Source organism: Ammospiza nelsoni, chromosome 2, assembly GCF_027579445.1.
Source record: "Ammospiza nelsoni isolate bAmmNel1 chromosome 2, bAmmNel1.pri, whole genome shotgun sequence".
Taxonomy (NCBI): Eukaryota; Metazoa; Chordata; class Aves; order Passeriformes; family Passerellidae; genus Ammospiza; species Ammospiza nelsoni.
This window is the reverse complement of record NC_080634.1, coordinates 7,895,000-8,183,357: the sequence shown is the minus strand read 5'-3', so window position 1 is coordinate 8,183,357 and position 288,358 is coordinate 7,895,000. Positions and strand designations below refer to the sequence as shown.

The 288,358-nt window shown below is 37.7% G+C and overlaps 1 protein-coding gene and 1 long non-coding RNA gene across 4 annotated transcripts; one reads left to right on the top strand and one right to left on the bottom strand.

Annotated features, from left to right (window-relative positions):
- Positions 1 to 62,689: 62,689 nt before the first annotated feature.
- GBE1 (1,4-alpha-glucan branching enzyme 1) lies at positions 62,690 to 199,906 on the bottom strand. 3 transcript variants are annotated; one of them, XR_009420520.1, is made up of 18 exons: positions 199,753 to 199,906; positions 166,362 to 166,531; positions 158,724 to 158,836; positions 142,676 to 142,801; positions 140,838 to 140,973; positions 137,581 to 137,671; positions 136,260 to 136,469; positions 115,685 to 115,800; positions 114,837 to 114,964; positions 110,359 to 110,457; positions 107,681 to 107,791; positions 104,275 to 104,446; positions 80,223 to 80,407; positions 78,984 to 79,112; positions 74,334 to 74,453; positions 72,535 to 72,582; positions 64,527 to 64,705; positions 62,690 to 62,943 (listed from the first exon to the last, which is right to left on the bottom strand). XR_009420520.1 is itself a non-coding variant. In XM_059493719.1 (17 exons), the coding sequence occupies exons 1-17, from the start codon at positions 199,842 to 199,844 to the stop codon at positions 64,649 to 64,651; spliced, it is 2,103 nt and encodes a 700-aa protein (XP_059349702.1). In that variant the 5' UTR covers positions 199,845 to 199,906; the 3' UTR covers positions 62,690 to 64,648. The 3 variants fall into 3 exon arrangements, 2 of the variants coding, with proteins under 2 accessions (XP_059349702.1, XP_059349703.1); XM_059493719.1 differs by having other exon boundaries at positions 62,690 to 64,705; XM_059493720.1 differs by lacking the exon at positions 72,535 to 72,582 and having other exon boundaries at positions 62,690 to 64,705.
- On the top strand, positions 199,729 to 210,929 carry LOC132087467 (uncharacterized). Its single transcript, XR_009420521.1, has 6 exons — positions 199,729 to 199,784; positions 200,295 to 200,394; positions 207,417 to 207,481; positions 207,817 to 207,990; positions 209,422 to 210,006; positions 210,520 to 210,929. It is a non-coding gene; the product is annotated as an uncharacterized LOC132087467 (long non-coding RNA).
- The last annotated feature ends 77,429 nt before the right edge of the window (positions 210,930 to 288,358 follow it).

The window sequence follows — 288,358 nt, the reverse complement described above, 5'->3', positions numbered from 1 at the left end:
TGCAGACCTGTAAGGTATATAAAATTTTAACACAGAGTTAGGTATATTAGCAGCTAGTCAGAAATCATTTCCCTAAAATGTCTCCAAGCCCCAGACTGGCTTCTCCAAGAGAAACATCTTCAGCTAATCCTCCTCACACAGTTATGAGGTTTATGGGACAGAAGCCTGTTTTTAATTTGGGATGTGGAGTGTGGTTCTCAGGGACTGCCAGGGCATCAAACAGGAGCCTGGCTGCCCTCTACCTAAAACAAGGATGAAGCTACTCCATCTTCAAAGCCTTCCCACCCTCTCTGCCAGGTCCTCCACCCTTGGTGTCTTTCTGGAGAGGCTGGTTGTGGCAGCAGCATTAAGCCAGGCTCCGCAGAGGGGCACAAAGGACCTCACAGACCAATTCAGAGCCTTCCTTGTGCTCTGCCTGGGGCACGCAGGCAAAACCAGCAGCTGGCAGGGAATACTCCAGGCCCATGAGAAGGAAACAACTTCTCCTTCCACTGACAGGAAAGGTCTCAGGTGCTGAAATAATGTGATCTCCAGAGAGGTGAAGGCCCTCCTGGGGTGGCCTGGGTGCCCAGCAGCCTCTGTGAAGGTCACCAAGGCTTCCTGCAAACCCAGTGCCACACCTGTCAGTGTGATTTGAGGCAGAGACTTCAGGGCAGGCATCTGAAAAACTCCTTACCAGAACAGAAACACATTTTAGCTTGTGCTACTTGAGCTGTTCTGTAAATCCATATTGTTCTGCAAAGTCTTACTTTGGAGGGCTGGTTAACAACACAATGCTTTTTACCTGTATTTAGAATCTATTAGCCCAAATAACTTCATCATTTTAGAAGCAAAATTCACACACAACACTCCTGCTGTGAAGCTTTCCTTTACTGGATCCGAATCACAAGGTGCTTTATGTTTGGGAGCAATTTCAGGAGCAGGCATTTTGGCTAAACATGCTGAGGAAAATGATTGCATTGGATAATTCCACACAAGAGCATTAACAGCATGTAAAGCCAGCATCCTCTGTGGTCTGGTTTTATCCTGAAAGTGAATTATTTTTTCCTGGATCTACCTTGTTTTCTTTTTTGCTAATAACAGGTTCCTTTGTTGTTTTTGTGGTAATTTTTCAAACTTGATATCTAAAGCATTTTTTGCACAGTGGAATAAGCAAGAAAACACAAAATACACATTTTTGACAACATGATATCCAAGGTTTAGCCAAGCCTTCCCCCTATTTTGCATAATTCCAGGAAAACATGAATTTGAGTGAAAGAATCATGCATTACTAAAAAGACAAAACTTTGATACAATTTGCAACTAGACACTAATACATATAATGATCTTTTTCCTCTGGTGATATTTGATGGACTCCTACTCTGGCCTTTCAAAATATTCTAGTTTTCTAATCCTATCTGCACATAACCCATGAATGTGTACAAGATTAGATATAATAAAATTGTCTGTGGTCACTCAATACAGGAATACTATTTCACCTTGAAGTCTGTCTGCACTGCATATGACCCAGAAAGGGAAGGAATCTGAATGAAAATTACACGTTCAACATCACTTCACAAGGTTTCCTAAGTCATATAATTGCATCAGTGAACACTGAGCTAAAGCTACAGTGGCTGGTATTAATTCTGTCACAGAAACACTCGACTCAAGTGGGTCCTCTGCTCTGCAATCCCTTCCTAAATGTGTATTATTCAAGCTCAATAGCTAATTTTGCTGAAATAGTGCAGAAGACTTTGGATATCTGCTTAAAGTCATTACAGCTCTCAGAGTAAACATCATATTGTTATTACTTTTAAATAAAAATCATGGCCATGACCAAAGTGAAAGTTTAATACTATGACCCTAAAGGAAGATATAAGGGCTGACTCCAGATTGATATTATTCCCTGAGAATTTATCTACCTTTATAGAAAGGAACTGCTAAAAACATGTTCAGATTTTAAAATTCCACCCCACATACAATCTGAATGCAAAAAGTACCCGAGTTAAAAAATATTTTACATTGTATGATCTTCAAACTCTGAATAAAATGTTTAAAATGCACTGGTTGACTCTGGTTATAGATTTTAAATTTTCAGCAACAGAACTGGCCAGTAGGTATCAGTGTACACTACCAGATGGAGATTTTTACATTTATGCATAGAGGCACTGGAAAGATTTGAAGTTTTCCTTGCAAGCTGTTCCGCATGCTGACTGCAGCACAGAGTTTTACTGAGGCAAATCTAAGAGGTTACAAAAATGAGGTGTGCTTGAATCCCTTTAAGGATGCCTGAGCTGTTTTGCAGACCTGCACTCTGTCAGGGGTATAAAGTTTAACCCTCAGAAAAATGGGGCACAAATCCTTCCCTTACTGAATATCAGGAGGAAATTTGCCTGAATTATGATCAGAGTTTATTTGAAGTGCTGCATGCTGAAAACTGACCAAGAAACGAAAGTAAAGTTCTGCAACGAGAAGCCTTGTTACATGCATTTGTTATTATGCTAAATTATCTTTTTTTGAATCATTACCTCACTGTTCTTAGGTCTCCATGAAAAATTAAAAAAAAATAGAAAAAATCTTCTTTGTGAATTTTTCTTACACCATGATCTCTCTTTCCCCACATTCAGCACAATAAAATTGCCAAAATACAAACAGGCTGCATACAGTATTTCAAGTGTTATGTGTCAAATAAGGATGATTCAAAACCATTTTATTACAGCCTTAATTCTCCTGACATAAACTCAGAAAGAGAACTACCCAAACCCTCTAATATCACCTGCTGCTCAAAAATCTGCAAATCTACTGTTCTTTGAATCCAGTGAGCATATCTTGCCACCCATTTAAATGACTGCGCAACTGGTACTGGTACAATAGTGAATATGGAATGGAAAAACAAGGTTGTATCCTTTAAATTGTAAATGTATATATGTATATGCATATATGTATATTTGACCTTGGAAAACTTATCAGAATGCAATAGGCACCTCACTAGGTCCACTTTTGTGTGATGTGAGTGCCCACTTTGGCTGGGATGGAGATAATTTTCTCCCTGGTATCTGGTAGAGAGCTGAGTTTGGGATTCAGTGTGGGAGTGATTTTGATCACACACTGATGGCTTGGCTGGTGTTCAGCAGTGTGTATATATATATATATATATATATATATGTATATAGTTATATATCTCTATCTATATATGTATATATATAGGTATATATATCTCTTTTTCTTATTCATTATTATTTCTACCTAATTTTTTTCAGTTATCAGGCTGTTTTTATCTGAATCCTTGGGGTTTATATTCTTTTTTTTCTGATTCTCCTTTCTCTCTCCACTTCCTATGTGGTGTTTGGTTGCCAGCCATGGTTAAGCCATGCCAGCGAGGTAGACATCCATTTGACTTAATCTGTTTTGCCCTTGACTAGATTAAAGCCCCCTGCAGAATTAAATACTGTTAATGAGCTTTGGACTATATTCAGAAAAAAAGAAAAGGGAGATTCAGTTCAGGCAAACACTTCAGTACAAAGGTATATATTAAAATAAGATTGTGAGTGCATTTGGGGGAACAGGGTGATACCTACTGAGCCTCTTCAGGACTTACAGGCTCAACACCACAATGCCATGTTAGTGCTCTTACCAGCTAAAACATGCTCAACCAGGGACCAGAAGAGAAAGGAAGAAAGGGAAGGAGAAGGAAAGGGAAAAGCAATTTTAAAGGACAGATATTGCTATCTTGTACCTGCCTTGAATATAGGAAATAGAATTTCTAGTTTGCAGCTGCTAAATTTAGTTCACTGCCATTTCACTATCAGAAGAGAAAAAATTAAAGCAAGTTCCTGAAAATAATAATGAAGATTTACCCTGGGTTTGCATGGAGTTTTTTTGTTTGGTTTGGTTTTTTTTTGTTGTTGTTGTTGTTGTTGTTGTTGTTTTTGGGGTTTTTTACATAAGCCAGTTGGCAGCAATCCAGTCTGACCAGCCATATATGAAACAGTAATTGAAACTCCTACCTTTTCCAGACCACTCCTCTCCAAGCCAGTCAGGTAGTTTAATCCAAAAATCCTAAAGGAAAAAAAGATCACAATCATGGTCTTTGTAGACACAATCTAATTGATGTACCTTTGTCCTCAAAGATTTTGTATTGAGACGCCACACAAGCTAAAAATGTACAAGAATACACTGTACTAAAGAAAATTAGGAATAAAACCAATATGAAAATAGAATGCAACAATCCCAGATCACTTACATTTTTTCCTTACACTTTTTCCAGTGCCATGTTCTGTTCTGTTTCTACTCACCCATTGGAGAGCTGCTGTCACAAGCCACCAATTCCTCCCAAGTTGTGTGGTGCCTGGGATCCACCAGCCCTGCCAGTGCCAGGCAAGGATGACACAACGATGGAACTTCATCATCTGCTGGACCCTTGTGTTCCCTGCGTGATCCTTCCATTCTCAGATGGATGACTGAGCTCTGCCCACGTCAATAATATCATTACTGGCACGCTCTTGCAAGATATTGAAAGATGAAGTCCTAAGATCCTGCTCTTTCCATGTTGTATTGCTCATGGACATGCTTTTGGGGTGGAAGCCTGGTGGAAGCAAAGGGACACAGCTCTCCCCTTCAGGAGCCAGCATAGCAAATGGCCAGGGAACTCATTTTCCAGTGAAATTGTTCAAGGGCTGTCTCAGACTCCGACAGGAGAGGCACAGCCTGATTTTCTGCCCCTCTCTCATCCAAAGGAATGCTGGGCTAGGCTGCTTTCATAATGAAAACACACATGCAAGCAACTCCCAATGCTTTTAAACTTACAGTAATAGTACAAGTAGGTTGGGATGGCTTAAGAGAGAAGCTTATGGATACCTGTTCGTGTTATTGATGTCCAAAACAAAGACCAACCAATTAAAAAGTGCTTTTCCTTTAAAAATTATGGAATAAAGAGGCTGGTTTGCTTTATTCCTCTAGACAGCTTTAAAGTACAGTTGTCCAGCTGGTGGCAAGAAAGCAGCTTAGCATATGGTGATTCTTATCCCAAAGAAGACTCCTTCCCTGCTGTTTGAGGATTCTTTTTCCTTCTCCCCCAAACCTTTGACAGCTGCCTAATTCCTGACTGAGCTGCACTGTGCTCAGTCAGGGCTGCCTCACTCCATGCAGTGTGTGACCCAGATATGCAGCTTACTGCTTTGCAAAGCACATTCCCCTGCACTGACAGATAAATCAGTTTCTTCTGGCTGCTTAAAAATAGCAGCTTGAGCTGTTGGAGAAGTTCTCAGCGAGCGCAGCCAAAACACGAAAGGGAGTAATCCACCATGCTCTCAACAAGGCAGAGGAGAGCCTGATGCACAGGCTATCGCCCACACACAACCCCACTGGCTCAGCAACACAGCTGCAAAATCCTCCAGGCACAGCAGGGGCTGTCAGCAGCACTAACATGATGAGCCAGGGGGATCTGCTTGTTTTCCTATCACAGGCTTGGGAAGGGCGAGCTCCATTCAGCTGGGGTGCTCCCCTCAGCTGGGTCATCTCTGCTCCAGGACCTAACAGCCCTAAAAAATGTCAGCACTGTCCACTCCTGCTGATGCTGTCAGTGCCAGCCTGATAATCTTGGCACTCCTTCTCAGGTGTCAGCAAAATTTGGCTTGGCCGAGGGGTAACTCAGCTACTTGTCTCTACACCGTAGCTTTTGAGCAAGGGTTCTTGTTCCACTTCTCACTTATATCAGCTCCAGGCCCCCTGAAATAGACCTGAAGAGTTTAAAAAAGCTTGCCAAAATAATAGTTGTTTTTTTTTTTTCCCCTCACTGAAAACATTAGAGACTAAAAGACTGATAAGTTAGTAAGAAGCGTCTCCTTCTACCTAACCTGACTTAATGCAGCATTTCTTTTCAGACCATGCCCCAAACTTTTTGGTACAGAAAGCTCTCAAATATAATGAACATCATTCAAAAAAAAAACCCACAAAACCCTAGTAGTACAGAGGTGGCTTAAGAAACTAGCAGAGCAAGAGGATCTCAAATGGAATCCTCCATCTAGGCAGTACACCATCTCTATTATACTGAGATAAAATAAATACTACCTGCTTTTGGATGTGTTTTTTTTCCTTTTTTTTTTTTTTTTTTTTTGCTTGTTTGTTTAATGTTTTGTGTGTTGAGAAGACTGAGACTGTTATTAAGTGGGAGCTGGTGATGGTGACTGCATAACATTTGTTATATATCCTCCCTTCTGATGTGAGAATAATAATATTTGGTTATGCACTTTGAGTACTGGAAGGGCCATGGTGGGTGTCATTAGAGCCCAATATCAACTGAATAACCTGAGCTGAGAAAGAAGAAAAAAATCTTCAGAAAGACAAAGACATCCATTGCAGTAATTAGGTCAGGAAGGTCTATGAGAAGGTCAGCCATTCTCAGTAAGTGTTTAATCATTCAGGATGATTGGGAAGTAAGTGCACATACACATCCTGAAGAAAAGAAAAATACTGTGGTGATTGCTTCCCCTGAAAATTTCACATTAGACCCAGACTACTTACCCATTTGATTTGATGTGTATGTTTTCTGGAATGCAGCATATTTTCCTTGAAGACTGTCAAATCTTGAATATTCACAGTAAGCCAGGCAAGGTGAGCTAAAGGCAGCAAAACCAAAATGAAACTCCTCTGACAGGTTAGGTTTTGTGGCACATGCTGCAGACAGGAGGTCACACTTTATCAGAATAATCCATTCTGACCTTAAAAACCTTTTGAACAATGTGAAAACACTGGCATGCCAAGATTTCTCCCCACATTGCATACTGCTCAGAATGCAAATTTTAAAATGGCTCTGAACCATTATGGGAAAGATTTTTCTACCACTTTCCTGTCCCAGGTGTTTGTAAATAAAAAGCTAATTAAAAAATGAGTAAAAAGAAGTAGAACCCTTTTTTACTTCATACAACAGCAAAAAATAAATATTCTCTCAGTGAACATACTGACAGTATGACAAATGACAAACGTAGAACATACTGGATGGTATGACAAATGACAAAAGAAAAATAATTTTTTCTTTTACTTTTTGTTGAAGACATAATGGAGTTTTTTAAATGGCTTTGTGTCTTTACACACTGCATGAGGCTACCCCCACTTTACCCTTCCCAGGGAGATCAGTCAGCAGAACATATTTCCCCACGGGTGCTCGTTCCAGCGGCTTGTCCTCCAAATCAACAAGAAGCCAGCCAGCTCTAGTTTGGAAGCCACAGTGGCACGGAGTTCAATCCAAATTGAAATGCAGTGTCTCTCATCCGGTTTACGGCAGGGCCAGCCCTGAATTCATGCTCTTGAGAAGCTTCCAGGTCCCAGCTGATCCTCTCTGAGTGTGGGCTGGACGGGAGCGCGCCTGTGGCTGCCACGGGAATACCGACCGGCTGAAAGGGATGCTCAGCTTGCACAGAGGCTGCACATTTGTAGCCTGCCTGTGAGGCAGTTCTGCTTGCTGGGAGCTGGCATCCTCCAAGGGCTCCACAAATGCTCCTTTCAGCAGCTCTGGCCTTAAACTTTCTCCCTGCTTTGTGCCTCCTATGTCATTCCTGCTCCCTTAGTTCTGCCCATGTCAGCAATTAATGGGGTTTGGGGGAGCTGGGCAGTAAACCTCCAGGAAAATTGATACCACAATCACAACACTGGCCTTAGTGGTAGCCAGGCAATAAACCAGAAAAGAGGAAGAGTAATTGCTGAAATTAATTGCTGTTAAAAATAAGGAGGGGCGTGCTGGTGGCATACAAAACTGTGCTCACTTTGTTATACTGCAAATACATTTTTAGCATTGACTTTAGCCCTTTCAGAGCTGCTGCTCAACTGACTAAATGCAGGTGCAGACCTATTGAATGCAGGCTAATCACTTCCATGAGGAGGATCATCATTTCCAGTATCATTTTCAGGACAGTTAAGTGGAGCACCATGGTTGCTTGCACCTTTAACTTCATTTGTGGCAGCATCTGTGGCACAATGCTGCTGAAACTGCAGCTGAACCTGGTTACTCTCCCAGGCCAATGCAGCAGGGCTATCTGCTCTCAGCTGGCAGATCTACCTTAAAGTCCCCAATGAAACCAGCTACCAGACATTAAATCAGCTGCAGATTTTCCTACTTTTAACAGCAAACCCAAATAAAAATATCAAATATTTAATTCAAGATTTCTCCCACATGAAGTCATTAAACTACAAGAATGTCTTTTGTTTCTTATGTGGTATGCACAAAATCCAAGAGGACGTTTGTAATTGCAATTTTCTGCTACTTTTGATGAACTGTCAGAACCTAGATGCAGAAAGTAGAATGGGCAATAAGTAGCAGCAATTTACAGCCCTGTAAGAATCTTATCACTTGGGAACCTACAATATGTTAATTGCAAACCTCAGCATTTTACCAAATGATATAAAAAATCCCTTCAATAAAATGTTCTGTCAATATTGACTAAAAATCAGCATCTAGCTTTTAGCTACTACAAGCTTAATTGATAAGAATTAGTTCTATTCCTCTAAAAGGCAATATTATGAGGCCTCTGGAAACAATATGTTTTTGGAACCAGTAAGTATTCACATCATCTTTAAGACAGAAAAAGAAGGCACAGTGTCTGCAACTTACCCATTTGTCCACAAGGCATAGTTACAGGAACCCACACCATCATCACATTTTACCAATAATCCTTGAAGTTTTCTATTCCTCTATTTTTCATGCAAATTTAGAGCTCTTCAGGAAAAGAGAGAGGAGAAAACATTCAAAAAAGTCTTCAACGCATGGCTGAAGTGAAAGATTTCGTTTGGAACTACCTGCCTTGATGCTCTCTGATGACTCAAAGTTGCCAGAATTTTAGAAAGGCGAGAAGTTCTTGCACTTAAATAGGAGCAACTTACATTTTACTTATCCTAAAGGAAAGAAAAAAGAAAGAAAGGTGGTGCTGGCTCTGTGGTAGAGGATTTCTATCTTAACTCATTATAGGTACATATAAAATCTCCAGATCTTAAAACATCTGACAGTTTAGGGGAATTTTATCATGGATTCATATCTAGCAGAAAACCTGTAACTGGATCAGTCACTCCTAAAGAAGTGGTCAGAATTTTTATTTTTCTGCAGTTCTGGAAATGCACACTGACTGCACAACCCCACTATTACTGCAAAGCTTTAATCTTGTTCGTATATTCTGGTTTTTCTCCAATGCTAAACATGCCTCTAGCAAAGCAGAGCTCAGCTTAATAGCACAGATTTTTAATCATTTCTCCCTCATTTTGTTTTTTTTTTTTTTACGTTATCCCTTTTTGTTTTCTGTCATCCCTTTTTTGGCTAGCCATTAAATTTAAGACGATCCAGTACATAAAAAGCTGAATTATATCGACTGACAATAAATACATTTAACTTAAAGATTTATTTCATTACTAGCTATGTGTTCTTCTCTAGTCACACTCCAAGGTCCATTGTAATACATCTGGCTAAACAATCTTGGTTTATTTTTCTGTAAAAATATGGATTCCTGCTGACAGCAACATTTTATTGCAGAGGTATTGGAAAGTAATATGAGTTCACTGTAACAAGGTCTCCTGAATCCATGCTATCAACAAGAAACCTGTTGTGGGCCATTTGTTTTGTCTTTCCCCCCCCCCCCCCCCCCCTCCTCTCTCTTTTAAACAAGTGGAGCAAAAAGGCATCCTTGAAGGACAGATCTGGAATGGTCATCCCTCAAAAGTGCTAGGCAGGGCTCAGATGCCATCAGTCAGCGCCCCTCAATTCCCTCTCAGATGGAAGAGCTGCCTGCCTCACATTCCAAATGAATTTTGACAGGCAGGTGTTCTTTCAGGTCTCTGAAAAGAGACTATTTCCTGACTCAATGCACCTGCCCCCATTAATTAAAAACAAAAAAGAACCCACCCAAAACAACACACGAGCAAGGAATTCTTCTTCGCTAAGATAACTCATCTCCAGCTCTGAAAACAGGGCTGCATCTTTTGAACAGGGAGCTGTGTACAATTCCCTTGAAGTAAGCACCCACTCTCAGAAATGCCCTTGTCCAAATTTTTACTTATCCTCGTTGGGTTTATGAGAGACTGAGAGTCATATTTCTTACTGAGAATAAATGAAATGGAAGAATACAAATTTAGCTGATCCAAACTGCCTCTACACAGGGACATTCACACACTGACTAATATCATTGTGATGGTAATTAAAAGAGCAAAGACAGCAGCAGAGACATCTAATTTAATACACTGCTAGAAAGGAAAATTTTATGTAATAACAATTGTCGTTTTGGGGTTATTTTTTTGGGGTTTTTTTTGTTTGTTTTTTGTTTTTGCCATAGCTGCTTAACTTTCCCAAATATTGACAAGATAAATTTGCACCAAGATTCTTTAAAGGTTTAGTCTTTGCCCTTAATGACACCTCATATTTTATTTAGGTATTTTTTCCAACAAGAGAAAAAGGTAGGGAAATTTGCTTTCAGGAAAATAAAACCATAGCATTTTCCTGTTTTCAGCTCCTGATTTATATTAACATAAGGAACAGAGAAGCTCTTGTCATCAGTAACCAACTAAATTTAAACATGTGTAAACATTTCTGATATGAAGGCTAAACGTGTTTTGAATCACTCCAAGTTCTCCTTGCTCTGTTCTCTGTTTTTAGATTACTCATGTTAATTTTTTTCATAGGAACAGTTTTTCTACTTGGGATAGTGATAGCATCCATATTTCTACTAAAAAAGAAGATGCCTGTGAGCATGTAAAGGGTGGTCAGGGAGAAATCTAAGAAGGTTCAAATAATTTTTTTAGACTTTTAAATTTTTCTCATTGGTACTATTTTAAGTCTGCAAGACAAATCTGATTCTCTGTATTACTATTCCCCCTAGAACTCCTCTGCCCCATTGGCAAGGCTGATTGGAATATCATTACATTTCAACTGCTAGCACTTGGATTTTTCCTACTCTGTTCTTTTCTTGGCACATGGAAACATTTTTATTCCCCTTGTGTCTTTTAAATATATCAGATTACCATAATAAATGATAGCTGACCTTTATAGACAGGCTGGCACAGAACCATAAATCTTGTTTGGTCACTTCTAATGGTTGTAATAAAATGGGATTACTGAACTGGCTTGTTTAGCTTGTGGGTTGTTCCAAAATGACCTGAATCTTCATGCACTGTCCACCAGCTACTGCAACTGAACTCATCATTGCTGAGGTCTTCTGGTCACCATCTGAATACAAATCAGATAGCCACAGCTGGCAGAAGAGGCTGCAGATGTTGGGCTTGGTTGCCACAGATGGATCAATTCTAGCCCTCCATGATTAGCAGCACTTGAGCTCACCACGCTGCTCAGCCTTCTCCTCCTTGTGGTCATCTCTTTTTGCTTTGCATCTCTTCTTGGGCTTCCTACACGGGAAAGGTTTAGAAACACCTATCAGAGGATGTTCCAGCAGTAGGGACTCAGATATTTTGGTCAGAGATGATTTACTCAAGTTCAAAAAGCTCAGCCATCCGTCCATTCCACAAATAGATGCAGCAGTGCCTGGAGAGGTGTTATATAACAATGATTTGAGGCATGTGTGCATACTCATACAACACACATGCTCCTCTGTCACAGAGCTTCCTTCCCAGCAGCAGAGCTGTGCCAAGTTTATCATGACAACTCGAGAGTCAGGGAGGAAAACAGGAAGCTCTAAAGAAGGAATTACGATCTGTCAGGTGGCCGTGTACCTTGCCTTGAAAATCATTGTAGCATAACTGATGTGCATCTCTGCATGTCTAGACACAGCACCTCTCCCTCCTCAGTTACTGGTGTTGATCAGGCAGAATACGAAAACAAATTTTCAGATGATCTTCATATGTATGCATAAATTTGAATGCTTGCTCTGTCGTAAGTTCCTTCACAATCACAGGGCTTTTCCTTTTATGTGTATGGCCTGTACAGCAAGGATAGGAATTAAATATGAAGCACATCCCATTTATCAATTCTTATGTCAGGAAAGATGATGAATACAATGCAACACTGATGGATTTCTCAAAGCTTGCAGAAACATCAGTCATACACAGTCCATGACCTGGAGTAAAGTGGAAAAATAATAAAGCATAAGCTGAAATCCTCTTTGAAGTTGACCTGTAAGTTCTGAATTACTTTAAGTTAAATTCTTATCTACTCTCTTATGAGCAACTATCCACCACATAGGAAGGTTCGGCATCAGATTCTGTGGGGACTATTTCCAATGCAGTGTGCGTGCACAGAAATGAAGTAATGTTTCAGTCAGAAAAATGTTTATGAGCACATTAGAAATAAAAGTGAAAGCAAGATAAATTTTTGATCTAAGGAATAATCAGCATGCCAAGAAAAAATGGTTCTGTTCATATCTGAAACTACAAGGAATTTCAGCAGCTATTAACATGAAAAGTCACATGTATTGCAAATTCAAGTTATTTTATCAGAAAATATGATAAAGGCAAAATGATTCACATATCACCCTGACTTGTGTGTCAGGATCATTCTTTATACCTGAAAAAAACAAACCATTTCCATTTCAGAAGTCTAAAAATCCGAGACCAATGTCACCTAACATCTTCAGTCCCATTTATGCAATTTTGCTTAGAAATCTCCTAATGAGATATCTCCTCATTCACATCAACCTGAAAAAGCTAAAATTTCAGAGATCTGGCTTAATGTACATTTGAGCTTGGGCAAACCTGGAGGCCAAGTATGCAAGTGTCAAAACAATCCATCTAAACCCAGGATACCTCTTGCAGGTGCCCAACACAGATGACACCTTTGGCCCTTTTCTCTCTTGCTGCTTTGCTCTCTAATCAAGGGACCAGAGCACCAAAATGCAACTTTGGGAACATTCAGAATGCTGGTGGATAAAGCATCACCATATTCAAGGGATCTGCCTGTAAGCCAGAATCTATTTATCAATACAAATAACCTACACTTTAAAATTGAAACTATCTCAGAAAAGGTCTGGCCTGCTATAATACACTTTGAGCAGCCACTCACTAACACAGAAAGAATTTAGGGCATTAGGATCATAGATCTTATCAATTGCTCTGGATCTACCTGTAAGAGAAAGGAAAATTTCCAAAGCATCCTTGCAAACACAGCTTCAAAATCAAGCTGATAAATCTGTCCTGCATGAATACTGGCTCATAGCATCAGGACAGCAAGCAATGAATTATTTTAAACTGAAGCCTGACTGTTGTTGACTACATATGTAAAAAGTGGTAATTTAAGTCACTTAAGAGATGCTGAGTTTCAAATACTAAAATAAAATTGCCTGAAAGTTTCTTGCTGATGCTGTACATATTCCAGACTATGAGAATAAAAAATCCTCACCCTTATCTAGAAGATTTGTTAAATTGGACATTGATCTATGCTCAGAAACTTGAGGGCATACCTTCATCCTCAGTAATTCTAGGAAAGCATTTGCATCTTTGTGTGCTTTAGCACAAAGCAGAGAATTCCATTACTCCCGAACACCCCCAGTCTGCAAATGTGTCAGTGAATTAATTCAAGTCATATGGAAAAAAGGTGCTTGTTTTTTACGAGCAGAATGTCTGTACAGAATGCAACAGGCTCTGTGACAGCAGAAGTTTCTGTTTAGGTGAAATGCCAGGCAAAAGGACGCTCCTCATCCCAGCACACAGCTGGAATGTCCCACAGTGTCCATTCCCTTCCAAAAGCAGAATCCCTACTGCCCAAAGGTCTCTTCTGAGGAGCAGCTCTCTTATTCCTTCATCATCTCACATTTTTCAATACAAGTCTACCTAAAAGGCTCAAGGCTTGCAGACCTGGCGGAGGCTAATTGCCTACCTGCCAAAGTGGAGCAGGGAAACACTCAAACACTTTTAAAAACACCAAGGAGCGCTTCCTGAGGAAAAACACACGTGAAAAATAATTTGCAACCTGTCTGCTGTCAGCATTCTTCTTCTAACTGTTCTCTTTAATCCAATGATAGCAACAATAGGCTGACTCCAAAAAACTAAAAAAAAAACAAAACAAAAACAAATAACAAGAAGAACAACAACCCTAAAGAAAAAAATGGGTGTGTCTTGAATGTCACAGTTGTTTTAAACATCCGCTTTTCATAGATGACAAGGAGTGGAAATTAAATAATTTTGTGACATCATTAACACCTTATATTAAATTTTATCCGAGTGACTAAATCAATGGTCTTTCAAACCAGGGTTAGGACTTGATCCAACACTGGCAGACACATACCTCATTTCTCATCAGGGAGTTGTCCCCTCTTGCTCAGTGATGCTCTGTCCATAGAAAGCCCTGCACTGGTACTTTAGGGACACCCAGGCTCATTCCAAGCACAGGATGGATGCACCTGGAATGCAAAAGCACCCTGGCAGTGTTAGGAAAGTACCACACCTTGCTGTCCTGCTATTCTCTTTCCAGGTCTAAAATCAGGGTACTGAACTTTGCTGCAGGGATCTGCTGTAGTTTGCTGGGCTCTACACTAAGGCATATAATTAAAAAAAAAAAGATCTGTTGCTCAAAATCACACAAAAAGGCCTTGTCTGCAGTGGAAAACTACAACATGCTAGAATATGGCTTCAGGAATACTGGGAATTAGGAGAGTTCTAAATGCATTATATCAAGGATTGTTAATTTTGCAGTAGTCAGATAACCAATGTTAATTCAAGGTTGGTTTTAGCTAACACTGAGCATAATCTCTTTGAAGAGATTGGATTTTTTCTTTTTTCCCAAAAGAAAAGAGGTTACAAATAACAAGTAACGGCTAATCCAAAATATGTTCCCAGCAAAAATAAGTGAGGAGTTGTGTTACTGTTGGTCACTAGGTCAAAGCACACTGTATTCTTCCCTGTAGTATTTACCTGGACCTAAAATTACAATTCCAGCCTTTACTAACATTTTTATTGTGTTATTTAGTACATTATGTAGTGCCTATAAAACTTTTTTCCTCCCTCCTGCTGGGAGTTTGCTCCGTGTGTGCACAGCCACGTCCAATGCTGCCTTCATTTCCTGACCCTGGTGGGTTCTCCAGCACAATGTGATTTTTGTCAAAAAAAATCTGGCACAAAAAATTTGTCAAACATAGCAGGATCTCAGCCAGGTCCCCAGCTCTCCCATGAACACAGTGAGAGAAGCCTCTGCAAAGGGAAGAAATTACAAAGCCACATAAAGCTCTGGCATTGTGTGGCATTGTGCACTCCAGGGGTTGTCCACTCCTTTCCATCCACAAGGCACAGAAGATGGCAAAAAGAACGATTGCAGGTAAGAAAGAGGAGACCAAGCTAACAAACCAGAAAAATCCTTTGAAGTTTTGGACCCATTTAGTCATTCTGCACATAAGACCCTCTGTACATCTGGCCTCCACACTGTCACGTTTAGGGATATTTCATGTCCAGCCTTCCAGAGCATGACAGTGTGCAGGGATTTATATGCAGATTCCACAGCAGTGAAAGTCAGGACAAAAGCAACTATTCAGACTTCCAATGGAAGCCAGGCAAATTCAATTATAAATGGAACTAAGAAGAGTTATCTCCTTCTACCCAACTATTCTAGAATTTTTCGGGGCCAAAAATGGTAAGGAAGATAACAAGCATGCTGAGAATCTGTATTAAGCATTTCATTAGACATCTTCTCTGCACTCTACTATTTAAAAAAGAAAAGATTTTCTTTCAATACTGACTGTCTGAAAGAACATTTTTTCCATCTTTCTTTATAAAAAAACAACAGTGTACATTTAGGTCTTAAAGGGCTGGAAAAGTCAAACCAGAAATTATAGAGAAATGGAATTATTTACTAGACTTTAATAATTAGATGGCTGAGGTTTCTCCTTGTTGCCACACCATGCACATATGATGATCCCAAATGAACAGCCTATATTTTCAAACATCACACAAAGTGAATTTCCAGCAGGGCTACAAAAAGATTGGGAAAAATCACTTTGCAAGTCAGTTCACTTTATTTTTAAAAGCTCGCCAAGGTCACAAGCCCAAGGAAAGCTTAATTAAAGTCGATGGAAGACGCAGAAGCGAGGCAGAAAGAATAAGATGGCAAGAAAAATCATTTTTTAAAACAGATTATGTGAAGCCAGAGAGGCTTGACACCATCGATTTCAGAAATGGGTTAAAGATAAGGAACCAAGTATTGTAGGAATTACAATGAGGCAAAGCAGGCTCAGAGCATCTACTACACACATTCACTCTCTAATTTCAAGGGATACAGTGAAGGCTAAGGCTAAAAGGTGTCTAAACCCGGTAGGCTTTCATTAGGAGCTTAACTCACAGGTCCACAATGAGGAGAAAACAGCACAGACATGTTGTGCTGCTGGGCAAACATTTTAATCTGTCCTCTCATGAATTGCTAGTAAAACCCATAATATTTTGCCCCATACAGCTTTGATATGCACACCCTTACATACTCTACCTGTTAGTCATGGAAAAGGTGTGAGGAGATTTCCTACCCAAGACAACAAGCAGTTTTCCATCAAGCTGAGAAGCTGTCTCAGAAAAGAACAGAGCATAAAAAAAACCCACAAGCTCAACTAGCACTTATTATGCATAAAATTATTGCCAACACTTTATGATACTTTCATTAATCTTCTCCTTCTCATCATTGTTTAACAAGCAGGAAAACCCTCCGCTGATGATGTGGAGTTATGCTTAAAGCACTCCTTTATACAACTGCATCTTAAAGTGACTGGAATGGCACAAGGTCAGTGCTTGAAGGTGTAATTCCCTGTCAACAGAGCCATTTTCATTAGCTGGGTGAAGAGTTTGCATCTTGACCTCTAAGACACTCGACTCCTCTCAGCCCTCCTTGTCCTCAGGTGCTCTCTGCTGCAGTCTGCAACACCTCAGAGGGGAAAATGAGGGATGGAACCTCCTCACTTTCAGCTACAGACCTACTAAAAACTGGAAACCAGCAGAAGGAAAAGCTTTCTGAGGGTTTGTGCAGAAATAGAGAAGTGTTTCTTCTGGAGGATGCCACCAAACTTAATTGGTCAGGGGTATTTCTAGAAATAAGGTGGGGAAGTGTCCTCATTCAAGGAACTCCCCAAAATCTCCCAGGAAATTTTCAGATGAAAGATGAATAAGAATAATCCCTTGCTTTTTAAATAGAATATTACTGATTGCTCTTTTTTGCAAAGCATTTGAAAATACAGTGTTTTATAATACATGTCTAGAGAGTCTTGGGGAAGCAGAAGAGCTTTTTGAGTCTAATATGTTAAAAGATTTTTAGCTTGAGGCAGTGCCGGCTAAGGGAATATTAGATTTGTAATCAATTTTTGCTACCACTCTATTGTTTTCCAGATGTGCTTATTGATTATTAGTTTCAAAAAGTAACACTTAGTCTGAATAAAATATAAATAGTTAAGAATCACATAAATATTTATATATTGTTAAAAATTAATACGTTAAAGGGGTCTATGTATACCAACATCTGCTACACCTTTTCTTAGCATGTTTCTTCCCTTCTGCAGAATGTGACACTTGTTCTATGATCAGATGAGAAAGAAAATAAAGAAATTACATCCACCTGAAAATTCTGGAAGACTTTGGAGTTACCTGATTATGCTTAGAATTATCTATCTGATTACTAACAAAGGAAAGGATTTAGCCAAATACAATATTGGAATAGGTTCAATACTGCTAAATTTATGAAACCCATTTTCAGTGTTTGTGCACCATCAGTGAAAAACTTGCCATTGTTACTGAAGGAAACCAACATCTCTTAGGTAGCATGTGAACCCAACATCTGCAGCCGCCACTTGCCTGTACACAGACTGTGGAGAGCAAATGAATAAATTGCTCACAAAGATGCTTTTATTTTTCTCAGTGTGGCTGCAGTCTGTAATTATTTGGAGATCTAATGTCAGCAGCACTTAGCCTATGACATGCTTGAAAATTGTGTTTAGAGAATTAATATTGCTGTTTGTAGTAGGTCACCTTGGGATATATATCAGCTCTTCCCTTTCTTGATGATACACTTCATTATATTTAAGTAAATTCCTGGAAGAGGCAGACTGAAGCAAAGACAATTAAGGGAAGTCAGGTTAACAAATTAAAAAGTTAAGGGGTCTGGGTTTTTCTTTTGAAAAACTATTTTTGTTCTAAGCAACTCTAAATAACTCTGGCCAGATAATTTGGATTAGGTTAAGAAAGTTAGCAACAATCCCTGATGGCCAGACTCTCTCTCACTGCAGGGATATGTGGCTGTGTCACCTGGAACTCAGCCTAGCTCAAAGATCTCTGGTTCAGCTGATGTGCTGGAGGTGTCACAAGAATAACATCTCCTTGCTGAACCTTTGGAAGAGTGTTTCGGTGCAGAGTTTCTTGGTTCAGAGAAGGACTTTCTCTCTTGATATGATTTATTCATTGGCAAACATCACCTGCACAGAAGTGACAGGAAACAGCAAGGGCAAAGGGATGTGCAGGAACAGAGAGGGAATTTCTTAAAACAGATGCCCCCAAATTTTGTTTAGATATTCAAGGGCAAGATTCAATTTGCTATCAGCAGCCCATCCAAGTAGTTCTGACTGGGAAGAAGTGTGTAATGAATGGGGAAGAAGTGTGTAACGCATAGACAAAAAGAAAGAGAAAAAACCCCAATGAAGATAGATCAATAATCAACCCAGGGTGAAGAAGAAAGAATTTTTATATTGGGACTGTCAAAGATCTGTTTGTTCTACAGTTTTCTATAATTATTCTATAAGGCAAAATATTACAGAAGTCTCATCATTGGAGATATTGAATTGCTATATGGAACGCTGAATTTATATATGGAGAACGGTAATGGGGCAATTGGGACAGCAAGGAACTGGGTCATTCAGAACCACAGAATCATTTAGGTTGGAAAAGACCTCTAAGACCATGGAGCCAAACCATTAACTCATGACTCTCATGTTCACCATTAAACCTTGACCTTAAACATCATGCCTACCTCCAGGGATGCTGATTCCATCACTTCCCTTGTCGGCCTGTTCCAGTGCCTGACCCCCTTTTCAGTGAAGAATTTTTTTGCAATATCATGACTCATTTCTACTTGGAGTGTTACCTAGGGAAGAGAGAGGGAGTCAGGGAAGGGAGAGAAAAGAGCCTTCTGACAAAATTAATTGGAAAACCAGAAATCTATTCCTTTCACTTTCACCTGAAATGGATTTGGTATAAAATGAAACTGATTTCAGCTTACAATCTAAAAGTCTATTTCTCAAACTTTTCTGCAAATAAAATTTCACTCACATAAATACAAACATTTGTGAAGGGATGAACATAGAAATCAATAAAACATGGCCAGCTGTTTCCCTTTCAAAATAATTCCAGCTATTTGTGATTTATTTTTCCTATTATTTTGCCCAGCCTTAAATTGAACCTAAAGCCTAACTTCCATACACAGAAGGGCAAAAACACAAAGATTTCTCTTCCAAGTAGGCTTCAGCAATGTTCTGTAAAAAAGAAAAGGTTTTACCATTTAGTTTGTTGAGCTCCATTATCCCTTAGACTGCGAATATTTCACATTCATTAAAAGACAAAACATTTAAAAGCCACCTTATTTTTGCCTCTAAATATTCAAGGGGCAGAGTGAACAGAAAGCTTTTTCTTTTTATATTTTTCATGGAACAGTACTTAAAATCTCCTATGCCAGGCTTAGGTAGCTCTCACAGTGAAAATTCGCCACTGGGCACTGCCCTTAAAACCACAGCTCTTAATGGTGGTGATTAAGTGAGAGAAAAGCCACTTTTACTCTCTCTTTAGTTTTCACAGGATGATGGATACAGCGCAATCTTTGTGAAAACCAGAGATGCAAAGCATGGTTTGATCCTGAAAGTCATTTCAGTGCTGGAAATGGATGATTTTTGGAATAATGCCCGGTGAACTGCATCTTTCAGAAAGCCAAGAGACTGTCCTATTAAATCTAAAAGGTTGCTTTGGCTGGTATACAATAGATACTAAACTCAAAGAACTAGAGTCAGACTGACTCACTGAGACATTTATCTGCTGCAATGATAGCCCACCTTTCACTCTGCTCTGCTGAACTACCACACTCCTCATCAAACCTTTATGGCCACAGAGGCGTATGGGTGACATGAGGCAAGAGTCAAGTGTTAGCCCAAGGAACCTAAGGCACATGGCAGAGTTATTATCACTTATTTTTCCCCATTTAGGAACAAAAGAGGCATATAGTGTTTAAACACTTGACAGCAATATTCCTTTCTCTCCAGGATTGACTTTTATGCTGTGTGACCCAATCCTTTCTCTAGGGTGAAGTTTCCTACCTTGTTATCCATGGTGATTTATAGGGAAGAAGGCAGAATGTGATCCAGATTTTACCATAACCCCAGATATACTTCAATAAAGAAAGGAGTTTCTATGAAGTACCTATTTCTGCGAAATACCTATTTTTGAGCATTTGCACAGGACTGAGTCTGTCAGCAGAAACCCCATCAAGAATGCTGTTTCACTGCATCCTTATGACTAAGTCTAGAGCACCCCCCTCCCTAGCCCTCCTCTTTCTACAAAAAGAGAATCTGGCATGAGGGAAAAGAGCCACATAGAGCTGAGCTGGTGGCAGAAATCTCAGGCTGCGCTGGGAGTGTGCTCAAAGGTTGTATTAAACAGAAATTATTTGACTTGGTCGTCTCCTGTCCTACATTACAGAGTCCTGTAATTCCCTCTCCTTGGCTGCCATCTCACAGAGATAACAGCTGCAGAGCCATGTGCTGCCCTTGCTTGCAGTCAGCACAGAATGCTGTCATCTGATTTCACAGATACTGGAGGTGCCACTCGGCCATCTCCATCCTCATTTTCCTCCAGGCTCAGGCTGGAAATGAGAATGAAACTGAAAGAGGAAATTAGCCCCTCGGTCACAAGTATGAGCATGTGAATGGGATCAGTGCAAAAGGCTTATTTCTGCTCTTCCTCATAAACAGAAAGAAAAGTAGTGTCAGATTCCTAAAGCTTGTTCTCAATTTTAATGAGCACAAGGGAATAACACTGAAAAGACTTGTATGTTAGAGGCCGCAATACATCAGGCTGTCAAAAACACTGGCATACCACATACTCTCATCTTTGTTCACTCACCATTGCACAGTCAGTACAATTATCTTGTTGCAGCAAATTGGGGAAAAAAAGTATTAAGAGTAAATTAGTGTTTAAAAGCTATGAAATCTGCATTGCAGGTTGCCCTATTTCCTAAAGAGAGAAATATTATGAAAGCATTAAATAAGGATGTGAATTTTTAAGATGCCTATTTTTCCTTTCCACAGCACTGCAAATACTTCTGGTGCACAGCCATGGCATAATCTGTAATAGTATCAGTGACAAGGAAAAAAATTAAAACTGGATGAGACCTGTAATTTTAGAACCAATACATAACAGCAAACAAATCTGATGGAAAATGCCATGAATAGTAATTGCCTGTTTGCAAAAGATATGAAGCCCAGGAAAAACACTGGGTGAAATTCAAAAGATGGGAATACACACTGGGAGAAAATAAAAAATTTCAATTCATGCAGATACCTTTCTCAGTCAGTGATGTATTTCCTTTGCATCTTTAAAATGCTAAGCGTACTCTTCACTAAGAGTAATTAATGTTAAATAATTTGAAAAGCCTTTTCTCTTTTCAGGTCCCTGATGTTTATGACACTTCAAGACTGCCAGGATGAATACATCTACCCCTACCTGCTCACTGAAGTTCAAGAGCCACATGCAGTGCTTGGATGCTCCATCACCAAGATTTCCATGCACATCAGAGGTACAAATCTAAAGGGACATGGACATACACATCTATAAATCAGTAAGGCCCTATTTGGTTTTGCCAATATTATCAAGAAAAGGAAAGTAAGAAGAAAATATTAGAAAAGCGGGCTTAGATTACATATTTCAAAAAATTCCTGAAATAGTAGAATGTGAAAAAATGAATAAGATGTCATCTGTTAATGATGGAACATTATTTTGGAAACTGTCAAGTGTGATTGTCTGAAGTCCTAAAAATAATTAAATTCACAGTTTCACAATTTGGCTCTTAGGGAGTGTTGCAATACATAAAAATTAGTAGAGTCTAAAATGGTTGTACACTCAAAATATTTAAATAAAGGTAGTAGAAGAATAGAATAAACTCAGTAGTCCAGAGTTAATATCTAAGGTGAGTTTTGGATTTTGTTTTCATATTTCTCCTGAAGGACTTGGCAGTGAGCAATGAATGCTGATCTGCTGATGACTCTCCATGGCTGGAGCCTGATGCAGCTGTGGAATAGCTGAAACCTCTGCTGTGATGCAGTCAATACCTCCAAACATCTCCGTCTCCACTGTTGCTTTGCTTTAGAGTCTGGTTATACTTTTAGTCAGTCCAGCAGACAGCCAGAGAATCCACATTAACTGATTTTATTGTAAAAACTCACCTTCTGATAGTGCTTTTTCAGCTGTGAGACAGATGAAGATTTTAGGATTATCTTTTTATCTTGATTCCATTTATCTTGATTCCCAGCTAGTGGGGCAAGTTTATGTGGATAAGTTATGCACAGAGAGGCATTTCTCTCCTGTAGTAATAGAAGCCCTAAAAGACTTAAACCCATTTGCTTCTGTAATTAAATCATCCATCTCAAGAGAATCAAGGAAAAACTGCAAATGGAGACTTTTCAAATTAAGAAAAATTAGGCAGTAAATAAATGTTTAAAACCCACCCAGCTTAAATTAGTTTTCCTTTAATAGACTGAATTTCTTGCTCCTAAACAGAAACAACAACAAATCTGACCACCACAACAAACAACAAAGAGAAAGCTGAAGTTACTCCCTTAGTAATGGTTTATTCTGACTTGGAATATGAAGCACAGACATTTAAAAACTGATTTGAATGGATTTTTTAAATTATTATTGATTGTTTGTCTTTCACCTTATGGAAGCCCACAAAGAGATGAATGATAATTAGCCATTTTGTCATTATAGTCGTTGGTACATAATTCACATGGGCAGAAATTTAGCAAGTGTTTGTTGTGGCTCCTGTCCTTTTGAAGAAGTCTAAAAGGACAAGTACCACAACACACACTTGCTAAATTTCTACCCATGTGAATTATGTACCAACCACTATAATGACAAAACAGTTAATTTTTGGGGCTTTTTTAATTCACTCTTGTACCCTCACACACTTGAAAATATATATTCTATTTACCTAAGGCTGCTTTTTTTTATATATCTGTGCCATGCAGATTCAGGAAGACCTTTGATTATATTGGTGAACCCTGCACAAGGGGCTGCTTCCAGCATCAATGTTTAATTGATTTTATAGACACAAACAACCAAGCCCTTGAAAACCAAATTCATACTGAAGTGGCTGAGCCTTTTCTGTTCATCCCTCTAACTCCAGCATTCAATTCCAGCTAAGAAAGATCACATTCTTCAAGAAGAATTTTTTACCCACCCTTTTTTTTGGTGATTAGCTATAGAATTCAGCAAAGTGCCTGATGTACCACATTAAGAAGGATGCTAAGCGGTTTACAAATCTCAGTAATTAATGACTATTTTTATCACAGAGAATATAGGAGACTTTCTTATATCTATCTGGAGCTCAATATAAGCCTCTATAAGCCTCCAGGCTGCATAATTGGTGCAATAGAGCTGAAAATGAGATGGAGGATATAATACAGCTCAAGTAATCCTGCCTTTAGCTGAAATGGAAGAGTGGAGGCTCTGAGCATCCAGAATGTTGTTTCCACTAAGATTTAAAGCCAGCCAGCTGCTGCAGTGAAAATTGTTGTGTTATTTACTTTCTTCAGTATACTCCAAATACTTAAAGAGACACAACCATATCTACTGGCAATTTTTTTATCTTTAACAACTTAAGCAATGTATGCAATCACATTTTTCCTTGTTAGGCGCCAAATGGGTGCATATCCTTCATGAAAGTTTCAATTCAAGCACCCTGGAAATTACCTCAGGTCAAAACATCCTGGAAACGATGCAATTGGTTTTACCTTCTCTATGCAGGAGCTGTGAGAAATAAAATCTTTTTAAAATCATAATGGGTTTATAAAGGGCTCTGAGAACAGGAGGGAACATTGAAAAGGTTTATACAGTGGTGACATTTTAAGATTCAAAGAGAGTGCTTGTTACACAGAGACCTGATGAAATCTGTCAGGTTGGGATTTACTGTTTAGCACATTTACCTCAGATCTAAAACCAGAAAAAAAGCATAAAAAAGTGAAATAAAAACTACATCAATCTCACCTTTTCTTTTCTTTACAGTTTACATTGAATAGAAGATTTGAATGAACTGATGAAAATAATGACAAAATCTTTAGGATAATTCATTTTCCTTTTTTTGTAACTTATTAGCGAATGATAAACACAGTATATTGTATCTCACTTTTCTGTGAGAGCACTGGGAAAATTTCTCCAGTGTTGTGTCTGAAATACAGTCAGACTAGGGTTTTGGTTTTTTTTTCTCTCTAGGGAAATCTTGGTTACTTTAAAGTTATAACAGTCTATAACCTATGGTTTGGGGTAAGGATTATCTCTGTTTTTAATTGTGTGCAAGGAGCCTGGCAGAGCAGAGTCCAGGGGCAATGCTGTAAAACAATCATTAAATACTATTAAGCCTGTGGCAAGGGAGAAGGAATCGGCTATAATCATTGTACATCATTCCTCCCAGATTCACCCTCAGCCTAGGGTCTAGCTCTTGGTCTGCTGGAAATGACATCTTTGGATTACACCAGAAAAACCCCATCAATGTTTCTGCCATTGCCACAGTCCTGCTGCGTTTGTCCTTGTGACAGATTCATTGCCCCGTTCTGCTCCATCATCTGCATAGCTGAAATGAGAGAACAACAATTCTCTGTCTCAGGGACATGACGTGGATTTTGACACTGCTGGAGTGAAAACAATGTGGAGCCAGAGAACATTGTCATTACTGTTTAATAATCAACAAATACTCAGGAGCTCTTGTGTGACGGTGTTCACTGAAGTCTTATGTTGAGGGAAGAGATGAGGATCTGACTCCATGTTTCAGAGGGCTTGATTTATTATTGTATGATAAATATTACATTAAAACTATACTAAAAGAATAGAAGAAAGGATTTCATCAGTAGGCTAGCTAAGCTAAGAATAGGAAAGGATGATAACAAAGGTTTGTGGCTCAGACTCTGTGTCTGAGCCAGCTGGGGTGTGATTGGCCATTAATTACAAACATCCAACATGGGCCAATCACAGAGGCACCTGTTGCATTCCACAGCAATGGAATAACAGATAATCAATGTTTACATTTTGTTCCTGAGGCCTCTCAGCTTCTGAGGAGGAAAAATCCTAAAGAAGGGATTTTTCATGGAAAGATGTGTGCGACACCCTTGAGCCTCACAGGTCCTGCTCAGAGCATGCAGCCACCTCAGAAGGGAAGGCAATCTCTGTTCCACCCAAATGGGCTGTGTAAATAATGTCCTGTGTAGATAAATGTCCTGTGAGAGCTCTCATGCTGCAAACCATCCTCCACAATCGCTGACCCCACTGAACCTCTGTTGTCCCTGGATAACACTGTGGGGCTGTGACCAGAGACTGCAAGGAGAAGAAACTTCAAGGGCTGGTGGCACCTGGCCAGTCTCTGTCACCTCCCTGCAACAGAACGCACACATCCCTCAGTGCTCCTAACCCAGGCATGGATGGGGAAGTAAAAATTAATTTACCCTAGAGACCCTGAAATTCTGTATTTTGGTACTTTGGCCCAGGCAAAACATTACTTATCTCATTAAGAGATAAGTACTTAGCTTCAAAAGTGCAAAGATGAGGCATCCTGACTTCTATGGATGGACAGAAGGCATCTAAATTTCCTTCCTCCCACGACACAGTTTGGACCTCAGAAGGAAATCTCTGCCCTAAATTCATCTCTTCTAAGTACTGCATCTTTTATGTACTATTTTGCCTTTATAGTTTATGCTGCGAAAGAGCTGCTAGGTATTATGCTAAGAGATCATATAGAAGGCATTGCTAAAAACTGGTTTATCACACTTACATTAAGGTGGTGGAATCAAATATGTTTTGGCATTCACTGTGGAGAAATGCTTCTCATTTTTCCTGTTAATTTTTAAAGTTTTAACAGCATCAAATTTGAACTGTTCTTTTCCTAACCAGGGTGAACTAGGAGAGAAGGGGAATACATTAAACTGGAGACATGAACCTCACATTATTTTCTTTGGTTCACAAAGCCCATTTCACCATATGAGCATTCATTCCAGGAATTTAAGACCACTCTTTCTGAGAGGCGGCTCTACTATTAATAGACAGGCTTATGAGCTATAGAACGTTTTGATGATGTTTCTGGAGTTATACGTGACCAAGGCAACAGTGATTTGATTTAATAGGATGCAATATTGCCACAAAAATACTTCAATTAAAATAAAAAGTGAGCAATCAGGACTGAACATTCACTCTCTAACAGAAAAAGTAACAGAGCTGTCCTTATGAGGACCATGTTCTCTATTCATGTCTTGAACTAACTAATCAAAATTTTGATTTTACTATTTCTATCTCCTCTATTTTGTTCTATAGGTCTTCACATGTTTCAGATTTGCATATTCAATTACGCTCCTTAACTTTCCACTATCATCTCTTTCTCTGGACTTCTCATCAGCATTATCTTCTTGGTATCACACAATTCATTTTCCTATTTCCTTCTCAATATTCTCCCTTGAATTCCTCACCATATTGACCTATTTTCAGGAACAGTTTCTCATATTGTCAGAAGTTGACTCCAGTGTATACATTAGAATTAAGTTCTGAAAAGCAATCTACAGAGGAAAGGGACACAAAAACCTTTACCTGTCACACTCTCCACCCCCTGCAACATACCCCAAGAGGACAATATTTCTGTCTGGACACGTACACACAGAGCTACTGCTTTTTGCTGTGTCCTACATCTTTAATTGGAGTTCAGGATGGCACACAGAGGGATTGCCCAAAGTTTAATAGATTTCTGTTGCAGGAAAAAATTCTGTTAACAACACATTTTAAAATTTACTTTATAGAATTTAGCCAGGCAGATAAATGCAGAATCACATACTAAATCATCCATTCCTTAACATTAGAGGAACGTTAATGTTGGAAATTGTGGTCCCTGCCTGCAAGATAACATGGACCTGCAGATTTTGAAGCAGACTGTAATTGACACATCAGAGTAAAGCCAGGAAGAAGACAAAACCAGTTATCTACAAGTGGGAAATAATTATGGGAGGATAGTTATGATATGTTATATAATCTACCAATAAACCCATAGAATTGTTATCTGCTGAGCCCGTGGGTGCATCAGATGCCATAGAAACTGTACAAGAGTGGAAGCCCAGGCAGAGTGCGAATAATCTGGCCAGGTAGGTCTGAGAAGCTGATTAAAGAGCTTCCAAATGTGGGAGGACAATTGAAACAACAAATTTGTTTTCCTGCAAAATTATCAGGCCCAGTTTGGTGCATTCAGTCTCCTGGGATTCCATAAATTTCCTCTGTCATGCTGGAGGACAAAGAGCTCTCACACTCTCCATGCAGAAGGCCAGGAGGAGCATTTACCTCTCATCAGCTTGACCTTGATGTGTCCAGAGCAGAAAACCTGACCTGTGGGCATGGCAGCCTGGGTCTGCCTAACCCGGCCACTCCTGCTGCCACCTGCACTGCTCTGTGGCAGCAAAGGCAGGCAGCTCTGCTGTCCCTCCCCTGGGAGCCAGTGTCGTGGACATCTTTTATGAAAAATCCTTTCCTTAGGATTTTTCCTCCTGAGAAGCTGAGAAGCCTCAGGAACAAAATGTAAACAACAGTTATCTGCTGCTGTGGAATGCAACAGGTGCATCTGTGATTAGCCCATGTTGGATGTTTGTAATTAATAGCCAATCACACCCCAGATGGCTCAGACAGAGTCCGAGCCAAAAACCTTTGTTATCATTCTTCCTTTCTTTTCTATTCTTAGCTAACCTTCTGATGAAACCTTTTCTTCTATTCTTTCAGTATAGTTTTAATGTAATATATATCATAAAATAATAAATCAAGCCTTCTGAAACATGGAGTCAGGTCCTCGTCTCTTCCCTCATCCAAGAACCCCTGTGAACACGGTCACAAGCTAGTTGTAGCATTCACATTCTTTGAAAAAAATCCCTTCGCCCAGGAATTTTCTCCTGGGAAGCTGAGAAGCCTCAGAGAAAAGGAAAACAATGCTTACCTCATTTGCTTCTCCTGTGCTGTGCTCACGTGGAATGTGTTTGGAGATTGTTTACCCACAGGTGATTTTTTCACTGGATTCTGGTGTGAGTTGTTTGACTCTTTGGCCAGTTGGGGCCAAGCTGTGGAAAGAGTCTCCAGTTTTCATTATTACCTTTTTAGCAGTCTGTAAGTATCCTGTCTGTATTCCTTAGTATAGTTTAGCATAGTATTCTTGAATAGAATATAGTATCATAATAAACTAGCCTTCTGAGAACATGGAGTCAGATTCATCATTTCTGCCTTCATCGGGACATTTCCCAGCAAATGCAACAGCCAGTGGTGCCACACACAGCAGGGGCAGCACAGAACCTGGCAGGGAGCTAAGGAGCACTGCCACGGAACTAGGGAACCTCTGCTCCAGTGAGACTGCAGCCTCACAATCCAAGGGATGGAAAAATGGAAGAGTGTTGGGATATTTCTGCTGTTTCTTATGTCAGTTATTTACCCATTTTTACAAGCCTGGCACCATATTTGTGTGAATAAATATATAAATAAAGGGGTGTGTGCATCTCCACAGGAGACTGGACGTGAGCATTGCCAGGGATGGAAGAGCTGGGGCCAGTTCTGCATAGAAAATAGCCATTTAAACACAGGTGCTCCTGTTAAGGAAACTTCCCAGTGTGACCACTCACCATACTCCCTGGGAGTCACACTCCCAGTGTCACAGACTGTCACTGATGACACTCTCACCCCTTCACTGGGGTGGCTCCAGTGACCTGACAGGTCCCTGCCTCACTCCCTGCACACCCACTCACACTCAGACCAGGCTTCCTCGCCGACTCAATCCCAGGATTTCCATAGCAGAGCCTCAAATATCTCATTACACAGAGCAGTAACACAAAACCAGCCTGAGCTGGTTCCTCCAAGGGTGGGACCCTGAGCAAAGGAGCCCCTGGGCAGCTCTCATCCCCTCACAGTCCAAGCACACCAAAGTCTCTCTGCTCCTCCCCAGCCATCACCTGTCAATGTCTCTCAGCGTCCCTGCCCTGGCAGTGCCACAGCTCCCTGTGCCCTTTGCTGTGCACAGGGTGGCAGCTCACAGCCTCTTGTGTCAGGTTCTCATCCAGATCTCAACCTGCAGCTCCATCTGCAGCTGCACCCCGAGCTCCCTGCACAGAATGTGTTCCTCAACACTGCCATCACACTGCCATGGCAATACCATCCCTGAACCATCCCTGCAGGCCACCACATTGCTCTGGAAGGATATCCCAGACATCCAGGCCGAGTTCTGATCCTGCTCAGTGCATCACACAGCAACGCGGCGCTGCACTTACCCACAGCAATTCAGGCACCGAGGTGCTGTTTTGATTTTTGTGGTTTTGCTCAAGAAGAACGTTTCTGTGTAGCCTGGGCATGGTCACCAGTACTTTGGAATCTGCAGATTTGGACAGAGGGAGACAGAGCTTTGATCAGGGGGAGGGATGAATTGGGTAGCAGGTAGTGAGTGATCCTCTCATGGAGGAAGAGCACTGAGATCTCATCTCCTCTCCCAGCAGGTGCAGTGAGGAATCTGGTCACAGCAATCTGGTCACACTCAGCCTGGCTGCTGAGCAGCAGGCCTAGAAACTGTCTGCACACTGACAGAAAAAAAGTAAACTGCAAAAAGTAAACAGCCAGTATTTATTTGCGTAATTAAAGGAGACTAAAACATGATAGAAATATCTAATCACCACAAGAAATCCTGTAACCAATTTCCAACATGATTAAACTCGCATTGTTGCAAAATAAAGCAATCTAATCAACAGCCTGTGTTCTAATTACATCTACCTGATCTCAAAATATTTCTCAGCTTGTTTATATCCCCAAGCCCTTTTATCTTGACGTACTGTAAAATCATTTCCAAAATTAATCAGGTAATGTGCTTTTCTTTCCGCGGCAGGTACGGCAGTGCGAGCGCAGGGAGGTTCAGAGACCACTGCCACAAAGAGATGATTGAAAATCTCAGGAAAGGGGGAGAGGGAAATGAGAGTGCTCAAGGGGAAGAAATAGGCCTACTCCTGGAAAGGGAAGGAAAACACACTGTGTACAAATGAGGATATAACAGGGGGAAGGAGAAAATATACAGCGCAGGAAAAGAAAGTAGAGCAGAGAGATGAAGGCAGGGCAATCAGAGGCACCTAGAAGCAGGATGGAGGTGGTGGAGAGTATTCAAGACTCCCTTAAATTGCCAATAATCAAGTTTCAAAAGTTCACATTTCTATCTCCTTCTCACATTGTGCTGTTTTATTCATTTAAGCATTTCCTCAAGCCTCATCTTTGCTCTCATAGTCATAGAGTTCAAACAGTTAATGATGCTTGGTCAAGGAGGAGATGAGTGCATGAGAGGTGATGTATGCACATAGCTGAATAGTTAAAATTCTAAGTTACCTCCAAAAGATAGGGAAGGACAGGGACTTTGGGGAGTGGAATAATTATATCTTCCTATTTCACTATACAGCAAAGTGAATTACAACGTTTACATCATAATATTGGCTACAGCAAAATGTAGAATTAACAAGCATGGTGTGTCTGTGGGAAAGGCAACATGCTACAAATTAGAAGGACTAGAAACTGAACCAGCAGATTAAGCACATAAATGATGAAGGGGGAAAAATAAATGCAAACTTTCAGGGTTTCATTTTCTTTCATAAACTCTCAAATAAGCTAAACTACTTAAAAAACTACTTTCCCCACACACATACATATTTTACCTCCAGTGTTAGGATTTAAATCAGGTTTGCCACCTGGAGTGCTGAAAATCAAAAGGACCTGTAGCACACAGGCAGACTCCCAATTAGAAAGACTCCAGACAAAATGCTGCACAGTGCTGCCCCTCATTTCTCAGACAACAGGAACTTACCCTAGGTAAGAAAAAGATAAGTCACTTTCAATCAGTGTGGCAACAGCAAGACTATTTGGACAGGGGCAAAGACAGGGGAGATAACTTTCAACTGAAAAATGAGCAATATTCAGCACCTATAGTGGAGGCAAACATTACCACATTTTTTAACATTCATGAAGATTTCAGATCTTTGCTGCAAAACCCTTGCTCCCCTGTTTCCTTGTTTCTTTATGCAATCAGAAGAATATAATAATTCAGAAGAATAATGCAGAAGATACAATAATTCATTGTTTAACATCCATGGAATACATTTCACTGCATGAAAGCTTTTTACTCCTCATCTATTTCATTTCAGATCTCTGAGATTTAATGCTTTTCCCATTGTTAGTCGCTATTAATGGCAAGAACTCTCCTTTATTGAGCTCAGTATCTGAGTGGTCTGTCCTCACTGAAAAACAGCAGGCTTCTGAAATTTTGGCAGGCTTCCTCTGAAGTACATCAAGAGGCCCTTCAGTGCAAATAGGTATTCAAAGAGGCAGCAGCTGGAAAACTAAAGAGAGAACAAAAAAGTTATTTTGACAATGACCTCCATTCCTAAATTGAAAAGGAGAAAAAGAAAAGAGGAAGAAATAGAAACCAAACAACAGCTCTGTGAGCTGTTACCAGGAAATGTCGTGGATGCAGCCCCAGAGCTGGAAGAGAGGAAAACCTTGGCTCAGATTTTCACGTTTACTTTGTACAAGACAAGGTCATGCAGGAAGGGTACACCAACTTTTTTTCTATGGACTAATTTGCTTTGTTTAGAACCCACTGTGACACAATACCTGTCTCACAGGAGGTTTTCCCAGTATCTAAAGGGCTTTGGGTGCCTGATTCAAGGGCAAAGCCAGGAAGGGCTTGGAGAAAAAAATTGTTGTGGGAGAATGCCAGCAGATCAGACTAAGATATTCTCCTCAACAAATAAGAAGCAGAAAGAAAATTTGAGCAAAACAAGAAATGTGACCAAAAAAAAAAATTTAAAAAAAATTTGCCTGGGTTAAAAAATAAACAAGCCACCGCTTTAGAAGAAGGCTAGCAATTCCCAGGAGTCCTTACAAAACCTGCAGCACAGGTTTGGTTTTCATTCAAGTATATCAGTGGCTATATCACCATACAGAGACATTCAGATCACCTTCCTATGGGGACCGGCTTGATTATAGGCAAAAACCTAACGTTGGCTGCACAGAACTCAGCATCTAATAATTTATCTTTTTTTCCCCCCTCACCTCTTCTCCCTCTGGCTGCAGTGTTTATATTTCTTCAAGTGCACAAATCTCATTTGTTTGTGTATATCCCCTCTAAAAAGGTCTCTGAGCTTCTGGGGCTTTCCTGTTTCTCCTAACACAGAGAGACAGACAAACAGGACAATTACAACCTTCCAATTATGCAAAAAGTTGGTGTGGTTGCTGATGATTTATATGTTGTTTGATCTTTTATAGGTCATCTTAAAAGTTAACATTTAAATTATTTGAGAAATTCTGACTCTTAAATTGGCTGTTTCAATAATGTTATTGCTGCTGACTCCCTCGAGTGCTTGTGCTCCCAGTTTCCTGATTTTAATTATTAATCCACCACCACATATTGTGCTTCTCTGTAGCAGCACAAAGGTTAATATTCATAACCAGTTTTTTAGGTTATTTTTAAAGGTAGGTGAGGAGCAGTGCAGGGGAAGATGGAGGAGGGAATGGCGTTTTAATTACTTGTTAATATTTCTATCGAGGTTGTGGAGCTGATAGCAGCTCTGCTCCTTGCCTGGCTCTTTATGTGCACATCCACAATTCCACCCAAGGCTGAACATCACTCCCTGTCTCTCTGAAATTGCCTCTGTGCCAGCTGCTTTCAGGAGCCTCTGACCAGCAGCTTGTGCAATACCGATCTGCTGAGGTAATAATTGAAGGGAAATATTAAAGAATCGTCCATAAAAAAGGAAAGCCTGTACACACATGGAATCTCATCTAATCTTGTGCTGCATTAAAATACAAATAACACAGACTGGGTTCCTTCTCTGGTTGGGAGGGACCAAATCCAATTTCCATGCTGAGAAAGCACAGAGCCTGCTGGAGACCTGAGCTTGTCTCTGTCTTATTCTTTACTGTCTCAGACTGATTTTTTTCTCCTGACAAAAATCTGGACTTAAATAACCAGCACAATTTATTCCCTTCTGCCTGAGTCTCCAGAAAGTGGAAAAGCTTTTTCTTTTTTTTTTTCTCCTCTACAAAGACACACCGAGAAATCTTCCTTTATATCAGCAAGTATTTCCATCACAGGCTCGACTGTACATTTATTATCAGAATGTAATATTTGGTCCTTTCTCCATAATGGGTGCACTCAACTACATCATTTATAGTGAAGCCAAAGTGAGAAAGAAAAGAGGAAATGAAGAAAATCTTTCCATGGGTAATCTTCACTCCATTTTTTTTCCTCAGGAAAAGGTAAAACCAGTTCACAATTAGGCACATCTGAAACTTATATCAAAGCTCAGATTTGCCCAAGACAGATCTCTCCACATGTCCCTGCATAACCTCCCTGTATCCACATGGGGAGGTTCCTGCTGGGACTACTTGCTTTCATTTTACCCTAAAAATAAAGTTCAAAGTGGACCAAATTGGTACCTTCCTGTCTTTTAAACATGAAAAGGAAACTGACACACACACTTTTGTGCCATTTGAAGTTCTCAGCCTGTTCAAAATAAGACCAGAGGCCACTTGCTTCGATTTCCCAGTCTCTCTCCTCCTTCTGCCCTCAGAAATGAACCACCAGGGTATAAAGTCAAGAATATTAAGATGAGAAAACTGCAATCTGAAAGGTAACCCAGCAGGTATTTATGGAAGACAGAGTAGGATACATACTCCACTATTAATTTTCCCCATCTTACCAAGAGGTTCAGGATAATCTTTTTCAATAAGGAAGCCCTGGATCACCAACATTACTCAATTCAAATTCAAAAACTAATGTTTACTTGGCACTCCTGCTGTATCTACTCATGCAAAATGCATTCCAAAGCCCATTTGCCCAGGTTCTAAGGGAGTGATGTGACTGCAGCCCTGTTACATAAATGAAATGCCAATTGCCATCCTGACAAGAAATTCACATATTTAAATGATGAACAATTGATGGGGAAAAAAAAAGGATGTGAATATGTTTTTTGTTACCTTGTAGGATTGCTACAGAATTTCTTTCTACTGAATGAACCTCACGGACACTATAATTGCCATTTCTTTTTTATATTTTTTTATTTTCAAGCAAAATTTCTTTGCTTTCAGAATAATAAAGCTTTGTTTCACTGCCTGTTAAGACACAGGCAGCAGGGGAAGGAAAAATTATTCATCATCTTTTCAACAGTTTCACTCACCTATATTCACAAGAGGACATTTACCTATTATTCTCTACTGTAAGGATGATGCAAATATTTATTATGCAGCGCCATTTGAAAAGTCTTTTTTATGTTCTACATCAAAAAGATGAAGTGGATGAAAACTGAAAGTCTCACTGCATACACAGGAGATAAAAACTTGAACCTGCAAACTGCACTGTTTTAAATTGCTTTTTTCAAATCAGAAAAATGATGAAACTAAGCTCAGCTTATTCCCTGCCACCAGTCAAAACATGCATACTTGCTTGCCCATGGCTTCATGCAAAAAAGCTGAATTTTGACTAAGATTGAATTTTTTATGAATTTTAACTAAAATTCATAAAGCTAAGACAAAATACCTACAGAGACACTACAGTGATGCTTCTCTGAAAACATTAAAGTGTTCCTCCTGCACTGTCAAAGCCCTCTAGATGGCATTCTTTAGCAAACTTTGGTGATTGCACACATTTTGGCCTCAGTGCAGTTTACAGTGTTTTCAGTAATGTTTTTAAATTAATCCACTGTAATGACTGTCAGTTTAATGAGTTATTAAAAGATATTCATGCTTTTGTAGTGCAAAGTGTAACAAAAATAGAATAAATAACATTTCTCTCATTGCGAAAGTTCCTAGAGTAAAATATATTTCTCTGTCTGAAGTGCATTGCAGGCTTTGGAGAAAAGAAAAGCAACAGTATTTGCAAGCAATTAAATATTTTCTGGAACAGGACACATGCCTGCAAAGATTATAGTAACCCATCTTCCTCCTGAAGTAAGGTCTTTATAAATGAGAACTTCACTGAGTTTGAATAAGTTCCTCCAGTAGGGATTCTCTGAATGGTTTTACAAGCGGAACAACTTGTAAACAAAAGGAAAACCTGCTGCTAGGACCCCTGCTTAGCCTTACATCAGAATGCTGCATTAATTTGTAGCGGGCCCACAAATGTCAGTCTCATTAGATGAGCAAACACAAATTCCTGTATAAGTCAGGCTCTCTGTTAGTGCTCCATGGAGCCCAATAGCTTTGCAGAAGGAGATCCCAGCAGTGAGGCAAAGTGTCTGGAAAAGGGCAAGTCAGAGAGATTCTGACAGTCACTGCCACCAAACAGGGTGGCAATCTCCAACATCAGTGCGCACACAACACATAAACACACAGGTATGGACTGGGACTCCTGTGTGCCCATTTAGTACCCAAACAAAGGGATTTCAGAGTTCCTGACCCACACAGAGCTACTGCCGCAGACAACTTTTATGGAAAGTCCTTTCCTTAGGATTTTTCCTCCTGAGAAGCTGAGAGGCCTCAGAAACAAAATGTCAATATTGATTATCTGCAGCTGTGGAATGCAACAGGTGCATCTGTGACTGGCCCATGTTGGATGTTTGTAATTAATGGCCAATCACAGTCAGCTGGCTCAGACACAGAGCCTGAGCCACAAACCTTTGTTATCATTCTTTCCTATTCTATTCTCAGCTAGCCTTCTGATGAAAGCTTTTCTTCTACTCTTTTAGTATAGTTTTAATGAAATATATATCATGAAATAATAAGTCAAGCCTTCTGAAACATGGAGTCAGATCCTCGTCTCTTCCCCAATCTGAAAACCCCTGTGAACACAGTCACAGAGCTACCTGATCATAATCTGGGGCATGCCTCCAACCCTACATGCTTTGCTAAAGAATACAAATGTTTGAAGCACACTTGAAAACCCAACCCCTACACCCTAATCATTACTTAGTTTGATTCAGTAAGTACATAGGTGTTTCATTTAGTTTTTAAACCCCCAAATTAAGCTAGGTATTCCCTCTTGTTTGTATTCTACCAGATGGATGCTACCTTATGCAGAATACCACAGGAAAAAAGAAATGAACAAATGCTATGTAAAAGAAGAACAAGGCAAAAATACCCCGGGGTTATTTCAAACTCCAGCAGTTTTTTGCAGGTGTTCTGGGCTTCAACAGCACAGTGAGACTTTTCCATTCATGTTCTGCCTGCTTCCTGGAAAACAGCACTGATGTGAATATCCAAGCTAAAGAAAACAAACCCCAATGTATATTTCAAAGGGAGAACTGGCTTTATATCCTATGGATTATTATATAGCTGTGCTCACAAACTGTGCCTAGGCATCTGAGGCATGTTGAACTATTCAAGCATAAACAGAGCCAAGAATATTTATAGTTCTATTCTGTCATAGTGGATGTTGCAATTGGACAAATAATAGGGCCCAAGGTGACATACTATAATATTAATAGAGGGGCAGAGTGAGAAATTACCAAACTGAAGCACTCAGAAATCTACAACCTACAGCAAGAACACCCAATGTCATAAGAAAGTCATTCCAGACTAAGAGCACATGGATTCAGGTTCCTTTTAATCATTTTGTCTAGTTGTGTACTCTGTTTTATGATGGTTTAATTGTAGCTGTACTTCAAATGTGGTGCACTGATGGGGGACAGCAGGGGAGCATTAGGCGTAAAATTTAACTGCAAAGCTCAATGCAATCCTAATTATGGTGCTGCTATGACACCTCCATAATTACTCATTCTTATCCACTGGCTCCACTAAAATAATTCACAAGACAGAAAAACAAGCTGAGAATGCCAGCATTGTCACTGCAGTCCAACACTACACAGGACTAAAACATGGTGATGCTTGGCTTTTCGACACCCACATCCTTCCACAAAATTTACAGAAGGCCTATTTTAAGCTCTGAGTTCCTATATAATTCAAAGATCATCTAAACTAGCTAGAAGGAAATGTGGAAGAGAGAAGTGCTTAAAATTTCATCTTTCTCAGGCTGTGTGATCTGCGTTAGCTGTTTTTATTCAGTCAGGATCCACAGCCCTGCAGGACTGGGGAACCTTTTTAACAAAGGCAGGCAACTCACACTTTCCTTTTTAAAAAAACCACTAGAAATAGAAGTGGAAGTCGTGCTGCTATTTTTTTTTTTTTTTTTTTGTCTTTTCATAACAACCAAGGAGCAGAGCATTTCATTCGTGGACAAAATAAATAAGCATCACCATGCCTTTGTCCCTCTCTAGACCAGGCGTGCAGTGACAGGGCTGGCATTCTCAGCTTGCTCCTTGTCATGTGAAACACTCAGCAGAGATGGTGGGTAGGGAAGAGTGATGATAAATGTGTCATAGCAGTGCAGTAATTAGGATTGCACTGGATATGGGAAGCATGGATCAATCTTCACTCCTCTCTTTGCCCAGGGAGTGCCCTTATCACAGGGCTGAGGAGACAATCCTACAATCCTTCCCTTTTTTTTTTCCAAAAGCTGGCCAATCTAGCCTCCAGCTTCACAATTAGGAGACTTTCATGGGGAAGGACAAGCAAGGGTCTGCTTTCCTCAGGTGCAGAATCAATTAAGACTTTGACCTTCACATCATAATACAGGGATATGTATCGGTTCTGGGGAACCTTCCCTGTGCTTAGTCTTCCTCCAGATAACTTTATCATGTGGTGGAAGCTAAATCAAGCCTGGAGAAATAAATACATATTCATGAACATAGAAATCTTTGCTACGCTAAAAAATAAAAAGAATTCTAGCCACCTTGAGTACTCCACTAAAATAATATAAGTATGTATTCACAGCCCTTCCAGCATCAGGACAGTTATTCTGTGCTCTGCACTCCTGTACTCGTGTCTCATTTCACCTGGCTTATTGTTTTGCAGTGTATGTCTCAAAAGATCATCTCAAAAGACTTGGAGGAGTTACAAAACTCCTGATAACCTCCAGCACACACTCTGGGGTGTGAAAAAGGGCAGCAGCCTCTTCTATCACAGAAAGGTTAAAGAGCACTTGTTTTGGCTGTGCAGAAAAGGTCAAGGACAATTACCAAAACTCTCATTGCTGTATTTCAGGTCTTTCTGTCCTCCAATTTTAGAGCAGCTTAGGTAGGGTACAAAATCATTTATTGGATCATGACGCAAGAGATCTTTAAATTTTAACAACAGAGATACAGATTTCCTTTAGTGCTGGCAACTCCAAGCCATACAGAAAGTTCAAGCACTTCGTTTGAAATAAAAAGCTTCAAGAACTTTTGAAACAGTGAAAAAAACCACGCAATTTTTAGTGTGTCTTGTTCCCTTTGAAAAGGAAAGACTGTGGAATCAAAAAAAAAAAAAAAAAAGACCAAAAAAACCACAAAAACCACCCAGAACATACCTAAAAACAGAGTCTGCGACAACAACAACACACAACTGTGAATTTGAACTGAGACACCACTTACTGCAAGAACATGAAATAAACAGTGAGTTTGCAGCACTGTCCCTGCTCAGCTCATTCATTCACTGAGTGCAAGGCTGGTTGATGGGTACTGACAGCAAAGGTTAGATCAGCTTCCCAATCTGTGCAGGGCGCTTAAGGGATTTGTACCAAGGGACTTAATAATATTGAAAGTACCTGGTTCTCTCAGCTATTCTAGGTTATTGCAGGGAGCTGCTTCCCTCTGCCTACACAACAGCAAAATAACTAATCAAAGGTAAAATCAGGTGCGCTTTTCATTTCCTGATTATTTCCTGGCTGATTTCTGAAAATTGTGACCCATTTCACATAATCAAACTTTTAAACCAATCTGGACTCAGAAGGCACAACCACAAATCCAGCTAATATATATCCAGCAAAACCAGAATGTGCATGTTGACTGCAAAAATGGATTTTTTTTTTCACAGTAATCATATTTAAAGCAACCAAAAAAGTTTTCTTCTTAATCCAAATTCTTGCTTAAAAACAATCTAGATCCACACTTTTGCTATATATGTGTTTATATATATACACCAACATATGCATGCATATATATATATGCATGCCATTGGTCTTCCCTGAAAAGTTTAAAAAATAAAAATTTAAAATTCAAAGTTTTCTCTTCATGACCATTGACAAAGCAAGGCAAAGGAAGTTTCAATGCTTCACTTCCCTGAAGTCAGGTCAGGATTCACCTGCCTGCCTTCCAAACATACATCTATAATGTACAGGGTATGTGACACCTGGTCAAATAGACTTTTCTAGAAGCACAGAAGTGGAGATTTATTCAGAGTGTACCTGATCTCAGCTGAATTTAGAGGTCTAAGATAGACTACAGGTCTAAAAATCCAGTGAGAGAAATCCTTCTCCAGCCCATTTGCTGCTCCATCCCACAATATGAAAAATGACATCAGATTTCCATTAATTACAGAGAACAAGTAAAAATGAAATGTCTTCGGAATGCAAACCTACAAAATATTCTAGTTTCAAATCCGCCTTGCTTCTTCTAAAGATCTAAAATCCAATTATTGCATCATCCATTAAATTGCATATTTACAGCTCTGCTGATTCAAAATATATGGAGAAATCCAAAGCTAACTAAATTTTCTTTACTCTCCGAAACAAAATTCCTGATCTGAAGCCAACCATGGAATGCAGAAAACCAAAAGGGATCTGGCTGAAGGAGCTGTGGAAAATTGACATGAGAAAGGCTAAAGAAAACACAGGCCAAAACAGTCTTCTGCAGCAGTGCAATATGAATATTTCAAAAGCAAAGACATCACTAAGAAAGATTTTATAAATATGCCCCTAAAATGGAAAAATCCTTGAAAATGTATATTATGCATCAATTATTTTTTTCCCCTCTAACAGTCTGGGGAATATCAGACCTAACTTCTGGGGGAATATCAGACTAACTTGTGCTTACCTCTCATCCAGTCCTTCCTGACAGGCTTGCAAGTGACCCCACCTGTAACAAAGAGGATTGCAAGGGAGAGGTTAAAGATTCATACAAACGTCTTCAAGTAAGCACAGCACAAAGAGAAGAGAAATTTAAAAGATGGGAAAGGTTTTTTTTATGTACAAAATGAATGATGTCCACATTTCACGTAAAGTTTTCTATTTCATTATCAGTGGTTCAGAGATAAAAGGTAAAATCACATAAGAAAACTCTTAAATCTGAGTTGTTTTGTGAATATAGAAGAGAAACATGTCTAAATATACCTTTAAGAAAAAAATCTTCCTTCCTAATGTTAAAATGTTCATCTGTATAGGAAAATGGATAATCATGGTTGCATCCTCTGCTATTTATTCAAGAAAGAAAATTAGGTGCACCACATGTAGGTAATTTTTTGTCACTTCTGTAGGAACAAACCATCCTTTTCACCCTTTAACAATCCATCACAACTTTTTTGCCATCAGCCCAAAGCACCAGCTGAGGGGATTTTGCTAATTAACTACAAGTTGCAAGGTTCAGAACTCAGCCATCAGGATGTTTTTTCTTCTCCTAAATAATAACATAATCAGAACATTAAAATGCTCTTGTTGGCTTTATCTTACATTCTTATGTAAAACAGTTATTTAAGAACCAGAGTAAATATTGAGAGCATTAACTAGTAAAGCTAATGGATGATAGAGGCCCCATGAAGCTAAAAGTGAATGCCAAAATGCTCCAGCAAACGAGGCCATTAGATTTTCCACCCACCAAGCTGCCAATAAGGCAAATACAATGATTTCATTTATCCAAATAACTGCTGCTAGTCACAGATAATGGCAGCTTAAGCTACTCAGTGTGCAGCAGGCCACTTGGAGAAACAAAACACAAACAAAGCCCATTGCAGAAGAATAAAAGAATTGTGCAGTTGTGTGTCTGGGCCCTGGCAGAGCGTGCCCATTATTCCTGGTTAGCAGAAGGAGCACACAGGTGAACAGATACCTGCCTGGATGAACAAATGCTCAGAAAACAACTCACACGCTGACAAACTGGCCCACAGACCAAACCTGCACAACCTTGAGCATAAGTAGCCTCTTTCTTTTATTTTTTTTCTCCTTTTTCATGCCTGCATGTACCAGATAAAGTCACAGGAGTCCCAGCCAGCGACTGGAGCAAATGAGCTGGTTCAAAGGGCTGCTGTGAGGAGCTCTCTCACCGTACACAAAGTGCCATTTCTCCTTTGCCTGCTCAGTGCCATCTCTAATCCAAAGCAATTGCCCTAAGGTGCCAGACACATACAGAATGAGACAGCCAGCAACAGCAAGGAGCATCAATCTGCCTCCTCCAGATACTAAATGCTGCTGGACTGAAAGCTCCTGCTTTATTCTGCCTGTGTCCCACCAATTCCAGAAGAACTCATAATAATCTCAGCTGCTGCTCCTCAAATCACCACAGTAATTCTGTAATGAATGTGTCACTAAGGAGAGAAAAGTCATCTAGATTTACTCAGCAAAGAAAATAAAAAGGGGGCTTTAATTACAAACACGATGTTTTATTTTCAGGCAGTTCACAGTTAATTTTTTCACTCTGGCACTGCAGAGAAGATGTTTCAGCTGATCAGCCAGCAGACCTTGAGCCACATAGTTTACAGTGCAGAACTCCAGTGTAAATGGAAGTAGCTGCTGATTTACACTCTGCAGCTGAGGGCAGTAACTTTCTCAGCCAAACTATGCCAGCTTTCCATGCTCATGTAGAAACCCAGGGGATTGAGTGAAAAAAAGTGTGGAGATAAATGTTTCTATATAAATGTTTGCCAGAAGATGGTGGACCCCATTTCATGCTCTGAAGTGAGCAAAATAATGGAAAAACCAGCAAATGGACTGGGGTTTGGTTTCTCAGGCTGCTTGTCAAAGGGCACTGAAACCTCACTGATACTTCCCCGAGGTTACAGAAATTAAATGAAATACTGAAAAACATTCAAACTTGTTACAGCAAAAAATATTGCGGGGAACAAAATAGCTCAGCTGGCATCTCATCTTTGATGGGCAGTACTCTGGCATCCAGAAGGGCAATGTAAGGTGAACCTTGAAAACTCTCTCAAAGACCTTTGGGTTGGCTCTTTTCTCGTCTCTGCCTGGGGGACTGACAGCTTCAGTGGTACAGCAAAAGAAATTAACATTAAGAAGCTTGTGAAGAAAGATTAGCATCTAGAATACCAGTACTCACATAAGATAAGGCTTAGGAAGACAAAGATAAATGAAAATTATCAAACAACTGTTTGTATCACTGAGGAAGGACCATCTCACCAGAAGTTACACACAGGGACAGTGAAGCATTTTCCACCCTCTGAAACAAGCTGGTTTTCTCCCAACAGTATCAGCATAAAGATAATTTAGATTAAAATAACTGGAGAGCATTTTTTAATACAAAAACAATGAAAGAAGGACTGTCCATCTGCAGGCTGAGAGGGGCAGCTGAACAGGAGCACCAGGCATGGAGGAAGGCCATCAGAGCAGGAAAAATGTCTTTCAATGCCCAGTCTAGGGCCCAAGGAACAGCTGGTGGGAACAGACACCAGTGCAGCTTAACTGATTGAGCTGAAGTTATCTCAGCAAAGGTGCTCTCCTCAAATATTTACCTTTTGAACTAGCAGAGGCTGTGACCAGATGTAAAGTTTTGAGAAGCAGCTGGGCTCACATGTGCTTAATAAGGGAAGGACCAGAAGTCAGCATCACTGGATGAGAGAGAGCAAAACACAGATTTTTTTTTTTTTTTTTTCAGAAAATTACCTGATTTCAGTCATGCATTTGCAGCACTGCCACCAACTCTGACCTTGAAAACGTCACTTGCAGGCTCCACTCCTTTGCCTTCCCATCTGTACAGCACCTGGAAACTATTCTTTTAGCCTGCAACCTGGTTCAATTTAGATTTAAATCTCCATATTTTATGTCTTTCACATATTTCAGAAGCACAGCGCTTATTTTTTAAAGGAACACTTGACTCCTTTGTTGTTAATTGCACTATGTGTATTTTCCCTATTAATATATCTTCAATGTAGAATTTACTTTCCACCATTTTCCTTTTAATTATTACCAGACTCATAAGCCATAAACAGAAGAAACATATTGATGGGACAAGCCTTTTAAATGATGGGACATAACAATTATTAATTACAGCTTAAAAGTCCCTAGCAGCACTTTTTTGCTATAAATACTGGCTGACTTCAAAACCTTCAAAAGGAAAAGACTACTATTGTGCAACAGTCAATTAATTAGATATACTGCAGATACTTTTCTTAACGAATTTGATTATTAATAACACAACTGTCAGATTTAAATTCTGACTCAAGTGTTAGCATCCATATATTTTTTCAAGTATGAATATATTAGACTGCATGGGCCACCTAATTTAATTGCAAATTATTTTCTCTGCTATCATGTGGTCTATTGTATGTCAAGTGCACTTATTCAGACAGCTGTGGTAGGTGGCAAAACTTTAAATCATCCCTAAAAAAAAAGAGTATTTTGCATTTCTTCTTTCTGTTCTGTTATTTTTTGTAGAATATGTCAGAATTTTATAATTAAAATAAAATTTAAATAAAATTATTGTAAAATAGCACGCCTGTCACAAGTAAATCAAGAATGTCCTTTTTAAAGACATGAAAATGCTTAGCAACTTTCTGTTTTAATCCCAAGCATGTTTGGGAACTGGTAATTTCTTTTCAGAAGCAATGTCTCCACAGGTAGGGAAGCTGTTTTGTCAGTTCAGTGAAAGAGCTTTTAATTACCTGCATTTAATTGAGTCTTGCACACAGACATTGGGAAACAATTTGTGAGGTTTTCTGAGTCGACAACACAGTTCACACAATAAATCATTATTTCTCTCTGTACTTGACTCACATGCTGTCTTTGAGCCAGGCTTTGTTGGTATGCCAGGGATCTTTTTCTTTCCAAGGAATATGAAAAGCACGGAGAAACAATCTTCTGGTCCCAATAATGTGGCATGGAGCAGGGTTTGGGGTCAGAACAGGACAGCTCTGTTTTCTTCTCAGCTGCACCAGTTACACATTAGGAGACTGGACAAGCCATGCCACCCTCATTTTGGCATTTGCATTGGAGTGGAGGTAAGTATTTCCCATTTCTGGTGCAGTTTTCTGAAGAAACAAAACCTGCACATGGGAACAAAATATCTTGTGACTGCTTTGCAGAAGTTCAAACACCAACTTGGGCTAACATGAAACTCAGCCTGCATTTTCCAGTTTGCTTCTATTTGCAAACTGGATTAATTTCAGCAAAAAACCACTGATTTCCAACTGTGGTCACGACTTCCTGCAAAGATAAAGGGAAGGGAAGCCATGACTAAATGCTTGAGAAAAAATCCAAATATTTGGATTGCAGCAGAACCCAGAGGTGCCAGGTAAAACCAGCAGAAAACTGCCTCAGTTCTGATGTGTTCCTCTCAGGGACAGGATGTGGGGAAAGGAGTAGGTCTAGCACTATTTATCTAATTAGTGTTTCAGTTTGCTCTTTGTTTTACACAAGATGTGAAAGGTTTTCTGTGGAAAATTCAGAGCACAGAATACGCTAAGGAGAAAGTGCTAAACATTCTAAAGACCTGACTGCACTGCCTGCTACTCTGGGCTCCCACATCTTCATAAATTGGTAAGAGTGATCCTGCAATGAGAAAGATTTTGCTGGGTTGCTATTTCACTCAGTGTTTGCCAAGATAAATAAAATCCAGAAATATGTTGCAGAATGAAGTGGTGATGTGAATTTCTGCGAGCAAAGTCAGGGATATCATTGGCCACTCACCCTTGACAGATCCTTCCTCCTGATCCTTGGCTCTTGTCCCTGGGAAATTCTGCTACAAAGGAGGCTTAAAGCAAATATATATCACTAATGACAGAAAAGATGCTCACAAAGCTGACACAAGAGTGTGATACTGGTGTACAGGTAATTCTGGTCTCCTGAAGAATTGATTAAACTCCTTATGAAAATTTTAAGGCGTAGTACTCCTTGGGAAAAAAAAAAAAAATCCTATTGAGACAGAGAGACTACTAATCACATTTCTTCTCAATTCTTCTGCCTAGCCCTAATTAGTAGGGAATATTTGCCTTGAAACAATCTCTTTTTCTCCTTCATTCATTTGATCAGCTGCTTATCCCTCACCTGGAGCCATAATCTCTTGTCTGTAGCTTCATAATCTCCTGCACTGCTGAAAGGATTATGTATCCAGGTGAAGCCTGAACAGCAGGAGCAGATGAGCACACAGGAAACAAACACCATCCTAATTTTTCAGATGCCACTTTTCCCCACAGTCATTAGGTAAAAATGAAACTCTAACCACCACTACCTCTTAGAAAGCAAAGAAGGAACCCTGTAAACATACAGAAGAAAAAAAAAAAACAAACCAAAAAACCCAACAAAAACCTTAAGACATAGCTTTTTAAATAATTCTCCCCCAAAGTAAAACCCCATAAAGCCACAAAATGAGCAATATTAAAAGAGAATAAGAAGATTAAGAAAAAAAAAAAAAGAGACAGCTTATTCTAATGCTTTAACAATTTGCTGTAATCTCTACAATGCAAATATTTTCTTTTCTGAAAACAAATGTCACTTTCTCTGGGCTTCAAAAAAACTGGTGAAGCTGAACTGGAGGTGGGAAAGTTATATTTTTCTGTCTGTAGTTTTCACTGGGCAAGATTGAGTCTGGCACTGTACAGCCCACAAACACATGCTCATTTATTTTATAAATTTATAGGGCATTTTCTTACAGGTGTCTTGCTTTAAAGCCATGACATCTATTAAGGTTAAGAACTCTGCATGTGATCATCAAAAATGCATGAGGCAAACATTTGTAAAATTCAATATGTATTTAATTCAAAATTCAACAGTTGTAGAAGTCAACATTTCAAAACTCAAAACTGTAAGATCTAAATCCAGCCAGTTCATACCCTTTTCGACACACCTGATATTGGAGACTTTCCTTTTGTTGTTTACCATTTCACTCTTTTCCAAGAGTGAAAACTAGACTTCTGACATTAGGGTCAAATACAGCTCTCACTAACACACTGCACAACTGGGAATCTTTCAGTAATTGCTTTGGTTGTCTGAAATTGTGAGAAAAGAAAAGATATTTTTAAATGCATTGTTCTCTTTCATTAAGTCTGAGTATACAATAAGTTCTACAAAAAAACCAAAAAACAATGGCAGATGAATATGATGTTTTTGGTTATTTAGTAGTGCTTATATGTGGGAATTGGGTCAAGTGAAAGCATTACCTGGAAAATGAAGCTACTAGAGAAGCAGAAAACAAGGTCAATCTATTCAAAACCAGATAATTCTTCATACCTCTTCAGTTCAAGTAACAAGGTTCTCCTGCTTGCTAATCTACCAATATTGTCTGTGCCTAACAATGTGTTGATTCCTTCCCTGGCAGTTTAAGGAGCAATGGATCTGCTTGCCTCCACCAGGAGCCTATGGAGATTTACAGGAAGCCAAGCAAGGCAGCCCAAACCTGTTCCCGAGAAGTGCAGTGTCCCTTTCATTCATTAGGATAGATTTCAGTGAGTGAGCGGACATAATAGACTGCACAGGGTTGGAAAGGTTGTTAAAGATCCGCAAAATCTCCAGCCCAATGTAGATTGAGTTTAGAGATTTTTGCTAGTGGAACCAGACCCTTCTGTGCTCCTGCCAGCAGCACAGGGGCAGCTTCTAGAGAGCTGACAAAAGATTCTGTCCAAGTGTGTTGTATTCATGTTTCTAGATTCCCATACTGTTGTTAGTAGATTTCTAGAGTCCCCTACCTTCTCTCGGTGTTTTCTTATGGCTGCAGATCTTCACAGCACGGACTCCTTCCTCTGCATGTGGTTCCTTTTTAGTCAGGGCTCCTTCCAGGCCCTCCCTGACTGGCCAAACCCACCCCCTTTTATCCCAGTTCTCTTCACTAGCTACAGCTGCAGCCCAGTGAAGGACATCACAGCTGAGACCCACCAGGGCAAGGCCTATATACAGATATTCAAGTACAATACAGATATTTTACTAGGACTCAAAGGCCACCTCTACTGTATTTCCCCCTTTTCATTTACTTAGAGGAACAGGTTTTACATGGACTTGCTCAAAGGCCATATTCTTGCACAGCTCCTGGCTGTCGCAGCTCCTTGACTCAAAGGCTATGTTCTTCTACAGCTCTTGGCTGTCTTATCCACAGCTCCTGGCTCAAAAGCCATGCTTCTCCACAGCTCTTGGCTGTCTTATCTCTATCATGTCGGGGCCAACAATTGTTGTATTCATATTTCTAGAGTCCCCCAGTGTTGTTTTTAGGTTTCTAGAGTCCCATACCTTCTCTCGGTGTTTTCTTATGGCTGCAGATCCTCACAGCATGGACTCCTTCTTCTTCTGCAAGTGGTTCCTTCTTAGTCAGGGCTCCTTCCAGGCTCTCCCTGACTGGCCAAACCCACCCCCTTTTATCACAGTTATCTTCACTAGCTACAGCTGCAGCCCAATGAAGGACATCACAGCTGCAGCCCATCAAAAACAACCAGGGCTTATCAGGGCAAGGCCTATATACAGATATTCAAGTACAATTCAGATAATTTTCTAGGACTCAAAGGCCACCTCTATTATACAAGCAGACAAAAGTCAGCACCTGAGCCAGGGGAGCCTACATCTGCCTACACCTACATTTCTTCTCAAGGGTTATTTAAAATTTAAAATGACCATGTGGCAAAACTCACTGAAAAATAACAGCCACATGGAGTCAAACTTCACCTGGCAGTCCTGTCTACTGCCCTCTTATAGACAACTACAATCCTGTGTTTTCAGGCAGAGATATCCATGGAAATGGGAGCAAAAATTCAGCAGGGGCTTGGGCCAGACAGAGGATGTGTCCTGATTCTGTGGTAAGGATTGTCTCTGGTGATGTTACACACTAAATATTAACCTGAATTTGAAAAATGCAACTCATTAACTTGAATTATGAAAATAATGCAAAAGGGCACACACTAGAGGATTTTTTTCTTCTCCCCTCCCTTTTTTCTTTTCTGCGAAACCACTACCACTCTTCCAGGAGATGCACACACTGGCTGGAGGTTTGCAGGGAAAGTTACCCTACCTGAGACATTTGCTGTGATCTGAAAACCCCTCTGAGCTCCAGCTGTGGCCAGAGGCACAGGAGCAGCAGAGAGCAGGGTTTGCCATGCAGGCAGGAACAGAGCTGGGCTCATTCCCCTCATTGCTCAGAGCAGCCTCGGGCCATTGACCTTCCAGAGTGAGCTGCAAAGCTCATCCCTCTCCTTCATGGAAGTGGAAAAATGACTTAAAAGGCAAAAGCCAAGACTGAAAAAGCTATGATATAGAACAACCTGTTTGTTTTTTTTGTGGTTTTTTTTTTTTTTTTTTTTCCTCCTTCACATTTGTATTCATTATTCAAACCACAGCATATACCAGAAGAGCCTAGAATCTAGGGCAGGTGCTTTAAATGTCATACTTTAATCCAATCCACTAAATAGCTCAGAAAATTGGAATATCATTGGTGATTGCTCAGTTACTAATTAACAATGAAGGACAAAAAAATCACTGCAAATGTGTATTTGGCCAATAATTGACTAAAAGGTAAAGTGTGGAAAAGAAGGTGCGTGTGTGTTAATGAAATATGCAACATTTGAGGGCTGCAAGCACCTGGGGAGGGTAGAAAGTTATACTTTCTTAGACAACCTTAAATAAGAATGAAAGTCATACAAATTAGAGATAATTACTAAATAGCAACAAAAATCAATCTGAGTAACAAAGCTTTAAAAAATATTTGTATGTAAACACCACAGAGTTAATATATCAGTTTCTTCAAAAGAACTTAAGCTAGGCTTTTTATGTTAAATATTAGCCATTCAAAAACCAAATTCACCATCTATGGTGCTCTAAAAAGAAAATGTTAAAGATGGATATGCCACATATGTGAACTGTTGACCAAGAGCTTGATGAAACTAAGGATTTTTAAAATATTACAGCTTTGATATACATTTTGATAACATATTGGTTCAAAGATAACAAGTGAGAAGTAGAATACACTAAAAAATAAAATTATAGTAGGACAATGTGACTTTTATAGTCAATGCACAAGATAAATTTAGTAAAAACTATCAGATTTATGTTTCTAGAGAGGGGATATTCAGTACTATTGTACATCAGGTAATATTTCTTGGTAAAGAAGAAAGAACCAGTGTTCCTATTGAATCTCAATTGATTTGTGCTGTGTTGCTGCCAACACAGACAAACACAGCAGATTAGTAAAGGGGGAAAATGCTTATTTTATATATAACTGGCTCAAACGTGATCCATCATCCATGAAGGCACAGACTGTGCATCTCAGCTAAAACTGCTCCCTGCAGCATCTGGCGCAGACCATCCCCTGGGCAGGAGCTCTGGTGCCTCTCAGCTGCTCTTTGGGAATCACCTCGTGTTGTTTTGGGACACAGGCAGGGAGTAAGGGGGATGCAAACAACAGAAGGAAGAACAAAACAGGCACTGGGGCAAAGTAGCAGGAAGCTCTCCAGGGTACAGAGCTATGATTTTCCCTCTTTCAATAACTCCAGCTGAGCTGCCAAAGTCAATTTAACTCTCCTCCCTGTCTTCAGGTGCTTGGGTTTTGGGTTTGGTATTTAGGTTTTGTTTTTTTCTCATTTTCTATTTTTTTTTTTTTTTTTGGTTTTTTTTTTTTGGTTTTTTTTTTTTTTGTTTTTTGGTTGGTTGCTTTTTTTCTTATTTTTCAGGTCAAGGGGAGATTGGGGTGGTTTTTTGTTCGTTGGTTTTTTGTGGGTTTTTTTGGATGGGGTTTTTTTTGGTTGTTTTTTAAATTTTGACAAACGATATGATAGAAGATTTCTACCATTTGATTTAGGTAAGTTCAATTAGTGACCTGTCACCTTCAGTCAACTAATTCAGAAAGCATCCTCCTTTTCTTCTTCTGATTCACTCACAGTCCTAAGTACAGTTTATTGTTACATCAAAACTCTTTTTGTCCTGGTTAACTTCAATGCTTCCAATCACTCTATTTTTTTCTCATTTCTTTTGCCTCTTTGTTTTTCCTTTCACTCTATTCTCTCTGCATTTGCTGTAAGTAGTAGCTTAAGTCCTTGAAATCATTGCAGTAATGAAAGTAATATTTGTAATCTCCATTAAATAGCATAGCTGCCCAACAAGGACTGCTAAATTCTGACCAATTCTGACTAAATTCACCCTAGTTCATTCTGAGACCACATCACCAGGCTGCAAATAATATAAAAGCACATGAGAATGTTGAGATGTAATAACACTGATAATGTTACTCAGGCTAACACTTTCATGAGGATTTCGGGAGATGCACTGGGAACATTTGAGGAAAAAATGACACAACAAGGAAGAGGCCAAGCAGCTTTAGTTCATTCTACTCTAGATGGAGTAGGAGAACTAAATAATCAAATTTCAGCATCTTAAATCAAGGCACTGGAAAGCTGAATTTCTAGTTTGTTACATGAAAGTTATATTTCTTGTTAGCTCAAGTGTTTAAGCTCTTTTCTTTTTTAGTTCAAAAATGTTATATTTTGCAGTCCATCAATCCAACCATCTCAGAGCTGTTGCTGGAGCTAAAAAACCTCATAAGGGAAAAAAATTAAAAACAAATTAATGTGAGAAGATGAGAAAAATCAAGTAGTGAAGTCAAGAGTAAATTATCAAAAAGATCTTTTATCAAAAGTGAATAATTTTTTCTACTTCAAGAGTAACCCATTAATTTTATTCCCCTCACTCCATTCCTTAGCACGATTGTAGTTCAAGCAGCATAATATAAAAATAGGCTTATTAAGATATGAAATATGTTTAACTCTCATCATAAGCACCACAGTCCTTCAAAATTTAATTTAAAAATATATATAAATCAGGAGAGCATAAAAGCGTTCGCACTTTTCAATAATTAAGGGGAAAAACGCATTTATAATTGGCAAAGAGTAAGCAAAAGGGAGCCAGAAAATAAATGTCCTGGGCTGGATTTGGCAACTCTGGCAGCACTATGACTGCTTTCATTGACCTTAAATGAGCTTTTGCAGCATTTCCTACAGAGTAATTGCAGAGATTTTTTTTCAAAAGGCACAATGTAGGAGGTGCAGTGTGATTTGATATCAGTCAGAGTGATTCCTTGCATATCTGTACAACATTCCTACATGACACTGAGCTGCCCAGTCCTGAAGGAAAAAGGGACACAAAATAAAAAGACATATAATTATTAATATTCCTCTTTAAGGCTTTTATCTCACTGGCATCCCTCCATTAAGCAAGCTCTTAAATTCCTGTCTGGAGTGGCCAAAGAGAAGAGGTGGGGCATGGCAGGCCCTCCCTGACACAGGAGTACAGGTGAATCCTTTTGCAGCGGCTTAAACCATGTGCAGACTTGTTCATTTTGCTTATTCACAACCCTGTGCATCCCTGTTCTCTCCTGGGATAATTACCAGATGAGAAAGCACCAAAGGGCCCTCAGGCCAAGGCTCCGTGGGGATAAAGGAACATCCAAGGGCACTGCCAATCCCAAAAGCAAGAAAGCTGAGTGGCAAATTCTGACCCTGGGTGTTGAAGTGAGGGGGAGACGACCATCCTTTAATGCATCGAACTCCAATTTATTGATTGATCAGTCACTTTAAATAACAGTGCTAATTAACTTCATGCATATTCCAAAATCCAGGTTTATGATAGGCTAACAGAGAAAACTCTAACCACTCCTTTTGTTTTACAATACCGTTGATTGTTTACACAAAACAAAACCAGTGTCCCCACTGTGATATGAAAGGTTCCCAAAACTTCCACATCTGTCCCCAGGGTGCCATCTTTTCCCAGAGAGGGTGTTACACTTGTTATGGGAAGACTGCCTGAGAACCTTATTGTTTATAGAGTGATGCCTGAGAGAGTCTAATTGTTTATAGTAATCAGGCTGGGAACTGCTTTGGAACTGCTTCACAACTACCTTTTACTTTTCTCTCAATTGCATGGCTTCATGGCCTTTTTCTTTAAGCCATGCTTGAACTAAACTCCCAACACCTGGGGAGGAGGCTGAGGAGGTTATCAGGAAATAACTGGCACAACAATTCCAGGGATTCTGGGAGCTCCATGAGAGAGCTTGCAATAAAATAACAAGGTAAATCACAGCAGAGCAGATTGGGGATGACGGTGAAGGCAAAGTAATAAAAAAGATGAAATAGTTTGCCAGTCATTATCAGCTCTTATTATATGATTATTATTTGGCTGAGATACCTATATCTATATCTCAGGAACTGTAGCAACCCAAATTCCATATCATAACTCATAGGCAGCCTGAGAGGTAGGCAGAATTTTTGGGAAAATTTACAATATTAAAACACTTCTTCAAACTCAGTATACTGAGACTTGAATCCTGCTTTCCACTTCATGTAATTCTGATGCTAAGGTATCAGAGTCCTGGTAATTACACCTCTGTGTCACAAAGACAAAACCACAGCTTGGAGGAAGAAATATAATAGTTCCCACCAACCTAGAATTTGTGATCCCACAACTTTCCCAATTGACTTCCTTAAAGGAACCCAGTTCAGTGAAAGACTCAATAGAATCTACTGAACAAACAAATAGAACTGAAACCACTTTAGAAAGAGCATTGAGGATCTCACAGACTCTATGGCTGCTTTGGCAAGTTGTCAGGGCAACAGTTTCACTTAATATTTAAATAAATATACTTAATGTGAAAGAAATATACAAGCATATTTGCTTGTCTGTATATTTTCCTTAATTAATGTAGAGCTTATAAAAACAAGGCCCATTAGCAGAATTCCACAAGAGGGAGATATGTCTTTTTATCCTGTTCCTAAAAAAATATAAAAAAAAATTAAAAATCAAAATCTCTGTAAAGAAGCAATCTGATGATGTGATAAGAAAGGTTTTATTGTTTATTGGCTATGCATATATGTCTAGGAATTTCATAATTAAACCAGAACTTTTGTGTTAGGTTTGTTCAGGCATACAAACAGGATCTTTTCCTGACCCTAAAACAGATGGAATTTGGTAAGTATTGATGCAATCCTGCACTCAGAAGAATAATAAATATATTTTATGTGCACATGTACAGGGCACATATACATCCAGAAATGTCCTTTCTATGGAGACAAAACAGCCTTAAAAGCTTAAAAAGGAGAGACAGAACATCCTGGGTGGATCAGGTATTCCTAAAAGCAAAAAGCCGTGCTTTAGTGCCATTTCCACTTAAGGTCATGGCAAAGATCTGGTCTGGCTTTTCCCTTATTCAGGATCAAGGAGCTCAGGTCCACCTTGCTCAGTTCCTCAGGTACAGTAAGATCAAGATGCTCAAAAATGATGATTGCACCAAATTAAGCCTTTCAAGCATTACAGAATATTGTTTTACTTTGGCAGCAAAAAATAAGAACTGCTTATTTCATTCTTAAATATTTGTATATTATCAGTGTGCTGAAAAAAATACACAAAAAAATCAATTATTTACCCAGAAAGACACTGACATCTGCTTAGGAGGAGAAACTAACTAAAAGTTGTTGCTGGATTTTTATGGAAACTTTTTTTCTGGAGGAATGAATTTTTCTGGAGGGCTGGAATGAGAGTGGCAGCCACAAGGGCAGTGTTCATTCCCTTCAGCTCACAGGTGGGTGGGCTTTTTTCATTTCTGCAATCAAAGAATAATTTAGTAAGGGAAATGCATTGTAAGCTCTGAAAGCAGTGAATGAACATCCTGAAATGCATCCTCTTTGTGACAGATCTGTCAAGTGGGCCTGGATCACTTTTACTTCTGAGCTTCTGTTGGAGATGAAAATCATGTCCCACAATCCCTTATGTGAATATAATAATGGAATCACAGAATGGTTTGGGTTGGAAGGGACTCTAAAGATCATCATATTTTTTTCAGAATTATTTTCCTGATATCTGATCTAAACCTGCTTTCATTCTGAAGCCATTCCCCCTTGAGTTAATAGTCCCTTGCCATCTTTCTTGTGGGTTCCCTTCAGGTATTTGTAGCACCTGAAAACACCAAGCTCAAAGACTGAGAACCAACTCCTGATTTTGAATTTATGGCTGCATCAATGGGAGTGGCAACCCTCAGGTGGAGCAGCCTAAGAATGAAGCAAGGAGTCTTCATTCTAGGAGTGAGGGGAGCCAAGTGCTCCACTATGTGTTGCTATATAAATTAAAGCCCTCCTCACACTAAAAACAAAACAACATAAAACTTGTTAGGTTTTAAAAATCTTCTGGCACACAAAGATGAATTAGTCCCAACTAAAAAAACCTTCCCAAGCCAAATTGCAGCTGCCATCCAAACATCCTGTTGGTAATGATTTCGTTCACTGAAATGTTACATGCACTGCTTCAATTTATAAATCTGCATTTTCAGATGAAAAAGTGCAAAATAAGGTCTAGTAAATTAGATATTAAAGATTTTGCCACTGACTGCAGTTTCTGTTGCATTAGACAAGCACATTATTTGCCATAGCAGGCAGAAAAACAATGACTAAAGGCTGTTATTATGCTGTAACAGCTACATTAAGATAACTGCAAAAATAATTGTAGATTCACAACATCAGCTCTGTGTAAACAGTTCCAGAAACATTTCTGTAACTTTAATTTGGTTTGCAGTGTTACATAAAGAACAGGGTTTAAGCCAAGGAATAGGGATTGACAACAGTAAAGTCTTGCTGGCCTATTATGCTACATGTGTTTTAGCAAATATTTTTAGAAGAGATCAAAGCGGCTGCTGAGCTCCTCCCACTGCTATTCCATGTAGTTTGGGCAGTATGCTCTGGATCAGAGACAGTCTTACCTCCTGTGCTGAAGCTTCCTGACAGGAAGGTTTATTCTGGCATGGGAAGTCCTTGCAGTGGAGAGAGGCAGCACACGGAAATATTGGAGGTGTAAGGAAAACACACCAAGGGACATCCAGAGTGCTTTTGGAGAAGAGGCTGATGTTTATGTCCTCCTCTAAAGAATCTACATTTTTCTGTCCCAAAATAGTTCTGGAAAATGAGTTAGCACGTGGTAAGTGAAGACCATCCAGGGACTCACTTAAAAATTTCACATTACTGCTCTGATCTGAACCACTGCTGTTGACACAGGCTTGCAGGGCTACCAAAGAATTTGCAGCACATTTATCTTTCTGAACTCAACTACCACTTTCCTGTTATCGCTTTAAGAGGTTCAGGCCTTTTAGGTAACACTTCTAGAAAAATGTCACACAGCATTATTACACATCACTTGGTTAATTAAGCAGCATAATTTGCGGAAATATTGTGCAACAGTAGGTTGCTGTTGCTAATGATGCGACTTAGAGATGCAGAAAAGAAGTGGGTACAAAATATTACAGAATGTGTACTTTAAAAATAAGGCCAAATTACTCATGTTACTGTGATAGAGAGATACATTAACAGAAGATTTCAAAGCAGGAGAAAAAGCATCACTCCAGACACCTACCAGAGATATTTGGATATCTGTGCTCCACATTGATTCCTTTATCATGTGCACTCCATCCCTAAACAAACCTGCTTTGCCCAGAAAAAGGATTATCAGACAGGTACCTCCTTCTGGCTCCTTGTGTCTTTTGCCACTGTGAAAGATGAGGTGAACAGCTGAACAATTCCAGTAAGAACTGGGAGTTAGAAACACTAAACTCTGTGTGTATGTACAATTCAATCAAGGTTTCATGCCCTTGTTTACCTTGGTCATTCTGTCACCTGAGTTTGTGACACTGCCCCTACAATCCCTGGAGCGCAGGCAGTACCTGCATACTGGCATGGACATGACTGGCTGCCCTAAAAGAGATGGGAAGAGGGTGAATTTGATTGTACCAATCCAGCAGCTGCAGGGGGATTCACATCAACTCACCCTCACTCATACACTGGGCATCAGAGCAACCTCAGCAGGTGATGTGTCATCACAAACCCTTCATGTCTTCATATTTTGCTTTGCTTCCCCCAGTGCAATAGGCTGTACCTTTTGAGTTTTGGAGTGATTCTCTCAAATTCTGGGCAAGTCATCTGCCACAGATGAGCTTTGCAAAGTGAAGATGTGTGGGACACAAAAGCAACTTTGAGACATGCAAAGACATGCTCAGACTTACCATTTTTCCTCATGGAGAAAATTCCCAAACTACAACATACAAGCATTGCTCAGCAGATGACATGGAGGAAGACCTTTAAAAAGCTGAAGACTGTTTATTTGCACACCTCTGATTGCAGCTTACATGTGCTGTTCCAGTCATTGCTGTGAAGGCAACAGTGGAAACACTACTGCTGATTCTTTCAGGTCACAAACAGCCCTGAGAAAGAACCCCCAGACCAGAGTGACAGAATTTGTAAAATCTGGGGAGGTTAGGAGGTAAAAACTGGACCTTTAAGGATGAAGTAAAACATGGGCCAACACATTTTTTTGTGCTACATTTCCCTGTGTCTCCAAGCTCCTGAGAGATTTGTCTTTAATAAATCTTTTGATGGGCCCAAACCCTTGTGAATACCTACACATCAAGATCTCCACCTCCCTGGTGTGGGAGACAGAAAAATAGGAAGGGATAGGGACACAAGGGCAGCACAGAAGGATAGAAATGAAAACAATTAGAGGCACATAGGGCTGAGTCCTGGGATGTGGCTGGGCACTGCAGGGAGCACCAGCCACCTGCTTATGTTGTCCAGAATAAACAGGAAGATTGACAAGCTCTGTTCAGGAAAAAGGCAAAAGCAGGCAGGACAGGTTGAAAGCTATGCTTCACATCAAAGCAAACCATGACTTGAAACCCATCAAGGCTGTTAAAACCAAAGGTCAGTGCCTATAATCAGTCACAGGAATGTCTACCTGTGAGCTACAGCCAGTGAGGAATCAGCAATTATTTTTCATGTTTTAACAGCCTTGCACAGTGTTTTACATAACAAGGTGTGCATCACCACTCAAGCTCAAATGGGACGATTATAATCAGCCACTGTAACAAGCAGTGCAAGGCAAGTGTTTCCTGGTGAGAGCTTCTATAGCAGCAGCAGATGCATAACTCCAGGACATTTGCTCCTTTCATGTTTTGTACCAGCTCTACCCAGTTGGGCAAATCATATTCAGCTTGTTTCTAAACACTTAGTCACATTACAGAATTCCTTGGGAATTTTAAAAAAGGAGCAAATTGTCATAAAGAACTGCCCACTGTGTTAATCCATGAGCATGAGGAATTGCATTGCACTTGTCTGATAAGCTTGAGGAGCAGGGGCTGGTAGATCCAGAAGGTTATTGAAAAACAGAAGAGTTAGTTCTGTGTAATAGCACAACTAGAGCAAACACAAGTATTGAATGCAGCCCTCACCCCCACTGACAGGTTGCAGGGAGATTGAGATGTCTATCTCAGAGAGTAAAGAGTCAAATTTCCAGCTTGAACTAAAGACCTCAGCAGCTTATGCCATTCTAGAGCTGTATTTCCACAAAATCAGTTCCCCAGCCCAGATCAGCACTTGGCAGCTCCAGCATTTGTGCAAGGACCACAGCTTGGCCAAACCACTGCCTGCCAAGCTCCCCAAAAGGCAGAAGCTACACAGGTGACTGGAATTTTAGAAGTCCAAGGAGGCCTATGAAAAGCCAACTGAATAGCCCTATCACTTTACACAATCATTAAAAATCATTTTTTCCCTATAAAAATGGCACAGTAATTCAATTGCACAATGAATTTAATGAAATCCCCCTTTAAGCAGCTGCATACACTAACAGAGTTAAAGCTGTGAGTGCCCATGCTTTGCACATAATGGAAGCATTGATTTTGAATAGTATTTTTATAGAACTGTTCTGGAAGGGTTTTCTGACAAATCTCTTCCTATGAAAATGCTCACTTGTCATAATCCAATATTTTTTATTAAAAGAAACCAAAAACCTGTATTTCAAATACTGGAACATTGTTTGCCTTGGGAAAATAGGGGGGATTTTTTGCACAAAAACCTGTTCTCTATGCCATACAGCTCATCTGCTCCATTTCGTGAAGTGATCAATACTAGGTCCCTTCAGATAAACAAACCTGGATAGAAAAATTCATTTCAGTTTTGGACATAATGTGCTTGCACAATTGCTTTCTCATGCCAGTCTAAAGACATGCTTTTTTTTGGTGCTGCACAGGGCTAGCTGTTTTCTGACACAGACATGCCACAGTCAAAGATTTAAAGTTATTAGTGGCATTGCAAAGGCAGGAATTTAAGTGGTATTTAACAACACCAGGAAGCATATTCAGTCTTCCCCTCTTATCCCCATCCTAGAAACTCCCAAAGCAAGGCTAACCCCACCTTCTGACTGATGATTGAAAACTGGGATTGCCTCAAATATTCATAGGTAGCAGTGACACAGGTTACAGAACACACAAAGACTCAGTTTTGCCTTTGGTCTAAAACCACTGCTACAAACAAAGAAAACAACAAAAATCCAGAAGCAGCAGTCAACAGCTGAAAGGAGCTTTGTGCAAAAGTAATGGTTAAAATTCCATGCATTTTAAAGGTCAGGTTTTCATTTAATGTTTCAGTTAATTTTCCATATCTTCACTGCACCAGAAGATAGTCTTCCACTAGCAGCTTCCCATCCTCCCCTTTAATAATGAATAAAATTTTATGAAAGATTTTACATTAGAACTTACTTCCATTTTGAGGTAGAAAAATATTTTTACACTTTGCTACAGGGACAATCTAATGCCACTACTACAAAAGAACAGGTCCAAGAACTTCTAGCATGAAATGGAGTGAATATATACTGTCTGTTCCCTCATACAGGTGATACCTGAATAGAAGAAAAATTAATTACTCCAGTTGTCTCACTCTACAACTCAAACACAAGATACACACTCAGTGTTTTGTGAAGGGCAGCTAAGGAAAGTTGTGATATATCTCCTCCCTTTTTATTTCAAATTGCTTCAAGTGTCTTCACCTACTTTCCTCCTGTCAGCCAATTTCCTTCTGAGGTGGACAGCTCACTCAGTTTTGGAGGTGGTGGTTTGATGCCAGCAAACAGCCAAACACCCTCCCAGGTGCTTGCTTAGCCCCCTCTGCTCCAGGATGGTGAGGGAATAGAAGGAAGGCGAGAATACTTCAACAGGGAGAGCAAAAGGTGCCTATGCAAGCAAAGCAGAAACAAGAATTCATCCACAACTTCCCATGAGCAGGAAGGGTAGGGAATAGAAAGCCTTCACACTGCAAACTCCATTCTGCAACAGCCAAAACACTGATTTATCAACACTATTTTAGCATGAACCTGCCCCACCAGACCCAGTACCCCAGGACAGCTGGGTGCCTGCCCCCAAGTCCTGCTGGGCTGGGTTTGGCTGGGGTAGAGCTGGATTTCCTCACTAACTGGTATGGGGCTGTGCTTTGGACTTGTGCTGAACACAGGGTTGATAATATAAAGATGGTTTTTGTTATTGCTGAGCAGGGCTTACAAAGGGCCAAGGCTTTTTCTCTTTCTCATGCTGCCACACTGGGGAGGGAGCTGGGGATGCCTGGGAGGTTGGGAGGAGACACAGCCAGGAGAGGTGACCCAAAGGGATATTCCAGACCACATGGCATCCTGCTCACTGTTTAAGCTAGAGGGAAGAAAAAAGAAGGGGGAGATGTTTGGAGTGATGCCATTTGTCTTCCCAAGTCACTGTTATGTGTGATGGGACCTTGATCTCCTGGAGATGGCTGAACACCTGCCTAACCATGGGAAGAAGGGAATGAATGCCTTGTTTTGCTCTGCTTGCGTGCATGGCTTTTGCTTTTCCTATTAAGCTGTCTATATAAAACTCAACCCCATGAGTTTTCCAGCTTTTACCTTTCTGATTTTCTCTCCCTGATCCCTCTGGTGGGCAGTGGGCAGCGGCTGCCTCAGGCTTGGCTGCTGCCTGGGATTAAACCACGACACCCATTACAGCACCGGCAGCTTGGTTTCTTCAGTGTTTGCAGACACACCGCTCCTCCTAAATGCACTCTACCTGTTCTGTCATAAATACCTCATACTGCCAAAGACAGAATTATGTGAATTTAATGCATTGAATATTCAATACCAGACTGTCTTGTTCTATACATTTAAATTGTCATCTGTGAGGCACAGCCAGAAGAAACAAGGAAGTTGAGAAAGTTCACTTGTAGCTTTTAACGATATGGAAAACTTGAAGTTAATTTGACGTGGAGTCAGATGGCATGGATGATTAGTGCTGCATCAATTTTAACACTCCCCTAATATTGAGAAATTATTGTCTTTGTCTTAACATTCTAAGACAGTTTTCAGACCTACTTCAATTAAACACTTAAGATTTTGTTTTCAGTGTTCAAAATAGCTTTGTAAAGATGCAAAACCATCAGCTCAGCTCAGACTGATTTCTTCAATACCTACAAATTCTTTTGCTTTGTCCTAATGTATTTTAGGCTTTAATTTACCATGAATAACCAAGACTTATTTATATTTACAGGGTACATATTGTACCCACAGGCATGAAAAATATAATTTGTCTCATCTAATGAGTCATCATTAGCTTTTGTTTCTACCTTTCCATAAGCAGAATATTATTAATGCATTCAACTGGAGTTATTTTTACCCAACAAATTATAGAATTATTTTTAAGAAGAGCTGTCATATGCCAGCCCATCACTATTACTGCAGGTTATTTTCACATAAAAAGCAAAAACTGAAAAAGCCTACTTACAGGAAACATTCCATGATGAAAAATACAAAAAATTGTCTTTATATAAAGGCAAAAATGACCAAAACTTTTGGATTTCCTTTTTTTTCTTAAATGCTCATGAAACTTTCAGAAAGATGCTGCTTGTTGCCTCAAGAACTTGAAACCAACTCTAGATAATCTGAGAAACCAAACAGAATTAAAAAATAAGACTGGCATAAGAACCAGCTCTCTGTCACAGCAAATTACAGCCTCAACCCCTTCAAAACACTTCCACCATAAACTCTGAGGTGTGAAAGCACACACATGTGCAGAGTCTTCCTTGGCAAAACACTTCAAATAATTTGTTAAAAAGATACCACTTACAGGTTCATTCTTCTGAAACTGGGATCCCAGATAAGGAAAATACATGAAAACATGTAAAACACTGCTTCATCTGGGTAGCAGTAGTTCAACAACGTCAACATGCCCCATTTGGAAACATCAGTCAGTGATAAAATACTTAAATGCAGAATACTTAAATTCCTAGAAAATTCAATTATGTAGCAGAAGACAGGCAAACTATACACCTCAATGTATCCTGAAAATGTCCATATTTATTTAAGGTAAAGGAAACAATTTCTGCTGTTCATTCAGTTAATCTTCACTCTTTACTACTTAACTACAGAGTTACTTTTAAGCTCTGAGAAATGAGACTCAAATAGACAGAAAGTTCTTCCTTTTACCATTAATAGGCTGTTAAGAACCTGAGTCATGAAAAAATGGGGAACCTAAACCTTCAAGATGCTTAAAAATATCACTTGAAAATAGAATTGTGACTGACAGATTAATACACAAAATATCAGTATCTGCAAGTACCACACAATTGCTTATCTGGTATCTTACTGTTCACACAGCTGCTCTCCCTTTGGCAGAGTTTTACCAGCACCACATTCCTGTGAACATGGTTTAAAAAGTCTTGACTAAATTAAGTAGAACGAGCAAGAAAAGCTTCATGAGAAAAAAACCCAGCAAGCTTGAAGAGTTTTTACCAATTTAATTTGTTTTCCAGAAGTACTCACCAATTTTAAATAATGGCTCCATTCTTCATCTTCAAAAAAAACCAAAGCCTAAGGATAGTAAATCTTGAGTTGTGGGAGGAGGAGAAAACGGTGGGGAAATTAAAACTCAGTGCTCACAGAACACACCAGTGTAGTGGATGCCTGCCTGTCATCACAATAATCACCCAGTCTGGAGAGTAATTTGAATTATTGAGTGCAAAGAACCCTTCACACACACAGTGCAAGACAGAGGGAAGGTCAGCCAGAATTCCCAGGTGACAGGGAAGTCTGCATTTCCAAACCTTGAAATACAAACCCTTATCAGTCCTGTACACTAAGAGGTCATCTTTAAAGAGCTCATCCTTCACTGTGTCTGAGTATCTGTGGAGAGCTGATTTGAGGTGTGGCCAAGCAAAAAACCTCTGGAGCTCATCTGCTTCTCAGAATGTCCCAGGCATCAACCAGACACGGTGACAACCTCAGTACATGACTCTAAGGAGGGGCCTTGGTTGCACAGTGTCACTAGAAGAAAAGTGAAATATTAATTTCTCTTCATAATCCATCAATATTCAAAGACCAGGAGGAAAAAATTGGCTTTCCATGGGAATTGAAAGGGAAAATTCCCCAGTCTTGCAAGACAGGCAGTAGCACCCTCACCATTAAAATGCAGAGGTGGGCTCCAAAAAGCTCTAATTATTCTGCTTTCTGTGTTTAAATGTTCACCTTACAATTTTTTTCATTCATTTTTATTAATCTACCATTATGTTAAAGAAAATATGTATAGGTCAAATACTCTACCTATCTCATTATGAATGCTTCTGACCAAGACAAGTCCCTGATTTTAGGAGGGAGCAAAAATCTAATCTGTCTTTCAGTCTTAAGACTGCTGTAAAATCATTTTACAATGCAAGGAATGAAACCATATATGCATTTGTTTTCTCCTCCTCAGAGTTTATTTTGCATGTGATTTTACAGTTTATACTTCACATCATACATTTATTCCTTCTCTTGAAGAAAGGTTTGACACAGACACTTGCCATTACATTTTGAAACCTGGAACTGTGCCAGCAAAATAAAATTAAAAAAAAAAAAAAAGAAACAAACCACCCTATAAAACATATTAGAATAATACATTGTAAATATAACATGTTTTAGAAGTTGCTCTGTATTAGAAGTAAAACAATCTGGGGAAAAAAAAAAAGATAATCAGTTCCAGTTGCTAAAACAGCTCAGTATATTTTATTTAAAGTCATAGCGTAACAGGAATGCTTTTATTAGCCCACAACCAAACAATGATCAAACAGGTGTAGAGGAAAATGAAGCATGATCCTGTGGTACTCAACTGCAATATAACATTCTCTGCCACACAGAACATATCAGACTGGGGATGTTCACAAAGCCCTTTCAGTGTGAACTCTGCAAAAGACTTTTCCATCATGCTGCATTATTCCATCCCTCGTTTTGCTTAAGAAGTAAGCCACAAGTAAGCATTCCAAGAACTGTGAATAGATTATCAGTGTTGGCACCAACTATTCAGTAGTTTACACAATGGTTCACAAAGGAAACTGGGTAAAATTATGACTTGGAAATGGTCACGGACATCTTCCTCTTTGGCTACTTTAAAAGTTAGAAAATTCAGATTGGTACAAAAGACATTCATTTCGGAACCAATTCAAATATGTTTTTAAATAAATGGAACAAAATAAAGCATGTCTCGTTAATTTGGTATTAATTTTCCAGAATAATCTGCAATACATTTTCAAATATACAAAATCTTACTCTTTACAAAAAAGTTGTAGCTTATTGAATAAACTCGCTTGAATTATCTTAGCAGCACTCCAATAATTAACTATCTTAATTTTAATCAAAAAGAACCACCTTAGTTTGATCACTGAATTTTGAGAATGCTTCTTAACGAGAAGCAATGTTTCAAAAGTTATAAAAGTGCAAGGACATCATCATGTTCCAAGCTGAAAGGCAGCTTCTGCAAGTAGTGAAATCAGTATTGCAAGGTCCTGATGTTAGTGAAATATATGCAGTAGGAAGAACTACACTTTAAGTACCTCTTCCAGTGTGGTATTGTTGCATTAAGAACAAAACATGCTTCTCACTGAACATTTTAGTGATCTAAATAAAACAGTTGTGTGTCATTTTAGTCCATCTCTAGCAAGTGAGATGCTCAGATTTAGTGATTTGGGTGGGAGCAGACAACCAGCACACACAAAAGCATCAGCAGGCCCCCACTCAATCGGCCTGCTCATTTTGCTGCCCAGCATTTTTGTGCATTTGTAATTAAGTAAAACATGGCAAAGTACAAGACTCTCCGAGAACCTTCTTATCCATTTGGATAAGCATTTCTAATTCCATGTTAGACTTCATTGAAGAAGAGGAGCCTCAAATTAGGTCCCACAAACCGTTAAGGCTGCCTTTTAGCCAAAAACTTCTGTTTCATTTAAGCAAACTACTTACTTTTAGTAAGAAGCATTAATACATAATGAATATCTGAATTCACTATCAAAATGAGGATTATAAGAAATTACAAACTTTGGAGCAGGATCACTCTTATCATTCCTGATAAAATTCTGTAAACAACAATTTAATTGAGAATACCTGCTGCTTTGCAACACCTTAAGTGTAATTTCGTACTACTAGAACTACAAAACCAACATTTTCCTTTCTGCCTCTTTGTAAAGCTTCCTCAAAAGAGGGCCTAGCAAGTCAAGAGCTCTGCACTTATATGTGAATATTAATCTTACATTTTACATACCTACTATTACTATACTCAGCCTCAGAAAGCCTCCTTAAAGCAAGTTTTGTTATACTTAGTACTAGTATAGTGTATCAGCACTTCTTTGTGACTTGCTTCTTCTGTGGTGGTCACAGAGAACTTCACTTTGGGATGTCCACGTTGTGAAGCACAAGAGCAACTCTGCTTGGAATGTACACCTAGGAAAAACATGACAAGAACAAGAACAGTTGAAAAACCCAGAAAATTAACAGGACACAACTTCTAAAAAACAGTATATGGAAAAAACCCCCCCATATTTTAACTGTTAAAAATCTGTCATTTGGGCACTGTTGTGGGTATAAATATAATATTTAAAGAATGATTATCGACTGCTTAGTCCCTAGCATTGGAATTACACAAGATAAAAATTTTAAAGGCAGACTGATTACAATCTCTTCTGTATTTTTCTTTTAACAGCTTATAGCGATATATTTTAGGTGACTGCCAGGAGAGGGCCTCACATGACTTACAATGACCAGTTTCAAAAACCTGAGAACATCCAGGTCAACAGATGGGCCAGTGATAAATGACAAAGTTCTGCAACTCCCTTTTGCTGTGAATGAAAGTTGTCCCAAGGCCTGTGATGTCATTTCATACAGGTAAATATCAGCAATATGACACAGCAGCACATTCTTCACACTCTTGGCACCTATGGAATGTCAGTGGCTGAGCAATAAAATCCCCTCTCAAAAATGGACAGAATCAAAATTAACCATTTAAATGATTGAACTTTGCTTCCCTTTTTTTTTTCCATGAATACCACAAAAATATCCAAACACATATAATCAAAAGACTTCTCATAGATCACAAAAGAACTCGTGGCAATGTATTGTACATGACATTCCTTCCAAGCTGAGCAGAGTCACAATCAGAAAACAAGACTGATATGTGCTATCTACCAATTACCTTGATACACGGTACTCCATCAATTGTCAGGTCTATGAATGTGTTTTCTGAACAAGTCAATAAAAATGCAATTATAAAAGGTAACACAAGATTGAAGATTATTGGTTTCATTCTGACAATGTCCTCTTTTAGACTATCCTTCATCCCTGTGGAATGTCTAATATTCTGCAATTTCAACTGCGTTATCTGCTAACGAGAGCCTGATGGCACGAAAGGCTTTCATTGTTTTCAGAACAGAATAAAGCAATAAAGCAAAGAGCTCTAGGAAAAGGAGAAAAAAAAGGAAAATAGCTGATCTTCATTGAATCAGACAGAGCAGTGTCCAATGCTTCTTGAAAGGCAGCGAACATAATGATTTCCCCTAAGGTTTCAGTGATAAATAGCTTCTATAAACTGGTGCAGGAGAGGAAATACTTAATGAAGTCAACTACCTCAAAACATACAGATAAAGGAGAGATTCTGAAGTTGTGTACTGAGAAATTCAGCACTCTGGGTTTGGATGATGAAGTGAGAAGGGAGAAGGAAGAAACAGAAATAAGTTTTCTGTGAAAGAATTTGTAAAATGTTATTTCAGTTACGGGGAAATAAAAAATTAAAGTTAATGCAGGACACAGCAATTCTCAATTATATTGTGGTCAATAATGTGTCAGATCCTAGGAGGAGTAAATTATCCCAATTCCTTTAAAGTCAATTTACATCAGCAGAGAATCTAAGCGCAGTGTGGGTCATCCAACTCCAACCACTTAATTGACAAGTAGAATTTTAAAACTGGTTTAAGCAGAATTTCAGAATTTGCACAGATAATTATATTTAAACTAATGACAGATGTTTTCCATTTGCCACGAAGAGCTGTATCTGCCAGCTTATTACTTTAGTCACTTGCTTTTTCCTTACCTAGGGAAATTAAACACATATTTCAGAGTTTTTTTATCTTGGTGGGCTTCTTGCTAAATCACAGAAAAAGCCACATATGGCTCTATCTCCTAATCTTATTTCATTGGTCATGTAACCACCTCTAAGGCTATTTGCTACAAAAAGCAACAATTAAGGCGTGAACAATGCAAAAACACCAATTATTGACTAAGCACATAATTAATTACAAATAAGATTATTCATTTTTCATTCCACTGGTGTACAATTTTTTTAAAAGGATAAATACAACACAACTATTAGATACTACTCGTTACAAATATATAAGTATTATAGGTATATAAGTATTATTACTATTCCTTTCCCCCAACCCAACAATATTCCCAGAAATACTATAGTCTATGTGCTCTGGCTTTGTTACTTGTTTCAATAGACAGAACTCAGAAGATTGTGTGAGGGACTGAGGAAGAACCATGTGACCAGTGAGGTTGCAAAGATCACTTGTTTTTCCTGAGATAAAGTGAAAACTGGAAGATTATCTGCCCAGGATCCCAGCAGGGTTTTCAGCCCAGATTTCTCACCTCCACTCCTCCTTCTGACAGCCTAAACCAAAAAAATTCCTCACCCTTTTCACTCCAGTATTATTCCTTTTCTTTCAGCACCTCTCACTTGAATTACCACTCTTGTAGCAACATATCCCCCTTTACTAAAATTTATTTTTCTATATTTTTTTCCCTGAGTGTACTGACTGCTTCAAGCCAGTGCACAAAGTCAACTGTGCTCCATACATATGCTTCAATCTGCCATTAAGTAACACTACTAAAAAAGTCAGGAATCCATTGCTGACAGGATAAGCTGAAATGCAAGCATTTCATTGTATGTTTGAATTCAGACACGTTGAAATATATAAATGTAATGATAATAGAATGTAAAAATGTATGGATAATCCTTAGCTCTAGATGTGTCTGGATTGGACCTTGACCATTCAGTTGATCAATGATTTACTCTAATTCAGTGTCATCTACAACTGTGCTCTGTCCCAACATGCTGGTCACTGCTCCAGACTCCAAACAGGATCAGTTCCCTCACAATTCCTAAGACTTTCTCCTTGATTCCAGTCAAGAGATGCACACAGAACCTCTGATTGTTCAAACAGCAGTGGCCAAGCCAGTTTTTAACCCACGTAACAACTTTATTTTCCCTGCGGCTCCTAGGCAGGAATGCTGCAGGAGACAAGGCTGAAAGTCTTACTGAACTCACTGGAGCAACCTTGGCACAGAGCTTGAGTCATTTCATCAGGAAAGCAATCAGGCTGACCATGCATGCTTTGACTTTGCTAAATCCAGGCTGGCTTTCTGACTGACCCATCTCATGTAACCCACTTGCCTGGGCACAGGTTGCAAGAGGAGGTGGTTCTTTTCTTCTGCAGCAATTACCCTACAGACCTCTCAGCCTTCCTTTCCAGCCTTGCTTCAGCTGTCAGAAATTTCCCCTGACCACTATCATTTTTTTCAGATAATAATCACCAGCCTTGCAATCACATCACTGAAATAATCCAAGCCTCTGGGTGTACCCCACTTATACATAGCCTCTTTAGCCTACTGCTCTGCTACTTTATTTTCAGTAGTGCAACATCACACAAAAGTGTCTGAAAGAAGACTTTGCCCTTGGAGTCTGAGTAAAAAAAAAAAAAAAAACAAAACAAAAAGGCACTGAATACTCCTGGTATTGTCCATATTATCCATCGCAGTTTTCAATCTTCCCTTTGTCAAGGGACTTGCCTTTTTGTTGTTTTTCTTTACCAGCAGATTTGCAGAATCACCTTTCTCTCTTCTTCATTTTATATATATAGTATACAGCCTGAGATATATATATCTATCTATAAATAGACAAGTGTATAAAAATACATAGAGGCTTCCTGATTAAAACCATTACAGGAAACCTAGGTATTCTTCAGCAAAAAACACTCTAAGAGATATGTAATTTTTTCCTTTTTCCATTTCCTAGGAAGAGTGTCTCAAAAGTTTATTCTTTCATATACTGCTGCTGAATTATATACTTTCAATTACCAGCTTCAGTTCTACTGATCTCTGCTCTTTTAACCTGCTTTTTCTGATCACAATTTTTATCCCATTCATGTCTCCTTCACCATTTCCCAAGGCTCACTAGATGAACATGGGCAGAAGTGAAAACCCAAAGAACAGAACACTAAAGAGAATTCATTCATAGCTTACCCACATCAATCAAATCACCCTCAGAGTCTCTCTTATGTTCCAAGCTTTCTGCTCATCCTGAACATCCTTTCCAGGCACTTCCTCCCCTCCAGACTCCTCCATGTTGGGAAGGGCCTCAGGAGACCCAAAGTCCCTGCTGGAAGCAGGGTGAGCTCTGAGATCAGAGAGGGTCATCAGGATCTCAGTGAATTGTCCCTCTGCTCTCTGTACCAATTATTAACTTACAACCTCGAGCCCTCTAAGGTTCACACCAACCCCACTATTTTAGGAAGCCAAGACGACACCTAAAAACACACACAGGAAGGCTCATGAGGCCTTTTCTGATAGGGGAGTGCCACATGGGGATTGGAAAGCATCCAATCTGTTTGAGACAGCATGACTCAGCTGCAAGGCAGTTTTTGAAAAAGTTAACTTTCAAACATTTCATAAAATATCACCGAAAGTCGTTTTATTCTCAGTTTGGCAGGAATGGAGTAACTGCTGTTACTTCACCAGCAGATGTGCGAGCAGAGAGCATGGTGGGGAATCTTGTTCATAAGGCAAATACAAAATGGGATTTTGTTGGCACTTTTGACCTTTTTATTCTGCATGTCCATACGAGGCAGCTACACTGTCTGAAACTGGGCAAGTCCTACACAGATCAAGGCTTCTGGCACTAAAACAGTATAACTAGTAAAGAGACAAAAAAAAATTAATTATTTTTAATCATCAACCTCTTGCCCACCAACTATCTATCAAGATCATAGTCTATTCATGCTGGATATATCACAAACAGGTCAAAAACAACTGGTACTACTACTGGCCAGGATTGTAAGAGGTTTCCAGCCAAATTCTTACTCCTTATACTTTTTTTTTTTCTTTGAATATCCAGAACATTTCTAGGAAAATAAGAGATTTAAAGAATTAAGAGTACAGGATTACCACATGTAGGAAGCACCTGTGAACAGCAGCAGCTATATAGGCAGAAATATCACCTTATATATTTCAGAAGAGGACTAAAACACACAGCAATCTCCAAATATATCTAAAAACCCACAAGCAAGAGGTTCTACAAATGACAACTGCTGCTTTCAGATCTGTCAGACTAATTCAGTACCAGGTGCAAGCACAACCAAAATTGGCTGGAACTGCAATGAACTGCTCTTCCTCTGACTTTCAGGATTGGAAAACACCAAGCCCTAAAAATAATTTCAAGGTCATTTTGCAACAGATGGGAGAATTACTAGAACTCAGAGCTAGATCAGGCACTGCAGAAAAATACTCAGTAGCACATATTGCAGCTGGTAGATGCAGAAGGCAATGTCACAAGAGCCTGTGCCAACATCATCCAAAACTTTTAATTAAAATGAGGACTTTAGACAATCTCCTGTCTCTGTATGGCCACTAATTTTCACACATGGACACTATTCTGAGAATATAATTAACCACCCAAGAATAAAATAGATGATAGCTCTTCCTTTCAGACTCTAATTTATTATACAAAACCTCACACATTTTAGTTTTCATTTTGGTAGATTTTGCACATGACAAAGTAGGTGTGCTTAAAATAATGTGAAGTTTTTGCCTTCCAATTTGTTTTTCAATTTACAGGTACACAGCATGAATATGCAGAAAATAATGTCTTAGATTGTCTTGCTTCATTTATGCAAAAGAAGTCCATTTACTGCAAAAGGTGTGTCTCAAAATTTCTTCTCTATTACCTTCTGCACTCTTTTTTCAGGTTGAGAAAAAGTACTTTAAGACAACAAAAATCCCTGAAAAATAACTACTCTGAAGACAAAGATAGGATGAAACAAAATTAATAACAGAGTAACTTCACATTACATTTGCTGGTGGTTTTAAGAAGTCAAACAATCAATGAAGATGAACAAATGAATTTAGAAGTCTTAATCATCAAGATTTAAAAAACAAAAAGACCTTTGTGGCATTAAATTCTGATTGATTCATCTAGTTTGAACAGTTAAGTTTCCAACTACAAACATTCTTTCATTTAGTCTATCTGCATATCAGGGGAGAAAACAGTTAAGATTACATCAGTCATTTAAAATTTAATACATAAATCCTTATGTATAATACATAATCCTTATGTAAAATTTAATACATAAATCCTTATAATGAAAGTTATTTGAATGAATATTTTCAAAGCTAAGGTCACTAAATGCTTTTAGATCATTTCCATCTATGGCAGTATTTTAATTTGTCCACAGACTTAAGGAAGCAGGAAGTTGCACTTTGACACTGAATAATATACATGAAGGTCAAGGTTAAAAACTCAAGGCTGTAATAAGGATATTCTTAAAATAAACTATATAATTTCACCTTAATTTAATGTGAAAAGATCTATCATTGAATGCCAAAAATTGAGAAAAAGAAAAGGCCGCACTGGGGACAGGGGGAAAGGAATACTCTGACATCTATTTATTTTTTAGCTAATTGGAATGAACTACAGAAAAAGTAAATCAATAAAAGTCAAAATATGTTAAGCAATTATATTTCACAATAAATCATATACTACTTTTCCAATGACACAATATCCTCTGCAATATTCCACTTAGCCTCTTTATTACTCAGTTTCTGTTGGTGCACAAAGCAGAAAAGTATAACCCCTCCATTTCAATAAAAATGCAAACTTTTGGCACGGTACAAAAAATTTACTAGGACGCTTATTGATAGCTAGTTCTTTCCTACAGCAAAATTCAATCAAGTTGGGTACCTTAGAATAGGCCAACAAGATATTCTGAGTAATACACTATTAAAAAAATTACACTTTTTCTTCCCCCTGCCCCAAATCTAAGTTTCACATCCAACCACAAAAGCCAAGCCAGGTATCAGGAAATGAATTAATCCAAAAAGTGGCACCAAGATCTGACAGGGGTTGAAATGTGTGTGCAGCTCTTAAGTTACATTCTGCCAAGAGATGATGAAACATAAACAAGACCAAAGGTTTATCAAAAAAGCACACATAAACATACCTCCAAAAAGACTACTATGAGAATACCAGAGTGGAGCTGTAAATAGAAATGAAGCTAAAGGGGTAAAAAAGATCTATTCCTACAGTGACAAAATGGTTCACAGCTTGTTATTAGAAAGTTTGATTACATGGAATGTTATGTACATTTCATATATTTGTTAACAATCCATTATAGAAAAAGCAGTGAAATGAAAAAAAATTAGTACAGTTATTTAAATAAGTCATATTACAAAGGGCATTTCTGTGCATTTTCTATGAAGTTTACAAGGTGTGTCTGATGATTTTGAATTCTGGCCCTCTAAGAGCTTTACTAAACAAGCCTGAAAATTGGACAGTGAAATGCTCAGCAGTGCTTACAAAGCTTCATCTTCTTCCAGGATTCTTTGCTCCAGGAATTTCATATCTCCCTTCTTCTCATTTTGATATGCCACCTTGAATATTTCTTTTATTAGATGATTTTTAGAATGAATCATGTCACATTTAATCTTCTATTTTTGTACCACATTTGTGTGCTATTAAAGCCTGACTTGAGAAGCAGAATTATTGCATGTGATTTCATTTTGTCACAACCCTCTGGGCATGTTTTATTGACAATGTTTACTCACACATCTTAAGGAAGGTGCATCTCTCATTAAAAAAATACTCTTTCAAAGTTTGTAGTGGAGGAGAAACTAGAACTTTTGAAACAAGAAACTCAAGTCTCATGGATTATGAATTATTATTATTGAGGTGGCATCATATGTTATTTGGTGGGAAGACTTCTGAGTTGGACTTTAGAAACTGCAATTAAGACTAAAGAAACTCTTAAGCTGGACAAATTACCCAATAACCTGGATAAAAATTGCTATTTGAAATAAAACATCTTTGTTTTACTGCAAAATAGCAGCTGGAGGCATTTACTGTAGCTTTTGTTAGTTCTTACATGAAGACCTATTTGCTGAATTTAGGTTTTCCAGATGTTTTTCCTCAATCACTTTTACTCACTGTCCTTTCACTGGTACTTTACCTTTATTTGGTGCAAGAGGCATCCTCTGGGGGCTTGGCTGGAGCTGCTCTGTGAATTGGGTGGCAGAAGGACACAAGTGAATGGGTTTAATGGGTTTCTCTCTGACCTAGAAGTGCCATTGCCATGCCACAGCTTTTGGTGCAAAAGTGCATTTGCTGCAGTGTTTGCCACATGCCTTATCTTGCACATACTCCTAGCAAACCACAGCTTCACGTTCTGCCACGTTTGTTTCTGGCTTGGAAGGCTTGCACTCACCATCTAATGAACTAAATGTGAAATACACGTTCCGAATCACAGTTAATTGGCTTGCAAAAGTTAAGTTAGTGATAGATAATTCAGATGCTCTCCAATCACCCAGGCAATGTACTTGAATTGGGCACACGAAGCAAGAACACTGGAAGCAATAATTTGCTACATAACCTTCAGGAATGAAACCTCAGACCTTTCATTTCAAATTAGCACAAATACTTACCCACACTATGAAGGAACTATCACATGCAAATACTTAAAAAAGAAAAAAAACAAACCCCAAACCCATTCCTAAGATCCTTTACACCAAGCACAAAAATTCTCTCATGTAAAGAAAAGATTTTAAATCATGCAAATGAAAGAAATGCCAATACTCTGGATACAATGAAAGAAAGAGAGATAGAGGTTAGAAGTGAAAATAATTTTCAGCAGTTTAGATCTTATGAGAAAAGTTAAGATGTGACACTGGAAAATCATGTTCTGTTCAACCATGGAAGGGGAGTGGCCCACAAAAATCAGTGCAGATGCTCCATTTTTGCAGGCCCTTATGGTTACAAATGTAATTTATCTGCAGGTATTTATGTGTACCAATATACCTGTGCATAGAGAAACATACCCTTCACTCACAGAAATGCACGGGGTATAATAACCTAATCAGCAATATAAGCGATTTCAGAATTTTTTTTCAGTGAACTCTTAATTTCCAGCCTTTCTGAATCTTATTTTCTTGTGCTTATGAGCATATACACAGATGTGAATGCATACAGAAAAAATGGGAAATATGTACATATATACATACATAAAGAATAGGGAAAATAACATTTTACAATTCCTACTTGTGATTCTGATTTCAAGAGCAATTTAGGAAGGTAAAGTTTTATTAGTGACCACCTCAGCTAACAGAAATTGTATGCAAGGATATGTCTCCCACTTCATCTCAGGTGATTTGTGGAAAACTCTTTATCCATTATTCATACCACTCTAGGAATGGAATCTTTGAAATTCTTGATGTGAACAGAGAAATCCTGTTCCATTTTGCAAAGTTTTTCCGTAAACTGGGGAGGAAAAAGCCTCCCCAGGCTTAGGATTGACCCTAATTCTTGTTTGTAGGGTTAAATACATGTTTTTAAGACAGAAAAGGAAGATTCAGTTTCTGCAGAGCTTTAAACAAAGCAAGCATGAAGATGCAGTCTCTTGACTGAAATAAAGTGAAAATAAAGGAAATTATAATATTAAGGAGAGCAGTTCAAAAGCATGTTAGTATGTTTCTGTGCATGTTGGCAAGGAACACAGCATGCCAGACACTGCAAAAGTGCATGGAAATATAAGAACAAGGTTTAAACAGAAAAATTAGTTAATATTCTTGGTTATAACCAAATCATAATGTTATCTATACTGTATTTAGATAAAGGTTAATTTCAGAAAATAAATTTAAAATATCCCCTTTCCCAAATAGCAGAGACTCCATATTTGTCCAAAGAATTGCAAAACTTACATAGATGAAAGTAAAATGAAAACAAAACAAACAAACCCCCAAACAATTTACTCACCATAATTGAATTAGGTCGATAATTGTGAGGATAATGCTCAGAGAAGTACTCTGTTCTGTGGTCCAGCCTTTGATGCCCTCCATATTCTCCAGCATCAGAATCAAGAAGGATTTTATACTTGAAGGCAACTGTTAAGGAACTATGCCAATTACCCCTTAAACAGAAAATAAATCATAGCAAAAGATCTAGAAGAACTAGTAGTGGAAGTCATGCAGTAATGGAAGCATGCCGATATATTCAACAAAAACCAAAAATCATATCAAAATCTAAGAATAGAGTGAAAAAACATGCAGAACATATAGAATTCATATGAAATTTTGAACTGAAAACTTAATTTAGCACAGTGACTCCTCTTACAGAAAGTACCTCCCAGTATCTTCTGCAATCTGCCATGAATGATAACTTTATACACTACAGCAGATATGCACAGCACTTCAGGTGATGAACTAGACTAAAAATGTACCACTAAACAAAACAATGCATTTGAATTGCATTTAGGAAGTAATGTAATTGTGACCATCAAAATCTATTGGTATTTAGCAGTATTTTACAGTCTGTCAGAATTTGATCAAGTGTCAATCAGAAAAGTATGCAATTTTACAGAAGAAAACCCCACAACTCCTCTGAGAGTCTTCTGTAAAAGAGCTGGAATTATTATAGCACAGAGGAACAAAAGATGGAATATATTGTAAGAGAAGGCTTTTTAAGAGACAAATATTCTGACTGCAGTTGTTAAAATGGGGTGAATTATTTAACAAAGTGTAGCAATGAGTTGGAATACCTCTAGATACTTAAAAGGAATCAAATAGATTTAGCAAAAAATAAAAGATAAAATAAAGTTAAAACTTTACAAAGTAAATGCAAATCATAAAATAGAAAAAATTGGTACTTTGTTCCAACACTTACTGCTGATGAAAGAAACCGAGTGGTGCTTGTGGGGGTGATAGAGTCTTAAGTGGTGAGGCCATTTTCCTTTTCATAATTCTTGAATTTTACTAAAAAAACTAGCATAATTTCGGGATGAAGGGTATCACTTTTGCTCCTCTCCACACACTGCTAATTTTGAAGTCTAAGGATTCAACCTATGAGTGACAAAAAGTATATTGAGAGTGGCTAAATTTTTTAATGAAGTTAAACACCTTGGCCTGATAAAATTCAGCTCAGTCTATTCCAACGAAGCCATTTAAGCACTCAACACATGCACAAGTACTGAGAGGGAGGGGACCACTGTCCCTTTTAACTTCTGCCAAACATGATTTTTGTTTAAACCACATGCAAATTTTCAGATATGTCAATTCATGCTGGTTGGTGATTATAAACATAAAATGCAGATTTACTTTGGAGCCAAGATAACAAACCTTGTTAAAAAAAGAGGGAGATATACACACACATATAGCTTAATGAGGCTTCCAACACAGGGGAAAAATTATTTAACAAAATCAAGTGTGGAATCTTAAGGAAGGAAAAGGAGTTCTTTCTGAAATCTTTAAGCCCATTCTGAAATCTTTGTTTTCCATCCTTTCAGCCATGCTCCTTTTGAATAGAGGAAAGAAGGTTTCCATATTGAATTTTCACTGCAGACTGGCCTTGGAATCCAAGCACTATCCTACAGAAAAGCCTAGGCAGTAGTAAAAACATAAAATTGGAAACTTATGAATGGTTTGTCCATTAACATTCAAAGTTTTACCTCCAATCAGAAAACTAGAGACAGCTGACCTAGATGTTGATTGTTCATCTACCTCCAGACTGAAGCAAATTAGGCAGAAATAATTTGTTAGTTCAAGCTTATTTTCTCATGAAAAGGTTTCTGAAAGAGCATAATTTATGAAGTAAAATTCCAGTATAAGCACAGAAATGTTTTTCTTTTTCCTTCACATAATGACTCAGAAATTGGGCAATAGGATATGCCACTCTGATACTTACAGACACTCGGAGTGCTGCAAAACTCCTTCTTCTCCCATGCAGATCAAAGAGGCATTCCCACATTAGTATGCTGTATTTCTTATTCACACCTATTAACCTTAAGTATCAACCACCTTGATGGAATTCAGCATTTGACTGATCCTAAATTAAAACCTTTGTCTCGGCCTGCCAGGATTCTACTGGCAGGGACAGTTACACAACCACACTTCAAAGGGGCGTCTTTGCCTTCAGCAATCACATGCCAGTGACTCATTTAAATGACCTTACTTGCTCATTAGAAGCTCTAGATGCACGTTGTAAATGTCAGAGAGCTTGAATTAATGTGGAGATTTTTACAAAAAAAAGTGTATTTTTGCAGCATTTGATTGCAATATTTGTGATTCCTCAAGTTAAATCTAGCTATTTGCTTATGGATGACTCTGGCTTCAAATCACAGAACATCCTGAGTTGGAAGAGAGCCACTAGGATCCAAGTCCAGCACAGAACAGCCCCAAGAATGACATGTGCCTGAAAGCACTGTCCAAATGCTCCTGATCTCTGTCACATTTGGTGCTGTGATCACTGCCTTGGGGAGGCTGTTCCAGTGCCCAACCACCCACTGGGTAAAGAACCTTTCCTAGTATCTAACCTGACACAGCTTCATACCCTCCCCTCAGGTCCTGTCACTGGTCACCAGGGCAAAAAGATGAGTACCTGAATGTCCTTATGAACCCTAAATTCATGACACTCTGCTATTCAACCACTCTGGGACTATAATGCTTTGATACCTGCTATGCAAAAATAGCAATATGTGAAACAAAGAAAGCACTGTTTCCCATGACATCTTTTTTCTGCTTGAGCAGTATATGACAACATGAAATATCAAAATACAGATAAGTCAGCAGCAATTTATACTGCTCAACATTCACAGACTCTCATGCTCACATATAAAATTAAGGACCCATTCCTTGAATACCTCACACCAAAGTACAGTATCTTACAAGAACAAATTGTAGAACAGAGCAAGGAAAATAAGTCAAGAGAGAAGACTGAAGCATAAGGAGGAAGGAAAAACTGACCACAAACTGTGACTTCTCATACAGACATGGACCAGCTGAATGCCCACAGAAAGACTTTCCAAAAGCAGGTGGGACCAGCACAATTGTAATGTTTGCTGACTACACCTTCTCATATAAAAGTAGAACTGGGGTTGTTACGCCAACAGCCTACATACAGAAGAGTTGAAAGAAGAATGACATTTTCAGTGAGTTCAGAACAGAGGAATGCCTACAAAAATGCAGGCCAGGCAGTAAACTCTGTACCTTTCAACATAGCTGGTAACATATCTGAGAAGCTGTGTAAAAACCAGCTTAGAGAGATATATCACTACAATATATGGACAGACCAAAGCCATCCATTTTATAAAGGCACATTCAATGACATGTGTTAGGTGCAGTCATTCATCTAGTTCAATGCACGAAACTAACTTTAACCTAAGTATTGAAAGGATCATCCCATTTCCCACAATTCCCAATATAATTCAGAAAAATGTTTAATTAAAACAATTTGATCAATACATTATTGCAGTTTGTCTCTTCCGGCTTTTAACAGCAAAGGATATCAAACTGAGAATCCATTAATTTATTAAAAGAAACAAACAGACTAACAACAAACTTTTGCTTTTAGGTACTTCCTCTGCACATCTAAATTTCAAAAGGATCATAAATAACTCCTTTTCAAGTGGAGAAATTGTTCTGAAGATTTAATATTGTTACCATATGTCCTAATAATAGGACATCATTTATTGAAGTCTTAGGTTAAAAGCATCCATTAAAAAACTATACATAAAATTCATGGTTCTAATTGCAGAAGAAGAGTTAGGGAGAAACCTTAGCCAACATGAAAACACCCCAAAGTATTTAAAGAAAATAGATAAGGAAATTCCTCTAGATATTAAATAGCTCCTTACTCTTCTCTGGTGAGCTCCCCCTGCCACAGAGTACTGTGCACAGCTCTGGGATCCTCAGGACACGAAATTTCATGATTGAATTAAAGCAACCAAAACATGGAATTACCCTGAATGGCTGATAAATAAGGAAGAGGCAAAAACTGGAACTGCAGAGCTTTAACCTGACACAGCAAGAGTCACAGACTAGGCTGAGTTTGTCAAAGGACTTGAAAGAAACTGAATTTGGGCAACTAAAACTCCCCCAGAAAATCAGCATTAATTTTTGGAGCCTCTAAGAATTTGGACACAAATGCAAAATCAATTACTCGAGTCATCATTTACCGCTCAGCTGATCTCAGAGCACATTCTCAGTCCACTCAAGTTTTAAAGTACAAATGTACAAATACAAACTGCCTGATGAAGGTTTTCACTAATGCACATTCCTGTGTGACTCCATGCAGCATTATCCCACTGTGGTGGCTTTCTGCTGTGTTATTAAGAAGTAAGAGTTCCTTGCTTTCTCATTCCTCAACAGAATTTCAAAAAACAGCTTCACAAGTCTTTAAATTGCATTTTTTACTTTTGCTTTCTACAAAAGTATCTCTCCTGAAGAAGACTAATTTATAGATTATTTTTTTGGTGTACACAAAGAATTAAAGCAATGTTATATTGGTGACAAATTAGTGATTTCTTGCCTTTCAACTACAGGTAGGATTCATATTAGGAAAAAAAGACATAAAATCAGCTTTCAATTTCTAAAACTTTTCCTCACAAACAGAACAGTAAAGAAAAGGATATTTTCCTGGAGTTTCAATACCCACTCTGTAGTCCACATAACTTTGGTATGGATGGAAGTTGAAAATAAAAATAAGACCTGCTCTCTCAAATGCTATGACCTTATTGGATTCATGCTTTTCACTCACATAGGCCTAGGGGGAAAAGAAAAAAAAAACAACACTTTAAAAAGATTTAATTTCTAATGAATGAAAAAAAAAAAAAAAAAAAACAAGAAAAACCCCACTGCTTCTGTACCTCATTTCAAGTAATACAGGTAAATACTCAAGGAACAGAACTAAAGGCATTAAAATGTGCAAACTGAAATTGTTTATCTATGAAATTTAATATAAAATTTTTTGATTACTAAGCCGTAGCTTACTTTTCACAAGGCAACATAAAATTCCAGAGGTAGAAGCCTGTTCAGCATAGAGCACTTGAAAAATACTTGCTCAAAATTGGTAATACGGTCTTTTCATCACACTTTTCTTTAGTAAAAAATGGATTCCTTTTGGTAGCCTATTTGTTATAGGGATCTGCATCACATATAGTAATATTAATTCAGAAATTGAAGCACTCAATATGCTTTTTTGTGTGTTTTTTTAGCAATCTTTGTGAGCAACGGCTTTGATAAGCCACAATAAATGGCTGTGCGTACTTTGTTTTATTTGCTAAAGCCAATAATAAATAACTAGGCATCAATTAAAAAAATCTTAAAAGTGTATTATTCTTTAAAGTGGGCTAGAATAAAATAATTAAACACTGAGAAATTATAAAAATTGATCTTTCATAAAAATTACAGTGTGATACAAGTGTAAAAAATGCAAATGCAGAGGCAGCAGGTTGATGACTAGGAGACTATAATTTACACCAGACTTTGCTGAAAGTTTTTCCTCAGAAATGGAGTAATTATTTTTATAAAGTGTAATGTCAGAACAACTTATACTTTTGCAAAGCAATCCTTGGATTGGATTACAGACAATTTTATAGTCTGCTTTATGCAATCCACAGTTACTGAATAAAAACAGGGAAAATAATAGGAAAAGACCTTGTTATGAAGCTAAAATAAGACTGTTTCAGGTTTCTATTATATGTGGAAGGTATTTCAGTGCCATATTTTGACAACTTGAAATATATGGTGAGGCATTACACAGCGCATAACAAAGCACTGTTTGAAATTTCAGCATGCAAATTTGAAAGTGTTGTTACTCTACACATGTACCCAACTGCTGACTAAAACTTAACATTTTGTACACACAGCTTACCTGGGGAGATGCAAGCCAGCCAAATCTTTCCTCCAATTTATTCATATCTCTATCAAAGGCGTTTAGGAATTTATAGCGAAGAAGATCATCCTCAGTAAGATTAAACTGTCTTCTGGCATAGTGGTAGCTCTCATTATTCCCTATTCTGGGGAAGTCAAGCCATTCTGGATGTCCAAATTCATTACCTGCATTTAAAGGCATTAAGGATCTGTGAAATAACATGCTAAGAATACACTAAGCCTGCAAAAGCAAAATATATTAATGTGTGTTTCCTTTCTACAAGTTTTAAATTCCAAAGAATCCACTTCCATACATAAAGCAGTCATTTTATAATTATGTCTCTAATTTTTTAATAGGTCTCTCAGAAATTGCATTTGTATTAGCAGGGTTGCTTGGCCATTAAAACTACAAGAGCAAAATACCCATGGACTCCAGGGGAAGTACAAAGTGATGAGTTATGAACTCCATGTTATTGTGCTTTAAAACTTCCCAAAATTTTTTCTGTGCATGTGCCATTATATCTCAATTTGTTTTTTTTTTATAGCCGTAGCTTCACAAGTCTGCCAGTCTCACCCAAATTATCTAGCCCAAAAAACTACTGACCAGACTTCTCTTGAAGACAAAGAATAGGTTTATTCAAACTTGGATCACATTCAAAAAGAAGCAAACAGGTTAACATTTAGTCAAGAAAAAGTTTAGCATCTCTTATGTAGAATCTCCAACGCAAATCTCAAAGCAAGACCTCATTTGGGACTTAGTAGTTTGAGTGACTTGGATGTATCCAAAGTGTTCTTGATTTACATATTGTCATTATTACAGATTGAGACAACTCCAAATGCACTTAATAATTCTAACTCATGATATAACCCATTGTCCTGCAGACTCTCTGACATTTTGGACTATTCATTTGACACAGGATTAAAGGGTATCAAGTACCTTACAAGTTAAACACTCACTTCAAAGCCCACAACAGTGAAATCATGGCAAACATTTCAGAGATTACATAACACCCACTCACTATAAAACAGAGGCAAAATCATATACCTAGAAATACGTATGGAAAGAACTGAAAGTTAAGAGTTTTTCTACTAAAACAAACAACAACAAAAAAGAATAATAAAAGGATCCTCCCGCTTCCACAAACTGTTACTCAAGTTTTGTCAATGAACTGGAACTTTGTGGGCTGACAGAGGGCAGGGATGCCAAGGGAAGGCAAGAGATTCCTGGCTGGATACCCTGCATGTGCATCCACCACCCATCTGCTGCCCCGTCCAGCCTGCACTGCCTCGCAGGCAGCAGAGACAACTGTGAACTTCAATTTGTGAAATGATTTCTGTAATTCTGTGTTTCATGGGAACAAAGAAATGAACAGAGGACAAAAGAGAAAAGCCTCATATATATTTAGGAGAGTCCTTCAGAGTGGTATCTGCTTTGTAAACGAACTGACAAGTTGTAAATTAAATTTCCTATTCAAAAGCTAAACCACTAAATTTCATATTCAGCTCAAAAATGGAGACAAATATAAAAGAATCAGAATCACAGCAGGACTTACAAAATGACCTTGGAATAATGCTGGACTGAGCTCTTAAACTGTGCTAACAATAAGGTTTGGAAAATGAGGAAAGATATTGCTGCAAAACAGACACAGTATCTAACCAAATTCAATATTCTCTGAAGAGCTAGACAAGGTATTACCTTCCTTCGTGATCTGCACACTATTGAAAAGATGAACTACATGAGATAGCTCAGCTAAAGACAGCAAAAACTATCAGAAAGACAGAGATGACACATATCTTGAATTGATGGGCAAGAAAATCATACCTATTTGTTCAAGAAAGAAACAATGGGAGAAATAAGCAATAGGAGATAGCAAATAAATTAGACTGAACTAGCCCATCATTTCCATAGATTATTTCACTGTAAATAGAGCAGACTTCCTTCAGGTTTATAATGTGTAATGACACTCTCACCTCCACTTGCTTTGCCTATTTCCCCACCACAGTAACGAATGTGGTTCCAATGCTGTTCTGCTGTCTTGGCTTTTTAAAAGAAACAATATAAGTGCAGCAAATACTAAAAGCAGTCTTAATTTCCTAACTATTACTAATGGCTATTGAGAAAAAAAGGGAACTTAGTACAGTGCAGCAATTTGACAAAACACTAAGATACTTTCTGTTCCCAAAAACACAAGCTGAGGTTTAAAGTCTGCATGTTCTTTGACATTCTGTGTCTATGAGCATCTTGTGGAGAATATGCTCCTGAGCCTTTTCTACTAGTTGCTTGACTGTAAAAGGGTCACTTGCTTTCTCTTTATAGGAAGAAAAATAGTTCATAAATTGTAACAGAATGAATACAAGCAGTTTTGGTTATGTTTTTAAACTGTGGTATAGGGAAGATAATGTAACATTTAGGATGCATCTGCTTCTTGCAATGCATTAAGGCCATGCATCCTATAAAAGAACCCACATCTACATGCTGCTTTTTTAATTGCTGTTCTTTCTAGTTTAGCTTCATAACAAACAATAGGATGGACTAGGAAAGAAAAGGCACAGGTGAGCAACACTTGCTGCTAGAGATAACTATCGGTTCACTGAATGTGAAGCATCATCTGCCGCCTTCCCCATGTTACACTGCTCACCTCTGACCAGAATCAGCAACATTCACTTCTATTCTTAGAGGCTTCTACAGTTATCAAGAAGTATAACTGGGATTTATTTTCCTCTAATTAATTTACTGTTTGATGTAAAAGTCTAAACTACAGATTGATAAGAAGCCAGCTGCCACAAATGATGCAAATCAAGACAATGGAACTAATGTGGGGGAGGAAGAGAACAAAGCTGAAATTAACTGGAGTTTTGATTAGAGAAACAAAGACAAATCCTTGAAGTGCAATGCATGCTAATTTTATCTAGGAATTAATTGAAGTTTGCTATTTGCTGCATATTACGCACACTGGACAATTTTATTATGTACAGGATTTCAAGATCGCAATTCCAACAAATAAATTAACTTTCTACTACCATAATTAAAATTTATGTCACCCTTGTTTATGAGGATAGAAATGCATTAACACCACAAAGAAGTCAGGCTGCTGTGAATTCTTTTAAAGTTGATCTGCACAGGTCAATAAAGTTTTCTTCATCTCTTTTCTTTAGACATCTTTAGTAGCAATTCTCCCTGAAAGAATAAGCCTAAGCAGAACTGAAGGCATATTTAAAAGATGGAGCAGGCAGTTTCAAGAGATGTTATTAGGAGTTCTTTGCATTTTGAATTAAATATGATGACACAAAATATTTTAAAAGCAGTTAAAACAAGTAGTTTATTTTATACAACAAAGGTAAGAAGTTTAATTAGGTGCCTAAGGCTAAACAAGGCTTTAAACCATCTAAAACACCACAAAAAGATTCTATTTAAATCTGATGAGCTGGAGACTGGACACATTGGGACAAAATTCCAGCAGTTCCACCTTAAAGTACATCTATCAAAATATGTGCAGTTACAGCAATTTACAGAAGTCAGACAATAAAGTCATCCAGGAGTTGCAACTGCTTTGAATTTTACTTCACTACCTTTGTGAACAATGATGGCAGTACAACAATCTGCAGGCTATAAATAGAATCAATGTAAATCAGATCTAGATAGCATATGGTATTTATCATTACTTCAAACAATAAACACTTCAAACAACGGATCTTCATTTTCCCTACTTGTAAAGCTCTTGGGTGTTAAGTAATTCTCTACTTACTCAATTTAATACCAAATATTCTTCTCAGCATCTTAAAATCTTCTTCTTACTACCAAACCCAAACAATAAACACTATACTGTCTCTGAAAGAGGAGAGAATGAGCCTCACTGCACGCATTCTTATAGTCTTGAAATCCATACAAAAATCAAATAAAGTGAAATTCCAAATAGACTCCTGATACACCTGGATTAGATGATATGAAGACCTTCACATATTTTAATCTTCCAGCATTGGTATTTAATGACATATTGGGTCAGAAAAGACTAACAAATCAGTTCAAGTAAACAATTATATTTTAACTTCTGCATAAAACGTAGGCTAGAGGAAATCTCTAGCATAAGGCAATGGTAGAGAGGGCAATCGGTAAAGACAGTAAAGTGAAAATAAATGTATTTTTCTCCAATTTTCTGAAAATACCAGATATTTTCTCCTCCCAAGTTTTGAAATATAAAAAATCAGGATAAACACCATATTTGTTTTGCAGCTTGGATCTTCCACATCTCCTAGGGGAGAAGGGAAGAAACATTTAACATTCCCTATATTAAAGGATCAAAGAATGCATCTCCTCTGGGACGACACAGTCATGGGGAAACCAAGGATGCCTCCAATGTATCCAAGACATGGGAAAGGATTGAGTCCTTAAAATGCTTGCCCTAAATCACACAGGGACACAATACTCTGTACAGGGATACAGTTCCTGTTGTTTCTCTCCCACTTCCCATCAAGGGTTGCTCTGTCTTCTCTCATTTCCTACTGATGTTTAAAAGTTGGGAGCTATTGTACCACACCATTTTATAAACACTGATAAAACAGTTCCAGGCTCTTAAAGGAGATAATATGCCAATTGTTCCAACAAAAATTCCAACCATACTAAATGGCACTGTTCAGTTCTCATATTTCAAACCCAGATCTCTCTTTTGCCAGATAAATTACAGAAAAAAACCACCAAACCAAATAAGAAATAAAGAATTCTCTTAAGAAGCACCAATTCTGCATCTCTATTAGGAAGGTCTGGATGGCTGAGAAGACTTCTTACATAGAAGAACAACCAGACACAGGCATAGTAAACAGCATTGCTTATTATTAGTTACTTTCTTTTTCAACAGATCATATGATAGTTATGCCCACATGCTGGTATTTAGCAGAACTCTAGTTACACAGGAAAAAAAGCCCCAAAAAACCATTTATCTGGAATAAATTATTCTTTCATTAAATTATTTGTAATGTTCTATCAAAGGAGTACTCAATAAAATACCAGTGGCCTCACTGACAACAGCATTCAGTTCCTAAGGGCAGATGAACATTTCCCCTTTAATGTTTACTGAGCAGAGCAAGAGTTGCTGCAGTTCATACTAACAGGGGAAAAAAAAAAAAAAAAAAAAAAAAAAAAGTACCATGAAAAGTTACCTAGGCTAGAAGGGACCTTGAGAGGATAATTATTTTATTAATCTACTCTTAGAAACTTTCAGGCCTGAAAGTTTACATTTTAGGCCTCCTTTCCCAGCATAGAATAATATATGACTGACTTAAAACTTTCTCAACATCCACATAGAGTATTCAAAACAATAAAGTAACAAAGTAACACTTAAACTCCTTGTGGTGCTTTTACACTGAAACAGTTCCCATTTTGCTGTTTCCTATTAGCTGCATCCTGGTAAAAAAAAAAGAGACTGACTTTGATACTGTGACATTTCCACCAGGCTCTATGTGACCACGGCACAGTATACATTATTTAGTCAGCCACTTCAAGAGCTCACTAAAATATTTAAGAACAGAAATATTGCAGAACACATTGCAAAGGTTAAAAAAAACCCCCACAACTAAACAGACAAACTACCTCCCCAAATCTAACAAAAAAATACAAATCTATACCAAGAAACTTTTTTAACAGATGATGAAGTCAGAGAAGTTCTAGCTAGATCTTTCAGTTTGGTGCACTGCCAATTATTAACTGGTACCACAACTGACAGGTTAATGGGCTTACAAAGCCAATTTAGAACATGGCTGAAACAGAGAGGTCCAAGAAAGAGGCCAATCTATTTCCTCTGGGATACCCAAAAAATAGCAGTTTAGTTACTGGTAAGAATTTCATTGTCTAATTTTCAAAGAACACAAAGAATTAAGAAAAAAAAATGCAAACAGAGGAAAAAGACCACTTACATAGTGTTTGGTGCACAGGAAAGTTAAAGTAAATGAAAAATGAAAGTTTAGTATTATCCTGTTCTTATTCCAGGAACACATTTAATTACTTAAATAACTGTGCATTTGTTAACAGCGCAAAATGAAAAAATTTGATATTAAAATCTGGAATAAACTTCAAACAAAGTAGGGGGGAAAAGGCATTCTAAAATAGATGTCAGCCATCAAAACAGAAGGTACATTGTGAGAAGCCCTGGTTTTCTTGAAACAGTACAAATAAGCCATCAGAGTATACTTCTGGCTGCACCTCTAAACCTCTTCTTACCTAATGTCCTCAAAGGAGTACATTCCCAAGACTCTTCCTGGACTCACATATCACTGCTTTGAAATTAAAGCTTCTTTCTGCCAGCTGCCTCCTGCCCTCCACCTGAGGCTGGTTCAACCCTGCCATGCTGAGAATGTATTTATAAACTTCCAAAAAACATTTGTTTCAGAAAAAAAGCCTTCTCAAGATCCTCACAATTTTAAACAGCTCATGTCTGCCATTGTTTTCAGTGAACCCGGGCACTTATTAAGGTATTTTCAAAACCAGAATTATGTAATTACTTTAAAAGTCTTTGGAAAGGCACAGCATCATATTGCTACACTACTTTTTTTCTCAAAGAAATGGAAAACGCCAAACAGCACCTGGGCACTGTTGCACATTCCTTAAAGAATACAGAGACCCTTGATGGGCTCAGTCTCAAGGCTGTGGCTGCCAACATTAAGACTCCTCTGATGCAGAAAACCAATCAATGGCATTTCTAAGTTGCCATAACAGTTATGCTTCATTTCAGATAAGGAAATGGAGTTATTTGTTTTCTGAAGGTTACATAAGTGATTTGTGAATTTGAAAGGTACAATCTGTGTTTTGTTTGCAGGACTCAGCACTGTTTCAAAGAAACCTGTTACTGTTATGTCTCCTGCTATGAACTTGTATATACACAAATATAAATAAACATAATATTAAAAAAGCAAGAATTGGTGCATTTGTTTCTACACACAATTCTCAACAGCTGAAGTCTTAGGTGGAACTAACACCTAACTAAAGCCATATTTTAGATATATAAGGATATTTACTTAAGAATTAGTTGTCCTTGGCCAAAAAAAACCCCCAATATTCTAAAACCATCATGGAGAGTAAAATTCAATATGCTACTCTCAAAATAAAAGAAAGAGTACAAATTTTCGTATCAACTTCTAAAATTCTCACACAGAAAATTCTGAATGTTAGCAGAGAATTTTACTAGACTGGAAATTGAAAAAAATAGTAAAACGATTCTGAAATTAGCCACACGTCATATTAGATAAGAATCTTTTTACATTGAAATCCTTTCAGGTTCCCAATTCAGCAATTAAACATCATACCAACATATACCAAAGAAGTTTCTGACCACAATTGTATCTTCCAATTAAATACTGTTCAGAGAATAAAGACTGGGAACATACAGATGTATTTTCCAATTGTTCAATTATTATAGAGTTTGACAACACCACTCCAGTGGCGTGCAGTGCTTGGTCAGTACACCCAAACCCATCATTAAGGAGAAAGGCAAATATTGTGATCCAGAATTGCATATTAACGGTGTCTCACAATACAAAACATCTTCCAAATGAGAAGCATTTTTAAAGTCACATTTCTCTTACAGAGAGTCCTCAACAATAATAATTTGTTTCAAGAAACAGACTCACTTTAGTGAGCTAATAAAAAAGCATATCCTTGCCTTCCTACTGTTCAGCAGGGCATTTTCTTTCTACAATTACTTAAATTTCACTACTTAGCTGGAAGACGTTCAAATTTTTATTGCACTTCTACCTTGCAGCAAAAGAATATATGAGACTGATGCTAAATAATCATGCACTGGGGATTCAAGGTCATATGAGGTTAAGGTTTTGGATTTTTTTGTTTGCAGCTTGGTTTTCTGTGGGATTTTTGGTGTTGGTTTGGGTTTCTTTACACAACAGCTGAAAATAAATGCCAAGGACTGACATTGGAAAAGATTGGTAACTACTCTCTTTGGCTTCAGGGCTACTGCTGAAGGATGAATGAAATATGAGCCATCTGTAAAACTCAAACATGCTGGGGAAAATAAAAATACAAAATCCAAATTTCACTTTGTTAATAGTTTAAAATAGTCCTGAGAGAAGACTATCAGCCAAATAATCCATTTTTCTATAGTTATTAAAACAAATGTTATAAGGAGATTCACGAAGAGACCTGAACGTGTAGAAAAAGAACTTCGAGTGTGAGCAACAGGCAAAACCAATCTTCTTACCCTGCTACTTTGAAATGCTCACACTAAACCCTTTTGTGAAATCAATACACAGCATGAGCTGTAAGAGTAACTGTGTATAAGATATTATCTTGGGAAAGAGTGATGATAGTTACATCTAGCAGCCAACAAAAAAGTTGGTTTGGTGTTTTCTAGCTCTGTTTAAAGACATACCAAAACCAACAACCCTCATATGGAATGAAGCACAACACAGCATTTTGCATTGCTGTTTGGCATTTCCACTCAAGCCAACACAGCATGATTGCTGGGCTTTGGAAGGAAATTTTACCTAATAACTCAAGGGAAAACATGAGCCTGGTCAAAAAACATCTAACAGACAGATTAAGAATGGTTAGAGAAGAAAGGCATTACCTGGAATAAAAATTAACTGACTATTTAAGCTAGGCAATTACAAGTCTGCCAAAAACCTCCTTGTGAAAATGTGAATATTTTTGAGCAACCTGAGGAGAAAAGAGGAAGCCTCAAGAGTTACAATCTCTCATAAGGCCTATGCCACCTTAAACAGTACATTTACATCATGATTCATTTGCCTTTTGGTTACTGTTAAATAAACAGATTAATCAAGTACCATAACCAGTTTAAACTCTATGAAGTGGAAAAAATTTCCGTACTGTTCCTCTCACAATAATTTGACTCTTTATCTGGGAAGCAAATTAGCTTTAAAATACACTGATATTCCAAAAAACAAAACTGCTGCTTTGCTGTGCATTTCAAAATCAGTATCCTCAATGGATACTAAATAATTATGCTTGTATAAATATAATTTATGTGTATGTCAGAAGAACGTCCTGTATCAACTTAGTGACTTTTTGCATTCATTGTTTTAGAGTCTTTTGCTTCCCCCAACCCTTCAACTTGTTCATTGTTAGCTTCACAGTTCGGGGCTTTGTTTGCTTGTTTTAGTTGTGTGGGGGATTTTTTTTTTTAAGATACTATTGCATAAAAACTGAAAGATTATAAGTGGTTTACATAAAACTCTAACCAGACATTTGAAAGCAATTTTTTCTAAGTCATGTTTGTTTAACATATTTCAAAAATCCTAGCATAATATTCTTTTGGTGACAGCATAATCTGTTGAAAGATCACTGCTCATTAGAGTCAATCATAACAAGGACATCTAAGGCAAGATTACTTGTACTGTTGGTGGGGTTTTTGTTTGTTTGTTGTTTTGGTTTGTTTTCTTTGTGGAAATGGGTATTGAAATTTTCGAGTCTGAGGTTTTTTTTCAGAAAGAATAGCAAGTCAGGGTCTCTAGTACTTTGTCATGCTACAAAAAGGAAAGGTTTCAAGAAGAGTTTCATTTGCCTGATAATCAATTAACATACTTATGAGTATTAGTCTGTATATTAAAGTCAATTGTTCTTGAACAGAAAATGCATGGTTTAAATTGAAATGTCTTGTCTGTAAATGAGATCTATTAATGAAGGTGCACAGAAGGAGTGTATTAATGAGAGAAACCTCTGATGATGTAATTCTGACCTGTTCAAAGCAGTAATTGCCCTGGTCTTCTCTCTCCCTCTTACTAGACTAGGGACCAAATCTTATACAGTTTTCAAAGAGATATTCTGAACTTTTTGCAAGATACAAGGCAAGAATTGCAAGATCAGACTGCACCTGAGAATGTCAAAAATCAGAATTCATTTAGAATCATTAAGATGTGCTGCTTCCACAAAAATACTTAGTCTTGGAATGTTCACTGCATCAGATTTTAAAACGTAGCATAGATTTGCAACTGCCTCAAGCAGACATCATGCATGCACATCTTATATGAAAGGAAGTGTCACAACATCTGTTTTTTAAGCATCTTAAACTTGATCCTTGAGCCATCCTTAATCACATCTGAGAGTATAAGAACAAAAATCAAAAATTAAAATACCATAGCAATACAAAACTCCTATGTTATTAAAATTCTTTTACAACTGTTTACAACCTCAGAAGAGGATAAAGAACGGCTGTAATTAAGAAGCAGCCTCTCAAGAGCATCACCTTCTAATACTAATCTACAATTAGTTATACCAGAATAATTGCTGGTCTTCCAGTATGAGTGGGCACAGGGAGACTGCAACTACAAAGCAGGCTGGGGCAGACCATCACAAATACTCTGATGGCAAAATGGGCTGGATTCACAATGTAAAGACAGTTTTCACTCACCTGTACATTAACCACTGTCAGCACAACTAAAAGCAGGAAAAAGGAGAAAAAAAAAAAAGGAAAAGAAAATATAGCAACAAATTAAAAAGAAAAATAGCTGGCAACAGTTTTTAAAGCTGAAGAAGCTGAAGCAAAACCATTGCTCAGATAAAAAAGGGAGTTCAAGGAATTGGTACTGATGGTACCTTTGCTGCAAGAAGCAGACTAATTACACAACAACCACCAAAATCCATAGGAACTGAGCACAGTTATGAAGGAAGGTGTTTATTTTTTTTGTTGTTGTTAGTTTCTTGTCATTGTTGTTGTTTTTGTTATGTAAGGAGACAGGAAAAAATAAACCTCATCGTATTGAGAGAACAGTTGTTTGTTGAAATGTAAAATAAAATACAGAATGAAAATAGACTGTAACTGAATGTTACTACAGCCTTTGAAAAAGCAGTTGTGGCCAAAAAAAGCTCTTTCTGCCCATTCTCCTTCCCTTGTACTTCTGAAGAGGACTTGCTTTAAAAATCAGCTTTAAGAGACATCAGAAGAGCCACAATATGCCTTGATGTAAGTGGCATGATTCCACTCCTCCTTTCTTCAGGTAGAAAGACAGGAGTAAAGATTATGGACATTTGCTTCCTAATAACAGGTCATTTGATAAAGACATTTTAAGAGGTATTCAGAGTATTAAAGAGGTATTTAAGAGGTATTAAGAGGTATTCAGAGATGCAATTTGTATTGGATACAATCGTGTCAGTACTCCAGGGAATGCTGTATATTATGGGAAATGTTGTACCCTACCAAAATGCAGCCAAACAAAACTCATATCATCATATATTACTGACACTGCACAACCCTTGTGATTATTGCAAAGGTATCTTGAATTCAAGTATTATGAAAGGGTAAAACATACAGAGTTTGTGTTTTCAAATCTTAAAAATGAGAAAAGATTATGGACATTCGCTTCCTAGTAACAGGTCATTTGATAAAGAGATTTTAAGAGGTATTCAGAGTATCATTGGGCAGAGCTGCTGCTGCCATTTTTTTATTTGGTCTTCAATTTTCAGGATTTAGTGCAGAAAACTTTTCAAATAGCTGGGAAATCTAAGACCCACCAACACACTCCATTTCCTGACAATGGGTACATTATATAGGTAACTCCACACACCTATCAACCCATTCATCAAGAACTCTAGTATGGAGCATGTCACAGGAAAGCGATCCAGTGCTCTTCCTGACTGTCCCTGTGGTGCAGGTGGAAGGAAAAGCTGAATTTTGGATGGTTTGTTCTGGTGGCACCTGAGGAAGGGATGATCCCAAAATCAGATTGGTTATCCGTCTTCACACAGTATTTTTTTTCCAAATAACTTTGGTCAAAAGAGGTTAGGAAGCAAGTAAATAGTTGTAAAAGAATGGTCTAGAACTGTGAACCTTTGAGATTTAACTTCTAAGAAAAAGAGGTTCACCATGAACCATCCCCTCTGTTCATTCCATTATCTCATGCCTCCTTATTTGCATTGGACAGCTAACCCTTCTCTGAAATTCAACAATTTGCTATATACACGGAGGCAAACATGACAGCATTCATCTCATGCTCAAAACATATATAAATTAGCATCAAGACCTGAATCAACTGAAGGCATAAAAAAGCTGTGAGCCTTTCAAGACAAAACCTGCTACTAATTTTAGATTTTTCTTGTGACACCAAGTTAATACACAGAAAACAAATTTAGACTGATGAATGAGAAGAGCAGAAATTCTTCCAGATTACATTATGGCTGCTTAAAAAACAATAAAATTTTAATTTATTTTTTAGTTTTGAAATAAGTACTTCTGAACTAGTGTACAAACTAACAAAAGCAATGTCATTTAGGTAGACACGTCTAACATTTTCCTTATCAATGTTTTACTAAAAATATATGTTCAGATGAATTGCTCCTTTTCTTACCCTAAAGTTTCACATAACTGCTGGAATTAATTCTGTATGCACACATTCATTTCTTAAAAAATATTCTTTCCAAAAACAGTGTTTCAATTTACTGAAATATGAATGCATTTAAAGTACTACATTTCATGCTGTCATTGCATTGTACACAAAGAAAAGATACAGCTTTTTTTAGGGGCTGAGATGAAAATATACTGCACATAATGCTTTTTCTGCCTTTAAGACAAAACTTCTTTGTCAAAGGAGAAAGTAAGCTTTGATCTCATGAAAAAATCCCAACCTGCTTCCATGTCTGAAAAGTGTTGTTACAACTGTTTGAGGAAAGCCAAATATGTACAAACACCAAGATGATTCCTCCTTTCCCCCTGCAGCAACGCTGTATGGAAATTCAAAACGACAACAGCAAAACACAAAACACAGACAAGAAACCATTAGAGATTATTTGCACAAAGACATTTTGAATTGGACACATGAAATTTCTCAGTAATGATTTTTCATTCCTTTGCAGGCTTTTTCTTTAAAAGAAAAGAAAGTTGTTCAAGTGATAAATGCTTTACATGGATCACCTATAAAAAAGGGGAGAAGAATCCTCTGAAACCAGTAAAATTACACCTTTATCTGCAAAAAAATATTTGCCAATGTCATTACTCATTTTTTTTTGTTCCATTTCATTCCTTTACATGGCCACATTATGGTGGTACCTTATTTCAATACTTGTTTTCTTATTTAGATCTTAATGGGAACATTTTATTGTCAGAAAACAACATATCCTTTGAAAACCTGATACGTCATGGTAACAGCAGGAGGGAGGAAAAGAGACAGGGCCCTAACAGGAGCCTGGTAAAAACTTCTCATGTCCCTGAGCCCAGCCTCACAGTATCTCAGACACTGATCACATCATCCCTTTATGAACTGGGAAATGAAAAAAAAAACACAAACCAAAAACTTACTGAGAGAATATGACATGTACACAGCACCTTTATTAAGATAAATTTTAGTAATTTCTACAAGTCTCTTCTTGTATTTCAGTTTCCAGAGGCAAACAATGAATTTAGTTCTGTATTCTTATGTGCAAACCAAATAGCCTTCCATATAGGAAATAAACCAAAACCACAGTCTTTCAGGCCTACAAATATAAAAGCAACTAGCAAATACAGAAGCGAACTTGGACAATTTATCTGAAAACTTCAATTATGTCCAGGTTGAACTCCACAAAATGACAACTATTTTAAATGAAGAGACTCTCTGCTTCAGATTTAATTAGGACACACCTTTCCAACCCATAAGTAGGAAAGCAGGATATTAATAAATAGCTTACTATATTTCTAAGGCTAGTCACTGACAGAACTTTAACAAGCTTAGTGCATTATTGATTTTTCTGTTTTCTTTTTTTTTTCTCTCACCAAACAGAAAAATTTCACATACTGATGAAATTTGCACAAATAAGGCAAGTTTTCTTTACATCTGTTGAAATTTATATGTCATTACTCTGGCATGCTTATCAGCCTGTGGGCTTTGAATAGGCATACAATCATTATGGTTGTATGCAAAGTGCACCACCAAACCACATCCTCAAGATAAACACACCCAGGGATGGTGACTCCACCACTTCCCTGGGCAGCCTGCTCCTGTGTCTGACCACCCTTTCAGTAAAGAAACTTTTTAATACTCAATCCAAATTTTCAGTGGAGTAACTTGACAGAATTTCTTCTTATCCTGTCACTTGTTACCTGGCAGAAGAGACCTGGCTACAACCTCCTCTCAGGTGGTTATAGAGAGTGGTAAGGTCACCTCTGAGCCTCCTTTTCTCCAGGCTAAACAAAATGTATTGAAAAAATACAGAGTTTTAAAGAATTAACTACTCACATACTCAAGAAGAAATACATAAAAGTTGTTTAAGTACAGCTAAATAGTACACAAGGATAAAAAAACACAGTAACACAAGTGAAGACTGATGGACATTGAATATACATTCACATAGTATTTTGGTATTTATAAATAACTACTACTTGGACTGTGTTAGCTTATAAGAAAGAAAAAATGTGAGTTATGGAAATCCACCCATGTTCAGACTTCTGCACTTCTCCTTTCAAGCAATATCATGCACAATTCATGACTTGCTAAAATGGTGGCAGCCTCTAGGAACTACAATAAATAACCAGTCATGAAAATAAACAAACAAGAACACGTCAGCTAGAGCCACATTTTTCTTTTGTTTTTAGGAGCTCAAGGTAAATCATGGAAAAGCATGCTGCCAATCCAACAGTGTATATTAATACAAGTTAATTTTTTCCATCAGATATCCTTCTTTTCCCCCAATAATATTTTGAAACAAGACCATACATTTCTCCATTATGAAGATCAAGGTTGTGAGCTTAAGCTGCAAAAGAGCTGATCTATTATACAACCACCCCGATGATCCAGTCTTTCCTGCAGTATTTTGTATTAACAGTTAGCTGGATTAAAAAAAAAAAAATGAGAGGCTTAAGGGAACTGTTCCATAGTCTAGAGATTGACTCTTACATCAAGAGTGAGTGGATTACTAGATTGCCTTTAAAAAAATCTCTCTAGAAATGCCACTTGAGAAGATATTCTTTGAAAATACCTTGCTTGCAGGACTTGCTCTGAAATTCACAAAAATATCTCAATACTTATCCCAACTGAGTAAAAGTTCTAAGCTTCTGGCTGTGAAGACTGCACCAGTACTTTTGGCTTTGTAAATAATCTTTTGCTCCTTAAGACATTAGTCACTTGTCTTGTTATTCCTCCAGCCCTGCAGTTTTATGTAGCACATTATGACAGAAGTAGTGGTTTATATTCAGCAAAGCATCCCAACTCAAAAGGTACCTGTACTATTTGAAAAAGAAAAAAAAAAACAACTAACAAAACGTTCAAAAAAATCTCCCTTTAACAAAATTAATTTTCTTTTCAGCCAGAAGTATTTTTATTGCGTTGATAAACTCCTTTTCTACTTTACTCCACTATAAATTCCATCAGTATTTAAGATCAGACAGCAGTAAGACATTTTTTGCTGTGTGGGTGGTGAGATAATGGAGAAGTTGCCCGGAGAAGTTGTGGATGCTCCATCCCTGGAATTATCCAAGGCCAGATTGGATGGAGCTCTGACCAGCCTGGTCTAGTGGAAAGTGTTCTAGCCCACACACAGCAGGACTGTTGGGATTGAAAACATTTAAGATGATCTTTTGGTTGTTTCCCTTCCAACCTACAACATTCTACAATTCCACGGAATTTCAAATTCAAGATCTCGAGAGACATCCAAGAAAGAAGTCAACCTTTATAAAGGATGTTCTTATGCTTTGCTCTGCAGACTTTACCATTTCTCAAAAAAGGCAGAAAATACCTTGTCTCTTCAAAGTCAATGAAAATTTAACTACAATGTTCAAATTCTATTCTAGCAAATTCCTCTGTGTTAGATTGATGGCCTCAAAAAATTAGGACAATGAGAAGATTCTAAGCTAATAACATCTTGTGAAAATAAGCTCTTGAACAAATAAAGACGTCTTTTTTTTTATTCCAATGTCATCAGACAGTGTTATCTCAGCTTAAGCTACATTGATTTGGGGAATTAATGACACTACTGAGATGAAATAATTTCAAATTACCTCAACTGCATGCATTAAAATCCAAATTGGAATCTATGCCTAAGGACCTAATACGCCAGACTTTTGCAAATACAAAATGTGCCCTGCACAGTCATGTCTCAAACCAACAACTCCTTACTGAGTAACACATGGGGTTTGACTCTATTTGGCTCTGCACTGCCCAGAGAAACCAGCCTGAGAAAGAGCAATGTACCGCCAAAGGTAGGCTGAGATTAACAGAGCCCTCTGCATGCTCCTACATCAGCTCACTAGCGCCTGATGTCGCTAAATTACTTGATTTGGATCACCTTTCTCTACCTCTTTAAAAGCCAGCCTAGGAAGTAGCATCAGGAAGACATTTTTTGCTCTTTGGTAGATGGCTTTGGAGAAAATAGTTATATTTTTCTCTCAGCCCTTTCCAGACTAGTGAGTACAGACAGACTGGAAAAAGGAGAAGTAAAACACAGCTGGGAGTGGTAAGAAGCTGCTGCTGCTTCTTTTCAGCATTGGGGGTTTTGAAATAAGGAACTTAAAACAAGTACTGATAAATTATCATCATCTAAATTGCATGTAACACAGTGAGCAGTAGGGAGGAAAGACAAAAGCTTTAACATCCACATCACATTTATCCCTGCTTGAATGGGTATGCTTACCCTTTTTTCCTGCTCCTAGAACACAAAATTTTTGCACAGATTTAGTTTTTTAACAGGCACACCACTTCTGTAGACACCTGGCATTCAGGAAATGAATGACCTCCTGCAGTAAGCATTTCATTAGTGACACTGACAAACTAAGAAATGAACTTTACTCATCTGTTCTGTGACATGGCAGAGGCCAAGTTCTGCATGAAAACTGTATCTGATTACATGAGGTTACTGTAGAAGGTACAACCAAGAGAAACCCCCCAAAAAGTTTACTCTCTCTCTAAACATAAATTCTAATGGAGACCTGAATGCTAGACTTCATTTTTATCCATAGTTCAAGTTAGTATTTACTTGAAAACCTGAAAATATTTTTAATTTTCTTTAAGTTTTGCATTGTGTCTTTCAAACAGGGACACAGAGCACTAGAAGTAGAAGTCTGAGCAAACTCATCCCAAAAAGGCATTTTACATACCTTACAATGGAAAGGCTCTTCTGAAGCATTAATGATTACCAAATTGTTCATAGACTGAACCAAACTTTATGAAATTTTTAAAAGTCACTAATATGTAACAGTTTAAAGCACTTCAAATGTATATAAAAAGATATTGAAAGCATTTTGTTTGAATCCAAATTAACCACAGCAAAGGAAGTGTAAGATGGCTGTGTTTAATTGCTTAAACAATTAATCATATGCAAAGTAATGCTTACACACATGTAGATAGAAAAAATTGCGTATGTGCACATAAAATATTTCTATATATTATAAAATTTTAAAAACTTAGCATAGTTTCATACTACCTGGCAAAAATATTCGGTCTTTTACTCAAATCTTAATTTTGGACCATGTCTAATGTTTAATCAAAACAGATTCTTATGTACAAAACCATTTATTTACATGCACAACTTCCCAGAAATTTCAGACATGTTTTCAAGACAGAGCTTTTACAAGGGCGTTTACATTCTGAATTAAAAAAGAAATAAAACCCAAAAGTGAGGTAAATCTGTTGATTTTAAACTTATTTTAACTTAAGGTGAAGAGAATGAAAACAAAATATACTTTAGTCTTTGGATCCATCTGTAATTATTTTTTTGCATAAAAGACACCTAAGTAAAACTCATCAATGTCATGTGTAAATAGTTTAATTATAATTTATTGCAAAGAAATTCTGAATCTTATAGCTGTGGAGAGAAAAATAACAAACAACTATGAGAGAATAACAGGCATGTCCTGTAAAGTCAGAAATCCAGGAGTGAAAAAAGCTTAGCATAATGATATGAGTTTGTCGTAATTTCTCAATATTTCAAAAATTTCATTTTTGAACAAATGAAAAGAGAAATTCCTCTAAAAACCTATATACTATACCTAAAAAGTTATAGTACATAATATAGTTATAATATATAGTGTAGAGTTATATAAAATTATAATATATAGAGGCCTATATTCTGTGTTCTTGAAAACAACAAATAAAGCAACAATAATGGGGAAATGGAGGCTGTCATACAATAGAAATATAACTCTTATAACTTAAAGATTTATTTTGCAACTTTGTTCATTATTCTTTTGTAAGCCCTCACATCAAATCCAGCATTATATTTGCAGACAAGACTGCATGCACTCACACAGTGATAGTGGAGATGTCACAGGTCTCAACTGTGACATCTTTACAAATCATACAATACGCAAGGCAACTGAAGGAGCCCCAGGAATAAAGTCTGAGACACATGCAGAAATTTCAACAACAGTATCCCATGGCTAAATTATGCTACTAAGAATAATTATAAACAAAATAATTAAAATTTAAAGGATAGTAGTCCCATCCTCAAAAAAAACCAAAACACCCAACACCTTGTAAGTGATGCAGAATGTCAGAATGCCTTGATATACCATAAATCTTCTCCACTGGTAATGCAGTTATAGCCAATACCCAGCAGATGTGGGTACAAACTAAGGAAATACGAGCATTACTCTGAGAGAAAAACAAAGCACCACTCGTGCCAGCTACCTTGATTAAGGCTATTGCCCCTAAAATCCTACCTGGATTTCACTCCATGAACACAGCTGCAGCAACTGCTGGTTCTCAAGCAATTCTGAGGATGCTGCTGACTGTGAAGGTTTCTGTTTCAAGGTTTCTGCCTTGAGAGGCCACACTGTGGACAGGGATGCACCACCACATATAGACTGCTGCCTCTAACAGTTTTATTTATGTATTTAAATAACATACACACATGTATACTGCTTTATTCCCTACACTTTCAAGGAGGGTGTACAGTCAATCCCCAAAACAAATTCCCAATATTGGGAAATACTTAATTTGTGAGTAGTAGTGGGATAAGGCAGGTCTGTGCGCATGATTTAGTTTTGAATTATGAGACAACCTCTCTCTTTAATTGTTTTTCTCCCAGTCACTCTAATGTGTTTTGAGCAAGGGCAGAAATGAAGTTGCCTTCAATCAACTCTAAATGAATAAATATTAACAGTTTGCACCTCTAGACCTTGCAGAAGAGACTGTCAAAGTGATTTATGAAGCCTAATATATAAATTTGGATTCTTCCCACTGCCTCTGCCCAACCCAAGTTGTGAGTGGGGTTGCATATGGGCTATCATGCTACAAAGTTGTAGGTGGTTTATCACTAGGTCTCAGAGAACCTGTAGGTGAGATTTCAGATTACACCCTTGCTTTCTGCTTTAAAGTGAACATAATTGTTTTCTGTCAGGCTGCCATGGAATTAAAACACCTGCTGGAACTGGCAGTACATTTGTCACCTATCCTAGGCAGGCACATCAAGAAGGATGACTTCAAACTACCTGTCCTAAAGCTGCAGTCTGTACCAAGGTGACAGAGGAGCTGACTGAAGTTGGTGAATTTGAAGAGCATATGCTCTCCCCCAAGACCACTCTTTAGATGATGGTCAAAAAAGTCACCCCGTAACCAGTGCACAAATTTAAGATGCATAAGAAAGTGAATAGAGAAAAATATCAAAATGCAACATGTGCCAAAGAGAACCAAACTCCCTTAAGTTTAAGCTAAATATCCTGTTCTTGATAACAATTTCTTTTTCATTTAGAATAGCTAGCAATAAAAATAGCAGTCTGGATTTTGTTTAAACTATCATTCCTATTTATATTGTCAGTTATGCTGCACCATTTTTATTTCAGGTTTTAATGAATATTATTAAAGAAAATGGTACACACCTTTCTCACACTGATATTATGGGTGCGACTGATACAGTTTTTCTTGTTTGTCAATATTTTTTCAAGAGCCTGCTGTTATGAAATTCCTTAGTTTAAAACTAAGTTTCTGAAAAAATAGCTAAGTCTCTCTCTCTAAAATACTCCAAGGAATAGATGATGCATGTCATTTTACTGAAGACGTAGATAAAAACTGCTGTGTAAATTAACTAACAAGTAGGGAAGAGGAAACCTAACAGACAAATTAGACAGTAGTGAAACAGGTGAATGTCCACCCAAACAGTAACATTTTCAGTCAATGTTCATGATAACAAAAAATGTTCTAGTTATTTCAAATAACTTCCTAGCTATATACATATATATAGTCTCGGAAATTGTTTTTCAGGGAGTGAAACTTGGTCTCTGGAGTCTTAATTAAGAGTTGTTTTACTACAGGAGAGTAATGAAAAATAGTGCTAGAGGTTCATGTAGCAACTAATCTCCATTTAAATCAATGGATTTGAGCTGAAGCCAATTTCAAATAAAGAAAAAAAAAAACCAAGGAAATTATTATTAGCAAGATGAAAAGCAAGACCCTATAGGGGCATAAAACAATTAGTATTTGTGCTATGAAGGATCTCAAGGACCCAAAATGCTATTTAAGGCCCTTTGGGTATGTATATTCTGGGCAACAAAACAACTACCCTCCCTTGTCTAAATCTGGACACAGATGTATCTCGCAAGATAAGGAGAGACCATGGAAACAAGTGCACTGACGAACTGGCACTGCTTTTTTACATGTCCTGCAGGCTTTCCCTAAGTGCAAGACAGATGCAATGAACAACAAAAACACAAAAGGAACATTTAAAGAAAAATGCCCTTGTCTACAGCTTGTCTTCAGGGGCGGAATGGAAAATGAAGCAAAAAGAAAATGCAAGGATGGAGAGACAGCAGTTTTGTAGTGGTAAGTTCAAATATTTACAAGAAATTTGCGTGAGTCTTCATTTACACTGAAGTTAAACATTGCTGGGTAACAACAGTGGTTGCTTTATTTTCAGGCTGAGATCAGAAGATTCCTGTAATACTCTAGTAGTCTTATAACAACTTCTATTAGTCCTTGTTTAGTGCTTGAGGAATTACGCTCAATCTCATCATCAAGTCCTTTTGTTATTTTGTAGAGGACTAAAATTGACAATTAGGAATTTTAGTCAGATACAAGATTTTTATTTTGGATTTGTTTTCAAATCCTGATATTAGGGAGGGCAGAGATCTATGGCCCGAAATATTTTTGCATTTACATTTCTGGTTTTAAGTTAATTAGATGTGTACCGTATTTCAGTACTACTGTAACTACAAACAAAAACACTTGAGAAGGGAGAGGATTTTTTTCCTTATTATTTACAATTAAAAAGACTACTTTCACTATTTAATATACACACATTGTAACTGCTTGAGCCTATAAGTGTCAATAAAGTTCAGATATGTGCATTGTCTATGTGAAGGCCTTCACAGAAAATTATTAAAGAAAGAAACCCCTTAAGACACCATGTGCTCTCAACTAAAGGAATGTGTAGAAGAATTTGGAATTTTTCTGACTTCCTAAAACTCGTTGTCAACTTCTGACTTTAACTGGCCCATCTCATTATTAAAATCTGTCTAAAACAGGAGCTGAGTTACACAAACTACAGCTACATTGGGACTGTTGCTCTCTACCGGCTCTGAAAAAAGAAAATTTAGACACAGCAAAAGTTTCAAAACAATTTCTACTTTTTTGCTATTACTATGAAACAAACTGGCCTTCCAGAGAATGCATTCACTGCTGCAGGACATTTATCATTGTTATTCTCATTTTCAGCCAAGCATATGGAGTTTCTCCTTTCCTAGGTTAAGTCTTCCATGCCAGATGCACACATGAAGCCTGAGAGATCACCTGGAAAGCTGCACATAAATCCAAAACACAGACTGGAGGAAAGATTGCTCCCAAAGATTTTTGTCACAAGGGAACCAATTTACTGAAAGGACAGAAATTTCCTATTCACATTTAACTTGGCATACAACACTCATTGCCAATAGAGGGATATAAGCAAGTGGGAAAAAAAATAAAAGTTTCCAGAGAAAATTAAACATTCAGAAACATGAGAAATAAGAATTACAACTTTCAGGATTTGCTGTAGTTTCTTAGAGATACATGTAAGAAGGACAGAGAACCATCCAGTGTGAAAAGAGAGAAAGATGAGAGAAAACCACAATCAGTGTTTGATGCACAGACTTCTGTCAGCAGCAATCTGCTTGCACATATCGACTCAAATGATGCTCCAGCACATGTGTAATTAAATATTATTGCAGCTCTTCAAAGAGAAATCACAGGATATATTTGAGCATAGAGATTTCCACTCCTGACAACATTTTTTTGATGAGGTTTCTTTTTCCTTAAGGCAAGCAAAGCATACAGAAAGCAGGGTGTTTCTTTGCTGGGTTTTCAGAGACAGGAAGTACAAGATTGTTATTGGAGGAATCTAGGGAAGCACAGAGGCACCTGGAATACCTTCTCCAGGCACTGTAAAAGAAAATGTCCACTGCCTCCCTTACCCTACAGGAGGCTTCTCCTCCTTACCTTTGGCCTTCACACAAACCAGCTAGTTAAAGAACTCATTTGTCACTGTATTTGCTTAATTAGATAGCATGTTGCAACATGCATTTTAAGTCCTCAGGACTGCCAGCATTCTGAATTTTATCTGCTTTCTCCTCCAACAGTTATTACAATCTTTCCACCTTTTTATATATAGCAAACTATAATGTAGTTACTGAACCATTTGCAGTACTCAGAGATACCCAATATTAATTGCTCAATCAGCCAGCATTGACACACAGGATTTAACATGCCACATTGCATTACTGATTATATCTCTAATCTTACTAAGTCAATCTGGGCCAAAGACACCTGCAGTTTAGCTGCAGTATTTAGCAAACACCTGTTTCCTTAACTATTACAGTATCACTAGTTTGAATGGAAGCACATACCTCATACCTTGAACAGCCTGATTGCACACTTCATAAATATTTATTTCATTAACTTTTTTTTTGTTTCTCAAGAGTGAAGCAAACAACCTGAATTTTCTTGGAAATAATAGTTTTACTAGTATTGCATGAGGTGAATTAGTTTGTTCTATACTGAAATTGCTTCTTTTTAAGAAAATCAATACAGTATTTTCTGAGTTTTCTCCTAATACAAAGAAGGAGAATATGTACCAGAAAAGGTAAATTTAAATCCAGTGTCACCATTGTCTTATGTTCTCCAGGTTTTTAATAAGAAAATATGATGTTAAAGACACCATTACAGAAGAATGGCAATATATACCAAACAGTCCTTTTCAACTTTATAAAACAAAACATTTAACCACAAAAATAGAAAACAGTACTAAGCTAAATTTTCTATAATTTTCGAATGTTACATTATCAGAAAACTGAGATGGTGATTTTGTAACAGGCTTTCAGCCCTTTTATTCCCCAAGAGACTTTCACAAATGCTATACAGAACTTGTCCGACCACGTTACAAAACTTTTACTGTAAAGTAAGAACTATTTTGTAAAAAAATTAAATAAATGAATGTGGCCAAGAACAGACAGCATAAATAGCCTTGGAATTTTCCATAAAGCTAAGAACACTCAACTTTTAAGATGACTACCTGAAACTGTAACTTGCTGATTAAATTAGACTAACAATTGAACTTTCATGTAGCAACTGTGCTTAGGAAGTAACTCAACAGTTATTTTACAGTTGATGGACCAGAAGAAAGTACCACTAACTCTTACAATTTCTGTGCTTTGATAGCAGCTTGTGCCTCCTGTGTCTGTGATTTGTCCTTGCCTACCTCATTAAGCACTAAGAAGCAATGAAATAGGTCAACTGCTTCCAGACTACTTCCTGACAATTAATAACTGAAATAAGCACAGAGCTGTCTTTAGTAAATTTATTGTTACCCTACAAAATTTAAGAGAGTAAAAGAATAGAGATGAAATACAACTCAGCTGCATGAGCCACAGCTCACCACCTGACAAACTTGCAAAACAACAATTAAAATAATAGTCTGAGTTGTAGAAGTTATTTCTCATACACTTAGAAAACATCTTTATATTTTTTTCTTGTCTTACCATACATCTTGCAGACAGAAAAACAACGCATATTACCTTTTGTAATAAATCTATAAAAGCATTTATGCTCCAAATTTCAGCACTGTGATAAATACTGCGGATAGAAGACGATGTCAGATCATTTTATTTCCCCGCCACGCATTCTGTAGATGAGAAAATGAGAGACTTTTTCCTGAGATTACTTACCCATGAAGTTCAGATAGCTCTCTCCTCCGAGTGCATGAGTAATGAGACGAATCATTTTGTGAAGCTGGATCCCACGATCAATAACTGGTGTCAGGGGCATGAGCACACTCATGTTTGTGTACATCTCTGCATCCATCAGACGAAAGGCCAGGGTCTTGTCACCAACCAGGGCCTAGAATAGTTCAGAAAAACACTGAAGAAAACCATTGGGTGTAATAGAATTATTCCTAGGTTTTTGGGTTTTTTCAAAACAGGGGGTCTATATTGTAGGTGGAGATCTTGCAAGATCTCTGCATGATCCAGTCCCTGCTCCTGAAAGAAACCACCAATGATGATGGACATGGTGATCCTACATTCTGATCACTGCACCTGTGATTGTGTGACGTGCCATACAGATCTGGTCTGCTGCCAAAACCTGAGGCAGGGATGTCCATGAGCTGAGCCTGGATTGGATGTCAGCCCCAGTTATCTGCTTTCCCCTTGCAACCCTCCCCATTGTTACTGGGGCTCCTGGGCTGATGGGATTGAGTGTACAATGGTAACAGACTAGCAGCTGCCTAACCCTGGTCCTACATCTCACCTAATGGGACCATACTGCATAAATATTTCTTTTTCACCTACAGATATAAACAGCAAATATCAGCATCAACTCAGTAAGTCACAACTGAACAACCATTTGGGAATTTTCATAGGAAACACAGAAAATAAGAAAGTAAACACGTAAAGTAAAAGTTCCAGGAATGTAAAAATAAATGGGTATAAAGAAAACTGATTCAGACATGCAGAATGAGTATGAAGCATTCACTTACAGGCAATCAAGAATGTGATTGGTTTTCTGTGATTTCACCCAACAGAAAAAACTGAATTACTAACTTGCTAGTGCTCACTGCTACTAGAGAAAGGCCACAAATGCTATTCAATATATTAGTAGGTAGATAGTGGGAAATATTTTGGAGCATTTATATTTAAATAGCTGACTTTTGTTCAATTAGACCAATTCTCGTTTTATACTCTTGAATGAAAACTTAGTAAATTCCAGAGATACAGGTGAATTGTAAACAGGTCTGGCTGAAAAGCATCATCATCCTTTCGTTTCCCAGCTGACGATATAACAGCATATATAGATTACTCCCCTGTGGCAGACATTTTTTCACAGAAATCCTTTCTTTCAGATTTCTGCATCTTCTGGAAGGCAGAGGCCTCAGAAGAGAATGTAAACAATTGTTATCAGCTGCTGTGGAATGCAATAGGATGCACCTGATTGGTCTCATGTTATAAACAAGCACATGTTTATGATTAAAGGCCAATCACAGACACAAGCTGGGGACCGAGTCCCTGGACACAACTTGGATATAGATTTCTTTCTTGCTATTCTTAGCTCTAGCAAGCATCTGCAACTTCGCTCTTTATTCTATTTAGTATAGTCATAATGTACTATATATTATATAACAATAAATCCAGCCTTCTGATCAAGAAACAAGATTCACTGTCTCTCTCTCACCCCTCAGCGACCCACTCAGGACGCTGTAATACTCCCTCAGGTAAAAAAATACTCTATTTAAAGGAAAAAAAAATTCCTATGACAAGACTGAAGATTGCAATGAACAACTATTTTCTGGATTCAGAATGTGGCATTTGTTAGTGCCATTTAATATCCCCTAATCTTTCCATTGGAAGAGCAGCTAAGTGTTTCCCTATTCATGTTTTCTGTGGCAGCTGTGATTTTATAAATGGATATATTTCCCCCTTCAATGATCTCTTTGCTGCCCCAAAGAATCTTATTCTGTTTAGTTTTTTTTTCTTATGAAAAATCAATCTTCACCTGCTCTTCCTCTCCACAGCTTTTTTTTTTTTCCAGTTATGCTTTATATCCTTTAAAATACAGGACCAAACCTGTCTCCGACACTGAAGATGCACACAAACCAGGAAAGACTGCAGTGGCATGCTGATTGTGCTCTTTGCTCTATTCCATTCAGTAATTCCAGGACTGCATCTGCTTTTTTGACAGCTATTAGATTTGGAGTTGCTATTTTCACACCCTTCTTATAACCAAAAGGCCTTGTGCTCTGACTGGCAGCAGTCAGCTCATAGCCCATTACAACATATAAGAAACCAGGATTGTACCCTCACATGGATCACTTGAGGCATCTTCAGGCTGAATTTTATCCAAACTTTTTGTTTCTCTAGCCTACTTTTCATATAACAGCCTGATGCAGACCTGTAATCATTGTTTGGTTTTTGAAATTAAAAATAATAAGATCTTTTTTTCCTTAAGTATGACATTCTGAACAGAAAATGCAAAGTGATATGGAAAACCCAATTGCTAAAAGTCACGATGAAATAAAAGAACAGCAACAGGAATGTTATATGCTGTGCTTTAGGGTGAAGAACCATCTTTGATGAAAGCAGCTTATCACAGCATAATATATATTTCCAAGTAATTTCTGAAGTCCTTTATAAGGATCATGCATCAAATGAACACTGTAACAGACTCTGAGATTAGAGTGTAAACTGGCACACAAAATGAGTTGAAAACTCAGAATTCTCTTCTTAAAATATACAACTTGTTTTGGATATTTCTGTTGACATTTATTGCAGAAAGTACAGGAAATGGAATATCAACCTCTATTATATAAAGGAAAGATAGGTCATTAAATAAAAAATAAATTTTTAATGAAAGGTTTAAAGATGCTAATGGTACAATTCCCAAATTACATGTTTTCTGACTCTTCAGAAACAAGGGTTAAAAAGATTGTGGGAGATGAGTGTTATCCAAACTCATCATTACTTTTTCTTTTTGTCACACACAGAACTATTATAATTGCTGTGCTTTGAACCAAACTCTTACAGCATATTTCATTTAGGTCTCAAAAGAGGATGTTTTCAATTCTTCCAGAGAGGAAAGACTTTCATGAAGGCAAAAGAAGGCACAAACAAATTTCTTAAATTGGCATATTGTTTATGCTTATCAGAAGTAGTGTTCCAGTTTACTTAATGGAAACAGGGTTTTCAACTGCATGGATTATACACCTTCCTGTCTTCTACAGCAGGCAAAATAAGAAGCTTTGATTCATTCCTTAAAAAAACCCAAAACTGAAAGCCAATAATACCTGCGCACTCCAGGGAAGATTCTTTTACTAAAATTAAGGACCATAAAATAAAACACAGAAAAACAAAAAAAAAACACCCCAAAAAAACAAACAAAAAAACCAACCAAAACTCCCCAAAAAACCTAAACAAAACAAACAAACCAAGTACAAAAAAAAGAACACTAGTCCAAATCTACCCATTTCTGAAATTCTTATCATCCTCCTCAACTCATTTCTCATTGAAAAAAACAAAGCAAACCATCAAACTTCTAACAAGTTCTTTACTTGGTTATGAACAAACAAACAGCTGAAAATACCTGGTCATGACTCTCTGCATAAGCAATGTATTTTTCTTCATACCGTCTGTTTGTCAATGTATGCACAATATTGCCCATGTTCCAGTCTTCATCTTTCAGCTCCTTAATTATCTACAGAAATGAAAGAAAGATCACTGGAAAATTGCTTTAACTAAAAACATGTAACATTATCTTGGCACAGAAATTTCCAATGGATTGTGAACTGTATTCTCATGCTCCCAAGTTTCGAAGTGATGAGCTTTCTCTGATAATCCAAAGAGCCGTCTCTTTCTTTTCAACTTTTCCACATAAATATAATACCTAGGATACCTCGTTTCTCCTTTACCTCCCAAGGAAGCTCAGACAACAGAATTTGCCATTTATTATATGAATCCTCTGATACATGAGATAATGTGATTGATAGGACCTGCAAGAGAGCACTGCACCAAAACCAAGGAAAAAATATGTGGGCACAGACCTACCTGGTTCACAATATCAGGAAATGCCATCCTGGCATATGGGAGCTTCCAAATAAAGCTTTGGCAGTGTGGTGCTACCTCCTGATTTTTAGCAATTTAAATTGAATCCCATTAATAGGAATTTTCTGCTTCATATCACATTATTTCCTTCCTCTGCTAAATCTAGCTCAATCTCAGTGTTAGTTTGTTCTTTTTTTTTGTACACCACTTTCTAGACATTCATTGATCACAATGACTTAAACGCACACACAAATATAAAGACATAAAAATAGAAGTCATAAAAAGGCAATAGCACCAAGATGGCCAATATCACACCGTAAAAGTTAACATTATAATTGTAACTGCCCATATACTCCTAAACAGGCTTTTATTTCCTCCTTTGTTGATTTTTTTAAGTCCGTAAATTCTGGCTCTGAACACATTGAGGTCCCTATGTAGCATCATGTCACATGTACATCACATTACATCTATCTTGAATCAGAACTAGTACAACCACTGCTGTGCCAAACAGTTTATCTTCCTTACTTTTTCAGATTCCTTAGAATTAGTTCATGGAATCTGTTGGAGATTCTTCAGTGTTCAAACTGACTTTAGCAAGTTGCCCAGAAAATTGCCTATTAACAGGTATGTGCTTAAAAACTGGAGAGACAGTAAGCAGTCTAGGATAGTTTGATAACAACTGATAAACTGAGTAGCTGAACTTCTCCTTTCCAACCATCTCAGCTTTATTTTTCCCTTCATGAAACGTGGTAACAAACTGTGGCATCACTTCTTTCTCTAACTCCACATGTCTACTCTCGTCTCTTATTTGCAGTTTCTTTGGCAAGAAGCTTCCTGTCTACATCACACTAAGTTTTTGTACATTGCCAATAATAACTGATTTGCACTCAACATCCCATCAGTGTCCCATCCTGTCCCATGTCAAGTGCCTGTTTAAGCTGGAAAAACTGACATTTTCTCCATTTAAAGCATTTGCTGCAGGACAGTTATGTTTTCTAGCCAAGTATTGTGAATTAAATGAAGCAGACTATATCAAAGATTGTTAAATTAGACTGTAAATTTTTTTGCACTGGTAAAATTCTATGGTCTGGGTTTTTTTTTTCCTGTGTAACATGAACTTGGCCACTTGCATTTTGCTTACCTAGGAAATTGCTCATCTTGCCTGCCCTCAAGTAAGTTAAGGAACAAAACACAAAACAAACTAACAAAACTCCAAGAAACCCACAAAACATCACAATTAGGTACTTGTTGTTAAAAGAAAATGAGCCCTTACTGCATTCCAGGACCTAAACGTCTAAATTACATATTCCAAGTTTTAGTGATGGTGTCTCTGTTGGAAAAGCTGACAAATTTGTCTTCTGAAAAGAGGCTTGAAACTGTTTTTCAATTGGCCCTTTACCTCCTAGTTACAAAACTCAAAGATGTTGAAGGTAAGCTAATTTTTTTGTTGTTATTCTTAGCTCCATACTGTATTGATTGAAGCATTAATGGTCATATAAAATATTTGTTTTCAGATCATTGTGACATCCCAAAGGATGTGGGTGCAATATTTCATTTAACTGGAAAATGTTCTCTAAAACATCACTAGAAGGGTTTTCAAATCATTTAGTGTTTATGCCTTTTCTTTTGATTCTCTATATTAAGGAAAAAGTGATATAAATCCTTATTGTAGTCAGAATTTATCCCAGATTTATATTATTCAGCTTTGTAACCCCCTGTACCAATTGCAGGTGTTTGTGTAATTCACCTAGGTTTACTTTGTTTAAACTTTCAGGTCTATGCCAATTTCTATGCCCAGCATCAGGAGGGTTCAGTTCATGTTTTTGGAGTGATTTGTTTGTTTTTATATATTTATATGCATATGGTTAACTTTTTTTATCTACATGCTCACATTCAATAGAGATAACACATTCTACAGCTCTTGCAAGGCACAGGTCATTTCAAAGAAATTGAGCTTATGTATATTGTATTAAGAAAACAATTATCAGCTGGAGTGTGAATCCCAGCTCCTGAACTTCCTCACCTGAAACCTACATAACATCTGACAGCTCTCATTTCAGCCTCTAATACCTGTGCTCAAGCCTGTCAAAATTTATTTCAATAGCACATAACCATAAGAGAAAGCAAAACTTGTCAGCAGCATTCAGAAGTGTTTATGTGTATGCACTGACAGAGGAGCATCCCCCTTTGAAGAGCAGGATGTAATTTTCAAGTTCTCACCTGTATCCACTTATCTGGAATGGCCATGGCAAGTCGATAATCAAAGCCCCCTCCTCCCTCTGCCACAGGCCGACAGAGAGCTGGCATTCCAGAAACATCCTGGAACAGATCAAACACCCACAACATCATTTCCACAGCACTGCAAATATCACTGCATATTTCCCACCAGCAACGCCGATATACAAACACTCCAGAAGCAGCTTCACAGATTGACCTGGTTTAAGGGAGAAAAGAATAAATTTAAATCGGCTATAACTACACCCAGATGGGCTGTTTGAATACAAAAGTTACAGAGAAAAGCATTATGACTTTTCTCATCACACACTCTGCCTCAGAATACTTTAATACAGTAAATATTTAAATGGGAAGAGACCTCAGTAGATGTAGAGTTTGAAATAATTAGCTCTCTGGAGCTCCAAGTAATCAATAGAAAGTACAAAGTGGTCAACAAAAGACAAATTAAACCTTCATTTTGTTTATTGATATTTTGCATAAGGAATTGCATAAAATAAGGTTAAATATAAAGTGCACTAAGGAAGAAAAATACAATCTCTACTCTTTTCTCAAAACAAAACCTATTGATCCAGCTAGTCCTGGAAGTGACATGCTCTTACTGCATAATTTTCCAGTTCCATATTGATGGATGCTGATTACTCTTAAATTTGTAATTCCAAGTTCTCAAAATATATATTTCACCATGTTGTTAGGCAATTTTATCATGCAGCATTCTTTTCTAAAGTTATCTGAACAGAAAATGCAAGTCTCTAACAATTGCAAAATATCCATCAGCACTCAATTTTATTAACTTCTGTGGGGGAATGGCTTCTCACTAACAGCAGTTATGGATTAACAAACACCTCTTGCATCTACACAAGGGAATTTTATGGAATTAATACTGACTAGCACCAGGGCTTAATTAGGAAGCTCATTCTGATTTGCTGGATTCAATCCAGTTTTTTTTCAACCCAATTTCTGCATTGGAATAGTGAAAAAAGATATTTATGCTTCAAGTCATACACAAACATAAGGGAGGAGATCAACCAGATCACCAGGAAGCTCATGGATGGCATCCCAGGGGTGGAAGGCAGGGCTGCCATCCAGAGGGACTGGCTGGAGGACTCAATCAGCAGAAATGTCACACAGAATGTCAGAATGTCACCGAGCTAATCCTGACCGTGGGATGTGCCACCTCCTGCATCCACAGGGGCTGGGCCAGCCAGGCTGGGGAGCAAGGGCTGGGGCTCAGCAGCAAGCTGAGCTTCAAGCCAGCAGCCAGGCCTGGCAGCAGGGATGGCATGGCCAGCACATGCCAGGCTGTGTGAGCAGCACAGCCAGGAGATCAAAGGAGGGAATTATCCCCCGTCAGTCAGCAGCCACTGGATCACACAGAAAACTGTGTCCATATTCCACACGCTGTAAAAAAAAGTGAAGTGGAAATTTTTTACAAAGTTTTAGATGTGATAAAAATTTCAAAAACTCTCCTAAATCAGTCAGAAAGAATAGACACAGACTCTTGGTCTCTAGGTTATACAGGACATGATGATATGAAACAAAAGCCATTTCTATAATGCCACGATGCCAGTCAGGAGGACGTCCAAGTCTGAGATTTAAGCAAGTCCCATCTACTTAAAACAAAATAATTAAAGCCAGATTTTTGGGAAGTAAAGTTCCAAATTTAACAGCATTTATATCCATGTATACAAATTTTAACTGGACACAAAAAAAAATAGTTTGTTTAGTAGATCAAATGTACTTAATGTACTTCTACCAGGAAACTTCCTAGCCTAGTACAGCCCTCAGACTGCAACACATTACTGATCTTCCACAGAGGAGGCAATGAAGTGACAACATGTGATCCAAGAGAGATCAAAAAGGACTTCAGGGCCTTGAGACAGTTGGAAAAGGAAGCTGAGGCAGAAGCCCTTTTCTCCTCTCTAACTCTAGCTGAAGGCAATAACATTGAAAGGAATGGATGGACTGAGTTTATTCATACATTGCTCCATGGTTGGTGTTACCGCCAAAATGTTGGGGGTTTTGGCAGTGGAATGGCCAAGCATGCTGGATTCAGACAGCAATCACATTTCTAAGTGATGTCTGTATGGGAACCCATTTCAGCAGGCACATGGGAGCCTCATGAGTTTAGCAAGACACAAGTCCCAGGGGCTGCACCTGGCTTGGGGCAACCCCTGTTTATCAATCCAGGCTGGGTGTGAACAGATCCAGAGCAGTCACTGAGAAAGACTTGGGATGCTGGTGGGCTGGACACGTCAGTGTGCTCTTGCAGCCCAGAAATCCAAATCTGTCCTGGGCTGTGCCCAAAGTGGGCAGCAGGAGGGAGAGGGCATTCTTCCCCTGTGCTGAGAGCCCACCTGCAGGGCTGCATCCAGCTCTGGGCTCCCAGCACAGCAAGGACAGGGACCTGCTGGAGCCAGCCCAGAGGAGGGCCATGAAGATGATCAGGGATAGAGCACCTCTGCTATGAGGAAAGGATGAGAGAATTGGGATTGTTCAGCCTAAGAAAAAAAGCCTTTGTGGTGACCTAATTGGGGCCTGCCAGTACCTGAAAGGAGCCCACAAGAATGACAGAGAGGACATCTTGCTAGGATATGTATTGATGGGACAAGGGGGAATGGCTTGAAATAGGAAGAGAGTAGGTTTAGATTAAATATTAAGAAGAAAGTCTTTACTGTGAGGATGGTGAGGCACTGGCACAGGTTGCCCACAGAAGCTGTGGATGCCCCATTCCTGTTCAAGGCCAGGTTGGATGGGGCTCTGACCAACCTGGGCTAGTAGAAAGTGTCCCTGTTCATGGCAGGAAGTTGGAACTTGATGATCTTTAAGTTCCTTTCCAACCCAGGCCATTCTATTATGCTATGATTAAACAGCTAATTTCAAAGCAATTGTTCATACCAGGTTTGAAAAGAACTGCATTTAAAAATAGAAAACTCAACATACTGTTTCTTTGCCTGTTTGTGTCTATAATACTTCAAGCATGACATAATTTTACTTAGCATTTTTTCTTCCAATTATAAAGATCTTTAATCGCTGCTTTATTTAGAAGACCAAAATGAAAAACAAGCGTATACTCAGTAACACCTAAAAAATTAGCAATTACTAAGACAGAATATACAGAATATTAAAAAGCTGTAAAATCATCAATTAATTACATTAATTAGGGAATATATTATGATTAGTTATGGCCAGAGAAAAACATTTTTCTCACATGGCACTAATTCTATAGGCAAGCAGACATTCTTCACTGTCTTCTGTAATTTTCAATTATGTCAATAGTTTCTCATTCTGAAATTCTCCTTTAACCATGAAGCACATTGATCAATTCTATGATTCATGTAGCGACTTCCCGAGGCAGAAAATTATGTATTGAAAAAGAAGCACTCTCAACTTAAGCATGAGAAACTGAAGACACATCTTATTAAAAAAAAAGGAATTCTTAGGCCAGGTAATACAAGACAACTAAACTCAGAAATTCTTTGGTAGGAATGCTTATAATCTAGGACTACCTAGAAAATTAACTGATTTAATTTCAAATAAGCCTACAGCTCAATGAAATCACCTCCAGTTTGCTACTGATTGCTCCCCAGATGCTGTTTTGGTAGCTTGTCATTGAGCTACTAGCAGTGATTGTCTACGATAGAAGACTTCGCCATAAATAAGAAATTAAGTAAAGCAGTATTTTGCTTTTTAAAGATAGAGAACTCTTCAGCATCACAAACCCTTTTATTAGAAATCCATATAGTCCCTGGGTATCAGACAGATATCACTTTTTCTTCTAAACAAAATGAATTATTTAAACATGATAACAGAAAAGAATCCTCCATGTTTAAGTGATTTTTCTTCTGGATAAAAACAAAGTATCAGTGAAAATTAGAATTTTGAATGTTCTGCTGTTTCATACTCTTAAAAACTCCATGTGCCAAAAACATTTTTCAGTCAAAAAAATTTATCTCAATAAACTCAAGTAATATAGTATATTTACTCCTTTAGAAACCTGGAGAAACTTAATAATAAATTTAAATTACCCTACATACTTAACATCTATAAGTTTATTGCATTTAATTTGAAGGGCAATTGTCAGATATACCAATATAATTCAAAATATGCAAAACATCATTAGGGCTGTTAATCTTTAGTACCACAGAACACTACTGACAAATGGCTATCATGCACAAGCAATAAACTAATAAAAACAATTTTCATTACAAGTTCAAGGTGATGAAAGAAAAAAAAGAAAAAGAAACTGTCACATTAATTAATAATCTATTAATGCTGAGAAAATCCCCAGAGCGCATATTAAGGTTGTTTTTTCCCACCAGGCAAAGTCTGTCCACTAATTAATATTTTTCAGCTCATGTCACTGCTTGAGTACCCAAGGCGTGACTTGATAATTAACAGGAAATTCACATCCTAAAGCAAACTAATCAATATTAATGTCACTGAGGAAGGCAAAATGATCTTACCTCTGCTATGGTTATGCATTCTGGGTGCAAGGTATTAATCATGTGATTGGCCAGCATCAGGTAACACAAAGCATCTTCATCCACATGTAGGCCAAAATACTCATTGTAATCTCCACTGAACCCTGTGCCTAATAAGACAACAAGTTTTAAAAGCCAGAGTCAAGCTTTATTTAGAAAACACAGCTATTTCACTCAATATTTCATTTTATAAGCAGAATGTATTAATGATTTTCCATCTATCCTCATAGCAACAAAGCAAGAAAATTAACCAACATGGATTTTTTTGATCATTCACAGAATATCCTGAGCTGGAAGAGACCCATTAACATCAGAGTACAATGCCTGGCCTTGTACAGGACCATCCCCCAGAATCACACCCTGAATCACCCCGGTGTTTTAGTAATCTTCTGAACCTGTTTAGGAATCATCTTCACACCTATGCCAGCTGTGTTGTGCTCCCATCCAGCCACAGGACTCATCCCCCCAGTTTTGCTTACGCCAATCATGTCAAAACCCTGGGACTGGGCTAAAGCTTTGAGCTCTTCTTTTTTTGTTCCTCATGTTTGTGTTGGTACAGAAACACTTCCAGCACGGTTTGTTACAGCTGACACCTTGTGGAGCAGATTGAGGGATCTTCCTAGCGCATCCATCCTCATGTTTTGGTTGCGCCCTCCCATTGCTTCTCACTATCAAGCCCGGTTTTGTCCCTTTCCCATCTAGTTTCAAGCTCTACCAACAAGCCCCTCTAACTCTTGTGCTAAAGCCCTTTTCCACCCTGAGAAACAGTGAACTTTAGAGGAACAGAGCTGCACCAGGAGGGCTGAGATCAGAGCTGATAAATGGCTCACCAATGCCGTGGTGGTGATACAACATGGACGTAACGCCGTCGAACCGGAATCCATCGAAGCGATAGTCTTCAATCCACATCCTCAAATTAGACAGAAGGAATCTCAGGACTTCCCAGCTGAAATACATTTATTAAGCTTTAAAAACCTTGGGATCAACTAGAGTTCCTTACACCATGTCCTCCACTTGCATATGTAGTACTTGTACTGTACATTTTACTATTTTAATGACTTCTTCCCTGTTTTTCATTAACCTTTCCCAAAATGATTTGTCTTTAAGCTTTTGCCTTTTTACTGCACCAAATCTTAAGACTGGAGATAGGAGGTTAGTAAAAACTCTCAACTATCTACATAGACATCTAACAGGATAGTGTCTGAACACATATATTATATTTTACTACTCATGCTTGCTGGTGTAATTTTCCTTTCCCTCTTTGAAGATGGTTACTCTCTGTGGGAAAAGATGCTATAGAAAAGGAAATAAAATTTTAATAGGCAAGAACTTCTCCCCAAGATTTTATGGATTTATAGCAATTTTTAGGCATAACTGCTGTTGAAAAACTGCCCTTCCTAATTAGTGACAAATCATATGTCACCACTAGAATGCCAAATCACCTACTATGTTGCAAATTTACACTTTGAAAAGTAAACCACGGGAAAGTTGAGGAGGTGTATTTTGAAGTTCGGAACATCAGGAATGTGATATAACACACATACATGCACAAAGCATGGAGATGAAATCAAAATATAAGAGGTTCCAAAATGAACAAGCATGAGGAAACATTCATGAAAAGACTTTGATATTAAGGAATACAATAGTTTCATGAGCAGTTTTCCTAGTATTCATCACCTCCTCTCACTGGGCATTGGTCTCTGTAGCTTCCAAAGATACCCACAACTTGTTTCTACTGTTCGCCCTCCACGGCACAGCCCTGACACCCTCATGTGCATCTCCTGCAAGCCACAGCTCCGAAGAGCTCACCCATCTCAATCAGCCAACATAAGATGTAGTGAATCTGGTTTTGCCCACATCTTCAACACTTGCCAATGTTATGATTTCTCTCTAACCAGTTTTCCAGCATAGCTACACCTCCACTTCCTACCAAGTTTCTGTTCAGAGAAAAGGCCAGGAGCAGGCAGGGTCTCTCCAGCCACCCTCTGCTGGGTGAGACAGAATGGGTAATGTTCCAGAAACCACACCAAAATTTACCTATGCACATGGTAGGCATAGGGTAATGAAGGGGACCCTTCCTACATTGCATTTAACAGACATCAGAAAGAGTAATTTCAGGAAGAAATTCTGACAAAAGGAAAAACTCCATTTTGACAAACAAATGTCACCATTTTCCTTCCTCCAAAAAACTTCTTCATATGAAGGATGCTTTAAGTCCTGAGTAAGTGGTATTACAAGAAAAGATAAGAGGCTATGGACACACTATAAAGTCAAATCCTGATCTCACTAAGTAGCCAATTCTTATTAACTTCCATAGAATTTTAATATTTCCCCTTCTTTCTGCATGCACTGCACAGAAATACACACTTGTGCATATAAAGATAGAATTACTACCAAATCAAAACCTCCAAATTTAGGAAATGTGAAGCAGCTCACTGTGAATTCCCTCAGTTCAACACCTTTCTTGGGCATGCATTACATGACAAGATTTTTTTGGTTATTGTTCCATTGCTACACTCCCCTGCTTCAAATCATACAATTCACAAGTTAACATGACACTGGGAAGATCTCAGGAGCTTGTCTGAAGAACCTTTCATATATTTATTAGTTCTCAGGTGAGATGGTTTGCAGTGAATGGACAAGATTGAGATTGCTCTGATATTGAAAGGGATAGAAAATCATCAGAAGTCCTAAAACTGGCAAACTGGTACCAAAAAAGCAATTTTGTGTAAACGTTTGCTGTATCTTATTCTGACTCAGCATGAAATTCACAGAAAGCTATTTCCTGCAAGCTAAATACTGTGAGAAAAGAGCACAGCATTTTAGCAAATAAAATTAGTATCTCACACAGAATTAGGGTAATGCATGCACAAAGAGTGCATTAATTACTACAAGCATTATCCAGACTTAAAAGTTATTTCTTCTCATTACAAACATCTTGACTTTATAACCCCAAAGTCCTTAAGATGGTGAAGAGGATTTGAACATTTGTAAAACATACACAAAAACCTCAAAATGGATAACAAATGTAATTTTTTCCACCATTGTTGGCATTGAAGATTGATCTTTGGGAAAAGATGGAGAACCAGCAAGAACATAAATTGTAATGACTTTTAGATGAAAAAGCGACAACAATAAAAACAAACAAGATGAATTTGTTGCACCAAAGTATTAGTTGGAAAATTTATGAGATCAAAAACCTGAGTGGGAGCAGCAGATGTTTTCCAAGCATCTGATTGCACATGGGAGAGAAGACCATAAATAAATAAATAAACACTTCATCTGTGATTTTATTCTAAACTTGGACAAAATTCAGCTTTAGGATAATTTTTAAGAAGTATACCAAGTACTAGCAGCCATATTGACTTGTAGAGAAATGCCTACACAGCTCCAAAACATGAACCAGAATAACAGATTTTTTGAGACATGCAAATCACACAAACCATACAGAGGATCATTTTTCATCCAAGTATATTTGTTCATGGGAGCAGCAATTTTAGACACAGAACTTGACAGAACAAATAACTTTGCAGAAAGCCAGTAGAGGCCAAAATTGAAAAGACATAATTGAGATACAACCACCACAGAAGCAGTAATTCAGGAGCATTTCTAAACCAGCTCATTCTTGTATTTTACAGGCAGATATGGAAACAGGATAGCACTCATCAGGAATGCAATTTCTTCTGGAAAAAAGCCATACCTAAGTTATATCCTAAAAAATCTCACATTTTGGCATATATCAGAAGTAAGGAAATTCTTTCATTGCATGCATGACCAAAGACAGTCTATTATGTAGCTTTTTTAATGCTGTATCATCATTAAGGAACAGAATGATTTACAGTGTAAGAAATCTAATTCAGAATTCACTCAGACATTCAAAACAAAGAAGGTCTTTGCAGGGAAGTATTGCTGGATTTTTTCCCTTCACTCTTGGAGTCCATAGCTCATTTATTAATAGCAGATTTTTTTGTTTGAAAAAGTGGAATGAGCACATCTACCCTAAATGACCTAGTTTCATGAGGTGATGAGACATTTAACAACTTTCCTATACTAGGTCAGCAGAAAACCTGTGAAATTGCTTATAAGACACACTTGTTATTCACTTTTTTCCTCTATACTAACAAAAAAAGCAAAATAATGATTCACCAAAAGCATTTTAAATTCCAGTCCATGATGAACATGAAATATTTAGATGCAAGCAATGCATTTAAACCAGTTAATTTTGTCACTATGGACAAAAAATAATATTGGCTGCACCTAATACAGTTTGAAGATGTAATTTTTGAACCATATTAATGTTGACCTTCAGGAATTGCATTTATTACTATGAATTGGAGAACTGCTGACCTTATAAGAATCTAGACTTTTATGATGATATGCCTGCTTCAGTTCTCACTGTTTAATTAACTTAAGACACAGGAGCACCGAATTGCTAAAACATTATTTCTCAAACTATCCCCAAATATTTCAACAGCTGACTGGGCTAAATTCAATCAAAAAATTGCTAAACAAAGAAATTAGCATTCAGTCTAATAAAGTTAACAGTTGTAAATTAATTGGATGCAGGGTTGCACAATTACTTCTGTGCCTTTTTGTGGGCAGAACTTCAATTCTTCATAAAGCACAGACAAATATACATATTATATGCATATATATAGAATCATAGAATGGTTCAGGCTGGACAAGATCTCCGAGATCATTGAGCACAACTCTTCACAGCACCGTGTTCACTACTAGCCATGTCCCTGTGTGTGCCACATCCACACATATTTAATGCTGCCAGGGATGGTCCTTCCAGCACTCCTATGGACAGCCTGTCACACACACTCACCCTTCCAGTGAAGACATTTTTCCAGATAAGTGATCTTGAGACCATGTTCTCTTGTTCTGCTGCTTGCTGCCTGGGAAAAGAGACTCATCCCACCACGCTACACCCTCCTGGCAGGAAGTTGTAGAGACCAGTAAGGTCTCCCCTGACCCTTCTTTTCTCCAAACTAAATAGGCTGAGTTCTCTCAGCTATTTCTCACAGGAGAAACAGTCTGGCTTTACATATATATATATATATATATATATATATATATATATATACACATATATATATACACACACTATGTGTATGTGTCTATATATATGTACATATATATACACATATGTATATGTGTATATATGTATATATATATGAATGTATGTACGTGTATATAAATATATATGTATGTATATGTTTATATATATGTATAGCAACCATACTAATATATATTATACACAATCCACATTATGTTTTATGTATTTACAATTTTCTATTTAAAAATTCTAATAAGTAGAACACTGGTTATTATGCAGCTTGTTTGGCTTGGTTTATTTTGAGAACAAACTAGAGCAGCAGCTTTGAAGATGCAGAGGGTTCTTCATTTTAGTTAAAATTGGAATTCTGGAGTGCCACACCAGACAACAGTCTTTCTGCAACCATTAATCCTAATCCCCAAAGTCCACTGCTATGAAGGGAGAAAGTTTTTTGTTTTTTTTCAACATGCTGTAAACAATATAATAGCACTATGCATTTATTAGACTTATATTCAATGAGTACTTTGGCAAAATGAGTTCTTAGAAATAGGCACACTGTTTACTCATATAGAAGCAGTAATTCTGAAGTGCTCATGAAAATATTTTAACTTTTTTCCCCTCAGAATGCTACTCCCTCTGTTGGTACCAAGCAGTGCCATACAGCAAGGTGAAACAAGAATTTCCCAATTTCTGATTGCTTAGACACTTGATCAATGCTTTGAAAAGACACCTCATTGTAAAATTGTGCAGGTTAATTCTGCACCAACTCTCTCTCATATTTTGCCAATGAATTAAACATGTTTATAAATATATTCACATGACCTTCTTGAAAAACCATTTGCACAAAAAATATTTCTCCTCAAATGAACTATGTACTATACAAGGATTTAAAATAATGTGCAAGTAAGCAGCATGTCCTAGGCTTACATTTTTATGGCTAGTCCTATCCACACTTGGTAAGAGTAAACCAGTATCAAATAAAGCATTCAGTTATCTGCCCTATAAAATGGAAGCAATAATTCAAATACTACACAGCAAAGGTTATGTCCTGCAAAATGTGAATATAAGAACAGCCTTGGAGGCAAAGCAGGTATGTACTTATTGTAATGAAATTTAATACTCTTGATGCTTTTTGCTCAGTGAGTTTCCTGAGGTAAATAGAAAGGAAAAAAACCCAAGTAAGTACTGAAGACAATTACCTCAGTTTTAAGACAGCCTGCAGGGCATACACATTTTAAAAGAGAAAATATCAAAAAATATTACAAAACTCTTTTAAATGTTGATAAAGCCTACATGGATTTCAGCTCAGATTTCAATAACTTAGCATTTGTCCCACTTATATTCTACCCAAGTAAATTATACACTAATAAAATAAAAATCTTTGAGATTATTTAAAATTCTGTTCTCCCAAAATAAACCTCATAGACAATATTAAGTTTGTTCGGTCATATAATCAACTCTGCATATTAACAAACAAAATTTGCTACTCTACAAAATACAACTAAATCACAGCTTTAAAGATGTATTGTCAGAATTTGCATACAAGTTAATGCTATTCATGATTTCCATAATTAAACAGTAGTTTACTGTTCAACACTGAGTCTGCTTTCAAAACAAGTCTAAATGTAGTGCACAAATAGCTACAAAGCACTACAGGGCAGGCGACTTGATTTTAAACAAACCACTAAACTGAACTTTACTCAGAAAACAGCACCAGAGTTGGGATGGGGATTGGCAAAGAATCAGGTGTCAAGGGAGATTTAACTGCTTTGTTGTGAGATGCTTTTTCTCCCCTGAAATATACTATACATGTATAAGAATAGACAACAATTATCCTCAACTTTATTTATTCCCTATATAGGAAAACAAAATTACACTCAAAATGAATGCATTCCATTAGTAGTGAGAAAAATATTAACTACCTGGACAAAGCTCTACTTTCTCAAAGCCATCTTATTAAAAGCCTGAAACAGTGCTTTCTATAAACCTAATTTCATTTCTTTGCTTTAAAATACTGGTTCCCTAATTTATGCTCACACAAGTGACTTTAAAGGGACACTGAGAAGGTGTCTGGTTCACACACAAAAATCTTAAAAGCATTCGTATTATCCCTGCACCTTCAAAATGCAAATTCAAACTGGTGTAATTTGAATTCGGGGCATTTTCTTTTCTAATGCTAATGAATAGCAACAGGTATTTAGGCAGCTAAGAAGCAAAATTATTCAAAAAAGAGAACATTTTGAAAAATCCCAACTAAAAGCACTAGAAAAGTGAAGAAAGACCAGACCTCTGCCTCTGAGAAAATTCCAGGATTAGTATAAAGAGATCATAAAATATCTGTTTTTCCTGAAAGTTAGAGAGCACTGATGATTGAAAAACCTTTTCTCTGTACAGACAATGGCAAATCTCAGTTGTTGCAGATGTGTGAGGCTCAAGTTCCTCTATACCACAATACCTTGTACAACACATTATCAATCTACCGTTCAGTATCCACATCCTACTACAAATTTTTTAAGTAATTACCTTGAAATTCACAAATCAAAACTTTAATCCTCAAGCAACAAAGCATGGCAGGTGCTTTTTATGTTTATATAGCAAAATCAAGCTCATAAGGAATGTTAGTCTCATATAAAGAAGACTGAAAAAGGGGCAAACTCTTGCATTTTACCAACCTCGGGCACCACCTCAGAAGATATTACCTAAATATCTTTTTACTTTAAACCCTCATGGTTCAGCACACTGAATCCCTGAAGACTTAGCTGCCTGTCTATATTTTATTGACTGAAAGTTCATTCTTCTCTTCATCCCAACTAGACAGTCGACAGCAATGCCAAATCTAGACAAGGATAAGAAAATTTTAAGGTGAGTCAAAGTGTTCATTATCAGTCACCATCCAGTCCAGACAACAAAGGAAGCTTCTGAGACACTGACTCCACGTCTTGAATGGCAATCTACTGATTTCTAACCCTGGGGAAGCAGGGGCTAAGGGAAGTTCACTCTGTATATTAGCTACTACGAGGCTTAGATTACTTTCCTCTCATGCTTCCAGATTTTATCTTCAGCATCAGCAATTGCTGGGGATACAGACCAAAATGTTCCTTTCAGCACCGTGGTATGAGACTGCTCAGTTACATGACAGACTATGGCATGGAGGGCAGAAAAGTTTGTACAATGAATTATTACTTTCAGGGACAAACATTTCCAGTGGAAAGCTTGAAGAGCCTGAAGACTGCCAAAGATCATCCCCGGCACAAGATTCAGGGAATCTGCAAGGGGAAGCAGCCACCTGGCAAAGCTGACCAAGGCATGCAGCAGTCCCCATTCTCTTTGAGGAAGCACAAAATGCAAAGCTGCTGCATTTCCACAAACCATCACAGGAGATCTCAAGTACACGGTTCATATTAAATAGGAATCCATCCTTAAGCACAGCACAGTATTTCTCTCTTTCCTGCATTTTTTGAAGCTACATTCTTCAAAAATGTAATTAAAGAAAGATATTGGCTCAGACTAGGCTGTGCCAATAGAGTTGTGAACTTGCAAATACACTTTCAGTATGTTTTATAAATACTTTTTCATCTAAGAGACCTAAAGAATAGGTTTGTATTCAGAGACACCTAGTTTTTAATCTCAATTTCTTACTAGGTACTGTCATTTCAACCATATAATTTGTACTTCATGAAGATAAATATGAGAACAATAAACACATTTATGATAGATTGTGACTGTAGCTTTGCTTCGTAAAATACATGGCAAAATCATTATTTGCATCATCTCTGGAATAAATACCTATAACCTTATTCTTGTATTGATTCACAGCTATACTCTGTTTTATTCATTATTTTATTTTCCAAGCATTACGCACCTATTTTAAAACCTCTTGCAACCTGAGCACATTTTAACATACCCACTATCTTTCTTTGACCACCAAATTGGTAAGCTCCACAAAAGACAGGTGACAAAATGTATTCAATTGTATTCCCACTAATTTAGTGAAAAAACTCAGATAGTATCTTGAAAATATTGAGAAAATAGTGTCCCTAGACAGAAATTACAAAAAACATATTTGACTGCCTAAAGCTTACTTAGAAAGTTGTTTACAAACAACACATTCCTCCACATTTGAAAAAAGCTTTGAGTACCGTATTCACACTTTGAAGTGAACAATGGGATGGCAACTCACACAACAAGGCAACAGAACCCTTTGATAGTTTGAAACCAACTTTTGTTCTTCTACAGTAACAGGTTAGTGCATGAGATCTTGTACAAGATCACAGAATGATCTGTGTCCAACAGGACATTAGGGATTATCTAGTCACATCCCTTTATCCCTAGTAAAGGTAAGAAGTTTTTTATATAGTTAGAAAAGTATGTATTATAAACAGGAAAAATAGAGAACTAGCTGTAACTACAAAGTTTGAAAAAAGAAAAATGTTATACTAGCATAGTAAGAAAGGATATTAAATAATAGTTCAAGTTTTAGTTTAGACAAATTTTAAGATTATAGAAAAATATGTTTAGTAAGATAGCAGAAGGTTTTAGGTTGAATAATGGTATATGTTAACAGAAAAAAAGTATTTTGTGAGGTATGTGTATGTATTTTAGCCACAGCCTCTCTGGACAACCTCTTTGGTGTCTCATCACTCTCCCCATGAAGTTTTGTTCTTCTGTCCTTCCTTATGATCTAAATCTACCCTTCCAGCTTAAAACCATTGTTCCATGTCCTGCTACCTGTGTCCTGTGCTGCATCCCTTCCCTCAAGCCAGTCAGCCACACCCCACAGTTTGGTCCCATCCACAAAGTTCAGTCCCAATATGTTCCTTAGGGACACTGCTTGTTACTGATCTCCATTTGGAAACATTAATCTACCAGTATATTTCATGCACTGGAAATATGTGTTTATTTTTAACACTAAGGTCTTTTACTGAAAAGCCACGATTTTCAACTGAAATGAAATCAACTATTTACCTACTACAGATATTCTCTATTTCAGATCATATTTCAGTGCAAGTATTACTGATCCTGGCTTTGTGGTAGCAGAATACTGGTAACTTTTAATTAAAATGTATCTGAAATGGAAACTTCATAATATTATAGAAAACAAGTTTTCTTGTCTAGACCATGACAGGATAAAAAGAAAACTAAAGCTAAGATTCTCTGAAATAGTTTAAAACAAGTTTGCCCTTGCAGATGTTGACAGTCTAGCATTGTTGGCAAATGAGTTGCTCAAGCCTCAGACTCTAATCAAATGTTTCTGGTTTTCCAAGTTTGGGTGAGGACAGTTCTGTGCTAAGAGCAACTGTTGGTGAAACCTACAAAATATTTCCTGTTTCCAGTACACAGTTAATGAGTTTATAAGAATGCTATTTTGAACTGCTTTCTCTAAGTCACCACCTTTTTCAGCCAATTTCTTAGCTGGATAAGGATTAGAAAGAACATCCAGCTGCAAGCTGTTTCCCATTTCCTGACAGACTTTCAGTTTCCTCCCCAATTAACCCAATGGCAAAATAATTACCTTGAAATTTCTTATAACAAAGTAGATTTTCATCTTTTCCAATGCCCTTATCCAAGAAGATGGTGGCAAAGGAAGCCTGGAACCATTCATAATGTAAATTTTAGTGGTTTGTAGTCAACTTTTTTTCCTCTCCAAAAAGTATTCACTTGATTAATCACCTATGGGGCTTCAACATCCACCCTAGAACAGTTATAAGCCCCTAAGTAGTTTGTAGGAAGAAAAAAACAGAATTTTAGATTTCAGGGTAGTGAATAGTTTAAAAATTCTGGGTAATAAACACTGAAGACTCAAATCAGAAAATGAGGAGAAATAGCAATGGAAATCTTTTGGGATATTTTTTTCCTCCAGTGTTCGACTGACTAATTACTCCAATTCACCAATTTTTTGAACACAGAAACTATCTATGAAATCTTAAAGACAAGAGTTAAATTTCAACAAGAAAAAGTAAATTTCACCGAGTAATTATTCCTAAAACCAGCTATACATATAGCATTTCAAAAGATTATGCTATTTGGTTCCCTAAACTTCAACTTTTAGAACTTGTTTCTCAATGTCCAAGCTTAGTCCATTTAAAACTAAATAAAGTAAAATAAATCTGTTCTATTTAAATTAGATAACTCATAATAAAAAAATGTTTTTTGCTCGTAGCTGTGGCTACACTTACAGTGACAAAATGTCATTCAGACAAACTTGACACTTGAAGCCAGTGCAGTACATATATTTCCTTTGTGTGAAAAACTCTATTGATTATTGTTATTATTTATTATTGTTATTATTTATCAGCCTGACTAACTTGGTGTCATAACAAGTGAAACAGTAACTTAAATGGTTTTTTCCACTTTTTTTTTTTTTTTCTTTTGCCTTTGGGCAAGAAAGGAAGGGAGGGAAGACAAGGGGGAATTTAGCACGGCTTCCACCTGCTTGGCAAAAGGTCAGGGTATGAAAATGTAATACTGTACTCATTCCACTTCCAGATGTGGTTAACAAGAAATGGGTTCTTTCCTCAAAAGACACCAATTTCTCTGTCACTCTACCAGAGAACTGTCTAAGAAAATTTAAATATACTACTAATAATAAGCCTGTGCTAAAAGGTGCTCTAAAATATCAAGCCCTAATCAGAGGTGGGCTACATTGCAATCAAAATGTTGCTAAATAGAAACAGCAAGAGGAAAAAAAGTTAATGACGCTGAAGCACTGAAGAAAAAAAACCAAAGAACAGTGACAATTTCTCTGAAGTTTTGTGGGTTAAAAACACAGGCTGTACAGTCCAACTTGTTTTTTTATGACAGGGAGAAAGGAAAATAGCTTCATTCCATATCATGAAATGACAAATTCTATGATGTTTACATAAATCCCTGCAGCCAAGAAGATGCAATCTAAGGTGTTTATTTAATCAGGAAAGTGACAAAAGTCATTACTTTACTTTCTTCACAAACCTTAAAGGAATAAAGGATAAAAATAAAGACTGCAAAGAGAATTCTCTTCATTGTGAAGCCTTTTGATAAATATACTCAGTTAAACACTCTTTGTGCAATGACTAAATATATTACATAAACAAAAAAAAAAATCCATAGTTTTACTTGATAATTCTCCAGAGAAATTAATACTCAGCTCTTTGTTTGAACAAATTAAGTCGTCTCCTACAGAAAAAATTACAAGAGCACATAATAGTGACTATGGGTGTGCTTTTTCATTCTTGTTTATTAGTTCACATGTATCTATCCTTAAAACTACACTTGACAGGACTTAATTATTGTGCAGTAACACTAAATAAATCAAGGGGTAAGGTCTCCAAAGTATTACTTGTACTCTTGCTTTCCTCTGCCTGAAAAAAACTCATTAATTGCTGTCAAATAACTTGGAAAAACTTGTGTCAACGACCTAAACTATTAATTAATCAAACGGGCAATTAATTTCTCTTTTTCTCCAAATAACTTTATACCAGTTTTCAAGAGCTGACACGGAATTGTAATATAGATACATACAAGTATTGGGTAAAGAGTCCCTTTATCAATGAGGAGACCCAAAGCAATTCCATGGGGAAAATAGCCAAGGAAATACTGTATGCTTTTAAAAAACCCAAACACCACAAACCACTCTTTTTAATGACCTGGTATGGAATGATTTGCTTTGCTCTCAGGGATAAAGCTTTTACTAGAGTATCATCCTCATTCATTAGGACATGTTTGACATGATACACCATTTCAGTTTTTCTGACTTGTCCTGTAACTACATCAGCCAGAACAGAGCCAAAAGCTGCTCCTTGTCCATCCATTACTATTATAATGGAGCAGTAGAACCATTTCTTTAAATCTTCTTTACAATTTCGCCAATAATTTCTTAAGTATGAACTCTAACAAAATTTCTTTCAGCAACAACAGTTCCAAAATCATTATGGCATTTAAATAAGCCCTAAAGAAAACATTTATATACAGCTCAGTATGTCCTTATAAAGATTCCCTAAATATTAGCATGCTATCATGAGAACAGTCCCATCCCAAGCTGAATCTCAGTCAGTGGCTACAGGTGGGAAGCAATTTGTTAGAGGGATAGCTACTCCCTGAAGCAGCAGGCTGCCCTGGTTGTGTGCATTGCTCTCTATCTCCACTTCTAGTCACCTTCCAGAGGCAGGAACTTTTGTCTTTATGCCGCTCTCAAGAAAACATGGCATCCCTTCCAAAACTCCCAAAACTCTAAGTAATATATCAGATCAACATCATCACTTGCAGATTATTTCTGATTTGTTGTCCATACATACACTAGTGACTTTTGGAAATGCTACAGCATTTTTATTGTTTGCTACCTTGCAGACATAGCCATTAATTGATTTTTTTTCCCCAAGTTAGTTATTTTATGCTCTTTACAGTGAGCTTCCAAAAAATGCATGATAAGTGGATCTGTGCCTTATACAACATGTACATAATAGAATCAAAAAAACCCCCAACAATTGTCTTAATATTTCCATCTTCTTTCCCTTCTGTGAGTTATACCATGCCTAATTTTCCTCCAGCCTTGAATTTCTTTGGATAAAACCCTATTAGAAGAAAGTCAACATCCCTGATTTAATTTGTGGATTCTTCTCAAACTTATACAACCATCAGCCTCTTCTTCAGCACAATCTTCTATTCACAACAGATGCTGCTCATGTAAACTGCTGCAGCAATCACTTAAGAATGCTGTGGAAGTTGCCAATTCAAGTGTGGATTACTAAATGCAACATCATTATTCCATTTAGACTGATGCAAAATTATCCCCTGCAATGTGTTGAATCTTAGCTAATTTTAGATATTTATTGAAATACCACAATCAACTTCACCTAAGTGTCGCTGAATTTGTTCGAGATATTATTGAATTTAAGTGGCTACAAGTGGTCACCTCTGTATTTCAAACTGTGCTACCTGACAAAATTTAGAACAATTGACTGCAACTTTTCAGTGTGTCTTTCTTCACATTTCAGTATCTTGCTTTACTGCTGTACCACTTTCTGTGCAGCTGCATTTTTGAAACTTCACACAAAGCTTTGAATGCTATGTTGGAGGTTAATTATGGAAACTGGACACTTCAAAGAAAGCTACATGGAATCTTATGTGAAGCTCTCAGTTTTAGAGCACCTATGGATTTAAAGCTTCACAGTCTGTTATACCAAAGTACAGTAAAACAATTAAGCTTGTTTAATTAAAAACTTCAAAAATTAAAAAGTAAAGCAATTATACAGCAGCTCTTGACTGCATGTACTATAAATTATAGAATCATGGCTCAAACTTTTATTTTTTGCACTATTATTTCAATTTTTCCAATTACATTGCAGTATTTTCCTATGTATCATCTCTTCTGTGAATGCTTTCAGTAATCATTCCCTTCAAAAAAGGCAATTTGTAGACTGCAATGTCCCCATTCTTGTAAGTGTTTGCTTTACAAACACTTTAGTCATCATTTATAATGATGACTAAAAGAAGAGAAAACAAAAAGAAACAATTTTTTGGGCATGAAATGTCTCAATTTTAAGGTTTAAATTCTATAAAGTATTTTTATACTGACACAGTCACCATCAGAATCCAGTCTATTAGAAACAGAGCGCTAAGGATCATTGGCAGACTGTTTTTAAAAAACAATCTTTAATCAAAATAATTACATTTATGAAGGGTGAGGGGAAGAATAAAAATCTCACTATTATGCTGCAAGCAGTGCTTCCTTAAAACAGTCATTAAGAAATAATCTTTGCCAGCCAAATGAAATTCCAACGCATATTATGCAGATCTTTGAATACAGAGCTTTCCTAAACTAATTTGGTAGAGGAAGACTGGCAGCAAATGAATTAAAAACAGCACAGCTTTATGTTTTACATAATGAAACACAACTTACATCCTTGTTCTATTGTAATTACCCTAGAATCGACAATATACCAAAAAGACATCCCATGACTGAGAACCTCTCTCACGGTCAACTCTCACTGCATTATCTTTAGTCTAGCTGGAATTATGGCCAAAAATTCTCATTTCACAAACGAAAACACATTTGTGACAACCATGGCAGGGCATTGGAAATGGAGCTGGGGAAATGCCACCTGCACCTGGCTAAATCAGAAGCTGCAGAAGAAAAAGCTTCAGGTCTTACACTCTGGGAAGTCAACTGGATATGATTCGCTAATTATGTTCAAGCTACCCCTACTTGCTTTGCTCTCTCCTCTTCCTGTGTTCCAAACTGTGCTCAAAACATTAAGCTTACGCTTCTAAGAAAATTCCTTAGCTGAGAAACCTGAAAAGTCTTTAGATTAGAACTAGAAAATAAACAGTTACAGACAGGTTTGTTAGGAGCACTAGGATTCAAAAGGAAGATCATGGAAAGGCACAAAACAGTGAAGAGGACAATCCAGAACCATCAAGGGTCTGTGACAAGTAGTGGCAATCTCCTTTCTCCCAGCTGACTGACGCCTGCCTGGCCAGCAGAGTCTGTTCAGGTGTCATCTCAGAAGCAATGAGTGTCATAGTAGCCTTTAAATCCCATCTATCCTTTGTGTGCATGAAGCTTACAGTCAAATCTCTGCACTCTACAACGTGCGTCAATAAAGGGCCCCTAGGGTGGATGGCAGGAACAGACACAACGTGTTATCTGCTGTCTCTGTCTCATGCTCATGTGTCAATTTTCCTTAAGAGCATTAGGCAAGGAACCAGAATCTTTAATACCATGGTACTCCAGAGTATCAGCTGAAATCTATTTAAAATGCTAATGATGTAAGCAATAAAGAGTAGCAGCGAATCCATTTCATCCTGAAAACTGTTACAAACCATGAGGATGCTCCCAAAGAAGGCAACAAGTCCTTAACTCCACTGATATTTAGAATTCATCACTGAATTGCAGGAAAACAAAACCAAAAATATTCTGAGCTATGTTTATAGAATTATGAGCCCAGACAGGTACCTTACTAACCAAACACTAAACTCTGAAAGATTTATGTTCCAGTTAATTCCACCTACTATCATCACCTTAATGGCAGATAAAGACTGGCAAAGTAGGCAATCAGAAGAAAAGAAAAAACAATTTGGGTGAATAACAGCTGTTTAAGGAAGAACTAAACACTGAGCTGCTGAAGATGTTAGAAGATAAACAGTCTTTAAAGAGTCAGATCCCGAAGCAACATCAGGGGATCTTTTCCCCTTAGAATATACAGAGTAAGGTTTATGCAGAATTTAAACACTGGGTGGCAGAAAAGGCCACTCTCTCAGCATCCAAACACAGGTGGATGTTTTAGATGCAAAAGAGCACCTGAGACACCTGCCCTAGGCTGGACCACAGGACCAGGGGAAAAAAGCTTCAGGTGACCCACCCCACTGTGGAGGGGCAAGCTGGGGAAGAGGCCACCTACACCAGAACAAAGACACAAGCTCAAACACCTGACAGCTGCCCTGTTTCTGCAGCACTTACAGCAAGGTTAAAAGCAGTTTCTGAGCTATGGCAGTTTCTAACACACATGAAGAAAAATTGAATTAAAATTAAGAAAAAAAAGTAAAAAGTACTGAGCTATAATCAGCTGTTCCACCAGCAGTTCAGAAAACTGAGCTGGAGAGAACATCTGGACTGGCAGCAGGGGACTAGCAAGTCATCTGCTGCCCTGATGTAAAACTGTGGCTCATGGGACAAAGTGTTTATTGTATACACTAAACCCTACCTGTTGTAGCACTTCAAAGCACATTTGGCATGGATGTCACTTGAAACTTCATAAAACTGACAAAGAAAAAACTTAATAGGAGATTTCTTCCATTACATGGCTTTGTTACGATTTTTGACCCCAAAAATATGAACACAACATCCTCTCTTAAAAAAGCCTTGAAAACAGGCCTCAAAAAAGGCCCAAAGGAGATGCTGGGACATCGGCTGGCCCCACATTCTTGCAATCAATGTAATCTCTTACTGATCATACTGCTGCACTCAAGGAAGCTGGACTAATTAAAATTAAAACTGCATTGTAAATCAATCACTGACTTCTGCACAAAATTCATCTCCTAGACTGTGAAATAACTTAAAATTTTGCGTAAGTGCTCAGGTGAAAAGTGTCATAGTATTAAAAAGCCAAAACAAATCAAACAACCCCACCCCCAAAAAAAAAACACCTCCAAACACACACGAAACAAAAAACAAACAAACAAACAAAACCCCACAAAAATAATTAAGGCATCACATGATTTCTGAATTTTAATCCTACCATTATTCCTAAAGGCTCACAGAAATATATGAGTATACCTATTGACATTCTGAATTGCATTAAGACAGAATAGAAGCCAACAAAATCTAATGAAAAGACAGGAAAATCCTTAAAAGTCAAAACAATACTCTGGGACCTCAACAAGTCCAGAAGGGCAACATCATTTACACATTCTATTCATGTAGTGCTGTGGGAAAAATCTTTACTAGGTAATATCTTCTTCTCAATTATTTTTAAATTGTTTTCCCTGATTATTATTTTAGACACATTTGCTATTTGGAGAAATGAATTTAAATGAAAACACAATCAACCACTTTAGTTGTGATCCCACCTGGTCTCCAGGGTGTACGACATAATTTCTAATGAATCTGGCAGCTGAATAACCTTTGAATGTGATTTGAGGAGGAAAAAAAATTACACTTCGCTTGTACAAAATTAATTACGAGTAGAATCCTTACTTAAGGTGGGAAGGTGTTTACATGTATTTCAAGAGAGCTACCTTTAACAGGAACAGAACAGAGATCTTTAATTTCCTCCAAAATTAACTGCACAATGCCAACTAGAGTACCAGTCCAGAGCTACTGGCACCCCTCTTACACTAAAGCATTTCCTGTCATGAATTCAGGGCTAGAAAAGTCACAATTATTAACAGGAATCAAAGCAAATGATATAAAAGTTTGTTTTTCAACAGAAAGTGTTAAAATCAACTGCAATTCTCACTGAAGGTATGTGATTCTGGTTTTTGGGTTGTCAGCTGAGGGAAAAGGGATGGACACAGATTTAGACAGGATAGAGATGATGAAGAGGACGAGTCACCAAATTAGAACATTTCAAGAAAAAAATGCCCAGGATCTCTATTTCAGAAAAACTCGCAAGAATGTGCAAGAGTTATGAAAATTATTAAAGTAAAATTTTCTTTTTGGTTGATTTTTAAAGCACTGTTGATATTCTTTTATTGAAAACAGTTAAGCAAAACGTATTCTATTGGCCAACAATCTTATCTGCAATTTCTCATTTCAATGAAATTGAGTTATTTTCCTGTGACAACACCATGAAAAGCATAATTTTAAAATCTTGTTCACAGTTTACAGAAAAGCTCCTGCTTCATACAACACTAGTATAAATATAGATTAAAATATGAAGAACTTAAAATATGCCTTTTTCTTTTTAAGCAGCACTATGCTTAAAGGTGCAAAGATGCAATACCCAGGTCTGTTGAACAGGTTTACTATTGCTTTTCTTGTAACTACTCTCTACTTACATGAATTTTACTAAAAAACAGTATTTAAATACACAAAGGATATAATCCTTTTTTATTTTTTAGCACGGATATGGATCTTTTGCCACATTCTGTTAGAGGAAATATTCACAGTCCTCTTCACAGACAACTGAATAATCTTGCAAATGCTGTGAGATAAACTTACTTACATCTTGGCTTTCAAAGAAAATGTAGACAGACTAAACTGATAAAGCAACTGTTCCTTAATCTCCTTCACGGTAGAGAATTAGTTTCTCTCAATTCCAAAGTGAATTGAGCATTCTTTGCATTTGATGTCTAAGTACCTGTAGATTTAACAGCTCTCCAACTACAGAAGGAAAGGGATTTAGTACAAGCTCTGTGCAGGATAGAAGGCTGTGCTAGCTGAAGAAATGTCACTCAGCAAGCAAGCTTTTCTGTAGACCATTCAACAGACTGTTTGCTGTCATTTATTTTGAGCAAACTTTCAACATCTGCCAGCAACTTGAGTCAGTCTCACAGATTTTTATGCTTGCCTCATCCAGACTGGAGCTGCTCATCCACTGGTATGGAAATTAGCAGAATGCCAATACAGACTAAACTGGGTGGGGAAAAAAAGCCAAACCCAACATTTTCAATGAAATGTCAGTTTGATTCTTTCACAGTTTTGCTCAGAACCTGCACACACAAAGAATACTAGAAAAAATGCAAGCTATTTTTAATCAGTTCTGTGAAACTTACAATGACCATGAAGGTTATAACTTTTCAGCCTTAGAACTTGACTCTAAATACATAGAGAATATTTACTGTCTCTGCTACAAGGATGAAAGAATCCAGTAAAATTCACAGCATCCTGTGCTTGAAGGTGAAGAAAGGGTTTCCACAACCATTTGAAAAGAGAACTCGAGATTTGCAGTTGAATATCATGAGAGGGTAGGGGATGGGAAATTACCTTCAAGGGACCCACAGTCATCCAAGAGCTTCAGTTTCTCTGGTCTTTGCTATTCTCTAATCTCATCTCTCCCCCTCACAGCTCTTCCCACTTCCGCTTTCTGCATTCAGTCTGGCACCTCTTCCAAAGTCAAAGCATGAAAAGAAATTCCATAGGTACATACCACTGACCCAACCAAGCCATGGAGGCAGTTCTTCACATCTGAAGAAATATTTAGCATTGCCAAGTACAACCTACAGAGGAGCTGGTTCTTTTCTTATTTATAAATACCCCCAAACGCTCAATGCCAACACCATTTTCTTTTCCAGCAGGAAGAACCAGAACAGAGGAAGGTCCATAACCACATTCCATTGTCTCACTAGAGACATTGGTACTCACACACTTGTTGGTTACTCATAAGAATCAAATGAAATAAAATGTCTAATACTATCATATTGATACCAAAGATTTAAGATTATTTGAAACACAACTGATTTGAGTATGAATTTAAAGCTTTATAGGAAGGACTAAAATGCATCTCTTACAATTATTAAATCACAATAAATCACATCAGAAACTCCCCCTGAAATGACCCATTAAATTGTCCCCAAATAAAGAACAGCTCATCCTATTAAGTATTGAAGTGCACCAGTCAGTTTTCACACTGGTCACTTGGTTTATTTGCCATTGAGTTCCATTAAACAATTGGCCCATGCTATGTAACATGACTTCTGTGCAATCATATCCATCCAGTGCATGGCAATTCAATATAAACAAGGGAGGAAAATGGAAAAAAACCCAGGAAATTGAACCTGCAGCACAAAAACCTTAACAACTAAGAGGTTAAAAAAAAACTAGAACTTTACAGTTGCTCTGTGATGAGCCACTACAGGAACATTCAAAAGTAGCCTTGAAAGGTTTAAAACAGGACTTTGTAATTGATAAGAAGGTCACACCAGATTATGCATCTCAAGGGGGAAAATAAGAGAATTTATCCTGGAATAAGTGATCAATTCCATACAGAATTTTATTAAGACCTGTTTTAAGGAGATTGTAAAGTTACACAAAACTTACTGTGGAATGCTTAGAGAAACAAAGGAAAGGAAAGGGAAGAATCAGGGTGGTTCAAGGATGAACAAACAGAAAAAAATGCGAGAAGGACACTGAAAGAAGCTGGCTGCTTGTACCTGTTTCTCCATTTAACCCACTCAAACATCAGCATACAAGATCAATCTCCTTGCTCCCAATACCACAGAGAATACAGAGTAAACAATATTAAATACTAATAATCAACTGGCATTAATACCTGTTTTGACACACACTATATTTATACTGGTTAATTAAGTTTGCCCAAACTGAGGTCTCTAGAAATGTCTGCTGAAAATGACCCCTGCTTTGTATTAATTGTTGATTGACCTCCGGAAGCTCTTTGAAATAGAGTTAGCTGTCTTGGGGGAAATCTTTTCCTACATTTCAACAACTTGACAGTATGTCAATAAATTTACAGAGCTTAGAAGTTCTCATCAGCTTTTCTTACAATTTTTTTTTAATATACAAACATAATCTCTTATATATATGCAATATACTATATATAGTAGGAAAATAATATGCATAAAATGCATAAAATACACAATTATACACTCCTATATAATAGATATTTAATAGATATTTATAGAGAAATATGTTTATAAATAAAAATAACTATAATTATATAATGCATGCAATGCACATGGTATATAACATGCACATTGGTAGTCATAGATGACAGGAAAGCAATGAAATGGAATTACTATCATTTAGTGTTAGATTTTAAGGATTTAGACAAGTAGAGGAATTTAACTCCACATCCTGCAATTGCTAAACAACCCAAATAACTTTACCAGCTTGGTGAGGAGTGTAGTTTTAACAGAATTGCTATGAAATAATAACCACTAGCACAGCTGAAGTGATGTTTTATACTCACTTGGCATAGTCAAAGAGCCTGCTGTCCCAGAGCTGGTGATTGCCTCTGTATCCAGAATGGAAGAAACAGGAATCTGTACCATCAAACTGGTTGAGACCATCTTCTGAGTTTTTTGAGGCATGGCTGTGCACCACATCCAGCAGGACTGTGATGCCCATGGAGTGAGCAACGTCAATCATTTCCTTCAAGTCGTCAGGAGTTCCGTACCGGCTGTGAAACACAACGTGGCACCATCAGGACTCAACATTCATCATGGAAACTACATCAAAGTCAGCAGTTCTTCACCACCTCCTCTACAGACGTACACGGGTTATTTTTTCAGCCTCTTAAGCAGTAGCCATTGCTTCGAAACTAACATTTGATCATTTTTCCTTATAAGAATTCCATCATCCACATAAATGCTTTGCAAAACAGATTGTTTTATTTTTCCTTTTTTAATAATACATAAAATTCAATATAAAAGATAACAGATACAGCTTAAAGCTGCTATTTAATATTGAACACTTCCTTAGCTCATAAGGGACAAGAACACATTCATATTGCTGGAATAAAGTAACACAATGATTACAAAAGTAAATGTACATCCACAAAGCCCACAAAATACACTAGCTGCTATTTTCCTGCTTGGTTATTTGGTTTAGGTATTACACCATTTTCTTAAAAAGATTTTTTTCACCTACACTTGACACACCTTTTTTCAACTAATTAAGCTCTTAAAAACTTAAAAATTTGGATAGTTAAAAACTGACTATCTAAATTTAGTCTGGTTGCCACTTGATCTGCTCTAAGATTAAAAAAAAAAAAAATGACTTCCACATTTATCATAATTTTCTTAACAACTACCTGAATTCATTTTTCATGTAATTTCACCCTATATCTCAAGTCTAAGCACAGTCTGTTACAAGCCTGTAAGGGAAAGGGTGCCCAAAGAACACAGAGAGTCATGATTTTAATCAAGTTCATTACGAACAGTGTATAGTTCTGTTTGTCATAATAGAAAGCATTACACACTGTTTTTTACTGCCAAGAATTTCACCCAAACCTATGTATAAAGACTGGTGAAGGTGGATTACCTGGAATATGCTATGGCAGCTGAAGTTACTTATAAACTTTTTGTCTGTAATTCTATCAAAAGTGTTTCACAGAGCTGTTGATCACTGTACCAAATTGATTTCAGATTTAAGAGGAAGGTAGAGTAAATACCTAAGCCATTGCTTCCCATTATACACTTTCTTGCAAACACACATCTGCATGCAATACTGATTTCAATGGATGAAAGAAGGGAATAGAACAGAGAAGATGCTGGAGCACTTAAACCTACCTTGATGCTGCAAAGAAACTTGTGACCTGATAACCAAAACTGGCATAGTATGCATGTTCCATAATGGCCATCAGCTGGACACAGTTATAGCCTACAATAAAAACAAATATAACAAACAAATGCCTTAAGGATAGTAAAAAGAGTATTCAACACCTGTAACATATCCATTCTAGTCTTCTCTCATTTTAGCTGCCTCTGACCCTAATGGTTAACACCTAAAGATTCAGCAACTTTCACAAAGCAATTCTAACTAATAGTTTATACTAATGTGATCTCCATGGCAAATGAAACAGTCAACTTGTTAAGCAATTCACACATATTTAATCTCCCAGATGCGGACAGAAAGAAGTGTAATCCTTAACTAACTTCAGAATATTAGTTATGCCAAGCTGCACGTCCTGAACTGCTTCTACTTTTGACACTTGCAGTCAGGGTTATCCACACATTATGACAAAATCACAGGATGGTTTGAGTTAGAAGGGAACTTAAAAGATCCTCTAGTTCCCACTCCTCTGGAACACCTCTAGTGGAACACCTTCCACTAGACCAGATTGCTCAACATCCCTTCCAGGAATGGGGCATCCATAACTTCTCTGAGTAACCTATTCCCATGTCTCACCAACCTCAGAATAAAGAATTTCTTCCTAATGTCCACCCTAAACACACCCTGCTTCAATTTGAGGCCACCCCATCCCTGGTGTCCACTTGGATATCAAGTCATTGACTGAAACTCTGAGTGTGACCATCCTTCTAATTCCTTATCCTCCAAGTGGCCCATCTGTCAGACCCACATCTCTCCAGCTTAGACACACCACTATAATTTCATGACATATTAAATCTTTTTTTTCATTCAGCAAAAACATATTTTTCCAATTTTAATAATTATTTCTTCCCTCTACAAGAATCTTCCAAAAAGAAAAAAAAACACAAGTGTAATGTGCTTTTATTCCAAGTTAACCCAAGAACCAAAGCAGTCAAGGAGGGCTGGGGGACACACTGTGTTCTATCTCCTAAGATAGTTCAGTGCATGCTTAAGGAAGGGAACTCTAAAGAATCAAGATTTTTCTACAGACTATTAAGACTCACACCGCCACCACTTCTCTGTCTGAAGAAAATATCCACTTAATCCCTTAGTTTCAGCAAGATGCTGTAGAATTTTTTATTCTTCCTTGGGGTTTTTACAGCTGTGACATTAAAACCCAGAGCTATTATTAGAAGATGGTGTGAGCTCAGCACTTCGTCAGATTCATTGCTGGTTTATAATTCTGGCCTGTTATAGTTATTTTTATTTACATCATTTTATAAATAAACCGCAACATTGCATCAAATTAATCTCATTCAATTTGCTTGCTACTTATTTTGTTATTTGTCAACCACATCCTCCTACAAACTAGTAATATATTAGGGATCTCGTATAGTGACGTCTTTAAGCTTGTTCTAAAAAGTAAGACATTCCAAAACTGATCTAACAGACCTTAAAAATATTTTTTAAAATACTTAATTCCCACGATGTTTACTTAATGTAAACAAGAAGGAAAATTAGTTATACTTTCTATATACCCTAAATTTGATACTGCTTTTTATTATTTGGTGTATCAGCCTTTTCATGACATTTATAGAGTCCTACAGTTTTTTCTTTGTGAAGAAATCCTATTAACTTCCTGGGACAAGTGAAATTCCTTGGCAGTAAGGAGTCACAGATATATAGTGTAAAATCCAAAACTACTTTTTATATAATGTAGAATCCAAAACATCTTCCACATGTGCAAACTCCCTCAACTTGACCAAAAGGCAAAAGCCACAAAACATTGACTTAACATGTAAAGCTACACAAAAACGCCTCTTGAGGCACTCTGATAAATAAAACAGAATTTAAACAAATCAAACACAAACACAGCCACCATCCACAGAGGTTTCAGCTACAGATGACATGATTATTTTAGCGCAGTGTAAAATATATATTTCATCACAAGGCAGTAAGAGGCAATAGCTTCTAACATTGTCCATTACAGAAATAGTGCAAAGACATCATAGGAAAAAATAATTAAATGAAATGGAAGTGAACAGTTTTGCTGTGGTTCCTGAGATAATGTTACCAGCTCTTTCACATATCCTCTCCAATATACGAGAAGCTCTTTTCCTGAAGAGGGTCTTTCATATTTAAAGTTTGCTTGTTCTGATACTTCTGAGCTACTGCTCAGGGATAAAAAGTCTAGCATGCTTATTCTGGCAAAACAAAGAATATTGAGGTATTTCTTCTGTCCTTTCTTAGAATTAAGCTTTACACTAGTAGAGCTGTTGGTTTCTCAGCTGTTTTAATGACCTGGAAAGGCCCGGGGATGGCCTTGGGCAGCCTGTGCTCCAAAGGACAAGAAGAGGCTTCAGGTTTTTTCCTCAGTCTTCAGTGTTTATTAGTTTTTATCTAAAAGATTTTCTCTCAGCCCAACAGAGGTCCGCACAGCACGCCAGCCATGAGCACACTGAGAGCCCCCAGGGCGGTCACTTATCTTTATACTCAAAATTACGTATACAATATTTACCTATTTCCCCCAATACCTTTCACCCTTATTGACCAGTACACCTTTAGTAATAACCAATCCCAAAGTGCCAACATCACCACAGAAGATGGAGGCCAAGAAGAAGAAGAAGGACGGGACACGCCCCAATTCCTCCATCTTACTTCTCTAAACCCCCCTGTACAGAAATCCTAAACCCTGTGTTTCACACTCTAATTAACTTATCCCTTCACCATTCACCCAGTGAAATCCTCCCATCCTCATACAGGTGTCGTCTCCCGTGCAGGATCAAAGTCCAGCCACCAGACACTTCTGGCAACATTCCAGGACTCCCGAGCCCCCCAAGGGTGGTCTCGGTCACTCTGCACATCAGTCCTGAGGTGCTGAGATCCCACATAGAGCCAATTAAGAATGAAGCATTTTCTGAATACTATCACAAAAACAGGTCCTTTAACAAGTTGAAAGCAAACCATGCCAAAAGCAAATTAGCTTGCAATACTTATCTGGGTTTTAATAACCATATTTTACTTAAAAATTTGGAATAGATTTTAATTCACATATCCTATTTCAGTCTTTGTTCTCCATAGATTTGACTTGTTTATGATTTTTGCTCACCTAAGAATCTATTTTTATAGCAAGTGTAATTGGGAAACTCAAACCTCCAGATACTTGACAGTTATCTTTTCTAACAAGCACAGGCACAAAAGTATTAACTCTGCAAGCATTTCTGGTATTACTTACCAAGGTCCTTTATTCTAGGTAGTACATTGTATGTGAAGTTTTTATAAGAAGCTACTTTGCCTTCTGGAGAAGCAATTCCCACATGAGATTCATAGATTCTTAGGCTTTTTAATCTCTTGGGAGAAGGATTCTTATGCTATAAGAAAAAAAGAAATAAATAGATGTCATTAGCTCAGGAGTGTTGTCATAATCACATGATTTGTACAAGATGAAAATCAATTTAGGTTTATTTATTTTTTCCTCTAAGAGCATTCTAAACATTTCAGAAGCAATTGACCATTTTATATTTTTAAAGGAAATGTCTGTTTGAAAATAGCATCCTTGATGAACAAGAAACTGGACATTGATGATTCAACGCTTTTCTAATATTCTTTTTAAATTACACTTCAGTGTTCAAACTGATAGTAGCCACTCCACTTGTTTTCCTTCTGAATCACTACGAAGCTTGCTTGAAAATAGAGAGAGAAAATAAGATAGGCTTTTATTTTTTAAGCATACCTGCTTTTTGCAGGTACATGAAATCACTGCCTTACCTCATCTGAAATTTTTAAATGTTATTCCTAAAGAATACAGTCCCACAGCACAGAATCATTTAAATTGTAAATACTTAGGATTAAAATAAAATTTAAAAACCCCAAGTCTGGAGATCAGTACACAGCATTTCTAGATGGCTGAAAATATTTGAAGAATACAGAGGCCATTGAATTAATATCCTATTTGTAAGTTTATTATTCAGGTGAAATATTGAAAACACAGAACAAAACTAGTTCTGCATTTTCAAACAACAAACAAAACAAACATGTGAACAGAAACTAAAGGAACCATGTGAAGAACAAAACTTCTGATTGAGTCTTGTTCCCTGTGATTTATTTCCACTGGATACCTCTACTATTCATAAAAGGACTTTTATATTTTTTCAATAAGGCCTTATCTGCATCCAAAATTTCCAGCCTTTTTCACTCTAGGTGAAACCCCAATCATTGCATTCCCAAATCCCTTTTCTTGTGGACATTGAGATGTCACAGAGCATCATACACAGAGTAGACCACTAAACTGATAGACAACACACGTTAACAAGAGTTAACGTACATTATGTTATCTATTTTTACAGAAAATATTTTACATGCCAGTAACCTTTTCTCTCTCAAGAAGTTGCTTCCTAAATTGAGGTGGATGAGAAAATTTAACTCAAGATAGAGTCTACAGCATTTCTAATATAAACCACTGCATACCATTTTTCAGGGAAAACATGAAAAAGTTGATTATGAAACAACACCACTCAGTCTGAAGTTTCCAAACCTTCTCCTAGGGTTTTTCATACATGATGCAAAGAGTTCTCTCCCTTACAGCAGTGCATGAGAAGAAAGAAGGCTTTATATTCAATAATGGGATTTTCCTGATACAAAGAAACCAAGATTTGACTGGAGCATTGGCACCTTATTTTGGAAGTTTTTTCTAACTTCATGGAATATTAGCCTAGTGTTGAGTACTGAGCATTTGCAGATGACCAGTCCTTAAATCGAGTACTGATAATTCCCTACTCTCCATCCTACCAGGAATAGCCATCTTGTCCCAGAATACCTGTCAACCTTGCCTAACAGGTGGCAAAACAACTTTAAAATACCACATTAATAACTATTTTTATACATTCTACAGGAGGCTGAAAAAGCAGCTCAAAAACATCCATCATTAAAGTCATTTATTTCTGTCAAAGCCGTGAATAAAATCCCTTCATCTCTCAGCTCTTTTAACTTGTTTGCTATTTCCTTTTATTTTCTCCCAGACAGGGAAACAAAGATAACATGATACCCCTCTCAAAAATAATATTGAAGCCTTACTATATATGACTGTGGAGGATTCCAGTGAACCCAATCATAATTCACTTTGTCTTCATCACGGACCACATATCTCGCCCAGGGTGAAATACGATAGAGGAGGGCGCCGTTCTGAGCACGAATCACCACCTATAAAATAACACAACATATGCAGGCAGTCACTTATAACTCACAGAACGCCTTCTATGCAAGCCACAGCACAGAATGAAATAGGAGACTACACAGAAATTTAATTTAAAGAACACACAAACACACAATGCAAGCCAAGAGGAGGAAGAATGACCCTGCCCGCAGGGATGATTTGCAACGGGACACTAAACCAGACATGTCATACAGGAGTCATGTTCACAGCAAGAGCTGAAAGGTGAGAATATACATAAGATTTATATAAATAATGGGAGAAGCAGCCTTCCCAAATGGATCTCTGTTAGGTTCCCTAATGACTCCTGTCATTGCTATTTCCTTTCCATGTTCTGAAAAATTTAAACAAACATGCAGTATTATTAGGATGAGAACTGTGATTTGTTTAACTTGACAAACAAAACAATCTAGTAAGGCAATTGTAATATCATAATGCCATCTTCTTTTCCATGCTCTGAGAGTCCTTAACAATGTCACATAGCCCAGAACCACAGACAGCACAAGAAGCACAGGACAATTTTTGGGTCAAAGCAAAGAAAAAGTTTCGCCTCTCTCACATCCTCCCACCCCATCCCACCTCCCCTCTCCTCAGCACAGAAGGAACAGCACCACTTTGGTTTTGCTTGGTATCTTGGCTGCCACTAAAACAGTAACACAGATGGTTTGCAAATTTAAAACCCAGAAATGTACAAGCAAGTGAATGCACAGAATTCTTAATTCTGCTTTTTTTAAACAAAGTGATGACTGAGACTTTTCAGTTGGGTTGGTGGTTTTATGAGGCGCTTTTTTTTTTTGTAAGAAAAACTATGAAATTATAAGAAGCCTCAAATGAAAAAGGATAGGGGATTTTCTCCACTCCTTTCTCATTTTTTTGTTAAAAAAAAGTTACTTGTTTTGCTCTCAATTCCTGCAGTAGTCTGGAAGACAAAATTATCAAAGAATTGCCTTTTGACCTCTGGCAAGTGTCTTTCATGGTTTTGATAGATTATTTGTATCCTTAACCCAATCATGGAAGAAGGCAGGATCACAGAATCATGTTTAGTTGAAAGGAACCTTATAAAGGTCATCTAGATCAACAAAGAAGAAAATATGTATATGCAGATGGTTAATGGAAGTTGATAGAATAAGGCAAGGAAGAATGACTGCTGTCCCTCAGTACACAGTATTACAACTCCAACAATTTAAAATAGGTTTTATAAAATGGAGTAATTAATATCAAAAACCTCACCAAAAAAGCTGAGAAAGTTATTGCAAACCACTGTAAAGCTGCATGGAAAGTTTCTTCTGTTAGCTGCACTAGCAAAGCTGACCCAAAGAGTGTTTCTGAAAATTCTATCAACACTGTGAAGATCCTCCTTGCTGATAGCATTGACAATTTGCAAATTATTCTTAAAATAATAAAAGCTATCTCCTCTCTCTGATATCACAACTTCTGATGGTGCTATTGCTTCTTTTATTATTTTGTCCCAATTTACCCATCACAGAAATAAGATGATTACTGCATATAATAACCTACTCATCTTGGCATTCCTTTTTTCTAATATTTTAGCATAATTCATACTAGACAGGCTTATGAAGGGTGGGCACATTTAAGAAATGTGAAGTAATTAATCTACATTCAGAACATTAATTAGCTGTAGTACTGGTTTAATCCAAAAATGATACTGGAGGGGAGAAATGCAAATTTCTTTATTATGCTATATTAATCCAGTCACGTACTGTCTTTAATTAAAGCCATTAAGCAATGAAAAAGTTAGGAGAAAAAAAGATATCAGAAAACCATTTAAATGGCCAACCATCAGTTATTTGACTTTTTCAAGTTAAATTTCTATAGTTATACTGCACAACCAATTTCTGTATCCTGTCCTTCTGACAAAGTTTAAGAACTTGTATTGTTCTGTAGTCACTTAAATTGACCTTATTTTCCCTCATTTGTGAGACACCAGTGCATTTGTTTTAGCATTTATTTAGAAGTAATTTTTTCAAGTGCTAGTTTTGCATTTAATCAAAACATCTACAAAACCAAACTTAAGGGCTACACTTTTCAGGAATTGAGAGACTTACAGGAAATCATATAAGGTTCTATCAGCATTTACAGACTTAATTTTAAAAGATGAAACTAAAACTTCGTAGAAATGCATCCATTTATCTGTCATATATTAACATAGTAATTATATAGAGTCATAAACAAGCCATGGAAATCTACAGGTTGGGTTTACACACTTAAACAGTCTTACAACTTTAGGGTCTGCTCTATTTTAAGGCTCACAATCTAAATTTTTGGGTTCATTCATTTTAAAACTTTGCTTTCAGTTCTATTATGCAAACATATAAGACAACTCCCATGCTCAAAAGAAAGTTATCAGAGAATCACAAGGTTGGAAGAGACCTTTAAGATCATAGAGTCCAACCCAGGACACATTTATCCAAAAATAGAAATAATGAAATTTAATCATGCAAATATCAGAAAAATCTCAAAAAATGTGGAGAAGCACTTACTTTAAACAAGTAATAAAATGGTTTTTTTTGCTTTCTTTACAGTATAGGTGGTCTTAAGAAACATTTTTCAATTATATCCAGCCATGGCTATAAATTAATCTTACCTCTACAGTAGAAACCTCAAGTTTGCTCATTTGTTGCTGTAATTTTTAGTATCATGGGCTGTGCACAGAGAAAGCAGAGTCAAGAAAAACAATTATTACACCACCAGAGCTGGTAAAGTTGACTCCTCTCCTTCTCTGGTTTACAGAAGCATAATCAACACAGCATCCTCACAGATCTATCAAGTGATCCCTGGCAATTCCAATTCTTTGTAGCTATGCTTGTTTAATACTTTTCTTAATTTTATGTGAAGACCATTTACAGAGTCTCTCCTAGGCTTAATTATCAAGCTCTATACTCAATCATCTTAATCTTCTCTCTTGATTTTGTATAAATTTTATTAATAAGGTAGAAATAAAAATTCCAAATAATGTTCTCTGAAGTTTCTTGAGAGAGAACTCTCACATCACCATGCTTAGCTGAAGCGTGATCACAGGTACAGGAAAAAACTAAATGGCACCACAAAACAAAGAGCAGTTCAGCCCAAGACTGACAAAAAATAACTCTAATGCAAACAGTCTGGCAGCTTTAATTCCCATATTTGCTTTGCTATTTCTTGAAACAATTACATATAAGTAAAATAATAAAATAAAAATATAATAATAAAAGGAGTAAAATTATATAGCATACATAAAACAAAGACAGGTGAATACTCCTGCTCCACTCACCCCAAATTACAACTTGTGGTCCCTTCTCTGCAGTGTCCAGATATAAAAATTAGCTGCTGTGTATACTCTAAAATGTGCTGTTACAGATTTTACATGCATAAGGAATATTGAATAGAGTCATTACACAGCACTTGGACAGAGTATCTATAAATCACTTTAACAGATACTGTACTTTTCCTCCAAATTAGTTTGAAGTGAGTAAAAACAAATTTCTAAAAGTTGCAGCCTAACTAGCTACTACTTAGTTCAACAAGACTTTATAGCTGACTTAACACTTTCTAATTAACTCAAAAAATGGTTCTCTAAAGAACATATATAAGACCATGATGTTCATTAAACTAGGCTTCTTCAAACTGGCCTCAGGATTTACCTACTTCCTTTTCACAAGGCATGTCCTTGATCATTCCTCAATGTATATGAGGAGGCACATCCCACCATTTGATATAAAAACTACAGTTCTCATTAAATAAAGCTTTTAAAATGCATAATGCTATAGCATGAAACATATACTAAGTGAACCAAACAAACCTCTCATCACAAGCAACCTCTTTTACAGTTTAGACTTAAGTGAAACAAAATCCTAGGTAAAAATAATCCCTGTATTTTTGATCCTATTATTACAGAAAACACTCCAACAAGAGGACAAGTGAGGGGAAAAAAGGAAATCCGAGTTTCCAATACAAACTAATACATCCTCCCCAATTAGTTAAAAACCAACAAAAACTGTCAAAGAAGAAAGAAACCGGTATCTCAAAAGAGTTACATTGAAACTGCCCAAATTTAGTCAGAATGGAAAAACACAAAATAACTGATGTAAAGAACTTGCCACCATCTACATTAACCACCTCTTTGTGGGAAACATGAGATAAAGTAATACATATCAAATTGTATACTACGTGGACAACATCATGATTTTTTTTTTGTGTCTGTGTGCAAAGAGGGAAGCATCTTACAACAGTAAGCCTGTTTAGAACTCCCAAAGAGAGTTTTTTTTCCCCCTGTTTCCAGACTCTCCATGATGGCTCTCCCACTGGAAACTTCTGACACAAGAATGTAGGAAATTCAAAGTCATGCTGAATTTGCTGACATCAGCTTTAAAAATAGTTCACCTAAATAGTTTAGGGTTTTTCCCCACCTCTCCTACTGGCAAACATTCAAAATCCTTGATGTGACCTTTGAATGTCACATGATTCTGACTTCCAAGTGAGATATAAATAAATGTAAATAAATGATCTCACAGAAATAAGTGTCAGGAAGACAGAATGAAAACGTCCTTCAAAACCTGGCATTAAAAAGTCAATTTGCTCTAAAAATGGACATGACACAGACACATAATTTATATAAGTACAACTGCAAAACAACAGAAATGAAGACCTCAACCTACGCTGTACATCTTCTGAATGCAAAGGTTAAAAATTGATGTTTGGTATATTCATTTTCTATTAAAGGGATATTGAGTGTATTGTCAAAGTTTCTGTCTGAAGTGTACAGCATCCTAAAGTTTAGCATCCAAAAACACTGTAGTAAGTGCTGTGGATTTTACAGATGAGAACACCCAACACAGAAAAAACCACGACTTTAAACCTGAGTTTTACAGCATCACTGCTAGTAAGTGATTAATTCTGAAAAATTTTCAGACCTAAATAAAAACAAATGTATGGCTGCAGTCAGAGAAAACATAGCCAACAAAGTCTGGCTTTGAAGATATATAAAAACTGGTGTGCAAAAGTTCTTTCCAATATTCCAAATGCTGGACTGCTGGAAGACAAAGCAGGACCTAAACTTCTCAATAACACTAGTACAAAAGTTACATTGTGTTCCACGTCTGTCCACTAGAGGATAGGAAATTCGTGGAAGGGGAGTAGGTTGTAGGACAGAATTAAATATAGGGGTTATGAGTCTGTTTGATGATGTTTGGAACTCTCAAAAGCAGTTTATTACAGTTAAAGGGAAACCATCACTCTGAGGTCAGTCCAGTATCATAAAGAAAATGCAATAACACATAGGAGCAATTCAGAAGCTGAAATAGGTCTCATTTAATGTAATGATGCTGCCAACGCAGGACAAGTGAGATTGAAAGGCCTTGATTTTTCAGGCATTTCAGACTCTTGGGTATCCCATTATTCTGCCTTTCCAAAATAACCCAGGCCTTTTATATCACCCACAGCACGTGCAGAAATGCCTTCTGGATGTCTTGGGGCATTTAAAGGAAAACTCTCTGCTTACAATCAGGCAATTTTCAACCTATTGTGACTCAGGGAAATCTGCTGGCTTTTTATGAACAGATTTTTTCTTTGACGATCTATAATGATAAAAAGTATGAAAGGTTCACAACAAATTTAAAAGCTTTGTCACAAATACATATTCGGATAAAAAGTAAATCCATGTGTAAAAATGGAGCTCAATGTGGCTGTGCTATTGTTATGACAGATGAACCTCTGCAGTAACAGGACACAAAGTATCACATTTGAAATTCATGTATGTCTATGAATATCCCCTTTTTCTTTGTGTTTACCTACCTTCATCTACTCTTCACATCAGCTCCATTTGGCTACTTCAATTCCCAGTGTACACAGAGATCTTCAGAACAGTGTGAGAGGATAATTCAAGAGACAGTTGCAGAAGATCAGACAACTACTCTGCTCAGCAACCACTCCTTTTGCTTTCAGTTCCTGCATCTAATCCATTTAATTTAATTATGATGTGCTTCCATAAGGTGTCTGCCTCTGTTTCCACTAATTAGGAGACAGGTTCAAACGCTAGAACTAAAAAGCCACGCTGCCATTCTGCATTTTTTAGATATTTGTTTTGATTTAAAGTTCTTTTAAAATTATGTATATAAAGTTCTTTAAATATATATATAACAATTTACACGCATTTCTGCTTTTTGAGAAATTTTTTATGTAGTGCTTTATCATTTATACTCCAGCTAAGGAAATGAAAATAACAAAATGATAACTAAATAACTGATGAATATAAGCAAGCCAATAAATTGCTCTGAAACTGTATTATTATTTCATTACTTTAATAGCTCGAAAACACTTAGAATGATTCTTGGTATATGTGGCTTTTAATACAATGATGAAATTAAATTGGCCATCAAACCAACAATAGCTAATAAAATGAGAGAGTGGACTAGCTTCAATATAAAGATGGAAATGGAAGTGACTTGTTATATAAGGGCAATAAGGTATTATTTCAGTATTTTACAATCCACAGTATTTCATTAGCTTCAGATCTACTAATTTCTGACACAAAATTACACAAATGCCACAGGAATACAGCTGTAAATATCATTTCATCTCAGTAACATGGATCAGACTTAAAAGCAAGTTCAATGCAAAACAAAATATGGGCAGGATAAGCTCTTGAAGACTCCCTAGAAAGTTTATATTAGATGCTGTGATAACATAAAAAGGTTTTTCTATTACATGAAACTTATTAGAAATTTAGCATCAAGGTATTTTCCTCCCTCAGTTTTTCTAAAAGTACATGAAAATGGAAAAAAACTGCTTGAATATGAAGGGGTCGTATTCAAGTAAAAATGTAAACTTATATATTCTACATTCAAGGTCCTGCACTCAAGACACCGATACAACCCTGCTATTCTCTTTTTCTTTAAGTTGTACATCCTTTTCTCAGCATCCTCAAGTTGCTCCAGAAACAGAATCCTAGAGTTGTTTACGTTGGAAAAGACCAGGTAGTCCCACAGCTAGCCCAGTACTGTGCTCACCACTAAACCACATCCCCAAGTGCTGTATACAAGTGTTTGCTTAAACTTCTGAGGATGGCAACTCCATGACTTCTCTGTTGCAATGCATGACCTCTCTTTCCTAATACACCTCTTCCAGCACAACTGGAGGAAATGCCCTCTTTGTCCTGTCACTTGTTACCTTGGAGAAGAGACCCATTCCCACCATCTATTAGCTGAAAGTCCCTCTCCCTGTGCACCCCTGCCTCAAAGGAACTCAATTTTCTTCAATATTCATCCTCAAAAAGAATGAAGCCTGACTTTAGCACCCAGGATAGACAACATGGTTCTGATGATCTTTTGCCAGTGGGCAGTGTAAACTGAGGCCATTTACAACAGCAAATAAAATCACATCACCCCCTCACAAGCACAGAGGCAACCAGAGAGCAGCTCCTCTCTTTCTACAGGTCAGCACTGGTTTGTGGGAGAAGCACTGGAATCTGGAGGCTGTACTTCAGTGTGTTTGGTTCTTAATGCACAGAACCACAGCAGAACACTTCCTGACAACACAGTGCAACCTGCTGCAGAGCCCAGGACTGGAATCTAGAGCTTCTTGTCTGAAAGTTCACTTTAAAGCAGCTTTAGGTAAAAATACAAAAGCCTGATAAAAATTTGGGATTGAACAGCATGGTAAAGAGCATTATTCCTTAATTGTCTCCCTTTATCTGATAGATTTTTAGAGGCCACATAAATTTTTCTCTTAGACAGTCTCAGAAATAGAAGGCAAGAAATGAAGAAGCAAACACAGCTCATTAATGCCTCATTCTTCTTGCTACTGCACAGCCCTGTAACAAGGCTCAGGAGACGCAGCAAGGAAATTAATGAATCAGAAGCTCGTCAACACCTCAGTTTCCCCAACTCAGGAGCACCTTCCCAAATCAACCTTCATCCAAACTGCAGGGGCAAGAAGCACAAAAAATAGGAGATGTTTCCAGAACTCAACTTCCCCTGGAAAACTTTACCATAGTCTATTCATACTGCTCCAAATAACCAGGAAATTGAGTCTATCTGTCAAGGTGCTTGTAGACTGAAGTTATTTCCTTACAGTGAATTGATCATAAACCTTGAAATGAAATTTTGGAAAGAATGGACAGCATGTTGCTTCTTCCAGGCTGTTCTCCTTCCTAAATTGCAAATTGGTTACACTGGAAAGAAAAAGTAATAGAACACTAGTCACATTATTCTTTCCCCCAAGTTTTTATTTTCCTGATCAATTTATGATTACTACCAAAACCGAGTCAGATTATACAAACCAGTTGTCTGGTTTGCTCTTTTTCTTCCTACCTGTTTTCTGAAAAAAAAAAAAAAAAACCTGCTAAAGGGACAAGCATTAATATCAAATATTGAAAAAAAATCCTTAATTATCAGATATATTAGTACTTTTGAGGTGGTTTACATGTTTAACAAAGTTCTGCAGACATTCTGTGCAATTCAAAAATCATTGGAGAGAGATTTATTTGCTTTGTAAATGTATCACAACACCAACTATTGCAATCCAAACTTATCGATAATAAATATTTGTTCACAATTCCCCCTTTTTCCCCTCTCCCTTTTCCCTCAAGGAAAGAAAATAAAGCAAGACTAAAATACAATCAAGATATGAAAGAGGCAAAAGCCTGTATTCTAAACCAAGTCATGGAGTCATGCCTTGACTTTCCAAAAGAGGGAGATGCAGCTCCATTTGTGATTTAAGTATATGAATTGCATTGCAGAACTTCTGAACATCTTTAACTAGTTTACTAGATCAGATAAAAAAGGAAAGCTTTTGTTCTTTTTTCTATTTTAGTGCTTGTCTTAGAAAGCTAGGCGAAACTAGTAGTAACAAAAACACCAAAAAATGCTGTATTATCTATTTGAATAAAAAAGTAATTCAAAAGACGGAGCCAGTAGCCTAGTATTAAAAAATATCTACGCAGATAAAAATACCACAGGAAAATCAAACTGTCAAAACCCAGGAAACCTTAGGAGAGTTGTTAAAAATGAAAGCAACATCACACAGAAACATTCCCAATTGATTTTAACAGTCAAGTGAATAGAAAATACTTCACTTAATTACCCAAGTTCATGGATTATAACTGTTAGCTACACAGAGGCAGAATTATTAGGAATGAGGGCCAGACAGTTTATTTTCATAAAGGGAAAACACACATCTGTGCTGAGGGAAAGCATTAAAACTTTGCTTTCAGTCTAGAATCCTGATTTTTAAACCTTTTAGCAAAAAAAACCCAAAAAAACAAAGGAAAACTGGAATCTATAGAAAATACAGTTGAAAAAATATTTTCCCTCCCTATGACTTAATCAGAAACAAGTTACTATAAGAACAATGATGAAGCTTAAAGACTATAAAAATGTGTATACATAAAATAGAAGCACTCCTGTATGTATTCTGCTAGTCTCTTAGTAAAGAAGCTTGGGGTACAAGAGCATGGTTTGAAAAGCAACCATAATAATAAAGCACATTACACATACAGCAAGTGTAACTTCTTACAGTTGTTTCAAGCCATGTCAAGTAGAAAAGAAGCTGATGAAGTATGTAATACAGGCACCCAAGCATTAAGTATTAGTTATCCTCAACTACAAAGCATTTGTATCAAGGACAACCGCTGCAGAATGCACCTTGCAATTGGGTGGCTGTGCCACACTGCAGAGAATGGCAGGAGCTTTCCCTAGAAAGTGATCCTATCCTCCAAACCAAAACAATTCCCATGACAATCACAGCCAGGCTTATATATTCTTAATATGGACTCTCAAATTCTGTTTCAAGACCTCTTCTTCTTTAAGATGTCTCCCTTTTTGTCATTAAGGAAAAATTAAAAATCACATTTTAGCTAAATGTACACCTAATAGTCATTGAAACAATTAGTCTTCTGTGTGGATAAACTAAAAAATATCTTAGGGTATTTTTAAATAGCAAAACCTCCTACTGGAGAATTGCGCAATCTTCAACTCACAGGAGAACGAAGCCTAACAAAATAACAGGACAAGAATATTCTAAAGAACTGAACTCAGTCTGCAACAAAGGCTCCAAAAAACAACAGCCCACTGCATTACAACAGCTCATTGGTGCTACAACCTCTCCTATGAGTCCACGAGGAGCTGCACATTGTTTACTAAATTCAAACAGGCAATGCCAAAAGACCATTTATCTTCTAATGAGAAAACAACTCCTCCTGCTGGCAAACCTCACCTGTGACCCAAAGAAGTCTACAATAACTTGCTGAAGGGTCATGGCTCACAACCACATAGTGAAACATGAAGGATACTGCTACAAAAATAACGTTCCAATTCTTGTCAGTATGATTTATATCCAGAAATGCATATGGTACATGACTTAAGTCCTGTTTAGTAACATCAAAATCCCAGGAATACAAGTATGTTTATTCTTCCATAGAGGGTATGTACCATGATGCTGCAGAACACTTGTTTCATTCACTGTTCAAATATGCCAACCTGGTGTTTGTGTTTTGGGTTGTTTTTTTTGGTTTTGTTTTTGCATCCTACTGACTGTGTAAGAAATGATCTCGAAGTGATCCAGAACTTGGCAGCGTGAGCAAGGACATTCCCTCTTTCCCCAAGCTAAGGAAAAAAACAGAATAATTACAAGTGTTTCTGTATGTACATTAAAGGAAATAGCAAACATTTCTTCAGGAAGGTTTCCACTGAAATCAAGTTGAGTACCTCTGCTCAGGGTACCCAAGACTCCCTCTGTAAAAGCCATCTGACTGCACATAACCTATCTATAATGACAACCATCTCTCCATCAAAGTGCTGGATTCCCCAATATGGGACACTTAAGTTCCAGCTAGACAGGGTGCTGGGGCATTGTGACAAGGCCATGCTTTTATCAAGAATGGCTGGACCAGAGGATCCTTGAGGTCCCTTCCAACCAGGTATTCTATTTACATTTTACAACCCTGGAAGTCCATCACATCCTTAACACTTCTGTCCCTAGAATCCTAGCCACCAGCCTGCCATTATTAATAGATTTCCTGAGATTTCACATTCTCATTATAAACGTTTTTGACTGCAGACTGCTTCAAGTGCACAAGACCTGAACTCCACACTAGTCTGGCACTGCTGCTGCACCTCCTGATCAGTGGGGTCAGCTGCAGCACCATCTATTTCATTGGTGACAGTAATTACATTTGATGAATTTTACTAGCAGTGGTTCCCTGACACAGATTAACCTACCTGCTCACCACATTTGATTCTTTTTCAAGGTGTACAAGTTTAACACAGAGCATGCAGATCTACTAGGAAGTATAGGACAGAGTGGTAAAACTGTAAAGATTAAGTTTTAAAACTATTCCTCACAACCAGCTTTCCTCTACCCAGCACCTCATGAATACAAGCATACTTTAGGTACTTTCAATCACGATGAATAAACTGTTAATGCTCTGACTCAATGCAGTTCTTTCCTTTGTACACTTGAGTATTAAAAAGGACTGGAAACATATTAAAACCAATCACAGTGAACTTAGAAGCATTTTGTGCAAACTGATGAATGGACTGTGTTCTTCATGCCTGCCTTGGTCTTCTACTGGCCTTGGCACCTACAACTCCTGTTCAGCAATCACTGAAACCACTCAAACATGCAAGAGTAGCAGTAGAAAAATATTGTACTAACAAGTATACAGGTTATCAAATCTAATCACCTCATTACAGTACAAGACACTCCCTCAAAAAACTATAAACATCACCATTTAAATACATACAATATATATATACACACACACAGACACATATGAAGAAGAAAAGGACACAGACTTAACAAATAATGGAATGCAGAGCTTTTAAAAAGGTTTCTACCACTTTCTGGGGTGTTCTTTCCAGGAAAAATACATTAACTATATTTCATGAATATTCAAGTGATATTTAGTTGCATATATAGAGTAGTACACCTATGCAGCACATTGTTAGCTAAAGTGTCAGATGAGTTTTAGACTAAAAAAAATATTGTTCTGGAAATAATTTCAGAAATCACATATCTATTGTCATTATTAGAAGGTTTAACAATCACTTCTATTTTAATATATCCTCTCCAGCTCACAAAAAACAATTAGTGGTTCTGCTATATAGATTCTTTTCCTAATGAATGCTACAGAGCAGCAGGTACCTCTATCATAATTGCCAATATTTTTCAAGTACTGACCTTGCCATTTTTTCTTATTTAGCTGTGTGAAAATATTTCAGAATTTGACCATGAATTTGGAAATTATTTTCAACTAGGTTTAAATTCTTAAAGGATCCCATTTACCAATTGCTTCCCATTTTCTTTGTTGTTCTTTGGCATTCCTGTAAATGGTATTAAGCAAGCTCCCCAGTGCAGATACTAAAATCACAATTTTTCCCAATATTATCCCTAAACTCAATTGACACTACTTCAAAATTAGGATCTTGCCACCTACAGTGAAAACTTAATTTACAAGTACATTTAAGCAGTTGGAAAAATCATTTATAAATAAACAGTCAAAGGACAAAGTTAACAATGATTAAACTCTTGCATTAATACAACCACACACAATGAGACTTGCTATAAAAGTTCACCTATGATAATTTTTTAAAAAAACTTACAGTGTCCTCTAAAAATTTAATTAAGAACACAAAAAATTAAAGAAACAAAACCAGTCATTTTCTACCACAAAAGGTAAGTACTTGCACCCCAACAGCTACCGCTGTAGAATGACAAACATGCTGATGTTTAAGGAAAACATCTTTCAAACTACCTCATTAGAAATAATGAGAAGTAAAAAGCCTTCTTTTATTAAAGGATAACATTTGGCTTTGGGTTCAAATCTGTGCTCACTTTTGACACCTATCAGAAGCTTAAAAGCCAGCACTACCCTACCATAATAGCAACAATATTTGCTCACTTAACTCAGTCTAAGCTCCCAATTGATTGAGAGAAAGAAAAAAAGATACCCTTTCCTAGCAGGTAACCTTATTTTGAAGATGGATGTCAAAATTGACAAGGGAGTCACTCAACTATCATAAGCATCCATCTCCTCACACAGAAAAGTGTCAGATGATTTACAGCAGGTTTTTTAATTACTCATTTTCTGCAGTGTTTATATTTACTTATGAGCACACTGCCTGAAGAGCTACAGTAGACAGCCTGCTACTATTTGAAAACAGGCAAACATTTGACCTCTGCTCCTCATTTATTTTCCCACCAAAATATTTTGTGACCTGATCTAAATTAGTGTCACTGTCTACACTCTATCCATTTCCCATTCTGGCTTAGATATTACTTATTTAAAAGAAATGACCTTGTTACCATTTCAGAACTTGGCATTCGCCTGTGTGGAACTGAAGATCAAAACAGGGTAGACAGAAGCTAAAGGAAAGGACCTTCTGGAGGAGACAGTTCTTCCCCTAACAGATTAAGCACCACAATAATGTCTGAAGTTGACTATTTTCATTTCAGTATTTAAGAATCATACTGGTAAAAGGAACTTTTAAAGCTGTGATTCCCTTAGGCTTCTTTAGTAAAGAAAAATGGGAAATACTTTCATTACTCCAAAGATGCCAGCACAGCCACCAGTGTCTGCGTATTTCAACATTACCTCTGCAATCTACATAGCAATTTCTATCTGCAAACAATCAATTTTCTCAGCTTTTACATGAAAAAAGAACAGTAAAACTGTTCTAACACAAAAAATACAGACGTTTATGAAAAACTATAAATGTTTGAAGCACGTAGCTCAAGAAAAACATACAGAAAAGCAGCTTTCTGCACCCATTAGCAGAATGGGAGAGGAAAAGATCAGCTGTAGCATGAGGATAAGGTACATGCCTACCATGTGAATACTCCAAAGCTTTTGTGATAAACCATCTTTGAACTACCTTAAATGGAGACTTTTTTGGTTTTTCCATCATCTGACTACATCACAAGTATACATTGAGAAGTGTTGGATTCAGTCCTGAAGGCACCATACAACAAAAACAAAGTGTCATGAAATGTTATCACCAAAGCTACAGATGAGGCAGGGAGAAGCTCCATAAAGATGGAGCCATCAGTTATGACTACATACACTCACAAATAAAGTTTGTAATTATTTGGTCCTTTTTTAAGGAATATACTCCAAAGAAAATTGGTTTTACAGGCAGGCCTGCTTTAAAAGCCTGGACAATAATGTATTGCGAGTGTCATTGACAGCCATGTAACTTTGTCTAAAATTGACCATGGAAAGCACAAGTCAAGTGACAGGGTAAAAAAGCCTAAAAATGAAAACTCACATTCTACTCTGACAATGGGCATCTTCTGGCTTTTCAGAAAACTCAAAGCAACTACAGAAGTACAGCAATTAATCTTGAAAGTAAATCAGTACCAAGTGCAATTCATAGCAATTCCACATACTAAAAAAAATTATGTATAATGCAATCTTTGCTTTATGGACTTTATATTAGAAAGAAAATGCTGAACAGGAAGAAAATACTATCAAGACCTTACTTCAAAATAAGGAGATATGACCAGTGATTATCTAAGAGAAAAAAAAAATCATCTTCTATTGCTCCAAAAGCATTTAAGATTCTATGCTTTTTTTGCTATTGTGTTAAAAATTATCAATACTCATAATCATTCACACCTCTAATCTTTACAAAAAGCATAGAATATTCTACAGTAGATGAGTAAAGAGTTTTGTGGATACAACAGGGAAGGTAAATTCAGCAACAATCAAAAAAATCTAACCTACTTGCATCTCAAGACCATGGAAAATATTAAATAACCATTTTGCACTCTCATACGTTGCTGCATAATCACTGCATTTCTGAGTTGCAGACAATTATTTTCTTTCCTGCTCTGTAAAATAAAAACAGCTTTCTAGCTTTCTCGTCCTTGAATGACTATTCCTAAACTTCAATTTATCCTTATTTATTACTGGGATTATTTCATAAGCCATAACAAAAAGCACAGGGATAAGCACACACACTGAGTAAGCACTTCCAGAGCATTTTTACACATATCTTTGTTTTAACACATTTCTTGTTTGTCTACACAGATTTTCAGCAGGAAAATAAGGACTTTTTTTCTTTTCAGTATTTTAGTTCTGTTGATGGAACCTCTGAAAATGTAGTAGTATTACACAAACGCTCCCAGGTTCTTAATTTTCCTAGTCTATAGGTAATTTCAGTACATTTCTTTCCTTTACTACTTATTACTGCCCTCTATTAGCACCCACTATCTCTGAAACTCAGCCTCTCAGTGCAACAAAGCACATCTCTGATTTAAATCAATATTCACCTAGAAATCATCAACTCTGCTCTGAGTTAGTTAGTTGTCATTAGGTGTATTTGCACTAAGCATACCACTGTGGCATTTGACAGCTCAAAAAAGTTTTTAGTAATTTCTGGAAGAAAGTATTTTAAGCTCATGGATGCCCATGAAATACAATTGTGTTCAGTTTCACTTAAGCCTTCCACTCAATACTCTGAATTCCTAAAGGGTAAGTAGAAGTTTTACAAATCTGCATGTACCATTAAAGCAACAAAAAAATCACCTGAAAAGCCATGGTTACAAGTATTGCAAAAATTACCAAGATATTGAGATTTTAACAGGATCTTAATAACAGGTAGTTGCATCAAATACAGAAAGATTTTACCTATATATTACTTAATTCTTCTTTTTCAGATTATCAATTTGTAAACTGTTTTACGCTTATGGCATGATGAAATACCCTACAACTACATTTCAGCCACATATGCCTGTTCCCAAAATCTCTTAGTGATGCTTAATGTTTCACTCCTTTAGGTCACTTTGCTCAACTAGATAAACTGATTCTGCTTCTTAGAACAATTAGAAGATGATAAAGCTAGTTACAAGGAAACAAAATGGGCAGTAAGTGAGTAAGAAGGGTTTCAAGAGTTAGAGTAAGTCTAGAACAAGCACCTTTAGCTTTGACCCATGGGGCACAGGAGATTGGCCATCTTCAGGTGGAATGAACAACTCCCACTTCCCATATTCCAACTTCTTATATGGATGAGAAGATGGATTCCAGCCATCTGCAATATAAGAAATAATACTAAGTGTTCATCTTAAAATGCATCCAGTTACAACACAAAGGTGTAACTCTGAGTTCCATCTTTCTCAAAATGAACTTCAGTGAGAGAGCAGACACAAATACTTTTATGCCTGATACTGGACACACATTCAAAAGGGGTGAAATTAAATGCCACAGATTTAAGTCTTCAAGAAGATTCCTTTGTCATTAAAAAAAATAAGTGAAGCAAGCTGAAATCCCATAATTCAAGACTCTTTGACCTCTTTGATTTACTGAGCACTGGACACGTGCAAGGATGGTCATGATGGCCTGTCCAACTGAACAGACACCTGCCAAGGGGGTCTGGAGTGTTTGTAAGCACATTCAAGGTTAACTCCTCTGAATGGAGTGAAGAAATCACTTCTGAACTGACACATTTCAACAATGGAGTCATTTCTAGGCCAGAAGGAAATAAAAAGATAAGTTGGAAAACTCCTTTTTCCTTTTTGCCTTGTAACGTCTGTTTCACATAGTTCAAGGCAACAGACTCAAGCTAAACAGGAACCAGTAAACGAAGAAAACAGAATTACAAGACATTAAAGCAACACATGTTAATCTTCATTCATACTCATCTATTTGCATGCCATGGCCTCTTAGAATTTAAAAAAAAAAAAAAAAAACAACCCCCAAAAAAAAAAACAAACCAAAATACACACATCATTGAAAGAAGAATAAGCAGCCTTCAGTTTAAGAATATTAACTCAGTGTTGTAGAAAACAACATTGCTACTAAATATGTCAGGTTAAAAGCATTTCAATTAAAAAAATGTACAGTTACACTGAAGCAGGATCATCACTTTTGTCACCATGGAAATCACAGCAGGGGAGGTAGAGAAATGAAAAAGGTCTATCCATCAACATATGTATTTTCCTAAACATCAATAATCACAAATATTATCTGCTGTGCAACAAAAGGATAATCCTTCCTGGCAATATACGCATGTGTTGCATTTCAAAGACCAGACTGTGTCAAAGCTACTGGCTGCATTTGCACAGCTGTTTGAACCCAAGAACTGCCAATCTTTAGTTAAAGAACATTGAAAGACACAAATTAAACAAGGCCACACAATGTGACAAAAATAACCATGCCAGACAAATATTCTGGTACCTACTCATTTTACAGTGGAGAGTAAATCAGAAACGCCATTAATTCAGTATTCTAATTAGATGGTGTTTTTATCATGTTTAAAGTATTTGGATAGTGGAGCTAAATTACATATATTAGTAGAGGGAAAGTATTTACTAATCTATTGCTCAACAGCAGAAGAGCTTACATATTAGTAAGAATTAGATGGTTCCTCTCCCTTGGCTTTACACTCAATTTTCAATCAAGAAAAATAATTAAATACTACTAATACCAAACAAACAAACAACACCTTGACAATTAAGCAATACTCCTTAATAAAATGTCCAGACTATAAGTGTTTATACAGCAAACTATAGTGTTTGTAAAGTAAAATATAGGTGTATTTTTTATTTCAGGGCATGGTGAAAAAGATGCAGAAAACAGCACTTGAAAAAAAGTTGTTTTTTTTTTTTAATTATAAGCAGCTAGACTACCTCAAATAAACATTCCAGGCAAAAATGAGAAAACAGAAGAAAGATGTTAAGAAGTTGCAAGAAGTTTGCTTTAAGAACAGGTTAGGATTTATGATAGTCCTGACTCAACTTGGGGGACTTAGTCTAAATTCATTCCATCTTCTTCTGCCCCCAGATATTCGATCATCTTCATGGCTTCTTATCAAACTCTTCCCAACAGAGCTACACCTCTTGATTCACACAAACTGAACCACATATGCCAGGTGATAAGTACTGAGCAAAATTAAAAGTTACAGCAAAAAAGTCTTAGGCCCAATTTTTATAAAACTCACCCAGAGAAACCTACATGGAGTTAATCACGTTCACCAAAAGCACTGCATTCTCACAATATTAAAACAGATTCTCTGACCTCTACTAAAACCACAACTCTTCCCTTCTTCAGAGAGGGAATGGTTACATCTCTCTACCTATTTAAATATTTCTGCTCTCCACAGACAGATTTGATAACTCTGCCAAAGTTGCCTGAACTTTCCCCTTCAACTGCCAGCAATGCCAGATGCCTCTGTTAATCCCTCCTGTTCCCATCCACAGTCCATGACTGCAAGCCTGTGGCTCAGGATTTAAAAAAAAAATGCAAAGCAATACCCATCTGCCCCAGATGGTCCTACTTAAACCCACTGTTTACTAATTACCCCTGGAGAGGAGCTCACTTAGAAAGATTATAACAGAAAACATTGCTTTGTATTAATGCCAGAGGCATAAAGAACACCCTGAAAACTGAATATTCCTTTCAAAGAGAGAGTGGCTCATGCTTATCTCTGTTTTACTGCTTGGTTTTCTGATTTTTCAGCAAAACTTAGCCCAAAATGCCTGAGGGAAGAAAAAAAAAAAACAACTCAACTAACCAACAAGTGATTAGTAGAGTATTATGAAGATGAAAAACTAAAAGTGAAAAGAAATATCTTAGTTTGAGAACAGAGATTTCAAAGATCGTGCCAACAACTACAAACAGGAAAAAGCTGAGGGGATTACCGGCAGAAGTTCAAATAATCAGCTTGAACAGGTATTGGGGAAAAAGGACACCATCACAGAATACTCATAAGCCATAAACAAAGACAATCTTTGTGCAAAAGTTCAAGCCTCAGCTATTGCTTAATCCAACACAGAAGACATCTTTGATAGCCTGATACTTTGTTTTGTCTCATCTCTGTGATTACATCTTCCAATCCCAGGCAATTATTAAAACACTACATCCTACCTCAACAGCAGGAGGCACAAGGGAACTTCTTGCTCAAAACTACACCCTTAGCATGCCAAAGAATCGTGAACTGAGCTTTTATGTAGAACAGAATTCAAATGGGTTCTACCATTTGTGACAAAAAAATCAATTTAAATGCATATTGCCAGCTAAATGACAATTTGAGTGACTTCTTGTTCAATCTCCTGATTTTGTTTTCACATTGACAAGGATATATCCATACACCTCTGAGGCTCATGCCTGAACTTGGAGTTTCACACAAGAAATTAGCACTTCTCACAGAGGAAAGCAGTTGTTCTCACATATTAATCAAATAATTGACTTTGTCCTATTGTGAACTGTAGCTGTTTTTTCCCAGAAGTCAAAAAACTTCATAAACTAAAGCTGAATTCTCATGTGAAATCAAATCTCTTACAGCAATTATATTTCCACATACTTTCTGATCAATTAAAGACATCTAAAGACAATAGAGGGTTCAGCAAACACAAAGCATTCTTGAAGAAAGTCTATCAGACAAGTAGCAGTTCAGACAACAGAAAGAGCATCAGAATCCCAGTAACCCAACAAGATACCTGTATTCCACTTTATTAGAATATGAAATCAGAACATAATTGGAGAGATCCTACAAGGACACTATTCTGTTCTACACAGTGGCCAATTAGGTCTTCCTCTCCTCACATTAATCATTTTTGAAGCAGATTACATTAATGATCTTGTGCTTGAGCTGTTGGAAATTGGGCAAATAGCTCAAACAGTGACATAAAAACAAGTGTCATTACTTCTTAGATAGGATGTTTCCCTGCATATTAGTGGCACCTTATATTACAGTCTACTGCTTTCAATCATCTGCACCCACAGAAATATAACACTGTTTGACTTTACTCATCAAATGAGGATATTTCTCTATAAAAAATCTTGAAAGGAAGCAGTAAGAAATTCAGCATGATATCATGACAGTACCTAGAATGCATTTCAGTAAAAATCTGGAATAAAGAAAACCTCAAAACATTCTGATACATGAAGTTTTTTAGTCAGCCGTCAGATACTCATATTAAGTGCCTCAAGGTACTCTCTTTTCACTCTGAAGGGATCCTGTCAGAATTTAAATAATAGACAAATATCCTCCCAGAACCAACTATCTTACCCTCCTCCAACCTCAGCAGACGCCTTCCCCACCCGTGCAAGGGAAAGGAAGCAAAAAACAAACCACATATTCCAGACTGATCAACATTTTAGACCAACGTTAGCTGGGAAGAAAGGAAGAGAAAACAACTAAAAGAACAGAAACCACAAATATAACCATGTATTATATCAAATGCTGACTTCCAAATTAATATATGCATACTTACTCTTAAGCTTTTTAAACCAGTATCTTTCTTTTTAAAATTAAGGAATTGTTTACAGATAACCCATCGAGCCTCTGAATGACCAAATACAAATGCTGAGTGTTCCAATTCCCAAATAAATTCCGTGGGTTACTCTCAAAACTCACAGTGACTCAGTGACTTATTTTGAAATAGCCAATTTTAAAGCAGCAATAAATTGCCAGTAGTCACTGGGTTCCTCAGCAGTAGGGCACACAAATGAAATATTCAGTGTCATCACTGAGAGCTTTTGAAGGAGCTATAATGTTGATAGAGCCTCTAGTGTTGGAAATTCAGCTGAGTAATTGTCTCATACACTTGATTTACTGAGATACTGAAAGTACTAATTGACAAATCTTAATGTTTTTGGATGCTCATTTAATACTTCTTAGATAAAGCTTCATACTAGAACACCAACGGATACAACACATTTGTCTCCAATTATGGAGTTTTAAAGAGACAAAAACAGCTCTGAAAGCATTGGGATTTTCTTGAATTCATGTTTCATTCTCTAATCCACTTACAGATTTGTGTACTACTACTAATTTCTAGCTTTTGTTATTTTTTTTCAAAATGCACACTGATGTTAAGAATTTTACTATAAATTAGAGCTATCCCATTCATTACAAGTTTCTCAGAATAAGGTATAAAAATCCCATAATTTGGGTCAAAATACCTTAATAGCAAAGATTTACTGTCTGCTTTAAGGCATAAAAGTCATTCAGAAAAAACTTTACATGTACAGGACTAAAGCTTCACATGTATATAATTACAGAAGTAAATTATTCATGTTCATCTTACATATAACTCATAACAAAGATATTATCAACTATAAGCTTAATTATAAATTTGAAGAAAAAAAGTTCAAGGTCTCTCTACAAAACCTATACATGCCATTTTAATTCTTACTAGTTTTTGATCCTCAAATACCTTAAGATGAAATAGCAGAGACTAACACTTCGTGTCTTTACATCAAACATTAAGCTATTCTCAGAAAATATCATATTATTAAGGAAAACACTGCTATTCATTCCAAAACAAAAAGCATCAATTGACAGTTATTTACATTATATACCACCATATTTCAGTTTAAAACCTAAAGAGCTTCTGTCTCCTAAATTCAGTCTTTCTTTAAGATTTCCAACTTTCCCTGATGTGGTTATGCTATGGTTTTTTTTATAACAAAAGTTTTATTTAAAAAAAAATCTTTTTAAAAGCAATCCCAATATCCAATTTAAACAAAATATAATCATAAATTTAGTCTGAGACTTTAACCTGCTTGAAAACTTAAAGAAAGGTTAAAGGGATTCAGTTTTAATTAAGCATATCTATAGCAATCTGACTCTAAATCTTAGGGTTTTGCAATCCAATTTCTCATGAGAATATTATTTAAGATCATATGAACTGAATGACAATGTTCCATGCCTCCAGTTTCTCCAAGTACACTATTGTCTCCTTTGGGAATGAATACTGTACTATGACTGACTGATATATAGAGAAACACAGTTTTTCCACATTACAATGAATTTCCTTTAATTTATTTCCTCTTCATATTGCCGCATTCATTAGTGTCTAGATACAACTACTCTAAGATATTAGTCCTAAATTTCTGCTTTATATGATGTATTACATCAAATATTTTAAATAAAGTAGGGTTTAGAAAACTATTCCAGTGTTAAGCTATCCTATTCTGGTATACATATACTCCTCCCCAAACCTGATAAGACAATTTACAAGCTATAGCCTCCTTTCAAAATGTTAAACATATTATTAAAAATCTGGTTTTAATGTTAACATCTTTTAAAACACGTATTTAAAACAAACACATTCTGGTCTTTAGCTGAGACATTTAACCTGCACCCATCCCATGAAAACCTTGAGCAATGGGTGGGATTGCAGCAAGTAGAGGAGAGGCAAGGAGAATTTTCTGCATGTTTATACATATAAAATTGAGCTATGAAAACAACCTGATCTAGCTGCCTTGCAGTCTGTATTGATACCTGAAATCACTATTATCTGTCTAGTAGGTGAACTACACATGACTCATTCAGAGGACATACCTAACTTCAATATTAAAATGCAAGAACTACACTTACCTATTTACCAATGTCTATTCCAATAAAATGACAAGCAGCAGTTTAACAAAAGCTACGTCATCATTCACTATGTTAGTCATATCAAACAGGATCATGGCTGAAAACAATGTTGCACTACCTTTTCTGTTCAACTTCCTCATCAAAACCAGGATTTTTTTTTTTTTTTAATAAAACCTTGGCTAAAATACAGTTTCATTTCAATAGCTTCCTCAGACAGGGGTAAGGTATGGCCAACATTTGGCTTTGTGTTTAAGCAAAATTAGTTAATCGCTTCAAAGGACTTTTCTTCATATTGCTTCTTTGCAACATAAATACCCTAGATCAGTATTTTTGCAAAATCAAAGTCAGGTAAATAAAACTACATGCTTCTGAAATGCAGTTAAATGAACAAAATAATTTCACAGAAAGTCCCTGTTCAGTACTTTGGCAGACCTAACTGAAGAGAGAGTAGAGGTCAAAAGCAAAAAAAGAACAAAGCTCTCTGAAACCCTAAACAAAAAGCAGAGCAAGTATTGCAGGATTGAAGAGCAAAGATGAATGTCACTTTCATCTAAAAGTTTTAGATCATTTGAGTGTAGCTGGCCTTCAAATAAGCAAATTTATCTTTTTGTTTCCAATTCAAAGGGAATAGTCTTCCTGGTTCTCAGAGGAAGCCATCAATTCCTCCATGTAATACTGCCATCTTCCCATTCTGCTAACACCTTCCCTTCTTCTGCCCTCACAAACACAGAGCAGCTACTCTTTCAGTAAGATTTAGTTGGATTTTAGGCTACCATTTTCCAGCAGAACTTTTGTCTAAACTCTCAGGATGGGTGGGAATCATCAAGGGCTTTGGTCCTTAACAACACTGTTAGCTTGATCAATAAAAAGATTAAGTAAATAATTTCACTGATATTTCTGCTTCTCCGCACACATTTTCATAAAAGTCTAGTTATAAAGCTTTAAAAAGAACTTCAGGAAGTTGAGGTACAGCCTCGAGTTGCAGTGTGATCCAGTGTGAGATGAGTTATTGCCTTTGGGGTATTAAAAAAATGTATAACACTGACCTCATGCAACAGAACCACATCTTCATAAGCTACTGCAACACAGAGGAAAGTATTATTCATTTAAGCCATGACATACATTTTTTACTATCAGAATTTCACCATTGTGACAAAATTTTCTTTAAAAGAAGAGAATATTTATGTAAAACATTGTGCAGGGGAGAAGAAATTTTCCTAAGAATACTTACTGAAGTCACCTGCAAGAAACACTGCTTCTGCTCCTGGTGCCCACTCTTTGCAGTATATTCCACCATCTGCAAGCTGGTTCACTCCAAAGGATTTGTAACTTTTGGTAAATTTATCAAGGCCACCTTCACTTTCCTCAATGTTCTTCAAGTGGTTATAAAACAGAGAATACCTTGCAATAAAAACAGAGAACATTTTTTAGAAAGATTAGCAAGCATCTCTTATATTAACTAGTATAAAAACCTAAAAAAAAAAAAAAAAAAAAAAAAAAAGCACACTAACATGAGATTCACTGCTCTCTACTGGAATAGTGGAATAGGAAAAAAAAATCTAATACAAACCATGCAATTTTTCCATAGTTGTTACACAGCCTAAAACTGCAATCTCCCTGTTTGTCAGTGCTTTCTCTACTTTACAGGAACATTTTGCACTTTCAGCCTAAAGGTACAATTCCTGACTGGCAGCCAAGAAATCCCAGTATTACTACACAACAGGAGAACTTCACACTCTGAACAGCCTAGCACTTTTCTTTCCATCTTATTAATATCAGACACAAGCCTCCTAGGGAGAGCTGGATAGGCCTGCCACATCTCTCACAGCCAGTTTTAATAGACAGACAATCTCAGGCCATTGAAAAGTTTGCAGTACAGCATGTCAGCGTGGACAAACCCATCTGGTCCTTGCAGAAAGGGGCTCGTTAGGCAACCTCTTTACAGAGGCAATCAGCAAGACTTTGCAGTCAGTCCTTGACACTGCAACAATCTGGAAAAAAAATTGCAGCTTCATAAAAGTAAATATTTGGACCATACCCTACTTATAGCAGTAGGAATTTACATGTCCTAAACCTCTAGCATAAACCTTTGCCTGCAACAGCTTACAGTTTTTTGACATATATTGCTTTGTTTTCGCCAAGTAAATTTGTGGAATTGATGGTAACATCAGGGGCACAATATAAACAAGACAGTCAACTTTGACCCCTAAATTATGAGCTATTTTGTGCAGAAGCGCAGCTAAAAGCTGCAGTTCAGCATTTAATTAATGCTACTTGTAGAGTTGTTTTTGTTATTTGTTTGTTTTCAGTAAGACACTCCTGAGGTACATTAGAAATGTGTTTGCTTTTTCATAAATGGAAAAGAGTCTTCTGAAGTGTATAAAAAACAGTAAGAACCCCTGCAAAACCAAACTTGTCAGCCTTATTACACTTCCTAAGTTTTGCAATAGGAAATAAAACACTAAACCAGCACTATGGAATAGCACCTTGTTGCTTTTAGAAAAAGAAGTCTGTTTGCAGTGTCAGAACTTAGAACTCTGTGATTTGTTGCAAAGTTTTGATTTTTTTGGCACTTAATTAGTTCAAAGTAGAAGATTAAAATGTCTAATTACTAGTTAGAGTAAACAGCATTATCTGTATTAATTTGGAGTACTACAACTACTATTAAGGTTAATCTCCCAGTGAGTTTTTATTATTTTATTATAAAGCCTGATGATCACCTTTAAAGGGAGAAAGACCTGAAAATGCCTCCAGGATACACAGCAGCAAATACACTCATAACTATTTTTGCCCATCCACCTGCATTATTCCTTTAAAATTTGCTCATGGGTATAATCCTCAGAAGTGCATTACTAACTACTACTGCTCTTATAATCAATTTCATTTATGTCCTTGAGGGAAAATATTTTGTCAGATTTCCAACTATAAGTGTATTATATACATATACAAACTCAGTTGCTCGAATTACATTTTAAACAGCTTCAATCACAAAGATTTATATAAACCTTAAATACAGAAACACAGAGCAAGTCACAAATACCCTCAGAATTTTAACATATATCATCTGGTAAATTCAGATTACTCTATTTTTGAAGAGTTCTCCTTGGGGAAAAAAATAAACCAACCACTATAGCTTAGAAATTTAAGCCATTCTTTAAAACATTGTATGATACAAGAAGTATAGTTATATACATATAGATATTTTCTCTGTATATATGCATATATTTAATTGGTTAAGGGAAAAACACATATAATAAGAAGCCTATTTAGAGTGTTATCTGCAAATCCCTGCTTGTCTGCCCTACAAATGCTGTTTCAAAATTGCTGCTTGTCACATGTATTGCTTCCACCTTGTTCCACTGTGGCTGAAGCAGTATCTGTTTTACTGTAAGTAGCTGCTGTGACTTCAGAGAAGATCTAACTGAAGCAATGAGCTTGATACAAATAGGCAAAATAGAAGAGGGGGTTTTGAACTAAGTTACCTAACCAAAATTATTCTTTTCCTCCCCACTCTTACCACAAGTACATTGTCATAGCTTTAAAAACATGATTAGTTGGATGCAGTTATTCCTATACTCAGCAGAAAGTAAAAGTAGTGGTAAGCTTCATTTTTAAACAAAAGTCAGTCACAAACCCTTGAAAGCTGCAGAAGAAGGAAATGAATCCTTCATTACCAGAGAAGAACAACAAGCCCAAAAGAAGGACTGAAAATCTCAGGGCAGAAAAGGAAAAGGCTTCTATGCACTTCCTATCACCTAGAGGTGCAACACATGCCAGTGGCCTACTCCTCTTCCTCAACATGATTCCTTCTTGGAATCAAACCCATTCATCTACTTCAGAAGAAATAAGCCTCTAACAAACGCAGAATTTGAATGTGGGATGGATGAAAATGGAACTTCAGAAAGCAATTATGTGATTCTGTATCTTTGGGAAAAAAATCACTAATACAGACATTGTGAACTCTTGATTCTTGTCATAAAAGCACTAAGAACACCCACTGCTTCAATTTTTGCCTTTCAGTAAATTCAGAGTTTAAGCAAACCATGACACAAAGAGACCATGGCATTTAATAGATGACATGATCATGAGTATCACTGTGAAAAAAGCCAAGTCTTAGCTCACTTTGCAAAGAGTGGTGAGCAAGACTACATGCTCAATAAATTATTTTTGGGGGGAGAGGGAGGGTAGGCAAGAAAGGGAACATATTAGAAGAATTGTTGAGCAAGGATGTATAAAATTTTTACAATAATTACTTTTTATACAGGACAGACTTGGAACACAGCATCATGTACACTGAGTAAGAATGTTCCTTCTATTCGTACAGAAGCATGCTGATTTTAATAGACTAAGTTAATTCAGGTATTATTGCTGCATCACATTGCAGAAATAAAGATTTTTTTTTCAACAAGCAGTGCTCTCTGCAATTGATTTTAAATTATAATCTAGAAAGAATTTATTCTTTTTAACCACCTCCTGAGATTATTCAGTAAAGAACTATAGTTTGCTCAAAGCTCACAAAAAATCCCACCAACTCCTGAAATGCATCAATTACTTTTGCTGTGAACTATTCCAAAAACTCATCTCAGGAGATGAAATACTTCTGGACACAGAACAACATTACTTGTCACAGAAGGCCTTGTAAAGCAGCAGAAAGGCCTTGTAAAGCAGCAACAGTAGCCTGCTGCTCCTTTGAAGGAAAGGACTGAGTTAAGTACATACTCATGCATTTCAGGGAAGTTCAAGGTTTTGCTTTCCTGGCCAATATTTAGAAGCTCACTTTTGCAAAAAATTTTCAATTTTTTTGGGGAATATTTTTCTGAATATTTCAGCTTTCATTTCTATACTACTAAGGCTTGTTAAACACTTATTTTATCTTCCAAAGTGACATCCCAGGATTACACGCAGAAACCCACAGGAACTTTTTTCCCAACCAATTCCTAATGTTTATATCGTTCACTAACAGCATACAGGTCCTAATACCAGAGATAAACATTTGATTCAGACTACATCTTGTGATCTCTTCAACACTGAAAGTTATGTCACGTTCAGCTATGCATATATATACTTCTATGACAGACCCCAAAAGCATTTTGTAAGTGAGAACCTCAATATTCTGGACATGGGAACAGTCAACATCAGCATCTAGAGCTGTAAGTCACAACAAAAGACTGACTTCTGCCTTCATACTTTTCAAGTTCTCAGAGAGTGAAAAGCCTGTTAAGATTGTGTAATTTCTGAGCATTAATGTTGACACTGGTGAGGATTACAAGGTAAAAACTGTACCCAGCTATGACTTGAAAAGCACAACCATTACCTTTGGGACAAAATAAACTGAGCAACAAGAAGATCCACAGAATTTCTGAACAGAGCATCTGAAGTGAGTGAAAGAAGTTGCATGTGAAGCCCTTTACTACAGGTACAGCAACACAAATCTGACAAGTGTAAGCAGCAGAAGGGGGGCTGCTTATGGTGTACTCCTGGATCCTGGAGTTTTTATGAAAAGGTAAGGTTTCCAAGCCCCTTGTTCATTCATTTACCCTCTGTCAATAGATCAGTGTTTCTTAAAACTGAAATAATGAAATTGTCATCTTCAGACTTACTGAAAAGATTTCAGTCTCAGCATGAGCCCAAGAACACAGAACACAGAGACTGAAACAAAGTACTACTCTGTTACCAAGTGCTTTTACACCAACATTTTTGCCCTCCCCATCATTATCCCAGTGTGAAACACTGGTAATCGTAAACATCACCTGAAACACAGTCACAACAGTCTTTTCCTATTGTTACATCCATAATTTGTAACACAGCATTGCTTTAAATCCCACGCTTTATATGCAGCTTTGTTTGGAAGCCTTACAATAGAAGTGTAGGAATTGGCTGACTTTCCATAGAAGCAGGATTAAAACATCAAACATGAATTACTATAATGGCTATCTAGTAAACAAGCATCCTGCCAAAAAAATAGCCTTCCAAGTGAACACAAAGACAATATTACATCAGCAACCACTTCAAGAACTGACATGTCAGGTGAGCACTTACTCCTCACACTTCTATCACTGAAACACCCTCAAATATTTTGTCTTATGGATACCTACACAACTAAAATTTGTGCAGTAGAAGTAAAGAGTTATAAGTTTAACATTAAGCTATACAGCCTTATACTAAAAAACAATGTTCTATTTATTTTGTAACTTTGATATACAAACACTCTGGTTCTGCAGTTCCAATAACCCCTGAGTTAATACAGCGATTGAGCCCATTAAAAAAGTCTCAGGTATATGTAAAAATTGTTAGCCTCAATATGAAGCATAAGAAAAACAAAACTAAGCTTGCCCTATCTCCCCAAAGTCAACGGTTTTATTGAAATAAGACTTTTGGCAGATTATTGAACAGTCTGATGCTAAGTCAAAGCACTGAGTTAGAACTCCACATAAAGCTTTCACATCTTTATTCTTCCAAGCAGAAGAGGTACTAACTCCTTCCTGGCCACCTCATAAAATAACAAAGAGGTATTGTAGTATTTTAAACTTTTAAATTTAACCAGATTAGCTTTAGTTTCTCAGGCATCACTAGAATCTAAACAGAAACTAATGTAACCAAAAAGGAATACAAGATACTTTCTTTTAAAGAGGCTGGTGCTGAATACCAGATTGCTGCAAAACTTCAAGACATTTTTATGCCCATTCTCATGGTTTTTTTTACAAAGCTCTTGTTATTGCAGGTTATAGAACAGTCAGTCATCTTACTATAAGACCTGTGGCAACAACACTGCAATTAATGATTTTAGCCCCTCTTCTGCTTATGATGCTGGGTTTAGTAGCTCTTCATCTTTTAGATTTTTGTCCACATCATCTTTTGGTCATAGCTTATTTCAATAGTATTTGACCAGTATTAATGCTAATTTATTCAAAAGATGAAAGCTAGTAGGAGACTTTGATAATGATATCTGGTATCCATATGGGAAGTCCAATTCTGCAGATACTAAAGGGAACAGGAAATGAAAGAAAATACCAAGTGAGGCACTCCCTGTAACCAAATCCTACATTTTCCAGCAAGTACAAACACTTAAGTTAATGCAGTGTCATGGACCATAGTCCATAGCTTTATGGCATTGTTCACAAATTGCCTCTAATATTGCTGCAATCACTTTGAAGATGCAGTTACAAAGACTTTCACTGCCACCAAAGCCAGTGCAGAGTCCCTGCTCAAATTAGTGAAGCCCTGGGTCTCATCTTCCCCTTTAGTCTGTAGCCAGTTATTCCCTCAATCTCTCATCATTCAACTGGTCAGAAAGCAATGGATTGCAGCAAGACCAAAGTAGGAGAGATAAAGCTCTTCCTAAAGTAAATTTCTGCAGCCCAGCAAATTAAAGGCACCAGACCACTCTGAACTAGAATGATGCAACACAAGCAAATTCCTGCTGGCAGCTTCAATTTCATTTGTCACTAGTGAAAATAGACCAAAACAGAAGCCTTGGGTTTTACTTCATTCTTTTCTCCACCCTCTGTCACACACTTTTCATTTGGCCATTCAGAGCATTCCACAGAGTAACCACACTTCAGGAAAACAGGAAGAAGTAAAGGCACAGTAAATCTCGGGTAGGTATGACTACTTGAGAACAACAGATTTAATGCATTTTTAACTTTTAACAATTTTATAGTTGTAGTTGATTGACTTGCACTTCCTGCAAGCAAGTCATATCCCATTCAGGAAATCTTTTTTAATATACTTTTAAATAGATTAAGGAACATGAAGAACATGCAACTCATGCAGCCTTTGAAGTGTTAGAACAATTCTGAGAGAGATGCTTTAGAAGCACAAGATAGCCATGGATGATAATTATAAAGATCCAGGAGATGACCTCTTAATTTTGCTTTTTTGCAGGTTAAAAGTAAAGTTGTTATATGATTCTGAAATCATGATCTTAAGACGTTTCCTCATAACTAAATCTGAATTCTCCAAATCTTCTAATTGCTCCTTCTACAAAATTGTTCACTATAAAGCAATTTGCCTCTCCAACATCAGAGGCAACTAAGAACACACTTTTAGCTGAAAACTAAGGCTTCTGCAGGTTGCCAATGGCATTAAGTTTCTTTCAGGAGTCATAAAATCAACAGTTATCCAAGTAAATTGAGGATATAGTTATTGCAACAAGGAATGTACACAGTTAAACCATTTATGTTGTAATTCCTACCAAAAATGTGCTTTTTTACTAGCTGCTAGAAGACCATCCAGCAGAGAAGTCATAAGAGTGAGCAAGAAATGAAAAAGCTTGAAAAATAACTTTTCCAAAATTTATCTACTTGGTAGATAATGAATAACTCCCAGTTCTCTTTGGATGTTTCATGATTTCAGAGTGCTGAGGTAAAGAATTTAAGCCTAGAACACTAATGTAGTTCACATCTCAAATTAAATGCAACATCAAAAATTAAGAAATATTTGCTTGAGATAAATACACAATCACTTACTCTGTTGAAAGCCATCAACACAAGACATCTGATTCAGCATCACCTCCTTGCAAAATAATTTAAAGTACAATGACATGCAAGTCATGCCCTAACAAAAAGTCTAGTATGTAGAAGCACAACAAAAAATGGGCAGAAAAAAGAAGAACTACAGATTTTCTTGACATCCTACCAGCAATTTCTAGCAGAAATGCAGGGACCTGTAAGCTGTGAGGTCTAATATGGATAAATGTCATTTCATAGTATTTTAGCAAGATGATTATTTGTTGCTGACCAGGAGCCATCTTCCCTGCTTTAACCATTAAGGTAACTGAGTGGCTTTGGCAGCATTTGACAGCTGTAATGTTTTTGCCATCAGCATCAGAATGAACACACACAATTCTCAACGTGGAACCAAATGCAGGAGAGGTTAAAAGATGGACCAAATGCAAACTTAATGCAATCAATTATTAACAACTGCCCCACTGGCTTATCTAAACCAATCCCAATCCTAAAAAATCCCCCTCCCACCCACCTCCCTCTGGCCAATATTTAGAGGCTCACTTACACACACTGCTGTTCATCTCCCACCCACTTCAGTTTATTAGAAACACATGGATGCACCTCACAGGTTAAGGGTAACAAATAACCAGGGTTTAGAAGGACCAAGAGGCATTTTCTTACCATCAGAAGCCCAGCAAACTACTTAGAGACATCAATTGCAGGAGGAAAGAAGAAAGAACAGGGCATGTATCAACACTTCCTACAAGAAAGCCATTTACGTCAACCCTCTAATGGAATAAAAGGTATATAGCAATTTGAGAAAATGAAACAACTAAAGCACACACTCCTCAAAGAACAAAGTAAGGAAAAAAAACCACAAACAAAGAAAAATTAAAATAAAAAACCCAATAATTAAAAAAAAAAAACTCCACAGACAAACCCCCAAACCTTACCATACTAAGTTGTGTTACAACCTTCTGGAATGGCACAGCTATGCATATTCTGTATCTGCCAAAGCACTCAAAACAGCTTCCTATCACAAGGGCACAGTCTAAATAAGACAGCAATTACAAAATAATGAGAGTTCTATATATTTTTTTCTCTGAATGTAAGGAGACAAATTTAGCAGCAGCATACTTCATTTATTTAGGTATAGGATTTCTTCATTTCATAGTCACTGTTCCATTATTCCTCTGCTAAGTAGTCTTTATTGTGCATGAGTTGTACACTAAAGCCCCTCTTTTAGCTATAATAATTTGCTTCAATGTTGTGATGATATCTGAAGTTGATGGAGTTTCTGGAATTAATGTAACTACAGAGAAACCCCATCACATCTGAGCAGAAAGCTGCAGAAGCACAGCGACAGATTTTCTTGAAATCAGTAGACTGGGGCTGCGTTAGCTCATGTTTCATATTACACAAGAGAAAATAAACTGAAAGGTCAGTTGAACAGTTACAGCATTGCCCTTTTCCAAGGTAATCAGCAGAGCATGTAGCAGAGACGTGAACACAGGCGTGACTGGAGCGACAGTAGCTGATAAAGAGGCTCTTGCTGCCAAAGCAGCGGGACAAGGCACTGCTCTCTCCCAGGGGCTGTCGAGGAGTGGGGCACACTGCACACCTTACCTCACTAACTCTGATTTATTGCTTTAATTTCAAATTGCGTTCTTGCTAAACATTCAGGATTCCATATTGCCGAAACACACTAAAAATGTAACACTGAACATTAATCACATTCATGGATAACCTATAGGAACAGTATAATTATTTATGTGTTTGTAATATGAAGACAACTGAGTCAAAAATTAATCTGGTTTACTAATGCCGTTTTGTTATACGTTCACAAATTCTTGTTATTCAGTACTATTTAACTGGAAACCAAAGATTAGATTTTCTCCCCATGCTAAAAACAGCTTATTGTTTCTCTTCTAAGCATGTATTTATTAGTAGAACATTCAAAACTGTTTCTACTCATCATATCAATAAATGCTTAAAAGCACCTTAATCTAGAAAGAACTCAGATGTTTTATTGACCAGAATTAATTTTAATGAAGCTGTAAACAGCAGCTTATCAATTCCCATTTGATTCCACTGCTAGCTATTGCTATCAGACCCCTTTGTGTTAACAGAAATCAAGATCCAGTTTGGGGCAAAGAGGCAAGGATTACTACAGCACTACTACAAAGCTGGAATCAAAAAGTTGCTATGCAAGAGACTTCAGGGAAAAAACAATTTTTGTAAAAATAATTTGTAATTCTCCTCTTGATAGTCAAATGTTATTAACTCTTGCAGGCCTTCAGTAAGCTGGAAGCACCAGATGGCACCATTTCTAAAATATTTATTTGTGCAGTGAGAACCAGCTCACACACCTCCTACATGTTGTAAAAGCCCTGCACAGTGACAAAATAATAGACTTCAATAACCCTTGAATTTTCTTTTAAAGCTGGTTTGTATATTGTGGGTTTGGGTTTTTTATTAGCTTGCCACAGCAGCAAACATACGACGACATGTGTTTCTTTTCAAACTTGGATTTCAATTCTGCTGCATCAGTTTGACTCCCATATTGAAAAGCTGCAAGTAACAGTAACTGCAGTAAATGAAGCTCAAGACAAGCCTTTCTAAATAAACTCAAAAGAAATTCAACTAAAAGTTTTATTTGTCTACCAAACAGAAAAAAGCTTTTAAATCAGAAGTCAGAACTGCTGATTTATTTAAAATAAAACACCACATATTCCTCACTACCTTTGCCACTCATCCCACTTCGGCGGAAACACGATGGAGTAAGAATTGTTCTTTGAATTCCCTGGCAGAAAACTGCCCAGCTGCTCTAGCTACTGCTTCATTGCTCATTTCCACAAGTCACATTTCACCACCCTTAAAAATATGCTCCAGAAATTAAAAATAAAGTCATGATATAATGGATAAGATCAACAGCTCGTGTATTTAAACCATTGTATAGGTCACTATTTGAAAGACATGTTCGAAACTTAAACAAAAATTCTCATCCTTGATAAATATCAACAAACACAAGCTCCCCTTACTACAGGATTGTTTATTTTTTTTGTCAAACTTGAAGCAGATTTAAATGGACAGCCATCTTAAGAGACTGCCAAAAAGATGGTTTGAGAAAAGATACCTATATCAACACCTCGCTTCTTTACTGCCTCTCTAAACTGTCCTCCCTATAACAATTGTCCTTTCCGTAAACCTACAGTATTCCACCTAATGAAATAACCCCTTAAATTCTACTAGCTTTAGAATGTGCATGTACTCATGCATGATCTAAAAGACATGATTTGTTTTAATTTGCCATGCACAAACATATACTCCTAATCCCTCTGTCATGCACACAGATATCCTGCCATTGTAGGTTTCTTCTTGGCCTTTAAGTGTTTGTCATCACCCATCTTTCATTTACCTCTGTATTTTATCGTAAAACACTTCACAGAACTCCGGGAGAGAAAAGCCTGCATGAGACTTTTACACAGCACCACAGCTGGACAAACAAGTATTAAACATGGAATGAGAAGGAAGGACAATTGCTTTTATTACTGACCACTCTGCCAGCTTTGATCAGCCATCACTGGTTGGATCAGGGAGTGTTTTCTCTGCAGGCTCAGGAGCTGCGGGGGCTGTTCACACAGACCACACATTCAACTCCCCCAGCACGCCTGCTCTGCTTGCTGGGCTCCCTGTAATGCCTGGGAAAAGCAGCCTTTTGAGAAAACCATTTTAAGGGAGAAAAAGTCACCTCTGGTGATTAGGAAATAAGATCTGGGATATTTGGGGTGGGGTGGGGGGGGGTGAACACCATTATCACACCAGGTCCAGTCACCTCAGCAGAGGCACCACAGTGGCTTCACAGCACGAACTTCTCTATATTTAATTCTTAGCTGCTTTAAATGCAGACAACCAACAAGGGAAGCCAAGCTTCAAACATTTATACTGACCACAATGCCAAGTCTTCATAATTTACTGTCTATGTACTTGAAGTATAATTAGAACTTGTGTACTTGAGAAATGTCTGTAACTAGTCCCAGGGAATCAATTCCCACAGGAGCCAACCAAGCTAAAAGCAAGTATTGTTGTTAAGAGCTGCTAGGAATAGTCTGTGACATTCATGTCCAAGCATTTTCAAGGCGCAGTCTAAACACTGCTTATTCCAGAGTTCAGTTAGAATGAATATTGAGGTAAGAAATACTTGCCATTAACAAGATTGTTTTAGCCAAAAAAAGCAAACAGCAGATTTTCCAAGTTGCTATACTGAAAATTTTAAACTTTATCGAAAACAGGACACTTTAGTTTTCACATAGTCTGGCTATTCTTGTGAAATGCTAAGGTACCATATCTCTTTGATATAATCTCCAATCTGACTAAAACTGTATGATTTGCAGCATCACCCAAATCTGTTAAACATCTAACTGCAGAAAAAGCACTGCCCAGCAGCTGTTGGATTCATCCCACATAGCCCCTTCCACATGATTTAAGCTCCTAAGTACATATGGCATAACTTCCAATAAACCTCTTTCTGATGGGATTGCAGCTGTGCTGGATGTTAGGGAGAGCCCAATAATTTCAGACATCATTTACTTTGCAGTCACCAAGCAAGTAAGTATTTTCTACAATGTGACTTATCTGTCACAACATTAAAAAGCTTATGATTCAAGTTTTGAATTGATTTGACTAAAGAAAATTGCAAACAAAATACACGGGAGAGAGAGTATTATCTAGTTCTTCATTACTATGCAACATTCAAATTTCTTAATAACTCAAGGCACATCAAGACAGTGAAGTTTACAGCAGAATTTTAAATATCTGAAGTGGTGAGGCAACTTGGGACACAGCAATTGCAGCAATTCAAAGCAGAACTACAAAGTTGGAATGTCTGGTATTGCCAGGGTTAGTCATCCTGATACACTGCACATGCCAGTGTAACCACTCTTACTGTGAAGTACTACTGGGAAAACTTCCAAGATCATGGAATAAACCCTTATCTAATATTAGGAGTTAGGAAATAAAATATGTAATAGAACACTTTATTTACTGGGTAGAAAAATTGTTTTTCTGCAATTTCAAATTCATCTTGTCTAAGACTATATGCACCTTCTAAAACTACTTAAGTTAGAGCCATCTTTCATAGAAAATTTTAACATGAGCTTTGTACAAAACCTTTTCTGTAGAGAATTAATATTACTAAGCACTCACTATAGATGGATAATCTTAAACAGCAAATAGGTTGAGCAACATAGTAACCGATTATATGCTGGAAAGAATTTTCCTTTTTAGTAATTTTGCACCTATTACGACATCCTTATGACTATTTAGTTTTTTTCTCTTTATAAATAAACTTGGACAATTTGCACTGGATTACCTGCTTGAAAAGCTGTATTTTAAAGTACCTATCTTTAAAGCACAAAATAAAAAAAGCAGTGCACTGCAGTCTTGATTGAAAAATAAAAGAATGTATATGATGATCTGCAAATCTGATTATTTACATCCCTTCTCCTGAAATTCATAGAACAAAACATAAAAGTAATATCTCTTTTACTGGAACTAAGCCTAGAAAATACTAGCAGCTGCAATTTCCAGCCTGGAGAACTGCCAAAGAAAAACCCACAAACTGAGCCAAGCAGGACAACAGGTTAGTCCCAAACCTTCAGGCAGCACAGCCTCCTTTGAGGGCAATTTGATATGCATCAGCACAAGGGAATAACAAAGCAGAAAAACCATGAGCCAAAACTTCAAGTGTTCAGAGTTTTTTAGGAAATCAGTCTCTTCATTTGTGAGCTATATATGAATAATAAAGCTGGTAATAATGATATTAATACTTCCAAGGCATCAAGGAAGATAATCAGTATTGCTAGCTACGCAAACAATTAACATGTTTCATTTTTTATCACCTTTTATTCTTTGCATCAGAGCATCTTGGCTATTTATTATTCCAGGGATAAATGTATAATTTTAAACTGCATACAGCCCTCCCAAAAAGCCCTACTTAAACTTTTCCTTCTACTCTTGGAGAGCTTCAACTCACATTCAGCTTTTACAAAGCTACCCATACATGACCACCTATTCCATAATCACCTGTTCTGCCCCTCCCAATACACAAAGTTTGTGCACTGCCAGTTAGAAGCCTTTTTCAATTGCCACCTGAACTGGTACAGGATGAAAGATTTGTGAGTAAAACACATGCAAAAACTGACAGGGGGTGCCACCTAGAGAGAAGAAAATAAATATTCTCTTAGGACCAAGGCTCCAGTCCTGTAGGTTTCACATGCAAGAAAACAAAATCATGAACAATCCAGTCCCAATTCAACATTGGCCCAGTCCTGAGCAGGAGGCTGAGACTCAAACAGCTTGGAGAGGTCCACTTCAACCAGAATTGTTCTCTGAACATTTAGTATTTCACATCTACTGTGAAGCTAGACAGCTCTGCTTTAAAAAAACTAAATTTAAAACCACCACAAAGCACATAAGATATATAAAACCAACAATGGAGATCACAACAAATACTACAAGCACAGCAAATGCCAAAGCATTCTAATATATCTTGGATTACTGGCCATCACATACACCTCCCCTAAGCTGGCATTAATTTTCTTTATTTGTGTTTCTGTATCTATGCACACAAGAACTCCACAAGGCTAAAACACACAAAACCATGGAAAAAACAGCCCAGCTACTACCTCAAAGGTAGTTTAGCATCTGTCTTCCTTTGCAAAGAACAAAACCTATCTCTACATCACCAAGGAGGGAGTCAGTTTAATTCATTGCAGTGTGATGGCTAGAATTAGTGTAATGCCACACATCATGTAGCCTCTCACACAGAAAAGAGCTGTTGATATGGACCTCCCTTCTTTTTAAATCTGAAGGAAGACTGAATTGGTATAGTCCACCATTCATATACTCGAAGAAAAATTCGTAATTATTCTAATTTCTTTTTTTGAGCTAAGCATTTAGTGCCTTTAAGAACGTGCACACAAAATGAACTCAATTTCTTGTAAATGTTAAACCACAGAGTGGGTGATTGTATGATGAAGTTTGCAGACACCTTTGTTCAAAAGCCCTGGTGTGGTGTCCCAGTGCACCACATTACACAATACACTTGCACTTGGTTATGACAAAAAGCTTCCAGCAACACACCAGACAGACAAGAGACCGGCAGAAAAGTCCTTCTTTCTCCTTCACAGTCCTTTAGTACGGGTCAGGCAGGCAAACACAACCCAGAACCACAGCTTCTCTCCCAAATCCAAATTATCACACAGCCCATGCACTTATGTTTCATGTCCTACAGGGAGCAAAAGCTCATTAAAGGTTTCCAGCACAAGATGTACATGTCACATGAGGAGGAGAACAATATGCAGGGCTTGAATTTAAATGTTCTTTTTTCCTTTACCTGCACTGGAAGGCACCCCTGCGCATGGATGTGGGGTTGGAACTCCATGATTTTTAAGGTATTTTCCAACCCAAGCCATTTGATGACTTCAGGTCAGACAGCTTCTTAAGAGAAGCTTCCTAAATCTATCAATTATTCCTAACCAAGCATATCCTTTCAGGTTGCTTACTGAGGTAAAAGCCACAAAAACTAGATTCATTAAAGCATAGTCTGTATATAAAGTGAAAAATATGAACAAAAAGTGATCTGGACAATATTAAGGAATCCAAACCAGCAATTCATCTCTCTTTCTAGTACTAAAAGAGTTGTTAGAACTGTATTGTACTCATGTGTAACACTTGACCTTTGGGGAAGGCTCATGTCTGTTCTCCAACACAGATCTCAACCTGCACACATGATGTAACTCTGTTCTGTCAGACCCTTTAAGAGCACACAGGATCAACTCAGCTTCTCCATCAGCCCTCCCGTTTAGTTCCTCAGGCTCCCAGCACGCTCCAAGTCCAGGAAAAGCAACAAGCAGGGTCCCACAGCCAGGCCCTGACCTGTTCTTTGGCCACAACTTTCCCTTTTGGCAAGGCCTTCCTGCTCCCCTGCACCTCAGTTTGGAGCAAAGACAAGCTGTGAACTCCACAACTAACAGGGCAACTTCTCTCCATACAGGTCTCAAAACAAGTCAAACTGTCCCTGATACAATTTTATGAACCTGACATTTCAAATAGCTCAAACATAGCCAAGATCCACAAGCAAAAAAAGAAAAAACAACCAAACTATGAAAACAAAACTAAACTCATCCTCTTAAAAGTTTAAGGTATCTTAAAGAGAAAAGCTGTTCTTTAATTAGGTCATTATTTACATTATTGGGCAGAAGAGGTAAGTACTTTCAAAATAAGTATTGAGGCAGATGCCAGCAAACATGAAAGACAATGAACATGATATGGTAACCTTCTACTAAAACAAACAGAATGCAAGGCCAAAACTTAAAACTAAATTAGCTAGCTCTTTCTAGACCAAATTTCAGTGTCAGGCACCCTCCACTTTTCCTTTGAGAAGAAATTCCTAGTAGCAACTAGCTGCCAAAGGGTTTTGTGGAGTTTTTTTGTTTGAGATTTTCTTGCTGGTTGGTTGGGTTTTGGTTTGGTTTTGATGGGACAGTAATGGGAAAGCACCAGTTATTGGGGTGAATGCAACAGAAACTATCTCAGCCTACTTAATTATTGATTTCTTATTCAGTTTGCTCTCCCAGAAACAAAAATAAACTCAACACTAAGTTTAACTTGCATCAAGGACAGCTATTCTAGGGCCATTCGGTGAACTTCAAACTTTGGTTATTGCTAAAGCTCAGAAAACTCTCACTCCTCGGACAGTTCACAGAGAAATTCAGAAAAGGGAAAAAAAAACCCCACAAAACCCTGTTGTCATCTTATTGCAAGAGTTCAATACCTTCTCAGTGACTTCTCATGCGCAGCTCCTCACAGCACAGCCAACAAACTCCAAACCTCTCCTCACCCAGCTAACCCACTCTTTTATACCATTCATCTTATTGGACACAGCTGTGGCCTATTAAGGGCAGGCCTGTTCCTAATCTTTGGTGATTGGCACAGCTGCAGCTCCTCAGGTGTGAGATTACCTACTGCACTATTCTCTTACATTCCATCCCTCCACAAAACTCCACTCCCAAAAAGTCACAGAAAACACACACACACGGTGTCCCCCCCATCAAATCCATTAATAACACACCTTGAACAGAGTTGAGTAGCCCAATAACCCCATTTCATTAACAATTTTGAAGACTGAAGAACAAATGCCGCCACAATATTAGTTTGCACTTGTAATCTCCTTTATTTTTGATCTGTATGATCCCACACCACTAGCTCCACACAAGCTTACAAGATCCTCTACTCCCTCAACCCTGAGATCACTTGTAAGTGTTCATGAGTTTTCATTAAGAGTTTCAGTAGTATGCAGCACATTCCAATTGAATATAAACTACATAACAACAACAGATTTTGTTTCACAAATACTTTTATTTTGGATGTTTACAACACAGATACACCACAGACATCACAGGAACAATAAAAAAAAAAAAAAAACAAAAACCAACTTATTCTACATTATTACCAAGTACTAAGGTATTTGACACTCAAACTTCCATCTTTCTAAAACATATTTCTTTTCTTTTGTAATTACTGCTCTGGTGTGAATTCCCTCCATTACCTTGTAAAGTAACACAACTGCTGTGTTTTTTTAAGAAGATAGATTTGCATTATCAGCCTCAGAATCCCAAACTTCTCAAAGACCATGAAGTGCTGGCTTGGACACCCACAATATTTACTCCAGATTGCTCCCTGTGTAAAAAGGATACAATAAAGTCATACAAAGAAATGGTTCTCATGGCGGGCAAGAGCAGGAAAGGTAATTAATGTAAAAAGCACAGAAGCTGTGATGTAAGTATTTTTTAAGATCTGAAAACACAAACTCTGTATATTTTACCCTTTCATAACACTTGAATTCAAGATACCTTTGCAATAATCACAAGGGTTGTGCAGTGTCAGTAATATATGATGATATGAGTTTTGTTTGGATGCATTTTGGTAGGGTACAACATTTCCCATAATATACAGCATTCCCTGGAGTACTGACATGATTGTATCCAATACAAATTGCATCATGAATAATGCAGAAGCTATTTCTTTAAGATTTGACAGTTACCTGTATTTCAAAAAAATTAACAAAAAGCACTTACATGGCTCTATCTACTAATAAAAATTTCTTAGTGATATCTAACCAAGATATCAGAACACCAAGAATTCCTGAAGACTCACACTGAAATATGCCGTTATTTCACCTGAAGGTTGATAGCCATCTTGCTCATGTAGACACATGATACAATGATGCAATTTTTTAAGCTGCCTGCATTTGGCCATCTCCCTTGTCAGCTATCACAGCAGAGCACAAAGAAAGAAGCAGGCAGAAGCAGTAATCCTCCACAAAAGTTATTGAGATTTCATGTGATCTGCAATTACTGTGTCACTGCAATAACCATCATGAAAAGCAACACTACAGGTTGCAATTACAACCTGTGTGCTCCAGTTATCTTATGACCACCCTAACAATTATTTAAAAACCCTACCCACACGACTCCCACACCACACACTTTCTCTTCATAGCTGGAAAACAGAACACAGCAGAGTCTGGACACTTTCTGAAAGAGATGTAACCCAAGCTTTTATGACAACCTTTACAGCTTCTGCAAATCTGCATTCCCTATTTTCTTTTCCTTTTGCTCCCAAGTTTGCCTTGGCTCTCACAAACACTCACATCCTTTAGTTTTATTTTTGTTGAGGCAATGAATGTTTTTAAAAGAAACAGAGTGACGTTATTAGAGAAGACAGCAATTCAAATTTATATTACAGTAGCCACTTGGTGTGTACATGCATTTGAGTGTACAAAATTCCACTGCAGTCATCCAGCCCCAAATTTGCTTTGGCTATATTATGAACGGTAGAAACAGCAACATATATTAGAATCTTATTTCGTTTATGCAACAGTACCCTAATATTTTATCTTCATCATGTCACCACCTATTCATGCTTCCAAGTCAACATGAGTTTTGAAACACTAAACTTGTAATCTGATCTCCTACACTGCAGCTGTAACACACTAGCTTGTTTCCTGGGGATATATACAATTCTAATATTGTTCAATAAATAGCTCTGTCATTTAATTAAGGTCATACATGTAAGATCTATCACTGCAAAAGCTCCCCACTTTATTCCACATCACAAAGGAACCTTTCCTGAGTCCATCTGTCAAAGCCACAATTTTCTCTTGGCTTCAATTCCCTCGTGGTTTCTTTCATAATTCACAAGTGGATCAGTTGATGAAAGAGTATCAATAGAAACAGCAAGAAAAAAAAAAAAAACCTTAAGCCAAAGCTTTTAGCCTAGGAAATGATGCTTTCACTGCCAAAGCACATGCACAACAGCACTGCCAATCTCTGTTTTCTAGATGCCCCTTTGCATCTTACAGGCTATTAGGTTTTCACCAGGTAAAAGCTCATACCCCACTGAATTTTGAGGTTTTTACAATGTCCTCTAAATGGGAAAGCAAACCACAGCAGGAACACCACCTTGATGAAGCACAGCAAGACCCAGAGAACTCCCAACCAGCACTTTTCAGCTCCTTCTCCAACAGAGCTGTTCATGCAACCTCAGTCTTGGTCAGCCTATTCTGCACAAAGCTTTACAAAGCCAGAAAAGTAATTTACAAGCTGCAGGGGATGGATTCTTTCTTTACACTGACATTTGAGAATCAACAACTTCAGCAAAATAGATTCAGAAAGCTAATCTACTGCAGATAGGTATTTAAAAAAAGCCAACAGAAAACAAAAAACACCTCCTAGTTTAAAATAAAAATACCCATATATCTGAAAAATTTTATGGGAATACACCACTGCAAAGTATGAAAGCCATTTTAATAAACAGATACAAATTACTGTTTATGCCTACTTTCCTGTTACAGTTTCCTTGCCACAAGAATTATGGTCCTTGTAAAAACACCAAAAAAACCCTTATCCTTATTCTTCTTCTCTTCATCATTTATGCTTTTTGCATCATCAGAAACATCAAAGCTAGGGTTTGGAGCCATCAGATCAAAATTATGTTTCTCTGTGCTAGGAAGTAGCAAGTTCCAGCTTCCAACCATTCCAAAAAGGTGGTAAAAAAGTTAATTTAGGAATTTTAAGGTTTAATATCATTGTTTCTCTGATACAGATCTGACTTACCTTCCTCTAAGTAGCAACACTCACTGAAAATACCAGGAGTAACGCTAACCTAAAAAAAAAAAAAAAAATCCAAAAAACCCCCACTCTTCAATATCAAAACACAGCACAACCTGCTTATGGTCATTATTCTCCTGCAAATTTTTCTCAACTAGTCCTCATCACTATAACAATTCATGGAAAACCAAAGGACAAAACATATACATGTTCAACTCAACAATACCTATGCATTTTCTGTATTTCACAACATTGTAACAAACATGACTGTAAGCACCATGTTGTCTGACACCTATCATGGAGTAATATTGATAGAATGAATGCCAGAAAAGGTTGCAGAGGCTAAAAGCCTTCTCCCTTCTGACAAATCCCTGAATTTCTTACAGCTCCTAGCAGGCAATCCACACAGCCTAGGAAAGAGAACCAAGATAAACTTCAGAAACAGAATAAGAGAATAGCACACATACCAAAAAAAAATATATTGACACATTTAGCACATCTGTTCTTTTGAACAAGCAAAGACTGCACAGACAAACCTTAGTTCAGAAAAAATGTCAAAAAATAAATACAAAACCCACCACAGTTTACTACTACCACATTGCTTTCCTTCACACAGTCTAAACATGGCTTGTATTAGACAAATGTCATGAAGCATTTAATAAAAACCTCTCTGTGGAGAAATCTCAGTGGCATTTTTACAGTTATATAAACAAGCAATTACATACAGAGGCTACTGACAAGAGTCAACAATACCCAGAGCAGCCTTTGAAACTGATAACCCACAGTAATCAGTGGAGTCAAATACCTGAAGTTCAACCTGTTACCTCCTGGTAAAGTCCACAAGTTACACAAACACAGTGTCAGACCTACTTCAGTGTAGTCAGCCCCAGCACCATCTAAAGGAATTATGCAAGTGCACCCAGGAGCTGTCTCTGACCCTTCCAACTGTGAAAACTGTTGTTCTAAAACCAGGTTTGTATTAAAAATGCTTGCCAATTATTAGCAAACACTACTGGTGAGCAGTGTCCTTCTGGCTGCAAAAGTCCTTAGTGGGTATGCCATTCAATGAAGGCATTCATCATTCAGTTTTTAACAGGGCTGGACTGGGCACCAGCAATAATTGGTATTATGAAAACCATAAACTGTGTCAGTGTTGCACACTATATTGGTAATGTCTTTTTGTGGACATTCACTACTCTCTCTGGACTTTCTACTTCAGTAACTCCCTCTTTTGGTAACCCTGTCAAGGAGTGCAATTGTTATCCAACCTCCACCCCAGAACTCACTACCCATTTTTGAGGAAACGCTTTAAATTGAATAACAGTAATGACAGGTATTGTGTTTGCAGCAAACCTTTCTGATCTCCACTGCATAAGGACAAACAAGCTGTTCAGTGAGACACCTGGAGAAGAATCAGATTTGGCATTTCCTGAATCTGTAAGGCTTGAGAGCTGTTTCTGTCAGAAATCATTATGGTCAAAGTGGTCTACAATGACACTTAATGGATATAATTGCCACTTACAGCTACCTCCATTTTAAGCTGGAAATCACTCAAGTCAACCCTGACTGCTGCTGAAAGCTTAGTCTGATGTCAACTTCGATGGCAATATGTTATTTATGATATTAGGGAAGGTCATGCCTTACTTCTTGTTCTGCAACTTAAAAGCCCCCATCTCAGATGAAGTATTTGCCTCTGCTGTAGAAGAAAACCTTTTCATGACATTGTTTATACTACTTACAGCTAAGCAAAAAGCCAAATCGCTTGGCCAAAATAGAGAATGCCTGATTCACACTCAAAGACATTGTTTGTTATCTTGTACTACTCAGGCCATAACTTCATGGTCCAGAAGAGATTCTATTCACAATGCAAAGACACATTAATCCAGCCATTGTCACTGTGCAGTAACAACATTCCTGCTTTACTGGCTGGGCTAAAATAGTTGACATCCAAGCCCTATTTCAATCCAAATTTAATAAAATTTCAAGTGAGAAGGATCATTAGTTGCATTTACCCACCTAATCTTTATAGTAAAGCTTTTCCTGTCCTTCCCAGATTCACAAGCTGTAGCTGAAATCTCCAAACACAAACTGAGTGTATTAATTTTACTCATTTGGAACCCACAGACACCAATTAAAGGTGTAAAGGACTAAGCTAACTTCTGTACTATGAACACTTTTTTATCCTATTATCAGTTCATGGAAAAAGAAGGAGAGTGCTTTCCTCAGAAGAAAAAGCATATTTTTGAACAACCAGATTTATAGACTGTCTTTCATTGTCATTTAAGAACCTTATATTTTCATTATCCAGTTGAAAAAGTTAACAGAAACAGTTTAAATTTAAGCAACAGATGCATGTTAAAACCCACTGCACTGAGAACCTTGCAGAAAAGGAACTGGTGACACCTGCTCTGAAGGACTTGTTCTTAAAGCTTGAGTAGCTTGAAGAATCAACAACTTCAGCAAAATAGATTCAGAAGGTTTGCCTGAGTAGCAGTCATTGCATGAATATGAGCATTCAGGACAAAGTGAGTTTTAAACTAGCTTATGTGCCATCTTCAGTCCTAAAACACGCTCACACCTATCTCTGGAACAAAATACCTTCAAGTCAGAGAAAAGACAGCTCCTGCTATAAATCAGCATTCACTGCATGGCAAATTTTGAGGATAAAGGGGCAGAATTTATATGCAAGTAGCAAAGCTAAATGTGCCCACATAGTATCAGTACATGGCAACATTAAGTCTGGTAGCAAACTTCTCTGACCTCCCCAAGGTCTTGCCTCCTGCAAACTTGAGCTTTTCAATCATTGTCTATCACAGCAACAGGAAAACAATGTACATTTCATACATGGCTTGGTTAGACGCTGACATTATGACCCAAAAAGAGTAAAAACAGCAAAAACCATACCAATTATTAGGGTTTTGAATTCTTGAGAAAAGTTCTCCATTCATCTACATCCACAGCAACTGTGGCATCTAAAACTGAGGGAGATGAAGAGGGAGTCTTCAGCTTTGAAGTGTTTTTAACTACATGAATTTACAGTGTTCAAGTGAAGTAGCAAATAATCTGATTTATGAATTTGCACTCATATTTATTTTAGGACAAGCAGCAAATAGAAAAAGCTCTTGTGCCCAAAAATTTTGATGAAACAAAGAAAATGCAAAGAAGTTTGGCAAATATCTCTAAATGCTAACACTTCTCATTTATAAATTTGTCTGAAACAACTAATCACTGTAATCACATTCAAATTACACTGTAATAGCAAGCAGATCTTTTAATAGTAATCTGCTATTTAAAGAAAAAACTGTTACAAGCTTGATTTTTTTTTTCTTAAATACTTTCCAATTGTTGTAAACAGGATTAAAACAAAGCAGCAATATTTTGAAAAAACCTTTCAGATGTTTATAAAATCAAGCATTAAGGAACTCTGATTAGAAATTTTGGAACAAATAAGCCACAGATTAAGACCATGAATTCCATAAGCCATAGTTAAACTTGCCAATGAACTCTAGTGGAGGCTGAATTTACACACAGACCAGCTAGAACTCCACAAAAAAAACTGTATCTATATAAACTTATGCATTAAACACAAAGTGCAATTAATAAAGATATTTTTATGGTCTTTGGGGAAAATACATTAAAGGCTGTACAGCAAATGAAAGAAAACTGGCATGCACACTCAAAATAGCTTTTAGTGATGTAAAGTTTAAGCTACAACTACCTTGAATTTTGCACAGACTAAACACATCTTTAGGGATCAAATTCCTCCCCATTTTTAGCAGCAGAGCTTTGTGTTTGGGGGTTACAGGTGGAGGCAGGGCAGGGAGGAAAGAGTTAAAGCACAGACCTTCCTGACACTCTTACCAGTACCAAGCTCCTGCCTCAAGTGACCTTTTTAATCCCTTTATCAGTTTAGACTTTCCTCCTCACTGGCAGCAACACCTCCTTGGATTTGCTTTCTCCAAGAAAGGGACAACGCTGCCTAGACAATGGACACACACCCAAGTGTGCAACCCAAATGTTACACTTTGCTGCAGCCTCTCTCCCACCACTTTGGGGCTTGCCAACGAGGAGATTATTTTTCTACTCATGCTACTGCTGTGCAGTAACCCAAAAGCACCTGTTGTAGCGCAAAACAATTGATAACCAGCACTAAGAAAGTAGCCAAGAGCTGAAGAAAAACAGAAGCACAAAGAGCACCCTAACTAAAAACAACATGGGCAAATTGGTACAGTTATTTAAGCCTCATAATGGCTGGACCAAAGGAGGAAAGTAAAGCCACCACATTATTTGCAAGATGAAAGATTTAATGATATTCTGACAATGGTTTTTTTTAAGCTATATTTTTCTAAATAACTTCCTCTTTAAGTGACAATAAAAAAATTGTACAGAAGACACCTGAGCCCTACTGAAAGGGCAGTGAAAAACCTTTTCCAACAGACTATGTTTCACTGGGAAAAAACCTCACACACGTGTTCAGAGAGGCCATGCCATTGGCAGAACCAGACACGTACTGTTTCCTTCCCAGAAATGAAATATTTTATGAAAAACAACATCCATTTATTCAACGTGAAAGATATGATGATCCATGAGCTTTCCAAAGATTAAGTTAAAGCTTGGGAGTTTACATCAACTGAGAGAGTGTATTTGGTTGTTCAGAGAGTAGATTTAAATTGCTCGGCTCATTCAGCATGCAGAAGCTTTACCTTGCCCTCCCCTGCTTTAACATTCTCAAAAGAAGCTGCAGTCTAAACAGCCCCTGAAGTTGTAAAGGTTGTCTTTTTTCAGCTCTGTTCCTTCCTTTCTTACCAAGGAGGGAGTTTTCCTCATTCCTTCTGTATTTCTCTTAGGGATGTCAAAGGTTTTCAGCGAGTGAGGACAACTGCAGAAGGGTGAGACATGGGAGATAACACAAGATGACACATCCCATCAAAATACAGGCTGAAAAAGGATTTGAGAACTAACACAAAGTACTTATTTGCCTTAAGTCTTACACTGATGTACCAAGTATAAGATTGTTCTCTAATTTCTACTTCTCAAAAAGGTAGATTTTAGCTCTAAGCTCTGGAGAGCCCCTGTACCAGCTCCTGTCCCAAACCATCACATCTACTGTGTCACAAATGCTTCTATGGAGTCATCACTGCTGTTTGTGCAACAACATAAACCTATTGTGCAAGTATTTACATGCTGCCCAAATTTCCTCAAAAAAGCTGGCAACCAAAGCAGTATTCCAGACTCCCTATTTCTGTAAAGCTTCAACAATTCCCTAAAGGAGTAGCATTTTCAAGAAAGAAGTGTTTATTCAGGTCAAATTAAACCTTGCTGAAAGTGATCAAAGAGTCATAATTTCATATGATGGAAATGGAATTCTTTTTCTTAGACTGGAAAGCATCCATGGCCTTACAGCTTCCCAATCCCTGTCGTACCAGGAACATTTATACTGGGGATATAGCCTACAATAGGAATCAAATCATTATGTTAACTATTAACAGGTGTCAAATAATAATGTTAACTTGCTTAAGCCTCACACATAAGACAGAATTTATTAAACTCTTTTTTTTTTTTTTTTTTTTTTTTTTTTTTTGCTGGGATAGCAGGTACAGTACAATCGGGATGCCCCCTAAAGCCTAAAGCTGCTAAAATGAGCTGCTGACTCTTATGTTCATGCAGTGAATACATTCTAGATGGGCAATTTCCAAACAGTTGTGGTAGTGCAGCATGCTTTCATTTACAGCACACAGTAACTCAGCATGATTTTAATAAGAGTCTTTCAGACAATTCCCCCTGGCCCTCCTGCCTTTCGTCTGAATCATCTTATCAAATGCTCACACAACCAAAAACCTGGATCTGATGATGACAATGCGTTCACATGTGACTGTGGGGAACGCCTGGAGGTACATAAATGTAGCCTGCCTCTCAGGGACACATTAGGAAAAAGAGAGTGCCCTCAAGCCAGAAGTCTGACCCACACACAGTTGGCACAGTTTAGCCACCATCTAAAATACTCTTTTCTCAAAAAAAAAAAAAAGCCCCCAAACTAACTACTTACCCTCCACCTACATCTGAGATCAGGATTAATTTCATTTTCCCCTTCTTCCAAATCAATGTCTCCTAAAGAACCTTCTCTAGCAGCTCCCTCTTGAAGAGAAGGATGAGAGCAAATGAAGATCACACTGTAACCAATGCCCAGAAATAGAGAAGTAATTATCTTACAATCACAGATTAGCAAGCACCCTTCAAGATTCATATAGCTTCTTTACATATGCCAATGTACACTTCCAGAAGTTTTTCTTGACTGAAAAGTTAGGGTTTGGTTTTGAGGAAGAAATTAAAGAAGAAACACTGATAAGCTTGAAGTCCTTACTCTCCTAATGTAATACCTCAGCAGAATCCCTCCACATTTCTATTCCTGCCATAAAAGACAGCATCCTTCCTTTGGCATGTCATATCTGAACCACTTGTAAGTGGGAGAATCCAGATCCCAACCTCCCTTTAGAGACTGTGAAACACAAATTCACTCAATGAACTCAACACCAGTTCAGGCAACAAGGGCTGAAATGCACATTTCTTATTCCATGAATTATGGAAACCAGCACATGTCAGTTAATTTCGTGTAACTGAGCATCACTCCATTTGTACATCTAGGTTAGATCTTTCTGAACTTGGCATAACCTTTTAGCAGTGGCATTCCTTCTCTGGAGAATGTAGGCCCACCATTACCAGAACTTCATGATACACTTTGGAAATATTTCCCCTCTCCACCACTAAGCACAACGACAGAAATGCTAAGCACTGACAGAGGCAAAGCAACACACCAGGACAGCAAGGATTTAAAGGAAGCCAAGTATCCTGTGCCTGAACAATTTCAAAGAGAAAAGGAGGGTGTCTAACAGACAGCATGAGAGCTACCTCTACCTGCAGGTAATACCAGTCAATGGAATCACAGCTAAAACTCTCAGTAAGGGGGTTTTTTTGTTAAGTATACCAAGAGAATATAAGTTTAGCCTTAGAATTTCCCAGAATCATGGAACAATTTTTTTGACATGTTCACATAATAGAACTAATTGCGCTGGGTCCTTCAGCAGGTCTTCAGACATCTATTTTACCAAGAGCCTATACTAAATTTTAATTTTAAACAATGCTCAGATAATATTCACTAATTAGGTGCTTCCAAGAGCAGCATCTTGGAGGCATATTCTTTGTAGAATCAACAGGACTCATCTCTAACAACTGGCCTTCAATTTCTCAACGTGAGGTGCTGTAAGAACATCAAACTGTCAGACACTTGGGGAAGAGGCAACCATAGGTAGAAACTTTTTTTTTTTCTGAATATTCTTTTTCCAGAAGAAAACTTATGTTTTTAACATTTTAAATACAAAGATCTCATCTTGTTGCACTAGACACTTTACCTGAAGACATTATTTTCTTTTTAACCTGATGAATAACTGTATGAAACAAAGTTTCAGAAAGTACAAAGGAAACGGAAGCCTGAGTGAGAGGTTTTAGATCTATGACACTGAACAAGCCAAAAGGAGCTACCTTTTGTGGAAGGCAGAAAATAAGGGAATAGTTAGGATTAGATACTGGGAGTAAATAAAAGGTAACAGGGAGCTTAAAAGAGAAGTGTCTACACATAAATATTGAAATTGAACAGGGGAAGAAAAGTATCTTCATGAGATAGGATGTCAGTTGAAGACAGTCCTCTATAAGAATGCCTTCTTTACATCTTGGAAGTAGTGAAGAAACATGCATAAATACCTGAATGTAAAGTATTCAAAGAGACAAAGCTTTTCCTCACTATTACAGTGAAACAGTAATCAGACTCCTGGTCACGTAATAAATTACTGTAGAATTCCAGGCAAATTCTCAGAGTCATCCAACATGCTCATAGCAGCTAACACTGCATAACAGAGCTGAGGGGGCCTCAATTCATTTTTTCAGAGGTTTTAATTTTAATACAGAGGCAACTGGTCTGCTAACAAAAAGCAATACCTACATATTTCCCTGCCTTTTTATAAATCTGGCAGCTATTAACACAATTCCAACTTGAATCTTTTGATGAGGCACACATTTGCTAGAGGTACATTGGCCCATGTAAGTACTTCCTCAGACACTTAAAAATTAATGTCATCAGTGAGATAGTGAACTATGCTTGTCATGGCTAGCAATCCAAATGTACATGAGCTAGAGACTACAATAATGCAGGATATATTCCATTAAATTGGCAGGGTTCTAGAATCAACAGAAGTCTACTCAAATTAGCGTCACTAAAACCAACAAAAATGCAGCCACATATGACATGTTTTTTTCCATTAATATTTAGTTCTGCCCAGCCAATACAACAGTCTGTATGAGACAAAATGGAAAAGAAAAACCCAGTTTTCCTGATGATACATAATAGGTGTGTTAAGTCTGTGACAGATCATACTCCAGTCCTTCTCCCCTTTCCAACTTCATCTAAAAATAGGATTCTAGCTTAGTCACCCTTCATATGCCATTCCCAGACTTGTTAGAGCCCAACAGCTGCCTTCCTACTCAGCCCTATCACATGCACTTGACACCTCTTCACTTTCAACACCTCAGTCAGGTACCCACCACTCTTCCTCTTCAAAAAGATTGAAAAAGACAGAACCAGAAAGCAGCATTAATTTGACATTAACCAGATACAAAATGGGAGATAAAAATGGAAGAATGGTGAGTATTTGTAAGAATGAAGGGATCTCAGAACATTACAAGAAAGCTATGAGCCAAGTGACAGGACATCTTGGTAACTGATACTGCTACAAAAACCACTGAGTACAAGTTCCCATCCCTACCACTACAGAAGGAATGGAACTCCTCTCTCTCAACCCATTCATATTGCCAAGCACTTTCAGCAGCATTTTATCTAGCTCAACAAACTAATGTTTTTTGAAGACAAAGACTGAAGCTATGCATTGCTATCAGTTTTCTTATTTATTCTATAAATTGAACTATTCAAAAAAACTTTCACCAATGGCTACATGATCAGTAAGTTACAAAGCTGCATGGTCTGGAAAGATATAATAAGCCATGCACATTGCTATAGCAGAAAATTCTAACAGGCAGCAGTTTCTAACACCAGTTTGTAATTTCATAAAATGCAATTACACCACAGGCATTAATGGTTTTAATTGAACCAACTGTGCTCTAAGAGGTAAAAGACTAAAAATACATACTAAATTATACCAAGTCTTTAGTCTAAATAACACTTGAGACTTAACAAAATACTTGTGGGCAAACATATCACAGATGGTCAAACAATGTAGCACAGCAATACTCTACACAAACACTATCACTTAGGGATTTTTTTTGTTTGCTTTTTTAAAGCAAATTCTTATTTAGAGATCTGAATAATGTATATTTTGGTCAAGGCTGAGCAGTTCACTATACAGATGCTGATTTCCCTTCATCCCAAAGAAGATACTCCTTCCTTGACTCAGGATCAGAGACAGGCATTCATCAAAAGAAAAAATTACAGATTTCTATTTTCCCCATGAACACCATTTGCAACATGCTCAGGAATGACAAAGTATTGAAAAGGGAATGTGACCAGAAGTTTTTCTTCCTCCATTTAACTATGTCAGTCCATCATCCACGCTTAGGGCATTATTAGGTCCTACCACCACATTTTAGGCATTACTTCTCCAGAGAAGCCCTTTGTTCCTATCAAAGCACTCATTCAGCATTTCTCGAGGCTTTATGAAAGAGAGGGAAAACAATCAGATGTCTAAAGCACAAAGTTACACTTTGCAAGAGGTAAAGGACACAGTCCTTGAAAGCAAGAGGAACATTTTCAGAACTTGAGGCAACATCACGATTCATTTCATCATGGATCTGGCAATTTTCAAGGTGAATTAGGATAATCATATTACACTGCAGAATCCAGTCTGATGTGACTCAAGCCTGTCTGTCCTTCAGCAAACCATTCCCTCCAAAAGAAACGAAAAACAAAAAATGCACAAAGATCTCAGTATCAGCTACGCTGCTGTGCATACCTGGTCACCATCCTGTGGGTGAAGGAGCACAGGGCAGGGCAGGAGAGGCAGGCGTGACCCCCAGCAAGGCATTGATGAGCAGGAACAACTAGAACCTCTCCAAAAGACAGCTTTTTATTTTCTGGTCTGTCTACCTATGGCACACAGGCAGGGCCTGAGAGATGGGGTTCTTCAAAACAGATGAGCAGAAGTTAACTTGAGGAGGCATGGGCTGCTTACATCCACTCAGCTTTTAAGCTATCTACAGGTACAGATAGCTGAGAGTAACTAAAGAAAATAATGAGCTAGGCTGCACTCCAAGGAAAACAGGGAAAGCAGACCAGAAGCAACAAGGTTGCATCAAGTTACAGTATTAAAAAAGAATTTTCCACAATTTGGGTAGCCAACCACAGGGAGAGGCTGCTCCAAGAGGCTGAGGAAACACATTCTCAGAGACCCAACCCAACAAGGTCCTGAGCAGCCCAATCTAACAGCAGAAATGGTCAGTCTGTGAGTGTGAGAAGAACCTGGACACCTGTGCAGCCACAGCTACAAAGTTCTCCACTAACAATCACCTGGCCATGCTAATACCCTGCCATAGATAAGGGAGCTGATAGACCCAAGCCCAAAGGGCAACTCAGCAACTTGCTGATGTCTCTGCCAAGATTAAACACCAAGTCCTTTATTTCTCAACACTTCTACAAAAGAACTTTTACTGAGCAAGATAAAGGGAGGACTGTTTCACATCTTACTGCACAAGGCATAATATAATGATGTTCACCAACAAATGCTTAAAAGCTTTGTTTCTCAAGCATCCTTAATCCTCTGTCAAAAGCCCCAATTTTTATTTCTTTAGGCAATACACATTGTGATAATTATAAGCTGTAAAATTTCCATGACTCCATGATGATTTGGTTTAATATTAAGTAAGGTCAATATCATTGCAAACTCTAAGAGATTCAGACTACTACAGGAAATGCATCCACATATATTGTATTTGATGAAGTCTATTTCACTTCTATTTTTTCTCAAAGCTTCCTAATCCAAGCAAGTAAAATACTTCTCGTGCTACTGAGTGCCAGGCATCAAATCTGCCTGCCATTCCCTTCATCAGGAAAAACTCAACCACTTGAACTGATAGACTGCATGTACTTTTTCTGTCTAAAATATTCAAGGGTAAAAATAAAAATGTCACTGGGCAGAGGTATCCAAAACAAAGTTAGAGAAAGTCAGTCAACAGTAACAGAAGGAATAATGAACAGATTGTCACTGGTTCAGCAGTTGAGTGGCATCATTTCTACCCAGTTTCCCTACTCTACAAAACTAAATTAATCGCTAATTTAGTCCTTCTGTCCTACCTATGATGAGGCTATGGCAAACAGCTGACAAACAATCAACTCTTACCACACAGATTTGCTTAACAGCACATATTCCTGGCAGCTTCATCACAACCTTTTCCTGCAGCACTATGGTGTGGACAACCAGATCCACTGAGTGATTTAATGAGTCCCACACCACAGTCATGGGGCATAGAGCCACCAGTTAAATGCATCAGCATCCTTCAGCCTGGAACAAGGATCCCATAGTTCCACATTGCTAAGGATTCCTGACACGGTGCACACAGTTGTGCAGGGCTGTTCACCACCTCTCCCAGCAAAGTGAGCAAATCCCATATACTGGAGACCCTAAAGAACTGATTCTTCACACAAACAGCATTAAGGCTGCAAAACTCCTTTCTCCTGGGCACTCTTGACAAAACACACCCAAAGCCTTTCAACACAGACTGAATCACAATTCACAGAAACCACAATGAGCATTGCAGACACTAACAGGCATTTCCCTGTGCTTACAACTCCTCCCTGGCACTCTCCACCATCCACAGGATGAGCTGCTTCTTTGGGCTTAGAATAAATCATCCAGTTTATCACAGATTGCCACAAAATTAATTTCAAAGAATAAAGGAAAACTTAACAGGATACATGCTACCACGGTAATTCTACAGCAAATGAGGAGAAAGTGACGAGAAAGTGACGAGAAAGTGACGAGAAAGTGACGAGAAAGTGACGAGAAAGTGACGAGAAAGTGACGAGAAAGTGACGAGAAAGTGACGAGAAAGTGACGAGAAAGTGACGAGAAAGTGACGAGACCATCTGAAGCTCTCTGCTCCAGATGCACAAAACCTGAGGACAGAAAAGTTTTGCAAACTCAATGTATTCAGTACAGTCACACTATCCTCAAATATACAAACAGCACTATCCACAATATGACTGTTTTGATGGCAGGCACATTCGGGGACACCAAATGTTTTAATGAATACTTTTATTAAGAGCAAGATCTGCCCATTTATTAATTCCTACACCCTGGCTCCCTACTGTAAAAATTAGGTATTTTACAGCACTACATGTATATGGCCAGGAGCTTGTCAGGAACCACTGTATAAAACCCTCAGCTGTTCTGTCTTTAAGAGATTAGTTTGAGAAAATGCTCTGCAAGTCAGACTAATAGTTTACTCAATCCTTAATCCTATTTTATAAGATCCAGACTTACCACTATTCAATACCAGAATGCAACAGGACACCTGGTAACGTTAAAGCACGTAGACTATAGGAACAGGAAAAAAAAAAAGGCAAAGACTGAAAAATAAAAAAAAAAATTATATTCCTTTTTACATCCCTCACACACAGAGGCTTTTCCAGACTTCTGGGACACAGGGCATTAGTCAGTACTACAATTATTTTGATTGCCAGAGGACTATTAGTGAAACACAACATAAATGTGCAACATAAAAGCTCCCAATGACTGTGTTCAATCGGCGGGTGAGGTTTCAGCAGCTTTTCCAGGCCAGCAGCCTGGCTCTGCAGGATTCAGGCCTCCTCCTACCCAGCCTGCTGCTAGCAAACTCTCACCCAGGCCCTGGACAGAGGGTTGGTGTCACAGCTCCCAGCGAGAGGCACAGAAAAAGGGATGCTCAGCCCAGCAACCTGGCACCAACCTAATGCACACTCTGCTACTTCATGCATTGCAGGTCCGCCGAACAGCTGAGCTGGCGGTTCAGGGACACCTCAAAACATGCGCCTGCAGGAAAATTCTCTGGAGAGACGAGATTCAGGAGCAGTTTATTTACAGATTATTGCAGCTAAACTCTTTTTGTTGGTGATAGCAGCTCAGTGCATCACCCTCAATCCTGATTGCATCCAGCTCTGGGATCCCCATCACAGGAAGGGCACTGACCTTTTGGAACGAGTCCAGAGGAGGCCACCAAGCTGATGAAGCATTTCTCCCATGAGAAAAAGCTGAGAGAACTGGGATTGTGCAGCCAGTGAAAGAAAAGGCTTAGGGGTGACCTAACGGCACCCTCACAGTACCTGAAGGGAGCTTACAGGAAAGATGGGACCAGACTATTTGCATGCAGCGACAGGTCAAGGGGAGACAGGTTCATGCAAGGAGTAGGCTCAGATTAGATATTAGGAAAAACTTCTTTATTGTAGGAGTGGTGGGGCACTGGAACACGTTAACCAGTGAACTTGGTTCCCATTCCTGGAAGAGCTCAAATGCAGGCTGGATGCAGCTCTAAGCAACCTGAACAAGTGATGGGTGTCCCTGCCCACGGCAGGACGACTGGAACCAGATGATCTTCAAGGTCCCTTCCAACCCCAACCCTTCTGTGACTCGGTGATTCTCGCAAGCTGTCCTGGCTGCGCCCCACGGGCCCGGCTGGCCCGGGCACCGCCTCCCCCCCTTCCCCGCCGCTCTCGGCAGGGCCCGCGGCCGCAGCCCCGGGTCCGAACGGGCCGGCCCGGCCCCGCCAGGCCGGCGGAGATGTCCGCGGGCCGGGCCTCCCTGCAGCGCCCCGGCCCGGGAGGCCTCGCCGAGCCCCGGCCGCGGATCCGCCGGAAGGGAAGCGGAAGGGAAGCGGAGCCGCCCCGGCCGAGGGGAGGGGAGAGCGGTGAGGGGGAGGGGACACGGCCCGGCCCGGCGCCCCCGGAGGCGGCCGCTCCGCGCTGCCGTACCTGCGCTGGAAGTCGGTCCGGAAGGGCTCCAGGTAAGGGTCCCGCTCCAGCAGCTGCTTCAGCCTGGGCGGCTCCGTGCTGGCGGCGGCCATGTCGCCGCCGCGGGCTCCGCGTGATCCGCGGTGCCGCTAAATACAGCCGGGGAGGGGGCCGGGCGGGCGGCCGGGAGCCCCTGCCTCTCTCCGCCCACCGCCCGGGGCCGCCCCCGCCGCCTCTCCCCGCCCGCGGTGTGGCGGGGCCGGGGCTCCGCGGCTGCGGGAGGGACGCCGGGGATGCCCGGCCTGACCCGGCCTAGCCCGGCCTCCCCTCAGCGATGCGCTCGGTCCCGCAGCCCCGCGGAACATGAAGGGGCCGCGAAAAAGCGCCGACCTCCGAACCGCATGGGGTGACAGCAGAGGAAATAAAAAAACTTGCGACACAAAAAAAAAAAAAAAAAAGCATTTGTGGGAGCCGAACCGCTGGACAGGAGGGGGATGTCTGCCTGCCGTGGCTCGGCAGTGCCCCAGTTTGTTTTCTTAGTGGCTCTTTGATGTCTTTTTCAGCGTGTCGGATGCCCGGGTGAACTCTGTGTTCCCACACACACAAAGCCCACTGCGCACCCCGGCCAACAGCAACACCCCCCAAAGCAGATTTGGCATCATCGTGAGTGCTGGAATAAATTTCTCCGCTGTTTGATAGGGTGCTGACGTGCTCACAGACAGCTCAGCAGAACAAGACTGGGGACATCCCTGAGTTCTCATAAACTCCGTGTCTGCGCAGCAAAATGTTGCTTTGTCAGACACATAAATTCCAAACGTGGTAAGGTTAGTCCAGCCGATCCTAGTACAGATCAAAATCCGGAATAGCACAGGTAGATTGCTGTGGAAGTTTTTTGAGCTAACAGCAACGTCTTGTTTTTGGATAGGTCACCAAATATCCAGGGCAACTAATCACCAGCCTGACCATGCCTCTAGGCCAGCGTTGAGCACTTTTATTTAAGGTCCAGCAATTTTGCTTTGTTTTGATAGGTAGTGAGAAAGTTTATTTAGAGGCCTCTTTTGAATGCTTTTCAGACACAGTTTAGAAACTTTTCAGCTTCCAGACACCTTAACTCATTCCCACAACCATCTCCAAAATTGTTGTCTTCAGTTTGAGACTCATCCCCCTATCTTGGCTTCCTCTGAATTGAGGTGCTGTTTCTCCTGTCTGCCAGATGACTAACAGCACCGTGTCTGATGAACACTAACAGTTCATTTATTACTTCTCCTAAAACTGGCTACAGTGAAAGTTTCCATAATGATTTGTTTCATCAACAGTGCATGCACACTTAACTACACTCTATTTCCTTCCCTGTAGCAGTTTCTGACTACACAGGCAAAAGTCCTTGAACTTCAGGAAGTTAAATTCTGCAAATAGCCCCTATAACAGACAAAGCCCCAGTGATATATTTAACACTTTGTGAACCAAAATATGAATAAGCATACCATTTGTATCTACTCATGTTTCATTTTACAACTTGGGCATGATTTTATCTGCCTGCTTTGTCACAAGTAACTGCAAGATACTAAGGCATATGTTATTTTGATCACTGATTACACCATGATCCTGGTGTTCCCACCATGAGCTGAGGTTGGCTCTCAGGACAGTGCCATTTAATCCTCTACCTGGAGGCAAAACCGACAGTTCAGACAATGAATATTGTCCCAACAGCTGAATGTGTCTTTGTGCATTTGTCAGGGATGGATACAAAGCTGCCAGCTGCTGCTGCCAGTAGAAACAGAAAGAGGAGGACTGTTGGGAATAACTGCTCTTTTATGGGGACAGCAGTGGATCACATAAGAATGGTGTCTAAGGCATGTGTCTGGCACCCAGTTACCAGTGGGGCTGGAGTATATCAATTACTCCAAAGTAGTCTTTCAAAGGATGTTCATGTTTAAGTTATGTATCCTTTAAAATTTTGCAGAGTGGTTCTTTAGAAGTAACTGTATAGTTAAATTTATAAAATCAATTTAGATGTCTTTTTAATATGCAAAGTTCAAAGATAAACCTAAATTTTGAAGAGAAAAATGTCCACTCCTGTCATGCAGCACCTCCATTTTGATTCACTAATATATTGCATTTGCTTTGCAAAACATGACAGAGATGATAAACTATAGGAACTAAGGGAAAAAATTTTTCTTCAATAAGGCACTGGTTCAGATTCTCCCTCATCAATAGTTTATTTTCATATTTCAGCCAGAATGGATCTGTGAGTTCTCTTACCTCTGACTGGCTCTTACAGAGCCAACACCTGAGCTCCAGGTTCTTCTAAACCAAGTGGCTTAGAGCAGTTCTGGGCCCTGGTCCTGGCCTGGCTCTGTAAAATGCTTGTCTAAGTTGTCTTTGGGGTACAGGCTTCTGCACTGCAGCTAATATAGATATTTACCTAATCCCACAGTTTAACCTGTGTGAGATGGCAGGTACCAAAGGCAGCAGGACATTTTTTAACTTTTTGACAACATTGAAGAGTTGCTGATCTCTCAAAGTGACAAGTCACAAGGCATGTCCTTTGTATGGTTCAGTTCAATACTTAAAGGCTGTATCAAGACTTGTTATCCTTTTAGTTTGGGCAGAACTCCTCCCAGCTCCTTTTCCTGAAAGTCACTTTACATCTGGGTATGGTTGGCCCACTGTGTTTGCTTGCATATGAGGAGATACATATTTTTATTGGCATTGCATCTACCCTTGACTTCCAGATGAGAGATAGTCCATGAGCAAGAGCTGAGAACCTGTGACTTGTGCCTGTACTGGATCTCATATTGCAAACTATCAAGAAAAGGTGTTCCTGTGGACAGGGAAAGGAAGATTTGTGCTTCAGTGTTCCGGAAAAATGGATTCTTGAAGGCGCCCCTGTCCTTTAGGGACATTTCAGACATCTGAGCATGTTATGGGTGCCAACCCATTGCAGCCTCCCACTTCTGGACTGGTTTTTTCACATTCAGTTCCTAAAGCAAAGTGAAGTTCAAAGAGTAAAGAAAATTAGCTTATCTTGCCACATCAGCCAGCCAAGCTTCCCCATGTTATTTGTTCAAGGATCCATAAGAAATAAACTGCACGGTTGTCATTCAGATCCAAAGCAAAGCCCCCCTTAAAAAATAACTATCCTTTATCTCAGTAGTCTTCCCAGAGGGGTCAAAGATTGGGCATGGAGCTGTAGCTCACTGCAGGGTGGCTGTAGTAGGTGACCTTTAAAGGTCCCTTCCAACACAAGCTATTCCATGGTCCCATGAGACTTATCCCTATCTTTGGATTTGCCAAGGTGAGACACATAGGAGAAAGGAAATGGTCAGTGTTGCACAGCTGCTGCCAGACACCACATCACTCTTCCATAATTAAAACTTTACTACAGCAAGGATTCAACTGATTGATTACATGTGAAGAACAAAGCATCTGTCCTTGAAAATTGCAGCAAACAAGCAAATTGCAACAGGTATCTTTTGGTATGTCTATTAGTTTAGAATTTTAAGTTGGGGGTTTATTAGAAATGTAGGGTATTGATACTGTCTTTTAAGGTATCACCTTTCCCCTGTCATGTTTCAGGAGCTTTACATAACAACACATCTTCAAAGATCAAAACAAATACACAATCTGAAACACTAAAAAGCCAGTTTCAGTGTTGTAAGAGTCCAGTAAGCAGAGTTGATGGAAATGCCGTTTTCACTTGCCATTCAGAGCAAAATAAAAACACATTCCAACAACCTCATGGTCCTAAATAATGTTTGCTTCTTGTTTTCACAATACTGCAGTGTGATTATGCTTTGGTGTCCTTATTTTGTATAATAAATTATAAAAAAATGTAAATATATTTCAAAGTTGTTTACACAAGACACTTGAAAGTGTGATACCAAGTTTAAAACATCCAGATGTAGAACAATATTTGTTGTGAAAATGTATATGAGTCTTACTAAAAAAATCAACTAAGAATTTGTAAAACAGTTCACAGATGCAAAACACAAATAAAACCTTCAGGAATTTCATAATATTTTGGGTGTTGCAGATACTCTGTCTGTTGTATGCCTTCTGTATTTCTCAAAAGTAATTACTGCCAACAGTAACAACTTTCTACAACTTACTACAATTTCTTGGTGTTTGCATATGTGTTTATGCATTGGAGGAAGAACAAAAAACATTCTGGACTCTCTCCTTAATGCCATACCACAATACTTTGTGGCTGTCCCCTCTGTTTTACCAATGTGTGTTCATCTCCAACACTTAGAAAATAAGTATCTTGAGCTCTCTGGGATAGTTGCCCCAGAGGAACATTCTTGCTATTATTGCAGCAGCTCCTGTAACAATATATTACATTTAACAAGCAACTTATTAACACTTGCCAAATACCGTATTCCTTTTATCCAATACAGTCAGAACTGAGAATGAAACCCCACAGCATCAGCAGCAATTTTGTTTTCTTGCTGTTCGTTGTCAGGTCTTTCCTAAAACCCTTGAGGAATGATCTTACCTTGGGTGTTTCTTGGTTTCATAGTCCTGAAGCATTCAGGCTGCCTGGCCTTTTACTCAGAAAAGAAAGTGAGGTTGCCAGATAATCGTTCAGAGGGTAACACATCTAATCCTTGGGGAGGTCAAGTGAGGTGAGAAGAAAGGAGATGCATACTGCTAATGCTCTGACAGCTCTGTCAATATAAATTCATTAGTATGTATAGAAGTATTTTAGATTTCAAAAAGCAGAACAGTACCTCAGTTGTATTCATGAACTCAAAGCTCTCCTGAGTTTACCGCAGGAAAAGCAGATGGATCTGGTGCAAAGTGTGTGTGAAATGCAGAATTTTTGGACGTCCAAAATGCTTTCCATAGACAGCCTTTTAGATCTTGTCAGTATTAGTTCTGGTTTACTTTTTAATGAGAGTTGGTGGCATTTGACCCAATTAATTCTCAGGTATGACCAATAGTGTGTTGAGTGAACAGAAAGATAGGGCAGGGACCAGATCCTTAATGCTATATTCAAAACTTATCTGTAGTTAGTAGAAAACACTAAATATGGAACTTAAGAACTTTTTGTTAGTCCAGTGAATATTTTGACACTATCATTTTTCAACATATTGGATAGGTTTGGAAAATAAACCAAAACCCAACACCCTCATTAATAATGCATGTCTCTCTCTCTCTATATATATATATCCAATGCATACTTGTTAGGCAGAAAATGTGTTAGCACACAAAAGGGTCGGAGAGTATTTAAAAGTATACAGTATTTAAAAGTAAAGAGTTTATAAAAATACATAAACTATGTATTTTTTGTCTTAGAATATCCCCAGTACTGGAGATAGGTTCCAGTACTGAAGGTTCAGCCTTCACAGTCCCAGTGATACAGAGCTACACTTACAGGTGTGTAATCTGGTGCCATAGTTGATTGTACTGTATGCAATACAATTTTCTACAGGAAATTTTGTATGCCTTGGTGATTCACCTTTTCTTCTTGGAGCAAAGACTCTACATTTCAAAACTCTACATTTCTATAAATATAGAAATCTTCACCCAAGACAAATATATATCATTTTTGTTGAGAACATCAATATTCATGGATTAGGAAGAACTAATCTGTCTTCACATAGTTGTTGTTTTTTTTTTTCTTGCTTAGAGATAAATCCTTTAGGTAGGATCCTTTTTCTCTTATTAGAAAGATTTATATCATGCTCATTTTTAAAATCAGCCACGGCATTTCAGTTAAAAGAAAAGTGGTATGACTTTCACTTTTTCTATATGTATGCAGCTTAACAAAATTATACAGTAAAGAAAAATAAGTGATACACAGCTTCCAGAATGGGTACATTTGGAAGGGTTTGATTAAACTGTGTTATCTGTGAGAAATAAAAGGGGCAAATATAATTAATTGTTATCTTAGTTACCCAGGCACCCAGCACCTCCTTCAGTATGAGTTTCTGAGGATATACAGGATTATTAGCTGCATTTCTGTTTCCTGAGTATTTTATATTGAAGTACATACTAATAAAACAACTACTTCATTACTACTTAGTATGAAAATTTACTTCATATTATTAGATAACTTTTTTAGATAACAGTTTTTTTGCAACAAGCAGCTAAATATTTATATTTTAATCCCAATAGCAATCTTCACGCATAATATATTAATTACAGTCATGTATTATATGCGTAAATTTTGGTTTTCCAAGTTAATGCATCCCAGTTCCATTAGAATAGTTGAAGTGCTGATGGGTCTCAGTGAGTTTTCCTCAAACACCCTTCCTTTCTGATGTCTCTGAGCCTTCTGTTTATCTCTCAAAATTATCTTTGAATGTTGTTTTCCATTACCTAATTCTACTCAAAAGATGGTTAATATTGGTGACCAATCTCATTTTAGCTTAAGCAGCCACTGGGTGCAGATTTCCTCTTGCTTGTACCATCAGCCCCTGCATTAGGGCATCAACACACATCATCACTGCTCACAGCAGTTCTGATTTCTCCTGCTTGAAATCCTCCTGATTTCTCCCACACTTCTTTGTTTCTTTCTGCATGATATTATCTTCTCAGGCAGCATCCAGGCTCTCTCTTCATTCTCCACTTGTCCCATAGTTCCACCAGGAGGGCAGGCCATCCCTGAGGGGGGAAGGTTCCCTTTAGTATCTGTAAAGGTGGGGCATGAGCAATTAGTTGCCTTTTTCTTTATGCCAGTCTTCAGTTAGCGATCAGCTCATTCCAGGATCACTTTGCCAGTTTTCTTATTTTGTTTCCATGTGTTCTAGGTCTGACTATTGACTTACTGCAATATGTCCTACTATTGCATATGTGCATGGGCTATTTTCTGCCCCTTCTCACTTTGTCATCCCCCTATTGCCACTTTTACCAGAGAAGAATTTATGAGAGTGAATGCTGACAAAAAAGGAGCAGTTTTTATAGCATCTGAGTCATGCACCCTGATGGACCTTTTGTTTTTCTTGTCTGCTATTATTTAGTGTCCCCTAGATCACTTCTTCCCTCATATGGGTTGCCATCTCTTTCTGTACTGTTCCAGTGTGTACAGGCCCTAAAGCTAAATATGTTTCTGTGTCCAGGACATCCACTACAGGACTTAAAATACACTCTGGTCATAATTCAAGGCTTGCCTGTCTCTACCACATAAACTTCAAACAGAGACTGACAGCTTTTTCTGGTCCTAATATGTCTCTGCTTTCTTTTAGCTTGTGATCCATCCCCAGATGATACAATCTTTCAAATTGTGTGCCTCTTTTTCCAGCTTGTAGAGTGTTGCATATCTGCCCACAGCTGGCAGTTGCGACTGCAGGAACAGCTGGATTGCAACAATCTGCATCTCCAAGTCTTGGTCCCTGCTGAATGTGCCATTCCCTCAGCCCAGCCATTTCTTCTACAAAAGGAGAGGAAGACAGGTGTTTCTAGGAGCAGAGTGGGCATGTGTAGTAAGAGGTTGGATTTGGTTTTCTCCTTCCTTGATTTCCCTATCAATCTACCTGATTTTGTCCTTTACAGGTAAAGCCATAATAAAAAGAGTCTGTACTCAGCTGGCTCATGAGAAAGGGACAGAGATCTCTAATCACACAGGAGTATGATCAGAGGCTTTTAAAGCAAGTGTAAGCAGATTTGGTGCTTCCATTCAGTATCCACCTATCATCAGCTTGCTCTGACTGCCATCTGTTTTCTCCTCTTTCTTTCAGATTTTCAGCAAAGTTTGCCTGTCCCTCACAAAACCTGCTACTTGCCACGGCAAGGCTTGGCTGGGGTGAGTCACAGCCAGATCATAAATTGATGTAACTACTGTCTCTCTGCCTGCCTTGGATCGTTAGTGATCCAAATTTATTTTATTTTATAGTAAATGAGATAATGGCCAGAAAACAGGACTGCACACCTGATGCATTTGTTCCCAGTCTTCTGTGATGACTTTAGGCTTCCTCCTACAAAAGTTTTTTTAGAGACTTGGTTGTTCAGCAACCCAACTAGAAGGATTCACAGTTTGTTACACTGAAAATCTTCTTTGCTACACCATATACACACTGAAAAGAATTTACTGTTAGTCCAGTAAATATTCTAGCAGTATAATTTTTTTGATTAATGCAGAAAAGCCTCACTTTTGTGATGTTCTGGTCACCTTTCCACCTGCTTCTAAGTCCTGAGCTTGGCAGTCTTCCTGATGCAGACAAGAGATGGGACTTTGTAAGTCATCAGCCCCTGAGACCTACACAAGAAAAACAGTGATGTTTAGGTTGAGGGATTCTAATTCTTCAGCTTTGGGTAAGTTTGCTTTTATTTTTAAACCTTACAACACCTGCTTCCCTCTTACCTATTCCCAGCTACTTTGAACATTGTACAATATCTTTACTCCTGGGCTCTCAGATTTCTACCATCCTCTGCAATTTTATTCCTCTATCACTCAACCATTTACTTTACTATAACCAGTAGTTTCAGCAATATGAAGCTGTAATTCCTTAGTGGAGAATCCAGGAGACAGGTTAGAGACAGGTTGATTTTTCAAAATCACAGCAGTTTGGCTGAAGTGCACAGTCAGCAGAGCTGTATAAAACTGGAGGTCATTGCATTGTTAAGTTCAAATTTGTCATTGAGCTTCTCAGGAAAAGCATCTATAAATGGAAGACATCATGAATGTTTATATTGTTCAAAGGCCTGTCTTACAGCCTGTCAGCAATTCAGTAATTTCTTAATATAGAATATAAAAAAACTTAAGCCCAGTATCTCTTCCAATTTATTCTGCTTTTGTAGCATTTACCAAATTTATGCTAAAATCTCAACACATCTTATGAAAAAAAATTATATCTATGGGTTTTGGAGCCATGAGCAAATCAGATCCTTGTGTGCTGGGATTCATAGAATTATAGGGTTTTGAGAAAGTGGCCCTTGTGCACTAGTTCTACATTAGCCAACTGTTGATAAATATGCTGTAGAAATACTTAAATATTCAAAATACTATGTCCTGGTAAAAAATGAGAAATATTTTTATGTCTTCTTTTATTCCAGTTCTTTTTTCTCAAAGAATTTGAAATGTGAATAATTGTGTTGGGATAAATGAGAACACACAGACCTGTAGTTATTCTGAATCTCTGGAACCCATCTGCCATTTGCTTTGTGCTATCATACCAACTCATACCACATTGTTCCAGGCAAAATTATCATTACACATTTACATTGTTATAGGTTATATATATCTTATTATAGATATATAATGATATATTGTTATATACTATATATTTTTATATACATTATTATATTTTTATAGATATATATTTTTGCTTTAATAAAAACCTATAAATTTAATATTTTTTTAATCAGTGATACAGTTCACTGCCTTTGGTCAGTCAGGTTGTAGTGAAGTAGTAGACATAAAAATACTCTCTATTAAGAATAGTACACTAAAAAGTAGGAATATTTTCAAAAGTCTTTCATGCTTTATCCTCATTAAAGCTTAGTGTCATAAACCACAGAGTCCTCTCCTGACATGTCTCTTGGTTGTCAGTATCTGGTTTTTTTACTATCTATGGTTAAGGAATTAACTTGTGCAAATAAAGAGGTTTCTTCATTCATAAGATAACCGTCCACACTGTTAGAATTATTTTTTCTGTTTCTTTCTTCTGCTGTTTCAGCTGCACACAGTTAAAATACTGAATTACTCTTTAAATTAATGAATTATCTGTTGCTTCTTGACCTAAGCACTCCTGCAGCTGTCTCCTCAGCACCTCCTGTGTTGCCATCTGATTCAACACGTGCACGAGGAACACTTGCAAAGGGAACTGAGTCATTCTCTAAATCTGGAACATCATCCTCAGAACACAAAACCTTCCTCTGCAGGACTTAAGGGCAAGTATTAACTGTGTCATTCTGCATAGGATGTTTTAGCTTCTCTTACTTTAAATTACTAGTGTGTCTTACTGAAAGGCACATTAGCTGTACCCACCAAAATTTTCTTTGTGACATTTGTGTTGCAAAGTGCCAAATGTTCTTACTTCTGTGTTCCATTTCCTTTTCTTGTAATTAATTGTCATTTCAGAATAAACTCACATCTTCACTGATTGTTTTTAGTACATACATGTAATTTCTGTGAACTGTGACTACTTTGCTGTCGTTCTTGAGTCTCAAGGAACGTAACCTCCTGTACAATCAAGCTGTTATTCCAGTCAGAACACTGAAAGATGCTCACTGTGAATATCAATCTGACTCAAGTCATGTGATATACCTAACATTTAAAAGGGCTGATGAATGAGGACATGTATTAGACACCCAAACAGTGAGGAAAAAGTAAGATCAACTGTTTATGTCTTATTATTTTCTTAGCACTCTAAAATATCATACACATTCTTTGAATTTTTAAAATGAAAGACTTGTGTCCATCTTTTCTCTGTGTTTGCCAGAAATGTGTGCTCTGGTATCTTGCAACCACTCTAGGACTACTACAAGTGATTAATTCTTGGACTTTTTTCATGTTTATGTCCAAGTTGCTGGGTTACTTGCAGCTCTGAAAAAGATTTACATGAAGACTTGTGAAGAGCTCTGTATATGAGTTATATTACATTGCTCAAAATAAAGCTTTTCAGCTGACTTCTTCAGTATAATTCTTTTTGTGTTTTAGGAATTTTCATGCTAGTTCTGTTTTTGTAAATATTGCCTTTACTAAATTTGTAATATCCCAAAGTAATACTTTTTGCTTTAGGTTTATTTTCTTGATTTATGTGCTCGCAAATTGTTCTTCTCCCTCTCCCTTGTCTAGTTCTTTTTTGATTTAACACTGATTTTTTCCCCTTTGTTTTACAGTAAGTCATGTGGCATTGACATCCCTAAGAAATTTCAAATTAACATGGAAGAAAATTAAACAGCATATCAATGGATGAGATAGGCATGATGGTTTCTCCATGATGTCATTGCATGTTGATGGAGGCACAGCACTATGAAATATGAGATTCAAATGCCATCAAAATACTACCCTGGTTTTGCAAGGAGCTGCACAAGGAGCCATTCCTTTTCTGCAAAAGGAAGGCTTGATTATTTATAACTGTAAAAACAAAAACAGAAAAATAAATGTTTTCCCTTTTCTTAAGTTCCTTTCTATTCCACGACGTATAGATATTCCTATTAATTTTAAAAAGGTAAACTATCACCTCTTGTCTCTGTTTTTCTTAAATCTAGAAATGTTTTGCAAATTTGATTTAAAACAGTCAAATGTCTTGCCCTGTTTTTTTCATTTTTAGAATAAACTGAAATGTTTCAGCTTTTGGTGTCTGTCCTGCTTGTTCACATTATTTCATTTTTATATCAGGGTTCAGTTTTTCATAAACATCAGGACCTTTATCAACACTGAGTAACTGTGGTGGGTTCTGGTTTTTTGCTGTACTAAATTAAATTAATTTTATAACCTATTCAATACTCAGAAACATGGAAACAAGTTTTTCTCTGAGTTTAAATCAGGTACACTATGCCTTTAAGGTAAATATGTTTTACATAGTGCTTTGCATATTAACTGAAGAAGGTTTGATTAGTTTTATTCCTTTCATTCTTTTAAAAAAGTCTTGCATTGTGTATTATCTCTGTTAGTAAAAAGTATAAAATCTTCTCTGATAACTTTCCATTATGTTCGAGAAGATTCAACAAAGCCTTTAATTTCTTTTGTCTTACATTATAAACCAGGATAGTTAAGGGAAAAAAATCTTTCAGGAACATGGTATCTGCTTGTAAATATAATACTGTTATTCATCATTAGAGATAACACACAGGGGTTATAGCTGTGTGAGCTATTTAAAAATCAAAAGCAGCACACTCAGAGTGGAGCCATGTTTGAAGGAGCAGTACATAAAAGTTACCCCTCAAGAACATATCGTTCTGAAGGGTAACCAAATATAATTATTTCATGTGGTGCCACATAATTGAGATGAACTTGGAATTCCCCCTCTTGTAGCACTTGTGATCTGTCTCTAAAGTTTGACAGGGTAAGGTTAAATCTCCTTCTGTCACGGGTTGGGAAGTACTTCTGGTGTTAAGAATAGCTCATTAAAGGGGGATGGAATGCCTCATGTACATATTAATTACCATAACACTCAGTGAATGTGTCTTTGCTGGCAGAATGACATACCATGCTGCTCTATCAATGAAAGCTGAGTTTCTTGTTGGTTAAAACTAGGTCCAATGAAATAAAAACATGGGAAATGGAGCAAGATTTTTTTAAAATATACATTCCTGTTCTAAATAAGTCAGCACCTATTTCTTTTTAGAGAGAATTTGAATTGAACATAGAACCATGATAATCTGGGACTAGAGTTTATATCTGGAAAATTGAGTGCCTTTATCTTGTTTCAACTGAGTTTGCATGATATTCCTGTTACCTGTGGATACTTAGCACACTGCCACAGCCAGACATTTTGACATGGCTATTCAAATGCCATTCTGAGTGATTTTTCTGTAAGGCTATGATTATCAAGACCCAAAAGGAACATTAAATTACTGAGCATGTTCTTCAATTTGACTTAATATTCCCAGAAATGTTTCTAAGCATTCACTGCCTGTCAGAGAGCAATGCCTTAATATCCAGTAGCACTGTGTCCCATGGGATCAGAGCAGTTGCTGGACCTTGCCTCTGCCTAATCTCCTCATTGCAGTCTGTCTGAGTGACAGGGCTCTGCCCACGTATTACTGTAGCAGAACTCCCCTGAGACACCCTCCTTTGAACCTGAGGAGCCTACAGCAACCCAGATTCTTTATTTCTGAATATAAATCCCCTTCTCATGAGTGTATCCCTTTAATGTCTGGCTTTCACTACATCTGATTCTTCCTACTTTGAGTGTCCTACAGCTAGCAGGTTTTGATGAGCCCCAAAGAGGCACCTCTCTGTTTCTAACCTCATTAACACAGGATGATTTGCCTCTGCGTGACAATTCTCTCTGGGTGCCACACCACTGTGCAGGGACTTGTGATCTCTCCAAGAACTGTTTTACAGAAGAAAGCAAAATGTTTCTCCTTCTGTAGCTTGGTGAAGAGTTTATCCACTCCAAAACATGCAGGAAACCATCCTGCCAACCGTACGGGTGCCCTGCTCAGCAACCACTGTATTTTTCACTGCTGCTCTGGAGATGCAGCCCCCTGGCTGGGTTTGCCCTGAGTTTGGATTGTAAAACTTCAAACTGGAAAGCAAACTGGAGAAAGGCAAAGTTAACAATTCCACCACTTCTTTTTTCATAACTTTTGATGTATTCTTGGAAATATTGCCAATCACAGTCTGAGCCCCTGCTTCCTTAATAAATTTCAAAGAAATTCACCATGAAAATAGTAAGGAGATGAAGTGAGATCTCTATAACATTCCTGAAGCACTTATTCCCCCAATTTCTAGTCAAGTCAGAGGCACTTACCCTGCTGGTGAGCTTTCACTCAGCATAAGGAGGGATCAAATAACTCCTTTATTAGTAGAGAAACCTTAGCCTAGGTTTAACTACTGCATCAGCCTAACATGATTATTTGTAACAGGATGATTCTTTGCAGTATTACAGATGGAAAAATAATTCTTTTGTAGGACCTGGTTCTTTAGCCACCCCAGGCAGCCATGTTATGTTCCTCTCTTCTCAAAGAAACATCTGTGGGATAAAGGGGGCAGTCTGAGGCCTCAGGAGATTTCTCAAAGCCCAGCTCACAGATAAGACAGTTTACTGTAATTCATTTCCTAATCTTCTTCATACTGCTCTACCACATTATTCATTATTCTCACCCTCAGGACTTATTTTTTTTTCAGCCTGCCATACCAAAAGGCAAGTTACAGACCTTATTTAATCCTGAAGAGCGGGGATGTTAATTGGGTTGAAAATGGTAATGATGCATCTAATTCTGTCTTATCTGCACTGCTCATCCTGCTCTCAGGACACCTGAGTGTTCCTGCATCCCAGAACAGAGCCTTGAACACGTATTTTTCTGTGTTACACCCAGCTTCTCCCTTGACCCATTATCAATGGTACTTTACCCAGTGACTCAAATATGAATCCCACAATATTTCCTCTCATTCTATTTCTGAGTAAAAGCAGGTACACGCTCAAAACATTTTTTGATGTATATTGCCTCAGCTAAAGCATAATTAGCTTCATGAAAAGGAAGCAGCTTAACCAGCCCCACCTTAGCTGAAACCACTGTCACCTTTGCATTTCAGACTTTTATTTGGTGTTTCAGCCATTTCAATTATCAGTCAAGGAGGGGTTTAAGTCCACAGCATAATAATACTTGCAATTACTGGTAAATAGCATTTCACAGCACTAACCAGTCTGTCCTTACTACATCCATTTCGGGCAGGCAAATAAATGTTATTATCCTCATTTTACAAACACATTGATTAAGTGACTTACCTAAAGGCCACACATCAATTTCAATGTCAGTGCCAAGATTAGCACAGAGAAAGTTCTGCATTGCAGACACAGAAAAAAGTGACTGCTATTATCAAGCCCACCCCCTTCAGAAATAAACAATCATTTTTCAGCTGTATAGTCAAATGGCATTTACCCTCCTCACATCCCCCACATGTTTTGCCCACCTCAAGCTGCTCCCTGACGATGGCTCAAAATGGTTCCTAAATATGTCTTTAACATGGGAAGCTCTTCTATCTGCCTCCTGCTTTTAACACAAGGGTTGGAAAGCACTGCCTGGAGAATCTGTAAAACTCCCACAGTGGTGGCTGAGCCTATGGAGGCACAAGGCAAGGGAAAGGGAAAGGGACAAAGGGCCCATGCTGCTCTCCAAAAGGCTATGTGATATGATAAGAGGAAGCAGCAGGAGCAGGATTAGATAGAAATTAGGATGATCTTTTATAGTCTCATTTTAAGAGATTTTTTGCCTGTCCAACAAAGCAAATTCTCAATTTTAAGGTTGTGTACAACAGGTACAATTCTCTTTTGTACTGCTGTTGTAGCTGCTGTTTGGAAATTGTAGTAATTGCATTGGTAACACTGGAAGCTGAGTCTTCAGCTCTAAAACACAGCAGCATCTCTAGTCCTCAATCTGCTGAGCTATTGGGAAAATTGCTCTATTTTAAAGCCCCTCCTTTGAATTTGGAAGGAGTTTTGGATTTGATCTCTGTTGCCTGGTTTAGACCACCAGATTGTGTCTGTTCAACATCTAACTGATGAGTACAGACCTTACTGCCTGCATGAAGCTATAACCAGGAATATCACAACATGCAAAAATCTGTTAAACATTAATAAGTGTCTCAATGTAAAAATCTGCTTTACTCACAGTTGTTTCTAAATAAAAATATATGGTGGCTATATTTGCTTCCCCCCCAGGACAGGTCTTTACTATCTGGATAAACAAACACAACAGGGAAAATCAGGGCAGCACTTTTAATTGCTAATTAAGGCTGTCTGTGTGTAAGGGTGGCAACCTTTTTTTGTTATTTAGGTAGGGGTCACAGGGTCTTCTTGAATCAGCTTCTAAATGAGACAAAAAATCAAAATAACCATAAATATTTTGAACCACAGTAGCTTAGTTCCTCAGCAAAGCTACCATAAGAGGCCACAGTGTCATCTGCCAACACCTGAATTTGACCCAGTCATTGAAGCTGATCCTGTGACAACGACTGAAAGCTGATACTTTGAAAAACTGTTAAGCATTTATGATAGATACTGACATTTCAGAGCAGATTCCCAAGCAATGAATTATATTCTTAATAAGCAGACATGACAAAGTCAAATTTAGAAGTAGAATTTGAACTAGTTGCCAAGTTTTTAACTGAAGGGCATTTCTTTATTTTATTTTTTTTCTTTTAAACCACGTGTATGTAGACACAAGAAATGTGTGAATTTACCTTCAAAATACCTCAAATATTAACCATATGAATTATACATATGCCTTTTTCTGAATTTTAAAAGATTATTTCTTGCATAAAACTAACATCATTCAATTTATTGCTGTGAGCCACCTGTAGATTGCAGTATCAGAATTATTCAATAGGTTTATGCCTGTCAGAATTTTATATTAACTCCATTATTCACTAACAGCAAAAAAAAATCTTTTTAAATGAATGCTTAAGCATGGGTGTTTTCTTGTCATTTCATTGGCTTGTCTTCTATGCAATTCTAGTCCTTACTCTTCCACCACAGAATTATTAAGGTGTCATATACAGAAGTAATAAGTTTAGCTGCCTCAAACTGTGATAGAGGGTTAATTTTGCATAGGGAAAAAGCAAAACATGTCTGGATGGCCAAAGATGTGATTATGTGTTCTGAAGCCTGATAAATATTGTATCATGCCACAATTTAAGATGCTCAAGGGCTTCACAACCTTAATTACATTTTAATCATGGCAACTCTGTTCAATTATGTGCTTTGGCTTCTTCAAAAATGAAGCACTTCAGTCTTTGAACAGATATTATGGTACATTGCACCTGCAAGCCTGCTGCCCTATTTTCTTCAGGGGTGGTTCTGGTGTGTTGAGAAATGCAAACCAAACACTTCTGCACTGGGAGAAAAACAGCATAACTGAGAATGCAATCGAGACTATAACAAGAGGAAATTATGTGGCAAACAATAAAATAACAGAAGAGAGTGGTTTCTTGAAAATGGGGCAATCTCTTTAGCTTGAATGCTGTGCAGAGCCAGTAGCACCTAGTGCTTCCTGAAGGGCATTGCACTGCACAGTGGGAACCTCATTTGAGATTGATCCTTAGCTGATACTATGAACATGGCTGTTGAAAAGCAAGTTTTTCTTATAGTTCTTTCTGTTTTGTAATTTATTTTACTGTCTCATAAACTCTGTTCTGCCTCCTTGCTAAAAGAAATTAATGATTTTGACTAGGCACTTCAAATTCAATCTGCCAAAGCACTTAGAGGTATGCCTGTGTCTTCTGAAACTTTTAACACTCTCATTGCCTTTGGTGAAACTTCTCATATTATTTAGAGTCACAGGCACACTTCAATGTTGCACTGGATTACAACTTTAGCCATTCCTTCTTTCCTTGCATTTATTTCTGTGGCATGGTTTTTTACATCTCCAGTGGTTTGATGATACTTCAGCATTTTATTATGGGTTTTGGCTCAGTTTTTTTACTCATCGGTTCACAGATAACTTGTGCCTTTCATTCACTTCCAGAAGTCCATTTATGATTTTAATAAATATCTCAAGTCAGAGATAAAATGAAATTAATTACTCAGCCATGCTTTTCAAAGAAAAAATTATTTTCAGAAAAGAAAAATTAAAATTACCTAGTGAATACAAATCTTGGGCAGAAAGCCTTATTTTCATTTTAAGGAGCCCCTGCAAACAAAAGAATTGTGTTTGTCCAGAAGCACAACTTGTCCAGGAATTGTTAGTGAAATTCTCTTTGCTTCCCCATGTGTTAGAAGTCAGGCCTAGCTGATCAAAACACTCCCTTGTGGCCTTAAAAGTCTCTGATGAATTTTGAAGCATCAGATCAATGATATGTTATCTTTGTTTCAAAAGAACAATCCTCTGTGATCATTACTGCAGTGCTAGCTGATCATTTTAAATTAACATAACACAAAACAATTCCACAAAAATCAATTCATATTCTTCTCTCTAGAGTTCTAATTTTAAATATGGGAAAAGTGGAATCAGAAAATGGGTCTGTGCAGGAATATGGTGCCTTACATTTCCCAACCAACAATTCTGTTTTGGGTTGACCATGCCTGGAGGCCAGGACACTTTCACACTAAAGCCACTCCTCACCTGGACAAGGGAAAGAAAACATAGCTAAAGGTTCATGGATTAGGACAGGGAGAAATCACAAATTGATCACTGTCATGGGCAAAACAGACTCAGTTTGGGGATATTGGTTTGATTTATTGCCAATCAAATCAGTGTAGTATAACAAGAAAGAAAACATAAATCTTAGAACATGTTCCCCACACCCCTTCATTGTTTCCAGACTCACCTTCAGCCACAATTTTCTCAACCTACTCTGCTCCAGCAGGTGCAGGGGGACAGGAAATGGAGTCTGAAATCAGTTTATCACATCTCTGCCATGCCTTCCTCACACTCTCCCTGTTCCAGCGCGGGTACCCTTCCATTGGAGACAGTCCTCCACAGTCTTCTCCAACGTGAGTGCTCCCACAGGCTGCAGTTCTTCACAAACTGTTCCAGTGTGGCTCCTTCCCATGGGCTGCAGTCCTTCAGGAACATGCTGAACATGCATGGGGTCCCTGTGGGGCCACAAGTCCTGCCAGAAAACCAACTCCAGTCTGGGCTTCTCTCTCTACAGGGTCACAGGTCCCTGCCATGAGCCTCCCATGGAGTTTGCAGCTTCCTCCAGCATCCTCCTGCTCCAGAGTGGATCCTCCCTGGGCTGCAGGTGGATCTCTGCTCCACTGTGCCCAGCCTAGGCTGCAGGGGCACAGCTGCTACACCTTGGTGTCACCAGGGGCTGCAGAGGAATGTCAGCTCCTGTGCCTGGAGCATCCCCTGCCCCTCCTTCCTCATCGGCCTGTGGTGCTTATTTGGGATTTAGCCCCACCCACAATTCCCTCATTTGGGATTTAGGAAGCCCAAAATTCCCTTATTTGGATTTAGCCACACCCACATTTCCTTATTTGGGATTTGGCCCCCCACATTTCCTTATTTGGATAAGCCGCACCCACCTTTCCTTATTTAGGTGTGGCCACACCCACATTTCCTTATTTGGGATTTGGCCCCACCCACACTTCCTTATTTGGCTAAGCCACACCCATATTTCCTTATTTAGGTGTGGCCACACCCACATTTCCTTATTTGGGATTTGGCCCCACCCACACTTCCTTATTTGGCTAAGCCACACCCATATTTCCTTATTTAGGTGTGGCCACACCCACATTTCCTTATTTGGGATTTGGCCCCACCCATCTTTCCTTATTTGGCTAAGTCCTGCCCACCTTTACCCTTTTTTGGGTGTAGCCACACCTACATTTCCTTATTAGGGATTTAGCCATGCCTTATTTGGGATTTAGACACACCCACATTTCCTTTTTTGAGATTTAGCCCCACCCACAATTCCATTATTTGGGTGTAGCCACACCCACCTTTCCTTATTTGGATTTAGCCCCACCCACATTTCCTTATTTGGGATTTGCCCCACCCACATTTCCTTATTTGGGCTAAGCCCCACCCACATTCCCTTATTTGGGTGTAGCCATGCCTACATTCCTTTTTGTGTTTAGCCACATCCACATTCCCTTTTTTGTGATTTAGCCACACCCACATTCCCTTTTTTTGTGATTTAGCCACACCCACCATTCCCTTATTTGGGTTTAGCCCCCCCCCCCCCCCCCCAGAATTCCCTTATTCAGAGATTGCTGCTTTTCAAGGAGCAGCTAACAGAGCGCGTCACTAACAGCAGACACAGCAAATGCACCCATGCGTGTACACAGCCCCTGTGGGACAGAGTGAGGCTGTCTGACTGCTGAAGGCATCCTGAAGGTCAGCGTGGTGCAAAGCTCACTTTGGCATCTGGTGTGATAGCCAGAGCTAGCTCATGATCAGCTGCTGAAGCTGCATTGCCAGAGCAATCCACTTTAAAGATGCCTTAAAACATCTGCAGGTCACGTATCACAGAGATCTGTTATGGATGGTGTCATGGCTATTCTTCAGATCTTGACTTTTTTCCCCCCCTTCAAATATACTACATCTGGAATTTAAATGATTTTCTGTGGTTCACATGTGTTCTAAACTGTGAACTTGCATCAAGGATTAGATTTTCATTTAAGTTCTACAACAGATATGCAAACAAACCATGAAGTTCACAGACATGTGGACTTCCTTAAAATCACAAATGATCGAATATTTTTGAGATTACTTCTAGTTCAAATCTAGGCAAATTTCCATGAAAATTCTTGTACCTGAAAAACACATTTTCTCAATAACTAGGATTGCAAGTTTTGCTTGCCTTTTGCTTCCCAAATTCTGTCAAGGTGAAACAAACATGAACAAACTCTTCATAAAGAGATAAAATCTATTTTTTTTTTCCTAAAAAGGCATTTGCACCATAAGAGTCAAGATGCTTTGGGAAGGCTGAGTGCATGAAAGCTGCAATTTTCAATTAACTGCCTGTATTACCAAGGCATGGTTGGAAAACAAGATGTTAACATGCTTTTCTTTTCTAACTTGTATTTCTCTGCACTTGAGGGAGGGCAAGAGGAATCTTGGAGAGTGTCAGAAAGACCCAAGAGGAGCAATCTTAATGGAACACTGATAGCTTCATTTTACTCATCAAATGATGCTAGCCTAGGTTATGTCTGTTGGATCTGTATTCCTTGGCTAGGAATCTAACATTTAATTTCTTTAATCTTTCCCAAGGCAGAGTAATGATGTTACCAAACCCTTCCAAACCTTGTGAGCTACTCACAACAATATTGTTAGTGTTATTACTTTTACTCTTCCTTACAAAAAACGAGTGATTTGGGAGTCCAGGCACGAAAGTCAAAGTTTCAGAGATGCTCAGGAGCGCTGCTATCTGTATCTGCTCTACAGCCACTGCTTGAGCAGAAGAGAACGCTGGTTTTGGTAATCCCAGATGGAAAATTTTCAGTTGTGTTAATTAAATAGTGTGCATGGGTCCAGGTTACAGCAAATCACATATTACTCACAGTTTCTTGCTGATTGGTTTTATTGTTTAGCTGCTTGAAAATCTGTGTGTCTAAGAGAGACACCTTTTGGAAGATCCTTTTGCAACACCAGTCGTACTTACGACTTCAAGTGAGTAATGCTGTGCCTCATTACATCCTTGGGCAAAGTCAGAGAAAAAGGATGAAATTATTTTACGAAATGGCACATAAAAAGGAAAGAACCCAAATCCCTCCCTGCAGCCTCCCACTTGCCTGTCTCCTGGACCAACTTGAGGACAAGCTGGGTGACTACAGGCTTGCTGAAGTGCATTTGTTTGCATTGTCTTGTCAGGAATTTAATTTCACAACATGACTTGCTACCAACATAAGTGTGTCATTGCAATTTAACATGCATTTTGCTGGCATGTTCTATATCTCATTAAAGTCTCATCTCCTCAGCCAATGCCGTATGTTACTCATCTGTAGCAAAGCTCTTAAATCTAATGAAAAAGGGATAATTGCAATCAAGAAATGTGCTCTTGACCAGCACCCTACAACAGATTTCCCAATTCTACCACACCACTGAAAGCAACAACACTGAAAGAACAAACCTCTAACATCGTCTTACAGGAAATAATATTTGGCTTAGAGATGCTCCTCAGTCACTCCAGTGTTCTTACAGGATTCTCAGACCACCAGACAGACCTGTGTCAATGTGTAGGGCAAAGACAACTTCTAACTTTGTTTTTTATAATTGAGAAAAAAGTTATACCTCTCTGAACATCTCTGTTTTCAAAAATACTAATTCAAATTAAAATATTCTGAAAGCAATTTGAGATCATTAAGCCACCTTTTTAACCTGTTGTTGGGTTTGTTTCTCCTGGACTTTTATTGCTTCTGAGTGACAATCGGAATTTTAGCTGTTTTTCTGACAATGGGTAAATACACAGATAATTTTAAAAAATAGATGCTTTTAAAGGATTGATCTATTAGTCATTGGAAGTTTTATTTAGTCATCATAAATTATAACTAGTCATCATAAAACAAGAACAAAAGAGCTAGTGGTGATAGAGATTAATCAGGTTCTGTCCTCAGGCGTGTGAAGATAATGACGATAAATCAATGTGAAAAGCAACTGGATTAGGAAACAAACCAAGTTTGGACACAAGACCAGGAGGACAGGCTGCTCTGGATGACTGCTGAGAATGCAAATGTCTGTCACTTTTCTGTCAGGAGCACTCACCTGCCCCAGGGGCTGTTTTGATCCTGTGCTGGCCACAGCCACCCAGCTTGAAAGGCAAGTCTTTGTGGGTGGAAGTTCCAATTAAACAGAGTCAACTTTCACTCCTTCAGTATTAAATTCAGCTTCCTGAACCCATGTATCTTGACTGCAGTGCATCGCTAATTAAATCTAAATTAAATTTTACCGAGCAGATTGCCAGGGCCTAATTTTTCCACTGTGATAAATCCAGCTTCCTGATGCTGACTACATGCTCACTAAAGACAAAGATCCGCTGAAGAACAAATAATTTTGGCCTTTCTTGGTATGTGAGGTTACACCACAAGAATTGAGCTGGTAGCTTTCTTTGGATAGGCAGTATAATGCACATTTATATTTAGGCTGACAATTGAATTGTACATACATAAATTATGTTTGGAGCTAAATCAGAGTCCCTAAGATTAAAAAATAGCCACATATTCAAAATTAAACTTTTCTATGTTTCTTTGATGGCAGCTTCTTTTAAGTACTTCATTTTCCTACATCCTCCTCTGTCAAAGCTCCATAAATGTGCTAATGGTTGCTTTATTAATGGCTGCCTTGGTCTCACTGAAGTTTTTTCTTTCTTTCTATCTGTTAGTATAATCTATCTTTTGCATGCCTTCTGTCTGGAAAAAAATTGTACAGAATTAGATGGACCTTTATAAAAGAGCACAACTTAATGTTTAGTTTTAATTAAGCAGTCTTTTTCATTCATTATTTTTTATTCTAAGAGGCTCTAAATCATAGTCTGTTTCTGGCTGAATATTCATAGATTACTGCCTTATTTTATCTTCATATTTATCTATTCACTTTGAAAGAACTTGGATGAAGCTTAACAAGTTTCTGAGGATCACATATGAATTATTTCTCACGTGCTCCTTTTCTGTAAACACTGAATGAATGAAGTCATTTTGCCAGACAAACCCTGTAAAAACTGATTACCATTTCATTAATCATTGACAACAAATTAGTATTGTGAAAACAAAATGACTGCACTCTTATGAAAACACCACTTTCCCCATCAAATCTGGAAGATGACTTATGGTTTTATGTGCCTCAGTTTCTGAATGCCCAGCTTAAGGCTGAAAGCTGCAGAGCACCAGCTGGAAATCAAGGTTCTCTAGATGTACTCAATGGATGGGTCCAATTTGTGGTGAGGAGTGTGGTGAGCTTGCAGTTCCTGCCACAATAAAAGGTCACTTCCCTGGCTTTGCTCATAATTATCAGTCTTCCTTACAGCCTGCCTAAAGCATCTGCCTGTGCTTTGTTCAGGCTGTCAGCTAGACTGAAATCCTTAAGCAATCTTGACTATTAATAATTAGTATTTATTCTGGATTTTATTATATAAAATTATTGAGAAATTTCTATTCCAGATGTCTACACAAAGCTATTTCCCATGAATGATGCTCCCTGACAAAAATAAAAAAAAAGGAGTGAATTAATACCACACATCTTTTATAAATAATAAGAAACTGATTCTTAAATAAAAATGCTTACATCTGCCTCTTGCTCCAGATGGTGCAATTTAGCTGCCTATGTTGGTTTTGGTTTTAAACAAATGCTTAATCCACCAATTGTCATATCAAGAATTCTCCAGTTCTCACAACTGAAGCCTAAACTGCATTGCTACTTTAATTCTCAGAACAGGGAGTTTCCTGTCTCACAGGTCAAAAGTACAAGGAAAAAAAAAAATATTCTTAATATTTTAGTGCAGCAGCCACACTTGTAAAATTGCCTGGTACTGTACCCTCCTGTTACAAGCAAAAAATTCAGGCAGCGAACTTAATCTAAAATTCCCACAAGGTCTGACAGAACGTAGGCAGCAAGGGCAGACCTGAAGCGACTTTTTTTTTTCCTTTTCTTCCACATCACCTCATCACTGAGTTTACATTTCTGTCCCAGCTCCTGGGAGTATCAGTTCCATTTTACAGCAAATCCTTCAGCATAGCAATGCTGCGTCCTTGCCCTAGAATCTGCCCAGGAGGAGGCAGCGAGCAGCTCTCTGCCAAGGACAGGCAGGTGCTGGATGCTGTTTTCCTGGGAGAACCACAGTGGAATGGCACAGCTCCTCCTGGGGAAAGCAGAAAAACCCCAGTGTGTATGGGATGTCCTGTAGGAATATGAAAAGCACAGTATGTGTGGTTTGACAAGGTCCTAGCAAAGTTATGGCCCAGATCCACCGTGTGAGGAGAGTCTGCAGAGATCTTTGGATGAGTTTCACCTGTTTGCTGGCATGATAAGCACAGATATCCCTCTGCTGTGGCAGCAATTTTTGCCTTGAAGTTTGCTGCCAAACTTCATATTTTGAAATAATACTAAACTCTAAAATGTTGTACAGCTATTCCACTTGGGTTTTTTAAGAACCACACTCTTATAATACCAAATTCTTAGACTGATTTTAAAACGTACAGTTGTCTTGAGATTTTCATAGTAATATCAATGTGCAGTTTGAGTGAACTCATTACTAGCTAGATTAAAAACAGAGTAAGTGAATGCTTTTCCAATCATTATGTTTAAAAAGTGATTGGAAAGCTCTGGTTTAAGAAGCTTGTGGAAAAAAATTAAAACTGCTTTCCACTGTTTAAATGAAAAACTTGAATTTACTTGACTGAATTCTACTCATGGAGTTATTTTGGAGCCACAAATAATTAGAAAGGTAAAATTTAAATGAAGATAATTTTTTTACTTATTATTTCTTTCTAAGTTTGTTTACTATTGTTGACAGTTTGGGGTTTTATTAAATTACTTTCCATTTGATTTCTTCTTTTTTTTTTAATTAAGGTAAGGAAAAACACTTGGAATAATTTTAGCATTATTTGATTTACTTCTTCTTTAGCTAAACTGATACGTACTTCTATTATGAATCTTTCTCTAAAGATAAAAATCTCTTTATTCTCATTTGTCCAGGAAAAATTGTGAGGAGGGTAGCTGCAGCAACCTAATCTTGAGGGTGTGTGCTGAGTATCCAGAATTTTTTACCATAGTGGACATTTCATCTGATTTTAGCTGCAGCTACTGTTAGAGCTGTTTCAAACAGGAGTAGTCCCATGATCCCTAAAAATAAGCAAATAAAAGCCATGGCACTGTAGGCAACCAGCGAGCAGGAGATTTAGGATCACATTTTAGACTTAGATCTATTCTAAGTAATTTTCCTACAGCTAAAATTTGTATCCAAAACCACTGAAATGCCTTAGTGGAAATCCAGTAATTCCTTGTGCTGATTGTCAAAGAACCATTGAGAACCAATGAGAACCATTCCTGTTAAGCAGCTCCCTGTTTAAATGTGTAGTGCAAGATAAGGGATACTTTAGGAAACTCTTCCTGGCCACCTCGTGGCTATTAGTATCATTTTCCCACCTTTGACAGGTGGCTGGCTGTTGAAATGTGGTTTAAAAAGGGAGAACTTGCAGTTCTGTGGGTGTGAAATGGCAGGAAAGAGCATCCCTTGTCAGCTCAGATGCCTGCCAACTGCACAAGAGCCCTTCTTGGAAAAGGGCCTGGCTCTGACTAAGCACTAAGTCACAGCTCACACTGGAGATTCTGGCAGAACTCTTTGCTGTGGGCGTCATTTTAACTTCCTGACACTGACAGACACCTGTGCCTCTGTGCCTGGGATAATTAACTCAGAATGCCCAAACCTAAGTCGATTGCCTCTGCAAAACCAGCTGAAATTAAAATCATTCTCTCCCCAGGCTTTTCATACAGCTTACAAAGAAATGCAGCCTGAGTGCTGCTGTCTCTCTGTGAGATTGAGTCGTCATATCAACAAAACTGAGCTACACTTAGCAAAGCACTGCCCTGCTTGCTTCAGGATGTTCATGCAACATCAAGCCATCACCATTGTGTTGATATACAGTTTTTATAGATCTGCTGAGCTATTGCAAAGCTGTCAGTTCAGACTGTTTCCTTTAGAGCTCAAAGATCTGTGACCAAAAATTACAGGGTTTTAAACTCTCCATTTCCCAACAGACTTTGACAGTGGGTCCCCACCATTCCTTTTTTCTGATATACCTAAAGCACTTTTACAGTCGATGGATAATATCTGAATATACTGTGCAGTACCAAATTCTTCCCAGGTACAAATAGTCAATTATAATGTAACTGAGGGTTGCATAAATTCTTTACTGACCCTGGAGGTATTAAAGTGATGGCCAAAGGTGGGGGTTCATTATCTGTATCATTACCACAGCTCATATGACTCCCATGTTAATGCCAGCAATTAGTTTGCTCAGATTGTCCATGAGAAATTTGCTGTATGAACCTAGCAAACTCCATTCTCATCACTTTGTTCCAGCTATCCAAGACAGAGACATAAACACTGTGAATGACCATATATCCATTGATTATGAGCTTGGACAGACTTAACACCCACACAATAATAAGACATGTCCAAATAAGCATTAGGGTGCAAGGCAGATCAAGCATGCAGCAATTGTACCTATCAGCCTCATTAGCTAACCCTGACCATCCTTCATGCTCCACAGAAGTGCTTTCTGCATTTTAAAATATCATTAATGGGCAAAAAACGTGTTTGGGATCTCAAATTATTGCTTCTGTGTAATGTTTTTCTAATGTGCTTCTATGAGCATTGGAACTTGCTGTTCATACATAATTTGGGTCGCCCTTCTAAGCCATCAGAACACTCCTCCACAGCACAATACTGCATCAGGTGTGGATCATGCAAAGTAAAAAGTGCAACAGAGAAATGCCTAGAGGCAATTACCTTCAGAAGTAGCAGTTTTATAACTTCCACTGGTTGTCTTTGTAGAGCAGAGGATGACTTCCATTTATTCATGTTCCCATGAACTTCCCAAGATGAGTATTTTCCTTTAATCCTTGTGCCTTGTTAACTGAGGAGCCGCCAGGAGCAGAGGGCATTACTCCATGCAGTTCATGAGCCCCCTTGATAGTGAGAATGGAAAATGTCATAATTGATGAAGAGACAGCAATCACGTTTCTTTTTTAAAATTCTAATTTTCGGCACCTAGCTTTTCATCACAATTATATTAGAAGTAAGCCTATCAAGAAAATGATGCCAAATATTGGGAGTGAGGCATATTCAAATACTTTCTTTTTTCTTTTAGGATGTATTAAGATGACATAATCCTGCCATTGCAGTACTCAGGATATTGTGGCCTGAAATGTAGAGGGAGATTTTACTTTGTTTTTGTTATTTCTGTATGTGTGTTATTTATAACACACACACATGCACATATATAAAATACATATATTCATCTATGCATGCGTATGCGTGTGTGTATATATATATATATATATATATATACACACACACACACACACATATATATATATACCCAGAATTTTTTTCAGCAGAGCGATAAATTGAGCATATCTGTGCCTTCCAGATCCCAGGCTACTGCTGTAGTTGCCAAGCTACAGATCACCAGAGTTCTCAACTTTCACAGTACCCATTCCACTTCCTGCAAAACAATATCATGTAATGATGTGAAGGGGAACATTTTTCAACAAAATTTCAGCAACCTTTAGCAGAATTGCTTCTGTATCTTTCTACATGTTGCCATAAAATAAGAGAACCTAAATAAAATGGAAAGTGTTTTTCTGACATTACAAGACTGTAAATAGGACAGTGCAGCATAAAGAGTGATGCACTAAACCAGAAGTCCTACTATTGTACATGAAAGTAACCCTCCTGGTCTATCTCTGTTTGTAAAAATAAACCATTCTACTGCCTGCTTTCAACGTGTGGTCCTGCCTTCATGCCTATTTGAAGGTGCAATTTGGCAGGTTCTTTAAACTGAGATCCTAAGTGTCCACGCTTTATGAGTGCTCTCCTCAAGAGCCAGCTGCAAAAGGAAGAGCAGAGAGGAGCCTGTCAGTGAAAATAGAGTTATGGCTAAACCTGAGACACTCTGTGATATAAGTTACTGAGAAATGAAAACAATCTCACAGAACATCACAGTGCAGGCCAAATGAGCCATGAGAGATTTGGTGGGCAGAATGAAAGGTAATACACCACTGTAATAACTGCAGCAGCTTAAGGACAACCTGTGAGCTGAAAGTACACACCAACTCCAGTAAACACAAAGTTTGGATGTCAGGAGAGGTCTAACCTGCTGTCCTTTGAAACAGAAGGGGCACTTCATCTTTTAGTAGATGTTTGATCTCCAAGAGCTGACTTCAACTTTCAATATAGGACTGTTGCTGATGCTGGGAACAAAAAAAAAAAGCACTTTACATACACATGGAAGTAAAAAACAACCCTGATTTTTCCCTGTTATTGCTGCTCAATATCTTGCACTATAAAAAACATCAGGATGCCTTTTTCCTGAAAAAGGTTCCTCATTGACTCATTGTGGTGTTGTGAAGTCCCCAGGATGGGGTAAGAGATGAGAATTTGACTCCATGTTCTCAGAAGGTATTATATTATATTATATTATATTATATTATATTATATTATATTATATTATATTACTAGAGAAGGGTTACATCAGAAGGCTAAAAAGGAATGATAATGAGAGCTCGTGACTGACTCCTCAGAGTCCAACACAGCTGATAGTGATTGCTGATTAATTAAAAACAACTCACTTGTTTGCATAAACAATCTCCAGATCACATTCCAGAAGAGCAAAACATGGAAAAGCTGAGGCTTCTCATCTTCCCAGGAGAAGAAATCCTGGTGAAGGGATTTTTTCAGAAAATATAATGATGACAACTCATTATCTCTGCTTAATGTCTACCCCACATACACAGTAACAGAATTCAAATATTCACTTAAATAGAAACAATAGCATGGACACGTACTGCCAACATCGCCCCTCAAAAAAGTTATGTTTGTAAAAATTACTTGCAAAAAAACAACTGCACATCGCTTGCTGGACAGTAAGGTGATGTCCCCAGTCTACCACTCTTACCCCAAGCATGGAAAAAAGTAAAAATAAAGCATTTTCTAAAGCTCTGTTATAAATTAGGAGCTTCCAGACAGCTTAGAAGGGCTTGTTTGCAGGAACTCATCTCTCATAAAAGGCTTGTTGCAGCTCTAGGGAGGAGTAAAATAGCTACTGATGACATTCAAATCATGATCTGTCTTCTCAGTCATTAATTTTAAATATGATTCATACTCCATTATGCTGTGGAAACCAAAGAAATTATCCTTTATTGTGTCTAGCCATTTTTCATCACTATGTACTCATAATGACCAATTTTGCTCTTCCTTTCTGGTATGTGCTTGAAAATGTGCAAAAAATTAACCCAGATATTTGCATTTGCCTTTAATTCAGCTTCATAAGGATTTTCCAATGTAAATACATATTTATATAATATAAAAGAATTATTAGCATTCAAAATCTATAAACAACATTAGCCTTTAGATTGGTAAATATTAGGGTTCATAAATTAGAAACAAGTCCAGGTCAAACCTCAGGGAACAAGCACTATTGAGCTTTTTCCTACTTAACCACAAATACATACAAAAATATACATTTGCATGACTGTCTAAATCTGTGTGCATTTTAAAAGCCATTGAAGTTAATTCCAATAACTGATGGGTTTGTAATATTTATACTCTGTTGCAATATCAATGATATTTTAGTTCTTGGTTTGATTTGGTTTGGGGTTTTTTTTTTTTTGAAAAATAGAACACAGAAAAAGATTTTGGCTTAATTTCAAAAACTGCAATTCCTTGTTTCAGCTACATGGCTTTGGACAAATAATTTACTCTGTGACTCCAAATCCCACATGTGAGTTGGAGGTTTTCATTATGCATTTCCACACAAAATAGATATGCTGCATAAAGCTGAGGCACCATTTCCTTCATGTTTAATGAGAGAGTGCATCCTCTGCATCCTCCTCATCTCACCCCAGGCAAGGCAAAGTTTTCCCTCCAAAGCCTGTATGAGACATTACTCTGCTGGAGCTCCCACAGATCTTTATTTCCAGGGGGCACAGCAGTGGAATATTATTTTTAATGCGCCTCTCTCTCTCTCCTGCCCAGGTGCACATTCACTGAGGAGCTGCAGCAGGGGAGCACAGAGCAACTCTCCATCACTGAAAATTACGCCAATAAATGAAATAAAATCACTGAGCTAAGTCTCACAGCACACAGTCCAGTTAGATAAATATCTGATGGCTAAGGGTGGAGGACTAAATGATATTTATTAGCACAAGCTACTTATTAAATAGCATCATAGCATCACAGAACATGCTGGATTGGAAAGGACCCGCGAGGATCATCGAGCCCAACTCCTGGCCCTGCTCATCCCCAAGAGTCACAACCTGTGCCTGAGAGCTTTGTCCAAACATTTTGGAACTCTTGGGGCTGTGACAGCTGCCCTGGGAGCCTGTAAGCTGGGCATGGCATTCAGCATCTGCAAAGGCAATGTCATTTTCATCCCTTCACGTCCAGCATAAGGGCTCATCAGAGGTTGCTGGTTTATAACAAAAAACAAAACAAAACAAAAAAACCCCTCCAAAAACAAAACAAAACAAAAAAAAACCCAAACAAAATAAAAAACACTAAAACCCCCAAAAAAACCATCAAAACAAACCAAAAACCAACAAAAAAAAAAAGTGCCTAAAAAAAGCTTCATTGCTCTTAATATTGATGATTGCAGGAACTAATAACCTAATAAAGCTTGGACCAATCTCCAAGATTGGTCTTTTTTTCCAGAGTAAGAAGAATAAGCAATTACCTCTACCAGCGAGGGACAGAAAATGATATTATGCAGCTCATACAGCTTGTCACATGTGAAGGAAATCCCACACCTCCCACAGTTACAAGCTCCAAAGAGGGGATTTGCAGCTTAATCACTAAGATTCAATGCTAAATTAGGTTATTGATGGATTGCAAGTAAATATGAGATTTGGAGTGGGGAAGCCAGCACTGCAAAACCTTAAAAGTGCTACAAGGCAAGAAGGATTGATGTATTTAAGTGTGGGGTGTCTGTGACAAGGTGTTGGCAGCAAGAGGGGCTGCAGGGGTGACATCTGAGAGAGGACCAGGAGCTGCCCTGTCCTGGACAAAGACAAATCCACAATGGATGCGCCATGGGACATCAACCAAACCGGTGGAACTGCTGGGAAAACATTGTTAAGAAATGTTTTAAGAAAGGGGAAAAAATGCTGGACAGGGGGGAAAGGGACAAAAAAACAGTGTGAGAAAGAGCCCTGCGAGCACCAAGGTAAGAGGAGGAGGAAGAGGAGGTGCTGCAGATGCTGAAGCAGCCCATGCAACAGAAAACCACACTGCAACCATTGTGGTGGAGCAGAGAGATGTGACCTGAAGCCAATGTGGCCTGAAGGAACCTTGTCCTGAAGGTTTTTCCTGATTTTTCCTGAAGATTTATCCCCAAGGACTGGGATCCATGGGAAGGACCCATGTTGGGGCTGGGCAAAACTGTGAGGAGTAAGGAGAAGCAGAAAGGATTGATCATGCAGTGACCACAACCTCCATTCTCCAATTCACCAGTCTTGGAAGATCTACATCAATTCTGAGTGTGAAAAACACACAGAAACAGCATTAATCCAAAGATTAGGATTAGAACATCTGTAGGACCAGGTAAGGGAGCTCATGAAAAAAAGGCAGGAATTCTTAGAGTCATTATAAAAATAATTTAATTAGCCTTCTCTCTATTCAGCTTTTTCAAAATGCATTTGGCAAGATCCCCCTTTGGCAATTTAGTGATTCTAAGCCATTAATTGTTTCAAAAGTTTCATTGCCAGGAGAAAAAGTTAATAAAATATGACAAAGGAGATATTCTTGAGAGAAAGGTATTGGTGGTACTGTGGAAAAGGCAGGAGTTGTGACAATATGGCACTTGACATAATTTTTAAGTTGCTGCTTTAAGTTCAAAACTGTTAAACAAAGCAAGTAGTTTAATCATTCAGTTTAAATTTTGTGACTTCTTCACAAATGATGGATTCTGTCGCTTAACCATTATATGGTTTATTTTGAGAAATGGAAAACAAGCCACTGAAATAGCTTGAAATACTGAAATTTTGAAGCAAAATTAAGATAGAATTTCATTCCATGTATGTTCCCATACAACTGAGATTTTTCTCCTTGATTTTCTTTCTGTGTATATATTTGTTCCATCACAGATCTTAAATTAATTCGATTCACTTAAATCCAATGCTGTAGCTTATCATTGAAGCTTAGGTAGGCTTAGGTAATTACAGTTCTTCTGACAGTAACTTTAAGAACAGAAGGTTGCTGTGTGAGGCCGCCTGGTTTGTGAGAAAATAAGAATAAGGACCAAAGAATCAATTTGGGGAAGTCTGCAATACCAAGGGCAGCCTCCTGATAGCTGGAAGTGCATTAATGACTGTAAGAAGCAACCAGAAATGCAGAGAAGGAGAGCAGAAATGAACAGCCAGCATAACTTCAGCAAAGTTAAACAAACAGGCAATTCAACAGAAAAGCTGAGTTTTGTTCAGCTTCCTCTGCATTATTATAGATTACACTCATTTATATCAGAAGACAACTAATCCATACTGCATTTTCCTAATGGAAATGCAAAGGCATCAAATATTGGCTACCTGATAAAGCAAAAGAAAGGTAAACTCATAAAATTTTCTATGACAATTGTTCTCATGAGTTTACATAATGCAAGCCAGTCACAATAATTATTTCCCATATACATTTGTCACTTAGTTTTGCCACATTCCTCAGAATTTTGTTTAAAATAATGAATGTTTGCAGAATTTTAAGGAAAATATCAAAGTGGTTGTTGAAGTTTTCTTGAATAAATAATCCAGATCCTCACTTGAAACTGTTCCCATTTTGACTTCTGACTTGTCAGAGAATAACTAATAATCAGACAAGCAATCTGTGCTGCCCAATTAATTGGTTGGAATATAAAAGTTCCTCATCCTTGTTCTTGTGCTGTGACATCTAACTTGCTTAAAGTCAAAAATCTTGACTGACCTTGGACATTTTGTGCACTAAATCAATTAAAACACTACTAGAACAAGCCACAACCTGTAGAAACAAGTAAAGACAAATTAAGTGTTCAATAGAATTTCTGAACTGGAAAACAACATGAAAATTTTGTGTATCTGTTCTCATAATTCTTTCAAGAGGTAGATTTTGGATTGCAAAGTGACCAATGTATGTATGGCCACTTTCACCTCACCTTTTTTTAATCTTGTCTCAAAATCAGTGATAGAATTGAAAGGAACACTGAGGCAACACATCATGAACCAATACATGAAATTTAATGTCCTAAAGGTATTTCAGCATTCCTGAACAATAAAACAGTGATTTAATTATAACACCTAAGACCATTAAGTTATTAATGTTGCAGATATTTCCTGTGATTCTTTACAAAGTTTTAAATAACCTAAATTTAATAATCTCAGTTTATTAATTTTTGTAGTCTGAGTAATTACTTTTTTTTTTGAAAATAACTGAGATGACTGATGCTAAGAGATTAAAATTAATTATATAGAAGTGAATGTATGGTACAATTCAGCTATTGAAACTGCCTCAGTATTGTTAGCATTTAAAACCCACTTCTCTCAAGTGTTCAACATATATTTCCAGAATTATTTTGGATACTATGCCCAGTCAAAAATAATGAAGAAATTTTTCTCTGAAGCAGCTCAGGAAATGATATTTGGATAATCATTAAGTAAGAGAAAGCTAGGATTCTATTAGACTAGAAGGCCACATTCTGCAAAAATTTTGATGTACATAAGCTGACATAAACGGGGCTCCAAATCCCAGGAAATGCAACCAGAACCACATTTTGCACAGGTTCAAATTCATTACATTACATAAGAAAAACATAAAACAGAATAGATACTATATTATATATATAATAGAATATACTAAATATACCCATTAAAATTTCTTGCATTTTATTCTTTCCTTTTATAATGACCTTCAATTATGACCACTTTTGAAACAATATTTAATTTATACATCGTCATAAAACCATGCCACCAGTTTGAAATGGTTTTGGATAAAACTTGTAAGGTAACATTATTTCAACCTTCAGCTGGCCCTGCTCCTGTTCATTGCATACTCAGCTTTGGCCTAATCCTGCCTACTTTTGCATTAGTGGAAGTTTATCTGCGTCAACAAGGCAAAAGCAGAGCTTTAGTTCTTTTGCTTTACATGCCTTACTACCAAAAAAAACCTCTCCAAACCAAAACAAAAACCCAAACAAATCAAAAATCAAACATACAAAACTCACCCAAATAAAGAAGCTGTCAAATTCTCTGCACCTAGACTATTTCTATTGCTTTTATTACCAGGTAGTAGAAATCCTTTAAATTGCTAGAATGTTTTTTCTCAGTGAAAACATTATATACAATCTTGGGAAAAAAAAAATCCCATGAGTAGTATGAGGGGAAAAATAACCCTAATTTTTTTTAAGGGAAAATATGTTGCTGCAGTCAATGTTATTTGTAATTTATTTTTGCCCCTAGAAAAGGGCTTGAGCTGACTTCAAAACTCTTCTATACCTCACATGCACTGAGGCCACATAGAACTTACCATAGTGAAATGAAAGCAATTTCTTCTGGGTTTTCATGCTGTAACTCTTGGGCTTCTTGAGAACCAAGGCTCTTCTAGCCTGGGAAAAGAGAGAAGCCAACTTGCCTTGAAGGCTGACCTAGAGCAGAGGCTGGGCAGAGTTAAAGAATAAAGCAGGGATTTATTAAAAAGCCGCAATGGATTCACTTTGTGCACAAGAGCCCAGCCAGGGCTGCACCCAAAATGATCACAAAATGGATGACTGGTTACAAGGTCTCTCATTTTTAAAAGTTCTGGTCCATTTGCATATTTGAGTTATTTTTCCAGTTACAGATTCAGCTTATGAAGTCCCATCCTTCTTGTTTTTCTCTCTTCAGTCCACCTTGTTTATGCTCTTGGGCCTAAAATTTGGATCATTTGTCCCTATCTAGAGAAGGAATTCTTTTGTTTAGCTACTCTATGAAGAGAGCTCACCATCCCTTAACATGAAGCTCAGAACTACACACTAAAGCATCCCAGAATCTGAAAAAATATAAAAGGTAAAACCTGAGGCATCAACACTGAAGCACACATTAGCTGGCAGCCCCATGGACTGCAGACTGGGGAGAGGAGGATTCCCAGATAATAAACACCATAATTATGTAGTTTGCTGAGTGGGAAGCTTACTGTACAAGAAATTAAGGCATTTTTTCCTAGACTATTGCTAAGGTTCTTTCCCTTTAACAGAGTGTTGAAAGGTCACAGCATAAAGAAATTAAGATCAAGCTGTCAGTTTCTGATGAGTCTCCTACACACACTGAGAAAGCAGAGTCATTTTCTCTGTATGTTTGGGGTGCATAACCCAACATTTTCCTACCAGGCTACTCAGTTTTAAAGGAGATATTAGTTATTACTCATAAATGTACATTTTGACCCATAAAAAGGAGCCCTTATAAGCTTTGCTACGTGACAGAGGCTGAAGAACTCAAGTTTCTGGGTTTAGCGTGTGCCTGGCATTTTTGCTGCTCTGTGTGCTGCAGATCCTATGGATCACTGGATCAATCCCGACTCCCATGCCACTCTATTACCTTCTGCTGGAAACAAATGGCATATTCTGACCTTCTTAAATACTGATCTAAGTCCCACTTACCCTTCCTCCCTCCACAAATAGACTCCTGTGCAGCAGAATGACAACACCATAAAGATACGTGTATGCATACATATGGATTTAAATGTAATCTCTATAAAAGCAGTAGAGCATTTGCCTTTATTCAGCTTTAAGCAGAAATTCAATAATAAAGTTGCAAATATCTGTGTATTGCCCTTGGCAGTAGTAAAAATAAGTCATTTGGACTAAACATTTTCAAGTAGAACGTTTTATAACTTAAATAATATTATTTTTATTCAAGATCCCATTTGCTTTAATGCAATTTGTCTGAGATCAAGTACTAATTTCTGTTCCAGGCATAGCCTTGGGAAGATAAAAATATTAAATACAATTCTTTGTGGGTATTAAAAAATCATCTTGCCTTACTTAGATTATCACCACCAGTGAGGCCTAGGTACTGATAACATTTATAATAATATGTATGAGAAAAATACCAAAAGGATTATGTAACAGGCTAGACTATATTCTATATAGGTAGCTGTTGAATTGTAGCCAGAATAGTAAAGTATTTTCAGGTTCTCATTTTCTTAACTGTTGGAGACTTATGGTCAAATAAATTGTTTTCTTAGATCTAAAAAAATTTGTGCAGTAACTGTTAAAACAGAAGTTTAATTCAAGTTGCTAAAGTGAAAAGCTCTACTAATTGGCAGTGTTAAATACAGAGTAGTCCACAAGTATGAATGAGGAGTAAATTACAGATGAAAGGACTGACAAGTAAAGAACCCATATGGGTAGTTTGATATTTACAAATTGGATCTTAATATAATATGTAATTTTGCCTTCATTTTTATCTTTATTGCCTCCATGCAATGTGAAAGTAGTGCCTGAATTCTCACTCTGCCAAATGCAAGCCAAATACCTTCTGCAGAACTTATTTTTGACAAATTTAAACAAAACCTGCTGAAAACTGGTCTCAAATTCCCACCTTCTGTTTAACACTCTGTTTAACATTTATAGCTCCCCAGTGAAACTTAACAGCAAAAAGAGTATTGGTAATTCTTTCTTCTAGTCTGTCAGAGCCTGGGTTTCCTCTACAGAATGAAAATACCAGGGGTTTTGCACAGTTTCTAAACATATTAGACTTCATGTCTTCTTTGAGTTGCCTGTTTGCTTCTGAATGGTAAAATGCCAAACTGATTTTTAATTGCAGCCTTGAAAATTAGAAATGGTAAGTGGAAAAATAAGCGAAACAAATCATCTATTGAAGAAAGCTGAGGGCAGTTCTAAAGTTCAAGAAGCTTTTCAGAAAGGCAGAATGAATATTATCTTTGTGAGAAATGCTTAATCTGGGTGTCTGCAGTTAAACCTTGAGGAGTTTAGCTGGAAGAGTTAAGAGCTCTATGCCCAGAAAACTGTAGGAAGAAAATAATATGGGGAAAGGTTAACATCTTACCATTAAATTATGGGCTTTAATAAAAATTACAAAATATTTTTATATAATCAGGTATAATTGACTACAATGGCAGGTAGTAAAACAAAAATGAAAATACTTGTTTCATCTGTCAGTACCTGGTTGCACCAGAGCTCTGCAAAAGAATCATATGTGTCTTTGAACTGAGTTAAATTCTCTGTGAAATAAACCAGTTTTTGCTTTCAAAGTCTCTGTTTCTCAAATACCATCTCAAAGATAAAAGTATTGTATTCAGGCCAGTTTGCTTTGTTCAATTGTATTGAAAAATTTAGTCCAAATTTCAGACTCACCCCCACCCTTTATGATCTCTTCTATTGTTTTTCTTTAATTGCATATTTTCATTACTAAAATAATCAAATGCATATATGATTACAAAAGTGCAATATAGTCCTTAAACCATATAAGTAAATATTTTATGAGTTGTAGTTTAGATTACCCCTAGAAAAAAAACTTTTCTAGAAAAATATTGCATTATTGTAGTCATTAACAGCAATTACATCGATTTCTTTTGTTAAGTCTTTTAAAGATCCCTTTTTTTTCTCCCAAAATTGACTAAATAGATGAAGCAAAAGGGAGTAAAGTATCTAACTTGCTAAAAATCCCTGAAAATCTCAGTTGGTGTTCCTCAAAATCATTAGATGCCTAAATTCCTTAAGGCATCTGAATAACTTTCTACAAACATCTATGACTGATTTGATGTGTAGGAATAGTTTCAGCGCAGTTTCTGTATAAAGCTGTTCTCATAAGCACCCTTGGCCAAAGCTCTGCCTTCAAATCTCCTGCATTTTAGCAGGTTCCTCAACTTTCTTGTTGTGAAATTGTTACAAAGAAGCTTGTATTAGTGAAGGTTATTTTTCCATTGGCAGGGAAATAACCCTACACTGGTATTAGGCATATTCATTGAGAAGATTTCTTATTTGTATTACTGTATTACTGAAGCCATAGTCAAGATCTTATTTTTAAATAAATATTCAGAAAACTAGAATTATTTTTTTTCTGTGCATCACATATACCTGTATATATCTATATATATATAAACATCCATACATATACATATATATACACGCATATACATACATACATGTGTATATATATATATATATATATATATATAAAATACACCTTATATAAAGAAAAGTATAGTTTTCCTTTTTATTCCAAATCAGCCAACCAAATTCTGGCCTGTAGTTTTGTAACTTTATGATATCATGAAGATTTTCACACAGGGAAAACAATTGAAGCTGTTTGACTTTACACATAATGGTATTACAGTATTATTATAATATAAGCGTCAAACATATATACTTTATAGTGTCATACCAGACTTACGGTAGGAATTAATTGTGAAATTGCAAAATAGTTTCCAAAAAACCCAGTATTTCTATGTTTGCAGGATTTAGTACAAATGACACTTGCTTTGGTTTCTGTGAATCTTATTAGTAAATTCTGGTCTTTGAAGAATTGTCCTGCATTATTCGATTGGACTTGACTCGCTTAGGGTTTGAAGGTATCATCTTTTCTGCTAGCTGCAAAAACTGATGCTAAGGTTTAAAGAGCAGAACTCTAGCAGAGATGAAGAGGAATGTAGAGATAGAAGCCTGTTGAATCCTTTTTATTCTGGATACAAACAAATATTGAAGGAGCTGTGCGAAACACCTCCAAACAAATGCATCTTAAGGTCTATTTCAGATTATCAAGTACTCTGCTCTGCAGTTACCTGTGAAGCTCTGAAAACACAAAAAAATGAAGAATTGGTGATGATGACAAGTACGTCCTGTGAATAAGTAGCTCTCTCAGAGCACTGCCAAGATCTAAAAATGGCCAGATTGTGGAAGCTGCAGGCTGTCTGCTTTGTAGATGACAGGTATCCTGAAGAGAACAAAGTCAAGCACTGCACCACATGTAGGCCAGAGAGATGACATTGCTGGAGATATTGTGCACATTTTGTGACTCTGACAACTGCAGTGATGGCAGACTGGGGAACAGAAATTATAGATGTGTATATGCATTTGTTTCGGGGAAAATTTTCAGCAATATTCACTTAACAAGGTGACAATTCAGCTTACTGCAGAGGTCTATCTTCTCCATTTTACAAATATGTTTCCATATTTTCTATGACCCATAAATGTATGATAAATGTGAAATTTATAAAATTGTAATTTTATAACAATGAATTTATAAATGTGAATTTTTTATTTATACACTTTTGTTCAGTAGAACTAAAAAGTTTGAGTTTTGAAGGCTCAAGAAATAAACCCTCCCAAAGGAAAAATACTAAATCTCTTTCTAAACTGTAGCATAAAAATTAATCTTTATGACAGAAGATATTTCTAGCCAAAACACCTTTTGAGAAATAGTTTTGTGAAAAAAAAAAATAGGGAGTGATAGGACAGTGTAATCAAAATGCTCCCAGTCCTTTGTGATCATACTGATTGAACAGAGAGGATGATCAGCATCCAAGAATTAATAAAGGAAGCTAAAAAGTAAAACAAGGAGTTCTTATGCCCTGCTACTTTCACATTATTTATTGTTGGAATCAAGAGAAAGATAATCATAAATGGGCATAACCCATTTTGAGTGACCTTCATTTTGCTGATGACATTAATCAGTAAAATAAGTACAAGGTTTTGTGAAAAAAGGCCAAAATAATGCACACCTGCTAATATTCCAGCTATATTTTTTATAAACTTCAAGTCTTTTTACTTACCCAGAAAATGATAGGTGCTGTAGTAGTGACATCAGGCATATGGTGATCTTAAGGAACAAATATCCTTCAAAAACGTGAAATACTTTTGGCTGCAGAAGCATGATCAACACTGACACAATGATGGCAATCTGCAATGCCCTCTCTCCTTTAGAGACATTTCTGAAACACCACAACAGTGAGGAACTTTTCTAGAATGCACTGCTCTTATCAGGAAAGTCCTTCTAATAAATTGAAAACAATTGTCACTCTGTTCTAAGGAGGGTAGACAAGCTGAGCACATCAGAGGTGAAACTTGAACACAGGTACATGGCAACTTCCACAACAGCTTCAGCCTAAAAAAGAAAATAATAGGGGAGCTGACTGAAATCAGATATAAAAGTAAGGAAAAAGCCTTCATCATCACCAGGAAGATCAAAAATCCAAGCCCAGAATACCCAGCGACATGTGGTGCATAATTTTCAGAGAGAGCACAAGGTGTAAGCACAGACATTTTGGAAGCCCTGCATGACTTTCTGTTTTAAACAGGATAAAAAGAGGTCACCCCAGTGTGGATTACATTTTTACTTCTGACTGTTGGTTGATCTCCCCTTATAATCTGAGTAAGATCAGAGATTAAAAACATAGCACTTCTAATATCACAAATAAAGGGTGATATTTACTAAATGCATGTAATAAGAACTGCAAAATAAAATGGTTATTTTCCAGTCTGAAATTGTCAATAGGATTTTTGAAACTGTAACTCAAGTAGTCAATAGGAAACCAGACATTACCATGGAAACTATCACCTTACAGATGCAGTAATTTGTATACTCTTTAAGTGGATTTTTTAATCGTCATTTTATTTAAAAGTCCCTTCACTTTTTTTCTCTCTCAAAAAAACCTTAAAACAAGAAATGAAAGCATTAATTCTATTAATGTTTTATTCATTTAAGGCTGCCATCTTGCTAGAGTGTACAAACTCAAATTCTAATGCTTACCTGATCTTCGGGTTGAAGAATCAGAATTGAGTCGGACATGGCAGTGATGCCGCAGTTCTGGACCACAAGGCAGTGAAATTCTTGGTCCTTTGGAACACCCTGATCTTGTGAGAGGTTTCAAGGGATGCACACAGCAACTCACAGGGTGTGAGTGAGACTGAGGCTACAGAATCATAAAATGGTTTGGGTTGGAAGAGACTTGAAAAATAATTTAGTTACAATTCCAGGCTGCTCCGAGCTCCATCCAACCTGGCCTTGAACACTTCCAGCAATGAGGCATCCACAGCTCCTCTGGGCAATCTGGGATTCTCCTGTGGGTTAAGATATATCCTTGACAGTCTTAACATAATTCTCCTTTTTACCAGAGTTAGAGCCAGGATAATATTTTTGATTATCTCCATGTTTCAACCTAAAAGTTATTTTTCCTGGTTCACGTTTTCAACTACAACACTCCCTTGAAAGCTCTCTACAAATCCTAGCTTGAGATCATTAACCTCCTCCTTCATGTCTTCTTAGAGGGTTTTCTGACTTACCTTTTTTCAGTATCCCAGCTGTGCTGAGGGTGTCACCTGCTCTGGCAGCCACAGTCACAAGCATGTGCAGCACTTTTTTGGTTCAGGTCTCATCCTCTAGTGAATAAGGGTAAGATGCTCAGGCCTTAGGTGCATGGGGGACAACTTGCATTACCTTAAATATGAACTATAAGAGGAATGCACAACTTGAAAAAAAAAAAAAAAAAAAAGAACAAAACCCCACAAAACCAGAATGGATAACATGCAAGTTAAAAGCCATTAGTGAAGAAGCAGTGGATGATTTATACCAGGGTTCTATCCGTTTGCCATCTAAACCAGCAGGAGAACTGTAATTGGTACACAAAGGAAAGAGAAACAGTTCTGAGAATTACAAAAGTGTAACAAAGAAAAAGAGAAAAATTATAGCATTAAAGAAAATCTCATTTTAGTAAGAATGTGCAAAGTTCTGGAAACAGAATTGGGCTTTTGGCAGGGGAGTCAGCAAGCTGAATTTAAATGTTAATTTTGATCTGTAGTGCAGAATGCATTAGGCAATGAAGGTTAGAAACAATTTTTTTAGCAACTGTCCTGTCAAATGATGTTAATTATATCCTAATTAGTTTACAACCCTGTAGCTAGTCCATCTTACAAACAATTAGCTGAGAGATTTTCTTAGCCTAGCATTTGATATGAGCACAATAATTTCTATCTTTTCTTCCTCCTGTCCCTTTCATTTCTGTCCCCATTTGCAGCTTAGGAACAAAACCTAAATGGTAAAAACATCCTGAGTACATAAATGACATAAAAGAACAGAACTTACCAAATGGTTGCCTTTTTCTCCAAGCCAAGTTAGCATTATTATTTCTCAGATCACAGCATCTGTGATTGATGTGCATTATACAAGTACATTTTGTGCAGGTATCAGTTAAATTTTATAGTGCTAATAATGGAAAAAAATCTGATTCAGTACTTTGTGTGGGTCTGAGAGACATGAAGAACAGCATAATATTCTTTATGATCAATTAATCTCTTCCATTGTTCTATTATCAATTGTCCATTGATATTTCAAATTCACAGAGTCAACATTTAAATGGTATTGTACTGTGTTGTACAACAGCTTTTGGGCATTATTTACGCAGAGAAACATTTCTGCAAACACACATAAGACATCACAAAATAAACTTTCAGAAGCAATTGCTTTAGGCTGAAATCTGACACAGGGAAATAAACTTATCCACAGTAAAACAAATTTAGTAGGCATTTCACTCAGGATAAATTTAGCCTTCTGTTTTAACATCAGAGCAAGAGTTATTTTAACTTAAAAATTAAATACAGCTCTTGACAGGATATTCTGGGTGAGAATGCAGATGCTTTGTGATGACGTCTTTTGCCAAAGCAGACTCAAAAGAGAATGGGCACTACCTGTGATGTGCCAACTGCTGATGCTGTAAGCAAAGACTAAGTACAGAGCAGTCATAATCTTCCAGAGTCAAGGTCACAATTTAATTTGTGCTCAGAACTGACTGGCACCATCGCAAGTACACACTCCCAAATCAAGAGCTTTAAAAATATATTGTTCTGATCAAGAGAAATGGTAGTTAGAAGAGAATTAACAAAATCATGGAAGGAGAATGTCTTTTAAAGCTAATGATAATTATTCAAATATATTTTGGGACAGAGATAAAAATAAAACTTGGTGCTGATGCAATTTTGTAATTACAAGTTCTTCGTCTTAACTAGAAGACTTTTTCTGATATATCCTGAGGTATCATTTTTGATTTTATTCAATGTAATCTCATTAGCGACATACAATCAGCCTGGATCACAGTACATCCTTTGTAGGTGCAAACCATATTGGTGAGTAATGATTGGCTACAAAACAGAAATTCCAGATTTAAACCAGTCCTCTTGCATGTTGGCTATTGCCAACAATTGCACCAAAATATTTGTGATTGCAGTTGATTCTGAAATAAAGAACAAACAGCTTGTGGTTTCTCTAATTCACAAACTCATTTTGTGCTGATTCACTAATATATATAGTGAAACTCATTGTGCATCTCTAAGCTGCAAAAAGTTATTGAGAAAATAATTCCTTCATCTTTACTTTGTTTTAGTGACCTCTCTCCTAAAAAGGTAAGTGAACCAACAGAGTTAAGATCTTGATGGATGCATACTTTCATTTTTCCTTGTGTTGGAATAAACTTTTGGATTCCTTAATTAATTTTTTATACTCTTTGCAAAATATTACAGGTTATAAATGGCCAGTAAATTCCATTTACAACAACTCCAACTGCATTGCACACTGTAGCAGTTTCCTTGGAATTCTGCAATCTGCAATGTCAATAATGTCTAAATTAAGGTGTTTAATCTGATTAGGGGTAGATTAAGAAAGCACTGACATGGCAGAATTAGTCTAGACTCCTAATTACCCATGGATTATGGCATTTGTCTTTCCAAATTAGAATTACAAGTGAAAGTGACTATTTTAAAGAAAGAGGTAAGTACTAGGCAAAGCAGAGTTGCACTGCATAGTATTATCAACTCCAAGTACCCTTCTATGATAGTAAAATAATGCTACAGGCAGAATAAAAATCACTTTTAAGCAGAGGGAAGGCAGGTATGGTTTAACAAGGAATTTAAACAGAGCTTGGAGGAAGGAGCAGCATGCAAGCCTTATCAGCAGCGAAGCGACTCTAAGAGGCAATAATAACAAGAATATGAGGTTTATCACAAATTTTTCTCTATTTCTCTATGCTGTTTTAAGGGTTTATTATGCCCTTTCCTACCCACCCTACCCCACCCAGGAGAAATGAAAGCAATATCAGAGAACTTTAGATCTTATATTATTTTTTGTCATTCTTCAAATCTAGCATTATCATTGCCTCTTTCCCAGATGCAAACCCATTCAGAAGACACTTTGTTTTAAAAAGGGAATCCCAGATTATTGAACATTTAAAGTGAAAGAATCCATGCTATATATAAGGCTTGCTAAAATGGAGCTCAGGTTATCTCCCAGGTAGTAAAAGGGCTGTAATTATACAGCCCATAGTGTAAAATTAAGTGAAACCCTGAAGAGAATTATTAATCTGTAAGGGGAGAATTCTAATTCCTATTCTACTTACCTAAATCAGAACCATAAGGATTACAACAGTATGAACTTTTCTTACTTAAACTAGTGAAAAATACAAAGTTATGACATTTAACACAATGATTGTATCAGTATAAGCCATTCTGTGGAGAAAAAACCAGTCTATAACTAATTCTGCTCCTGCTTGGTTCAAGCATGCTCTCTTTTTTTTGGCTGCGTATAAATGTGCACTGGCAAGTGCTCATCTTTTGCAGACTGAAAATCAAAAAGACAATTTCTACCCTGAAATAAAAATAAATCATATATTATATTCCAGATTTGGCAGCGCTCCCCATAAAGAGATATAAAAAATTGGGAGTTGTATAAACCACATGCCACAAATCATCTTGCATGCTCAAATGTCAAGTTATATTTTACATGAGTCACTAACTATCTGGATTTCTTTGGTAATGATTTTCTCCAGTTGGAATTGTATCCCAAGTCCATGCAGTTTTTCTTCTACTACGTGGGAAACCTTCACTCTGCCATGCAAACTCTATGGGAAAAGCCGTAAAAAAAACAAACAAAAAACCCACACCAAACAAACAAAAAACCTAACAAGAAAATTAACTGAAAAACCCAATACAAGGATTGTCAAGTAGCAAATTTGAGACAATTGTCTCATTTACAATTACTGACACAAGGTAGCTGCATGCTTAGCTGGATACCAGATACCCCACTCATACACAAACCTGGAAGACATCCATATTTCCTCAAATACATTTGAAATGCAGATTCCAAGTTTGCAACATTTTACACTTCCCTCTTCCCTGAGTCTCTTAGCTAGTCTGATCCATCTTGCCACCTTGATATTGGCAAGACACCCCTAGTCTGAGTGCTTCAGGCACTGACAAACTTGAGCTGACACAAAGTCAGTTCTCCCATCCTTGATGTGGTTACACAGCGATGCAGGAGTGGGAGGCCTTAGCACCAGACTGTCCCCTTTTGGGACCATTATATGGTGTAATTCATAACAATGGCCAAAGCAGGTGTGTAGTCTGACAGAGAATTAGGTGGTTCCACGTGAAGCCCATCTTCCTTTTTTTTGCTGCTCCTGAAGGAACATGGGAGCAGCAGAAAACGTAGGCTCATATTTTTCATGCTTTTTGAATATAATCATTGGCAACATTTAAAATCTGTGACTGTTTCTAGCTCATCAGTAAAGCTTAAAAAAAATGATATAGCCACCTCAGGAGAATGCCTTTATTATGCTCTCTCCTGAACCAAGCAGTTTCAGCTCATTGGGATTCAAGCAATTAAATGCTCGAGCAACCCCTGCGAGTCTGGATGGGAACGCCTGGATACACAATCGAGTACAAAGTGAGCAAGGCAAATGCTGTTCCAACTCCTGCTCCTTGCCATCTGATAGTCAGTTTGGCCATTCTTTACTGCCCGCTGGAGATAGTTTGCCATTAAAGAGGGAACACTGATGAATCATTGTTACTGTCTGGCAGCGCTGTTGAAATAGATCAGACGCATCGTCATTTTTTTGCTTCAGCAAACTTAATCCACAGCTCTGGAAAGTACTGCTGAAGTTACCCTGGCATAAGACAAAGCTTTTGGATTCTTCAATGAGTTGGCATCTGTGAATTGTTTGCCACAGAAGCATAAATCTTGGCAGCATCCCTTGATCTGAACTTTGAAGAGCAAGGCTGAGAGTACACTTTCACACTTGTCCCTGAAAGGTTGAGATGTGATTCTAAGGCAGGAAGAGAAAAAGAAAACATGGAAATATTACAAATGAGATTTTTTCAGTAAACTTGTAATTTTCAGATGTTTCAAAATATATAATTTTTCCCCACTGAAAATCATGAGGCTTTCAGACAGGGAAAATCCATACCACCATAAACAAACATTTATATAAAATTCATACCAAAAGTGTTGAAGCATCAGTTAAGAATCTCAAATATGAATTCCTTAAGCTGGAATTCATATTTGAGATTCAAAGGTAATTTTTAGGCACTTTTTTTGCCTTGAAGTGTGATGAGCAACCATCCTCTCCACATGATTTGTTGTAGGAGCCTTGCACCACAGCAAAGCAGACAGATGCCTAATTACAGCCTAGGGCACTCCTCCTTTGGTTACATCTTTAGCAAACCTTGGCCTTCATCCCTTCCTGCAGGTGAGAAATCCTGTCCTTGTCTATATTAACTTGGAAACATTCACCCTTTCTCTTCCCATTTTTCCTTCCAAGATTAATGCATACAGGGGCTGCTAGGAAAAGCAAATTGTCTTTTTAAATATATATATATATATATTTAAAAATAATATATGGCACATATACGTTATTAATATCAGTTATCATTAGGATTATGTGCACACTAAAAAATGTTTAAAGGCAAATCTTCCTTTTCTCATAGAGATTGGTACAGTTTAAGGAAATTGCAAAATATTCTTTCCCATATCCGAGTCTTCCCAACCAGTAATCTGGAGACAGGAATAAATAGGACAAATTTAGCCTCTGTGAACATCTCTTCTGGTGCTGATTAACAGATACTTGCTGATCTAACATCCAGTAAATACCAAGAGCATAGTTTTTTGCGCTACTGATTTTTTTCCTGTTTTCAAGGTCAAGTATATTGTTACATTGAAAAGTAATCTGGGAATTTGCTTCCCTTCTTTTATGACTCTCCACTAAGTCAGTCATGAATTTAGGAGAGGTTCCAATGTGTGTTTGGTCTAAAATAATATAAATAGAAGTTAAATGAAAAGAACTAATTAATGCAAAAAGGCTACATTTCTTCATTATGCCAAGGACTGTAAAATTATAGACTAGGAAGAAATGTTTAGGTAAAACAGCATTAAATTCAACCTCATGATCCTTATGCTGAATCACTTAGCCAGATCTGGCAAACTAAAACATGCAAATTTACTAAGATAACAGATAAATGCAGATCCCCAAAGTTTAACACTTGTCAGTGTCCTTGTCCTTTCTGAACTCATTTGTATGCAAAAGCCCATGGAAATGTATGAGAATGTGCACCACAATTTATGCTTAGCAAAAAAGAAAAAATAATCACTTGCTTTAATCCTATTTTCCAATAATTTCAACAGATGTCCCCTACTTCCTGTATAACAATTAAGTATCGATACCTAAACCTTTTTCCCCTCATTAATTGATTTTTAGGCCATACCTCTACTTCAGTCACTTGTTTTCGTGATAAATAACTCCAGTCTTTTAGATCTTTTGTTATATGAAGGCAGATTTGCCTTCCTGTTCTCCACAGGCTGCTTTGAGGTGGGCTAAGTGCAATATCACAGCATTCAAACTCTTGTACTAGAAACACACAGAGTAGTGTAAATTGAGGATTTTGACTCCTCAGAAAACTGAGAGCTTCACAGCAGCACAGCTCACTCATACTGGCAGCTTATTTAGAGTCCATCAGGGCTGCAAATACATGCACTCATGCATACATATTAAAAAATATACAGAAAATGGGAATATCTACTGTCTGGCCCCATGTTATCTAATTATACAGCACACAGCAGCGTGCTTGATGTCACCATGTTTAACTTTCCAATTCTTCCCCTTCTCCAAGGTGAAAATATGCCTGCATATTAAGCACTCTAAATCCCAAACAGAGGACCTGGGGCCTCATCGATAATGAATTTCCATTATAAAACCTAACCTCCTAATGATTTACCATCCAACAAAGACACCTCCTAACGATAATTTCCTGTTTTTCAGGAAGCCCTGTGTTTCAGGGCTAATTTACATAACTAGGTAAATGACACTGACTGTATCACCTGTGTCTGTCACACAGAGGGAGAAATCACTTCCCCTTAAAAAAAAACCTATTGACTTTCATTTGCTGCATGATATTTATTCATGGGTCTGCTAATTAATTCTCTTTATTTTACAGCTCCTACCAATTTTACTCTCATGGAAATCTGATTTACTTGTTTATATTAACTAGGATAGCTCTGGAGTTCTTCTCAGAAGTTTCTGTCATACTTAGCACTTTCTTTGCTAAGGTAAAAATGGATGGATCTTACAATGAATATATTGCAAACCACAGTTAGCAGTTCACCAGTTTCATATTCATGGGTGAATGACACCTGGCCCTGGCAATTTATTCCTATTCATTTTTGAAATTTGTTTTAAAACCTTTTTAGTGAGGTTTCATCTCCAGACAGCTCCTGTCCCCCTCCTCTGTAATGAGAGGCTCCTTCTGCTGAGGAGCTCCTGATCTGTGACACAGGCTGCCTTGAGCTGTGACAAGTATATTATCTATACATGCAGCAGAGCTTTCCAGCTCAGCAGAGGCTGGGAGCTGCTGTGCTGTCTTCCTGAGGCTACCTGTTGGGCAAAATCCTGCCTTTGTGGTGGGTTGATCCTGGCCAGGAGCTTAGCCTGCAAGCACGCACTCACTGGTTCCCACACCTCCAGTGGGATGGGGGAAAGAATCAAAGAACAAATGATGAAAATTGACAGGTTGAGGTAAAGATGGTTTTGTAAGTAAAATACCACAGAGGCTGCTGTGGAGAAAATTAACTCCATCCCATCCAGTCAAGGTACAGTTTTGCAAAAGAGAGCAACTCTCAGGTGCAGAAGAAATCGGAGACTGCCCTATGTGGCTCCAAAATTGACTTACCACAGGATACAGCAAAGTTGGTGGTGTCTCAAGGAAAACTTGATTAAGGAAAGGCAGAACACAGTGGATAAAGGAAACAAAAAAAGGTGTTGAAAGAGGGGGAGAAAGTGCTTCAGGTGCTGGAGCAGAGCTTCCTCTGCAGCCCTCAGAGAAATCATGCTGGAATAGATGGATATTCACCCTGCAGCCTGTGGGAGACTCCACGCTAGAGTTACGGATATTTCCCTAAGAAACTGTGGCCCATGAAGAGCCCACACTGGAGCAGGTTAATCCTTAAAGACTGCAGCCCATGGGAAGGGCCCCTGCTGGAGCAGGGGATAGGTGATGTTAAGAGAAAGAAAAAGCAGAAATGAGCTGTTATGGATTGATCACAGCCCTCCAACCTCCTACAGTGCTAGGAAGGGGGAAGAGAAATGGTAGCAATGAAGGAGTGAGGCTGAGCCTGGGAGAAAGGGATGGGGTGAAAAATAGATGCTTTAGGTATTGTGTTTGTTTCTCACTATTCAATTCTAATTTAATTAGAAATAATTGTTACCATTATCTAATCTATGTGGATTGACAAGATCTAACTTTTTATGATCTTTGATTATTCATAACTCCTATTACAAAAAAAAAGCCACAAACAATAAAATCAGAATCCAAGCACTACTGCAGCAAATAAGTTAACAAATACAATACATTTCTTACACAGCTATTGTTGACCCTCTCCCCTTGTAGCAGAGAAAAATCCAGCTTTCAAAATTGTGATGAATATGTTGCCAATATAATGATCTTCTAACGTGCAAGAAAGAGGCCAGGAAATGATTTAAAATGCCATAAACTTCCTCAGAACAGGTTTCCTGCTGATATGCCTTTCTCCCCGAAGTGCTCCCCATGCTCTTTCTGAAATATTCATTGCCCTAATGATTTCTTCAGGCACTGCTCCTGTACATAAAAATTAGTTCCTCCTATCAAGAAAAAAGCAATTCCAAGGGAACTGTTATGGGAGAAATCCACAGGATCCAGAAATGTATGCAAAAAATGTTTGCTTTTCTTTCTTTGCACCCAAGGAGTTGATTTTAACCTTTATTTTCAGAAGTGGCACTGTTACGCTTATCCATGTGTTTACAAGTCAAAAGACATATTTCTAATTTATTCTTTTTTTTTTTTTCCTCCTTGAGCTGTTATACATCTCTGTTTTACCCATTTATTTCATGGACTTGTATTGTGCCCTTGCAACACTGCAGGGCTAGATGCACTAGGATTCACAGGATCATCCGTTCTCTAGACACTTCTGCAGCTCTCAAAGCAATTCAAAACATATTTATCCTGTCACTACAACTGAACCCTTTCCCCTACCCCTCAATATTTGTTTGCATATTCATTGTGGTTTTAGGAATTCCTTAGTAATGCCTTAACTCCTGACACCTGTAACACATGGCAGCTGTTTTGCAGTATAGCTTGCTAATAAAGAGGATATTTCAGTAACTCAAAAATTGGAAACCTCAGAGTCCAAATGTCCAGTCTTGCACCTACCTGTTCTGCAAGGAAGTTTGGTTCTGCAAGAGGTTGAACCACGGTGTCTTAGGCTGCAAATGCAAGACATAGCTGGGGGTGTTGTATTCTATTGCCATTTTTTAGAGGTGGGGCAGTTACTTTCTGTTAATTGGGCAGTTTTTAATTATCTATTCCACAACCCACTCTCCCTCTGGGAAATATCTTCCATTAATGGGCCATGGAGTGTCACTGCATGACTGATAAATGCTTGGCTCTTCCCCCTGGGCGGAGCATCATCCCATTGGGAGATGCTCCACCCAGGGGGAGGAGCCAAGCATTCCAACCTGGATATGATCTGAGGTTTGGAGCACTACAGGCAGTGTTTTCCCACTGGATTGCCAGAGGAAGACCAGGCCCTTCTACACCACCACTGGACCTTCAAGAGGAAAACTCTACCCTTCTACAGGAGCCCTGCTCCAACAGAACCAAACCTGGCACTGCAGGAGGGCTGCAGCCACCATTCAATGGCACTGCTACCAGCACCCTGACCAACAGGGTGTCAGGTCATATTCTGACTCTGTCAGTGTTGGTTTGTATTACTGCATTTTTATTTTTCCTAATAAAGAACTGTTATTCCTACTCCCAAATATTTGCCTGAGAGCCCCCTTAATTTCAAATTTATAACAATTCAGAGGGAGGGTGTTTCCATTTTCCATTTCAAGGGAGGCTCCTGCCTTCTTTAGCAGACACCTGTCTTTTCCTGTGGCTCAGGAGCACTGCATTCAGCTGTGCACCTTGAAGACTGATTCTACAGCCCAAACATTTCACTTAAGGGAAGTTTCTACTCTACACACAGCTGTTTAGACTTCTGCATATTAAATTTAATGAAATGAAAGCAAATAGATGGCCTTCATTAAGATCTGGTACAAGCAATAGCATACCAAGTCTTGATTGCTCATTTGGGGCATGAAATGAATGCAGTAGAAAGCACAGACTAGAAGAATAATACCAGTCAGGATGGATTTCAACTGGAAAGTAGCAGTGAAGAGCATGATGACACTCAGCCAGAAGAGAAAAAGTGACCTAAAGCAGATCCACAGGCACACATCTCACTCACCAGTGTTTCAGTGGTACAGTAAGCAATTCAGGAATTAGTCTCCTCCTTTCATTCAACAAAGGCTTCAAATACCTCATGGTGGAAGGAATACAAGACAGATCTCTAATGCCAGGAGCAAGCAGGCACATTTAAATCATCTTGTCTTCCATATGTTTAGCAAAACAAGGGAATGGATACTCACCTGTTCCCACAATTCTCCAGGGTTATGCTGCACCATTAGTAATCTTTTGAGCATCTATTAAAAATCCACAAATCACAGAAATTTCATACAGGAGCAGGGATCTCACTCAGCTATTCTTAATTATTAGAAATGTGAAGAATAAGTAAAAGCTAAACAAACACTCCTTTGATTCCAACTTTATGCACAAATAAAAGTCAATTCACTTAAGATTCTGTGGCATCAAAACCAGAAATTTAATGGTAGTCGTGAGATGTGGGTCTTATTAAAAACACAGGACTGTTATCTCTTTCTGGACATGATCACATGCCTATGTTGGTACATTCCATATGACAATAGATGGAATAGGAGTTGAATAACTGGCAGGTCTCTAAAAACCATAATTGATTATAGAGTGTAAATGCATTATTAGCAAAGTCCAGTAAGCATAAATTTATCATCCAAAATTACTGAGTCATTTTATCAGCAGTCTGTGTGACGCCTTGTGGTGTCTGTAGGTAGTGTGAAGGTTACAGTATAGTAAGTAACAATAATAAAAATAAAATTATCTGCTACACAAAGGTATAAATTCACTGATGGAGATGTTGTTGGAGAAGCATTGGGTATTAATATGGCAAAATACAAGAAAATTCACTTGGTCATAAGGAACAAAGATTTTACCCTGCAGAGCAGCAGAGTTTGCTCCAGAAAACACCAACCAAAGAAAGACTACTGAGTTTTTGATGGCAGCAACTTTGACTTGAGCTCTAGCATCAGTGATGCGGGTAAAGGGATTAGTTATTGGCTAATTTGGAACTTGCTGGAAAACTGCAGCACACGTGTATTGTTTGGGAATTGCCTAACGCATGCATGTTTGGAAACCTCACAGCCTACATAGAACTTTTTATAAGTGGGGCCCGTGGATTTGTAGTGTACAGACAGATTTCATATTTTAGCCATGAGATTACTCTGTATCTTGTTTAAATTATGCACAGTGTGTTCCCCTGGAAAATGCCTCATATTTCTGTACATGTGATGGCTATTGTGGCTTCCTGCATTCATCCTATGACCCACTTCCATATGAAGGCTGGAACCCTCCATTTAGAATTGGCTGACACATGCCTGAAAATCCTGGCCAAAAGAACAAGTTCTCAAAATTGACAGGACAAGATGTCCAGGTGGAAGGAGAATATAGAACTGGAGAAACAAAATGAAAATCAATACCGAGCTTCCTTGCACCCAATAAGCTGTAGATCTGGGAGGCATAAAAAAGTGAAACAAAATTAGGAATGTGTTTTTCCCTCTGGGGACAAGGTGTCTACAGGTGGCAGAAGGATAACATGTACCACTACTTGGTACTCGTGCTTCAGGGAGAGATTTTAGTGGAGCTCTAAGAAGATCCCCAGAATAACTCAGAGAGTCATGCCATAAATGCAATCTGGTTTGTTTGCTATGGAGAAAATAATGCCAAAACTTTCCAGGGTATGTAGTGTACTTACACTTTAAAGTAACCTGAAAATGTGCAGTATCAGAATTCACTCACAATACATGAGCTGAAGAAGCTAAAAATTTAGTAAATTCAGCATCCAAATAAGGTGCAGTTTCCATGTACTGAGAGCTAATAATTTAGCCTGGAAGACAGCAGACTCACTCTTGCTTGGAGTACTTAAGATTCAGTATTCTTTAATGTATATTTTGAAGATGGCTGTGTGGTATGTGTATAAGGAAGCTCAGACTGCTAACAATTTCATTGGATTAAATAATTTAACTAGCATGCAATGTGAACCATGCAGTGTCATAGGACCAAATTCAGAACTTTCCTGATAAAAAGCTGTGCTTTCAGTAATAACTTCTTTGTTGTGTTCTTAATATTTGAAGCATTCTGTGGCAGAAGAAAATCTAAGCCAACCCTGAATTTAGAGAAAAGTCACACTTGAATTGCCCCAGTAGATCTGGCAGTACTGAAGGTTTTAACCATTCTCATTTTCATGACCATGATATTACAAAATCAAACCCCCTCATAGCTGACAAGTTAAAAGAGTGAAGGGTAATAAACCATGGTGCTGCTCAAAATGATGAGCTGGTTCTTCCACTGCAATAAATCAACATTATTTCCTTGGCAAATGAAGCCTTAGATTTATGCCAGGTAAAGGTCTGACCAGCATGTAGTGTTTTGAAATCTGGAGAAACCATTTTTCTTGGTTGCAATGTGCCTCTTTGATCATAAAGGCACAGTAAAACATTCAGAAAGGTTACTTAATACATTGTCAAGGTAAATGCATCTCTGTAAATCAGAGTCAGCGTGGTTATGTCTCTGGTGATACCAGAGTTGCTAAGGTAACTACTAATTTCCACCCTAGAGTAAATATTACATAAATCTGACAGCTTATTCAATTTTATATATTATACTTTGGGGCAGAGCATGTCTTTTATTTCCTCCTGTGATATTGACCCCGCTTCACTTGTGCACCCTCTTGGCTGCTTAAAAGCTTTTATCCTTTAACCTTTATCATCCACCAAAAAAAGTATCAAGGTAACAGTCAGCAAATCTGATCCCTCTGGTCTGCTGCTTTCTCACATGCTTTGCTTTTTATTTCATGTCAGGTTATGAGTCAAATTTCTTGACTTGTACCCTGAAGCTTAGAAACAGCATCTCTAAAATACCATGCAGCCGGCTTCTAAGTAAAGACATACTGCTGCTATCAACCCAGTTTTCCCCCCTTAATTTGGATCTCTGATAAGGAAACCAACTTGCCTTTCCTTTTTACACTTTTTGGTGTCTTTGGTGGGCAGCTGTTCGCATCTTGTTGAACAAACACACAGCAATACTTATGTGTTTGTAGGAACTCCTCTAAAGATATAATTTCAAATGCAAAGTGTTTAGTGGCAATGGCATCTTAAATAAATATTCTTTCCCCTGTCTTGTGGTGAACTTTGCTTTCTACTATGCTGGCACAATCATTTGCTACTCTGTGCTAAAGCTCTGATTAAGATTCTCTCTTAAAAATGAAAAAAAGCCTTCCCTGACTACCTTTTTTATTAGCCCAAATCAATTCCCTGATTGGGTTGAAGGAAAGCGCTATAAACAGGCATCCTAACATACCTGAGGATGTTTATCTGCATGGCAACAGGAAAATGGGGATGTGAGGGGAGAAGCGCAAGGAAAATGAAACCTAAAATTTCGGTTTTCTTACATTCATACTTAGGCATTCCAAACCCACAGTAAGTATTTTTGAATTCTACACTTACCATTTTCTTCCTCACTAAAGAAGATGCTGGACTCCAGCTTTCTTATTTAGGTCTTGCCTCAGCTTTTGATGACATGGTCTGAATACACCCAGAACACACACCCAGAATGTGCTATTCTGATATAATGCAGCTGTAACTAGATTCAAGCATATCCTTTGAATTTCACAGAATGACATTGATTTACACCAGCAGGGAAACTAACTTTAGAAGATGCAACTGAACAGGGCAACCACCACCTGCACACCTGTCAGGCCTGCTCAAAGAAATGCTGAATAGCCACTGGCCTGTAGCTGCTACATGAAATTACTTTAGAATATAATCAGTTTATAAGAGGTTTAATTTCCCTTGGAAATGCAGTGCAATGGAAAAAAAAATCAACTCCATGTTTACAATAAAACCCCTTCCTGTCTTTTGCAAAAAGAAGTTTACTTTATAAAATACCCACAAATTTGCACACACAATGAGAAATAGGGGAAAAAAAAAACCCTCTTCTTTTTTGTTTCTATTAGTAGAAAATGAAATAAAAGAAGATAATTTTCCAGCTATGGAAATAAGCTGGCCTAAATTCCTGAATTTCATACCTTTATCAAGGCTGCATGAAAGAAGGCTTGAACTAGTTATTTATATGCTCACATCCATACATTCATCACATTTATGCTGCTTATTTTGAGAACAAAAGAACATAGGACATGTACTAAAAGATATGGCTTTGACAGCTTGCCAGATGTCTTGTTTTCCTCTGAAACAGGGAGTTAATCACTGCCTCACACTGAAGATGCAATCCTATAAACATTAAACTGCAACAGTGGGAACGTGGGACTGAAAATGTTCTTCGCAAGCTTCAGAAAATGTTTAAGTTCTATATCAGAAAATTATTGCTTTTGGGAGAGACAGATCCCCAATTCCAACCTCAGTGATTGAAAGCAACATCTTTATATTTGTGAGGAAATATCATGGACTCTCTCAAGGAAAACAGCCAGGCAAACTGCCTTTGGTTTGCTTATCATTCCAGAGTGGCTGAGGTCTAGGAATCAATTAAGGATTCCAGAAAGCTCCTGGGAGGAGCGCAGGCTGTGTGTGTTTATTTGCACAACCCCTCTGCACTCCTGGGTTTTTTGTCTGAATGGTTGTTTTCTTTGCCTGTTTAGTCTTTGAAATCCAAAGCAATAGGAGAGATGGTTTTATTAAGCAGACAGATGCCCTTAGCGAGCCAGGCTGGAATCATCGTTGCCTTCGACGTAAATTTATGGAGCAGTTGTCTGATGGTAATGACTTCCAGTCATCACCATGTCTGAATCTGAGGCTGTGAATTGGATAATAATAGACTTGGGGTTGCATTACCAGTTTCCTGAGCCATGCAGTGCCCTGCATCCATCTCGGAAAGAACAGATCTCAATGTTCCTAACAAAATGTTAGAAAATTAAGATTCACTTTTCAATGTCCATCTAACGTGAACAGACTGAAGGATCAATTAAGATTCTTGCAGTCATGCTTGACTTTTAAAGAGAGACTTTCGACATAAATTCTCCTTCTTTGGTAATTTTTGTGATTATCACAGCCAAAACATCCCTCTAGAACAAAACCAAAATTAAAAAGAAGTCCCAAAGTTTAGACCAATGATTTTCATCTCTGCAAAGTGGGCAGAATCAAGGTCAAAAAAAGTCATTTATGGATTCCTTAGGCTTAAGGCTCTACTGTCACAAGAAAATGGACATAGATATCTGCATCTTGTGCTGAGTTTCCCAAAAATTATTCAAATGAATAGATTTTTCCCGCTTGAAGACAATAAATTAAAAAGAACATATTTTAATCTAACTTCATTTTATAGTGCAAGCTAGTGTATATACAGCCAACAATTTTATGCAGATTGACTTAGAATTCTTGTTTATTGACATAAACAAGAAATTATTAATTTAAAATTAACCTTTTTTGCAGGTGCACCTTAGTGTTCATGTCTCATGACACATCTTAAAGAGTGATGCTGAGGGACAAATGACCATAAATACCAAAATTACAATGATCCTCAGGGAGTTTGTCACAGCATGAAACAAAACTATCAGAATGCTTACAAATACATCCTAAATTCTTTGAAATTATTAAATCTTTCCTCTTTACTTAGGATCACTGTATTTTTGCTAACAACTGAAACAGGTGTTAAAACTCTGAATTTCTTACACCAGTCTGCAACAAGAAAACCTTCATTAATGATGTGAGTAGCATATAGGAGATCAGCATTAAGCTGGTTAGGAGATTAATGTGCATGAAAAGGTCAAAACTAAAATAGAGTTAGTCAAATGTAAGAAACTGCTTTTATCTGATCTAAGTCAGTAGGACTACATATTGGTTAATTACTATACAGAGCAGGAGTTGCTCCATTTTATCTCTAGGGAAAACTCCAACTCTTAAAAGAAAGTATTTTAGAAAGTATTTGGGAACACTTTCTTGTGTTCCAGGATGGAAAATTTGAGAAGTTTCTACCACAGGAGTGATACATAAACTAGTGCAGTTTTCAGTAAATGAGTGGCTAATACTTCCTACCCAAGTCCTTCCAAAAGTCTGGACTCTGTTTTACCAGCAGGACATAAATCAGGCTGAGCTCCTTTCTCAGTTGCCCTGCAAACAAAGCTCAGCTGTATGTGTGGTGTGCTGCTTTGCTGCAATCTGTCTTTCAGAGACCAAAAGACTTTCTACAACATTTTGTGGAGCACAGTAATTGTGGTAGGTCCTGTCCTAAATTCACACAAACAGGAGAGTGTGTCCAAAACCTCCTTTGTACCTGTATCAAACAATTATCTCTTTTTTCCTCTTAGTAAATAAGAGATGTGACCACCTAACAGGCCTTTTATAACGTTATAAACTTGAGTCCTGGAATCTGTGATCACCAGTTGTCCTGCTGCCATTGAATGAGTAAAGTTAAAAAGACTTTGGGAGTTGTCTGTATCCAGCTCCCATCTCAGTGTAGAGATAACTTAAATTTAGCTGTCTCTGGAAATGGAGAATCGAAAACTCTCTGGGCAACCAGGTCTGGTGTTCAGCCATCCTCACAGCGAGGAATTTTTTTATCTTAGATCTAATTACATTTTTCCTTCCTGCAGCCTCTCTTCACTGCCTCTTGCCCTTTTGCTGTGAAATTCTGACAGAAGTCTAGCTCCATCTTCTCTATAAATCCCTTTTAAGAAGTTGAAAGTGACATTTAGATGTTCCCCTAGCCTTATGTTCCTCAGTCTGCCACTACTGAGCTCCATGACATTTCTGTCAGCCCATTTCTTGGGGTGACTGAATTATCTCTGAGCGACAGTCCTTCCCTCCAACTTATTTGTTGGTCCCAGCACTGGTGTCATCTGCAAACTTGATGAGGATTTATCATCATTCCCACCACTCTGCTCATTAATAGAGACATTAATCAGTATTTGCCCCTGCATCAGCTGCTGAGGAATGCCACTAATAATCACACACCAGTTGGGCTCCACACCACTGATCATATTTGGCAGCCTAGCAAGTTTTCCATCTGCCCAGCCTATTTTTACCTCTTTGGCTGCAGAAACACTACTATGAGAGACCATGCCCAAAGCTCTGCTGCCATCAGAATAAACAGCATCCTGTGCTCTCTCCTCATCCACCAAGGCATTCGTGTTATCTCCAAAGGCAATGAGAGGTTCGTAAGACAAAACTTTCCCTTAGGGAAGGCAAAGTGGATAATAAGTCTTGGGGGTATTTTGTGTCCCTACATACAGCAAATCAGTAGAATTTGCTCCACAGTCTTATTCAAGGCCAAAGGTTGACTGAGTGGCCTATAATTATCTGAATATTTACCCTTGCTTTTAATTAGTGTAGATTGATTCGCCATTTTCTCATAATTTGTGACGTTCTCAAATGGCCACAGACTTTCCAAGATGACAGAAAGAAGCCTTGCAATGACTTCAGACTGCTCCCTCATCATCCTTGACCATTTCCAGTCCCATAAATTTATGCTTCTCCCTTTTCCTTAAGCTATCCCTTTCCTGGTCCCCCTTTGCCATTATTAGCCTAAATTTCCAGGGACTGACACAGGACTTGGGACATGTCAGGGGCATGAAAGCCAACAATGCCACAGTAAAGACTAAACCAAAGAAGGCAGGGATTCTTTCCATTGCCTTTGTGATTACCTTGGCTATCCCAGGTCACTTGTTCATTCTTTATCTTCTAATGAATTGAGAGGAAAACAATTATGTTATTTGTTAATATATATAGCCAAATATCATAAACATTTTTATTGTATTTACACTCCAGCTGTGAGCGAATCTGAATTGCTGTAGTAAACAACTTCATTGTGCAATTCTCATATATGTAGTTTTTCAACAAATAGAATTAAACTTTTTTTTTTTTATTTCTTGCTTACTCTTTGCAACCTTGCAAAATAACCCCCTGCCTCTGGTAATTTAGTAAGGTAGCCATTTTTGATCCACTATGACTTTCAAATGTTTCATTCCTTTGCATAAATTTTTTATCCTACACATTTACTGCTCAGGCTTAGCTAGAAACAAAACAAATTGCTCTAGGATTACTTAAACAGAAAGTTCTTAAGCTAAAGAGATCTATCCAGACAGCAAATCAACCCATGATAAAATAGCAATTTTCTTATTCAGGTAGGTCAGTAATTTTGTGTGTACTGTGAGGCTGGGAATAACAGCTTCATAGCAGGCATTAACCTTAGGTCTCTTTACCAAGTTTTCTTCAAAGATCTCTAAGGCTAGCTGTTATAGTCAGAAAGTGTACTTATGAATCAGCACAGACACAATTATACTGAGTGAAAGCAAAATTACCCTATTAAAGAATATTAACATTTAAAAATCAAACCTTAAAACAAACAAAAACAAAAACCCACACCAAACAAACAAACAAAGGGGTAAAAAACACTAAACCCCGCCAATCAAACCAAAAGCAACCCAGAAAATGCCATTTGAAGTTACTTTGGGAACTTTAAATGGAAACTTTCAAGTATGCTTTGGCTATGCTTACAGGCTGGCTTTAATGCTGTGATTTTCCTTTTCCCCACAAAACCAGTGCCATTCAGAGCACACAATAGACACTTTACTCTCAGCAACACCTAGTCAATACTTTCTTCACATCTTCTAAGGATACATCCCTTTGTTCAGGCTTTATTTACTATGCACTCTATAAATCTGCTCTGATTAGCATCACACAAGGACTCTGTAAGAGCAGGAGGAAGAGAAGTGCATTCTCTCTGGCACCTCTCAATAGCTTCAGAATGCAAGTCCTGCAAATACAAATCTTTTCACAAAACATCTTCCAAATTATCCACATCAATTACACTGGAATACATAATTCCCTCCATACACAACCTTCCTTTCAAAAACTAGTATATTTCTAGAACAAAAATATTCCACATTTTAATCTCTGAAAAGAGGGACGGCGGGTGGTGGGAGGTAAGCAAGAGCACACAACCATTTGTTCAACAAGGATAAAGAAAAAGGCAAAACAAAACGTCAAGTGGCTGCTGAGCACAGTTATTTTGTTCACCTGAATCCAGGTATGCAATCATGCCATATCCAGCTTGCACATCAGCTGTGAGCCGTCACATTCTCCTTGCCAGCAAAGGCACATCTTGCAGCATGGAGGCTATTCACTTTAGCAAGCTTACAACTGAGGGAAAAGAACATGACATATTCTCCAACCTCATGCTCAAAAAAGGCTGAAATCTTCACGTTTCCTTGCTTGCAAAGCCCTCAGCCTGAAGATGACATGCTATAAGGTTATTTTTGTATTGCATGAAAACAGGGGAGGGAATGAAGTGCTATAGCTCCTGCCTTAGTCTCACCAGGCAGGTAACATGTAGCACATAATGTTTTGGTGTAAGCTCTGATCCCACTCGAGTGGGAGTTTTGTCATTGACAGGAACAAAGAAGAGAATTTCCCTAGCTCTAGGCCAAAACTAAAAGATACAGATTGGTCTAGAGCACGCAATTGCCAGGAAAGGAATTTGACCTTTTGTCTGTGTTTAGATATTGTGTCAAACATTTTGGCATGAAAAGTGGAAAGCACCCCAAGTAATAAATTATTAATTATAAAATATCTGCCCTTTATTTCTTAATGTAATCATAACTATATATATAAAAATATAATACAGTTTATCTACATAGATGTATATTACTTTATATGTATCATGTATTTATATGTGCATATACTTAGGTTATACATGCTCTATGTATACAACTACAGTCTACAAGAACATTATTACATTATTTTCTACATTATTTTCTTATAAGTTTCTATCAGTTCTTTTCATTATTTTCCCACTCCTTCCTGGTCTCTAAATACAAGGTAGGTCTCAGCAATCTGGAATTCTGTCTTATTCTTCAAGATTTTGGAGGGATGGGGAAATAATTTTTGGTTCTTCAGCTCAAACCACTTATGGGATGAAGTTGGTATCAGTCTTTGTAACACAAGGTGTCCTTTAGCCCATCTTATTGTTGGGGGAAATGGAATCACTCCCTGTGATATGTAGTGAAAATTATTGCATTCCCAGGGCAAGAAAGTCAAGATGTCCTCACGTTGTCTGGGAAGGAACTAGCAAATGAAATTTCCCTGTGGCCAGAATCACAGGTTGCAACAGAAGTTAGAATTTGAGCCACACATTCCTGAAGTACAACCTGACATTTGACCCAAGAGCTGCCCTGAGAAGGTCCCAAAAGCCTAAAACATCAGACCCCTGCTGTCGTGCTGCAAGGGCAATGGGTGGAAGCAAATAAATTCCTTTTCTGCTACCTGTGTTGCTTGGTCTTTGTGAGCCTCATTAATGCAAACAGGGGCTTTTTGCCTCCTGACAATCCATCACACATGAAGACTGGCCAGGAGAATGATTTTTTTACTGATCAAGGAACATAAAGATCAGAGAGCTACCAAGATATGAGAAAATGACTCAGCCATTGGAGGAAAGCAAGAGCAGTTGTGAGATGCTGTGGACCAACTCAGTCATTCCATTATGAAAGAGTTCAAAAGAGAGAAAAAAGGTAATAGAGCAGTGATCACACACCCTCTAAAGCATCACCTGTGCATTCATTTTCAGCACCTTAGTTCTTCTATTTTTATCAGAATTATCCAATTATTACAAGTGAGTTTACCAGGTGTATCTTCCAGTCTGTATGGACAGAGCTGCACAAGGCAGTCTATGAGCCACATCATCTGGGGATGTCTCTATTGCATCAAGATAATCCAGGAATAGAAAAGGGCTTGCAAATTGCCTGACAGATATTCAGGTAAATAAGCAGAGGATCTTTTTGGTCTACATCACCATTACAGGTCTGCAAGGTGCACTGTATGGGAAAAAAACTTAAGGGGGAAAAAAAAATATTGCCTGAAGATATTGCTTTCCTTTCACATGTTGCTGGTTTTAGATACAGCAAGTGATATTGATCTGGTTGATAAATAATTTGTTCCATTCACCCATGCTTGGAAACATTCAATCTATTTATAGCCTCTAGTGGAGACAGAGGTGTCTCAAAATTCTACTTATTTTAGCTCACCCAGTATTATTAAGGTACTTCTACTAACAATATTAAAAGAATTATTAAAAAAAAACCTCAGAAATAATTTTATACAAAAAAGATACGTTCAAAAGAACATATCTTTAAATGAGTACAACTAGTTTCCAAGCTCATTCATTATTAAAATGAAGGAAGAATATTTTCTTTGATCCAAATTTTGAGATATTTATTTCCCCAGGCCTGAACATAGAAGGTGGTTAAGTCAATTTTCATTATGTAGCGCAAATATTGACTTGTTCACTTGTTACTTAAAATGTGATACCTGTCTGACATTTTCTTTCTGCTCTGGTTTTATTATAAAATAAAACATAATTCTTTTCCATTTTTCCTCAAATGTTCTGTGTTGGAGTTAACAGTGGACTTATTACCATTACAGATTTTAGGAAGTGTCTCTATCTGATTCACTCCTGTTTCATGAACTCTTTTAATTACTTTTTTTAAGAAAACAAGATAAAGTACATTACAGGATATTTGACAATATGACCTTTGTGAGCTACAGGATTTTTAAAGATTTCTAATGGTACATTGTCTCAATTAATATAAAATCTTTTTATTCATTGTAGAAATTCAAAAGCATATTAAAAGATCAACATAAACTTCACAATTCCACGCGATACAATGGAATTATTGCTTTTAATTAAATGAATTTTAATTGGAACTGGATTACCATCTATATTTTTACTAATATTAAAGTCAAGTTATTGATAGATGAAAAAAATCAAAACCTATGGTATTTGAAAACCCAGATTGTTAGTGATTAGTAAAAATTAGTTCCCTAAACACTTTGGACAGACTGTCAACAATGGGATTAGAAATTTTTCCCCTTGTAATTATGATACATTTGAGCTTCCAAAATTTAAAAGTTCTCCTTTGTCATACCTGTGCTATATTCAGGAAATGTTAATCCTATATTTTGATCTCACAGATGATTTTCTTCTTAATCAACTAAAGGAAATATAACCCTGAAGCAATGAACTTCAAGAGCTTTAAAACTGCAGACATTATCAGCAATGAACTGTTACTTAGACAAAGGGATTAATATATTTTTTTGCATATATGAACAAAAATAATCTAATTCAGATGTGATACATATATAATGAGCATCTGATAGAACCTTTTTTTGCAGGAAGGTTTTCCTGGAGGATCTAAAGGAATCGGAAACAGAGGCAACCTGGACATTGCTGGAGAAGGGGTGAAAAGTGCATTAAATGTCATGCTGCCTGCCAGACATAAAGGTCTACAAGCTGGCCAAAGGCCACAGAGAGTCCTAATGGAAATGAGTTTGCTGATGAGTTTGTATATTTAGATAAAAAAAAAATTATTATTTTGTTGGCATGACTCAAAGATGGCTGTGCCAGGTGAAGGACTGAAATACATTATGGTGAGTGGATAATGTAAAGTGCTATTTTACACACATGGATGAAGATCGAGACATAGAATACAAAAATAATTTGGAATATTTTGAAATATTCCACCAGCAGAAGACAGAGATTATTCAAAAGAGAGACTTACTTGAGGTATGTAAGTATACAGGTACTGCACTTGTTTAAGGATCAAGATAAATTAAACCCAGATAAATTAATAAATTTATAATAAACCTAAATAAAATAAACTCAAAGGTGAGTTGTTTGAGACACACAGAGGTCAAGTTCCAAAAACAATAGCTTTACATTTTGAGCTAAAATATTCTGAAGTTAAAAAAAAATAAACAGTAGGACTGATGATAATGAAATCTAAGATGTCTCTGAGTTTCTATAAGAGACCTGAAATACAGTATGAGAAACAAATGCTAGTTTTATAAAAAACGCATAATCATCTAGCAGTCATCTCATAATCATCTCTTTCTTGCAGCTCATGTGTGATGGTCACCTCTCCTTTGTCCCTGTTAATTTAAAGCAAACTCTGGTCCAAGGTGAAATATGCAATGACACATCTGTGTCCATACAGCAGGCAACATTTTTCCATAATGCACATTTTATTTCACTGTTTCCATACCAAAATCCTGAGACCAGTTCTTAGGTCCTTCTGGTTTTCTTTCTGCTCATGATTTACCTACAGATCACCCCATGACCTCCTTTGACAACCTCCTTTTCTCCTTGGGATGAAAGGCCCAGGGGTTACACTCTTGATAGACCACTCACATTTCCCCCAGATTATGTTAATCATCATTTTCTCTCTCCTGTTTTGCCTTTCTGTGGCTGCCCAGCAGGCCAATGTGTATTTCAATTCTCCCTCTCAGGTTTCCATCCTAAGCTCTCCAACTAGGTGGCTTGACCTGTTCACCTCCTGTTTTTCTGCCTTCACCTCCTCTCAAGCTGCAATAATTCTGGCACCACTCCACTCACAGCAAGTTAAAGTCATCACTAGTAATTTTTTTTTTAATTTTGCTGTCTAGGAGTCACCAGAGGAGCGAAGAAGATTGCAGGTTCCTCACTTTTTAGATGCAGTTAATGAGGAATGAGGAAATCATTGCATATCCTCAATATCCTGGTGCTAGTACACATTGTTAATTCCTGTCTGTCAGCTTGAACACAACAGGAAACAGAATTCCAGTCAGAAAATGTTACACAAGGCCAAGTCCCCAACTCCTCTCTTATTATTCTACCTGCATCACCCTGCACTGAGTGTATAGAAAGCCAGATACTCTTACCCATGTCCTGGGTAATTCTGAACACCCCAATGCCTGCCTGTTCCAAAGGCTGTGGCCTTTATGCCTCCCCTCTTACCCCCTTCCATGCTTTGGTGTGTGCTGTCAGACTTGATAAACAAAAAATGTAAAGCCCACTTGTCGCAGACATCTTTTATGAAAAATCCTTTGTTTAGGATTTTTACTCTTGAGAAGCTGAGAGGCCTCAAGAACAAAATGTAAACAATGATTATCTGCTGCTGTGGAATGCAACAGGTGGATCTGTGATTGGCCCATGCTGGTTGTTTTTAATTAATGGCCAATCACAGCCCAGCTGGCTCAGACAGAGAGTCCGAGCCAGAAAACTTTGTTATCATTCCTTCTTTTTCTATTCTTAGCTAGCCTTCTGATGAAATCCTTTCTATTCTTTTAGTACAGTTTTAATGTAATAGATATCATAAAATAATAAATCAAGCCTTCTGAAACATGGAGTCAGATCCTCATCTCTTCCCTCAACCTGACACCCCTGTGAACACCGTCACACCCACTGGCTTTACTTTCCTCTGTCCATTTCATCCCACACCCTTATCCATACATGTTTGCAAATCTGACAGAGAAATATGGCTCCACATAATGCTTTAGAAAACATCTTCCTTGGTTTATAATTCTTCTCATTACAAGGTACGCAAAGATAGCAGCAAAATTCACAGAGGAGAAGGAAAGTAATTGTAATTCCATCAAGACTTCTAATTCAAACTGCTTCAAATGTTAATAGATTTCCAACGCAGCATCAGCTAATCCCACACTGTCAATTTTTATAGTGGGAGAATCACCTGCCCTGACACGTTTAATGTGCTTTTTGTAACCAAGCACCTCGAGCCGCGCTCTCATCTGTTCTCATTAAGCAAACGAAGCCCGTGGATGGGAATGTTATGGAGACAGCTCCCACCAGGAAATATGTGCAGCCAGAATCACCAAAATCCCACCGGAACAGCCCCTGCCATCCCCCTCAGCCCCATGTCCTGCCACAGACTGCCTGTGACAGCCAGCAAACCTCTGCCACAGCCAGCAAACCTCTGCTCTTCCCCCTCACCTGTGTCCCCCTCTCCTGTGCAGGGAGCAGATGTGGCAGTGGTGACATGCCACGGGAGGTGACACTGCTCCCTGTGGGTCCATATTAAGCCAACAGTGCAGTGAGTGGCAGGAGGCACTCTGCTAATAGAGGTTTTGTCCTCGGGATGAGAAATAAAACATTCTGTGCCTCGTGGCCATTAAGAATCCCACGGCGCTTTCCAGCAGGCTGGGGTTTAGCACCGGTGTCCTGCTCACATTCCCACACAGGGAATTGCATTTCACCTGCTTGAATTCTCCTGGTGCACCAGCTGAGCTCTCCTGTTCACCTCCTGAGCCGAAATCAGCAGCACCAGCAACACAAAGGTGGCTGCTACACCCTGCCCTGCTGATGGCTGTGTTTTAGCAAAGAGCATCGCTTCCTACATACAGAGCATCCCAAATCCTTTGCAGAGCATCTTGATGCATGTGAATGGTGCTCTATGTACACACAAAATAACCAGTCAATAATGGGAAAATTGTGCAGTTCAAAATAAATTAGGCTACTTTCCCCACAAATCATTAGCTCCAAAAAAAAAAAAAAAAAAAAAATCACAAACACAGCATACAGAAATTAATATCTCGGTCAGGTAAAGAAGTAAACATTTCTTTAATATAATTGAGAGTACAGATATTGATTTCTGAGCAGATAGGGTACTGCAGCCTCTAGCAATCCTATGATTAAACCACTAGCTTCAGCTCTGGCAGCACTGTTTCCTGCAGTTATAAAAATACCCCAAAAAATTAAAATATATATGCAGAGGATATCTCCAGATTCCCAGAGCTGTTCCCCTGAGTAAACTCAGAGGAATAAATATTTCCCTGAGGGATTCTGATCTAGCGCAAGATTACTTGACTGAAGTTGATCATTTTAGCACTTTGAACAGGAGCCTTTTTCTGCTTTTCAGCCTTGACTTGTTAAAGCTCTGAATGGAAATAGATTAAAAACTGCAACCAGCCTCTCTGACAGGGCTTTCTGAGCACTCTGTGGGCAAACAGATTTGGTGTTCTCACATGCTGTGACCTGAGTGTCCAGGAAGTTAACACCACTCTTTCTTTGCTTTTACTGGACCTAAACCAAGGCTTCCCACTTGGAGGCAGCAGGCACTGCTGAGATCCCATGCTCCTGCTCCCAGAAATAGAGGGTTTCATATAACCCAGCAGCAGTAGCCACAACTGTGAAAAAGGAAAGGTCTTTTAAACCCTGTAACTTACCACAAGAACAATCTGTGCCATAAACAGTGAAAGCAGAGATCTGATTTTAAAAAAACCCACTGAAATTTGTGGGGTGTGTTAATTTAGAGGAAAGTAAAACCTAGAGATGCCTTGGCAAAGCAAAATTTTATCATTGATCATCATATTTCTTGCTGATTCAAGATTCAGTTCAAGAAAGTTTATCATCTTACTTGCTTTTTCCCCTTTATGTGATGGAAGAACACAGAAAAAGTTTCATAACAAGATTACTTTAAAGGTCCTTAAATTTCTCAAATACTCAGTGGTATCTATTTTTCCATTTTAATTTAAAACAATGAGAAACTAGAACATTAAACTGATAGAATTTTTTCATATTTAAATTAAATGAGGAACTTAAATGACAAGGCCAAGAATGAAGCACAATTGAAGCAGCAGCCCCAAGCAGAATGGTCTGCTAAAAAGGGTTAGACAAGAAATTCTCTAAATATTAATAAAAAAGAGGAGTTACTGGAAATTGCGTGTCTTAATTGAACGCCATTTATTCCTTATAAATATTTTCTATTTAAGGCCTAATGTGCATTAAATATTTATGAAGTCTTTATTAAAGGAATTTCACAGCGGTGCAATAATTTTTGAATTGCTGAAACAATAGGGCAAAGAATTCCTAAGTTGGCAGATTTAATTTCTAGGGTTTAACAGTTCATAGCGGGTTCCTCCCAGACCTATGGACCCAAATTATTCATGCCCCATGGCCCCTCCTGACCAGGGGAGAGCTGCACTCTGGGAACATGGGAAAGGTCACAGATGATGCTGCCAGGAGCTGCCTGCCTCTGTGATTCCTGCCAAGACACGTTTGGTCACTCCAGGAAACCAAAACCTGTTAGTGCAATTATGAGGAGCACCAAGCTATAGAAAACAGGCTGTAGAATAAAAAATGTACACTACAGGGAGCTTGTGCTACATCAAGACACTCTTCCTGCAATAATATTTCATCAGGAAAATATTGTTTGTACCACCTCTCCCTCTTTGCTTCACTTGAGGAGGTAGCTATAGTTATGAAATGTGTAAATGTGCTTTTATTTTACATCTTTCTCTTTGTTCCTTCCACTTCCCCATCCTTCCTTACATGTTTTTATATCTCTTCACGACAGTGATATGGTCCCAAAGGGAGCATGTTTTGCTAGTGCTTGTTTTTGTTACTATCAATATGTTCAACCAATCGTTTTACGTAAATTCTTTTTCTTCAACTTGGGAGTAATTTTTTTTCAAACAATGAAAAAAATGTATACTATTATTCTTATACAAGCATTAAGGTAAAATTAAATAAATTATTTACATTTTTTCTGAGCTTTAATAATGTTTAATAACAATTTATTCTGTTTCAAAGCTCATAGAATGGCTTTGTTACTCCTATATACCTGTAAGCACTTCTTAAAAATCTTTCGAGCAAACATGAAATCATAGCCAACAAAGTGGTGGAAAGAATGTCAAATTTGGTGTTTTCAGAGAGACACAAGCAGAATAATGTGGCTCAGTATATATTAGTGTGTTTTTGCCTTGCAGATTTTGCAGTGGAATAACGCAACAGATCTTAGCAAATGCTTAAATCACTTCTGCTATTGACCTTGCCCTGCTATCATCCATCACAGGGAGAGTTTTCTTTTGATGTACATATCGTGAGCTTGCCTTCAATTTTCAGTCATACATTGAGAAAATGAAGGAAACAGAGGAGTAACAACAAATGCAACAGTATTATTTTTCCCCTTTATGAAATTTCCTGAACTGCACTTTTCTTTCAAAGCACCAAGCTTTCTGGGCATATTTTTAGAAAACACTAGAAGATGCATACTCATAGCTTCAGGAACAGTTTTTCTGGCTTTGTGCTGGTGATACAAATGCGAGGGCAGGGTTTTGTCCTCACTCAGCAATCCCCTTTCTCTCTCCTGGCGATGCGCGGGATTCCGTAATTCGCGCGCGGCGGGAGCGGATCCCGCACGGATGAGGGAGCATTCTGCTGCAGTTATTGGCTTGAAGTGTGTTTTGTCCTGCCTAGTTGACCCTGCCCCGTGTGTCACAGCATTTCAGTTTGAGAAAAGGAGGTGAACCTCACCGGCTCTGCTCTCATTTCTTACAATTTCTCCTCCCAGGAAGAAAGAAGATATTCACTGAATTTAGCTGTTTGTAACTAGCAGTGACAATAATTCTCCTGACACTGCCAAAGTCTTTCTGAAAGCAAGAGCTGCTCTTCTTCTGACCCAAAGAGTCTCCACACTTCAGGCAAAACCCACGTTTAGTATTACAGAGTAGAATTTTAAATTTCAACAAACTATTTTTCAGTCCTTAGGCTCTCATCTCCATGGCAACCAGGGACATTTGGGAAAATCTTGAAACTATGGAGTAGACACACACTTTATATTTTATTAATGCAGTAGTTCCTAAAGGAAGGTCCAGGTGAATTCCTTCTTTTCTCTATACCTAACTTGGCCTTATTTTTTAATGTTTTCTTGTTCTCTTGGAGAGCCCAGCTCTCCTACAACGTCAGCACAATTCAAACAGAGCCCTCGCACTTTTCCTTCCCCAGGTATCTTTCTGTTAGTCTGGTCTCAGAGTCAGGAAAACCTTAATTTTCTCCAACTGAGTTACACAATTTATAATCTTTTATTTTAGCTGTCCATCCATTTAATCTCATGCAATATAATCTAGATCTTGAAGGTTCTTCAGGCACTTGAGGTGCCTGGAATGAGAAGAAAAATGAGTGTTCATCCAAGTCTTTATTCTTGTGTGTGTCAGCTGCTGCAGTTTCCACCCCTGTGGCCTAAATGCCATATGTCTTCACTTCTATCTGCTCAAAATTTTCTGCCAAAATAACTGTTTTGGCTCATAGATTTCTGGCATCAACTCCCTCATTTATCTCAGCAAGCTCCTTTCTGACTACAAGATATTTTATGGGTTTGCCATTTTATAGCTACTATAGTCAGCAGTATCAGTGCTGAAGGCTGGGTGGTAAAAGTGACTGTCTGAATAATATGAAGGAGAACAGCAGCACCATTTTTTAGTGCACTCAACCATATTCACCATTGCCCTTTCTGTTTGCTCAGAATCAAGATGGAGCTGCAAGTGTTTCTTTCACCCTTTTCAGACTTGTGGACACCTCAAAGATATAAAGCAGATTACATGCTATTGACCCAGATTAAAATCCTTTTTTTTTCAGAATTAACTCCCAATTTACTCTTCCTTCCTTTTTTAGAAATATCAATTACCTCTCACAGTATCTAAATTGGAAGCTCTGCAGAACAGAGCTTCTGTTCTATATATATTCTTTCTATACTTTTGTAGCATAATGGAACAGAACATGACACAGCAGTAAAGCTTGAACCCTTAGGTGCTAATACAAGACAAATCTAATACAAGACATCTCTAACCAAGAGAAAAGGGATATTTGCATCACTTAGGACTTGTGCTAGGAAAATGATGCAGTCAGAACAAGGCAGATGAGCAGAGATGGATCCCACAAGATAAAATTTTGGATCATTTATCCTGTTGCTCCCTAGTGTTCCAGAGACCCCAGAATAGCTCTTGGTTCTTGACAGATATTCTAATTCCTTGAGGTTTTGTTTTGGTTTTATTTTCCCTCCTCTGTATATTTGATTTCCTTACTGAGGACAAGGAATCACGGCTAGGAATGCATATTCTGCTTCTTTAACCCATTATGATACAACAGGTGAAAAGGAAAATGAAAAAAATCACTTAGAGATAAAGCAAATTGCAGCAACACTGGAACATAACCATCCTATCTTTTCATAATATATTACATTCAAACTTAGACTGCACCTTGGCAATACTGCTTGGGGCTTTCAGTATTAACTGATGCTTCATGTGATTGCATTAGTTATCTTTTTTTTTTTAAATAAAGTTTAATATATTTTTGTTAGTGCACCATCAGATAGCTAATAGGGTATAAAAAATGTCATTAGCTTAACCTCAGAAAGGTGTCTTAACTAGTGAACTGTAAAATTCTGAGCTCTTTTAAGCATCACCTGGAGAACCGGGAAGCATCTTGTCTCTCCTTAATTCACAAATCTGAAATTAAATATCCTGCAATACTTGAATAAGCAAATAATGAGTGCTGCTTATGCAGTTAGCTCACAGATATGGTCACTGCCAGAAAGGGCAAGAAAGAAGAAGCTGATGTGAGAAAAAAAGTGAAAATATATTAATGAGATTTCAAATGCAAAGGGAAAAGTCGTCATGCACTTAAAGTAAAACTAAGGATTTGGAGTTTTTTATTTCTCTTTTTTCATCTAAAATTACTTTATCTAAGCAACTGTGTCATCTCATTAGATAACTCCAGCCAAGAAATTTGACCTGCACAGCTGAACAAGGGACTTCCAAGCAAACCCATGGGATTTCATTGAGGTTTTGCAAGAAGAAAGTTACATGACAACTTAATTAGGTTTTGGTTACATTCTGTACAGATTTGTAATTAATACTGGTTATTACATCTCTCTATCTCTACATGGAGGTCCATACACAGCCATACAGATAAAGGCTGGTCATTTGTAATGGTTCTTCGTTAAATATTGAAAAAAATCAAATTTTAAGAGCAAGCACAGAGTTAGTGTTTTGAATACAGCTTGATTTTGGCAGAAGAAGCTTGCTCCAAAAAACACCAAGAATCAAGAGTCCACTCTCTGCAGTGCAACTTGGTTGGACTTATTTTGTTTAGTATTAACCACCCTATGAAAAGTTACAGGGATAGCCAGTGGATGAACAATAAATTGCAAGCTAACAAACCTTTAGACACAGCTGACATTAAAATATAAAGTAAAAATGTATTTTCAAAACTTTGACTACCAATCTAGTCAAGCAGAATTTCAAATTTATTTAAAAAATATGTAATAAATAATGCAAGATGGGGATTAATCTTTGCTTAAATTTGGCCCTGTGTTTTTCTATCTCCCTCTCTATAATTAGCAACAATTCTTTCTTCATTATTTAGGCAAAGATATATAAGAGATGGGGGGAAAAGGTGTATAAAATCTTTTGTCACCTTTACTACAGCAAATTTGTATCATATTTAACAGCCTTTATACAAAAATTGGCAAGTTTCTTCTACTTCTTAAATAAGAGTAGGAATAAGGCCAGCTCTTTTACTTCCTCTGTTCCTCAATAATCCATTGCTTTCTATTCCCTTTTAACATTATATCTCAGGTGAAATCTCTATTTATTCTTCATGCTCCTAACTCATTTTTGCCATTGCAATTATCTCTCTAAGCACATTATATGTACAAGAAAAGCTATTTGGGGAGTGAATTCTTATGAAAAGATGACACAAGAAAAAAACTTACTTGAATCTGTGAGCCAGATCCTCTAGAGCTACCTCAGAGCAGAGATGTGGAATTAAGTAAGAGTAATGCTGTAAAAGTGGCAGCACAGTTTCACCTTTCCCCTTTCCTTATGTTTTCATCAACAGAACCATTAGCAAGATATCATAAGTAGCTTTTATAAAAACTAAAAAAAACCTTCCAACCCTACATAATTCATTAGAATCAGATACATATTTAAGAAAAAACAATCAAAACCAACCCTGTCTCTCTGTATATGGACACAGTTACACAAGTTATTTTTACTTCTGGCTTTGGACACAGTCACACATTCTATACACTCCTTGCTGTCTGGTCACAGGCACAAAGTGACTTAAAAGGGAGGGATGTACTTAAACTCTGACTTCACAGCCCTAGGTGCATGTTGAAATATAAGCAGATAGCCCCAGTCCCACATCTTTTGGCTTTTCTGCTTTTCACAGGTTTACTTCCCTTGACCATCACATCTTGATATGATGCCCCTTGAATTGCATTTCAGCTTCCTGAATCTCAGATGGGGTAAGAACCATCTTTTTTATTTCTGGAATCTCAGCTTAGTATTTGAATACCTTAAGATCAATGCACTTAGTGCTGATGCTTTTTATCAATCCCGGCTAAGAAAGAGTTCATATGAAGAAACCCTTCTGCTGTAAGAAGGGATGTTAGGTGTTGTGACTGAGACACGAAACAAAATGCCTCTACTCTCTGTGGTAGGGACTAGCAGCTTGCCATATCAACAAGGCGGAAAAAGGAGAAATAAAAGCCTTCTGTTCCTAAAAAGATTGTGGGACTCCACTTTTCTGTCTTTGGCAAAAGCATCCTGGCGTGAATTTGCTGTGCTTGATGATGAGAACTTGGCCACGCCACCTGCTTGAGAACGGACTCCAGCCAAGCACAGACCTATGCAGGTGAAGAATGTGGGCAGCCGATCCATCCAGCCTCAGTGAGCAGTGCTGCAAAGCCATCTGCTGGAATTTGGTAAAGACCTGGATGTCTGAATCTACCCCATGTAGATGTTGGTTTTGCTCCCCACAGGGAACCCAGGGACCTCCTGTCTTTGCTGCAAGAGAACACTGTCAGGACATGGTCAAGCTGGTGCTCACCAGTGACCCCTGGTCCTCTTCTGACCATCTGATTTTCCTCCAGCCAGCCCTCTTATTTGCTTATTCTTGTTTAGGTGGGGCACTTGGAATTTCCTTTGGGTTGAAGTTTTCCTCCCGCTTCCTTCACATGTAGTAAACTATTAAATTTATTTTTGCCACAAAGACCTGTGCACAAATGATGAGCTGAGCATAAGAAGCAGCATCACAGCAATGCACAAGGAAAAGGAAAGAAATTTTGGAATACCTTGCAAAATGATGGCCAAGAATGTGTTAATGCTACTCAAAACCAGTGGCAGAATATTTTTCATTCAGCTTGTAACCTCCTATCCTAAAATGATGCATGTGCCAAAGGAATTGCAGGACACAGGCCTGGAATATTCCTTTGCACACTTCATCCTTGGAGCATACTCAGATTTAAAAAAAAAAATAGGTACTTATAAAATGTTCACTTCACCAAGTAAGTATTCATTCATATATTACATGAATAGTAAGCAGAGCTGACAAGAGCAGCTAGAAGTAGAATCTGTGAGTCACTTCCTGTGACAGGACTCTCTCTTCAGCTGACTCTAGTTACATGACTTTTTAGCCCCAAGGCTCAACTTTTTTCTTTAATTTTTTATTTCTTTGCTATGTCACTTAACATATTTCTGCCTCTTACAAGAAATAAACTGATTTTGACAAAGGTTTCACCTTGATATGAGAGTACTCAAGTTTTTCTCTGAAAGAATAACCTCCTAATCTGCTAAATTTCCAGCTTCAAGGATCCCAGCTCACACATGTACAGCAGCCATGTGCTAGAATTTGGATAATCTCCAGCATTAGATACTGCTCAAAGATATTCCCTGAAATTAATCCTCTTAGGTCTGATGACTCCTTTGCTACAGACTCTCAGAAGTGAGAACAGGGACAATGGCAACACAGAAGAGAGAATGTAACCATTTTCTGGAGTATAACAAAAAAAAAAAAAACATTTTATCCCAGACATCATCCCTTAAAATAATCATGTAAATTTAAAAAGAGTCCTCCTTCCTGTCTTTATATCAGAAATAAGCAGATAAAAAATATCTGCAGTCATTAAAGAGGTATTTTGCCCATTTGCTGTAGCCACTTCACACCTTTGGGCATTTAAGTGTATTCTGGGATAAATCAGAATGAACGCCCCTTGACACCAAGCTCTACAGAGTAAGGTCCATTACAGGAAATAAAGAATCCCATAGTGACTTCAGGTACAAAAGCAGAATCACCAGCAACTGCTTTATAAGACAATTATCCAGACAGTAAATATAGAAATGCCAAGCACTGCCAGGTCAACATGAAACTTACCCACACAGAAACATACAGGGATTTTAAAAGAGTAGTAGCAAAAAACAAAAACAAAACAAACCTAAAAATAATATCAACAATTTTTTTTCAGATTCTATTCTGAATATCTACAAAATATTTACCCTTCAGAAAGTTTCAGTCCTAAATACTCAAAGATTTTGGCCCACAGTGGGTTCCAGCAAGCACTGAATTTCTTAATGGATCAAAGCTAGTAGAGAATTCCATTATGGCAACCAAGCCCATTGACAAGCTGGAAGGAGACAGAGAATCACAGCAAATGCAGTGTATGGACCCTTTTAGGACAATTTCACTAATTTCCTTTGTGATTAGAAGGCAATAAGAGAGATGAGATAGAATTATAGCTAGAGGTTTAAGAGTTTGCCCTTTTAGTGCCAGCTGACTTAAAAATAAAAATACTGATCAAAAATAATCCACAGGAATCATGCAGAATTTATAATGCACATGAAGGAAAGGCAAGTAGCAACTTTAACATAGTCAAAGTGCCCAACTATCTGTAGGGGAATTTAAATTAAAAGATTCTACCTAAAAAGTAGGACTGGCTCTCTAAATCACTCCCAGTTCCACACAACACACAGTGACATGGTCAATACGTCTCAATAAATTTCCTGATGATTTAAAAGAGACTGCAGCATGTGTTTCAGGAGGCACAAAACCAAAGTTGTAGATTTAGGGTGCTCCATACAGTATTTCCCTCAAAACTCCCTCCCTGCATTTTCCTCTAAACTCTGCAATGCTCTGTATTAAATATTTAGGCTGTTGGTGGCTCAGAGCATCTGGACAAACGATGGCACAAGTCTTAATGTGAACCATGACCTATCAACCAAAGCAACCCCCAAATTCATGAGGTGTAAAATGTAATTCACTAGAGAAGGAGGCATATATTCAAAAAGCAGTGTTAAGATTTTTAAAGAAACAGAATCGTCATTAAAATCAATCAGAACAAAATAATTCGACAATTGAATTTTCTTCTCTGTTTTGCTGTTCTTTTCATCTTTAGCTTAGTTTTCCTAATAGTTGTTTTGCCAGTAAAATACAATGATTCCTTCTGTCTGGCAGAGATTAGGAAATTGTTAACCTAGAAGAAAGGGTGGTATCCTGTGAAACACACTCACAGGATTTCCAGTGATACTTTCACTACATTCAGTGAAGCCATTCCTCGTGTTCTCTTTTCTGTCCTTTCTTCTCAATCATCTTCAGTCTAAGAATTTCCTGGGCAACATAATCTTGAAATTTAATGAAAGCATACAGAAAGAAGTTTCTTGTCAGAACCCTTTTCAAAGCACTACAGTTGTGAAGAATGAAACACCATCTCAAGTGAGTCAAGATATGAAGCCAAAAGCAGTTTTCAGCCTCAGGGAAAAAAAAAAAAAAAAGGCACAATAAGCAATGAAATGCAGCAAATAGTTGGAATAGAAGAAATAGTGATGAAAAAAAATCCATCCATCTAGATGCCTAATGCAACTGAAGCATCTGGAAAAAAGCAGTTTTGCCTGAGAAGGGAGACTGAACTTTTCTGGTAAGAACCTTTCATATAATGGACACCAACAACTTATCTTCAGTTCAAGCAGCAGAGAAAGCTTTGGTCTCTGCTAAAGTCTGAGTTTTGGCTTTTCTACAGTGAGTATGTTGGCACAAGCAAAGACAAGGATCTTTTATTACAAGAGACTGTTGAGACCCTTGGAGGGCATCATGCTGAGGTACCAGAATGGCTGAACAAGCAGAACAAGCCTGGGGACTGATTCCTTGTTGGGATGTGGAAATGGGAGCTAAGGGGATCCATGGATCACAGACCATGATGTGGATATCAAAACAAATATTTTTATACCCAGGCACCCATTTCGAGGTCCCAATGACTTAGCAAAAACTACTTCAGCTCCAAGAACCTCATGGACTATAGCAGCAAAGGGAATTAATACTTCCAAATTCATAGGAATGATCTAAAATTTATAGGAAAATTGCATAATTCCAGAATTGGCCTCTGAGCAATTTAAATAAGGTAGATAAGGGCAGAGGAAATACTTTAGTGATTGAAATGCCCCAGAAAGATCAAAATCTAAAAGGTGTGCATATGAACGATTGAAAAGGTACAGCCATAAAAAATAGTTATATTTTAATTTACAGTCTTTGCTACAATAAGTCTAATTTATCTGCTGAGTTGCAAAGTTTTATAGACCAAAGATGTGAGATGCCAAAGAAATCAAGAAGAGCTTCAGGTCTGGTTTATTTGTGGCCAGAATTTCACTAACTGAGTTGCAAGGAGGAATTTCCAGAATGTTCTGTAGTGTAACTAAGTCAGGCAGCCACATCTTCCCAGTCTTCTGCCACTCATTTCTTACATTATCACTGATATTTCCACTAAAAGTTTTCCTGAGTCAAAGTTTCATCTAAAAACATGACCCTTCTTGAGTATGATACACATCTAAATAAGATGACATATTTAGATGGTAGGTAAATCCTTAATGCCAACACAAACAGCTTCAGAGAAGGGAAAATGTCGTTTTATTCTTAAAAGGAGACCAAAATACCAACTGATAAACTGGTCAAACAGGGCTGGATCACAATTTATTTCTGACCTTTTAACGTTTTCAGTTCCCAATGATTTTCTGTCATTTCTGCCTTGCTTGGACCCAAGACCTGTCCCAGGGGTGTTTAACTTTTTGTGGCTACTTAACTTTCAGCCTCCATTTTCAAGACTGGAAGATAAGTAACTAATTGTTGCTGATATACCCTCGGGTTTATCAGCTGTCCAGATCTACCAGGTTGGAGAAAGCCCTAAGTGTGGAAATTTTGTTGTACTCATTCTGCATGAGACAGAGTTTTATATGACAACTTGGTTAGAGCCTCCTGCTGTTGGTGTCATCACCAAAGGCCAGGAAGAAACCCTGCCCAGTGTTCTGCTCGGCAGCCATCAAATCACTTTCATTTTAAACACAACCACTCTGTCTTGAAATGAAGCAGAATAGACTCATTTAAAAATCCACTCACTTAAAAATACACAATATTTTCCATATTATTACATTCCTCTAAGAGTTTGGCTGGTTGTTATCTGAGAAAGACATCCTGTTCCTGTGTGCCCTCCTAGTGCACACACAGTGCTGGTAGTGTGTGGAAAATTCCTCCACTGATGTTTATGCTGCCAAGTGTTTTATCTCGTATCACTTTCCTTTTTTATTTTTCTATATAACATCTGAGCAGCTGACAAAGCACAGATGCTGCAGGAAGGTAAAAAGAGCTATTTGAAACAGAATTATGCATTTTTATGTGCTTTAAAACAGCCATTTATAGGGAAGCATTAAACACTGCTAAGAAAAATGCCTCTTTGAAAGACAGACTGAAGCCCATACAGGTACAGGTGTGTACAAGGATTACATCAAGATAACAACAAACTGCTTCAACAGTACGCTCATAGTTTAGAAAAAAGAAAAAAAAGAAAAAAACCCATGCATCCATCAAGTCTGTTGTTTATCCAAAGCAGTTATTGCCCTTGAGTTACATTTCTAGACCTTATTGAAGAACAAGCGATACATTGTTAACGTCTGGATCAATAAACAATTATTGTTCTTTGTGAGATGCTGAAAGGGGATTTAGAGACTTTACAGGTAAGAGGCATAATTTACCAGAGGCTGTCAAACAACTGCAGCACGTTCTTTCTCCTTCTCTCTTTGTCTTGCTCTGATCAGAGGCAAAACTGGTCTGATCCCAGCCAGCTCCCTGCCCCGTGGTGTGCATTCCCATAGGATCAGCAGGAGCCTCAGCTCCTTCCAATGGCAAGCTTGGCTGTGGCAAGGAGTTTAAATGGTTTTTTCCTGCAGCTCCCCAACAGCCATGATTCACCTCAACTATTGCTTCACCAGTTTGTAATGATTACAGCTCTTAAATTAAATGAGGAAACCAACTGACAAGTTTGCCTCTTTGCAAACGCATGAATTATGCTGCATAGTAAAGAGCTTCTTCTCAACTGAGAAGCAGAACAAGCCCTCCACTTTCTTTGGAAGTGAAGTGATTAACGCTGCCAGCCACAAGCATTTTGTAAATAATGAATGGCCTGAAATCCCAAACACTGTGGCTGTTTCCCCTATGCATCCCCACAAGCTCCCATTTTCACTCTCCCACTTACAATGGTGTTTGTACTAAAAGCTCCCAGAGTGGGACAATTTAGCCTTTGCTAACAATAAGGTTATTGATCAGCTGGGTTTACTAACCAGCATAGTGGCATACTGCTCCTTTCTCCACATTTTCTCACTTGCTAAAGAACCCTAAAATCCATCCCCTCCCTCTGCCTTGTTACTGCCTTCACAGGGCTCAGTTTGATCAATTGCATCAGGAATGAAGCTTAGATTCATGAGCGTGGTAGGATCTATAAAATAGATCATAAATTGTTTCTGAGGGAGCTTAGTAATGATAGTTTGCTAACACCTGCAACTACTAAATACTCTCTTGTCTGATTTTTAGAGCCACAAGAACAACTGAATCCCAGAAAACCTTGATAACAATGTGTCACCAAAACCAGTTATTGTGAACTGAGTGGAGTATGAAACTAATTGATGCTCTCTACAGATCACTGGTGCTATTAAGGTAGCAGCCAGTGCCCTCAGACTAGATTCTGCTTCCCCTTGTGATATATCTCTTTGGTTGTACTCAGGTGCTCCAGGGCCAGTTCATGCAAATAAATCAGTATCTTGTAAAGATGCAGCAAATTTCACTTGAAACTCTGGCATCAAAGTGCTATACAAGCATTAAAAGCCCAGTAAATAGCATGTTGTGTGAATAAAGGAGCACAAGAGCAGGAAGCTCATGTTTTTTTTGCAAACATCTTGGACAAAAACCAAGATGCCCTCAATAATATGACCCCAACCTCTGAACATGGAGTGACAACTGCTACAAATCTCATTGCTAGCTAAGAATTATTCACCTTGCATCAGTCAAAATACATGAATGTGTTATCTCTTATACCCCATCTTGTGAAATTAAACACATTTCCTGTGTGTTGTATATGTGTAGGTAACCCTGGACTCTTTCTTCCTCAGTTTGTTTCATGGGCAGTGAAGTGTGGACCTGCCAGATCTGCCATATCAATATGCTTATGTCTTTCACAGAAATGTACATTACACAGTAAAGTGCAGCACACTCTTTGCAAAGACAAAAAAATAAATTCCTGTGGTAGGAATTATCTCAATAAATAAATATGGAGCAGAATATGAACAGAATTTCCCCCTCATACATTTTTAAAATATCACAGATTAACATCAACTACCTCTTCTCTCTATTGCTGTCCTACAACAATCAGTTAGACTGACAAGATTAAAAGAAATTAAAAAAATAAAGATGTAATCAATTTGACATTGGGGCTTTAGAACTCTTCCTTGGATCATTTTAGAGGTTCAGGGGGAAAAAAGTGATTGAATGATTCAATTTAAAGTACTTAAATGATTCAATTTCTCTAATGCTCATGAGTGCTTCACATGCAATCTCTGGAAATGACAAGTGAGGTTAAATAAAACAAAACCAAAAAATCCACAAGAAGTGTTTTCAGATTTGAAAAGAGATCTCAGATATTACTAACACCACACCACAGAGCTCTCTCTGAGCAGCCTACAGCTGCTCAAACCACAATAACATAGATTTGAAATTATACTGGGGATGTATAGACTGGGAAGAGACCCAACCTGACTTTGTTGCTAAACCACACATGCACCAACCTTCTGTAGGGGTGTCTTTCCCTAACAAGAATACACCAGAAAATTGGGGATCAAAGAGCAGCTTTCATTCCTCTCCTATTTCCTCTGAGTCATCAGCTTTCCAATCCACACCTCTTCCATATGAGAGAAGAGCCAGAGTTATTTGGGAAATGCTCTTGTGGTGGATTCAAAGAAAGGAGCAAGGATAAACCAAGGTACATTACCTGAAAAATTCTGAAAATAATCTCAGTAGTGGAGTTACCGCACACAATTACTCAAATGAACTCAGGATAGCATTATGAAATAAAGGAAGCCAAAAAAAAAAAAAAAGAAAAGAAAATTAAAAACATTAAGATATAATACAGAGGAGACCTGCATAGTATTCTCTGAGGCAGTATGCTTTTACTTCGTAATTTACCTATGATTTTTTTAAATACTTTCTACATTTCCGTAGAAATGCAGAAAATCCTTGCACTTTGTCATCTTGTCTTCCCTACTGAAATTTTTCCTTCCTAATTGATCTGCAATAATCACTTCAGAACACCTTGATAAGTGATAACCCATCATCCAGACATCAATTCTTTTGATATATTATTATTAAATTCTAAGATGCTTTTTGAAGCATGAAAGTAACCCAAATGGGAAAATGATCACTGAGAAGAACATCCAGCTCTTTAGGATATGACAAAGAATTTGTTTGTCAACAGTCACAGAGAAATTGTTTCCAAACAAGTCTGAGACTTGCAACATCTCCTGTAGACATCAGAAAACAACTGAACTGAAAGAGAGCATTTAGTCTTGGGCAGATTAAAGGGTTCTTTTTCAGATTTTGGCGTGTGTTTCACACATGCTGTATGTGTCCCTCAGAGCAGATTGGGAAGTGCATTTCTGCTTGTACTAGGTAATCCTTTAAAACTTTTAACAGCCATGTTTGCTGCTGTGACTGCTGTCAAGTATTTGGTTTTCTGTCAGCTAAGCAGAGCATCAAGTCAAGTTTCCTTGCTTCACAAGGCTCTGTATCATTTATACTCCATTTAATGTCTTCTCTACTTGTCAATACAATAAGTGGGACAAGAGTGAATGCATGAGAGCGTGTGTCTGACTTCTTTGCAATGGATAATTCAGAGTATCTTAAACATTTTAGGTGCATCAAGTGTAGCTTGACACGCTGCAACACAGTTTTCTTAACAAAAGAGAAATCACCAACTCAAAATGCTTCACTAGTGTAAAAATACCCATGACTTCTAAATGGTAAACTTGGTATTTTTGTATGACTGAATTTTGGAAACATATTCTTCAATCCTTTCCTTTTCTTTTTTCCATTTTAAGCAAGCTTAGGAAAGCATGACAGATTTATTATACTTGATCCACCACAGCTGATGGTACCATTTCCTCCTGCTTAAACAGAACTCCTATGGTAACAACTTCATATTCCCATTTTCAGGAAGAACAACTATTTCAAAATACAGACTTTGAACTTAGTATTTTTTTGGGTTGCTAGGCTAATTTAACATGGGAACTGATAGAAAAATAATCACTAAATACTTTTTGCACGTTGCTTTACCATGGAACATTTACTGCAAGCATTTTTTAATTACCTTCCTCTCTAACTTTGGACTGAGCTCCTTTCCAGCTGCCACCTGTCTGTGATGTGTCACCAGCAGGGGACACCGGAGGGAGAGCAAAATGCCAGCTCTGCTGAAATCGCTGCCATCAGCTCTAACAAGGGTGTAACATAAGGTCGTCCCAAAGAGCTGTCACAGCTGCCCTTTTCCTACTCACAGGCACGTGTAAGGGCATGAACTGTCCTGATAAACACCCTGCTGCTTCAAATGAGTGAGGGAATCTAAGTTTATACCAACTTAACCAAGAAATTATCTTAGTTGAGGTCTTTGGTTTGCTGCTTGTCCTTTTCATTCTCGTTTCTCTGACTTCTTCCCTTATAGAGACGCTCATTGTAGAAAAACCCTGACACCATTACAGCTGCCAAGAGGTCTGTGAAATTTCCTTTGTCTCTGCTGGGCTGAGTTAGGGAACCTTCAAGGTCATTTTCATGATAAACCTGATCTTCACCTACTTATCATTAACAGGGATGATAATTGGTTGTGACAGCAAGGTGTCTGTGACAACCTCTTCAAGATAAAATGCCCACTATACATTTCTTGATGGTATGACATCAGAAAGATATCCCTACAATGAAATGTGCATTATTAAATTTATGTAATACTTACTTTATCTATCTACTCTCTGTTTAGGTGAATGTCACACATTTAAACAATATAAGTTTGTTTAAATATCAGAGGCAGGATTCCCAAAAGAAATGCTTATACATTATACTCATAGAAAACTATATCTGTTCTTCTCTTTTGCTGTTTCTCATTTTGAAAGGAAAAATAGGCTTAATTGTAGTTGTGAAAATATACACTGTTTACAATGCCTATAGTTCATGAGAGGTCCATTTTTCTGACTTGGATAATTCTGTGTTTCTCTTGGTGGTTGTTTCCATTGCAGGTGCACAGTTGTGCATTCATCGGTGGAACCATCACACCTTTATTTCATGGAGCAGTGGAGACACACTCCCCTGACCTTAAACTTAAAGAAATGGTGCATTTCTCCTTGCACACTGAGATTAGGCAAGAAGATAACAGAAAAGCATCAAAATATCTATCAATGCAGTGAGAAAAGTACTGGAATAAGATTGAGTTCCCAAGGTTTAGGCCTGTTCTCGTTGCACCTCAAATTGATAGAAGGGTTTTCAAAGAAATCAGAACTGCTGCTAGAAAAAGTATTTCACTCTTTAAGGGAAAAGATAGGAATTCAGACAGATGCTTTGACATTTTCTTAAAAATCAATGGTAGCCTCCCAGACCAGGCAGGTTTCTTTACAGTTACACACTGGCAGAAGTCTTCTGAATAGTGGAAATTTAAATCAAATGACAATATGTTATATTATGACTAATACAAATGTAATGACAGCCTATGGCACAAGAAAAATACATAAAATCGTTTTCTCCAGGTGAATAAAATGCTCACTTTTCCCCCAGCCTTTTGGAATGTGCATTTGAGCTCTTCATCTGGAATTTCTTTTAAGGAAATTGCAAGATCGAGGGATGTGATTGACCTTGACTTAGGGTAGGCATCTAAAATAAATCAGACTAATCACAGTCTGCTTCTCTTTGGCACCCAAATAGGCAATCAAGGCAACTAGCTAACAGAATTAACTGATGTATTTCAAGCAATTCAAAAGAAAGTGATTTCACTGAGTCCTGGGAGTACAGCCTTTTCAACTCAGTGGTTGTATCAGTCACAGTTTGGGCAGACATTCAAACATATTTCTCAACTTCTTATGCCTGGAAACAGGCAAACAGGCATGAGAAGCCTCAAGTCTCTACTGTAAAACAAAACTAAATACTGAAATTAATATCTGACTGTTTTGAGCCCTTCTTAAGAGAATGCAGGCTAAGTGTGCTGACTGATAAACTGAATCTGCTGCAAAATACACTATTTTGTTTTCACTGAAAAAATTAATGGTTATTCCTAATTTAACATTGATTTTCAACAGCACTCAGTGAAACAGTCAGCAGCCATACAATGGCTCACAACATCTAAAGGTTGGTATATTCTCCCTGACACACAGAACTATTAAATGCTCAGGGTTAGAAGGGACTTTAACATCATCTACTTCCAGCCCCTTACCTTCTACCAAAACAACAGAGTGGCTGAAACTTGCTCTAAGCTTAAAAGCGAGTCTCAGAAGACAAACAGGACTCTTTGGCAGATAAAAATATGTGCTCATGTTATGGATGCTACACCCCATTTATTCAGTTTTTTCCACACTTCATTGTGGAGAGTCTGGTTCATGCATGGCTGAAAGAAAGAGGCATGAAGGCATACAGTTGAAGGAAAAGTAAATGGTAGTTGTAAAGCAATTCCCAGGCTTGATTATAGAAATAATTAGGCTCTCTCAAGCACCACTTTATAAACAATAAGATTCTCAGTCTTCCCATAACAGGCAAAACACTCTGTCCTTGGGCTCTCTGGGAAAAGATAGCTGCTACTCTGGGAACAGATATGGAGGTTTTGGGAACTTTTCATATCACAGTGACAACGCTGGTCCTGTTTTCAATAAACAAATCATAGGTATTGTAAAACAAAAAGAAGGGGTTAGAGTTTTCTCTGTAAACCTATAATGAGCTTGGATTTTGCAATATGCATGAAGTTAATTAACACTGTTAAAGTGGCTGATTTCATCAATAAATCGAAGTCAATGATGCTCAACGACAAGGTGGGTTGGCTTCCTTCGCTTTCAACACTTCATGAAGGAATTCTGATTTCTCTGAGTTCTCTGAGTCATCTGTATCAGCTGCTTTTTCCTTCTGTACCCCACTTTTCAAAGTGTCTGGATACCACTTTTATAAAATAAAATCTATATTTGGCCTCCATTTTGTTTTATTGCAAATTTTTTGGTTACATTACAGCAACAAGCTGGTGGGTTTACTAATTAATTGTTTATTAAAAAAATCACCTCCAGGGAAGCTCTGCCTGCTGCTGATGAGCTGCAGCTCACCTCCCCAGTACCACTAACTAATGAAGACACATACTAAAATCTCCCTTCCACTCTCCACATGAGAAATAATTGAGATGAAAAGTATAATTGCTCTGAACATTTAATGGCCTAAGGTGTGAAAAATTGCCCCCCAGTTTGAGAGTGCAAACCAATGGCTGACAGGCTCTGCTGGCTGAGCTGAACAGAGTTTTCTTAGGCCCTGAGACAAGAAATCCTGGATGAAGAAAGGACTCTTTTTCCCTTGAAGCACAAAGTACATTTGTATGACCTTGAACATGCTAACAGAAATAGAGACCAATGTGCGCAAATTAAAAAAAACCTGAGTCCCAATCAAAACATAACACTTCACTGCCCATACTTCTTCCTCTGAGGAGACAATGAGATAACAGACAGCATCTGACAGACATTCAGTCACATTGTGGGATGTGTAAAGAACAGCAGTAGAAAAGTACAGAAATAGGGGTGGTGTAAAAAGAGCAAGGTGGATATTTCCAGCTGTTTCTCTAAAATGGAAATCCAGGGGAAAAGAGTGAAGAGAGGGAAAGAAACTGCTTGCAGTGAAAAGGTCTGTAAAATTACAGATTTTCTGAAAAAATAAAGAATAATAATGCCTTTTAGCCTGCAGTCAGCAACAAAAAAATGATTATATAACTTTGAAAATGTTATGCTTTCCTTTAGTGGACATTCTAACGTAGCAAGACACTATAAAAGCAAAAGAAAGACCTACAAAATCAAAACAACCTCCCCAGATTATTTCCAAAATTACTTGCCCTTAAATAAACTTCAGCACTAAAAGGCTTGAAAGCTTTCATAAGCCTTTCTCTCTTGCATTTTTGTTTCTGCAAAATCGAGAAGCAAATTTGGGGTAAGATGTTGTTTCTCCACAACAGGAGTTTTCTCCAAATTACAGTTTGTTAATTGTACTCAGCTCTGTAAGATGGACTCAAGACCAAAGATTGATTTATCTTTGTTAAGAACTATTTTTACACTTCTCTCTCAATCCTAGACAATCACAGACACTGATATTTAAAATATATACAATATTAGGTACAAAGAAAGAAAAATTACAAAAATCCAGTACTATTCCCAGTAGTGTACAAACATGGAAGCAGAAAATTATTACTAAGGTTCTAAATACACTAAAATTTGGCAGTGTCCAGCAGGGCTTCAGGCTTTTTTTGAAATTTTTTTTTTGGGTGGAATTTATATTATCAGAGTAGAATTATTTCCCATTCAATAAAAAAAATAATTAATGTTGAAGCCTTCCAACAAAGCTCACTTTAAACCTAAATTTTAATTTTTTTTTTACTGAAATCTGGATTCTGGTCTATCTGTTCCTCAGGAAACATACCAATTTACCATGGGGCACAAAGATACAGCCCAACCTTCCCTTTCCAGGCTGTTCTCCCCAGCTCAGCCCCAGTGTGGAGCAATTGTGTCTTCTGGCTGCACAAGTCATGTCACAGGTTAGTCACTTCTGATTCTTCAAAAGAACCCCAAAACCCACCCAACTTTCAGGGTTTAAGCATTCCAGACTCATAATCTCTTCTGGATTTGGCAGAGTTCCTAGAAAATAAATGGCATTGCCCCATGTAAGGCTGAGCTGACCAAGGCAGCAGGAAGGGATTTTGGCCAGATGGGATTTTTTGCAAGGGAGGATCCATTGAAAACTTTCCTTCCCTTGCCTTGGCTGCTCCCTGCACCCAGGGAAAAGGGTTCTGTCCCAAAGGACAGGAGGTTCAATTGAACAGCCATTTTAGGGGAAGGCAGGCAGGGGCAGGAGGGTACAAAGCAAGAGAAATTTCCATCTCCCTCCCCTTCCTCATGGCCAAAAAGAAGAAATTATTTCTGGCAAGAAGGAAATCTGCTCTGACTGGGGTGTTTCCAGCACAGGAGTGCTTGCAATGCAGATGAGAACAGTAAAATGCACTGTTTGGACAGAGACTCCTTTCCCAGGTAAAATAAACTCATTTTTACTGCTAATTGCCAGAGCCGTGGTGAACAGTGTGAAATTGCCCATCAATAGCCAGTTTTCCTCCCTCATGGTTTATTTTACTGCTACTGCACTGCAGTTTTATTAACACAATCCTTGTAATGCTGGACACATTATTGTCACAACATTTTAAGTCTGTGTTAAACAATCACACTGAAGACCTGTTGATGCCAAATGCAATCCAGCCATTAATTTGAGCTGAAAACTCAAAAGGACAAAACCCAATAAAATAAAAATATATTTTTGAGGCAGGACCCATATTTCTGTTTTGTTGTACCAATAACAAGGATGAAGTTCTTATCTAGACTAAGTGAATTGAAATTCTGCAGCCTTTTGAATATGTGATTGTATTTTTGATCTTTCAAGACAAAAGCATTCCTGTTACAAAGTGTCAGCTGTAAAATGTATGAAGAAAAGTGACATGGCAAAATTCTGCCAGGAATTGCAGCACAGAGCCAAATATCCTGTTTGACTTTACTTTTAATTAGAAATAAAGTGGTGTGAAGTGTACATGAATTCATAACTTGTAAAGTTAAAATTAAATTTAAAAAAAAGAAAATTTCAGTTGCTTTTTTAGGGGAGAGTCTGAATCTTTTCCAGTGATGTATTTCATATTCAGTACAATGCTATGAAGCAGCTGAGCCTAGCAACTTACAGACAGCAGAAATTACTCTCCTCTATATTCAGTTTAAAAAAAAAAATGATTGCCCATATAAATGCAGCTCCTCATTATCATGAGGATGACAGCTATTTTAAAAACAAACTAAAAAAATCCCCATGTGGGCACCTTACATGCTTATTTAAAATATTCAGAATGTAAGGTATTAAAGAAATCTCAGCGAGAACCACTAAAATTAAAAGAGGAATATTACGTTCCAGAGCCAAGTGGTTTTGCAGGATTATTTTTTTGGCACTTCAGTTTTGGCAAAGAATTTAGAAAACATGAATGCCCCTGAAGCACCTTAATTTATGACAACCCCCTCATGGAATTAAACAAAGAATCCTTGGAAGTACCACTCCCATTTTCAGTGATACAGTAAACAATGAAAGCATAAACTGACTAACAAACTCTGTACTTTCTCTTAGACAATGAGTACATATTATCTTTTTCTTGACCATGCAGCATGTCAGAAAGCACAACAGCAGCAAAAGAAAATGAAAGAAATCTGTCATGGTGGCTGTAAGTCATGCAAGAGTAAAGCCAGATGGATGTGAGAGAGTCCCTTTGCAATGACCCTTCTTCAGACCCTTCTGCCACCACCACTGATGTAACTGTATGCTGTCCCAAGATAAATGATTGTCACTGATAAGATGAAATAAATAGACAATCAGCTACCTGATTGAAATTCACTCTACTTTTCTTTTTTTAATTTTTTTTCCTGTTT

Excerpts from the sequence above, each read along its gene's own strand:
- GBE1 (XM_059493719.1), bottom strand. The coding sequence starts at position 199,844 with ATGGCCGCCGCCAGCACGGAGCCGCCCAGGCTGAAGCAGCTGCTGGAG. Across the intron at positions 114,965-115,684 it reads GTATCACCACCACGGCATTG|GCACAGGGTTCAGTGGAGAT; the intron begins GTGAGCCATTTA and ends TTGTCTTATTAG. Across the intron at positions 74,454-78,983 it reads TGGGTATTGAAACTCCAGGA|AAGTATAAAATCCTTCTTGA; the intron begins AAATATCCTTTT and ends ACAGTTGCCTTC.